The sequence below is a fragment of the Amblyomma mixtum genome, chromosome 1 (genome assembly GCF_055824585.1).
Source record: "Amblyomma mixtum isolate Tamu chromosome 1, ASM5582458v1, whole genome shotgun sequence".
Classification (NCBI taxonomy): Eukaryota; Metazoa; Arthropoda; class Arachnida; order Ixodida; family Ixodidae; genus Amblyomma; species Amblyomma mixtum.
In genome coordinates, this window is record NC_143012.1 from 47,564,565 (window position 1) to 47,849,649 (window position 285,085).

At 48.5% G+C, this 285,085-nt stretch overlaps 12 protein-coding genes across 18 annotated transcripts; 6 read left to right on the forward strand and 6 right to left on the reverse strand.

The window, feature by feature from the left end:
* Nucleotides 1–40,768: 40,768 nt before the first annotated feature.
* Nucleotides 40,769–61,938, reverse strand: LOC149366243 (DNA polymerase eta-like). Of its 3 annotated transcripts, XM_089549743.1 has the most exons (11): nt 61,777–61,937; nt 59,736–59,895; nt 58,938–59,072; nt 56,830–57,032; nt 54,870–55,021; nt 51,251–51,354; nt 46,646–46,765; nt 45,537–45,660; nt 44,857–44,922; nt 43,756–43,925; nt 40,769–42,708 (listed from the first exon to the last, which is right to left on the reverse strand). In XM_089549743.1, exons 1-11 carry the CDS (start codon nt 61,802–61,804, stop codon nt 41,598–41,600), a joined length of 2,373 nt encoding a protein of 790 aa, XP_089405869.1. In that variant the 5' UTR covers nt 61,805–61,937; the 3' UTR covers nt 40,769–41,597. The 3 variants fall into 3 exon arrangements, with proteins under 3 accessions (XP_089405869.1, XP_089405879.1, XP_089405885.1); XM_089549753.1 differs by lacking the exon at nt 54,870–55,021 and having other exon boundaries at nt 56,861–57,032; nt 61,777–61,938; XM_089549759.1 differs by lacking the exons at nt 59,736–59,895; nt 61,777–61,937 and having other exon boundaries at nt 56,861–57,032; nt 58,938–59,068.
* Nucleotides 61,939–64,932: 2,994 nt separating this feature from the next.
* LOC149366244 (uncharacterized) lies at nt 64,933–66,546 on the reverse strand. Its single transcript, XM_089555072.1, has 2 exons — nt 66,510–66,546; nt 64,933–65,351 (listed from the first exon to the last, which is right to left on the reverse strand). Exons 1-2 carry the CDS (start codon nt 66,529–66,531, stop codon nt 65,116–65,118), a joined length of 258 nt encoding a protein of 85 aa, XP_089411198.1. The 5' UTR covers nt 66,532–66,546; the 3' UTR covers nt 64,933–65,115.
* Nucleotides 66,547–71,462: 4,916 nt separating this feature from the next.
* LOC149366245 (cystathionine gamma-lyase-like) lies at nt 71,463–88,623 on the forward strand. The gene is made up of 11 exons (XM_089569960.1): nt 71,463–71,654; nt 77,561–77,642; nt 79,268–79,363; nt 79,460–79,569; nt 80,849–80,980; nt 81,089–81,146; nt 85,216–85,293; nt 85,762–85,914; nt 86,383–86,557; nt 88,278–88,416; nt 88,523–88,623. Exons 1-11 carry the CDS (start codon nt 71,463–71,465, stop codon nt 88,532–88,534), a joined length of 1,227 nt encoding a protein of 408 aa, XP_089426086.1. The 3' UTR covers nt 88,535–88,623.
* Nucleotides 88,624–90,886: 2,263 nt separating this feature from the next.
* Rtc1 (RNA terminal phosphate cyclase 1) lies at nt 90,887–105,132 on the reverse strand. Its single transcript, XM_089549775.1, has 7 exons — nt 104,974–105,132; nt 104,111–104,182; nt 101,636–101,811; nt 98,247–98,569; nt 96,885–97,044; nt 93,421–93,524; nt 90,887–91,125 (listed from the first exon to the last, which is right to left on the reverse strand). Exons 1-7 carry the CDS (start codon nt 105,125–105,127, stop codon nt 90,984–90,986), a joined length of 1,131 nt encoding a protein of 376 aa, XP_089405901.1. The 5' UTR covers nt 105,128–105,132; the 3' UTR covers nt 90,887–90,983.
* A 236-nt stretch (nt 105,133–105,368) lies between these two features.
* On the forward strand, nt 105,369–121,242 carry wuho (tRNA (guanine-N(7)-)-methyltransferase non-catalytic subunit wuho). Its single transcript, XM_089549802.1, has 10 exons — nt 105,369–105,558; nt 105,802–105,864; nt 106,528–106,704; nt 107,393–107,552; nt 109,285–109,397; nt 110,355–110,415; nt 116,797–116,972; nt 118,415–118,595; nt 119,810–119,922; nt 120,923–121,242. Exons 1-10 carry the CDS (start codon nt 105,479–105,481, stop codon nt 121,095–121,097), a joined length of 1,299 nt encoding a protein of 432 aa, XP_089405928.1. The 5' UTR covers nt 105,369–105,478; the 3' UTR covers nt 121,098–121,242.
* Nucleotides 120,836–125,705, reverse strand: LOC149366248 (low molecular weight phosphotyrosine protein phosphatase-like). Its single transcript, XM_089549789.1, has 5 exons — nt 125,536–125,705; nt 125,385–125,458; nt 124,105–124,218; nt 122,588–122,749; nt 120,836–121,170 (listed from the first exon to the last, which is right to left on the reverse strand). Exons 1-5 carry the CDS (start codon nt 125,678–125,680, stop codon nt 121,090–121,092), a joined length of 576 nt encoding a protein of 191 aa, XP_089405915.1. The 5' UTR covers nt 125,681–125,705; the 3' UTR covers nt 120,836–121,089.
* Nucleotides 125,706–125,941: 236 nt separating this feature from the next.
* Nucleotides 125,942–138,413, forward strand: LOC149366249 (U2 small nuclear ribonucleoprotein A'-like). 2 transcript variants are annotated; one of them, XM_089549822.1, is made up of 7 exons: nt 125,942–126,128; nt 126,225–126,265; nt 128,627–128,733; nt 130,397–130,522; nt 132,088–132,190; nt 133,580–133,898; nt 137,995–138,413. In XM_089549822.1, exons 1-7 carry the CDS (start codon nt 126,047–126,049, stop codon nt 138,030–138,032), a joined length of 816 nt encoding a protein of 271 aa, XP_089405948.1. In that variant the 5' UTR covers nt 125,942–126,046; the 3' UTR covers nt 138,033–138,413. The 2 variants fall into 2 exon arrangements, with proteins under 2 accessions (XP_089405948.1, XP_089405942.1); XM_089549816.1 differs by lacking the exon at nt 137,995–138,413 and having other exon boundaries at nt 133,580–137,240.
* Nucleotides 138,414–140,083: 1,670 nt separating this feature from the next.
* Nucleotides 140,084–153,729, forward strand: LOC149366250 (E3 ubiquitin-protein ligase Siah1-like). Of its 4 annotated transcripts, none has more exons than XM_089549850.1 (5): nt 140,084–140,400; nt 145,592–146,003; nt 146,519–146,651; nt 149,148–149,254; nt 151,039–153,729. In XM_089549850.1, the coding sequence occupies exons 2-5, from the start codon at nt 145,685–145,687 to the stop codon at nt 151,407–151,409; spliced, it is 930 nt and encodes a 309-aa protein (XP_089405976.1). In that variant the 5' UTR covers nt 140,084–140,400; nt 145,592–145,684; the 3' UTR covers nt 151,410–153,729. The 4 variants fall into 4 exon arrangements, with proteins under 4 accessions (XP_089405976.1, XP_089405968.1, XP_089405983.1 ...); XM_089549842.1 differs by lacking the exon at nt 140,084–140,400 and adding an exon at nt 140,473–140,817; XM_089549857.1 differs by lacking the exon at nt 140,084–140,400 and adding an exon at nt 140,829–141,086.
* LOC149366251 (uncharacterized) lies at nt 153,694–176,635 on the reverse strand. Its single transcript, XM_089549832.1, has 4 exons — nt 175,930–176,635; nt 169,309–169,723; nt 167,480–167,934; nt 153,694–157,019 (listed from the first exon to the last, which is right to left on the reverse strand). Exons 1-4 carry the CDS (start codon nt 176,101–176,103, stop codon nt 156,864–156,866), a joined length of 1,200 nt encoding a protein of 399 aa, XP_089405958.1. The 5' UTR covers nt 176,104–176,635; the 3' UTR covers nt 153,694–156,863.
* Nucleotides 176,636–176,939: 304 nt separating this feature from the next.
* On the forward strand, nt 176,940–181,039 carry LOC149366252 (PAT complex subunit Asterix). The gene is made up of 4 exons (XM_089555174.1): nt 176,940–177,152; nt 178,112–178,211; nt 180,399–180,496; nt 180,676–181,039. Exons 1-4 carry the CDS (start codon nt 177,100–177,102, stop codon nt 180,746–180,748), a joined length of 324 nt encoding a protein of 107 aa, XP_089411300.1. The 5' UTR covers nt 176,940–177,099; the 3' UTR covers nt 180,749–181,039.
* A 1,498-nt stretch (nt 181,040–182,537) lies between these two features.
* Nucleotides 182,538–186,769, reverse strand: Exo70 (exocyst complex component 7). The gene is made up of 3 exons (XM_089549879.1): nt 186,287–186,769; nt 184,816–185,013; nt 182,538–184,180 (listed from the first exon to the last, which is right to left on the reverse strand). Exons 1-3 carry the CDS (start codon nt 186,512–186,514, stop codon nt 182,609–182,611), a joined length of 1,998 nt encoding a protein of 665 aa, XP_089406005.1. The 5' UTR covers nt 186,515–186,769; the 3' UTR covers nt 182,538–182,608.
* Nucleotides 186,770–186,971: 202 nt separating this feature from the next.
* On the forward strand, nt 186,972–199,279 carry LOC149366254 (proteasome assembly chaperone 2). Its single transcript, XM_089549888.1, has 7 exons — nt 186,972–187,130; nt 188,309–188,471; nt 189,869–189,927; nt 192,811–192,929; nt 194,677–194,850; nt 197,498–197,612; nt 198,651–199,279. The coding sequence occupies exons 1-7, from the start codon at nt 187,071–187,073 to the stop codon at nt 198,753–198,755; spliced, it is 795 nt and encodes a 264-aa protein (XP_089406014.1). The 5' UTR covers nt 186,972–187,070; the 3' UTR covers nt 198,756–199,279.
* The last annotated feature ends 85,806 nt before the right edge of the window (nt 199,280–285,085 follow it).

The following is a 285,085-nucleotide window of genomic DNA, read 5'->3' on the forward strand; positions in this document are numbered from 1 at the left end:
TTGTATGGTCGCGGTCATGTATTACAAAACCTCACAGTACCCCACTGCAACGCCGTAACATGCTCGCGCCCATATATCAAGAACAGGAAATGAATAGTATTTCCTACCTGCGTCGTTATTAGGCATCAGGAACTTCACTTAGTTGTAAGCCCGTCCAAACAAGCATCATCGTGTAGTTAACCGTACGTCGTCGTTCCATTATTCTGCATTTTCCCTTACACTATTTTTATTCTAATCGTTGTACTGCATCCCTAACAGAGAACATGGGAGGAAATTTCCTGTTGTCGCAGCAGATTTTCACGTAGTATTATGGGACCTGACAACAAAATTTTTTTTGTAACAACAGGACTCTGTAGTATTGTGTAGTCCCCTGTTGTAGCGACATGGCACTCTCTACCGCAACAACAGACGACATCGCAATACCACTGCAAAAAATTGCGCGGACACTTTGAAGGGCAACTCAAGTGCCGAGAGGCGAAAGCCGAGGACACTATATGCCGTGACGACTTCCGGTGGATGTGATGTCATACCGTTCCTGTGGCTGTATCGATACCCAAATTGTACATTTTTCGGGGATCTTTAGTGTTAATTATGCCTAATTGCACATTTCTTCATCTAATTTGACACAAATTCGACGTTTTTCCGACCACTCTGTGACGACGTTTTTCCGACCACTCTTTCAGAATAAACTCTGTTTATTCTGAAAGAAGTTGATTCATGTGTTATATCTGTTTCCACTGTGTTATGTACATTGATTTTATGTTATTTACGCTTTGTGAATGTTGTTTGTTTTAATCTGGAGAAAATTTATTCTGTACTACCTGTTTTCACTGTATTGTATTCATTGTTCTTTATCCTAATTAACCCACTCCCCTCTGTAATGCATATGGTCCTGAGGGTACAATAAATAAATAAATAAATTTTCACTGTGCCGTGACGACTTCTGGTGTATGTGATGTCACACCCTTCCCGCGGCTATATCGCCGACCGCGTTATTTCGACGCCATTTCGACTTTTTTACCTATAATTAATTAACTACTGGACCTACAGTCATCAAACTTGGCTTCTAGGATCATTTTTTCCTCCTCTATCTGAAGCAACCACTGGTTTTCTTCTATCTTTTCTTAGTTCCGGAGTTAAAAGCGTTTGACACACTTTGTTAACGGACGACAGTATCAGCCATTAAAGGCTTTCGCCTTAAAACTGTCGTAACGACAGGGCGACAAGGAACTTTATATTAAGGCACCGCGGCTCTGTTGTATTTTTGGAGGATTGTATGCTTAGCTATTTCAGTGACCTTATTGTCTTTATTAGGCATGTAACAAATGAAGCTTATCTTCAAAATATTATTGCTCAGCGTCCTCCCCACTCTGTAATTAACGGTTCTCTGTCAGATTATTAGGATAAATAAACAAATACTCTGGCGACACTTTTTTTCTGTATACGATTACGAAAACAACTGAGCCGCGTTGGCTTGGTGCAGCGAGCTGGATGAGCTGTGTGGCTAATTAAGGTATAATGGGCTCGGAGGCTCAACTTTGGCGACTAGGCTCCGATGGGGCAATTAAGTGTGAGAACTAGCGCGTTCAGAGTTCGGGTGTTGAATAATGAATGCCAGCTAGCAAACGTCGGCGCTCAACCCTCCGTTCAACGGTGTGAATCGTAGATCATCGTTTATCGCTGGCTCGAAAAACTGCGTCGTTAGCAATTCTGTCTCAATCTTCTGGGTAAACTTTTGGAACATCAGCTGCTTTTGGTACTTCCTTCATACGTTCGCATTTTTCTTTACTTTTGTTTGCTGTGTTATTTGTAGTACAGGTTGTTCCAAATCGTCTCAGGCGGCAACAATCTCTTGCAGAACGTTCCATAGATTTAACTATGCATGGATCTATTCCTCCGGAATCAAAGTCTCCTAGCAGAATGGTTGAGTGAAGAATTGAATTTTTGTGACAGTGGATCATGTTAGAAAATTTCAGACCATGTCTGGGCCGGTTGTATATTAACAGCAAACGTTTCTTGTACATATTTACAGGATATATCCGTACGCCGGCAGAGAATAACCTTCTCGTATCGAGAAGACAAAACCCCGACTTTCTATTTAGCAGCTATTGCTCACCAATGGGCTATAACAGAAACTAATGGGACGGATAACTTTGGCAAGTCCAGGATTCTTGAAATTTGAGGCAACTGTGCATTACTGTAAGGTATTGCTACGGAAATAGTGAAGGTAATGGTCCAGCAATACTTTGATTTGAGCTAGTTGGTTGTAGCTGTAGTTGGTTGTAGCTTGACAGGCGAACTGTCATTTCAGGACGAGACAGGTATTAGCTGTGATGATTTCTTAACACTTTTAGAATTTTACCTTTCATCGACTGCAGTTTTTTTCAGTGATCAGTTTTACATTCAGCGTGGTGGTGTTTGTATTGGGTCGTCCCTTGCCCCTATTTTAAGTGACATTTATTTATCGTGTGTTGACAAACGTGTTAGTGACCGGCTTTTATTGACCTCTAACGTTGTTAGGGTATTTAGATACGTGGATGACTACCTAATTGTGCTAACCGATCATGTAGGTTCAAAACCAAGCGCCATCCTTGAAGACATAGTCACCATTTTCACCAGTGAATCAAAAGGGCTCCGTTTCACGCATGAAGTTCCCCACAACAATAGCCTGCAGTTTCTTGATTTGAAACTTCAATTTAAGCAGGACCGCCATGTTTGTTGGTCCTACAACCCGAGATCGTGCAAAGAGCTACTGCCTTTTAGTAGTGCACATTCCAAGCTAATTAAGCGCGGAATCGTTGCGACATGCTTGAATGCAGCCTTGGATAAATCGTGTGAGCATGAGATGGCACAGAGCTTCGATGCGCAAATTGAACGCTTTCATCAAGCCGGGTACCCAGAACACCTCATAACTAGCATTAGTGAGGACCTGGTTAAGAAGCGCAAGCGGATGTTGATGGGAGAACAGGGTCAAAAAAACAAGGATCAAGAAAAACAACCGACGGTGGTGATTCCCTATATTCACCGGCTTTCGCACAACCTGAAGAAAGTGGCCAGCAGATATAAGATCAACGTGGTGCTTTCTGCTCCCTGCAAGCTGTCGCGCGTTTGCACTTTCAACAGAGTAAGAAAGGTTAAGCAGTGCAAAAAGAAACACCAAATTCGCGCCACTGAATGCACGGCTGATGTTGTGTATGTTGTTCCTCTAAGCTGCGGCAAGGAATATATCGGCCAGACAGGTCAGTGCTACAATGAAAGAGTGAGGCAGCACAAGATTGCTGTAAAAAATGGCTATGGCAGCCACATGGCCACTCACTGCAAAAGCTGCAAATGCCGTCCTGGTTTTGAGAACACCAAATTCATTGCAAGATCAAAAGACAGATTAGAGCGTGAAATAATAGAAGCCTATTACATCAAACAGAGGGGCGATATCTGCATAAGCAAGCCATCTGTGTCATTGTCAGAAGAAGAGATTAGGTTTCTGAGTGGGTCTCTTGCAGCGTTATAATCATTCCTTTGGTCCGTTTGGCACGTGCATCTTTGTTAAGTCACCCCTTGTTTCTGGTTTGTCTGTATTTTTTTGCATGCAGTGTGGTTCTTAAGTGGTTTTTTCTGTGAATAAACTAGTTGGAAGTTGGCGCCAGTCCTGTCCTGTTGTGTGTGTTGTCTTCGTTTTTTAGCGCCAGTACGCCTTTTGCGTAAACATGTAATGGTCCATTCTTCCAATGCGCAGGAAAAGCTTTTTTTTTTTTAGTTTGTCCATCGCTCTCATCAAATAGTTTACCTGCCATAGAAAACGAACGGCGAACTGTTAACATATGCTTAACGGGAAGCTATTTTACCGTGCAATGAACTTCAAAGCGTCCACACTGCAAAACTTGCGTTCTCTCCTGCAGCAAACTGCGATCCTCGTGTTTTAAAGGGCGCAAACAATGCGGTTTCCGTGGCTGAACAGACAGAAAAGTGGGTGCGGCAGCTAAGGACCAAACGCCATGGCGACCGCCAGGCTGGCGGCATTCACGAGGCTAGCACGCAGATGAATAATTGCGTTTGGTACGCAGAACGGCATGGTTTGCTCCGCTGTCAGTGGCGACAGCGACGAGAATTGACTGCATTAGGTCGTGGTCGTCGCTTTGTTTCCTACTTTCCTCACATTGGAAGAGGGTGTTGTAATTGAAACGCATTTGTTTAGCCTTTGCTCGCTCATCGTCATTTCTGCGGTTGGGCTCTAGGTACCGTCATAAAGAATGAGCTTTGGAGCAAGGTGTATTTTTTTTGTCCCTTTCTGTGTAATCCCAGCGTGGAAAAAAAAAACTCAAAAGAACAAATACTTACGAATAGAAGTGCACTGACAGCTGATTTTTCAGCTGTGTACTTAAAAGAGTTTTGAGTTACAGCGTCAGTACAAGTGTACGTTTCCTTTCATCCTCGTGTTTAGGTTTCTGCTTGTCGCGTATTCTTAATTCATGTACTCCCGTTATCGGAAGCTCTAATCTTACGTTGCCGACTGCAAAAGCTTCTCCGAGAGAGCTAGACAAGCACGGACCAAATTCTGCTATGTATGCTTATGCCGCCGCAGTGGCTCAGTGGTTATGGCGCTCGGCTGCAGACCCGAAAGACGTGGGCTCGATCCTGGCTGTGGCGGTCGCACTTCGATGGAGGCGTAATGTCAGTGCACGTAAAAGAACACCAATTGGTATAAATTTCCGGAGCCCTTCATTATGGCGTCCCTCACAGCCTGAGCTTCTTTGACGTTAAACACCCAGAAACGAAACCATACCTATTTATGCTTGCGTTCAAGACTAGCGGAGGTGCTAGATTGGAGTGTGGTAACAGTGCGGTGAAAAAGTGCGGAATGGAATATCAGGTGCCAAGACAGTCCTCTCGAGTAGGTTCCAAATATGAACCGACTAACTATTGAATTCGGTAAATTTAAATGCACCCGCAATGTTTTTCATTGCCGATTAAGCATTAATTAGCTCTGTTTGCCCATTTTTTCCTGAACGAATGTGGGCATGTGCACTTCGTTTGAGTGGCATCTGACGATTCTGTCAGGTAGTCTCACTAACTCATGAAAGCTAGGCTAACGACAATGGCAGTTTATTCTAATGGCTAAAAGTAATGTACTTAAGATTTCACACGCCTTTAGAAGTTATCATTATTAGTTGCAAAAAGGGTTCTTGGCGATATTGCACAAAAATTATTTTTTTCGTAATGCACTTCAAAGGCCCCAGGTATGGGGGGACACATGAAGTATTTTTATTGCAATGCAGCATGTAAGGAGCCGCCACGGGGGCTCAGTGGTTATGGTGCTCAGCTGCTGACCCGAAAGAAGCGGGTTCGATCCCGGCCGCGGAGGTCGAATTTCGATGGAGGCGAAATTCTAGTGGCCCGTGTACTGTGCGATGTCAGTGCACGTTAAAGAACCCCACGTGGTCTAAATTTCCGGAGCCCTCCACTACGGCGTCTCTCATAGCCGGAGTCGCTTTGGGACGTTAAACCCCAATAAACGAACGGACGAACGAGCATCATGTAACGAGAATTCTGCCACTCTTGTCAAAGAACGTGGCAAATGACGAAAGCATAGCTTGTTGATAGATTCCAGAGCAGTGAAACAGGAAGCCTAGGCGCATGCACAAAATAATTAGGGTTGTTCGTTTTCGGGTAAAACCCAATTTTGCCCGATTTTTGCACCCCGAACATGTTCCTAAAATATCGGGTAAAACCCGATATTTCCCGATTTCTGAAACAATTGTGCCCACGGAATTGCTGTGCCTCTAGTTGGCGCGCAGGCGAGAGGCGGCCAAGGCGGCCGACAGACAGACAAGACAGCGCCGAAATCTCCACAAAATGGGACTGCACATTGAAACGGAACGTCTCGGGCAAAGAAGAAAACCAGTTGACATTGTGGAAACTGGAAGCCTTACTACAGTGGCGTAGCCGTACTCGATCCGCTCCAGAGGCGGCTGCTGAGTCTGAGTTTGATGACTAGCGACCTCTCTTTATTTCCGTGATGGGCGATGTAGGCTCGCTTCGCGAGGAGTTTAACCAGTACTTGCTGGAAGCAAGCCCCACAAATGAAGGTATTGAAGTGGAACGACGCAACTGTGCGTTACCCAAGGCTAGCAAATGCAGCGTTGTCATTGTTGTGCCTAGCTGATGGCAGCTGTGACGTTGAGCGAGCGTTCTCTCAGCTAAGGTACCTGCAGAGACCAGACAGGTCTCGGATGGAAACCGAGATGTTGCGCATGCAGATGACTATGTATGTTAATAAGGACGTGTAGAACTTCGATGACCAGCCCTCGTGAATAAATTTTTTTTTCTCAAAACTGACCGTTGCCTCTCACTGCGAGTAATAATTAATTACCAAAGAAACGCCAAATTTTGCAATACTTTCTCGAAAGCAGCCCAAAATATAGTCCTAATTGTTACCCACCAGAGAGAGCAAATCGAATAAATTATTAGTTTCCAAATTTAACCCGATAAAAACCGAATTTCGGAAATTTTCCCCAAAAAACCCGATTTCTCCCCTATTATTAAGCCGAAAAATAACGCCCGATTTTTACCCCCCGAATTTGAAAAAATATAAAACCCGAAAAAGAATAACCCTAAAAATAATGCAGGACTGACAAGACCAGTCGCCGTAGTTCAGCAGCTGTACATCGCGTGCGCCATCAATTAAATGTCTGTGGAACCTACAGCACGCACGAGATCATTACGTCAGCCCCTGCGTGCAAATGTCGCTCCATTACTCTACATGCTTGACAGCTCTCTTTAGAGCCATATACCATTCTCCGAGTAAAAAGAGCGCTAATAACTTTAAACTAATGACAACATTCTCCAACATGGATGCTTTGCGATTGGAACAGTATGAAAAGCGTCGAATACATTCACTGGAAGCCCTCAAGTGGAGTAGATTTCAATTGGGGATTAATTACACGGCTGCCGCTGTACTTCCTAAATTGCTTCTACTAAGTGGCTTGTGGAAATCTGTTACAGCTTTCGCAGTAAGAACGCTGCGTAACAGTGGCGAGTTTGCTGCAGCAGCTCTCTCCCCTGTTCTGCAGTTTTTATGCGTAGCATATTGCAATCACTCAGTTCAGCCCTTGGGCGCGGCCGGGCAGCCACCAAACCACGTGACGCGACGTCACGCGGTTTGGTGACGTCGCGTCACGTGGTGATGTGACATCACCAAACCACGTGAAGAAAAATAAAAAAAAGAGAAAAAGGCTGAGCATGGTGGTGGTTGCCACCGCCCCGTTTCAAAGGGGGCGCTCCTATCCATCCATCCATCCATACGTCACGGAGGAAAAGCTGCTGAGAAAATCGAGTGCCGCCAAGCAATACCTCGCGCAAAAATACCTCGCAATATTCAACGCATTCTTGGCTTAACCAAGCTACGCCTGGACAAATTTTTCTCTCATCACCAAATGTTAAGTTCTCATCTAGTGCGCATTGCGGGTCTTTCTGAATTTTCGGTTAAAATCTCAGGTGTTGAATAAAATACAGCAAGAATGCGCGTACAAATAAGTATTTTATCTGGACTTGCGAAAACGCAATGTGCAACCGTTAACGCTAACGCTGGAAGTCTGCTGCTGTCATACATCACCGGATAAAAGAAATAGTTATAGAGCACTCGGATCCAACGCAGTCGGAATGCGGTTGGCCGAAATATTGAGGTGCAGTAAAAGCTTATTAACATGCTTGATGACAGAGTTATGTGCGGTTTATTGGCTGGTGATGAACATGAATGCAATCACTGGGAGGTTTCAAATGTTTTTCAGTGACTGAATAACGCCACGCCGAATTCTATCTAGTACCACTTTGCAGAACTCAGTCTCATAAAGAAAATTCAGGGGGGCACTTGACCTAAAGTGAGGTGAGGCGAAAGCCTTAAGCGCAGTGTTGCTGCTTGTGTCACTGATGTGTGGTTAAGATGACAAGCTTCGCCTCTAAGAGTGGAACGCGACTAGGATTTCTAGGGACCCTAGCGCGACCAACGTAACGCGACAGCGTCTTGCAACGCTGTCAGGGAGTCCACAGAACGCCACCGCCCATTCGGCTCTACGCCTCGCTCGAGGGTAAATTGGTTCTTCAGAAAATGTATCTCTCTCGCATATCTCGGTGGACACCTGAACCTCGCCGTAACGGGAAAGGACGAAGATGGGACTGAACGAAGACGCCGTATTAGCTAGACGCGCCTTTGTTCATTCCAAACCATTATGCTGGCATGGCGGTTTTAAAAGTATGTTTGTGGGGTCCTATAGACCAATCAGCCTCACAAATGTGGATTACAAGGTGTTCATGAAGATTTTAGCCAGCAGATTGCAAAGTGTAATCGCCAAGTTAGTTCGGCCGCATCAAACCTGTGGCATCAAAGGTCGCAGCATTGCCACAAATATACATGTTGCACGAAGCGTATTAGAATGCGTTGACGCGCTTGGCAGTCAAGTAGCTATGATGCAGCTAGATTTAGCAAAAGCTTTCGACCGTGTTTCTCATGACATTCTCTTCTCCATTCTAGAGCATGCCAACCTGGGTAACGTAATAGTAGAAGGGGTAAAAATGGCTTACGCAAATTGTACGACGAGAATTATAGTTAACGGCGAACTTACCAACAGCCTCACAGTACGCTCGTCGGTGAGACAAGGATGCCCGCTCTCTCCCCTGCTTTTTGCACTATATCTCGAGCCGTTGTGCTTGGCCATTCTTAACAGTGACTGCATTTCTGGATTCAAGCTTCAGGCAGCCGAAGTGAAAATCCTTGCATACGCGGACGACATAGCGGTATTTTGCACGAACAGAGACAGCATTCGTGAAGCTACGAATGTGGTCGAAAAGTTCTGCGACCAAACTGGATGTCAGATAAACTGGGGAAAAAGCTCAGGATATTGTCATGGGGAATGGGATATTTCACCAGATTTTTTTTCTCGACTGCAATGGACTGACTTACCGACGCGGTACCTTGGGGTGCCCCTAAAAAGTTATCGCGATCCCAGCACACACTGGAACGAGGAGACGTTAAAGGCAAGAGGTGGTGGTGGTGGTGGAAAACATTTATGTACAGGTATAATACAGGAGGTTATGCATGAGCTGACCCAGAGGGGGCCAGCCCTTACAAATACTAGGTGGAGGTCCCTAGTTCGGGACCCCAGTGGCATCGGCCGCCGCCCAGGCTCGCCCGACCAAGGCCCGTTGGGCCTGCAGGTCAGAGCAGCCGAGCAGGGTCGCCTCCCAGTCCTCCCGGGTTGGGTTGGGGTGAGGGGGGATAGCAGGGTTGGAGGGGCAGGCCCACACCATGTGGTAGATGTCCGAAGATTTCTCCGCACAGTGCGGACAGCTGCCCGCGAAAGAAGGGTCGAAGTGTTTCAGAGCTGCCGGGCACAGCAAAGTATTAGTATACAGGCGGAGCAGAAGCCGCTCCTCCGCCTTTGACAGACCTTTACACGGGCGGGGATAAAGACCATGGCCAGATTGATAGAGTAAAAGGATGTCTTTGAAGGTGTAAGCTGGAATAAATTCGAGTGCCTGATCGTCAGGGTCGGAGGGGAATGTCCGGTGAGAAAGCGCGCGGGCGGCGGCGTCAGCTGCCTCATTTCCCTCAAGGCCCATATGAGCGGGAGCCCAAACGATACCCCGGTGCGCGGGGTCACCGGTGTAGACGCTGTTTTGAAGAATGCGGTAGGCTAGATACGGTACCCAGCCCTGCTCGACGTTCCGACATGCCCCTCGCGAGTCGGAAATAATTGTTTTTGAATTGGAATCAGATGCAGCCAACGTAATGGCGACCTCCTCCGCGTGTGTTATGTCACGGGCTCGGAAAGTAAGGCTGTTCACTGTTTTGGATTGGTGGATGACTGCGGCTGTGTACCATCCCCCATGGTGGGGACCTGAGGCATCCACGTAGAATACGCCGGGTTTCGATCCATAGTGGCGGGCCAGGGCTTCCGCCCGCGCCAGGCGCCGGCCATTATGGTCCTCACGGTTCATGTTCGCGGGAAGAGGGCGCACGTGGAGGGCGCATCTCCACTGGAATGGAATACGTACGCGCTCTTCCATGAGAGTGGTATGTTGGATGTGTAGTCGGGCAAGGAGGCGGCGACCCGACGATGTCTTCGAGAGACGTGTGTATTGGTTAGTCAAGTGGGCTTCCCGGAGCTCCCGAAATGTGTTCACCATGCCTAGCCCCAGGAGGCGCTTGTTGGAGGTGGTCACGGGGAGGCCTAGAGCCCGCTTAATAATTTTGCGGAGGATGACTTCGAGTGAATCCTCGTCTTGCTTCCGCAGGTGGAGGTATGGAGTCGAATATAGAATTCGACTGGTTACAAATGCATGCGCCAGCCGCAAGGCGTCCTTACATCGTAACCCCCCGCGCTTGTTAGAAACCCGGCGGACCAAGCGGCCCACTTGGTCCCCCACCTGACGGAGTTTGGCCAATGTTGTTTCTGACCGTCTGTCTTGATGTATAAAGAGCCCCAGTACCCGGACTTCGATATTTTCAGGGATTGGACCTGTCTCGAGAGACAATGAAATTTTGGCTGTGCACTTTGGTGAGGGGCGTATGTGCACAAATTCAGACTTTTGGGTGGAGCATTGGAGGCCGCAGCGGCGAGCATAACGGTCCACTATGGTCGCCGCCTCCTGCAGGTTAGCCTCAATGTCTGCAAGGGAACCCTGCGTGGCCCACAGGGTGATGTCATCAGCATACAGCGCATGCTGCACACCGGCGACAGCGTCCAGCTGGGCCGGTAGGCGCATCATAGCCAAATTGAATAAGAGGGGAGAGAGCACCGCGCCCTGGGGTGTACCCCGAGTTCCTAAATGAAAAGGGCCATGTTCTTTATCCTGGATCCGAATGTAAGATTGACTGTCGGTTAAAAATTGCCGAATGTATTGAAAGGCATTTCTGCCGCAGTTAGTTTGAGAGAGGTGGGTGAGAATGATCTCGTGATTAACGTTGTCGAATGCACCCTTCAAATCCAAGGCGAGTACGACCTTGTCATTGTGAGGGTATTCCACGGGGTCGAGGACAGCCCGATTGAGTTGTAGCAGGACATCTTGTGCAGATCTGTGTGGGCGAAACCCGAACATGGTGTCTGCGAAAAGGTGTTTGGATTCCATGAACTCGGACAACCTGTCACGTACCATCGTCTCCATGAGTTTTGCCCGCACAGGAAGTCAGAGAGATGGGGCGGAGGTTGTCCGTGTTGATGGCCTTGCCAGCTTTAGGAATGAAGGTGACCAGGGCGGTCTTCCACTCGATGGGTAGTGGCACTTCCCCAAGCCAGATTGAGTTAATGTAATTCAATAAAGACAGGTATGCTGGGTCGGCGAGGTTAGCTAACAATTTGAATGTAATTTTGTCCTGACCCGGAGCGGTGCCACGTTTCATTTTTGCCAGGGCCGCCCTCAGGTCATGGAGCTGGAACGGTTGATCCAGCTCAACGTTCTCAGAACCTGCATAAGAGTACGCCGGCCCGCGGGAGTCCTGGGTGGTGCACAAGTACTGGTCCCGGAGCTTGTGCGCCAATTGATTTGTGTTGCCCTGAAAGTTGTGTATTGCTCTTTGGAGGTGTTTTTGAGTTTCCGTGCGTGTTTGCGTTGGGTCAATTAGGGCGCGAAAGAGTCGCCATGTGTTCCGGCTGGACATTTGCCGCGCGGCCGTATTGCATCGGACCACCCAGTTGGAGTCGGCGAGTTGGGCCGCATACTCAGCCGCTCGTTGAGTGAGCTCGGCGATGCGAGCTTTAAGTTTCCGGTTGTGCTTCTGCCGGCGCCACCGACGGACGAGGCAATGCCGGGCCTCCCAGAGATGGAGCAGGTGGTTGTCCACGTCCGAGACCGCCTCTGAGAGCTGAATTTGAGTTTCGGAGGAGCGAAGGCCAGAGACCAATTGTTGTGACCAAGACTGGTAGCCCTGCTCATGTATGGGTGTGACATTGTTATAATTCTGCCTGAACTTGGTCCAATCTGGGAGTCGGGCTTGTGTTGCTGGTCGCGCGAAAGGAAGGGTCCTAATCGTAGTATTCAGGAAGCAGTGGTCGCTGCCGAGGGTTTCCTCGGTGTTGACCCAGTCTGCATATTGAATGTTGCGGGTGAAGGTCAAGTCGGGACATGTATCCCTAGTCACGGAGTTGCCTATACGAGTTGGGTGGACTGGGTCAGTGTGAAGAGTGAGGCCCAGCGTTGACGCAAGCTCCGCCAACTTGCGTCCCCGCTTCTCTACACGGTAGTAACCCCACATCCGAGCGGGAGCGTTGAAATCGCCCACAATCAGGAGGGGGTCCCGACCCGCAACTCTCAGTGCGCGGCTAAAGAGGTCCGCAAATGATACATTCGTCAATTTCGGATTGCAGTATACATTGAGTATGTGTAGCGGTGGGTCCTGTTTGCGGAGTGGGAGGAGGGTCACCATTACATAGGAGTATTCAAGTTGCATGTCTAAGTCGACCTGGTTGGCTGTATAATTTCTATGGACTAATAGACAAGACGAGGGATCCTGCTGGAACGTCGTATAATTTGTTAGTACGGCGCCTTTCCCTGCCTCTTGGAGGGCAACTACGGCAGGCAAATGCTGAAAGGTTGAAAGGAAAAGTCGGAGGTCGGCGCGGTTGGAACGGGACCGGAGCCCCCGACAGTTCCATTGAGTAATCGTAATGGGGGAAGTCGATTTGGAAAGAGGGGAGCGCCTACACCGGTGGTGTCCCGCCATGATCAGATTTAGAGGTGAGAGGTGGAAGTGAGGTTGCCCCCGAGCCAGATACCGGGGGGTAAGCTCAGCAACTGGAAGGTGGCAGCTGTCTTCGTCATCGTCAAGGTCATTTACTCGGCGGGACAATCTGGAGCGCCGACCAGATACGTCCTTAAGAGGACCGGTTCTGCGAGGAAGGCGGGTATTAGTCGCGATGTGTTGAGCGATCATAGAGGGGATGGCCTCCATGACTCTAGCGATGAGGCGTTCCATCGCAGTTTCCAACAGGGTGTCAAATTTCGCATTAAGACGGGCTTCGAGTTCGGCAAGGGAAGGTTCCAGAGCCGGCGCCACCGCCGTCTCGCTCTCCATAGCGTCCGCGTCGGGGGTACTAGGGGGAGGGGGAGTTGTTTTAGCTTCTAAGGCTTCAATTTTGGCAAGTAGCATCTCGTTTTGTGCCCGGAGAGAAGCTACAAGGTTGTGGAGCTCAGCGTCAGCCGCCGAGCGAGGGGGAGGGGAGTGGGAGGAGGAGGCAACCCTGCCTGAACCGCTCACCTGTTTGCCATTTTTGACGACGCTGGCCCAGGAACCGGCCGCGCCATTCTTGTCCTGAGAGCGGGCTTGCTTCTCCTGGCCGCCGTGTGGAGGCGGTGGTTGCACTGGACAGCTCTTGACGTCCTTCCCGCTAGTAGGCGTCTCTCGTTTTGAAGCATCGCTGCTTGGGTGACGTGGCTGCCTGCCCGTCCCGCTGGATTTCCCGCCCTTAGGGGCGGCTGGCTTGGTATGCCGATATTTAGCACTGCAGTCCCGCGAGTTCGTGGCATGGCCACCACCACAAACCGCACATTTTGGCATACACTGGTGAGGGGCCCGCACCCCCTCTTTTATGGGTGCCTGCTCTCCACACAGGCCACACTTGTCTTTGTGTTGGGTTGGGACAAGAGTCCGCCCGATGGCCGACAGTTCCACACAAACTGCAGGCCGGAATAGTGCGCAAATATTGGTGCACTGTGACAATCTCGGAGTTGTAGTGTACGTATCGAGGCCTCACCGTGCCGGCAAAAGTGAGCCGAGCCTTGTTTGAGGAGCCGAATTTGCGGATATCGAGTAAAGTGCCGCTCCTCCACTGCACGCAAGGTTGGAGAGACTCAGACGTCTCTTGGTTGGCCACCGTAATGACCCCATAGCAGACGTCCGCTTCGTGTTCTTTGAGATGGCCGGCGAGAGGCACATCTCCTATGGTCGATTTGATAGAAACGTCGCCTAGCAGACGGTCTGCGACGTGAGCGTTCCGGGTGCTGGCGAGGATCAAATTTTGTTCCTTGCTTAAAAGGAGGCTCAACTCGGCTGCCTGAGGCGCCCCAAGGAAAGCGCCGAACGCGGCACCGAGCTCGCCGTGTTGAAAGGCGTCCCGGATGGCCAACGATTTCCGGGGCTTGATCACGATGACAAAGTCGTTCTTTTGAAACTTTGGTAAAGGCTTGGGCCTCCACTTGGTCACTGGGTTGCGGCCCTTACGGCCGGAGTCCTTCGCCGCTTGCGAGGCGGGAGCTTGGTGGGTAGCATTTTCGGCGGTTGCCGAGGCGTCCGCCGCTATTTTGGCCTCTCGTCTGGAGCGACGCTCAAGTAGACGGAGGAGAGATTCATTGCGGATCGGGTCCGCGGGTGCCGATTTTGGTTCCACAGTGACGGGAACGGTCGACCAAGACATGGCGTCCGGGTCATAACCGCGTTGAACGGGCGTCTCCGTCATCTTGCTGAAAGCAGGAGCTCCCTCGCAGCCGAACGCCGGCGCAGCCGTTAGGCTTAGCGTCGGCGTCGGAGGCGGGAAGGAAAACCCGCTTTAAAATTTGAAAAACTGGGCCCACCTGAATGAAATTGGTGTCCACGGATGCCGATCAGCTTGCCGAATCCAAAGTGAGCAAAATTGATGAGGTCCAACGACTTGAGTCGTGGCTCCTGTCAAAAAATGACGGAGCCGAAGCGCCACGCGTCTGACAGACGCGATACGGCCGCGTTCCCAAAAGGCAAGAGAGAAAGCGGACGCGTGGCAAGGAAGGCAGCTGTCAATCTTTTCACGTGCCTTTGTGTGCAATGTTTTCTTGATTTCTAAGATATGGTACTTGATGAATGTGCTCTGTGCGTCGCGCAGCAATATTCAAAAAATCCATCGAGTGTTTGCAGTTTTTCTTTGGGCGTCGACCTGGGAGAAAACCAGGCGAACAAACTTGTTTATTTCAGTCAAAAGCGGTGGCGTTGGACTGGTTCATTTGTTTTTGCGTCAAGTGGTGTCGCGCTTTATTTTCCTTCGTGATCAAAATGACATATTTTTGAGAACTGTTACGCAAATGCGGTTGCAAAGGCTGCTCCCCGGAATCATAGTGTCATCGTGTGAAAACATGTGTGGTGCTTGTGGGCGATTCCTCTGCGCGGGGACGCACAGGCAGTGACTCGAGGCAGGTCTTTGTATGAAAAGGTTTAATCTCACATCAGGGGGGCCGGTCGTCGCCGTGGGGCAGCGGGGTGGGCAGGTGGTCCTTTGGCAGGGCTGGTCCAAGAGCGAGAGAGCGCGAGCCTTCCCGGTCGCGCCTTATAAAGGCTTTCTCCTAGCCTCGCTCCCCCCGCCCCGCCACTCGGGATGAAGGGGTCCGAGGCTGCCCGCGGTGAGCGGCGCGAGATTTGACCTGCCCGCGAGCAGACCCTACATCTCCCTCCCCCCTCAAACGTCCGTCCCGGGGTCCGCCAGTAGGCGTTCGATGACCTCCGGGTCCGGGTCCATAGAGTCGTCGCAGGGGGGAGGGGTGCTCGCCGGGGGGCCGCTCACCGCTGGCTGGACGGGCTCCTCACGAGCCGCCTGGGGGAGCGAGGCGCCTGGCTCCGCTGGGGGCTCTGCCGGCAGCGCCCTCCAAAGCTGCTCGGCCGCCGGGGACAGCAGGTCTGGGCGGGTGGACTGGAGGATGCGGAGGGCCGCCTCCTCCGGGCTGCCCCTCTGCAGTGGCGCAGCGGGGGAAGGCGCTGCAGCCGCCAAGAGCTTTTCCGCCGCCTCCCTGCGCGCTCTATGCAGCGCACCGGCCTCGTGGCGGGGCCGGTGCACAACAAGTGTGCCGCAGAGGGAACACAGGCCGGCCCGCTCCTCGTCACTAAACACGGCCGGGGGCTCCTGGTCCCTCTCCTCCAGGGTCAGGCCGCGGAAAGGCAGCGGCACTTCCTGGAGGTCACCGCCGCGAAGGGGCTGCGCCTGGTCCCGCCACCTGGACCGCGCGCAGTAAGAGATGGCCGCTCCGTTGGCGACCGTGGTCCAGGTGGCCACGTGCCGCAGGACCCTGGGCCGCTTGGGTTGCGGCTGCTCGGCGGCCGAAGCGCCGGCTGGGTGCTGAGGGGGGCCCTGCGCCTGGTCGTCATTGGCCCTCTTGCGTTGACCTGCACCACTGGGAGGTTCTCTCCAGTGGTCAGGCGCGCGGTTAGACTGGCGGTGGGGGCCACCGCGGCCGTGGAACCGGCGCCACTCGCGTGGACCCTGCCGCCGGCCGGGTGGCGCGCCTTGATGGCGGCCACCGTTCGACGGTGGTCTGCCATCCCTTCCGGAGTCCGAGCCCCGGGTGTCGGTCCGCTGGAGCTTCCTAGAAGGCATATTGAGAGGGCGAGAGCATTGCGAGTGATAATTGGTCCTGGTCCTCAGTGCTACCTGGTCCTCAGGTTGTAGCGTCGGTTGCGAACCGCACCGCTACCTGCTCGTCCTCCCGGGGGTGAGATCGCCGCATCGCGCTGATTTTCCACCGCTTCGCAGCCATCGTCCTTGCGAAGGTGGAAAGCCTTCAAATCAGCGACATGCACCGGACCGGCGGTTTCGCCGTTTGTCAACAACCGCAGCTGGTAGGTGAGCAGCGTAGTCCGTGCCGTAACTTCGTACGGCCCAGCCCACTTGTGCGCTAGCGACGCGGCGAAACCGCGCGCTGCGTTACTAAGTGGGTGCGTTCTCTTGAGTACTAAGTCGCCCGTGTTGAAAACGACGTGACGGCGACCTTTGTTGTACTGATCCGCCTGCTCCATGCGCGCGACATCGAAGTTTTCGCGGGCTGCTCGCTGCGCTGCCTCCAGGCGCTCCCGGAGCCTTGCCGCGTACTGCGAAAGCGGAGGGGGCGCAGGCCCCGCCGCGTCGAGTAGGGCATTCTCTAGCGGAAAAGCGATCTCTCTCCCAAAATTCAAGTAAGCGGGTGTAATACCCACTGACCTGTTCACGGTTGTCCTTGTAGCGAACGCCAGTTCGGACAGCCGCGCGTCCCAATCTCTGTGCTGCTCGGTCGTCGCGACCAGCATGCTCTTCAGATTTCGATTCACCCGCTCGGTTATGTTGCTCTGAGCGTGGTAGGGACTCGTTCTCCTGTGGCGGATTTGAAGCGCCCGACAAGAGTCTACAAAGACTTTGCTTGTGAAATACGAAGCATTGTCTGTAATCAGGTCGGAAGGGAAACCGAAACGAGTGAAAGTCTCCAACAGTTTTTCCCAAATTCGTTCCGACACAAGCTTCCTAAGGGGGAAAACCTCAACCCACTTGGAATAGTGGTCCGTTATTACCAGGATGAATTGGTTTCCGCGCGCGGACCGAGGGAGGGGTCCCATGATATCGCACGCGACCACTTGCCACGGGTAGTTGCTAACTACCGCCTTCATCATGCCAGCGGGCTTGCCCGCCCGAGGCTTGGCTACCTGGCATACCGGGCAGGTACGGGCGTATCCCAGCACATCCTTTCTCATGCCTGGCCAGGTCGCGACACGGCATAACTTTTCGTAAGTCTTACTGCCGCTGCCATGGCCTGCCAGCGCTGAGTCATGGAAGTACTGCAGGAACCGTTTCCGCAACCTTCTCGGGACCACGACTCGGAAAGGGGATGCTATCGCCTCTTCCTCGTCAAGTTGGGGAATATAGCGGAGCAGCAAGCCATCATCGCCCAGCAGATACGCGTCGTACTTGCCCTCAGCGTTCCCGGTGCAAGCTGCGCTGCTCGCAAGCTCCTTCAGCACCCGCTGGCAAAGACCGTCTGCTTTCTGGGCCTCGATCAGCTCTTCTCTACTGACCGCTACTCCCCAAGACAGATTTCTTTCTGCCTCGCTCCTAGGCAGGCGAGCGGTCGCCGCCATGAGCTGCTGTGTTTCCCTTCCGTCACATTACCGTGCGGGACCTTTGTCCGTCTCCTCTCTCTCCAAACCGGGCGCGACACTCCCGTCCGCCCTCTCCTCCTCTCCAACAGCGGTGACGCCGTTTTTTACAAAACTGGGCTCCGCCTCTGAAGCGCTTCCGCCAGCATTCCACGGTGCGCGCGATAAAGCATCGGCCACCTTGTTCAAGCTGCCCCGGCGGTACTCGATGGCGTATGCATAACGTTGCAACGTCAGCGCCCATCTCGCGAGTCTGCCTGCGGGGTTCTTGAGCCTCTTTAACCAAGACAATGCCTGATGATCTGTCTGCACGGTGAAGACCGCTCCGTCTAGGTACATGTCGAACTTCGACAATGCGAACATGATCGCCAGGCATTCCTTTTCGGTCACGGAGTAATTCCGCTCCGCCGATGTGAGCGTGCGACTAGCGAACGCGACAGGGCGCAGGTTGCCCTCGTGTTCCTGCAACAAAACAGCTCCAACACCGTAGTCACTAGCTTCTGTCTGCAAGACAAACTGCTTGTTCAGGTCGGGGAGGCGCAGACTAGCGGTATTCGCTATCGCGCGAGCCAAGGCAACAAATGCGTCACTCTGTTCCTTGCCCCAGACCCACTTCGAGCCTTTACGCAACAGCAGGTTCAGCGGCCTTGCAAGCTCCGAACAGCGCGGGATGAATTGCCTGTAGAACGCAACCATCCCCAAAAACCTCTGCAAGCTTTTCACATCCATGGGGCAGGGGTAGTTCAGAATTGCCTGCAGTTTGTCATCATTCGGTCTCAGTGTTCCATCATCCACGACAAAGCCCAAGAGGTTCACTCTCTTCGATGCCAACTGCACTTTCTTTGGATTAATGGTTAGACCGGCACGTCTCATTCTATCGAGAACGGAATTCAGGTGAATGAGGTGCTCCTCGAACGACTGTGAGAATATCACAACGTCGTCGAGGTACGCCATGGCGTAGTTGAACCTTGCATCGCCCAGCACGATGTCCATCAGTCGCATGAACGTGCTCGGGGCGTTAGACAAACCAAACGGGAGTCGAGTAAATTCGAAGAGCCCGCGGTGGCAGGTGAATGCGGTTTTCTCAATGTCACCTTCGGCCACCTCAATCTGCAGGTACCCTCTGCTTGCATCTAGGACTGTGAAGAACCTCGCGTTCCCTAACGCGTACATCACAGCCTCGATCGACTGAAAAGGGTACGCAACCGTAGGCGTCAGTGAGTTGAGCTTACGATAATCAACACACAGCCTGACCGATCCATCTTTCTTCGGCGCTAGAACCACTGGTGACGCCCAGGGACTTTGTGAGGGTCTCACCGCACCGGTATCAATCATCTCGTCAAGGGCACAGTCGAGAAGATGCCTCTTATGCGCACTTAACGGCCTCGGGTTACACCTGAAAGGGCGCGCATCACCCGTCTGAATCTCGTGCTGAAGCAGGTCGGTTCTGCCCGGTTTCTCCGTGAAGCAATCCGAAAACGGGAGTAAAGTTTCCGCGAGCCTTCGGCGCTGACTACTGGGTCCTGAGAAAGACGCAATAATCGCTTCTAACGGGCCACCGTCTCTCAGCATCTCGAGGGAGCTCACCTGCCTTCCTGTCGCACAGGTGTGGACACCCACCTTTTGTGCAGGACAGCCGGGCAAGGATGCGCTTTCGAAGGGAATGAGGGGGGCGAGCTGGCTGTAACGATAGCCATTCTCCCCCATGTCGAGCACAATGCCTTCGCTCGAGAGAAAATCCCTTCCCAGAATTACTGGTATCGACAAGCCAGGCAGATAGACGAAGCGATGTCTCCGCTTTCTGCCGTCAAAGCGCATCGTAAGACGCACTGCTCCCTTTGCCTTTGCCGCCCCAGCTGCTAAGCTTAACGTGGTTTCGGCCGGTCTGACACGGATGTTACCTATCCGGCAGGCCTCGTACACCTCGTCACCGACCAGTGACAGCGTTGAGCCCGTGTCTACGAGTGCAGAGTAGCATCGACCCGCTAACTGCACTAGCATAAAAGGGCTTGAGCGCGGAACGACTCCCTGAGCTCTACAGGCGAGCGGGACAAAGGCCTCCCCGTCGCCGGCGCGCGAGTTCTTTTCCTGACTAGCGCCTTGACAACCATGAAATTCTCCCGCTGACGGTGAAAGGCCGGTGCCACCAGACATCACCGCCAGCGTCGGGCGTTTCCCTGCATACGCCTAGCTTGGCACTCGCGTGCCATGTGGCCGGGCTGGTTGCAATTCCAGCAAAGCCGGTCGTTCACCCGCCGCGTGGACGGAGGACCCCTCGTTCCACGAAGCGGTTGGGGACGACTTTCCCCTTTCTCCGCGCCTTCATGACGCTCGCTCGGCGCGCGGCCTGTGAGGCCGGCACGACGCCGCTGCTCGAATGCGTACGGGTCCAGCGCGCGAGGGACAACAGGGGGTTCCGCCTGCCTTTCCACGGCCATTACCTCGGCGCGCCGAGCCCTCATCGCGCATTCTCGGCCTCCATCCCATGCGCATCCCGGTTCCAGCGATTCGGCCGGCCTGGGGGGCGGCTGGTAGCGCAGTTCGGCCAGTAAATCCGCCTGCACGGTTTTGGCCTCCTGCGCTAGGGCCTCGAGGTTTGTAAAACTGCAGCCCCGCAGATACGGCTTGAAGCGTGGATGGCACTGCCTGATCACACGCGCAACCTGATCTCGGTCGGTTGCCGTCGGATCTGCCCTCTTGTACAGCTCTTGCATTGCGCGTACGTACTCGATGAGGCTTTCCTCTGGGTGTTGGGTGCGCAACGCGAGCTCCTCCAGCATCCGCCGCTCATAATCAGGCGGCAAGAACTCGGCGCGGAAACGGTCTTTGAAGTCCGCCATCGACTGGAAAGTCGGCTGGCAGCGCCTCCATCGCGCCGCGCTCTCGACGAGTGCTACAGGCAGGACCTGCCCTAGCATTACCTCATCTGGGGCGCCCAGAGCCGTCTGGTAGTCCTCGAGTTGTTCTAAAAACTCGTGGACTGATTTCGCGTCCGTGTACCCAGAAAAGGAGGGGACCTCCATATTTATCCGCGGGCGCGATGCTGTCGCCGATGCTACCGATGCTGCGGCCTGGCTGGCGCCAGCCACCGAACCGAGCTGACGGGCTAATGCGGCAAACATCTCAGTCACCTGCCCCATTACGGCCGCCGCGTCGGCCGTCTCACTACCGGCTGCCCCGCCATCCAAAGCCGTGGCTGAAACATCCTTTCTGGGAGGCATAGTTCGCGCTAACTGTCCGGCCGCACCGGCTAACTGCTCATGGCAACAAGAACATTCATATACACAACAATCTATCTACAAACACACGGAAATACACAACAGAAAACACCCGAAAACTACATAAATAACACAAAACCCCTAACAAATTTACAACACTACACAAGTCGCTACCCCGCGAACATTCCGCCTGACCCGCTCCTTAACCCTATCGGTCCGGCGTGGCCCTGAACAAAGAGGGCCTGCCACGAGTCTGGCTGCACGTCCCAAAATCGGCAGGGAAATCGTCCACAAGGTGTTAATTAAAGCCGCACGCTGGGCGCCATTATTTGTGGGCGATTCCTCTGCGCGGGGACGCACAGGCAGTGACTCGAGGCAGGTCTTTGTATGAAAAGGTTTAATCTCACATCAGGGGGGCCGGTCGTCGTCGTGGGGCAGCGGGGTGGGCAGGTGGTCCTTTGGCAGGGCTGGTCCAAGAGCGAGAGAGCGCGAGCCTTCCCGGTCGCGCCTTATAAAGGCTTTCTCCTAGCCTCGCTCCCCACGCCCCGCCACTCGGGATGAAGGGGTCCGAGGCTACCCGCGGTGAGCGGCGCGAGATTTGACCTGCCCGCGAGCAGACCCTACATGCTGTAAACGGATATTTGCGTGAGGTTGTCCTTTCCTTCAGGTTGTTGGAAGTGCGTTTTTCACTAGAATACCTGTATAACGCTCCCAAAAAGAAGCTGTATAAGGATCTGGTTGATATTATGCTGCCGCCACCTTTGTATCGTGCGCCTTACCGTGGAGGCCCAGGGCAGGATATTTTAAAACGGGTGAAAATGATGCCGGTCCGGCCGACAGTGAAAACATTATTTTTCAAATTGCACTCTAATACACTACCCGTTAAAACCTGGCTCCATGAAAAAGGAATCTTTGTCCCATGGACAACAAATTGCCTGTTATGTAAGCAGCCGGAGACAATTGAACATGTTTTCCTAGACTGCTGGGACGCCATACTTTTCTGGGATGTCCTGCAGAGAACCATCAAGAAAGAACTACGACTGCACCCTTATGGGATCAGATTTCTACCAGTTGATCGTAAAGAGGTACCCTATGACTTATTAATGCTTCTTGGCCTCCACAGCTTGTGGAAAACGCGAATGCAAGTAAGGCATGCGGATATAAACACTCGTAGTATACGTGAGAACTTTGTTGAAAGTGCTGTTGATCTGCGGGAATGTTACCAGGCGCAGCGTGACCCACCCCAGTGGGTAACACTACTAGATGATCTAGTGAAACTTAAGAAATTTTAACTTCACCCGTATCAGCTCAAGTGTAGCTGAAGCGGTCTTACTGTTTTCATGTCAATCTCGAAAATAAAGAAAAAAAAAGCTGGCATGGCGGTGTCGTTAGCGTGCTCGCCTCGCACTCCGGAGACCCTGGTTCGATTCCCCAACTCGACCAAACTCTTACTCAGTTTTATTCATTTCTGTGGTCTGAGTAGAAAGGTTAATTAGGCTAATTAGTTTTACCATTCTTTTAAAGGGTCCCTGAAACGGTGTCCATGTAGGCAAAGAGAAGTCGAAGTATTGATAGACACTGAACGATCCATCATCCTACCGCAAAAATTTTTGATCTAGCTTGTGTGGAACCAGAGATAATGGCTATTAAAAATGACCACCAGCCTTTTCCCTCTCAACTCGTACACCGGAGCGAACGATAAAAAAATAAAGATTACAGGCCGGGACCATGCTCCGCCCACAAATACGTCATCGACGAGATCGGTTTGTTTACTTCCGGTTGACGCGCTCTTTCGCTCGCTCGCTCGCTTTCCCGCTGTCTGCTGTGTTCACCTGTGTCTCGCAACCGTCGCTGCGGCTTCTCTCGTACTATGGACCCCGACCTGAAGGAACGACGGGAAGCGGGTACGAGCGCGGAGAGCGGCAGCGTCATGATGCCGTACAGCGCGCTGCTCAGGGCGCTCGGGGCCGAGCCACGCCGGACCGGCCTGCCAGCCTTGATGCCGGCCGCCGGCGACTGAAAAACGCGCTAGTATTCTTTGTTCTCGTCCATAGCAAGCCCTTGGATAGATGCATGTCAAAAATGCATAATTTCTGACGATCGTTAACCAATACCGAGTTGCTGGTAAAAGTGATGACTGCGATACAAGCAAATGTCATCCAACAGCCGCTTTGGTGCTGCTGCTACTTGGTGCGATTCGCCTACCGTCTGCTAGCTTCGTTGCTGAAGGCATCGTGGAAACCGAACATATCTTTTATTATGGGATGAGTTCGCAGTAAAGCGATGTGAATAGTAGGCCTTTTATTATAGCGCAGGCAACTTCCGAAGCGCCATCAGCTGTGGTTTCGATGCGAAACCAGATAGGCCTAGCGACGACTAGGGCAGCCTGGGGCCAGCGCGCAGTTCGTCGCGCGGCGTTGCCGCAGGCGGTGTCGTTGCCGAAAGATCGACTTTTGCACAGACATATTTTCGTTGCTCAAATCTAGGAAGCATCCTCGCTGGTATCATGGCTGTTTTGCATTTTCTTGTGCGAACGTGATGTACGCCGAGCATGCCGGCCGGCCGGCCGGCCAGCCTGGATCCCGTCTGCCAGCGACATAAAAACGAGCTAAAGTGTGTTCTTGACGCAAATAATAAACCCTGGGATAAGAAATGTGAAAAATGTGTCATTTTTGAAGATCGCTGACCAATACTGAGCTGCTGGTAAAGGTAACGACTGTAATACGAGCAAATTTCTTGCCACAAAAACCGTCTCGCAGCTACCGCTGGCCCGACATGGGGTCCGGCTCGCCTGGCGCCCGCTCGCTGCGCTGCTGAAGGAGTCGCGGAAAGTGACCATACTATTACTTTACTGTGAGATGATGCTGTTGACTGTAAAGCGATGTGTAGAGTAAGCCTTTTATTATAGCTCAGGCGACTTCCGAAGCGCCGGCCGCTGCAGCTTCGATGCCACAGAGGCAATAGGCCTAGCGACGACCACGGCAGCCAGGCAGCAGCAGAGCTCGTCGCCCGGAGAGCCCGCGAGCGGTGCCGTTGCCGAAAGCTCGCAACATAAGCAGGCATGCTTTGTCGCTGCTCGAGAAGTATTTCTGATAACAAGACGATCTTGCCTTGTGATATTTGTACACCATCCCAAGCAGCGCTCAGGCATTGCTGCACGGCGGCGAAGTGCGACACCGGTTGTGAGCGGAGCTTGGGTAGAGCGGCGCAGCGATGCTCACCGCTCCGAGTCTCCCTGCTTAGTGGGGCGGCAGTTCGCAAGCGACGATCGGTGCGGCGCGTCGGCCAAGTTTTTAAGGACACGCCGTTCAGAAATCGGGCGCTGAATCCTGACGACGACGACAGCTCGCTCACTTCCATCTTTCGGCAGACAGTGCCGAAGGGCAACATCTTGCCGAACCCTGGCTTTGCAACCAACGACACAGCACGGCCGGTCCATTTTTATTGCGCATGCGACGGAAGTCGCGACAGAAATCAGTAGTGCGGTGACTCCAAATTGCACCTTGATTCGGTTCGACGGCGGCGCCGGCGGAGTGACACAAGCGGCACGAGCAGACGAAAACATTGTAAACCGGAAGTGCAGTACTAATTGCTGACACCCAACACACAATAACTGCGTAAACATGCATATAAACGACAACTCTGCTTGCTGAAATGCGAAATGTTTCCGAAAAGAGTAAGAGTGTGAAGTATCTAGAACTTCTAGTTTGTTAAATGCGTGATTTCACGTTGGCACCGCGAACCAATCATAGCCCAGCACTTGTGACGTAAAGAGTACAAACTGACGTAATGAGGACGGATTCGGCGGAAGTTCACCGCCGCTGGTCGCCGCGAGGCTCGGGAGAGGTAGTTTTTGAAAATGTATTATAAATTATCTACTCGCCTTTGATGTATTGTACGCGGCATGAACGTTCAGTGGCCTACGCTCTACATAATGCAAGTATTTTTTTGCCAACCTCAGACACCCCTTTCAGGGACCCTTTAATGTCATCAATGAAACATATAATGACACATTGTCTACGAAACATCTAGAAACATTAACTTTTAATGATGCTTAATTATAGTTAAGCATGACCTGCACATTTCGTTATAATAGTTAATGTATGGTTAGTGATCGTTAACGTGAACTTAACTAGTACACTGATTAATTAGTGTTAGTTAAGGTACAGGTGCAGTGCACAGTCCCACACGCCACTTCTTAGCTACTACTAATTACCAATTAGTCATTAATTACAATGATGTCATCATGAAATCCCTTTATATCATGTTCTGATTTCTTTCGATTGCACCCGATTAAGTATCGATTGGCTATTGATTGGCATATGCCCATATAAGGCATGCATCCGAAACGCGGACACATTTGCTAACAAGTCTTGGTCACGACAGTATGAGGCATTAAAGGTTTTCACCTTAAATCCACCCAGCTGTATACTGTAAAGAATGCCTGCTAAGACGGGACTGCGCCCCTCATACCACACAGTATGGGCATACCGAAACGCCCCAATTAACCGCAGCCCTACTCTAGAGCAGTGAGAGGCTGCGCTTACCAGCAGGAACCTTAACACCAGCCCGGGTGATCGAGGGCGGTGGTGAAAGCATTTATTCACAAGGGACAGGAGGAGTTTGGATCAGCCCGTAAGGGACCGATCCCTACAAACACTAGGTGAAGGTCCCCAGTCTGCCACGACTTACAATTTGGGACCCCAGTGGCGGTAGCCGCCACTGGGGTCCCAAATTGTAAGTCGTGGCAGCCGAGCAGGGTCGCCTCCCAGACCTCCCGGGTTGGGTTGGGGATGGGGGGAATAGCGGGGTTGGAGGGGCAGGCCCACACCACGTGCTGGGTGTCAGAAGACACTGCACTACAGTGCGGGCAGTTGCCGCTAAAGGAGGGGTCGAAATGTTTTAGGGCTGCCGGGCACAGCAATGTATTGGTGAAGAGGCGGAGAAGGAGCCGCTCATCCCCCTTCTTGAGGCCTTTACATGGGCTAGGGTAAAGGCGATGGCTATCTTGATAGTAGGTTGTGATATCTTTGAACGTATAGACCGGAATAAAATCGGGTTCCAGATCAGGTGGGCAGGAGAAAACAGCCCGGTGAGAGAGCGCGCGGGCGGCTGCGTCTGCTGCCTCGTTTCCTGCCAACCCCTGATGAGCAGGGGCCCATATAAGGTAACGGTGTGCGGGGACCGTATCCCGTATGCAATTTTGGTAGATTCGATAGGCTAGGAAGGGAGTGCAGCCTTGTTCGACGTTCCGACAGGCCCCTCGCGAGTCGGTGATTATGTATTTTGAATCGGAGCACCCAGCACAATCCGTTGGCGCTATGGACTAAGGGTCCCGTCAACGTGAGAAAACCATTTTTGTTTTCAAGAGTTTTTACTTTCTCTTTTCTTACCGCGCCATAGGCCATTGGTCATACATGACCCACGTTTTGAACTTGCCCCAAAAATTCGACTGCGCTCGTGGACAAGCTACGCCATCTAGTTTGCTTTTATAACGCCATTTCTTTGGTTTCAGCTGTTTTAGAGCGCAGCTCTTTGGCGTCCGTTCCTGGGTTTCGCGTCGGCGTCGGCCTCGTAACAAGCTCCGCCCCCAATGTCACGCTTTTCAATTGGTCGAAATGCTCGTGACGTCACAGTGCGCGAATTTCAAATGGGGCCAATTGTACTTTGGCTAGTAACCATGCAACCAATCAAAGGGATCGTATAGTGATGCTGCAACTAAGTTGGACTGAGTTTAGTTAATTGCTTAATTAATCAATTAGCCTAATTAATATAGAGGAGAATGAAGAGGTCAGAAGAAAAGAAAAGACGCGCGCCGCAGCGACAACAGCGTCCGCGGAAGGAGACGCTGCTGAAAAAAACAGATAAGTACGAAGCCGCGTTCCCTCCACCACCACGCACTTCCCCACTCAGTAAGACGTTGCTCGTTTCATATACGTTGTGTCGAACATCCTAGACAGTTCCAACAATTGACAGGTTAATGACAGAACACGACAGATAGAAATACAATATTATAAATATGAAATAGCCTAATTAACCTTTCTAATTAGACCGCATAAATCAATAAAACCGAGAACGAAATTGGTCGAGTTGGGGAATCGAACCAGGGTCTCCGGAGTGCGATACGAGCACGCTAGCCACTCCGTAGTGCCAGCTGAATGGTTTGGAATGAACAAAGGCGCGTCTAGCTAATACGGCGTCTTCGTTCACTCCCATCTTCCCCCTTTCCCTTACGGCGAGGTGCAGGTGTCCACCCAGATATGCGAGAGAGATACATTTCCTTTCCTCAAAAAATAAATTTACCGTCCAGCAAGGCGTACAGCCGAATTGGCGATGGCGTTCTGTGGACTCCCTGGCAGCGTTGCAAGACGCTGTCGCGTTCCACTCTTACAGGCGAAGCTTAACATGTTAACCACACATCAGTAACACACGCAGACAGCCAATGGACGCGTCATTCGCTGGCAGCACTTGATTCATCATTCACAACCACATTCTTAACGTACGCTCCCTTGCCGCACATGCCAAGGACGTACACCACGATCACATTCTGCGCCATTCCTCTGTACTTTGCTTTGCTGAAACCTGGATGGATCCCGAAGAGCCTCTCGAAATAATACATTTCCTATACTGCTGTGGTGCTCGCAGAGACCACAACAGAGCGGCGGGAGTCGCTATCTACTTGCGCACAGGTCTCTCTGCAATACCAGTCGAAATGTTTGGCACGTTACATGAAGTTGCCGAACTGTGCGCCGCAAAGTTTCCCAACGGCTTGCTGGTAGTAGCTGCCTACTTCGCCCCTACCGCACTCACGAAAGACGTCGTGCACTTCCTGCAACTCGCATTAACCGTCCATCGATCCACACCGATGTTAGTAGTGGGGGACTTTAATGTTGACATAAAGACAAACAGCAATTTCCTAACACTTATGCGGGAGAACATCCCGTTCCTCTCGCTCGTAACGCGTCCCACGGCTGTGACAACCTCGCGAGGCACTTGTATAGATCTCGTCTTTGAGAATCAAGCATTGGTGTACCAAGTCGAACATATATCAGTCTATTTCTCCGACCACAAAGCTTCCTTCATGACTGTCAAGAACTGTTAGTGGAGTCTTTGTTAAAGGAATACGTGTGAAAAATAAAAAAAAAAATGCTGTGATAGCGCATACATGTGTTGCTCGATTTCTTTGCCTCAATCTATCGAAAAGGTGAAACAGCTCATTTCCTGCGCTCAAAATTCGCATTAGGAAGTAACGTAATCGTCGGTAATTTTTTTTTTATTTACTAACGCGAGGAGGTGACGTGAAAAAGGAAACTTTGACCGGACGTAACCCGCCGCGGTGGCTGAGCGTTTGAGGCGCTCGTCTACTAAGCCGGAGTACCCTGGTGCCAACCCGACCACGGCGGCCGCGTTTCGATGGAGGCGAAACCCGAAAGGCGACCCCGCCGCGGTGGCTCAGTGGTTACGGCGCTCGGCTGCTGGCCCGAAAGACGCGGGTTCGATCCCGGCCGCGGAGGCTTGAATCTCTTGAAGGCGAAATTCTTGAGGCCCATGTGCTGTGCGATGTCAGTGCACGTTAAAGAACCCCAGGTGGTCGAAATTTGCGGAGCCCTTCACTACGGCGTCTCTCATAGCATCAGTCGCTTTGGGACGTTAAACCCCAGTAAACCAAACCAAACCAAACCGAAAGGCGCCCGTGTGCTGTGCGATGTCAGTGCACCCCCACTACGGCACCTCTTCCTTCCGCTCTTCTTACACTCCCTCCTTTATACTTTCCCGTAAAGCACGGTTTTGGTGTCCACCGAGATGTGTGAGAGAAATTCCTTTCCTCAAAAACCAAATTTCATTTTTATTAAGGCGAAAGCCTTTAATGCCTCATACTGTCAGCTGCCAGCGTCATGAGCCTCCGGGACATGAACGTTTGAGTGCAGTGGGGCCGTGCGGAGGCCCAAGGACCGACGTGTCCAAAACTCCCTTGTTCCAAATAAAGTTTTCAACATCATCATCATCATCAGTCGTGTCGGCAGATTTGTCCGCGTTTCAGCGTCACTACTTAAAAAGTAACTGCGTCGAGGCTGGGAATCCAACCAGAGCCTTTGGCATATGAAGCGGAGACGCTATACCACTCCGCCACGAAGGCTCAATGTCTGAGCATGAATAAAGGACCATCTAGTGAATGCATGGGCTTCATAAATAAAATAAAAGGAATAATAAAAAAACAAAATAAGAAGAGGAACAAAAATGAAATGAAAAATAAAAATAAATAAATAACAAACAGCGCCAGGAAACGCTTCCGCCTTACAGCACTTTAGAGAGCCAAAGTGCCCCCTGAATTTTTTTGACCGGACATAATCCTTCGGTCTTCGATCATGGCGTCCGTTAAGCGCGCTCTTTCCACTGACCAACGGCGGCGGGTTTGATTAACGAGAGAGAGTGGGCGACGGAAGAGATAAAGGGGCGCCGTAGTATAGAACACCAAAAGAATTTCGATTACTTTTGGTTGTTTGACATGCACTGATAAAAATTGCTTTTGATGACAAGGCGCACCCGCCGCGGTGGCTCAGTGGTAAGGCGCTCGTCTACCCAGCCGCAGTACCCAGGTTCGAACCCGACCGCGGCGGCCGCGTTTCGACTGAGGTGGAACGTAAAAAGGCACCGGTGTGCTGTGCGATGCCAGGGCACTTTAAAGATCCTAAATTGGTTTTTGAGGAAAGGAAATAGCGCAGTATCTGTCTCACATATCTCGGCGGACACCTGAACCGCGCCGTAAGGGAAGGGAGGAAGGTGGGAGTGAAAGAAGAAAGAGAGAAAGAGGTGCCGTAGTGGAGGTCTCCAGAATATTTTCGACCAACTGGGGATCTTTAACGCGCACTGACATCCTCAGGTGGTCGAAATTATTCTGGAGCCCTCCTCTACCGCACCTCTTTCTCTCTTTCTTTTTTCACTCCTACCTTCCTCCCATCCCTTAGGGCGCGGTTCAGGCGTCCACCGCGATATGCGAGACAGATACTGCGCCATTTCCTTTCCTCAAAAACCAATTTACCAATTTTACGAGGCGAAGTAACAGCCTTACGGTACAATGCCAACCTCAACCGCTCTATGAACGAAAGGACTCAGGGATTGAAATAAGTAAGGAGGAAAGCCAAAGTGGATGGCCCCGTATCAATTTCAGACACCTTTGGGTGCCCGCTCCGGTGGCTCAGTGGTTTGAACGCTCGACTACTGAGCCGGAGTTCCCAGGTTCGCACCCGGCTGAGGTGGTGGTGGTGGAAACTTTTATTGCCAATGATGCAAATCGTGGGGGCGAAGACCCCCCCTACATGGCACTTGAATGCCTCCTCAATGTGAGGAGGCGGCACCCTTGCAACGCAAAGGATAGCCCCTGGAGCGCAATCCTTCTGTGAGCGCTGGAGATGATCCGGCGCTGGTCTTGAGCTGAGGTGGCCGCGTTTCGATGGAGGCGAAAAACAAAAAAGCCGCTCGTGTGCTGTGCAATGTCAGTGCACGTTAGAAATCTCCAGGTCGAAAATGTCGTGTGTGAGTTGCAGCATACGACATTTTCGACCCGCTTCTTCCAGGTCACACCAAGGCAGTCTTAGCTTTGGATCCCTCCAAAGCCTTTGATCGCATTGAGCATCAGGCGATCATGACTGCTCTATCCCCCTTGAATGTGGGTGCGCGCACGTATGCCTACATTCAAGCATTCCTCACTGACCGCACAGCTGAGATACACTTCGGCCCTCTGTCTTCCCCCTCCTACACTCTTCAAAGTATCGGCACCCCTCAAGGGTCCGTCCTTTCCCCCTTTCTCTTTAACATTACCCTCATCCCCCTCGCCCGAAAATTGGCAACTATTCTCCACCTGAAGCACACTCTTTATGCCGACGATATCACCCTATGGACCACACACGGCAGTGACGGAGACATAGAGAACACCTTACAGGAAGCAGCCACACACACAAAATAACGCACGGACCATCGGACTGTCTTGCTCCCCAGAGAAGCCCGAACTGCTCCTCATCCGGCCTAAGAACCACCGCTGTCCCCGCTCCCCCTTTGCCATTGAACTGAATGGTGACCGGTTACCTGAAGTTGGCACCCTACGTGTATTGGGCCTGCACATCCAGAACGATGGCAAAAACACCACTGCCCTCAAGAAATTCAAGCAGGTTGTAGGCGCGATATCGCACCTTATCCGCAGGGTTTCGGGACGTCATAGAGGCATGAAGGAGCGCGACCTATGTCGCCTCATTCATGCCTTTGTCCTCAGCCGTGTGCTGTACAGTACCCCATACTTACAACTACCCAAACATGACATAAACGCTTTGGACGCTTTGATTCGCAAGGCATTCAAGGTAGCACTTCATCTTCCCCTCAACACACCCACAGACAGATTACTAGACCTGGGCCTCCACAACACGATCGGGGAACTGGTGGAGGCCCATCGACAGGTCCAATACATCAGGCTCACACAAACTTCCACAGGTCGGTATATCCTGGACTCCCTCGGAATCAGAATACCGGCCAACGACTCAACCCTCCTCGCCATCCCACGACCCCTTCACCGGGAGCTTCTCATCAGGCCGCTCCCGAGGAATATGCACCCGTCCCAGCATGAGCAGCGCCGCAGAGCCCGAGTAAAGGCACTCCATCGAGCGTACGGCTCCGTGCCGGACGCCGTATGGGAGGACGCTGCCTGCACGGGTGATGAAGCGACAGCAGCTGTGGTGGACTCCTCTTCATCCACCCTCCTCACACTACCTCTCCCTCCAGACACGTCCCCAGAGGCTGCAGAGGAAGCCGCCATTGCACTTGCTATCACTCGCACGGAAGCCCGGTATATTTTAAGTGACTCTAAAACTGGGATACAAAATTTTGCTCGAGGCTGAGTTCATGTCCCTGCTTTTTACATACTGGACTCGCCCGATGCACCCCCGCCGCGCCATGTGGAGCTGATATGGGTGCCTGCGCACTCCGGGAATCCCGGAAACGAGGCCGCCAATTTTTTAGCCCGAGGTTCTTTAAACCGGGCTCAGGTGGCCTCTGATTGGGGATTCACGAAGGAGCGCATGCTCTCATTCAGTGAGCTGACCCAGGCATACAGAGCCTCACGCCAGCTCTACCCCCCGCCCCACCCCTCCCTAGATAACAAACACGCAACACTCTGGCGCAGTCTACAGACACACACTCTCCCTTCACCCCTTAACCTAGCCCACTATCATCCCTCCTTCCCACTCCGTCATGCGCCCTATTCTCAGAACCCTTTGCTTCTTCCCTCCACATCCTTTCCCTCTGCCCGGCGGACCCTTCCCCGCGGGACCTAGAGAACCTCAAGACCTGGGAGGCCCTGCTGCGCTCGGAGGACCCGGCCGTGCAGACTATCGCCACCGGCCGTGCTGCCAGTGTTATGGACCTTCGGAACATAAACACTTGAGTGCATTGGGGGCGTGCGGGGACCCTGGGCCGTGCCCCGAATTCCTGTGTAAATAAAGTTTTTTTTCTCTCTCTCTCCAGGTGGTCGAAATTATTCAGGAGCCCTCTTTCTTTCTTCTTTCACTCCTTCCTTTATCCCTTCCCTTACGCTGCGGTTCGGGTATCCACCGAGATATGTGAGACAGTTACTATTTCCTTTCCACAAAAGCAATTTTCATTTCATCTTTCGCCCATTGCTTCCATCGCGGCTCGCTTGACGTGTCAACCACTTGGCCTTTCGTTTCTACTTTACTAAAAATTACGAGGAACTTCAGCGGCTAAAGTGGTGAAAGGCGAAAGCCTGAGTGCTGCATTCTGCTACGCGATTGTTCACTTCACATTCCCTTGGTGCATTAATTAACTGCCAATTAATGACGCTTAATTTTTGCCTTTAGGAGTGGAACGCGACAGCGTGTTGTAGCGCTGCCACGGCGTCCACGGAACGCCACCATCCGTTCGGCGCGATGCCTTCCCTTTGAACGCAACGCTTTTTTAGGAAAGGAACTGGCGCTGTAATTCCCTGTCATCTCGGTGGACACCTGAACCGCACAGTACAGGAAGGGATGAAGTAGAGTGAAAGAAAAAAGAGGGGCAGACGTGGAGAAAATGAAAATTCTATTTGAGGAAAGGAAATTACTTAACAGTCTCGCATATCTCGGTGGACACCAGCCGAAAATTGTATTTGAGAAAAGGAAATTGCCCAGCAACACCTCATTGACCCCACACGCACCAAATCAGCAGCACAGCACCACGTGACACGCCTCACACATGAACACATTGACGATCCCAACACCCTTCTAGACACACTTCAAACCATGTACACATCTCCAGGCGGCCCCATACCTCTACCGCACTACACAGGACAAGCAAATCCAACACTCGACACCGACATCACGGAGACGGAAGTCAGAGCGGCCCTCCTGACTTTCCGCGCCAACTCCGCACCTGGTGCAGACCAAATCACAAACTCCATGCTCCGTAATCTGGATGACCAATCGATCACCCACATTACGAAATACTTCAACCAGTGCTGGAGGGAGGGTAACCTCCCGCAGTCCTGGCGCCACGCGAAGGTAATATTTATACCAAAACCCAACAAACCACTCACCATTCAAAACCTTCGCCCGATTTCGCTAACCTCATGCCTCGGGAAGCTCCTCGAGCATGTTGTGTTAGCGAGACTCACAAGTCACATGGCGGACAACAATCTCTACCCGCATAGCATGGTGGGATTCCGCCCTCATCTATCCGCACAGGATGCCATGCTGCAACTCACACACGACCTTTTTGACCCGCTTCTTCCAGGTCACACCAAGGCAGTCTTAGCTTTGGATCTCTCCAAAGCTTTTGATCGCATTGAACATCAGGCGATCATGACTGCTCTATCCCCATTGAATGTGGGTGTGCGCACGTATGCCTACATTCAAGCATTCCTGACTGACCGCACGGCTGAGATACACTTCGGGCCTCTGTCTTCCACCTCCTACACACTTCAGAGTATCGGCACCCCTCAAGGGTCCGTCCTTTCCCCCTTTCTCTTTAACATAACCCTCATACCCCTCGCCCGGAAATTGGCAACTATTCCCCACCTCAAGCACACTCTTTATGCCGACGATATCACCCTGTGGACCACCCACGGCAGTGACGGCGACATAGAGAACACCTTACAGGAAGCAGCCACCCTCACCCAAAATTACGCACGGACCATCGGACTGTCTTGCTCCCCAGAGAAGTCCGAACTGCTCCTCATCCGGCCTAAGAACCACCGCTGTCCACGCTCCCCCACTGCCATTGAATTGAATGGTTACCCGGTACCTGAGGTTGGCACCCTCCGTGTATTGGGCTTGCACATCCAGAACGATGGCAAAAACACCACTACCCTCAAGAAACTCAAGCAGGTTGCAGGCGCGATATCGCACCTCCTCCGCAGGGTTTCGGGACATCATAGAGGCATGAAGGAGCGCGACCTATGTCGCCTCATTCATGCCTTTGTCCTCAGCCGTGTACTGTACACTACCCCATACTTACAACTATCCAAACATGACATAAACGCTTTGGATGCTTTGATTCGCAAGGCATTCAAGGTAGCACTTCATCTTCCCCTCAACACACCCACACACAGATTACTAGGCCTGGGCCTCCACAACACGATCGGGGAACTGGTGGAGGCCCACCGACAGGCCCAATACATCAGGCTCACAAAAACTTCCACAGGTCGGTATATCCTGGACTCCCTCGCAATCAAAATACCGGCCAACGACCCAACCCTTCTCGCCATCCCACGATCCCTTCACCGAGAGCTTCTCATCAGGCCGCTCCCGAGGAATATGCACCCGTCCCACCATGAGCAGCGCCGCAGAGCCCGTGCGAAGGCACTCCATCGAGCGTACGGCCCCCAGCCGGACGCCGTATGGGTGGACGCTGCCTGCACGGGTGATGAAGCGACAGCAGCTGCGGTGGACTCCTCTTCATCCACCCTCCTCACACTACCTCTCCCTCCAGATACGTCCCCAGAGGCTGCAGAGGAAGCCGCCATTGCACTTGCTATAACCCGCACGGAAGCCCGGTATATTTTAACTGACTCTAAAACTGCGATTCTAAATTTTGCTCGAGGCCGAGTTCATGTCCCTGCTTTTGGCATACTGGACTCGCCCGATGCACCCCCGCCCCGCCAAGTGGAGCTGATATGGGTGCCTGCGCACTCCGGTAATCCCGGAAACGAGGCCGCCAACCTTTTAGCCCGAGGTTCTTTAAACCGGGCTCAGGTGGCCTCGGATCGGGGATTCACGAAGGATCGCATGCACTCATTCAGTGAGCTGACCCAGGCATACAGAGCCTCTCGCCAGCTCTACCCCCCGCCCCACCCCTCCCTAGATAACAGACACGCAACACTCTGGCCCAGATTACAAACACATACTCTCCCCTCGCCCCTTACCCTAACCCACTATCATCCCTCCTTCCCCACTCCTGCTTGCGCCCTATGCCCAGAACCCTTCGCTTCTTCCCTCCACATCCTTTCCCTCTGCCCGGCGGACCCTCCCCCGCGGGACCTAGAGAACCTCAAGACCTGGGAGGACTGGGAGACCCTGCTGCATTCGGAGGACCCGGCCGTGCAGACCATCGCCACCGGCCGTGCTGCCAGTGTTATGGACCTCAGGAACGTAAACACTTGAGTGCAGTGGGGTCGTGCGGGGACCCTGGGGCGTGCCCCGAATTCCTTTGTAAATAAAGTTTTCTCTCTCTTTCTCTCTGTCTCACATATTTCGGTGGACGACCGACAAAATTAGCGTGCAGTGACGTCACGACCATTTCGACCAAACTGAAACGCGGACAAATTTCACGACTTTCGCCTTAATATGCTTTACTTATTACTCATAACAAATTTGCGCAAGTGCTAACACCCGCCTCCACAGGAAAATACAGTACAGGCACTAGTGTACCATGCGACGCAAACTCCTTCACAGAGAATAAGCCACTTCCCCTCTAAAACGTGCTTATACACTGTCCTTAACGGCATGAGAAGACGGTCAAGTGCTGACGTCGATGGGTACAAGTCCGACTTTCGCAAGTTTGATTAAAGATTCGCATTCACGGGCATTTACCTCGTACTCCAAGTAATGCGCGTCATTTTAAACCAAAACGTACAAATCTCAACACAGCTAACTTGGCAGGAAATTCACAGTATAGCGACAACCAAGAAACTGCCACAGTGGAGGAAGCCTCAGGAGAGCCGCGCCGCTGTCGTGCAGCGCTTTAGTCTCGATGGGACAGAACATACCGAAGCCCCTCACTACGGCAAATCTTCTTCCATTCCCACCTTCCTTCCTTCCCTCACGGCGCGGTTCAGGTGTCCACCGAGATATGCGTGACAGGTGCTGCGCCATTTCCTCTCCTCAAAAAACAATTTACCCCTACAAGGCAGCAGTAGTTGGTTTTTGAGGAAAGGAGACGGGGCAGTTATTGTCTCGCATATCTCGCTGAACACTGGAACCACGCTTGGTGGCCTTGATCTCTTGGATCTCGGCGACCTGGTCAGCTCTCTCTGTGAGCAACTTTTGTTGCCACAGGTCCGAGCTGCGCAGCCAGCGAGGTCTCCCACTGCTCCCCTGTGGTTATATTCGGCTGAAAAGGTTCTTACATTGCAGGCCCACATGATGTGGGTGAGATTAGCATACTCTCAGCAGCTTTTGCATTCTGCAGAGGATATATCTGGATGAATTTTGGCTAGTATAGCGGGGCATGGGAATGTGCGTTTGGAGCTGCCTGAGAGTGTTTGCTTGCTCTTGCGTGAGCGTGGGGTTGGGAGGGGGATATTCCATTCTGCTCCTTTGATAGAAAGTCGTGATTTCACTAAAGGTCAGTAGATGGTCCCTCGCTGATCTGGCCCCGTGGTTTGGGAATGCGCCTGGTCCTGCCCGGATAGTTCTCGGGCTATGTTGTTGACATCTTCGTTTCTTGGGATGCCTGAGTGTGCGGGGGTTCATATATTAGTTTGATTCGAGTTTCTGGGCGGTATTGGCTAATTATTTTTGCGGCCGGGGGGGGGGGGGGGGCTAATTATGTTTGCGGCCTGCCTTTTATGAAGTTATTTAACGCAGTTCTTAAGTCACGTATATGGCCTCGTTGAGGCGCAGTTGACAGGGCAGAAAACACGATTCTCCAAAACTGCAGCCGGCAGAAAAGTTTTAGAAAGTGTCAACGTAAAATGCAGGCAAAACTCGATGGGGAAATAAGGGGATATATCATAATACCACCCCTCCCAAAAACATGCACCCCTCTCACGACATCAGCAGAAGTCCGCGTGGCAAACATGCACATGGATGGAAAACTTTATTATGCAAGCGAGTTTGGACCATGCAAGGTCTCAGGGCCACCGCACAGCCCTCACATTACGCGCATGTGTCCAGGCCACGTAGGGCCATGGCGCTGGCACCCCGGCTCACAAAGCGAAGTTGCGAACAATAAGCTTAAAGACTATATCCTGTATGTAGACACTGCCGAGTAGAGGCACAAAGATGCATATGTTGTGGCTACCACAAAGGAGAATGCATAGCAGCTACAACCATACCAGCGAAAAGTCTGCAAGAAACAGAAGCAGCAACAATATAGCATGCGCCATGTGTACAGAAGTCTCGCAGGAAAAGACCATAATAACCGAGTGCCACAACTACTGAGCCACAGCGGCGGGCGCATCTTTCGCGTGCACCGACATCGCACAGCACACGGGCGTCTTTTGCGTTTCGCCCCCATCGAAACGCAGCCGCCGCGGTCGGGTTCGAACACGAGAACTCCGGCTCAGTAGACGAGCGCCCTAACCACGGAGCCACCGCGGCGGGTTGGTTCTGTAGACCAATTTAGATTTGAGGTACGTGGATTTGAACCCAAAGTCAACTAGCAGGTACAGTACGCGCCAACGCGTTCTTTTTTTAGCCCGCCCGTAGCAACTCTCGGCACGTGAAGTGCGTTTTCCTACAACTCAACCACCACATCCTTCACTTCCCCCCGGGCCTGCGCACCCGGACGGCGGCCATTCGCCACTGGAATCCCAAACTATGGAGACCTCCACCTTGTGCTTGTAAAGACAGTCCTTTCCGGGCTGATCCGAGCACACCTGCTTTCGCCACCACCCACGTGCTTAAAGTGGATATCGGTCGGCGCACATGCCCGGACCGCGTCACGTGCCACGGGTTGCTACAGGCGGGCCAAAAAAAGCGCGGGTTCAAACAGTTGGGAGCCGAATTTTCAACCGACACGACCTCGCAATACGCATTGATCGCGGCGTAGAGATGGCCAGACATCGGCGCCGCATGGGCACTGCCTACGGCGGACGGAAAGCCGCATTGTGCACCTGCTCGCAGAGCTGATAACAGCTGCACTGCAGAAGGAGCGAGATACAAGATGCACCGCTACCCAGCTTGGCACCTTTGCAACACTCGCAGGCTCAGAAATCGTCAGGAATAGAAAAAATACAGCAGGCGCTGCAGAAAAGAGTTAAAAAGACATGGTGCAACGAAAACTAGGCCAATGTCACTTTCAAGCAGGATAATGCATTGTTTCATGCCCTCATTGTTCAGCTTACTTCATGCACAGTGCCATTATGTTCCATTTGCACTTATCCTCTCATCGTAAGGTCATTTTATTCATTGTATTCATGTAACACATATCTGGATACACATAACATGCTCACATATCTTTTTGGGGGGTATTTCTGTTCACATGAACAAATTTTCTGGTCCCTTCATCATCATCATCATCAGCCAGGCCTCTGCCATGTCTTTTTAAGCCCAACCCTTGCCAGCTCCGACAACCGTATCCCCGCAAACTTAATCTCCCCTGCCCACCTAACTTTCTGCCACCCCCAGCTACGCTTGCCTTCTGTTGGAATCCACTCCGTTACCCTTCAAGTTTGTCTTAAACTGTATATTGAATGTTCACAATGCTAGCTGTTAAACTAAAGGTTGCCTGATTAAATCTAGTAGTTGGCTTCACCATCAAGCAACTGTGCAGCCAAGCATGACTGGGAGGCAGGGTGGCATAATGCATAGGATGCTACCCCACGGGGGTGCAGTCACATTCACACCTGGGCCTCCCAACTCGTACTAGCTTTTCTCAAAACATAAACAGAACTGTCATGCCCTTATAGGCAGCTAATGCAGCAGCTGCAAAAGCACAAGGAGGAACAGCTAGTGCTGGTAATCATCCACATTACCGCAGATGTAATCGCCATTCATTTTTTTTCACATCTTTTTGTTCCCAAACAACTTGTACACAGATGTTTCACTAAACATAATGCATTTTTGCCATATCATGCAGAAAACTAGGAAAAATGAGAATTGTTCCTATTCATAATGTTTAACTCTGCCACTGTAGGTGCAAAGCGCAATGGCAATCTTTTCATGCAAGATTCAAAACGTTTTGTATCAATGCAAACCTTGTATGGTGACACCTTGTTAAGGCGTACCTCATGTGGTAGCAGAAAAACTACCCACAAAGCAGCAGTACGCCCTAACTGCAAAGAGCTAAAATATATCTATGGGCCTTGTAAAGGATGACACCCGAGGCATTATATGAAGGAAAGCCCACGCGGAAACTTTTATACCCTTAGGACCACAGAAATCCGACATTTGTCTTCTGTCACGGTTACGTAACAACTATTAATGCAGCCTTGATGACGTTTAAACCGAGCAAGAACTGCTCTACACTAGGCCCCGCAGTTGCGCGAACAGGCAAGCTCGTGCAGTGTGCATGCAGTTTCTCCAGCGGTAGACATCAAGCTGCCTTCAGCTTGCTCATCCGCATCACCTCCATTGGATGATATTTGGGTTATTATAGAAGCAAAAATGTCACTGTCGGACCACACTGGAGAAGTCTCAACTGCACTGTCTACCTCTCTAAACATGCAAAAGATGACAGTTTACACAGCGACTTCCTGAAACTAAAAAGAACCCTTCACAGGCGTGGCGGCAGAGATGCTAGTGAACACTCTGAGCTTCACCCCGACACGAAACATGCGGGGGATGACGTCACTTGTGAAGCGCTAGATGTGAGAAGCCTGCAGTCCATGACAACACCAATAATGCAACAATGTAATGAGATGGGACGGAATCACAGCCGTGCAAAGTAGCACAGCACTGGCATTGCGGTACATGGAGGAAAAAGAAAGCTTGCTGCAGCCAGCCTGAACTGCTGAGCTACCATGCTGCTATGGTGGGTAGATGAGCACAGTGCTGTGAAGAACTCGTGTCACGTGACAACAGCAAGCGATAGCTATGACGATGGGCACATCCACACGGCTAGGAGCATGACCACTCAGACACTGGCAGTTGCAGTTGGGATGGTGACGAGTGAGTGGGTGCAGCGGAGGTACTACCAATACACTAGCGCCCCCTGGCAAAGGGAGGAAAGTGCTCTCTTCGGGCATGCCAGCAGCTGTAAGTGTGCTTGTCACATTCTGCACCGAATTAGTATCAATGCGTCACTGCAATTTACGCATTAGGACCACTGGTGAAGTTTTCTTGCAATGTGCGATTATGAGAGAGCCCTTCAGCTTCGTACATGATGACAGGTACATGCTAACAGAGGCATTAGTGATTAGCTACTACGCAGCAGGCGAGCACCAAATGTACAACTATCTACATCCAGCATAATTCTGGACCAGTGCATTTGGATTCCTTCCATTAATATTTGGTTGTTTGCGTGAATTGTGCCTTCCGGAAGCGTTCGAGCTTATAACGAAAAAGCACAAAGTTTAATAGAAGCCGAGTCATAGATTTCATGCAACTACATCCAAAGCGCAACTGCCGCTTAAGCGAGTATGCCTTAACGAGGTTTTACTGTATAAAAATTACACACAAACTTGTGAAATCTTCTGCAGTGAAGCAGAGGGCTGTCTATGTTAGCTCTGAAAGGTCTAAATATGTAAAGGCTGAAAAAATCTCGCCAAACCATCACTTCTGCAAAACAGTAAGACCGTACAAGACTGCCCAGAAACTGTTATGCATGTGTCTCGACCTAAAAAAAGTGGTATAACATAACAAAATGTCTTTCATCAAATATTTTCAGATGTAATCAAACTCTATAAGCAACAAAATGCTGATATATGAGTGATTTAATAAATTATGTGCAAACTTAACTTCAAATACATTGTTCAAGGCAGAACTTGACCACTCACGATGCAAATTATTATATATACATACCTCTACGAATAAATATATACGCTTCAACGTTCTATGTAGCACTACCCATATTCGGCAACACCTAAGAACATGATAAATGATGACACAAATATCTGAGCAACTCAAAAGTACTTCACAATTCTTGTATACTCACTGGAAGAGAAAAATTGGTCACCTCGATAAGAACAATGCCATTCTATACAGTTCACTGGGCTGACATATATCGTATCAAAAATTACATTAAATAATTTAACAACATGCTCATAGCATTTCATCCTCTAATAGATGCACCACGAAGCAAAAATTTCTCTAAAAACAACAAAAGGTGAATAAATACAAGCCATCAATCAACTTACAAAAACCACCCCCAAAATCTCGTTACAGGCATCAGGTGAAAAAGTCTTTCAACGTCTTTGTCTTCTCAGCGCATGCTTTTTTCGTCCGTGTCACTTTTTTCGTAGAAGTTGACGCAGCCCGTTTGCGAGTGACAGTCACTGGTTTAGTGACAGTCGTGACTGTGCAGTCCTCGCGGCTGAGGTCCAGGGCGACGTGGTAGTCGTCATGCTCCTCTTTCTTCCAGACCACCACGGTCTTGCCGCACTGGTCGCACTTGTGCAACAAGCTTGGGTCTATCGACAACCGGTTCCCACTTTCTTCATCGCTATTACCGTCAACAATGCAAGCGCCATCTTCCACCGCAGAGGATGTTCCGGCTCTCTCAGAACTATCCGTGTTCTCAGTGTTGACGCTAGTCCTCTGTTCTTCAACATGTGACAGCCGTGAACTTGATGCCTTGCTGTCGTCCTCATCAAGCACAACAGCAGAACCTGGTAAGCCATCACTGCTGAAAGAATCCGTGCGTTGGACGCTCAACGCATCATCAATACCCTCAGCACAAACGCTGCTTTTCGAATCCTCAGCCTTAGCTGCGACATCAGCGGAGGGCGAATTTTTTCCACTTGCCTCGCTTTTGGCCCACATCTTTTCAAAGTAGCTCACTTTCGGAGCGTCAACAGTCGTCGCTTTCTTAGAACTCTTCTTGGAGGTTGTCTTCTTCGCTTTCGATGCCGTCGTCCCTGTTGCCTTGCTAGTATTCTTTGAAGATGATGACGAGGTCAAGGCAGATAGGGCACGCTTCACCTCTTCAACGCGGCTCTCTTTAGCCACAGTAGGTGGCACCACGCTGTCATCTTTGCTGGGTTGTCGAGGGCTCGCCAAGATCATAGCTAGCTTTTCTGAAAATGGAAGGTCTTCAATTTGTTCCTCCTTTTTTGGGGTTTCCAAAGAGTGTGATGCGGAGATTTTGTTTTCGCTCACTGCTTCGGAGGTTTCGTTGGCTTTTTCGGGTGTTGTGGGAGGCGACGGAGCTGACTCTCGTTTCTTAGGGGTGGCAGATTTGGACTGCTTCACGAGGAACTTTGAGATCTCCTGTGACCTGTCTTCCAAACTGTCCCGAAATTTGGTTGCTGCTATTGATAGGTTCGTTAACGGTGGATTCCTGGAAAAAGGACAAAAGGCACTGCTGTACAGAGAGCCATGGAGAAAGTGATATCTGGTTATCATGCAGCAATGTGCTTTAGGTTTTCCTGTTCACTAGTAGATTTGAAAAGCCGACACAAGACAAAAGTACATCCCACCATTCTACACAAGCTTCAACACAGCAAAGATCAACATTGCAACTTCTCTGGTTTGCACAAGCAATTCATCGAAGATTAATATACCGTTTATACAAAATGAATGAATTTCATAACAGAGGTCCTATAACTTTGCAGCATGAAAGTTAATCTGAGCTTTAGCAATGTCTTTGCAACTTTCGGCGCTGGCACAGAGTAAAACCTTGATCATACGACCTCAACTAATTCGAAATGCCGGATAATTCGTTGAATTTCTCCAGTCCATCATCATCAGCAGCAGCAGTAGCCAGAGTACGCCCACTGCAGGCCAAAGGCCTCACCCATATCTCCCAATTAACCCTGTGCTGTGCCAGCTGTGACCACGTTATCCTCGCAAACTTCTTAAACTTAACTTAAAATTAGGCTTCTAAACTTAACGACCATCCGTTATATTGCCCTCACATCACCTGCTCTACCTAAGCCCATTTCTTTCTCCTGAGTTCTGCAAGGATGTCAATCAACCTGCGTTTGATCCCTCACCCACTCTGTCATCTTCTAGTCTCTTAACGTAACACCCATCATTTTCCTTTCCATAGCTCGCTGCGTTGTCCTCAACTTAAGTTGAACCCTTTACATAAGCCCCTACGTGTCTGCCCCATATTTGAGTACCGGTGAGATACAGCTGTTACATACCTTTCTCTTGAGGGATAATGGTAACCTGCCATTGATGATCTGAGAGGACCTGCCAAACTGCACATATTCGTATCACCCAAAAATTCTTATGAACCGTTATCGTATCATCGAGATTCTACTTATACTACGGTATTTAAAAATACTATGTGCACCTTTTCAGCCTGAGCTCTAATCGGTAGATCAGTACCTGACAACTGATTAGGCAAGCCCAAACGAACCACTGAGCACCTTTCCCTCACCAGGTGTCTGATGACGCTGGAGAAGACGCCTTCAGCTTCATCACCACGGCCAGTGCATCCTTGGCCACCCTGGTGGAGTCGTAGCTCACCAGCTGGCAGGAGCGTGACGTGCCACCTTCCTGCCCCACCTTCCGCACACTCACCACCAACAACTGGGCAGTGCGCTGGTTCTGCACACGTTGTGAGACAAGGCTCGGTTTAATTGCATGCGTTTGGGCTCAAAGTGCACTAGGTGCGCCTGCAAAGTCATCGTTATTATCAGCCCAGTTACAGTCATTACATAATGAAGTCCTCTCCCATTGACTTCCAAATACCCTGGTGCAGCGCCACCTACAACCATCCGATCTCCACAAACTTCTTAATCTCATCCGCCCACCTAACGTTCTGCCACCCCAGCTATGCTTATCTTCTCTTGTAATCTTGCCTTGCATTACATACCCTGCCTAAGACCATTTCTTCCTCTTGATTTCGACTGGGATGTCATTAACCCCCATTTGTTTTCTCACGAACTGTGGTTTCTGCCTGTCCTTATTTTACTTTCCTTTCCTCTCATCATGCTATTTGTATCTCACGATTACTGCTATCATCAGTTCCAGAGCTCTCTGCACTGTCCTGCATTTAATTTCAAGTCTTCTTTTTTTTTTCTTTTAACTTCCAGGAACCGCACTCGTAAAGTAAAGCCATAAGTGAACAGAAACTCCAATTACCCTTATACACCCAATGGCACTGACACTTCATTCAATGTCCACAGGACGTCCCAAATGTCCCCAGGACGTGCAAGGCTGTCTTAGTGCCCATTGGGCAGTTAAAAAGCACTAGCAAGACGAAAACAGAAAATTGGTGCTTCAGTCAGGTAGAGAGAGATGGCACACACAAGGAAACAAAAGAATGAACGCTGAAAGTGTGCACACTGGATTAGTGTTTGCTTGCCTGTTACACAACTGCTTCACTGCCTTCATCCACAACAGTCGACTGATAGATGAGGAATACTACTCCGACAAACAATTCCGCCTATACTGTCTTCTCAGGTGTTGCGTCACAGGGTATTGGAGCACACTCCCAAATGTCAAGTGGGCACACAAACCATCAGACTAGTCTCACCTGTTCCCGGTCCCTCAGTAGGCGTTCAACCAGCTCTTCACACAGCTGCTCCAGCCAGTGCTTCACCTGGCAAGGGAAGACCAAAGCACGTCACGACAAGGAAAAGGAGGTTCAAAATTGCAAGCCAGGAATCACCAAGCGGCAGACACAACGGAGAAAACTGAAGCAATCAGCCATTTAACGGGTCTGTAAGTGTACCCACTAACGTGTAGCAGAGCCCTTGATTGAACAAGCCAGAAATAAAGTCCCCAATAGACCGATAGACCGAGGTACAGTCCTCAGTCCAGTCAGAACGTTCTTCATCACTGTCAGCGGTAAACAGCCTACTGTGCACAGAGAGCTACGACTCTCTTGTTAGAAGCATGGCAATTTTATGCGTGATTAAATAGAGTACTTCTTGATTTCTTTCTTTTTCCAAGCACATTATCTATGAATCTATGATGCATCACCCTATATTTGCTTTCTTAAGCAAGCCAACCTTCGCAATCTTCCTGTGGCAGCCACCTTCCAGATGGCGCTTTGCTCTGCTACTTGGACAACCGGTTACGCCGACGACAACGACGCACAAGCCAGGAATGGGCGCCTAAGAGCTGCGCTCTAGAAAAATTTTGTTTCTGATGACTAACTAAAGTACATACCTGTACACCACACCTTCAAGAATTCCACAATCACACACTGACCTTGCTTGTTGTGTCAAGGGCGAGCTTCCCACGAAAGTTCTTGCCACAGCCAATGGACTGCGCCAGCTTTCGTGGAGTCACCGCTTCGTGGTCGACACCGCGGACGAGGTGATACAGCCATGTTCTGGAAGAAACAGCTAAGTCTCATTTTGTATACACTGTGACAGATCACAACAGATGCCACGGCACCCACAACAAAACACGTTGTCAGCTTAAGAATGTGACAGGCTCTCTAGGAGCTGAAATTCATGCTCACTAAACCACGACTTTTCAACATTAGCTTGTGGTGCCACAGAGGTGAATCCATGAATACGGCATAACCTGTATAACTGCCACAAGCACATTTTTCTATCTAAGTTACCCTGAAACCCTGCATTTTCAAAACACAGCTAGCAGACATCGAATCACTTGTCGATAGCCCAGTGTACCATTAAGCTAGACAACAATGTGTGTTCTAAAGTTCTAAAATATTTATATTCGGGGTTTATCTGATAACACAACACACAAGACGTGACAGTCATTACAATGCAACTGCACCACAGCAGTCACTATTTCACCATTTTTAATTAGAAGTGGCCTTAGTGGCAAGCTATCTAGTATGCTAACTGGCATTCATTAAATTTAAAAACACCATGCAATAAGGTTAACCATTTCAATGCAGCGTATAAAATCAACTCCTGATACTTCAGATTCGAAGAGAATCAAACATCGGTCCAAATTATCTACACTTTGAATTAAGGGGAGCCTCATTAACACACTTAATTAGCACTGATGGGTCTAAAGCATCAGCCTGAATAAACAACCCGTTTGAATTAGGAGAGTTCAAATTAACTGGAAATCACTGCAGTTTAGCAATGCTGAACACAATCAGAGTGTTCACACAGCATTTTCAATTCACCCATAACCCAGTGGAGTTCTCAACTGTGAGCAAGCCTGACCAAAATGGCCCTTAATACCAACACCAGCAAAAAAACAACGGTTCTAAGAAACTTAAAGTGCTGAGCACAAATGATAGTTAGACTTTAGTGTGCAGCATGGCGATTATAGAACCACGTTTATGATTGGTTTACGGGGTTTAACGTCCCGAAGCGACCCCCTCCCTCCCTCACCCTGTCTTCTGGCCAAAGTGGGAGGCGAGCTGGTCCTGAGAGAAACGCAGCATGTCTGCCACCACCTCCACCTGCAGCAGCTCCTGGATGTCCTGGCCCAATTTGCCACCAAGCTTGCGCCTGTGTTTTCCCCGAAAAAAAAAGGGGGGAAAGAAAACAAACAAAAAAAGCATCAATCAGCTGGTCTCTGGCCACACACAGTGAGGGAGCCAACGGGAACCACAAACAATGAGCAGTGAAATAAAAGTGGTAGGGCTTTAACGTAGTTAAACCGAGAAGATGTGTGAAAGCGTGTGTTTAGCCTGAATTGATTCATGGTTTTGCTTTGCTGGGTAATCGGCACGTCTAGCGACGATATTAGACTCGGGTTACGCTCTGATCGATCTGTTCACGCCGCAGATGAAATTTGATCAAGACGATGTGTAATGCACAGCGCGAGAGTGTGCTGCCGTTTAACACTAGGCGCGTTCAACTACGCCGATAGCCTAGCACTCTTGTGCAGAGGCCTTTGAAGCTGATCTGTTCGTGCCGCCGCGGGTTCGACTCCCATTCGTGGATGTTGATGCGATTTCTTTTTTAGCCTCCTAACATAGCGTCGCTGTTGCTAGGCAACAGCACAAGATACAAATATCCAAAGATGACAAGATTCTTGGTCGGTGTCGGTGAGCGCATAAGTGCTTTCGCACTAATGAAACCAAACATTCGCAGTCAGGTTTTTCTGCACCACCATCATACTGCCATCATCATCCAGGTTATGTCCACTGCACATCCTAATCGTCTCCAGCTATCCCTGTCCTGTGCTATATGTGACCACCCTGTGCCCAGTGAATTCCGTATCTCATTGAATTCCTTCCACCTAAGGTTACATTTATCCTTTTCATTAGGATCCATTCCATTATGCTAAAGAATTGTCAGTTATCTTTTCCCCACATTGCATATACATTTTGCATTGCACAGGTTTCAACAGGAAAATCTACACTATGCGAAAAAACCACTGGAAATCCTTTTCCACTGGAATGAAGAAGTGATGCTGATGCCACAGGACACAACAAAACAACAGAATAAGTTTTGACCTGCTGAGATTGCTTATAAATTGTGGGGTTTACTGTCCGAAACTGACAGGTAGGTTATGAGGGAGATCATAGTGGAGGACTCCGAACTAATTTAGACCACTTGGGTCTTTAATGCGCACTGATATCACACATCACATGGGTGCCTCTTGTGTTTTACCTACACTGAGATACACACGCTGCAGTCCCAGATGAACATGTGACCCTGAGCTCGTTTGACGAGCCTGAAGTCACAACACAAGTACATTTCTGCATTTTACCAAAATCAAAACATAGCTGCCAAGGCTACCAAGGCTGCCAACTTGCAGGGCAGGTCAATGATGACGCAAAAGCAGTTCTCCAAATAGCTTACAGATAAGTTACCCTCTCGTGTCCCACTTATTATAGTCTTTTAAAGGCTAAGAAATCACGCTGTGAAAGAAATCTTGCCAAGAACGGGCTCGCTCTAAGTGGACAACATAGCTACCAACCATTCAACTTAACATACAAATCGAGCATTACAAAAGTTATGATAACTCAATCTTCCACTAACGTAAACAAACCTTTGTGGTCCCAGAGAGACTGAATTAAGAGCAACACTGTGTGCATTCCATGCCTGCCTTAAAGCAGTATCATCAAGAAAGGAAAGTGCAAGACATATGCATTAAAGGACAAGCGATGTTTTTTTCTTAACATGCTAACATAACGATGAGCATGAAGAAATTTTTAAAACTTACGTTGTAAAGTGAGCTAGGACGGTGCTGAAAAGGAGCATTGGAAAGGAAAGAACAGGCACAGGAACAACAGCAACACTTAAGCCCTGCATGCGAGGATCAGAGAATCACAGGCAGGAAAGACACAGTAGGGAACAGCTTTGGCAAAAGCAATTTTCATATAAACAATCTAGCAGATATAAACAATCGAACAAAAAATTCCCAGCAATACACATTCAGTGCAAACATGACACATGCAGCAAAGCCATGCATCTTAGCTGCAAGCGAGATTTCTTTCTTTTTTAGTAAGAAGCAAAAACTGCTCACCTATATGAGCATACTCCTTAAAGTGTTTTAACTTTTTCAGATACCAAGCACACTACTGTGTACATTGTGACCATGCAGCTTTTTCTGGAACTGCCCTAAAACTACTGGCAGCTATTTCTTTCACATGAATTTAACGCCCTTCATATTGCAACTGCTGCGCTTTTTCATGTTCCTACCTGATGCAATGAACAACGCTTCTCAAAACAGTGAGCCTGATAGCACACCCTTCAGCATACTCACTCAGACAGATTTCATGCCCCGTAACAATGTTTTTCTGCATTTCTACCACCTGGTCAGCTCCGCAGAAAAATTCGTCATCCCCAGAACTTTTGAGTGCACATCTGACAGCTCCTGGTGCTTCAATTCTACAATTTCAAACTACTACGACAGTATGTATGAAATTTTGTGCTTGAATGTAAGGAAGCAACTGTTGGTGTTTTGCCCTATACACCTACCTAATTTCCTTTCTTGCAGCCTGCATAAACTACATCTAGGAGGAAAAGAAAAAAAATTTTTTTTTTTCTTGAAAGAGATGGTAAGCAACGCCTGAAAGGGTTAAGTGATAGCTAGGCACAATGCGGCACAGCACAGTAGTAGCGTACTAGTAAGTTCACTTTCGCAGTGAAAAGGAACTAAGCTAGACCAGGGGTTCTCAAACTTTTTTGCGTGGAGGAACCCCAAAAGCCTTCAATAAGTTCCAGGGAACCCCCCCCCCCCCCCCCCCCCCTTCTGCTTTCACTTACCAGCAATGTTCTCGAGTGCATTTTTTCAAAGAGAGAGTTGCAAAAGTTAAATGTTTATTGCACAGATTAATACAAATACTAATGTGATGGGTGGTACTGCTTCCCTTTTGAGAGCAAGTCAAAGCGTGGCTCAGTAGCACTCAGAGCCAGTCTCATATCAGCTGCCGGGTCAGGGCCAGTGAGGGTTCTCGCGGAACACAAGAAGACAGCCCGCGGAACCCAGTTTGAGAACCCCTGAGCTAGACTAATTAGGCCATCACAGGTATGGCCATGCTAAACTTCTACGTTCAAGTTTGTAATCTGCACACTAGGACATCAAATCCGCACCACCAATCTTTTTTAGTGCAATTGTGACGCTAGGCATGGGTAGCCTCTAAACTAATGCCCACTTTCCCGGCACTTTACTTACCGTATTTTCCGGTGTATAAGACGCGGCTTTTTTTCAATAATTTTGCTGATGCGTCCTATACAAGGGTGCGTCTTATATGCGAATTTTCCGTGTTTTTTTTTGCGAGTTCAGAAGTTACTCAGGTTCATGTTCAAGCTTTTCCGCCGACAAAAATATCACTACCAATAACGCGGTTGTAACACAGTTAATACTTCAATACCGGGACGGCCGTGCGCAACTTTTTTAGGTGAACCTTATCATGAAACGGCGGGGATGACGACTTCCGGGATCACAAACATATGGTTGTTTCGGAGGCCCGAAGCAAAAGTAATGTGAAATGCCAAAAGTTGGCAACAATCGTGCTTCTCGCTATTGTCAAGAAAAGCTAACACAAGCCGGCGTTCTTTTTTAGTCAACCTTTGCAACATTGCAGTGTTTAGTCTAGCAAGAGTTTAAGGTGGTTCTCGCTACGCACTAACAGACCAATCACGTTGAAGTAGCACGAGCAGCAACGCAAGTTAGCAACACATTCTACAACTCTGGACTTGGGTGAATGATCACACAAGGCACGCCACGGCTAACTTGTGGTCATCCAGCTTGTAATGCTCCCATGCTTCCGCATTCTCCACAACAACAACAAAAAAGAGCTATCAGATTTCACACTCTAAAATCATTAGGACAGGCTTCAAGTAACTAAAATTATGCTGACTGAATGTCACAATTAGAACCTGTCAAAATGTAGCCACAAGCACACAAGTTTGCAAAGTACTTTGACAGCTACAGTTTTCTGTCTCCACTCAAAAAACACAGGACAATATCTGGCATGTTATCTGTGATATCATGTCCTGGTTAATTTCCTAACAAGGCCTCCTCGAGACCACACCTCCAGCTAAGCTACACCCACGCAAAACTGAGAAATGGAGCCACACTAACAACAAGATTACCAGCTATGTCGAAACACCACAGTGAAATTGTAAATTGTGAGGTTTAACGCCCCGAAGTGACACGTGAGCAACGAGGGATAGCGTAGTCACTAATGGAAGGCTGTGAATTACTTTAGAACACCTGGGGTTCTTTAATGTGCGCCAACACCGAACAGCACACGGACGCCCTTTAACGTTTCACCTCCACCAAAATGCTGCCCCCGCGACCAGGATTGAGCCTGGGTCCTCGGGCTCAATAGCCGAGTGCCCTACCACCATAGTAATTTGCGACTTAACTACATCATGCATGTCACAGCATATGTCCTGTCCAGCCCAAAGACGCTGCATAGCGGAGCAGAAAGAAACTGTATCAATGTCAAGTTTTCTGTTGCTGGAGTTAAACTTGCAGTAAAAGACAGAAAAAAAAAAAAACAACACAATGGCACCTAGAGTGATGCTTACAGCTTGTGAACAGGCAGCGTAGAGAACAGTATGGGCACTCCGGTCTCGGTCAGGACCGTCTGCTTGTTGGGCTTGTTCAGACCGCAAGCCAGTTTGGCCAGTACCTGCGCACAACCAACCAACAATGCACGCATCCTTTCGTTTCCTTTTGCTCTCTATTGCATGGTGCAATTCTCCGCAAGCAGGCTTTCCCGCATACCATAGTTTACCAAAATGATGTGGCAAAGCTCATGGTAGAAGAGTTGTCGAGGCGACAGAACAAGTGCCATGGGTGTGGGCATTAGGAATGTAAGGCATTATCAAAGGACCAAGCGGAAACGACCTCACACTTTCACGTTATGATTGTTCAAAGCTGGTGGTCGGCTATCTTGTTCGCATCACACATGACGTGTGAGAAAGCCCACCTCGTGAACTTTGCATGAAGTCCAAGCATATCAGCGTCCGATCGTGAGCAGTCCACGCAATAAGTGATGGAGAAAAAAGCAAAGAAGATGCCTTCGTTGTGTTTTCCAGGCACTTTACGCTCAGTTTTCGGATAATTTGCCCAGACATTGGGGTTTTCCTATATCACATAACAGCGCATATCACAGAATAAAAACAAAAAAAAAAACAGCATACAAGAAAAACAAAACGACAAGAGATATCACGCTCAAAAAGCAGTAACATGCGCGCATACAGAACAAGGAGAACAACCGTTTTAAAAAAGATTGACTGCATCATTGGATTGACTGCATTGGATCAGTGTAACTCGGCGAGGCATTCGATCAATGCTGAATATTAAAAAACTTTCAAGTATTCGAAGTTTCATAAAAACACCTATCAATTCCCTGAATCAAATATGAACACAATAACAAATATATTCGACTCATATTTGAACTTAAGAAAATTTGAACATCTCCAGTATTTCGTGAACGTTTAGTGGGTGTAAATAGTTTGAACAGTAAAAGCGCGATGCGAATTGAACAGCAAATACTATCTGGCCACTATTACAAATTTGGGATTATTCACACACCCATGCATTTGCACACCTCAGCATTCCTCAACGGGATCTTCTCAGAGTCCTTTCAACAGCGAAGCTCCCAAATAACACAAAAGATTTCTTGGGATGGCGTTCCTCACACGAACAAACATACACAGGAAGGAGCAGAAGACAGAAAGAGCGCAGGGTGGTCTATCAAATCCCGCTCAAGTGTGGACGCGTGTATGTCGGCCAAACTGGACGCTGCATCAATGAGCGCGCAGGGGAGCATGCTCTTTCTGTAAGAAAAAGAGACGGGGCGAACTTGCCTGCCCATTGCATTTCATGCTGTGGTTGTGAGCCGATGCTCAAATACATCAAGATTCTCGGCAACAGTAAAAGCAAAATAGCCCGCGAAGTTTTAGAAGCATTCCACATCAGAGAAAAAGGCGAAAATTGTATCAGCGATACCTCGGTCACCTTATATGATAGGGAAAGGAATTTTATCCGTGGATTTCGCTGACCTTTGCAGGCTTGACTTGCTATCCCCTTCCCCCCAATCCTTTTTTTTCCCTCTCCCTATTCTGTTTTGCACGTGTGAATGCTGCATATACAGTCAAACCCACTTATAACAATACCGGTTATAACAATATATCGGATATAACAATGGTCAGTTGCGGCACTGTCAGCTTTTGCATGTGTTCTATGGTATTTTCGGCACAACCCTGTTATAACAATTACTGGTTATAATGTTAGCGGGCGCCATTTTGACGTGTTTTCTATTCGTTTCTGCGAGGACCGTCCGTCCCTTTTCTTTTTTTTTTTTTACGAGCGACGTGGTGAGTGTCTTACCCCCCCCCCGTGCGAGAGTCGGTGGGCGGCAGCTGCGGCGGTGAGCGCTGTGCCCCGAAGCAGCGTTCCCATTTTGGAGGGGCGGCTGAGGCTCGGACGCTGGACCGCTCCTACCCCCCGTCGTTTCTTGGAACAGAGACTCTCGCACGTGTTCGTCTTTTCTCTGTGTGTTTACGTGTTTTCTGAGCGTATTTGTGTGTTTGTATCTGTGAGTGTGTCAACTTTGACACAGAGCAGACGCCCCTTCGTGGGGCCCAGAAAAAGAGCGGGAAACGAGCGAGACGGGTTTTGTGCGGCAGTGTGTGTCCCGAGCGTGTGCGCGTGCGGTTCGTTGAGCGGAACGTTGTTCTTAGTGTGTGTAGGCTTTGTACATTGTGTATATATTAAACGTGCATATTCTTAAGTGTAATTTATAGTCCGTCTTTCTATCTACATACAGTGGAACCTCGATTATACGACGTTCAGGGGACCGCGCGAAACCGTCGTATAATCCGGGTGTCGTATAATCGAAAATCAAAGAATGCGGCCAGTGGCGCTCGGCCTTGCGCCGAAAACTGTTGACCGGCTTCAAGCCCGCGGCAAGTACGCCAATCAGATTAAAAAAGACAAAACCCAGCATTTGTTTGAAACAGATTTGCAAAAAAATCTTTATTACCGTTTAAAAAAATCGGTAATTTTTTTTTTTTTGCACCTTTGCCCAACCTCGGCGCATCAACTTTCTTTCAAGGGCTGCCACGTCTGGCAGTAGGTCGCCAACATCGTCGCGCGCGCAAGCAAAGCGCCGGATGTTGTCGACGCTCTGCAACACGTCCGCGTAACTAGGAATGGGAGCGCAAACCTCTGCATCGTTGTGTTGTCCACTTCGGAAGTTTTATCGTGGGGCACAAGCATCCATTACTTCCATTACAAAAAGCGCCGTGGACGCCGCTGTCCTCGCTTGGGCGAGCGCGGCCTCGCCCGCTTATCTGTTTTTTCATCAGCGTCGTCTGTTGCTGGGACGCGCGTCTTATCTTTTCTCTTTATCTTTCCTCTGATCTTTTAACTCTCCTCGGCAGCGGTGGTGGCTTGGCTCACGCCAGTAGGCGGGCCCGTGCGCTTTCCTTTTCATCCTTCTCTCAGTCGCAACGACAACAAGCAGGCCGCGCCTCCTTGGGACTCCGACTGCACAGGCTCGACGAAAAAGAGAGCAAGTGCACTTGGCGGCCTCGGCAACGCTCTCTTCCGCGCAAAAACGGGGGTGCTTAGATTCGCATGCAGTTTTTTTTTTTTTTTCAGAAATTTTTTTCCGAAAATAGGGGGGGTGCTTAGAATCGCGAAAATACGGTACATCCCGGCCTGCGTTTGCTGACGGCCTTTTTTGACGGACGGTACGAGCCAGCCGTCGTACGAAGCGGGGTCCTTCTAAAATTTGCGTCGTATAACCGAGGTTTTTAATGCATTGTCTCTATGGGGGTTTTGCCGGGACCGCACAAATTCGTCGTAAAATGCGGGTCGTCGCATGACCGGGGGACGTATAATCGAGGTTCCACTGTATATAAATATTTCTTCATTGTATATTAGTTAGCCGAATAAGCTAACAATAACAATGGTATTTCCATGGCACTTCAGTATTGTTATAAGTGGATTTGACTGTATATTCTGTTGCGAAAGCAATAAATCTAGTTGATAGTTTGCGCTCTTTCTGTCTTCTGCTCCTTCCTGTGTATGTTTGTTCGTGTGCGCAACGCCATCCCAAGAAAGCTATGCACCAACTCGAACAGCAAGAAGTTCTTCTACATAACACAAAAAGGATCAGTCGCAGAAGCAGACCTTGTTGTGTGCGATTCCAGCCGAGCAACGAAACCCCGTCTGGGTGTGGACGGCTGCTCGTATCTGCTCCGTGAGCGCGGCGGCCCTCGCCAGGAGTGCGTCCGGGCAGTCGGGGTCCTCAATTTCAGACAGCCACGCAGCAAGCTCGGCTTCTGCATTATGAGATGTGGCCGGGGCTCACACTACGCTCTCCGTCTTTTCCAGATGCGAGATGCTTACCACTAGCGCTCCACACTGCTTGAGCAGTGCACCTGAAGGGCAACTTTTCACTCGACACTTCTTTTCTGGCCAAAAACGCGATTCAAACCACTGTGCGTATACTTTAAGCCTTACCTCAGCTTGCTGCAAAATCATATTTATTTATTTATTTTGTTTATTTTCAATACTGCAGGCCCCTTCACGGGGCCCTAGCAGGTGGGCATACACAACAGTTACACTGAAGCAAGAACTACGTACATCACACAACACAAGGAAATTTCAAAAATGCGGCAAGAACACATGCCAAGATAAATCTGGTAGAACAGTGGTTCATTTGCCTACCTGAGGACAAACTATGTACAATCGGATCTAGACGAGGTTACCATATGAAGTGATCAAACACGGCTAACAGTGAACATATGACATATGTCATATGGCTAACATATATATGACATATGGCTAACATATGGCAACAACATCACCATACTTTGCTCGGAACAGCAATAAGTTTCATCAAACTGCCAGCGTCAAACTGCCAGCGTCAAACTGCCAGCGTCAAACCCAAGCAATAAGTGTGCTTCGTATATAAGGCTTAATAAGGTGGATTGGTGAGCTAGTTGGTTCATGATCGTATTATTGAGCAGCAGAAAGTAAGCAAGCACGTTGAAGAAACATACAGAGGAGGACGATGCTGTATGTATCATCCTCGTCTGTATGTTTTTCAACATCCTTGTTCACTTTCTACTGCTCAATTATACGTATATAGGGCGTTTATTTTCTACTCCGAACCGTCTGCTACGGTGGCCTGGTCATATCCATGCTTGGTTCCCAATCCAAAGGTTAGGAGTTCGAATCCTGGTATTTTTCATGTGTCTTTATTTCTGTTTCCTTTCTTGTTGTTATATATGCAAGCAGTGCGATAGTCTGGGCTGAAGCTCTATAAATTGCGCTGGAAATCACTCCTCGTTTGCATTTTTTCTTTAAAACGGCTACTCCCGGGGACTAACTGTTGCACCCCTTTTCTATGGGACCAACAGTTGGTCCCTTTGCAGTTGATCCCGAAAAGGACTAACGGTTGTGGAAAGTCAGTTGGTCCCCAAAGAGACTAACCTCTCGCCCCCTTTCAGTCCTTTTTGGCTTAGAGTGCTATTAATCCAGACTCTAAGCTGTCTAGTCAGCTCACTAACAAATTCCAAACCTCACCCCAAAATACTGCCCGGATTCTATATCAAAGCATAAGCAACTGGGTGGGATTTGATGAGACTCGTTTCTGCATCCCACAAATAGGGTGAACAGTGAGAGCTGGTCTGTCGTGTTCTTTTTTTTCTTTTTTTTTCTCCTGCGACAAAAGTTAAGGTCATTACTACCGTTCTGCAGTGAAGTCAGCATTGTTGGTGGCACAACACGAAAGGAGCGAAGCAAGGAGGAATGATGCATGGTGCAGCGCCGAGCATGGTGGATGGATGGATAGGAGCGCCCCCTTTGAAACGGGGTGGTGGCAAATGCCACCATGCTCAGCTTTGCTTCTTTATTTTCATGAATCCGTGGCACCCTCTGTGTGCAGCAGCGCGAACTAGTGCTAGCGCCGTTTTACCACCGCAAACTGCTATCGAAGAATGTCGCATTACACATGCATGGTAAACGCCGGTGAACTATTTTTGTTCTCCTGGATCACATTTCGATCTGCATAACGCTAACAGTAAACAGCCCTGCAAATCTCAGAAAGTGCAAGCCATACAGCAATCGTAGAAGAAGCACGTACTGGGGTCAGTCCCGCCCTGCGAAGCCGTCACCTTGGGCCGCTGACCGAGGTATGTGTTGGGCAGGGCATCCCCGCTGCTGGGTATCGGCACCGTTTTGCATGCCTCCGTCAGGTCCAGGTACGCCTCGTCAATGCTGGCACGCTCCACCACGTCGCTGAACTGACACAGCACCGAGAGGACCTCAGCACCTGCATCTCGGTACCTGCACGAAATATAAGCCACGGTGGGAAGCGTGAAAGAAGGGAGGTTTAGGTGAACGCAGTTCGCTCCAGTAATAACTCCAACAGCACTAATATTCTCCTATTAAAGGGGCTGCGAAACACTGCTTGTGGGGATACCGGCTATACTTCAGGTGGATTCTTTATGTCACACAGATGCTGACTTAAAAAGAATTACAGGAATCGATGCACAGGAACGGGAGTTATTCAGTGAAGAAATTTCAAAATACAAGCAAACAAAACGCTGCCCTCAACTCGATTTTGGCGGGGCTTCCCACTCCTATTTCGCTCTCCCAATGACGGCACCTGGCGCAACCAATCAAAACAGCCAGCCAGAGCACGTCGCGGAAGTTTGTACTCCATGGTTGCCTGCTCTCTGTAACTCGTTCTTGCTGAGACTGGCAGCGTCGTTTCCATGCCAGAGCGCCCCTGGTGGTGTATTTTTATTTCACTTGCTTTGCAGGGCTTTTATCTAAGACAAACAAGTTGTTTTTGTTGATCTAATATAAAACGCAGACAGGTGACAAAATGTGTCTCTATTTATTCTCACAATTTGCAGTATATTTACTGTTTGTCCGATCATCAAGCTTGCGCCAGGTGATGTCATATCCGCTGCTAAAAACCCGCCACTGTGTGGCGACACCATCAGAGCCATGAAGTTGTTTTTGGGAGGGCATTAAAATATTAAAAAATGGAATATACGCGGTATTACCGACGCTAATAGCACCATTATGCAATCAACAGGCAAAACAGTTAACTAAGATTGTGTTTCTGGGCCCCTTTAATCTATCCCAGTGGTGGAAACAAAGTGGCTGCCATATTTATTCACGTAATGAACGCATATTTACGACGACAGCTGTGCATGGCACATTCAGCAAAATCATGGCAGCAGCAGCGTCAGCACACATGTCTGCACAGTCTCCCCAACCCACGCCTGATGTCTTGCACATCACTGCAGATAACGAACACACAGCTAGAATTTGGTGTCCATGAACCTTTAATGTGACCAGTCGGTCACACAGCAAAAATCCAAATAAACTTCTTACGATTAAGCCATGGCTCTCTTGCACATACATCACGCCCTTTAACAACCACTACATCACATGAACACTTCAACCTTTTTCTTATTTTCTTTTTACTTTCTTGCCTACACACATGCACTGAGGGCGCCACTTTTGTGTTTCAGTGCTTGTCATCATCATCATCATCATCGGTGCTCGGCAACTTCACAGAGGAGTAAAAAAACAAAGCAAAATCTGATAGCACCTGCTATACTGGACGCTTGCAGCAGATTTCTCCGTCACCGCTGTGGATACTCCTAGATGCAAGCACTGCCATCAAAACCAACAAGCTGCCAATTAGCTAGGCCGCGCCTGCTTTTAACACAAACTTGGCACACTGTGCCTTTGGTCAACCATCACAGTTTTTGGGACACATGCGCACATCAATATGAAGGATTGCAGATATCTGCTCCATTACTGTTAGCTGCATTCTGAACACAAATGCTACTCTGAAAGTTATTTCCAGCAAAGAGTTTCTCCTTGTGCAACAAACGAAAAAAAGAAACATAGCCGTGCTTCCATTTTAAAATAACGTGATTAATAATCACAGTACACTGCTTTGAAAGCAGTTTCATGTGTTAAAATTATTTAGCGCTTTACCTCAGCGCACTGCTAGTACCTGTCAGTGGGCAGGTAGAAGCATTACCTACTGGCAAAACAAAACAAGCTTCAAACTTCAGAAAGGCGATCCTGATGCTTAAAAGCAAAGAGAAGGTGAGAAGAGGCAGAAAAGAGCAAAGACAAAAATTGTATGCGCTGCCTAATGTAATACCTTGCACATGCCTGGCACAACATTAAGATAGAGTGAAAGGCGTCTTCGCCACTCACCTGGTGAGGTCAGCCTTGCCCCTGACCTCTGGCACTCGGAACAGGTGCAGGCCTTTGGCCAACTTTTCAGCCTGCTGGCCCCGCATACCACGCTTCACCCCAAATGCCCGAGCTTCGTAGTTCACCGCAATCAGCCTGCAAGCCACGTTCGCCCGCACATAAGACACTGTCCTTCCATTCGGCCTCGTCCAAGGTAACTCCATCACCAAAGATGTGATGGATGGAGAAAAGGTGCCATGTTTTGTAATGTTTCCTTTCATTGTCTTTTATTCTGGTCCTGACAGCCTGTGTCACTGTGTGTGTCACACCTGTATCTCAGTCATTAGGGAGTCACTTAATACGTTTCGGTGGAACAAAATTCGCTACATGGCAACTTGCATCTCCTCGAGTACAACAAAACTTGCGCACAAAAGAGAGTGTAAGGGCCCTCTGAGAAGTTGTACATGAATGACACGTAAGGTCCTGGCCGAAAATTGGAGGGGATGGTTAAACACCGCTTTAAGCATATGACATGATAGCGAAAATACAGATATTATAATTTTTGCAATTAAATCTGCCAGCTTTTTACATTTCTGTCGTAGGCCACTATGGATGAAGTAGTGAAACTTCATAACATTTGTCTGCCATCTTTGCTGCTTGGGCCTTACAGGGTTAACTCAAGCAAACTTCCTCACCGCATTCACGCACAGTTCCATTTTCACTCCATTCAATGACAACTAACTGTTAAAACGTTTCACAGTAGTACCATTGTACAACCATTACAAGGCCCCTGAATAAATGTGCTGCCTATTCACTCACCCTCCCCCCTGGAAGGTGTTGTACTGTGCCACCGCGCAGGGCTGGCCATTCCACTCGGGCGCCAGCCGCTGTTCCACTTGCACGTAGAAACAGTCCATGTCGACCAGCACGATCGCCCGGTGACGAGGCGAGGTGGCCGCGGTTGCCATCGCTTTTGCAGCTGCACACACACAGCGCAAGTGGGAATCAACGGCCAGCAAGTATCCTGGCTGCACCCAGAGAAGCCACTTCTGCTAGGCACATAGGCTGCTGTGTTCAACTTTTAGCGTCATGGATACACGAGGAACTGTGTTCAGTGTGCATTGAGGTGGTACATTATGTCAAGAAAAAAAAGCAACCACATTCTCACACAAGCGGAGATGAAAACGATACAAGCGTGCCTCATTTGTGAGAGTGATCAGAAATCTTGACAACCTCCATCACTCCACATGCTTGGGTTACTCGCGCATTCAACTTTGATGTTGTGTGGTGTTGAAAGCAGAAGTGGTATACTCCGCATGGCGAGCACTGGAGCAGCGCAAAACTGTATAGCAGCGCCATCTACAGGTGGCATCTGGAATCGAGACAGCCAATGGGAGCCCTCTATGGGATAGTTACAACCCGTCTCATAACCCTGATCTGCTTCCCCCCTCCACCCCTCCCCCGTCTCCCTAGTACTGCACCTTCAGCGCATCAAGAAGCACGTGATTTGACGACGTAAACTAAGAGGCCACTTCACCAGAATAACAAAAGAAACACTAAAAAAACACAAGAGGCGTAACAGCCATCTCATTCTTGTCCCTTCTTTCGTACAATTTTCAACATCGCTTTTGTCACTGGAGTATATGATTTAGTATAACTGAACATGGCAGATTAATGACTGCATGTGATCAAGAAAAAGCAAAAGTGTGAAAAACACGCAAATATTCAAAGACCGAGAACTCTGCTGAGTACAACTTCAGTACCGACAAGTTAGGCACTGATCAATCAAATCTGGAACACTCCGGAACGGACATGCATTAGCAGGAAGTGAGGCTTAGAAATATCTGCTGGGGCAGTCCACATGTCAAGTCGTCCAATCGCAGTGACTATCAATGAGAGATTTCGAAACTGAACGTATGAGATGGACGTGGCCTCACCTCACTAGAGGTCATCTGGAGCACCCTCGGCTCATGCAAATATTCACGGTGTGTTAAAAGACGGGATCATAAACATATCCCTCAGTTACCAAACAAAAAAGAAATAACTCCATATAGGAGCTGGCCGCTGGGAAGACAAACATATGACAATCAATTCTCAGGCGAGAAGAGTTGGGATTAAAAAAGCAGAGAAACATATGCAGGGCTTTCAGACTATGAGCGCTATCGGCTGACGATATGAAGCAAGAGATGGTGATGAGGACAAAAGCGATCAAATGTCAAAAACTGGGCCAGCTTGAAGGGGTGAAGATGCACTGAGAAAAAAAAAAAAAAAGAGGATCGAACGGCCCAAGGCATACAACTGAAACTCCTGGCCCCTTTCCAACTGATCTGGGAGCTTCCGGTTTCGAACCACTTGGAACTTTCAATACATTTGAAAGCGCGAGTTTTCCGACCTCGAAAAGTCTCAAGTCCTGTCGGTGAAACGAAAAGAGTACATGGGCTCACGATCATTTCACAGTACGTAGTACACAAGCTGAACATCTAAGCATATTGGGCGATTTCCGTCGCTATTAGCGGCCATGTGCAAAGCGAAACGATTAGCTTACAGCAAAGATCGCCGCGGTGAAACACGAACAAATCGCGTTGAGTCTTGATAAACGTACGCATCTGCATTTCGTTCTATCCAAGCTAATTCCTCAAGCATTAAGCAACAAACAGGCTCCGTCTGAGTGACAGTAAATGATGTGAAAAACGTCGGACCCTTGACAAGGTGGGCTGAGATGTTCTCGAGCCAAGCATGTACTACACACGTTTGCTGAAGAACGCGCGAAATCGCGAGCACGATCACAGGTAAATACGCGAGTGTTTGGCGCTCGCTGGCAGATATCGCGGAGTTTAGGTGGAACATCGCTTTGCCTTACCTTGGAACAGGATTGTCAGCCTTCTCATCGGCTAAGGCGTACTTGCAAAAGCCACCGACATGCTCCTGTGTCAGCGGCGAACTGAAACTCACACACGCTCACACAGGTACCGTACCTGTTACGCCTGCTGTTCGCGCGCTGCGCGTTAGAGCATGTTTTGTACACTGTTGCCGACGCCCGAACGGTTTTCTGCTAAGAGGCATCCAAACGTTTTGGAACAAGACCTTACAAAAATGTCGTTTAAGAAATCATGCTTCAAAAAAAAAAATTACTGTTAGAAAGATATCAACATGGATTTCAAGCACTGAATAAGTCGTGATTTTTTAGATTAGCTCCAAGCTGATCACTCCCTGCGCCAACGCAAGAAATTTTCTTTTGCACTAATTAGCGAATGATTTATTTGTACTGCTTATTTTTTATTATAGTGGGGGGTTTTGTTGTTTTTAAATGAAGTAAATAAAAAAAACGAAACCGAAACTTTTAATTTTAGAGCTACGCTCCTTTGCCAACGCATTGCGCGCCAAAAGCAAATCGACCAAGGAGCAACATGTTTGAAGAGCGAACTCAAAACCGTTATTCTCTCTGCATGTGTAGAGAACTTCAGTATAATTACTCGCTGTTGGGAAGACTCCACACAAGCAGCACGGATTCTGCAAAATTCTCAGCCTACACGGCGCATTCGCCTAATATGGACGACTGCTCATGCCTTCCTTGGAGGTGGCTCATAACCTAGCTCGAGAACTGTCCCGCCGAGTTGGGTCGCGCAGCCCGCACGCCCTATACTCTGGCAAGGACAGGTTGTTTTCTAGAAGACGTACGCTTAAAGAACAAGCGGAATTATTTTCACAGCATTCTTGAGCACACGTATTGGTACCGGCAATGCCAGTAATGGCCGGCTTCTGATGGCACAACATTTTCAAAATATACTCCACTTCTTGTACATGCATCCTGGCCAATCCCTCGCCGTGGGTATGTGCCTGAGGACATCGTCGCCATCATCTCGTTAGGCCAGCGGCCATTAAATCATTTCTTGTCCATCGTTCTTCGCGCCTCATTCTTCGGCTGACCGCCACGTAACAATATGTACTTTGAGCGGGGCCTTCCGAACACTTCCGGGACTAGGAGGAGGATTGTCAGAGTAGAAAGAAGTGAGTCTAATTCTGAAGCATTTCTGAGCGTCCTTACTTGATGCCCGACAGCGCTGTAGGAATACCAGGCTCCTGGCATTGTGCTTGGGGTGGTAGTGGGGCAGAGTTGCTAGAAGCAGGGCCTTCTTAGTGCTACCTGGCATCAAATAGAGACGCTCACTAATGATGTGGTAATAATCATAGCTTTTAGTACTCCAAGCGTTCTTATCGCGCCGCAGCATTAGAAGGGCCATGACGGCGAACTGTCCGGCGGCGTCGGCGTCTATGTTGGTTGGTTGGTTGGTTTCTGGGGTTTAACGTCCCAAAGCGACTAAGGCTATGAGAGACGCCGTAGTGGAGGGCTCCGGAAATTTCGACCACCTGGGGTTCTTTAACGTGCACTGACATCGCACAGTACACGGGCCTCTAGAATTTCTCCTCCAAAGAAATTCTAGCCGCTGCGGCCGGGATCGAACCCGCGTCTTTTGGGTCAGCAGCCGAGCACCGTAACCGCTGAGCCACCGCGGCGGCTCGGCGTCTATGTGAAGCCTTCATCTGCCAGGTCATGTTTAGGGCATTTGCCTCCCTCCATCTGTCAACCGTCCCCCATCTATACTCGCAGAGGGGAGAGGAAGGAGACGCAGGACGAAGAATGACTCGGCAAAAATTTAAATGACTAAGGACAAAATACTTGCACAACAGCAGGCCTGCACGCAAAATATGAAGAACGGCCCTTGGTATGCCTTCGCAATTTTCCAACAGTACTTCATAACCAGGCTAGAGTGTGTGTGTCAGCGCCACCGGTGGAACAGACGCCTGCCAGTGCAGTGACACATCGCTTAACCGTTGCACCACTGCGCCGGTAGTGGTAGGAGGACATATTATGCGTATTTGCGTAGTCTGGATTGGTGTACAATCAGAATTGGAATAGATTGGGCAGCGAAAACAATGGACTCAGAAGTGGAACAGAATAAGAACTGGAATAAATTGACGAGTGAAAGAAGGTTGCGATCCTTCGCATCGATCCAATTCATCGTCCCTTCTTTAGGCCCTGCAGTACGCAATTGTCGGGGCAAGAGAAATTAGACAGTAAGGTGGAGCGCGAAAGAGGACAAAATCCATCGTGAAAGCGGTATGGCTCAGTCCGTGCACAGGCGCCATGTCTGTCATTATCGGCACTAGGTAATCTGCCTCTTTCTAGAGCTTCGAGTTAGGATCGAAAGCGAAATCGAAGCTCAAAGAGTGCTTTTGGTCCGGCGCACATGCAGTGACGACGAGCTCCACCTTTTGGGCGCCAAAGTGAGCAGGTTGATCATAGTGGGCACACGGTCGTGAAGCCCTTTACTGACAAATATTATTTTACATTCTAGTTTCTGAAGTTGATCTGATCAGAAACAACGAAGGCCCTACCAGAAAGCAGCCTCGCTGAGCGTGGCCATGTTCCTCCAACTTTTGTAGCGCTGTGGAAGGGGTAGGGCAGTTATGAGCTGTGCCATGATGCGCAAAAGGCACCCGTTTGCTGTGCGATGCCAACGCACATTACAGATCCACAGGTGGTCGAAGTTATTCCGGAGCCCTTCACTACCTCGCCTCTTTCTTTCTTTCTTTCACTCCCTCCTTTATCCCTTCCCTCACGGCAAAGTTGAGGCGCCCAGCGGTATGTGAGACATTTACTGCTCCATTTACTTCCCTTAAAAAAAAGGACCAAATGTTCTGACATCGAACCATCACACAACTTCACCAGCGCTGCGACGAGGAACAAAGACAGAGAAGGAAGGACAGGGACAAGTGCTACTAACAACTACTACTAACAGCGCTACTAACAGCTGCTAGTAGCGCTTGTCCCTGTCCTTCCTTCTCTGTCTTTGTTCCTCGTCGCTGCGCTGCTGAAGTTTTGAGGATGTACCAACTAGCTCAAACCACGATTTTGCTCCTGATCGAACCATCAACAGCAGCCTGGAGACTTAGTGAGTTTATGACCTCCTTTAATAACACAAATACTTGACTGCTACAAAATTTTGCAGCTGGAGGCAAGCACTTCAGTCCTTGCGCTGCTCCCGTGCATCAATTGACCGAGTGATTGACAAGATGCTGCCTTCTCTGTATTGCTGGCTATGGCGCAATTTTTTGGGGCGTAGTGGTTTGTGAAAGGGAGGCGAGGCTCCAGCAGCAGAGTGGCCGTCACGCTGCTGCACGTTGTCGCTGCCATATATTACCACAGGAGCCCGAGCTGCAAGGCGGCGAGGCCGATAGCGAGCCTGGTGGTCCAAGGCACCCCCTTCATGCCCCATTTCGTGAGGGTCGTGAAAAGTGAGCTCCTGGGGACGCTGCCGCCTTTGTAGCGGGACTGGATCCGGGAGGCCAGCGTATTCCTCATCACTCCGCTTTTCCCGAAGCCAGCGGAGTGGAGTGCCTCGGGGATGTAGAGGACGACGACGGCTGCCATAACTGCAAATGAGAACGGCACATATATGGCGTGCACGCAGCAACAGGGAAAACTTAAGAATGACAAGAGGGTGAGCTGGCAGACATTGAAAAGAAACGCAGCTACGAGAGGAGCAGTCTGCAGCTGTTGTAGAAATTATTCATTGAGAATTCATCGAATATGATTATTTATTTATTTATTTATTTCAGAATACTGTCAATCTCTTTTTGGGATTTTTAAAGGAGTAGACAAGACCATATGGTATACAAATACAGTTTAAGTGACTAAAGTTTGAAGCTTAACATGGGATGATACAAAGGCAACTCATGTGGCATAGACAAGGAAAGAGTCAAGTCATAAAAAAGAATGACACTTGCATCTAAAGAAACGAATAACTTCCTTATCCAGCTGAGCATCTCCTATCTGTGAATGACCGTGGATGGTTAAAATTCAACGGGCGTATTAGCAAGACTGTAGCGTTGGAATGCTTTCTCGGCGCTTGACGACCTTCTTCGAGCTCTTGGGTGAGTACATGCTTTAGTGGTATTTTCGAAAACTTTTAGTTTACTACAGCCGAAACCAAAGCAATGCTCCTTCCTGGCACGAAGGTAACACTGCAAAAAGCCAACGCTAGACGCAAAAGTCGTGCAATCGGCCTCCACCCCCCGCCCCCTCGTCACTAAACACTTTTACACTATAAGCACCAATACACCTATATGGGAGTAAAAAGAGAATGAGCTGTCCTTTAGAGCACACCTTTTTAAATAAAAGGGTGTGTGCTTTCTCCCCTTTTACGCCTTTCTGTTTATAGTGTACCTCACTCGCTCCTCCGACACCCACGCCACCGCGGCGGCCGCGTTTCGATTCGGTGAAGACGGAATTCAAAAAGCGCACTTGTGCTCAGGATCACCAACTGGTCTAAATTATTCCGGAGCCCTCCACTACCGCACCTCGCGCTTTTTCACTCTCTGGTCATCCACCGCCGTGGTGGCTCACTGGGTAAGGCGCTCGGCTGCTGAGCCGGAGTACCCGGGTTCGATGCCGGCGCGGAGGCTATATTTCGATCGAGGTGAAATAAAGAAGCTCCTGTGTGCTTAGCGGCACTCATAATATCATTCCCAATTTCAAGAGGAGGAAGTGAATGCTTCTAAATAGAAGAGCTGACGGATACTGCTACTTACAGCCAGCGAGGTACAGGCCCATGGCTATGGCGACTGCCACCTGCGAAGATTGAATTGTAACTCTTAAGAAGTGGTGCATCACGTAAGGAAGGATATGTATTAAGGCTGATTATTCATCATCACTTAAATCCGTCTCTGTCTTATGTATATTTTTTTGTGACGCTTCGCACTTACGCGAAATATTTACGATGACTTATCCAAACATTCGTTTGAAACAAACGCGTCGAGTTTTGACAGCTTGGATAACAAGTGGAAGAAGACCATGAAAAGTGATGGGCGTTAAGGTGCAGTACTACGGACACATTGTAGAAAATTTCTCTGCCATCCGCAATAATGTTAGGCCGGCGCTGAGAGTTTTCTTTGAATAAAAATTTCGAGAGACGCTAAGAACCTGGCCTACCACATGCTTGCTTGCGAGCGAGAGAGAGAGAGAGCAACATTATTTTCAGAAAGATTGGAGTCACGAAAATGCGTAGTCCTCCCATCTCCATGGTGGGCATCTCCTTAGGCCGGACGCCACAGGCCGTCCGGCGACCTCTTCGGCCATTCTGCGACCCGGAGTTGAACTTCCGGGTCCGAGTTGTACAGCGCGGCCTTTCATTGGAATTTGTCGGAGTTGCAGGCCCTCCGGTGGCTTATCTCGATTGCACAAGTATAAAATGTATAGAGTGTTTGCTTTTGGGTTCCCGCAAAGAGAACAGCTTGCTTGCGAGGTGGCGCTTCCAAGCGCCTTTTCAAATCTCCCGTCGTTTCGTGTGATTTGATGCATGCTTGCGAGACGGCGCTTGCAAAAAAACATTTTTTTTTTGTTAGTAAGACGGTCACGCGTTAAAATTTCGGCTTGCTCTTTTTGGACTGACTTGGCACAGATGGAGAATAATGACGTCAACATCCAAGTACAATGCGAAACACTGACAGTTAAGATGCCCTCATAGAGCGTGAAAAAGCGCGGCTTGCCGCACGTGTTACATAGAACAAGCACGGTTGGTCACAAGGCGCCCGTTCACAAGAGGGCTGTGTAGACTGCTCCGGTATCATGTAAGACCATACTAGCCTAAATCCGAGGGTCTCCAAACACGAACTTACTGAAGGAGGCCTGACTAAAACCGAAAGACATTGGATTAGTCTCGCTTGGTCTCTAGGGCACTCCATACAGCCACTCTTAGCGTCTTGCTCAGCCTTTCTCTTTTAGTCGTTACGCTAGCATGAGCGCTGTATTGGCTAGCAGCTAACCGATATTCGGTGCTATATATCTAGTTTTTGAAGCTATACTTAAGATCTAGCGTCGAGAAAATCGCTAAGAGACTTACGCGGCACGGCCCAAGGCGTCGTCGTCTTCACTCTATCGCTTAGCGCATGCAGTGAATACTGGATGACCTCGAGGTCAACTGCTGTTGTGTTGCCTTGGACAAACATGTCCTGCTCGCAACACTGGGAAAAATTTAAAACAAAACAACAAAACGTAGCCAACAAGCTTCAAGGAATATTCTGATGCCAAGGGTGGTTCGTTTAGAGTCTGCAGAAGACGGTGATGATTATGATAGGCAAATGACCATTTCCTTTTGGCCGCCGCGGTGGCTCACTGGTTATGGTGCTCGGTTGCTGAAAGATGCGGGTTCGACCCCGGCCAGGGCGGTCGCATTTCGTTGGCGGCGAAATGCCAGAGGCCCGTGTACTGTGCGATGTCAGTGCACGTTAAAGAACCCCTGGTGGTCGAAATTTCCGGAGCCCTTCACTACGGCGTCTCTCATAGACTGAGTCGCTTTGGGACGTTAAACCCCATAAACAATAAATCATCCTCTTTCTCAAGTGAGTGATCGTTACTGTCAGCAAACCCAGCCCTCTGAAATGTCAGATCCGCTAGTGCACAGGGACGGTTTAATAGTTCGTCAAACTTTAAAGCGGGATCCAAGCAGCACTGGATGTCGGCCCAGTATTGGAAATGGATGGTTTCACCCTGGTCCTTTGTAGGATCGGCTTTTGCCAATACGTTGCCAATATTGGGCCAATTACCTTTGCTGCTAGGACATATATAAGCAGGGTGGCCATAGTACATCGTCCTCAGTTTCTCTCGAACTACAATCGGATGCAGGAGTGTAAGTGAAAAAAGGTGCAGCTAAGTCAACTGTCAGTCGACGGCTGCATTGTTAGTGGTCCGGGGTCAATTTTAACAGTTACTTCTAGAGCGTATTTTTGCCGTCCGGCACTATTCGTAATTCGTATCTTCATTGTCAGGCTATGTAGCTTGCTAAATTATTCTTATCGTATTTCTGCTTCTTTTCAGAGCGTAAGCTCTACTCCTCCCATGCAAAACCTCAAGGTCATGTAGCTCCGAAGAATGACCTTCAAGCGGCGGAGCAGGGGGTGTGGTTGTGACGTCATACCATGTGACTCGCCGCGCCTAGGCGCAGCAGCGGCGCGCGTAGCCAGCGCGGCATTCGCTCGCTTTCGCAAATGCGTTGAACAATCCAACGCTCACCTCGCCGTTGCGCTGGACCACGTGATTCGCCGTTCATCTGATAAGATAATAAAATGCGCGAAGCTTTGCTTGACGTTCGCAGAAATCCATGAAGGAGTCGCATGTTGGAGCCCGTGCTTCGGCTGTGTAGTCAAGCAACAACCAAGTCAAGTCCTTGATATGCAATAAAGTTAAACCACAGCAAACCGTTTCTAACCATGGTTAATCGAGCATCCGCTCCGTAAACTAGGTTCAGCCGGGTTGAACCCCTGCGAGTTTTTTTAAACAGGAAAACTACTACATCACAGGTCGAGTTGTACCCGTTTTCATAAAAGGCAATCGATTCTTAAAACTATCACCTCATTTTTCTGAGGTTCTGTTGATGCAAACTGATAGAACACGTTGTTGCTACTGCAGGTTACTGCAGCCCTACAAGCCTTTATGGCTTGGGCAGAGCTGTCTTAAAACTGTAAACGTGTTTTTTTAGAAAATAAAGGCGTTTATTATTAAATTATTATTGCCTCACCCTCAAGCGTCTTTGGTCACAGCAGAAAACAATTCCTGCCCCCCCCCCCCCCCCCCCCCCGCCCCCCACTGTCAGCAAACAAGGCGGAAAGGAAAAGCTAAGCGCTCACAGCCGGCGAGAAAACGCATGTCATAACCTGAGCCTGAGCCCGAAGTTCATGATCTGAATGTCAGTTCGGACCCATAACTCGGATCAGAGTGAGCCTGAATGAATGCGCCGACCTATACTTGTGTGTACGCATTATGCACAACGTTTCTGTACCATAATAAATAGCTTTTGCTAATTTTTACTCCATGGGCGATATAATGTTGCTCGATTTCTGTTCTTTTTTTTCCCCGCAGCAGCCTGCTGCCTTGTTCACGTTGGCTAACTGAATGAGGCCTTCCTACTTTCCGCTGCTCACCTCTTTGTGGTGCCAAGAATTCCACCTTCCCTGCGATTAGTCTACCTCTTTTTCAATGCGAATATTTTAGTATTCCTTAGAAGCCGAGTGGCTGTGATCGCTTGAATGTTCGCGAGTAGTTACGCCCTTGAATGAAAACTGCATCACCTTGGGATGCCCAGCAATGAATCACCTTATGAATTTTCACTAGATACTTCGGATAATGATAGAGTCACGCGGCTGCACGTATGCCGAGAGCAAGAGGACGTTAGAAAATGATCAAGTGACCAAAAGAAAAACATCAAGGATATTCGAATGGAGCACGTTTCTAATCTGAGGGCATTTTTGTTTCAAGGGAAGCAATATATGGTAATACAGAACGATAAGGAATGCGGCGTGTAATGTAGGTACCCATGTCTTATGTGCCTCGTGCTTTAATTTGCAAGGAACGGGGTGCATATCGCGTTGCCGCTTCATTGAAACCAAGTAGAAATTATCGAGACTGTTTTTCTTTTCTTCAACTCTATTACGTTATCGTAGTCTAAAGCCCAAGGCGCAATGCGTATAGCAAGAGTTGATTTATGGTTTCTTGTTACGTCCTGGCTATTGGCAATCCAGCTAGTTCATCTTCTTCCATAATCAAATCATTTAGATGGATTACTCACGTCCACACTACAGATTTTTGCACGAGCTAAGGCACAGAATCCTTAATGTTAAGAAGGAAATATCGCTCCTTATCAGGATCACGACATAGTCTTAAGTACTAGGCGCTTTCATTCGGAAAGTAGCAGAGACGCTTTCGGTTTAAACAGCTGGAGGTCTAAAGCAATACGTCAATCAATTTGATACGTTCCATCTCACATGTTCATATTTTTTTACCGCTTAATATAGTGTACCGTTTCTTCGTACTGCACTTTTTGCCCTCTTTATAAGCATTGTGCAATGCTCTGTAAAATGGAGGTTAGGAAAGAAAGAACCTAAAAGATAAAGAACATAAACAAAGAACCTAAAGCCTAAAACATTACGCACTCACTTTTCATGAGAAATGAAACAGGATGAAATATAAAGTTTGCTGCCGCATAAATTTCTTGTTGAAAGCTAAGTACTGTACCATTAGGTTTGAAGGAAACTTGCCTTCTCTTTCAGAAAAACAAACCGCCTTAGTTTATTTTTAATACTGAAACAAAGGCGCTAAAAACAGATCGAACGACCATGACCGCAAGGAAATACGAGAACTGACTGCTGGTGCCAGGACAGAGCCAAAGCGGAAAAGGACATAGGCAATGATTGAGCCTCCGGATTACAGTGGCAAGGGTCGGAACGGTTACGTGCTTGGCTCCCCCCCAGAAGAGCTCCCGCTTCCCATATTACTCAAGCTCCCCTGCCTCCTCCACCCATTCTGCTCCGTTGCTACTTTTTTTCTCTATTTTCGGATCTTTCCGCACCCGGGCTCATCGAACTCTAGGGAATCACAGCGCCACTGCTGGTGTGGTGGGCCGCTGCAAAGAGTCGTCCGCCGTGGAGGCAGACGGGTGGTAGTGACCATAGAGTGAGGCAGGAGCGCGCCTCCAGTAAACACTTGACGAGATGGGTAGCAATGATGTCAAGACGGGTAGTAAGGGCGACTTGGAGGATCACCGGCTCGACTACGGTGAGTTGCACTTCGATACTAACGCCGTTCATGCCGGTCAGGAGCCGGACCAGTGGACATCTCGAGCCTTGGTGCCACCCATCTCTTTGGCCACCACGTTCAAGCAGCGGGCACCGGCTGAGCCCTTCGTGAGTGGAGTTCAATTTTTTTTCTCTCGTACGCGCAAAAATACTAAAGAGGCATATCATGTAAGTTTTCTCACTTTCCGTAAGCGACATTTTTTTTTTGCATGTGCAAATTCAAACCTCACTTTAGATTTTATCTGACCTCAGTAGTGCGTACTTTTCATGAAAGGTAATGGTGGTATTGCTTAGTGATGTTGCTTGTAGTGGTGTAACTTTACTTTTAAACCCATATGTGTATATTTTGTTTATTGTTTGTTTGTGGTGTTTTAACGTCCCAGAGCGACTCAGGATATGAGGGACGCCGTAGTGAAGGGCTCCGGAAATTCCGACCACCTAGGGTTCTTTAACGTGCACTTATATATAAGTTGATAAAAGTATGAGAAATTGTATGTATGTTTGAAATTTGTGAATGCATCTGTATTGCGCTCTTAGCTTGACTGCCGTGACGCGCGTAAAAGCATTGTTTGCTCCTGCGGACAACAAAAAATAATTGTAAGGAAAGTGCAGAATAAAGAAAATTACAAATTACAAATTCTGCACTTCGTTGTATTTCTTTCACGTCCTCGTTTGTGTGTGCGCAATTAGCTACGTGATAACCGCACGCAACAAATGTGACTGACAGATGAGACCGGACAGAACAATTTGTAAATTTAACATGTCGCGTTGAACACATCGAAACTTTCGCTTTGGGGGTACAGTACAGCTCAAGTAAATGGCTTGCACGCAGTCAGTACCATCGCTTGGGCGCCCACGGTGGATTGGTATACAGGCGTCTAATATTTTCCGTTGCTTTTACCGCTTTAAACTTGCCCGCCCTCTGCTACCTGCATGCGGCAGCGATAGTTGCCAAGTTGGTGCCAATTTACATGCCAGAGCTTTTTCTCCTTTATATTTAATTTAATTTCTAAAATACTGTAAAATTAAATTGTTTTCGTGCAGGCACCTACTATAATGTCACCACAGGTCAAGCGGTGCGTTAACGTTGTATGATGCGGCAGACTGAGTGACCTTTTTGTTTTCTTTTTTTTTGCGCTTTAAAGCAGAACTTGTAGAATTCCGGCCGTAACGGTTGCATATCGAGGAAAAATGCAAAAGCGCCAGTTTTCTGTGCGATATCAGTGCACCTTAAAGGATCTCAGGCGGTTAAATTAATACGGTGGCTTCCATTACGACGTCCCGCTTAGCCCATGTGCAGCCTCGGGACATTAAACCCCATATCCCATATCCCATACCATACCATACCATACCATACCATACCATACCATACCATACCATACCGTACCATACCATACCATACCACTTCATACTACACCACACCATGTCCTATACCATGCCTCAAAACGACACCGTATCGCACCATACCGAATCATGCCCCACAACCCAGAAACACATTACACCAAACAATACTACGCAATTACATATCACGCCATGTCATTTCATACCATTAAACCCCGTCATATCATACCACACCATACCATGCCATAGCTCACCAAACCATACGGTACCATACTACCGTGAAGCCATACAATACCACTCCGCACCATATGTCGCACTACATGAAGCCACCACAGTACAGCATGCACCTCCACATCCACCGGCGGTAGGAACTAGTGCATAAATAATATCCGTAATTCCAGGGGGGGAAGGGGGGGGGGGCAACCGCCCCCCCCCCCTTGCCCCCCCTTCCGGACGCCCATGCAAAGGGGCGAACATGGAGCGCGCAGTAAAAGTTGGAATTGCCGAGCACAGGGCGGTATTCGTGAGTACCTTGAACCTGTGGTGTTAGAGCATAGTTCGTATATTCCCGACCTGCCACCCCTCTGCGTTTGAGCAATAAGGGGTGTCGTAAGACTCAACCTTGGATGGCACAGCTTACTCAACAGAAGAGAAAAAGAAAAATAATAAAAAGGAAGAAGTGTCAGAGATGCGCCCAGTGTATTTGTTTTGCTTGCCGAGCGTTTGAAGAGTTCATTGCCACTCCAAGAATGGAAAGCGGAGCTCAAAGAAGCGAGGCTGACGCCAGGAGGAACAGAAAAAGCGCGCTTCGAGCTCCTCCCTGTGACAAGCAACGCGTACTTCTCGAGCTGGGGCAGTTTTTCACGCGACTCGAACAGCGCTACTCACCCTTGGCGGTTATTTGCGGAACTAATGGATGGGGTGGGTTTTCGCCCGAACGTCCTGTATTCTACTCAGCCTATTTTATCTTTTCACAGTATAAAGCGAAAGCACTTCTAGCCGCCTGTGTGAAGCCTCTCAGTATCAATTAAGTGTAGTTGGCTCTGAGTTAATGGGCACCTAAATCGCGCTGTGAGTAGGCGGTAGCGTCCACATACATTGAGGCATTTATGCGCTTTTCCTTTTCTCAAAACCAGCGGAAGGTTTAGACTCTGTTTGACCCGCCGCGGTGGCTCAGTGGTTAGGGTGCTCGTCTACTGAGCCGGAGCTCCCGGGTTCGATCCCGGCCGCGGCGGCCGCGTTTCTGTGGAGGCGAAACGCAAGGGCGTCCGTGTGCTGTGCGATGCCAGTGCACGTCAAAGATCCCCAGGTGATCGAAATTATTCCGGAGCCCTCCACCACGGCACATCTTTCTTTACACACTCCATCCTTTATCCCTTCTTTTGTGCACAGTTCGGATGCCCACCGAGGTGTGAGATAATGCGCTATTTCCTTCCCTCACAAATTTTTTGACTCCGTTGATTTTAAAGAAAGAAAAACGCATTACTGGCTCCTGTCGGTCAGTGAAAACGTCAAACGCGCTTTGAGGCACGTGGCAGCGGTGTCCACCTGAAAAAAGTCATGCTTTGGCACATTATTTCGTGTTTAGAAATGCTGAACCACCAGTCATTTTTTTACAGTGTGCCGCCTAAAAGCCGTTTGCACTGTGCAGCCTCAAAAAGAGTTAACTGTTTAGTTACAGTTGGTAGTCTCAAGTCTTACTCAACTCATCCTGAAGAGACAACCACAGAAGGTGCCTGTGATTGTCTCCTTTATGTTATCCCGGTCATTTCGTCCGGAATGAGATCCTGGCCCTTTGTAGCTAAGCAAAAGGGGAGTGTAGCTCACAAATGCCACACTTTTTTTGCCTTCCACTCAATTGTCGAACGCGTCCCTTTAGTGCCTATAATTACAGTGTGGAGCCGCCGGTTACAGTGTAGAGCCTGTTTACTGTGTGCAGTACTTTGTGCGGGACAAAAGGTTTAGGCTTAGCAGTGGGCCGTAACGGAAAACTACCACGTTGATCGGTTCACCGAGAAAAGCGCTTAACAGGTTTACCTCGGAGTGAGCACTCTACATTTTATGTGCCCATGTGCAACGCAGATGTTGCGTGTGGCGTTTCTGATTCTGCTGGCCTAGAGTGAAGACGGAAAATATCAGCTTCATCTATTGGTCCACGCTGTTGGTAGTCAAAATTTCGAACCCAGGAGCTGCGTGATTGGAAACAGGTATGCTCAGCTAGTCGCAGTTTGCTTGAAAAATTACACTGACTCAGCAATGAATGTGTAATGGATATGAGAATACCTCTGAACAAGAGCGCACGACAGGACTTCTGGCAAATGCAGCTATTTAGTAATACGACCGTGTATAAGTTTCCAATACAAACATGCACGCTAACTGTAGCAATTAACTTATAATTGATTTTCAGTCAATTGGTAACTGAGCGGAACAATTATATCCGCCCTCGCAGTCCGCTGGGTTGTATATACCTGCCTTCGATTCGGCTTTTGTGAACTAAGTTTTTGTTAAAAAAAATGTTCAGCGTCCGGATACATGTACGTCAGAGTGCACTCCTGCGCTTAAAGGGCCACTGACCAGGGTCCGGACATTTTTGAAAAACAAGCCCACTGCATAGATGAGGCATCGAAGATAACCTCTGCAAAATACTGGAGCTATGTGCGCCCCGAAAAGCTGCAAAAATTCAAATCAAAGCCCGCTCGTTCTTTCCTTCAACAAAAACGACCCCGCCCCACTACTCTGAACCCCCTTGACGTCATGGGGGTTACTTTCGCTAAAGGCACTCCATTGGTGCATCGTTCTGACTGACGGGAGAAGGTTGGGCGTAGCCTTGGCGTCGCGCGTCGTCTGCACGACGCTTTCCGCAGCGCCTTCAGTTTTGCCACATGCCTACAAACCCGCATGAAACAACAAAAAAAAAAATGCGGAGGGAGCGTACGGCGACAGCCTTGAACCCTAGCCATAAAAAGTAAAAGATAGTAAAACTGAGTAAGTTGGTTCGCCCCCCCCCCCCACCCCCCTCCCTTCCCCCCGACGTGATCACGTCACGAGACGCTCTGCGTGCGCGCTCCCTTCTCAGTTTTTTTTCTTCTATGCAAGCCTCCCAAAACAAGGTTTTAATTACAGTGCAGCAGAGCGCCTTTCCCTCGCTCACCCACTTGACCGCTCCGCACACACACCGCTTATCCTTCGTGCATCTTGCGTACGCCTTGACTCCAATGAATGACATGCGCTTTGAAGCGGAGAAAAGGCACAAACACACAGAACACAAACACACATGGAGAAAAGCAAACGGGCGGTTGCCGGGTCCGCGCTTCGCCGTGTGTTTCGAACACAACCGACTTCCGCCCCTCCGCTCGTGAAACGGTGGGGAGGCCTAAAATAATGAAAAGATGGCTTGCTAACTGAGAATGACAAACGGATGTTTGTCATTCTTGTTTGTCAGAGGGTGGTCACAACCTCTGCGAACCAACCCACTCAGGGCGAACCAACGAACTCAGTTTTACTATCTTTTACTTTTTATGGCTAGGGTTCAAGGCTGTCGCCGTACGCTCCCTCCAGTTTTTTTTTTTTGTTGTTGTTGTTCCTTCATGCGGGTTTGTAGGCATGTGGCAAAACAGAAGGTGCTGCGGAAAGCGTTGTGCAGACGACGCAATGCCAAGGCTACGCCCAACCTTCTCCCGTCAGTCAGAACGATGCACCAATGGAGTGCATTTAGCGAAAGTAACCCCCATGACGTCAAGGGGGTTCAGAGTAGTGGGGCGGGGACGTTTTTGTTGAAGGAAAGAACGAGCGGGCTTTGATTTGAATTTTCGCAGCTTTTCGGGGCGCGCATGGCTCTAGTATTTTGCAGAGGTTATCTTCGATGCCTCATCTATGCAGTGGGCTTGTTTTTCAAAAATGTCCGGACCCTGGTCAGTGGCCCTTTAAAACTTCCCGAATTTTCCAAACCAGCTGCAAAACCCTAATTTTTAGGTCAAGAGACTGCTGCTAGTCAGCCTCAAACACCGGGCACAGTTTAGCTGTAAGGAAATGTCGCGCGCAGTAACCAGAGTGAGAGAGAACCTGCCCCTGGAGGTTGGACACCCCACTCGCACCACTTCAACCTCTTGCTTCAACATCATATACCATTCGGCCTCCCCCGCGGTGATGCTACACTGTAGCGCCGCCTGTGGCTGGGAGTGGCGTTCACAAACGCCTATTCCCAACTCATCGCAATGGCAGACTCTCCAGCGTGTGACCAGTGCGGTTGTGATGAAACGATCGGACACCTCCTCTGTGACTGCCCTCGTTTTGAGCGAGAGCGCGGTTTCCTAATTGCTACTCTGCACCGCTTGGACTCGCGTCCTTTAACAGAGTCCAACGTTCTGGGGCCTTGGTCACAACCTTCCTCACAAAGGAAAGTGGTGAAAGCGCTCCTGAGGTTCTTAAGGGACTCGTGGTTGCATTGCCGCCTATAATCTTCAAGTTTTCAGTGCGCGCCCTCTGTCCCCGTGACATAGTGGTCGCTGGACACTTAGAAAACTCATTTCATTGTTGCTCTTTTTCCTTTTTTCCCCTTTGTTTCCCTCCCCAAGTGTAGGGTAGCCAACTGGGCATCGCCTGGTTAACCTCCCTGCCTTTCCGTCCTTTTCTCTCTCTCTCTCAGTTTCACATGTGTCCATTTCACTTCGCAGCAATTTCGCTACTCTAGATCTGGCAACCCGACACGAAGATGCCTCGAAGACTGTCTGGCCGCACTGGAGCATGCCAAGTATGGTACGTGCAAACCGGCTACAATCCTGGTATAGGATGCGGCAACAATTAGTGCTCATCATCATCATCTGCCTGACTACGCCCACTGCAGGGCAAAGGCCTCTCCCATGTCTCTCCAATTAACCCTGTACTTTGCCAGTTGTGGCCACCATATTCCCGCAAACTTAATCTCATCCGCCCACCTACCTTTCTTCCGCCCTTTCTACGTTTGTCATCTCTTGGAATCCCGGTTATCTTGGCTTCGCCTTCCATGCCTTGCCCAAGCGCATTCCTCCCTCTTGATTTCGACTGCGATGTCATTAACCCACGCAATCATAGGTTAATGATGATTAACGTTTTTGTACTGCAAATAACTTCTTGTCGCAAGCCGGCAGTAAACTTCATTACGGTAAAGTACAGTGAAAAAATTTGAGCCCGGTGTACACTACGATCGCAGCGCTGAAGTGCGTGAAATGAATTCTCAGAGGCGACTCTGTTCTGGCGTGCTTTCTTCCATGCCGTGACGAGTCCATTTTACAGTGTGCCCATGTGCACGTTTTAGCAATATTCAGTAATATCAGTTCGTTGGTCTGCATTTGAAGGATTTTCTAGTGGTTGACTAACGACAGCCGACGAAACGACAGATAAGGTGCGTTCCACAGCTTTCCAAGCACCGACGAGTCACGTTAATTAGCGTAAGACAACAGAGAGGAACGCCAATCGCTACTCGATTTTACGTAGAAAGCCTTACGGACAGCTTCGTGAATCCGGCATCTGATCCCTCTACACAGTACGGTACCAGTAGACTCTAAACACGAGAGGAGTAAAAAGGGGGTAGGCTCTCTTCTAGAGCACTCTCTTTATGGAGCAGCACCTAAAATACAAAATACTTACGGTTGGCAACGGAGACAAATTCCTTCTTCAAAACATGCGAAGTTCAAGCAGCTACGAATATTTTAACCGAGATTTCAACCTCCTCTATTTGCTAAACTCAAGATACGCAGTGCCGCGTTCAGAAGCCTCCTCCCACTATACTAATTGCACCAAGTCACTACGCTTTGCAGTGGGAATATACCTGCGTTGCCAACATGGAAGCATTCCGTATATACAGTATATATACTGATCGAAATCAGCTCCGGAAGGCAGCATGCTTTCTACCCTTAAAGGGGAGGCGCTAGCCTCTAGGTCAAAGCTTATTCCCTTTGACCTAGGCGTATTCGTGTGTGTAGTATAGGCAGCTTCCGCTCTTGAGGTGTGCAGCCAAAGCCCGTTTGCGTAGTATCGCTGGCGCTTCGATCGCTCAGGGAATGCGCTATATTACTCCGTATGCGGCATTTCAGCTAAACGCACCATACCGCACCTGCATCTTTTGCTGTGCGGCATCTTGCGAACCTTCCACACGTTCCTATCCCTGTGTCTCCCCAGAATCAACATGGTCAGTTGGCAAAATCAGGAAGTCTCTCCCTGCCTACAGATATCTGTCCTTTTTTTTCCCCTAGCGACAGGATTTGCGTACCAGCTTACTGTGGTCAGAGATAGAAAACAGGCATTACAACCATGCCAAGACATTATAAACAAAGGGGACATAGCGTGTCATAGCCTCCCACTTTTAATGTTTTCTTCTCACTCCAACCCCTTCTTTTTTGCAGCTCTTACGTACGCTTCAGGCCTGGCGGCGACGCACAATTTGACGCATCTATTGAATGTCGGCGACCACGTGGTTAGCTTCGACGACCTTTACGGAGGTAATGACACTACTGCGCATTTTGCGACATCTCGTTGGGAAAACAGACACCGTGGCTTGATTGCCCACGAATCGTTCACCTTTGTTTTCTTTTCAGGCACAAACAGGTTGTTCAGAAACTGCCTCATTCCTCGGGGCTTCGAGGTGACGTTTGTCGACGCAACAGATCTCGGCAAACTCGAGGCTGCACTCAGGCCGAACACAAAAGTAAGTATGGTGTATGCATGATATGGGAGGGATCTTTTCACGACCCTCAGGAAAATCGGTTTTTCGGTCTGTGGGGAGAACGTGGGGAAGCTTAATCCTCAACTCTTTCCTGTACTACGAGCACAGTCCAGTGCCCAATATGGCGGCGCCCGTGGACCTGTTTGTGAAAAGGTCTTATTCTCGATGGAGCACGTCGCGCAGCAGTTATTCACTTATATGGGACAGAAAAGGCTTATTATTATTATTATTATTATTATTATTATTATTATTATTATTATTATTATGCTATCTTGCAGCTGTAAGATAGAAAATAAAAGGTGAAAACGTTACTGACATAAAAGCAACATCTAAGCTACTCTTGTGGTACTGAAATTTCACAGGTGGTAGTGCTAAGCAGATGGCTGACGGTCGTAACAAGAGTAGTTAATTCTTGCGCTTTGGAATTTTTAAATTGAGGCATTGGTCCCAGTGTCTACTTCTCAATTTCATTCTTCGGAAGACGCAGCAATGCTCTCCTTAGGTGGGAGCGGCCCTTGCGAACGCTTATCGTTTCCACCTGGAACGGCTGAATCTGTAGCAAGCCGCCACCACCAGTGCTCGGAAACAATTTAGTACTTAATTAGCCACTGTAGCCGCTTTGACACTCACCAATCGTGCGTCGAGAAAGTACAGCGACTCGGTTCTCCTCGTGCCCAGGAACCCAGATTCGAGGGCGTAGCCTAAACTAATTACACCGACACAGATGGCTCCCACAGGGCTACTGGGATATTTGAAAGCTGCGGAGAACAGCCGCTCAGTCGGCGCACTATGGGCAGAATTTATTTTTAGTGCGAAAGCCCTACTTCGCTAGCAAAGCTGAAAAACCCGAGGTGTGTGTGAAGCCTCGACCTTTGATCTAGCGCCGCGGCGGATGCCTTGCACAGTTGCTCCGTCAACTCATGAAAACCGGCACACTCCACCTACCCGCGCGCGGCTGCCGACAAGATCTTGCATGCGGTTGCCTGTGAGGCGGGGTACCCTCAAGTGTTTTCGCGCGTCCTACTGTTTAACTGCGCTGGAACCTAAGCTACCATTTTTTATAGACTCAATCTGTCCAATGACCAGGGGCACGACGCGCGGACAGGAAGAGCAATTTTTTTTTCATTCACTACTTTCACTGCCTTTGCTACCCCCCCCCCCCCCCTTTTTATGCGCAAAATTGTGAACCAGCCATTAGTAAGTTAGTAAGTCATTCACTCTCTCTCATACCCTCTTTTTTTTACATCTGCTTTTTTTTTAGCTCATATGGCTGGAAACGCCAAGCAACCCAACCATGAAAGTGGTCGACATTAAAGGAGTCTGCGAGGTTGTCCGAAGGAAATGCAGTGCCATTGTGGCTGTCGACAACACCTTCATGTCTTGCTATTTCCAGGTGCGTATTCCTGCCTGACAGAAATATTCCGTAAAACTGGGCACCAAGGCACTGTTTCTCTCTTCATATCTAAAAGGACAAAAATTCTTGCTTCTCTCTCGTTTGCAGAAACCTCTCCAGCTTGGAGCTGACGTCTCTGTTCAGTCCCTAACGAAGTATGCAAATGGTGAGATGTATATGCCTCGACGAATATTGAATCGGTTCTCGTTTCCAAACACCGTGTACACTCGTGTGAGAGCCATTTCCGTCAACTTGGCAGGCGATAAATAAAAGAAAAAAAGTCGGAGAATGTTAACTGAGCTTCACATGTGAATATTTTCCTCGCGAAGCACGTTCCACGGGGCGGCGACAGGTGCCTGCAACACGCGATATGAACATACAGACAACGCGTTGTTCTGTTTACACTCCGCCTAGAACCACTATCACACGGAGGCTTCGCCACACTGCAGCAATGTCTCAGCGCTGCTGAACTCGTCTTATCTGCTAGGCGTTAACACCAGGAAGGGTGTCAGACAACTTTAGCATACCGTGTTACCGTTACCGGAGTACCGGGAGACCGCCCACCACCGGCGAGCACGCGCTGATTGGCCCCAATGCAGCAGGAACGCGCGCGGCTGCCGGGCACCTAGCGCCAACTGGCGCCGTGAAGGCGATTTGCGCATGCGCATTAGCTGCGCGCGGGCTGCCGGTACTCCAGTAACACGGTACGCTAAAGGTATCTATTAAGGCGGAAGCCTTTAATGCCTCATCGTTCTAAGCAGAAGTTGCCGACAGAAATGTCACGCTTTTCAATTGGTCGAAATGGTCATGACGTCACATTGCGCGAATTTCAAACGTGGCCAATTGTACTTTGGCTAGTAACCATGCAACCAATTAAAGGGATCGTATAGTGATGCTCCAAGAAAGTGGGACTGAGTTTAGTTAATTGCTTAATGAACCAATTAGCCTAATTAACGTTTCTAGTAAGGCCAGATTAATAAATAAAACCGAGTAGGAAATTCGTCGAGTTGAGGAATCGAACCAGGGTCTCCGGAGTGCGAGACGAGCACTCTAACCACTCCGCCATGCCAGCTCGATGGTTGAACAAAGGCGCGTCTAATGAATACGCGTGTCTTCGTTCACTCCCATCTTCATCCCTTCCCGTTACGGCGAGGTTCAGGTGTCCACCGAGATATGCGTGACAGATACATTTCCTTATCTTCAAAAACCAATTTACCGACAAGCAAGGAGTAGAGCCGAACGGGCGATGGAGTTACGTGGACTTCCTGGCAGCGTTGCAAGACGCTGTCGCGTTCCACTCTTAGCTTAACATCTTAACCACACATCAGTGACACAAGCAGCAACACCACGCTTAAGGCTTTCGCCTCACCACACTTTAGGTCAACAAAGTGCCCCCTGAATTTTTTTAGAACGTTAGCTCGTAGCGTAAAAGCTATAGGGTGCAATGCGCCCAAACTACCGGTATGCTTGCCAGCGACCACGCGCTGCTGCCGGCAAACAGTAATATAGACACCTTGTACTGTTTTGTTTTATTGGGATTTAATGTCCCAAAGCGACTCAGTCTATGGGGACGCCGTAGTGGAGGGCTCCGGAAATTTCGACCACCTGGGGTTCTTTAACGTGCACTGCCATCGCACAGCACACGGGCCTCTAGAATTTCAACTCCATCGAAATTCGGCAGACGCGGCCGGGATTCGTACACCTTGTACCGTGCACACTGTTACCGTTACCGGAGCACTGGGAGCCACTCGATTAAATCAGTTGGTTAAATTGCCGCTATAAAAATTCGGACCTAGACGGTTTGTCCAAAGACTAGCCGTGCCACACGAATCCATTCTTCAGAGCTTAGCATTTTTTGGGAAGGCAAGGCGTGGCGCGTCCCTTGCCCCGCCGCACATCTGTTACAGCCTTTAGCGGAATAATACTTTGGCACCCTTCGCTGGTCTGGCAGCTACGTGGATCAAATTCGAGCTCAAACGACTCCGGACACAAGCAGCGGTACTCGCAGCGCGTCCCCTATGTGGCGCATAGCGTCCACGCGCAGCTGAGGCAGGCGTACGCCGCCGAAGCGGCCGGGCATGGTGGCAGGGAGACACGAGACGTCACAGCTCAAAAGGAGCAGTAGTTCGGGGTGTCGCCGACAGGTGCACTAGTTCAAGTAAAAAATGCGGGGAAAAAGTGCTTTTCGCTGGCTTCGTGCAAAAAACGATGCAGTTTCAGTTGACTTAAGAACTTTAGCTTTCATTCCAGTAGAAAATTAGACCGCCTAAAATTTAATGCAGTATCCCTTTAAAGGGACACTGAGGAGAGCACTATTAATATATTTTTTATAGCAAAATCCGATAGTTCGTCATATCATGGCTTTGTTGCCACTTGGCCGGCAGCGAAAAATGCATTTATTTCTAAGAAATTTGGATTCGAAGTTGAAAAGGTTTTTCCCGCCGCTGTGATTCAAACTTGGGATTCGGCTATGACGACAGAGGACTAAGTGACGTGAAACATGACGTGACATGACGTGATGCAGACTCCGTGATTTCTGGCGGCCAGCAGTGCGGCCTAGCAGCAGCCGAAAAGAAAGCTACCGCCGGCCGCACGTTGAAGGCATCTATCGGCTATTGCGGCCGTCGCTACAGTCGCTTCGCTTACGTTTGCACCGGCGTTTTGCGAGCGTTACGATGGATCTCGTTCTCGAAGTCGTCAACGAAGTTCTCGCAAATAGACACCTTTAGCATACCGTGTACTTTGATACCGCTAGCGGAATACCGGGAGCCCGCCTAACCAGGGTTGCCAGCACCTAATCTCAAAAAATAGCCAAGAAAATGATAAAAGTAGCCAAAAAGTAGCCAGTCTACGGCCAGTCTACGGCCAGAAAGTAGCCAGAATTGGCGCCAAGACACCAAAAAAACGTCACCAGAGGCAGGAAATTTACAGTTTAAAGACAGGGGGCAACCTATGGGGCAACAGTGCTTGTAAATAACTTGGAAGCATAAGAGGTATTTATGACATGACTTGAAAAGTGACCAGAATAAACCATTTTCTCTTCGGCAGAGCAAATACTTTGTGTTCTTTTGTCGCAGTCATAGTTATTAATGTGTGAGCATTAGAGGGGACATGTCGCGATTTCGTGACGGGTAAACAAAGTGTAGCCCTCCCTTGTGAGTCCTACGTGAAGGCATGAAGGCGTACGTGGAACTCTAGGAGTGAAGCACTGCCTACCAGATTATGAGTACTTTCCCCACCATGGCTTGTGGAAGTTAAATTACTGGTTGGTTGAGACTGGTTGCTTGGGAAGAGCAACCTGGGTCGCACAAGCCCCACCAATGGCAGCACCTGCCATCGCAGGGCAGTAGCGTATTGCTTCACCACGGTACCACGGCGCCAGGAGTGGTAGGACTCTCAGCGATCAGTAAATGTATAGAATGACCGATTCCACATATCTGGGCATTAACCCATTAATGCTATCTCGTCATGCCCTTAAGACAAAGCTCAAGTCTGATTAAGTCGCCGATCTTTGTCTGAAGCCTGCTTGACGTGTAAAATCGAGTCTCGAACCGAAATCGAAGTGAAAACCGAAGTGCCTGCGCGACTAATTCGCATTTGGCCTAACCCCGCTAAATTGTTCCCCATTTATCGACAACAAGGCAGGTACAACAGTATAATGGTGTTCATAAATAGAACTTCAAAAGTAGCCAAAAAGTAGCCAAGTAGCCAAGCTCAAATTTTTGTCGCCAAGAGCTCCCAAAAGTAGCCAATTTGGCGCAAAGTAGCCAAACCTGGCAACCCTGCGCCTAACGCCGGCGAGCAGGCGCTGATTGGTCCCGATGCTTCAGGCGAGCGCGTAGCTGCCCGGCACGTGGCGCCATCTGGCGACGTCAAGGAGATTTGCGCATGCATTGGCTGCGCCTCGGTGATTTGTGCTTCTCGTGTCCTAGCGTTGCCAGAACCATTGGTTCTAGCAACACTGTTTTGTTCTATGATCTCATCACGCTTGTACTTGCGAGTTTGGCCTGTGGCGGCGATACCTGTATTTTGGTTCTTGCTCTTTTCTACGTTACAAGAGCTTTGTTGTCAGTATGAGTGGCGTTTTTGTAATCAGGAGCTGGTATTCTGTCGATACAAGCCAACTTCAATTTCTCCTCAGTGTCCCTTTAAGTTATGTCGACTTCACTGCACTGACCTCTTCGTTCATTTTTACGCTTCTAAAAACACCATCATTCCTCGTTTCGAAACTGCAGGACACTCGGACGTGATCATGGGAGCCATCTGCACGAATGACAAGGAAATTACCGACCGCTTGCGGTTCCTTCAAAATGGTAAGGTAATTAACATAAAGATAAAAAACTTTCCGTAACTGATGCAGTCACAGTCTCTCTGCATACCTTACTGAGCTCTGCATTACACTGAACATTTGCCATCGAAAGTTTTATGCTGCTTTAGTTCATGGCAATTAGTACGAGAAACTAAAGACATTTTAGGTGCAGTTGAGACAAACTGGTTGCACGCAGCATTATGAAATAGAGTACTCTTGCACATTAATTATGGATAGCATTCAGGTTATTTTATTCGCGAAGAGAAAAATATCAAGGCAATTCAAACGTGAAGGTTGCCAGCTCGATAGTTAGTGGCCTTACGTCTGTGTTATGCATGCATTGAATCAACAACGAATGAATTTAATGTTTAAAGACAGCTTCGCCAGAGCTGTTGCCATCCTTGCAAACGAGCTACAGTAATCAAGGAACAAAAGTCAGATGTGATGCAATTTGTTTGCAACTGGAATGCAGCTGCCGGTGCCGTTCCTTCGCCCTTTGACTGCTACCTCCTGAACCGTGGGCTCAAGACCATACACGTTCGCATGGAGCGGCACATGGAGAACGGCCTCAAAGTGGCCAAGTTTCTCGAAGCCCACCCTTTCGTCGAGAAAGTTATTCACCCAGGTGAGATAGCGCGGTGAATACCTGATGACCAAATATCAATATCAACGTGATATAAAGGTTCGCCAGTACAGCGCTGCCAGTAGCCTGGGCTGGTCAGTCTTAGGAAGCTGACAGCAAGACAGTTTTTTATGCCTGAGATGAGAGTCCTGGAACCATTTGGGACCACAGTGAAGTGACCGCTTCTGTAGCGCTCTACCAGAAACTAAAGTTAAGAATGTGAGTTTATGACAACCGTAAGTTTTATATATAGCGTCAAGAGGACAAAGGCTTTCTAACAATTGTACTGAGAAGCAAAGACATTTCAGCCAGGAGGAAAAACAACATTGCAGCCAAGATGCACTCACAGTACAGCTTTAAATGAGCGAGCAAATGATGTTAGTGACACATCACATAACTGAACACACAGATGCATTATAGTTTTTTAAACTTCGTTTCTTTGCAACATATGAGTGACACTCAAACTTACAGGCCTTCCCAGCCATCCGCAGCATGAGGTAGCCAAGCGTCAGTGCTCCGGCTTCAGTGGCATGCTGACCTTCCTGATCAAGGGAGGCCTGAAAGAGTCCACGATCTTCCTCAAGAATCTCAAGCTCATCACCCTTGGCGAAAGTCTGGGTTCTATACACAGCCTTGTAGAACTGCCGTAAGTTTTTTCATTGGCAAAGTTCTGCTCCCTAAACGCCTTTTTCACACTCCGATGCAACGATGTCAACTGTTCTGAGTGCACCTGGCATCTTTGATGCAATATGCAAATGAAAATCTTCAATTTGATTTTATTTTTTGTTACAAAATTTTGCTTTGTAAATGTGGTAGGATCCTTCATTTTGGTGCAGGATAGGATAAAAAGCTGTAGCGGTTGTAGGGATGTGTTTAATCGGGGTGCTAATAGATACGAGCCTTTGGGACGGAAGTTGCAGTGTAGTGCGATGCATAGCCAGCCGCAAGAGAGAGACTAACTTCCTCGTCTTCCGGTGCAGCGTAGCCTCAGCGCACGTCAATAGCGGAAACCCTTAGGTCCGTTGCGCGCGTAGCCTTTAATATTACTCCACAGGGTACGCTGTAAAACACGAGATTTGCTGCGCTTATACAGCTTGCAAAAATGACACTTAAAATGTTCTGTATCCTCTTCTGAACAGCAAGAAATAAATAGCAATGCGTTCCAATTTAGTTTCATTATATTCGTGAGCTGGCAAAGAAGCACAAGAAGATTCATGCAAAAAGCTAAAGAGCACTTAAAGTAACTGTGAAAGGGATAATTGTCCGTTAATAGTCTCGTCTGCGTGCTCATCAAAAGCATGCAAACTCTGTAGTGTTCATTGCCACAACACCTTCTTTGAATAAGCAGAGGCTGACACTGGGCTAGTTTGTTCACTGGCAATCTTCTCAACACCTGGAAGGGCTGTTACTTTTTTCCGCTTCTATTTCGTCAGGCCCTTCTGGATGTTAGGAAGATTATGTTTGAATGCCTATTTCCTGGCTATGGTGACATGGTAATCCAACACTAGCGCCAGCATCTCAGCTATTATTGGCAGACTCAAGAGGCTGCCGTATTGTTGTTGCGTACTGTTTTAAGCGGTTCAGTGAACCCTGCCATCCGCAACGCATTGCACATGACACTGACTTTAAAACTGTTCTAAGTGCTCATTTATGCATGCAGAAGTATGTCGATTAGCAACCGTCGCACCATACTTCCTAACATATTGGCGGGAATGTGAACAGAGGCCTCCTCGACGATTACTAATGACAGCAATAGGTAACCCTAACAAATGAAATTACATAAACCTAAAGTCTAACAATCTGCACTGAGATGGTGGCATTAGATACCGCTAAATTGATGTCACTGTCAGCAGTTTGAGATGCTTCGACAGCATTCAGGACTCTACTTTTTCAGGAATTAAAGCTGCAAATACCTGGCAAAATAGCCTTACGATCAAGCTTATATTGTCGCGGTCTTGTCTGCACTGATGCCATAGGCAGAGGTTTTAAAAAAGCCCATGAAATGCACAAGAAAGTAGGCCCTCATGAGACTGTAAATGCAACAACTGCATAATAGTAATTTACTTTTCATGAAACTCAGGCTTAAAATCAGTTAACAGGCTTATGTCGGCACTAATGACTCTAAGGTCTGTTGAAGCGCAACTACGAAGCTCATTAACACATGCATCAATTCAATTACTCCTTGAATTATTCTGAACCATTGATCATTCAGTTTTACCACTGCTGAATTCACCCTCAGTTTTGAAAATATAAATATCTTTCGATATATGCCAGTAACCTGATTAAGATATTACATGCACAGCTTCTCAAAGAGCATGATAGATTCGGTTTCTGCAATGAAAATAAAATTGTACTACTTTTTTCAGTGTGGTCATGACCCATGCGACAGTGCCTGAAGACCAGCGAAAACGCCTGGGCATCACTGACAACATGATCAGGCTCTCGGTTGGCATCGAAAACGCCGACGACCTTATCAAAGACATTGATCAAGCTCTTAAGAAAGCTGTAAGTCGTTCCTTTAAAGCAACATTATCCTGAAGTTTTCCAGTTGTCTTGATAGTCACTTTTATATTTTTATGCTTTATTCAAAGATTCAATTTGTTCTTTCCAGGTCCATGCTTAGCTGGACGTCATGTTATGGAAGCTATACCAGCGCAATTTCGGTTTTCTTGTTTGGATCAACAAGTGCTTATTCAAATTTTCGCTCGCACTTCACACGCAATAAAGACACCTTTCATGCTTCTACACTAATTAAGAGAGCTGTAAATGTCTTTGTTCTTGCTCGCTCACTTGGCAAAGAAAAGTCTTCTCCACACCAAGGTAAATACCTTTTCGACTAGCTGGGCCTATTCGCACACGAAAAGCATGAACCAACAATATCTCATGGCACTACTACAAGCACAGCAAGCATACATAGTCCCCCCGCGAAAAAACAGAAATGACAGGACATTATTCAGGGCACAGACAAAATACAAAGATGCCCTAATCAAATATATCCTATTCAATGTGATCTTCATGCTATCCACTCAAAATGGACCATGCGCACAGAGAATGGTTGTAAAGACAGACTATGCAACATTCCTTAAGGGTAACGGAGTGGATTCCAAGAGAAGGCAAGCGTAGCAGGGGCGGCAGAGAGTTAGGTGGGCAGATGAGATTAAGAAATTTGCGGGGATACGGTGGCCGCAAGTGACGAAGGACAGGGTAAACTGGAGGGACATGGGAGAGGTGTATTTCCCTGCAGTGGGCGTAGTCAGTCTGATGATGATGATACAACATACGGCTAGAAGTTATGAAAAGGAAAACTAATTCTAAGCTTGCCTGACTACACCATTTATGGTTTTGCTAAAAAAGCCTGTTTAAGAACCTGGCAGCGCTGCTATCAAGTGGCGCCGCTGTCACTCGGCATGCAAAGCTTTGCTCTACTTTTCTTCTAGTTAAATGGCTTGATTTGAAAGAGAGCAACGTTCAGTGTGGAACCATTTTAATGCGAAAGCATTATAAGGCTCATCAGCAACGAAGCTCTGGCAAAACAGTAATCAGTGACCACAGACAATGAAGCAAAGACATTAAACGAGATAGTAGTAGTAGTAGTGGTAGCTTAGGAATGATAAAGGACGTTACTAAATAATGATGAGGGTCATTAACGACACTGGCAATGATAAAAGCCTGGTTGGAGGCCTTCAGGGTAAAGGTTTTACGTCATATGCCTTTATGGTAAAGGCCTTTAGAAAAAAGTGTTTTCACATTCACAACGAGTGAGCAGTTATTTTGCGCTGAATGCAGAGATGTGTTGACGAGCTTCTGTGGCAGCGCAACCATGCAACCAAAAAATGGCAGGCCGGTTACCACTGCGTAACCAGAGACTCAGATAATTTTGATGGTGGCACTTTAGCACAATATATCTCAAGAGGTGGTCTTTGAGTATTTGAGTCAAACAGTATAAAAAAAGTTTTGTAAAAGCCCAAGGTTACTAAGAACCCAGATGTTGTGGTAAAACATCTGTGTGATTTATGAACGAATGAAGTTAACTGAACCTAAAATAACAGGTAACAAGGCAAGAATAGGGTCAAATTGGTTGTTCATAGATAACGGAATCGCACTAAACAAGTTGCAAGATAAAAAAATGTATGAAGAAATGGTAATATACAAAGTGTACTTTATCTGTTCTTACTACTTATATTTGTCAAGAATGCGTCTGTCTGTAATGAAGGTGAATTGACTGGAACAGTAACCACTTGACCACACTACATCCAAAAGTAGCAGTGGGCGCGTAGCGTCTCATTTGATACCTATACTATATGTACCAGTATAGCGGCCATCGAAGTGGGACCCCCCCCCCCCCCCGGGATCACCATTTGCATAAAACTTGGCAGCCACCCATTCGACGCAGAATGTTCCAAGTGGTGTCAAATGACCTGGCATGTTTTTGAGGATAAAATCACTCATTGAGATGAAGCCCGAAATATGTGTGGGATTAGCAACGACGACCTTTCCCGCTGGAAACCATGCACTCCAAGGCCCTTCAGACGGCCATTACGACCGAACCAATTTGTCGCGGGGGGTTCTGGATGGTGTCACCCGGTTTCTAGTGTTGTGATGCACACATCTATAAACTTATGAACTAATATAATGAGGAAATATACAGGATATAGTGAAGGTGGCTGTAAATCACAATAGTAGTGCAAAATACATGAGGTAGATGGCGCTGCTTGTCATAGAAGAGATGTTTCCTCACGGATGTTTAGATTTGGTCTTCTCTACGCTTGCTGAGCATACCGATGTAAACACTTGAAGCTCCTGTAACTAACGCTCTTAAGTCGAACACTGAGGCAGTGTTGGTGGAGAATGTTTTCACTTTTTTTCTTGTAGCAAGTTTGGCGAGATTCCCTGCACCATGAACCTAAAATGACGTTCCTGTTTCCTCTTTCTTTTGAACAGTCCACTGTGCCAAGACAAATAAAACCAACAGAAATTAGTGCCATATTAATTTATTTACAAGCACCATGCCATATGAAACAAATTGGGCATAGTGATAAGTGTGAAAAGAAGACAACATCACGCTGTTGGTGCTAAGACGTTGTCTTGGCCAGGTTGCTGAACCCAACTCCGACGCACGTGAGCTGCACCTTGGGTGCCCCAATGCCCGGACGGTCACCGTCGACCTTGAACGTCACTCCGAAGAAGTCCCGCAGATGGCGCAACATTTGTATCCTGCAGGAAGCAGGGTGCAACTTTACAAGACACTCTTGAAATAAAAGCGGTCTAAGAAGACTGTGCATTAGGGTAGCAATAAGAGCTTCCTCAAGAAAGAGTTGCCGCACGAAACGATGACGGGTCAGTATAGTAATCACAGACCACCAAGACTTTTCGGTGTGAAGTCTGTTTGATAGAGATGCCGGAACATAAAAGGACCAGGTTCAAGTGCCGGAGCCCCTGAGCCAGGGGTTCTAAAACTGGGTTTCGTGATAGTATCCAGTTCCTTGTAGGGCTTTTTAAGTGCCTCAGTGTCTATATCCATGCATGCCTCAACTGCCACCTCTCCTTTAGCCACTTTATACTTTGAGACCAATCGCAAAGTAATTACTCACAGCAGACTGTTGCACCAGACAGCCACTAGTCATTAATTGCCCTCAGGCATTTCTTGACGGTCCTTACACTTGCATGCATGCCAGGAACAAAGGAAGCAGAGTCAGGACACAGGGTTTGTCAACACCTTTTGAAAGCTGCTGTCGTTCCCCGAAGGTAAACAGATTGAGAACCATTATCCTATACATTATTTGAGAACCATTATCCTATACATGGTCTGTTCTGAAAGTAGTAGGACTCATTTTTTTAAACAAAATTTATTCAAGAGAATAGTACAGACGATTACAATTTTTCAAGGTAGCACCCTTCCGCACCTACACGCTGCTGCCAATGAGTTTTACAGTTTTCGTGCGCCTCCAGGAAGGCCTGGACCGGAATGCTGTTTAGCTCCCTCGTCACGGCCTGTTGAACCACCTCTACCGGTCCGTGATGTTTCCCCTCGAGCGTCGATTTTATTCTCAGAAATAGAGAAACGACTGGCGGGGCCAAGTCGAGGCTGTAGGGGGGCTGAGGCAGCGTTGCCGCCTTCTGCTGGCCAAAAAATCGGGGTCCTCATTCAGATGATGAATGAGGACCTTTTCCTCCTCTGACAACACTCCCGGCACCAACTTCGCGCACGCTTTCCTCATGGATAAGTTTTCTGTCACGATCTCAAAAAATTGGGTTTGAGGAATGCTCAAGTCATCAGCAATCATTCTGATACTCATTCTACGATCACTGTTGAGTAAATGTTTCCCTCGCTACACATTTTCGTTGGTCTTGCTGGTCGAAGGGCGTCTGAAGCGGTCGTCTGCCTCCACTCTTTCTTTACCTTCTTGGAAAAGCTTGTGCCGCTCAAAAAACACCTAATCTACCCATGGAAGCGTCACCGTAGGCCTCCTTAATCATGTTGTGAGTCCCTTTGCCCATTTTACCAAGATTTACTCAAAATTTGATCGCGTATCGCTGATCCAGTAAACGCTCGACGATTCTGCGTGACGAGACGTTTCGACAGGGGTTCACAGTACAAGCGACCTCCTCTCTTCAACGGCCGAGAGCCGACTGCCGATTTTCCCCAGCATTCCCAATATCCCCCTTCAACGATCCTGCACGCGCAGGCCACCTCTCGTCCGCCCGTTCGCCCAGGAAAAAACCAGTCCTACTACTTTCAGAACAGACCCTGTATTTCTCAGGTGTGTAGTGCAACATAAATGTGCAACTAGTTGGCAAGTCGCGCACATATCACAGGATCCATTATAAGGTAAAACCTTGTTGATGCGATTTTAAAACATACTATAGAATGCGGAAGAACAAGAGCTTATCAAAACACATGGTCCACGATTTTGGAAAATGTGACTCAAAAATAAAATACAAAGGCACCTACTGATACTTCCACTAACTAAAAGAGACTTTCAGGACTGGCGAAAGTAGGTGATCCTCTACACTGTCAATTTAATGACTAGAGTGCATTCACTCGGTATGTTCAGATTAGGCCAACAAACATAGCAACCAATAAGCAATGAGCCTTTCTTTTCATGAACTAAGAACGAAAACCACGCAAAGGATGATACACAAGGAAGAAGTAGACAGGACGAGGTGTATCGTCCTTTGCGTGGTTTTCGTTCTTAGTTCATGGATTACCAACTAGCCCCCCATCGTACACTCCTTCAATTCATTTCTTCTACATGGGGCTCTGTTTTATGTCATCTTTCCTTCGAGAAACAATGCACGATGTGCACGAGTTTTATCGCTGCTACCACTTCCGCGCTCGTCCTGTCTACTTCTTCCCTGTGTATCGTCCTTTGCGTGGTTTTCATTCTTAGTTCATGGATTACCAACTAGCCCCCCATCGTACAGTCCTTCAATTTCTTTTCATTACTCTACGGTTTAGTCAACTACAGGTGACTCCTGATGAATGCAGTCTAATGCACGTAGACCTACGTGTATGGAGTCAGGGGTCCCACGATGCACTTGGAGACATCGGGAGGTCCAAGACACATGCACAGGGCTGCCAGACCCTGGTTGGAGGAGTCAACGCAGCCCCCCTGCACAGTGGAGGACACCAAAAAATTTTCATCCCTTCAGTACCTTCCTCGTCTACACGAAATCAAACTTTCATCAGCCGTTATTCACTTCTGAAAAGGTTAACAAGCTATTGACACAGTCACCAAACGTTTACACGGCACAGAGCCAAAGAAGTTAGGGTTTTCTAGAACGGCGGATAAGCTTGTCATGTCTGCACTAACTGAAAAAAAATATGACTTTTGCTACCCAGCTCGGGCAGTCAAACATCTATGTGGCCAAATCAGTGAAAACTTTACAGCAACATATTTCTCCGAAACAAAAAACTGCTGAATAAGCAAGGCGAGTGGTCTACATTCAAGGTACGGCACAGTTGTTCCCCAATCCTGCACATTCACAAGTACATATTGTAAGTCGACCCATTTTTCAAAATTTGAAAATCCGAAGTGGGGGGGTCGACTTACAATCGAAACCAAAGCATCACACTATAAATAAAGGCGAGACAAACGAGACAAGCGTGGTTGCATTTTTTGCTGCGCGGCTCCGTCGCATCGTTCTTGCCTCGGCGGCTCCATCGCATCGTTCTTGCCTTGAGCAGCTATGTCAACGCGCAGAACCGGCATCCCCGCCTCGCGCGAGGCAGCCCGCTGATGGTGGCTGTCGATAAGCAGCAAACCAGCACCAACCCACTCCCCACACGTGGCCGCAGATTGCGTATGCTGATAAGCGGCGGCGGCCCGATAACGCCTTCGCGTTCTACTCTTAATTTTTTTTGTTTACTTTCAACCGCGCACTCGGCGCCGAAGGGAGCGTCGGTAGTTGATGGAAGGGCTGCTGTTCCAATCGTGGCGGCACCCCCCTCCGAACCGCAGCGGCACCAGGGAGTGTCAGTAGCCGACGGAAGAGCCGACGCCGCTCGCGCGTAATTTCTCTCTGGCTGTGACACATTCGACTACTGCCGGCCGCGTTTCACAAGTTTTTAATGTAGTGCTTCGTCATTCGTCATTTGTGCTCCAGGTCTGATAAGCGACCGGCGCTCGTTCGCGGCTACATTCAAGATGTCTGTCATTCTTTATGCCGAAGAAACGAACTGCGCGCCGGGCCGCAAGTTCGACCTTCGCACTGAGTGATACAGGAGTGGCAGCTACAACGAGGCAAAATTTTCAGCTGTTCCTCGCGATGTCATGATGTGGCTTTTTGCGAAGTGCAGGATTTCACTGCATGATGATGTTAGAACGACGAGCTGTGGGACTGCGGCAGTGATGACGACATGACGACGGCAGCGCTAGCGAGGACGATGGCGCAAGTGTGGACGAGTAGCCCCGTGACTAAGACATTTTTGTTTTGGAATGTGCCCACGGGCACTCCCGCGTGCGGCAGCCGATAGCGGCTGGTGATCAGCGGAGGCCACAGGATAGTACTGCCGCGTTCTAGTTCTACTAATAAAGGCCAAGTTTAAATGACCTCAAGTTCTTTTTTTTTTTTTTACAATTGTGATGTGGGGGGGTCGACTTACATTCGAGTCGACTTACAATCGTGTAAATACGGTATTTTGCTTGAACATATCAAAAATCAACTGCAATGTTCATTCTTCTAGCAGCAGCACAGCTAGAAAGAAAAAAAAAAAGATGTTGACAGCATTTGGTTAAAGGTGCCCAGTCAGCCTATGATTTCTTTCACAGCTCCCTTGTACTGCAAATAGAAGGATGACTGAAACAAGTTCACTGAGGCTTGAATTGCAGAGTTATAAAACCTAAAACAGATAGTACTAAATTTAAGTATATTTGCTGTTTCTGTCCAGAAACTATAGCTTGGTCCCTAGGATTTCACTCATGCATTTTCATGTCCAATCAGACTTTCTTTCCCAATTCGTGTGAGTAAGACAATTTCAGTGGTGCCATATGTGACTGCAGTGCAAACAGGGTAGTATAATAACGAAAGCATAAATAGGGATGCTATTAATGTGGAACCTGCAAAACAAAACCATGTGCATGACAAGCAAGATACACTGTATTAACAAACAAACCCTGCTAGAACCAAATTCACAGAGCCCGCAAAAAAACTTCACTGAAGCAAAAACTTTATTGTCATGAAAACGGCTCAGAACAGCGATGGATTAAACTAGATAGTTCAGAAACAATAATTATTTCCAAAACCCAGCCAGCTTTGGCATCTTTTGCGATTCCAGCAGGACCTTCACATTAAGTGAGAAGTGTATTATTTGAGAAGTGTGTAAAGCACCACTGCTTTGTTTCAGACACTAACTATTATCCGTAATATCACATTAGCGTAAAACTACCATCAAACAAATTTTTTGCTTTGTATTATATATTTGTCTGTAGCACCATCAAGGCCAAAGGCCCCACAGAAAGAAACAGTCCGAGTAAAAAAAGATTCTGAGGGAACACGAACACGAAATAGAATTAGAGTGAATAATAACTGTTCCCAAAGTATTACCCATCACTCTGATGCAGTAAATGCTCCTGGAAAAGGAAAAGTTGTGCCTCGCTAGACGTTAGTAAGACGCCACTAAAGAACAAAACACAGCTTTTTTTTCTCAATTATGGTGGGTTTAATTATATGTATAGTTAGCTATTCTTGGAGAAGGAAAATGTTTTTCCGATAAAAAGTTATATCTGGCGTGCGTCACCGCAGCAAGCTTAATTTCGCATCATGGACTCACGGTAAGTTGCAATTGAAAATGTAAATGTTGGGTTACAGAACGTTGCTGTGCACTACCACTCTCTGAAGTAACTCCAGCCGGTGTCTAAAAGATAGTCTTTACCAGAAAAAGACGCATCATGCTCAATACAAAACCCTTTTTAGACCTAAACTCGAGTACGCCAGTCCCATCTGGAATCCACACCAAATATACCTAACAAATGAACTCGAATCAGTTCAAAACAGGGCCATTCGCTTCGTTCATTCTGCATATTCATATACGATCAGCGTTTCATCTCTAAAGAATAATTCCGGTCTCGAAAGCCTTGAAATTCGCCGTCGCGTCGCCTGCATGTGTTTGCTCCACAAGTTTTTCCATAGCACTCTGAATCAAACACCTTACATTTCTCATCCAACCCGCATACCTCATCGCACTGCACACCCGTTTCAGATCGCCCGGCCTCTATCGCACACTGCAACTTTTTCAGGTTCCTTTTTTCCCCGCACCATTGTTGACTGGAATGCCCTCCCCGCCGATGTTGCCGCCATCACGTGCCCACCTTCATTCTTATCCGCTGTAACCACTTGTATCATACTGCAATGACATGTATTTATTATTGTTGAATATATTAACCCACCCCTTATGTAATACCCCCTGAAGGGGGTCTTTACGGTGAATAAAGTGAAGTGAAGAAGTGAATCAATGATGACCAAGAACTCACCCTGTACACCTCACGAAGGAGCGCACGTGCTGCCTGCTCTCCGACGTCCTCGGGAATGCTGGGGTTCTCCTCAACTCCCCCGGGGTTGGACATGGCCTCCGCGCAGAGGAAGGCACCCTCCGTTGTCTCTGCCACCAGGCAAATACCAAAGCCCGGAGACCTGGAGCACGGCAGTCGAAACACAGAGGAGAATTCTAATAGCATTCAGTGAACTCTGGACAGCTTACTATAATAGGTACTAGATGACTCCCTCCCTTCAAGACAATACTGATGGGCCATTCACATCGCAAAACTTTTAAGGTTCAATCGAACTCACTGCATCAGAAGTTCAGCTCAAAAAAAAAGTGCCCAGATTTGAAGAATGTGCACGAGCGCGCAAGAATAGTCAGTAAGTCAACAATGAAACAAAGATAACTGAGGAAGTATTTGCAAAGAAGGATTCCTTGAACGTACCCAAAGAAAAGGGTGTTTTAGAAATCCTGTTGGTAGGGCTCCTAGTCAACCCTTCTGTGGCTGTGGTTTTTTAGCAGCTTCTACAAAAGCAGCACTCTTGTCTAGCACAAAAACCCATTCTAAGTGTTTGATAAGGGTTGCTTACAAACCTCGCACTCCTGAAAAAAAATTTGTTCTTGTGCATTGCAACGAGCACAATGAGCTTACAAACCTCGCACTCCTGAAAAAAAATTTGTTCTCGTGCATTGCAACGACCACAATGAGCTTAATATATTGCGATGTATAAAAACACCCGCAATTTAGCACCGCTTCATCAAGCTGAGAGATGCACACCTCTTGCAAAAGTGTCCACTGCCTGGCACACATCGCCAAAGCTACCTGTACAAATACTGGAGCTACCCACTACCCGCTATGAGACCGGAAGCGGGCGGAGTGGGTGAGGGAACAAACGCGGGTTAATGACATTCTAGTCGAAATTAAGAGGAAGAAGTGGGCTTGGGCAGGGCATGTAATGCGAAGGCAAGATAACCGCTGGTCCTTAACGGTAACGGAGTGGATTCCAAGAGAAGGCAAGCGTAGCAAGGGGGCGGCAGGAAGTTAGGTGGGCGGATGAGGTTAAGAAGTTTGCAGGAACACAATGGGCGCAGCTGGCAAAGGACAGGGTTAATTGGAGATACATGGGAGAGGCCTTTGCCCTGCAGTCGGCATAGTCAGGCTGATGATGACGATGATGATGACCCGCACAAATGTGCCAAAGTCAGTGAAACTGCAGTTGCGAGCGACAGCGCCCGAGTGTGGTTCTTTCTCTGTGTCCCACGTCTTCATCGCATTGTAGGTGTTTCGAGCAAAAACCTTCGCTAACTAACTCAGCCTACTATACTGATGCACAGCACATCTCAGCCGCCATACCTGGAGCCCTGAGCGCCACCCGTGTGGTCCGTGTAGAGGTACACGTCAGGGAGGAATCCCAGCAGGATGCCTTTGGCGGCTGAGACCACCCGGTTGGCCACCGTGGGCGACACCCGGACGGTGAAGGCCCAGCCACGCACCCGCTTCACCTTGCCCGGGTTGAGCAACCGCACTGGTCGCAGGGCGCGGCAAACGGGGGCGCGAAAGCGCACGCGGCCACCACCCAGGGGCGCCACCGCTCTGCTCAGGATGTTGACTTCTAGGCCCTCGGTGAACATGAAGCGGCCCAACACGGGAAGACTGGCCTGCTTGATAGCATCCACCTGGCGGAAGAGCGGGCGGAACACAAGGGCGAATGCAGGTGAAGGCAAAAGGTGTCATAGTGAGGCACCAAGGGTGCATGCAACACATGAGTTTTAAGGTTCAATCGAACTCACTGCATCAGAAGTTCAGCTCAAAAAAAAAGTGCCCAAATATGAAGAATGTGCACAAGCGCGCAAGAATAGTCAGTAAGTCAACAATGAAACAAAGATAACTGAGGAAGTATTTGCAAAGAAGGATTCCTTGAACGTACCCAAAAGAAAAGGGTGAAAAGCCTGGCAGAATGACAGATATGGGCCCGAAAAGTGTGTAAGCGAGGCTTCGGTCCATCTGTACAAGAAGGAACTGAAGTTCCTGAACTCGATTAGATAGAGTTTGCTTGTTGCGCATGCGTAGGGTTGGTGATGGAAGGAAGATGTGTTTCAATAAACAGTTGCAAGTCCGCGCTCGTCCTGTCTACTTCTTCCCTGTGTATCGTCCCTTGCGTGGTTTTCGTTCTTAGTACATGAGTTAACATGTGCTGTGTGCCTTATGTGGTCGACGGCTCAGCTGTGTCGTCAAAGAAGGGATGAGGGAGGCAGTGAAAGAAGGAACAGAGGAAAATGTGCAGTAGCTGAGCGCTGCAGCAGAATTTGGTTTGGTTTATGGGGTTTAACGTCCCAAAGCGACTCGGGCTATGAGGGACGCCATAGTGCAGGGCTCCGGAAATTTCCACCACCAGGGGTTCTTTAACATGCACTGACATCGCACAGTACACGGGTGCAATGATACATTCTGGCCCAGCATTCCCTCTACTGTGCACAGCTGTCACTGACTTCATCCTGGGCAACAATAAAAAGTTTAACAGCTTCTTTTGATTTGTTTTGTGCTTTTCACCAAGTCCCTATTCCTCTTTTATGCCATATTTATTTACAGTTCCCCTCTGTACTTCACACAAGCAGGTATTTATTTTACAGGTATTTATTTGGAAGTCAACACTGTGTACGAGATCCTTTCTTGTGCCCTTCTGTAATGTGCCACTGAATGTTCATCACAAGATAACAGTTGACAAGAAGGAAATGTTGCGTTGTCGTTACGCCCAGCAGAATGTTCTGTGCCTGCAAATACTCCCACACTGTTCCCAATGTCTTTGTTCCCACACAGGCATGTCCTGCTGGGGCAAGGCACATCAGGCTCCTTTGAGCTGTCTTAGGGTCTATCTAAACATGACAGCATAAGTCGACTGGTCTGCTCACGGTATTTTGTTCCCCAATGCTAACAGATGCTGCCTGCGTCATCTGAGAGCACCCAGACTTCCTTATCCTGCTTCTACTGATCACATTTGTGATGCCTTCTAAGAGTCTCATATTTCTTCCTTAGCTGCAGTCATTCGTTACAGTCTCAGCAACGTATCAGTGCCAACTATCAACACCGTGTCAAAAGTCAATTTGCTGCGCTGTTAAAGGGAAGCTACAGCACTTTTTTGGGAATTTCGCGATTTTGAAGGATTCAAATCTATGTAGGCTGTAGGTAAAGCATGCCAAGTGTTTTTGCACTAGCATTTAAAATAGTGACGTAATCGACGATTGAAATTTGCGCTTCTCCTCAATGCACCGGAGGAGTGCAGGGAAACTCAGCGTGACGTCACGGAAGGTATGATTTCAGATTAGCTCTGTCGTCAGCCACACACTGCCCTGACGCGTTAGACGCTGCCAAACAACTCTCGGCGGAGTTCGTCTTCGGTGGCGTTGGTTGTTTTCCTTCAAAGCAGGCGTCTGTGTGTTGGAAATGTACCCATACCTTCGATGACGTCACCATGCGCCCCCCACTTGGCGTTGTGCGCTGCGGAGAAGCTTGAAGGGCGGCCAGATTTTAATCGGCGATTACTTCACTATTTCAAGTGCTATCCCAAAAAGACTTTGCATGCTTTACCTCCAAGTTTCAAACATTCGGCCCTCTTAAGCTCGTTGATTTCTAAAACCTATGCAGTTTCCCTTTAATGAACGATCTTCACATGTTGCTTCCCTTGGCCTCAATGGGTATGCCTTGACTTGCGCATTCCCTCACTGCCACCTCAAGGTCACGTGACCTATAGGTGGACCACCTGCCTCCTAGGTTGCTCTCTGGGGATCACCTGCCAGAGCCGTACCCATGATTTCTCGCTCACAATGCCAACAACACTGACACCAGATTTTCTGGTGAACGGGGCCTTAGACACTATCACATTAAAGGGACACTAAGGAGAAATTGAAGTTGGCTTGTATCGACAGAATACCAGCTCCTGATTACAAAAACACCACTCATACTGACAACAAAGCTCTTGTAACGTAGAAAAGAGCAAGAACCAAAATACAGGTATCGCCGCCACAGGCCAAACTCGCAAGCACAAGCGTGATGACGTCATAGGACAAAGCAGTGTTGCTAGAACCAATGCTTCTAGTAACACTGGGACACGAGAAGCCACGAATCACTGAGGCGCAGCTAATGCATGCGCAAATCTCCTTGACGTCGTCAGATGGCGCCACGTGCCCGGCAGCTACGCGCGCGCCTGCAACATCGGGACCAATCAGCGCCGGCTCACTGGTGTAGGCAGGCTCCCGGTATTCCGCTAGCGGTAACAAGGTACACGGTATGCTAAAGATGTCTATTTGCGAGAACTTCGTTGACTTCAAGAACGGGATCCATCGTAACGCTGGCAAAACGCCGGTGCAAACGTAAACAAAGCGACGGTAGCGACAGCCGCAATAGCCGATAGATGCTTTCAAAGTGCGGCTGGCGGTAACTTTCTTTTCGGCTGCTGCTACACCGCTCTGCTGGCCGTCAGAAATCACGGAGTCTGTGTTACGTCATGTGCACGTCATGTTTCACGTCACTTAGTCCTGTGTCGTCATAGGAGAATCCCAAGTTTGAATCAGAGCGGCGGGAAAAACTTTTCAACTTCGAATCCAAATTTCTTAGAAATAAACGAATCTTTCGCCTCCGGCCAAGTGGCAACAAAGCCATGAAATGCCGAACTATTGGATTGTGCTATAAAAAAAATATTAATAGAGCTCTCCTCACTGTCCCTTTAATAAACACCAGAGGCTCACCGATGGGTCAAGTGGGTGGTGAGTGACACCCGTCAGCGTGGCGTCCATTGGTTTCTTGCAGAAGGGTGCGAGGCAGAGCAGGGCCTCCAGGTAGTAGCCCACCGCCCGCTCGGTGGAACAGTCATGCTCCACCTTGCCACCATACAGCAGCCCTGGCCTGTAGCGCACACATGTGCCTGTGTTTGGAAAAGTTTAGGAAAAAAAAAAAGAAGCGTGAAGTGTGAGCCATAGTGAATGTCTCCTTTTCATGCTGTGGGGGCGCCTTCGTCCCCTGCGTTCGCTTTCCCGCATTGCACACCCCACTGTTGTTAGCTCCCCCCGAAAAGCACTCCTCTCGGTTCGGTTACTTTTAACTAACAGGGGAGGGCGCTCACGTCGCAGCGACACCAGCGCCACGGATGGCGTTTTGCTGCGCGCGCGCGAGGGATAGCTGGCTCTCTTCTCCTGGGGGCCGGGAAGGCGAGTGGACGTTTCACACGCGGCTCCGCTCTTCGTCGACGGGAGCCTCTTGGTCGGAACTTGCTCCCGCCGAGGCCGTCCCGTTCGGCCTCGGAGCATATCCCTTTGCCCTAGCGTGGGCGAACGTTCGCTCGTAACCGTGCTGGTGAGTCGGACATCCTCGATTCCTCAGTGTACTTTGTTGCTAGCTGGCGTTATTGTTGTTATAGCAATAAATGCCTTGTTTGTGTCAGCCAGTGTGTCGTTCCTTTGTTCCCTCAGAGCAAGGCCCGCCGTGGTCGCCGTGCGCTCGATAGCGCTCGCGACCACGGGGTGGGGTCCGCGCGGCTTTGAACTGGGTCAGCCGCGCTTAAGCGGGGAGAACGAATATATCTCCCCTATTTTAAACCCCACAATGCAGACATCAGGAACCATAATGAATGTTGCATAAAATGAAAATGCTGCTCAGCATGTGTCACCGGTCATATGATGTCTGCAGTCAAAACGCACTATGATGAGGTTAGGAAAATCCAGTATCTTAAAGAGCTCGCTGTAGTACGCTACTCAAAATTATTTTGCATAACTGAGATACGCAAACAAAACGTCACAGTACAGAATGATGATACTAACTGGTTTTACCAAGCTTCATGCTTTAAACTATGCAAATTTTAAAAGTTTTTTAGTAATTGTTGTGCCTGCTAGACTTTTTGTGTCATTACGCACAATGCTTTACACTCAGTCACTGGAAAAACGCGTAATAGTACATGAAGCTAAGCAATGCCTTTTTTGCTTCATTTTCTTTGTCTCTCTCTCTCTCGAAAATACCAGTTATAAGCAAGGTGACAGCAAGGAGAATCTCACAACACCCAAAAGATTGTCGATTGAGCTTCACTGTTTAAAGAGTTTCACTGAGCTACAAGATTACGAGTGTGTGCAAAGCTGAACAGCAATGACAGTCTTGAGATACTGCAAACGACATTTTTTTCGCAAGCTCAATACTTCGCGAATTCGGTTAAAGGTGTATTTTGAGAATGGCAGGAACCTTATTTCTTCCCTATTCCTTAAGATCTGCAAGCCTTCCTACTCTGCAAAGGCAGGTAAGTGGCTCATGCCACATGCTCCGCTCTTACAGAACCCATGTTAGCAGCGACTCAAAAGTAGATAAAAAGAAAAAAAATGCTTAAACATAAGGGTTGAAATGCGGGCCACCTGGTACATTGTAAGCTGAAAATAACCAGTCACAAAAGACAAGGAACAAGAGAAGGAGTGTTCACGCCACCACAACTGGAAAGGAGTTGCCTTTTAGAGGACACATTTTTAGAAATAATTGAAATGCCCAATAAAGGGCCTAGACATCTCTCTTCTTTGTGACCTCAACTTGTACAAACAGTGAAACTTATACCTCACAGAATCTGACTCGCGAAACGGCCTACCCTCTTCGGGAAGATAGCCCAGCAGTAAGTCAGTAGCTGCCACAGTTGATAGGAAACAATGGGCTGGTCACACAGACAATTTTTACAGCGTTAGCAGCGTAGTCCTTTTTTGGTGAAAAGCCATGCTCTGTCTCCTCTCCATTTCCGCATGTGTCCATGTGAAGCCTCCATCCACCGGAGGAAGCAAGCTCCGCTGGGTGCACATCCAGACATCAAGCACCCATCAAGGCACCCATCAGTGAAAAAAGCATCTCCCCCGTATGAGCCTGCCCCTACACTCCAGAAACTCTACCCATCTCAGTCCTCTAGAAGCTTGCACTTCAGAAGAGCGCAAGTAAAAGCAAAATGTACAACCAGTACTGCTAATGCAGATTTGCGAAGTCCCTTCGTAAGATTGCCTGAGGGTTTTTTTGCTTGTCACAAATATCAATGAATATTGTACAGAAATTATTTGCGAGACCTACTTTTGACCAGCTGCATGCAGCTCACAAAAATGCCAAAATTACGTCTTTGCAAAACGTGCATTAGTATGTGGACACATGCGAGCATTTCATCTGCAAATGTGCGACTAGACATATGCAACCAAGAACGAACAGTAACTCACCTGTTTCGTTAATCTCGACAACACTTCCATTGGTGACTTTCTCTAACAGCTTCAGCAGGTCGACCTCAAACTCTGAAAATTAAAAAAGAAATTGTACATTTACTAAACTGGCCTTATAGAGACAGCCCAGTAGCTTACAAAGTATCAACAGTTGGACAAAATCTTTTTTATCTGATCTAACAGTGAAATACTCTTAATAAGAGGACCCAATGGTGACTAAGAAAAGAAGAGTCAAGCATTTAAAGTAATCTTCCGCTTTCCTATGGATGCCTTTCAAACCATAAATAAATTTAATTTTTACACGCCAATGTTATGCACGGACTATGGGACACACTGCACTGAAGGGCTTTCATTATGGCACAGTGGTTGAGGCATTCAGCTGCTGAGCTGAGCACAAGTTTGCGGGTTCAGTCCCAGTAGAGGCAATTGCATTTGAATGGAGGCAAAACGCAAAAACATCCGTGTATCAAGACAAGTAAATATCAACAAAAACTCCGGGGTCTTTTGGCGAAAAGAGCACGTGTTAACAAGCCCGCGTGTCTGCATAAACCCCGAACTTTACTGCCTGACGGCAGAAACTACTTTGTCGTTAACCTCTCGAAAACATTGGCGCTCAAGCGCTAGCTAAACATGTTGATAGCTGCGGACACACTGGTGACAGTTTAACGCAACGCGCAAACAACACGCCCATCTCCAGCACTAAGACGGCTCTTGAAACGTTTGACAACTGTATCGAAACTGGCAACAAGAAATAGGGGAGAAGGTGCAAGCTAGAATCACCACAACACAGTGGCCGGTTGACAGCATGACAGCCGGCAGGCCACGGTGGCATACAAAATAAACACTGTAAAAGCACGCCGTACTCTTCAAACCCGGCTCTTCGTCTCTGTGGCGTATGTTCTTAATCTCGATTGGTTTGCTGCTCAGTGTCGACAGCACAAGGCGCTGGCGAAAGTAATTGCAACCACTGAAAGTCAGCGAACACGCTGCCGTACGGGGCGCCGCCATGTTTGTCATCTGCTTTCGGCTTCTCTTGACTTGACAGCAAGTCTGGCTACGAATCGGTTATTTAATCTGCTAAGAACGCAAATACTCTAACTTTCTCATTGAAAACTTCATAGTTTCAAAACAAAAACACATTGACAAATTTTTTAAATATTTTTGTGCTTGTTGAACACAACACAAACTTTGTCGAAAGTTTTGGCGACTTTCGGACTGCAAGTTCAACACGCTGTAAAGAGCGCATGGCCGCGCGCACGGCTAAACTAGAGCTAAACAGAACCGCGAAGCTGCGTTTGCGTGACAAAACTAAGTTCAATGTGTACTCAGCTGAGCAAAGTTTTGTGTTAGCCTCGTTAACTTAAAGTAATGGCCTTGATAAGGTGTATAAACAACAGGATCGCCCTGGTATGCGCCGATCTAGTGTACATGTACGAAACAAAAGACGGGTACGCATTGGCGTTTGGTGACGTGCGGTACAACATTTTGCGTGCAGTGCAATAATCGGCTTATTTCGTCCTTCTTTACCACTGTATTTGTGTAACGCGAATGGAGTAATTCACAACTGAAGCTGAGCTGCAGAAAGCAGCGAAAGAGAACTTGTCACGTTTCATCGTGTAGTGCGCTATGATGTTCGTGTCAATTCATGTCGTTTGTGTGCTGTCATTAATTTTCCTCTTCACACATTACAGAGGCTATGACAAAGTGCAGCTCACCATTCCAGAGGAGACGGAGGAAGCTGCTTGCCGTGATAGGTGCCGTTTTTCTTCTACTCGTGTCAAGTGCCCTCATAAACATCAATTAGTTACAGCCTTTTTGCAAACGTCTAGGATAGTTGACGTGCTTGCCGAAAACTCCTCTACCATGGTGGCGCGACCTGTCTATGGGGCAGAAACATGGGAAGAAAGTAGGCGCCGCGCTGGCGTCTTCAAGAGTCTGGTTGATGTGCATGCACCTACCATGTGCACCCACTACACACCAGCACCTACCTTGCACCTACCATACGGCAGCTAAACGACGCTGCGCTTAATCTCAACCTGCAGCTTATCTCTGGCTCTGCGGCACTGGTGAGCCAACACAACAACATGTAGTCTGAGGCAACCATTGTTTGTGACCACCCACGCATCAGGTGGGGTCAGCAATTCATATCTCGAGCTCGGGCCATACTACCATGGTGGAGGTTTTCGCAGTGCGGAGAAGCATACACGGAAGTTGAGCAACGCATCCTTTCCGTGAACGTACAACACGTTTGAGCTTGTGATTGGTACTCTTGACCTTGGACAGATAACGGTAGTAGTAAGTTTCAGTTCCTAAACAATGCAGAGGGGAAACTTGAGAGTAATTAAATTGGGTTTGTGAGAAAGAAGAGTGAATGAATAGGGCGAGAACCACATCTTTTTGTTCTTTTTGGTCATCAGTGATGAGGAAGAAAACGGCCAGTCGACCGAGAAGAAATACAAGCAGCCTGAAGAACCGGGGTTCTCCTGCGCCAACTTTTCACCATGTTCGACCTACTTCATGGCAGTGACCCATGCCAAGAAACTCATTGTCTGGAAGCGGCACGGTCCCGGTGACTGGACTGTCATTTTGCAAAGGTTAGCGCGTGCAAGGTTCGCTTTACACGTGTGGCCGAATTAGCAGCAAAAATTGAAGTTCTTCAGCAGAGTGATTATGAATGACCTACTTGTGCCTGCAGTGTGTTCACTGCTTACAGTATAAATTTTGCGCCCACTTTTAAATGTTTCTGGAATGCGACTTATTGAACAAGTTTAATTTCGTTGTATACAGGCCTCAGTACATGAGACTGAACGGCTTACTGCATAATTTGCACATAGGCTACATATGTCTATCTCAAAATGTGTGCAGGGACGTCGCTGAACTGAAACATTTTCACTGATAATGTGTTCCATAAACTTTTGAGAACGCCTAAGTCCCACCATCCAGAGAGCTACCAGCTTTAAAGGTGTGCAAATAGTACTTCGAAACTTAATTCAATAGCTGAACAACCATGGTCAAAGTATAATTGTAAAAGAAGTGCATCAAATCTAGCGAAAAAAATAAATGTTTCATTTTTTTTTGTAATGTAATTTTGTAAGCTGTCAGTGAGACTTGTTTCTGAGCAAACATCAGCGCAGCCTCAGAAGCCAAACAACCAGTTTTTTCTCGGAACAAAAATAGGATGGAGTGGTCACAGTGTCCCCCCCTAAGAGTGAGTGCAAACATTTTGATTTCTGTTGAATGCTGTCCAGCTTCTATATTGAAAGCCTCGCGCATGTCACGCAGGTGTGTGGCACGCAAGTGTATTCAGGTCCGGATGTGTGCCACGCAAGACACAATCATTGTGGCGGACCGCTCAGGGGACGTCTACTCCTTCCACTTGGACGATCCGACTGACGACAACGGTGAACTCATTCTGGGACGCCTTTCCATGGTTCTTGACATGGTATGGCAACTTCTCTGTGTGTTCAAAATTCCGGCTCGCGCACTCATGGGGCTGATCTTGTCATGCTGTTTTTGAGTTACTGTGACTCAACTGTTAATTTGTTAATGCGAACTAATTTGATCTTTGCTAGAGAATGGAGCAGCGATATACTAATCTGACTACAGTTCTATAAATGGTGCAACTTGAGAATGGCTTTGAGAAAATCGCGCAGAACATTGCACTCCCAAAAATGCACATTTCACAGTACACGTCCATGCAGTTTGAAAGGGAACAAAGTTTGAGTATTCCATTATTTACTTCTTCATAATTATGTGTGCCAAGAACATGTTATACTGTTTTATCACTTGTTTTCCTCTTGACTTTTAACATTCAAAAGTCATTTTCAAATTTAGTAAAGGAATAACCAAGACATTCGCCTTTTTGTACAGATTGGTTGTTTCCTTTCATATTGCATGTACCTGTACCACAATATGTAAATGAAGATTAAAAATAATGGTCTTCAGTAAGGAGTACTTAAAGCAGTTAATTGCAAATAGATGGTTATATCCTCCTAGTATTTCAACTTTGCATTTACAGGGCTGATAGTTCCATGCTCTGTTGTGATGCTGTCATAATGGCTTGCTTGATGGCAAGCTGGGAGGGAAAGTACACGGCAGAGGCTGCAGTTCTGTGCACTGCATTGCTAAGTACAGCTTCCCACAATAGCATGTTCAGCTGAAAAACGAAAGTTCTGACATAGTTTTAAGGTCAAGATAAAGGGAATTCTAAGAAAAGGTATGACAACTGCAGGAATCCTTTGCTTCATCTGCCACAATGGCTGAGTGGCTTTGCTGTTTGGCTGCTAATTCCAGGATCAAATGGCAGCCGCATCTCGATTGAAGCAAAATGCTGTTTGCTGTGTGATGTGTATGCCCATTAAAGAACCCTGGTAGTCTAAATTAACTTGGAGCCCTCCACTATGGTGTTCCTCAAACCCATGTGTTGCTTCGGGATGTTGAACCCCACATAACACCAGCAACAACCTTTCTCTTTATTGTTTTATATTCAGAATTATTGCCGGAGCTGTAAACATGGAAGAAGAATCTCTGAAACTAAGGATTATATAATTACGAGAGATGTGTGCATTCATTGCAAATAAATTTTCAGGAATTCATTGCACAAACTCAGCATAACCAGTATGAATTCGCATGGTGTCTATGGTATTAGTTTAGCCCAAACCCTCTCTTGCTAAGCTCTTTCATGTGCAGTTTGACGTTCCCATTTTTCTCAAACCTTAGCCCACATTTTGATAGTGCCCACTAAGTGGACATGTCCATAACGGTTGCAACTTAAACCAGGCACATTCGCGTGCTCCAAAATAACGGAATATCACTGTCATTGTCTTGGGTTGCATTAATTACGTAGAAGCCCACACCTCCTGCAAAACCAAACACAGCTGCTTGTTTCTTGTTTCGGGCTCTTTAGTATAAACTGCATTTGTAGCAGTTGTTTTTACAGTATTCGCTTTTGTGGTATACAGTGGTTCATATAATGGCGAATGCAGCTTCAGACGAGATGATGTAACAGGAAAGATGGATCAGTGCTGTCTGCGCATGTCCGTCATCTCTGCATTCACAGCTCCAGCCAGTTGGGTGTGGACTGGAGCGGACATGTCAGTAGTGGACACTTACAGAATATGAGCCTCAATCATATCTGCGAATGCTTGAATTCACTGATCTCCGCTTCTCGGCAGGTAATCGGGGAGGAAGACCGTTTCCTGGCCGTCTCAGACCGTGACGAGAAGATCCAGGTGTCGTGCTATCCAAACTGCTACAACATCCGCACTTTCTGCCTCGGCCACAAGCAGTGAGTGCCAGTAGCGAATGGTGCTTAGGCAAGCACATCTACATTGAGCTACTGCCTGAATGTGAAAGGCGGTCCGTAAAGTATTTCCCAGGTTCACATTGCATGAGCACAGTGTTGCCACACCTGTGGCAGTGCATTTCCCAGTAGAGAGTCGGAAACAGCTCAGGCTGTTTTGCTTTGTGAGTGGAAAAACTGCATTCAGGCTTACCACTGAGCTTGAACTTCTGCTGGCACCTCAGCAGCTGAGTCGAGTGTTATCGATGAATCAAAAGGTGCGTTCTTATGGAAGTGTTTTAAAACATTCGTTGCGTCATGGATCACCGGCATGGCACGTCGTTTATCCATGCTTTGTGGCTTTGAATACTGGGTCACATGTTGAAGCCATGGGTCAGATTTTATTGTGAGGTCTGAGGATGAGGACCTCACTATAAAATGTGTCCTATGGCTTTATCGTGGGACCCATGACACAGTGAACGTCTTAGAGGGAGACCAAAGATGACTCCGTCCAATTTCCATCCTCTATAAATATAGATTTACACCTCTTTCTGGCTATTCTGGTTTTTTTCGGCATTGCTGAGAAAAATGTGTTTAAATGTAAATGTGAAACACTTTTTTTTCCCACCACCTAGTCCAAACTCATGGTGTCAGTGATCAAAAGTGCTCTGTGAAGTAAGTGGTAATGTGGCATAGCCTCATAGATCAGCAACCAAAAAATGTATTATTACTGTGTTAACTCTGATTATGATAACTGTGCGTGATGTGTGATAACTCTGCTAGCATAAGCGTATGTGATGTTGAGCTACCGAGGGCCCACATTTGTAGCACTTGCCTTCTGTTTAGTAAGGAAATCGACAGGCATTTCATCTTCACTTCTACGCAATGTGTTCTATAATGACCATGGTAGTAAATGTTTGTGTCACGCATGTGTCACGCATACTTCATTCTTTTTCCCCCCAGGTTTGTAACCTCCCTTGCATTACTGCCTGGTCCTCCCCAGCTCCTGGTGTCTGGCTCCGGTGTGAGTTTTTACGCAATTTTTCTCATTTGTCGAACCCAGCAAAAAAACCTTATTTATAGTAACTCGCTTGCTGCTGCGTCAAGACTTCCGTGATAACTGTCACAAATTAGCCTTTGTCTTTTGCGCCATCACCATCAGGGAATGCGCAGAAATTCGTCAGCTGCGCACAAAGCTGGTTGAAAACATGTGCATGAATGCTGCAGATCTGATCCGCTTCTGCGAGATGCCAACTGTGCATGTGAAGTGTTGGGTGCATAGTCGATGTGTATGTGCTTGCACCTGTTACCAATATGATGTGCATATATGCACGCTGGCATTTTTTTTTTAAACCAGTGGAGTGCAGGAGAGGGCGAAGGAGGAAAACTGCACATGCATAGGATGGTTATAAGAAGAAGGTAGATTACCCTCCTGTATTTTTCTCCAGAAATAAAAACTTATGTGCTAGTCCGAAGACCTACACTCAGACAGTAACTTTTCAACGGCACTTTAGCTTCTGAACGGCGCATTTTGCGGCTCAGTGCTCTCAGTGCAGTCAGCACCCCCAAGAGTCAGCTGGAGCTGCTCCATTAAGAAGAAAGTTAGGCCTTATTGGTCCCCAAAAAAATACAAAACAACATAAATGTACAGACGAGGGTCCCAAAGTCAAAGACTGCACCGGGACCCTCGATAAATCATTAGTACAAGAAATGGTTACAGCATAGTTAGCGAATAAATACAAAATATAGAAAATATAAAATCAATACTTCATAAAACAAGGTCAAAAATCGCAATAACGCAGGTAATATAACACATCAGCAAAAGGAGAATAATACATCAGCATTCCAATAAAAATACTTTAAGTTTGTTTTTGAATTCAGGCAAGGAAATTGATGTTTTTAGATTGGGTGGCAATGTGTTCCAAATTGAAATGGCTTGAAAAGACGACGTCGATTTACCATAATTGGCATGGACTTTGGGGAGTAGAAAATTGTTTCTTGCTGCAAATCTGGTAGGGTTGTGATTGATGAGCTGATTGGGGTCTACAAACTGAAAATGTAGGGTGCCATGTAGTAATCTAAAGAACATGATTGCAAGGTGATACTGGAAAAGCTGGTGGACTGGTAAAATACTGTGCTCCTGTAATAAAGAACGAGCATTAGATGAGAAAGGGCTACGGGTAATAATGCGGATGGCCTGGTTTTGTAAGGTTTTGTAAGTCATTAGCCTTGATATGCCTGGAAAATTGCACTGTGTTCTTTGGGTCCGCATTTGGTCTTGAAGGAGGCTTTGCAATGATTCATAAGAGTTGTCAAATGGAGTACGGTAGTAAAACGTGAGCATCATTACTAGTGAGAGGACCAAAATTTACATAGAGCTTCTTTTGATAGGAGCTTAGCAGGGAAAATTGTGCTCTTTGGTCCATGTCAGTGCACTCAGCGCTTGCTTGGCGTAGTTGAGAGTGTGCAGCCACAAGCTTCGCTTCATCACCCTGTTCAGGTCCACTGCTGCAGCGGGGCGTGAATTGGATCCCGTGCTTTGTAAACAGTGTGGTTGTAAACATTTGTTTAAGTGCTGTCGTACATCCGTCAGATGCTTGCCAGGATCGTGCCGAGAAGTGACTGCAAAAATTCCCACCTTGTTTGATGACTGACCATGCAATTTCTGCGGGGTCCTCGTATGTTCGCGTTGCGACTCAAAACCGCTTTCAAGGTCTCGGTTGTACAGTCTAGCCCATTTATAACAAAGCCACTTATAGCGAAATAGCGGTTATAACGAAGGGATTTCAATTTCCCATTCCCATTTTCGCATTTTCAATACATTTTGGGTCCGGTTTTAACGAAGTAAATAAGAGCGCGTCAGCGGATATAATGAAGAGATTTAATACCAACCGAAAAATAATCTGCCAATCAACACGTTTTTGCGTCCTTGAGGCGATTTTGTCCGCGAAAATAAGAGCAAAATTCGGCTGACGGCGTCCTTTCGTGGCGTCATCTGCTCTCCTGCGGAGCGAAAGGTTGCTTCACTGCATCGCATGGCACGCCGGTCTCGTGTTGCGTTGTCGTGTTGCGCCGTCCGCTAGCGACTTGAACCTTGTGCCTGCGGGTCTAAGCCACATGGACTTCGTTTTCGCCGACGAAGACCTTGTTGCCACCGAGGACTGGACGACTGAAGAAGTTGCCGGGAGTGTCATGGAAGAGACCTTGGCGGAGAGCGCCTCCGACAGCGAATGCGACGATGCTAGTTGTGCCCCTAAGCCGGTCACCTCCGCAGCGGCCATCGCAGCTGTTGACACGCTACGGATGTACCTCGGGAGTCCGGAGTTCGACCAGATCTTTGGTTCGCAGTTGGATGGTATGGAAGCCGCAATCCTGAAGTCTGCACTCGCGAAACGTGTTCAGGGGACGCTGGACGACTTCTTTCAGCGGCAATAAATCGGTATGCCGATGTTTGCATTTTTTTTTTCGTAGTCCGCATATTACGAAATAGCGGATATAGCGAAGTGATTTCCGATTCCCGCCGACTTCGTTATAACCGGGCTAGACTGTACTACTCTTTTTTGACTGCTGTCATATGAAGTCGAGCAGTCAAACGACGAGATTTTATACATTCTGAAGCACTCATGCTGTCAAAAGAGAACACATGCTCACTAGAGTTTATCCGAGGTATGAAAGAACACGAAAGTTCCTTTTAAAAACGGTTTTCTGTGTCCATTTCGGACTTGAAGCTCGATGTGTTTCTACTCGTGATTTTTCATGTCTCAATACATCTTACTGCATCAGCATTAGAGGACATTGTCCGTTGTGCTGTTGTAAATTTCTTGTACTACAAGGAATTTTATAGTGTTCAGGTCACATCCACAAATGTGTCCGATGCGCATGAAGGGGATCCCTATGATCCTTATCTCTTGCACCTGTTCTACCTTTCGGGATATCAACAGTCGGGATATCAACAGTAGTGGTAATAGTAGTGGTGATTTTATTTAAAGGGGGATGTGGGGATTAGAGCACTGCACGGGCCTCAATTTGAGGCCCAAGCCCAGCCCGGGCCCGAGACCTGAAGCCCGAGCCCGGCCCAGGCCCGCGGCTTCAAGCCCGGGCCCGGCCCAGGCCCGCTAAATTATCGCTCTAGCGAGCCGGCCCGGCCCGTGAATCCCGGAGTAAAGCCCAGCCCGGGCCCGGCCCGGCCCGTTTCACAGTATCGCTTGAGGTGCTCACTCTGAGCAAGTAGACTGCTGCTAGACCGATAAACTGGCCAACAAAGGTTCTGAAACCACAGTTTGGCTTGCAAAAAGTTGGTTCTTTTTAACCCAGAAAGAAATGATTAAGAGTAGTGCTCGCCAGGATCATCTTTTGGACAGTGATCTCGTGTAGGTGCGCAAAGATAAACTCGGAAGTTCCGAGAGACAAATAAAAAGGGCCGCATACGCGCGTAATAGACTAGTACTTCGCATTCCATCATGAGTTTAATCAGTTTTATTTTGCCGCCCGCGAAGTATAAGCATTAAAGCTGCCTAGCAAGCAGTGGGATGACATTTTTTTAGTGAACGCGATCTCACAGGTTGAACTCATAGCCGAACTGGTCGCATTTTAGCAGAAACGAAAAGCTAAAAGGCTTGAGTATTTCACGGTGTGTGTATGAAGACTATAACCGTCCTAAACTAATATGCTCTTCCCGAATGCATTTCTAATAGTGTATAGGTATGTTTTGGGATGACGAGCGATCAATAGCCAATTAAGACCGGTTGAATTTTACTCTTACTGGTGGAGCAGAAGATAACGCACGAACCACGTGATAACTTACAGGGCTAAACACTTGTCATGACAACCAGGCGGAAGAAGCGAGGAGCGATAGATGTGGTTATGAGATGAGATTTACAAACTCTCGCGAGCTTTTGTGGCTATTTCATTTACGTGACGCTCCCGTCAGCTGATCAAAAAGAAAACCAAACGCGCTTTAGTTTGTCAATTTTTCCACATGAGGAACATATAAAATCTATGTTTTTGGGGCTTAAGGGCCTAAGGGGAGTCAGGCTGTGAGAGACACCGAAGCAGAGTGCTCCGGACCATTCCGACCCCCTGGCTTTGTTTAACGAGCAATGATACTACAAAGTACATGGTGTCATGCTTGCCGCCTAAATAGAAATACGGCCGCCGAGGCTAGGAGCACACCTTGGTTCCCCGCCTCAGTAATCAAGCGCCTTGACCACTAAGCCACCGCGGCATGGAAATAAGGAAATATATAAGTCAATAAATAAAGGTTAGTTGTTTTCTCAGCGCGTTCTATAACCCATAGCTCATCCGTGTCGCTGCTCCAATGCTGCAGTAGTGTATTTCACTCTGCAATAGTGAAGGAATAGTCGGACACCAGCCGTTTCTGTACGAACCCAAGCCCGGCTCGGGTGCGCAGCTTTAAGCCCGAGCCCGGCCCGGGCCCGCAACTTCAGGCCCGGGCCCGGCCCAGGCCCGGCAAAACAGATCATGTCCCGGCCCGGCCCGGGCTTTTGGGCCGGCCCGAGCCCGTGCAGTGCACTAGTGGGGATCAGATCACAAAAATCCTGAGAAAAGTCGATTTTTGAAAAGTCTACTTTTTGGCATCTCCAACACTGTTTCTATGTTGTACTGAAATATTTCGCCCAAAAATAAACTTTAAGCGCCCCAAATAAATATATTTGTCGGCATCTGCATATAGACAGTGTGTGCTAGCTTAGAACCTTCAGGCTTGTTTTCTCGAAAGTTTGTTTTGAGCTTAATGCCTTGCTCGTGGAAAGCGTAGCACAGCAATGGGTGCATTGGATTTTTACCCCGTTTGTTTTGTTGTGATCACTGAAATGTGGTCTGCGTCAAGACAGTCTCATATTTACCATTTAGGCTCGCATGTTTTTATTACATGGTAATTAGTGCATGATACATCCTAAACATAAAAGAAGGTGCATACTGTGTCCTTTAAAAAAAAGAGCAGAGAGATTTTAAAAAAAAATAAGAGAGTCTTGACTTACACCACACTTCTTAGTAAATATTAAAAGGATTTACAGACCTGCAGCCTGCTTTTTGTCGTGCTAGGCTTTCCACAAGCAAGCAACATGGGGACAACGTATAAACAATGATAAAAGGGAACCTACTGAAGCTGTCATTGTGAAACTTTATGTCTGGTTGTATGATGCTGATTTAGGCCAGTCTGCCACATTTCATCACTCTAAGTCGAAAAATAGAAAAGTTGGCTTCGATCCCCTCATCCCCCCTTAAGACAATAACAAAAAGGAAGGAAAAGATTTTTGCTAGCCCATCTGCCATCGCTATGGGAAGCATCTGAGCTGGGGCAGCGGAAATAGAGGGATGGCTGGTAGGCTGGAGAAATGAAGTGAAAGAGGCGAGGGAACAGTTATAAAGGATAGCGGGGGGAGAGGTACACTGCGCAAGTAATCTGTTCACATTTTAACAAATACAAGTTGGGTGCGTGTGATGTTCTTAGTTAGAGTGTCAGTCTACTCACCGAGATGACTGTATAAATAATGGCATATTCTGGTAGTTGGCACCCTATAACATCAATAACGAGGGGTCTGCGCCCGGTTTTAGCAGGAATTTATATTTTATTTCGGGGTTAAAAGTCGCGTAAAAAAGCATGGTGGCGACCCCAAACGTTCATTTTGTTCAACAAAGTGGTAGTCTTTTTTTGTAGAAGCATAAGTGAATATACTACGTACCATTTGTATGCCCCAATGTCAGAGAAACGCACGTTTCGTTCTAGTAAACTGTAGAAGGCGTGCCGCTCGCTTTTTCTGTAAATCACATGAATATATATAGTTACACGTACGCAAAACGCAGGCACATTCCCACTTTTAGTTCAGCGTATGCTAGCAGAGACGCAAAAATAAACAGCCTATAGTGGCGCCATCTGGTCGTCAGGACGGGAACCATTGCTGTAAACAAACCGACTCTCCACTTAAGCTTAGGAGCGGCAGAATCGTCACTCTAATTATTAAAATAAAGCAAATTTATCTCTTATATGTTTTCTTATAGGCGAGATGAGACGAAGCGAAAGACAGGCGCCCCATTTATGGCCAGTGAACGCACTGAAAAAGGCAGCAACAACGAGAATTCAGTCCGAAGCGAGAGGTCCGGCTTTGACGGGCGCCGCCATGTTTGTCGCCGCGCGGCGGAAATCCAGATGGTTGCCAGATGAGACTACCATCTCATACAGATGTGTTCCCACATCAATAAATTCTATTTTAAAAACTTCTACCGCACTCCTTGGCACCACAGCTGGCTAAACGGTAATTTGAGTAAAGAGCTATCGGTTGCCGCAAAGAAAATATGGTCGATAAAATTCAGTAGACTGACCCTTTAAAGTGGAATAATAACATGGGATGGAAATGCAAAGCATGTTGTTCGGTGTATTTTTCAGGACGGCACCATCCGTACGTGGTGTCCCGAGACTGGACGCCAGCTGCACCGGTTTGACATCACTGTGGAGAATCCGCCACCCGCAGACGCCAAGACGGAGGGCGACACACGAGAGCCTGCCGTGAAACGGTTGGCCCTGGAACCCTTCAGGACAACCCTGGCCTGCCTGACTGACGGGTTAGCAGTGCCTTGCATGCATTTTCTGAGCTTCTAACTGAGCTTTCTCTCCAAGGAAATCGTGCTTCTATGTCTTTGCTGTTGTTGCATTGTGTTTGAGGTAGATAAAGACAAGCGTCGTTTAAAGTGCAGACTGCCGTCTCCTGCCTTGATGGGCATTATTAATGGGTCAGCCCATCTGTTCTCAAACATATCCTTAGCTCTGAGCATCACACGTGCCTTTACATGTCTTAATGTGGATAAAGCCACGTACATGCTCCTTAAAATGCAAGCAGTGGATTACAGCAAGAGTGTTTCGCTTTTCTTTCTTTTTTTCACAGCGGCACTTATTTACGTGAGGGTCTGTCTTGGGATATAGATGATGGTGTTGTCAGCATCGCGGTATTTCTTAACTGAAAACACCAGCGTCAGACTGTATTGGATCTCTCCAAACCAGTGGCAATGGGTTCACACGGATGGGGAGGTGGATTGCATCCACTGCAGCAGCGATTTTCGGAGCCCTAATCCCTATGTGCTGTGAGCTAGCTGATCCCTATGAGCTAGCTGATCTTAAGTCTAATATACCAACTTACACACTTCGGCACCAAGAATTCTGGCACGTTCCAAGTTCTAGAACTCAATTCGGTTGCCAGATGTTGTGTTCCACTATGCCACGACTTCTAAATACCTTTTGTACCAGCAACGTACAATTGGAAAAATGCAGCTTGCGTTCCATCAAAACCAGGTTCCTCTCATAACTTGTCAATGTAAATGAATGGTGGAAGAGTGATCTGTACCATGGGTATATTTTTGTTTTTGTTTTCTTAATAGTTTTTCATCTACAAACTAACAGAGTATGAATTGATATGTGATTACTTTGTGTGCTGTTTCGCTGTATGCCATGTACAGGGGGGCGCCGGCGCATTTCAAGCGAATTTTTTTTCGCTTTTTGCTGGTGCCTACCCACATCTTTTTGGTGTAAATAAAAAAGAATGAATGAATGAATGAATGAATGAATGAATGAATGAATGAATGAATGAATGAACCCTCCCTGTGGGCCGCTCTTAAATTTCCTTGGGTTCGGCTTGGCGCACTAGTGAGCCACCGGCAAAGCAAAGTTCTTGGAACTGCCAACAGGTGGCAATAGCAATCTGATATGTGTGCTTTTTGCAGGGTCTTTGAAAAATCTGAGCTGTCCTGTAACTTCATTACGTGACTCGGTATTTGTGCCATGCAGCATCAATACACAATGTGACCCACCGGTGACCCAGAATGCAGTGAACGTGTTAGGAAAGAAAGTAAACAAAGGCAGCTGAGCTGCAATGAAACCACAGGATTAATGAACAAGATTTTTGTTTAATGATGTTGTTCTGTAGCTTCAGTATGTTTAGGAGCTATTTGTGCCTAAAATTTTCACACTCATGTGTACTGAAGTTGTGCGTTCGGGTGCGTTTGGTGTGCAGGGTTCCAGAAGTGGTTCTTCTCCACTGGAGAGGCCCAGAAGCCGGCTGGAGTCGGCTACAGAGCCTCGCTGTTCCATGTGCACCCGACGACATCATTTTCGACGAGGACGGCCAACTGTGGGTTGCCCTGACCAGCCCTCCGTCGGTGCAGCTCTTTGCACGTTCGGCAGAGACAGCAGATGTGAGTTTGAGGCACTTGCTCGATTCTACTTTGTTGCCAGCCACGTGACTCGTTTTCTCGGTTCTCGAGAGCCCTGAAGCCGGAACACCTGCTTTAGATCCATGCAGTGTGCTATTTCATTGAGAGGTTCAATGGTAGTAGAGAAGTTGTGCGGCGTTGTTGAGAGACTGCACTCACTGCAGCAGGAAGTACAGCCGTTCTGCGAGCATATTTCTGTGTTGCTGCCATCAGTATGGCTAGGTACAAACCTTGTTACGCCTGGCTACGCCCACTAGAAACCTCTCTTTCGGCAATTTCAACCTCCCTCCCATCCACAATTTATGTGGTGAGCGTTTAGTGCAGTCTGCTGGGGTAAAAATTTGGAACGCGATACCCATTTCTCTTAAAAACTCACACAATTTTGCTGGTATGTTTAAAAAACGCTTAATTGAAATAATTGATTTAACCTGAAATTCTTTTTTCGTCACAGTTTTCTGTTATTATGTACTTTGTATGTAATACGATAGTTTTTACTAACACTTGATGTCCGAAAGTTCTTTTTGCATGTCATGTTTTCAAAGCTATTTTCTTTCTTTTGCCGCTCCGAATGTTATCTACCAGTGTTATTTAGACTGCTTTGCTTTTAATCTTGTACTACGCATACGCTTTTCTGTATATGTCCGCCGTTTTTTAATTTGCTTTTACGTATTTCGTGTACTTGGACCCGAACTAGCCGCTGGCTATGGGTCCAAAAAGTGTTTGTATTTCTTGTAAAAGAAATTCGAAAATAAATTGAAATTAAATTGAAATTGAAGCCAAATGCCTCTCTCATGTCTCTCCAGTTAACCCTGTCTTTTGCCAGTTGCGGCCAGCGTATCCCCGCAAACTTCTTAATCTCATCCACCCACCTAACTTTCTGCCGTCCCCTGCTACACTCGCCGTCTCTTGAAACCAGTTCATTACCCTTAAGGACCAGCGGTTATCTTGCCTTCGCATTACATGTCTTGGCTCAGCTCATTTCTTCCTTTTGATTCCGACTAGGATGTCAGTAAGTGGCGTTTAAGCCGCCGCGGTGGCTCAGTGGTTATGGGCGCCTCGGCTGCTGACCCGAAAGACGCGGTTTCGATCTAGGCCGCTGTGGCCGAATTTCGATGGAGGCAGAATTCTAGAGGTCTGTGTGCTGTGCGATGCAGGTGCATGTTAAAAGAACCCCAGGTGGTTGGTTCCCCGTGCAGGCCCCTTGGCAGCGACAAGAAGTGCCAGCCGAGGCAGCAACTGCGGCTCAACTCCCATGGGCACCACTCCTGAAAGATGTCAGCGGGACCCTGCGCACAACCCTCCGAGGCAAGTGTACACCCATTGTAGCGTTTTATGGTGCTTCGAACGATTATATGGTTCTCGCTTAACGAGTTCTTAATGAGTTAACGAGCAAGAGCTCTTGCTCATTTCTCACGGTGCCAAACTGAGCAGTAGTTCTTCTCTTCTTACAGTAAGAGTTAATTTTGCGACACGTAAGTTGCACCAAAAGTTGAAATGCATTTGCAGTCCTCACGGCTGGGACGGTTTGCAAGACGGTTGAGGCAGTATTATGAAGTAAGCTTAGGCTGGAACAGAACGTGAAAAAAAAAAAAGACACCCCAAAAAAAAAAAAACTTAAATCACCCTAAAGTGGAATGTGACAGCATTAGGTCTCACATTTTTTTGCGGCTTCTGTTCCAACATCTGTGTGTGGTTGCGTCAGTTTCTTTGCCATTTTTGGTCCATAAACTGGCATATTCAAACTGCTAGCTGCAGTAGCAGGTATCCCACATGCTGTGATGGTGCCAACGTTTGCATATACCACATTTTTCTCTGAATTTTGATTTAGGTTTTCTTTCTAGGTTGCTTGCAACTTGGTCGGCAGGTTGTGACGACATCGCAAGGTCACGTGACCTCTCTCAACCAATCAGGGTGGTCCATCAGGGCAGGATCACAAAACATCTCTATAGGGTTTTGGTGCGGTGACAAGAATAATGCTATAGTATTAAACAATTCTTTTTCATGTAACCAGACAGTGGACATTGCAAAGTTTTGTCGCAAGTTAGGTGGCAAACCACACAGCTAAATGTTAAACCGGAAAGAGACATTCAATAGGATTGTGCAATTGTGTTAAATGTCTCTCTCATGCTTAACTATTTGGCTGTCCTTCTGTTTCATTCAAATGTGAACGTATGTTAGTACAACACGGATCTGGCTGTGACGGCTGAAACAATAAAAAGAAGTACTAAGAAAAAAGAAGTTTATTGTGAGCACTGTGTAAACAACACCCGTAATGATCGTTAACGTAATGCCTGCACTCGTGCAGAAAGGTCCTCTGCCACCACCAACGCGGCTGCCGTCGTCAAGAGCAGCCTGGCCCCCCTCTACAAGCAGTGGTTCAACAACGAGCGCAGCTACCTGGAGAAGAAGCGGCGGCGCCTGGAAGAGGCCGCCGCCAACGCCCCCAAGCGGGCCAAGGTGGCGGAGGAAGAGGCGCTCAGCTGACCTGGTCCAGGAAGGCCTTGCAGCAGCGCAGGCACTGGACATACACATCCTCAAAGCCCTGGCTGCCATCATCCTGCACGGGCGGGAAACGTGTACAGAGAGGAAGAATGTTGGTCAAATGTTCAGGGGAATCCCCCAAGGTGGAGTAGATTTGTAATAAGGGCGTAATTACTCATTGGCATCCACCCGAGCGCAGCCATACGGCCACAAAGAAAAGCTGTACAGCTTTCTCAGAAACTTCGTAGTTAAAGAAAAATTCGTCCCCGGACCAGGACAAATTTTTCTTTAACTACGAAGTTTCTGAGAAAGCTGTATAGCTTTCCTTTGTAGCCGTATGGCTGCGCTCGGGTGGATGCCAATGAGTAATTACGCCCTTATTAGAAAGGAAGAACTTCGCTCAACACCTCTGACAATAAAATAGCGAAGAAAAGGAGAGTGTTAAGCCCGTGGAATACGTAAAAGCGTGACTTTTCAGCCCTGTGTCTGGAAGCACGTGCATAAGCATGATGTGTGGAAGTTTTCTTATATATATACTATACAAGGTGTCCCAGCTAACTTGGACCAAGATTTTAAAAAAACTAAACGTTCTTCAGAACTGAAATCGCTTGGATGGTGACCCTGGTCTTCAAAAAAAAAATTTTTATTAATGAAGTCACAGTTATAAAATTTTCAGGCCACATGTATTTTTTTGTGCTGATTCTAGATATGTCATTTAATTTCGTGTAAAACAATTCCTTTGAGAGCTTGTCCAATTTTTATGCAAGTATTTTGGGAAAAGTTTTGAAGAAAATTTGCTGAAATGCATGCCATTGGGTTCACTTGACACCGAGGAATGCAATAAGGGTAAAATTATCATCCTGGCTATCACAGAACCTGAGTTATAGGGTACTGAAGCTGCCACTTCAGAAACAGGAATACACACTTTTCTTCTCATTTCTGAAGCGACAACTTCAAAACTCTATAACTCAAGTTCTATGATAGCCAGGATGATAATTTTGCCCTTATTGCATTCCTTGGTGTCAAGAGAACCCAATGGCATGCATTTCAGCGAGTTTCCTGCAGCAAATTTTCTGCAAAACTTTTCCCAAAATACTTGCATAAAAATTGCACAAGTGCTCAAGGAATTGTTTTACACAAAATTTAATGACATATCTAGAATCAGCGCATAAAAATACATGTGGCCTGAAAATTTTATAACTGCGACTTCATTAATAAAAATTTTTTTTTCAAGACCAGGGTCCCCCCTTAAAGGAATATATAGCGAAGTATATGCTTCGTTAAAGGAAACATGTTCATTTGACTTGATTTGACTCAATATATATATATATGCTCAGTCACTTAATCACTTAATGGTCAAAGGGTGAAATAATGTTCGCAAAAACATTGGTCTTCTGATCAAAACGAGGAGTCAAATATGTTTCCTTTAACGAAGCATATATATATATATATGCTCAGTCACATAATGGTGGTGACATAGTGTCCGCACTCACGTAGTAAGGATCGCGAATTATGGTCTTCCCCTCGGGGTCGTACTTTCCGAGCAGCTCGATCTGCGCCGTGCTCTTCTTGGGCTTCAGGTCGTGCAGGTCGGAGATGTTGGCCTCGTCCATGCCAAATATGTACTGGAAGCTGGTGAAGTCGTCTGTCCTCACCTGCAGGGCACGGGAGGAGGAAAGCCCTTACACGAAAGTACAGGTGCCATCCACTAAATCCTCTCGCCTTTGTAACTGGTCACTTCACTCCGCGGTGCTTCTCAATTCTCAAACAGCGGCAGACATGTGGCACTTAGAGGTAGTGTCAACAGGAAAAGGAACAGTAAGTTTGCACACGAGAATGAATTCTGTTGTCACTTCAGCGCTGAAACTGAAACTGAAACTTGAAACTGAAACTTGTGGACGTTATCCGTCCAAAGAAAAAAGGAAAAAGTGTGTGCTTCACACATAACTTATGGAGTAATCACTGGCTGAATGCGGATGCTGTGTTCCCTTTCATGTTGGAGCTGCTTGTACATTAGCAAATAGGCCTACTTCTACTGAATCCGATAGCACTGTGCACTATTTCGCAAGGGGTTAAATAAAAGGCTGCAATAAATTGAAACAGTAGGTATCCACACAACACTGACCACATGCCTATGGCTGTCTGCAGTGGGGTGTTTAAGTTGCTAAGAAACTGCGTAATTATGATATGAAAGTTTGGCTGTACTACCACAAGTTTGCAAGGAGAGAACTATGGAAGGAAAAAACAATGCCCTCGCTACGCACATAAAATGACATCAGGAGACACTCCCATGAACAGCCTTGACAAAAACACAAAGGCCTAAATGAAATGCACACTAGGCACTCATTTCTTAACATTTCAACACCTTGACGAAGCCTTTACTGGGACCTGTTGCAATCATTCTCCAGCCAGTCATGACGATATAGGCTTTTTGCTATCACCACTTTGATGCTTTTTTTGCACTTTGCAATCTCTTGCCACATAAACTCTATCATAAAGACTGCACCAAGACAAAAAGTATCTCATTTTATCACATTTTTAGTTGCTGCTTATCTTGAGATAGTTATCGCTCGTAGCAAGGTGTGGCAACGTATACGGCAATTTGTAACATGTACTTGATGTCTGCTTTATGTTCCCTTTTAACAAAGTTCCTGTTTTTGGTGAAGTCTGCATATCTGCTGTCCATGACAGATAATCTATCTAGGCTCGCTTTATGTTGATGTATATACAGTTCCCTTAACACAAAGGGCACCTTCTAATTTGAACTCGTTTAATTCAAACGTCCGGTTCATTCAGATCAATACTCTTATCCCATTATTATAAGTGCATATTAAGAAAGAATCGCCTTAATTCAAATCACTGAGAGCTGACAGCAGTAAAGAACTGAGGTCAGAGCTACACAAGCATGGACCTGGGATATCTCTCTCACTCAGATGAGAACATTCAGAATGTCTTCACATAAACTCAAGGGGTGGGAGAAAGAAACCGGTCAAGCAGTGTGGCAACTTACCAGCCTGGCCCGGTGGTCCATCTCAACATTATGGTCCTTCATGCACTGGATCGCACGCCTGTCGGGCTTCCTGCCGACGTGCCAGTCGCCAGTGGCCGCACTGTCGACCACCCACTTGGTGTGCGGTCACCACGTTGCCAGAAAAAAGGCAAGAACAAAAAACAGCTCAATATGCAGCCTCCCACTCTGTACAGCCTCCGTACACTCCGAAACAGCCTCCCACTACATACATACATCTGTCTTTTATTCGCACCCAGTTTCTTCTTTGCAGCTTTCAGACTTCTTGTATGCTTTAGTGCTTTTTAATGCTTCTTCAATCCCTACATGTTATACTCCTTTGTGTTCTGCTTATCCAATAATTTTGACAGTTTTGCTTGCTTTTCGGAGCTTGAGACTTTAGTGGTAAAGAATTTCTTAAAGCCCTCTGTTCCCTGAAAGAGGCTGCCAGGATCCTGCCCGGCTAATCTAAAACCTCCGGGAACTCCATGGCAATTTGGTAACGTTGTCAACCATTGTAAGGTGGGTCTTCTGCCTCTCTCTCTAAAAGCAATCCAACAGCATGATGGTCACACGAGCGAACATTTATTCCGGAAGAGTACACACAACCCCGATGTTCAATCAGGAACGCGCGCGAATATGAGTACATCCGGTGCAGAGCAGCAGCTTTTCCCCGTTGGATTTCAAAAAACCTACAGGCGACACTACATGTGCCGTTGAACCCCCGATTAAGCAGGTGGCGAAACGGGATGTTTTTTATGGGGAAGAGCAGGGGACAGAAATGCTAAACAGAGCTGAAGAACTGCTGTTTCAGTTCAGTGAAATCGTAACCTAAACAACACACGAAACGATAAAGTATAATCGGCCAATATTGGCACTGTCAGCAACTGATCTGACGTGCAGAGCATTCCACGCCCGCTACCAATGTCGAGAAGCTCACCGTAACCAGTCTCACGCAAACCTGAGCTTAAGCATAGTTCGAAAGCTCGTGTTGGCTTCAGAACAAGCTACAGTGGTTACTGTAATAAGCGGAGTCCGTAGCTAAATTTGTAGTCTATCGTTCCTATATCGAAACGACGAGCTCCCCACTCTGCAGGAATGATCGTTTGGAAAGTTATCAAGTTACCTTAACAACTTTGATAAAGCCGGCTGTTGGTTACCTCACGCGTTCGGCTACAGTTCCGCTATCCGAAAGCTTCAATTGGCGTATTTTTTGAAGAGCGTTTTTCGAATGCGACTAGTAACAACAACCGAAAGCAAGGTTGATATCTGTAAACCGTTACCTCATCCAAGACTCCTCTTTCCTTGGCGACGTGCTTGAAGACGGCTTCGGCGATCGGAGAACGGCAGATGTTGCCTGGAGAGAAAACAAGTTCTCGACAACCGGGCAAAAAGAAGCAGATATGTAACGCTACGTATTCGCGGTTCTCTTACCTAGACAAACGAAAAGCACGGACTTCGACGACTCTGTCTCCGACATAATGGAAATTTGCCGCACACTGTTAACGACACAGCTAACGTTACTGTTAGCGGCAAGTCTACGCGACAAATAGCGGCAAATCGACAAACTTTTCTGCATGGAGAATAAGTTTCTGGCTGTACTTGGCTTCACTTCGACTAGAAATGGCTTTCGTCTTTGTTTAATGTCACTTCACAACTTTAAAGCATTAAAAAGTGCTAAAGGTCATACAGTATTATGCAACCAATTAAGGAGGTATTGTTAAATATTAAGTTGAAAAATTAAGCACTTTGAATACATAGTACTAAGCAGTTTAAGAATCTACCGTAGCAGCTGCATTCGACATCGCTCCGTTTGCAATCCAATCCAGTATCCAAGCAACGTCGCACCGGCGTCTGTTTTCTCCGTGCACGTTGTTCGGTATTTTGTGTGCTGTGGGTGTTAGACGTCGTATTTTTGTTTACCATATCATAAAAATACTTCACTATGGTGAAGCTATCACAAGACCTCATACAAATGGCCGCGCAGTCCATAAATCCAGTTCGTGACAGAGAGCTAGACTTGAGAGGTAGGAACATGTCCCCTCCGTCAGTTTCTCAAACGTCACTTTCTCCCATTTAATGCTCCTACTATTTCTTTGAAAACTTCTTTGTTTTTGGTGCAGGTTACAAGATTCCCGTCATTGAGAACCTGGGAGCGACACTGGTGAGCTCATAGAAGTCTCCTGTTGTGGTCGAGTCGAACTTTGCGCATTCTAAACTCTGCCGCTAACATGTGTTTGGTTCTCGAACTTATGGAAGTAGTCGTATCTTTGTTTTTTCCTGTTTTTCATTAGCTTTAGCATGCGCATACTTCAGTGTAGAGTTTAAACTGGTGTCGACTGGTCGGCGCGCCTGTGGTTTTGAACCGCGCTCACAACAAACTCCGGTTTTAAGAACACTCCTGTGGAACGCGTATTCGCTCCTTCGTGTAAAAGAACGCTATTCGGTGTTACAGAAAGTGGAAGAATGTTCCGACGGTCACCTTGCTACGCACTGTACGCTGTGCACATACTTTCCAGAATGACAAGTGCACAATTTTAACCCAAAGGTGGAATAAATGGACTGGGATGATTATAATAGATCCAAAGATAGGCGACGCAGGCAGGCGACAAACGCATGGGCCTGTTTTACTGCTCGAAAAAGAGCTGCGCTTCTTGTATTGCTCTACAGGTAACTAACACATGTTATTGTATCCGTCGTGTCTGTGTATCTATATATATATAATTCCCACAGTCATGACTATGTTATCAAGTGCAGTCTGCGTCACTTTAGTGTCGAACGCTCAACAGCGTACTGCCCTGCAAAAATTACCAGGGGCACTTAAGGAACTAGCTTGCAAGTAATGCGAAAACATTTGCTGTTTTATCCCAGTTATATTCCAATTCCATTCAATTTCTTTGTAGTTGATGTAGTGTGAGTATTATTACTGACTATTACTGGTTAACATTTTGTATTTTCCCGCCTTTGATGACGTCACATGTTTCGACTAATCGCGAGCTTTGTAGCGCTGCCACTTTTTTGTGCGGCGCTGAGTTTGCGTTTATGAGCCTTCTAATGCTCCCATATTAATAAAGCAATGCCTGCCAAAGCAGCTAGGTTCTTGAAAGCCACATAGACGTGCAGGCAAGTTGGGCACGAGCAATTCTCCCGAAAATCACGGTCTCCTGTCTAGTTTTATTTTTTGTCTGGTGCACACCTCTCGAACGCATGATGTAAGGGTGACACAAACTGCATGTTTCAGGTGTATGTGAAGACTGAAACGCAGAGCAGTGTGTCTTTGGTGTTGGGCTGGCGTTTCAGTACTTATAGTTTCAATGAGCCGTGAGAAGCCAGACAGTGAGCCGATCAGCATAGATGCTACCCTTCACTACGGCGTCCCTAATAGCCTGAGTCGCTTTGGGATGTTAAACCGTTATAAATAAACAGACAAAGCATAGATGCTAGAGACAACACAGTGGCCGTCGTTGCCAAGGAAACACTGCTGTGTGTTCCGGCCTTAACTGAAGGCCTTCTCTGTGTTTTTTTCTCTTTGCGTTATCAGCTATTCATCGTGGAAAACCAGCTCGCCCAAGTAAGCACCCTGGCATTAGAGCGTCGTAAAATGATGGCAGTTAAGACCACACATTGAAAGTGTTATTGTGGTGTTAACAGTTTTGAGATCGCAAACAAGTTGAGCTGCTTAGGTGCCTTAGCATCTCTCGGCAAACACACTATAGTGGTTGTCGAGATTTGGATGCAATCACTTGACTCTGCAGGGGTGAACTGGGGCCATTTTACGGAGCAATCACAATGTCACAACAGTCCCAAAGCTCCGCTCAGATTGTTGGCACGGACCAGCATGTGTGTCGACCAACAGGAGCATGACTTTGTGACCATTTTGTGACTGCTTTGAGGTTGCGATTGTTTTGTAATTATGCCCTTGATGTCTTATCTTCCTGTATCGTTCAATTATATTCATCTACGTATTCACGGTGGAAGAAAAATTGGGAGGGAGCATGACATCAAGCAAGACTATTCATGACAGCACAGTGAAAAGTCAATCTCACCCATGACCATGTTTATGGGGTATCTTGCTCACTGCACAAAAATAAAAACTAGTAGGTTTGTATTTAACAAAGTCTGCTGAAAATAAAGGGTTGAGGCGGTAACATGTTGGTCCTGATTCAGTTGTTGAGGAGAGAAATAGCTTTGTGAGCACCATTGAGGGAGGTTCTCCATCTGCCATCATGCTCACCTCTAGTTCTTTCCTCTGTACACACATCTGTTGACACCAACATGGAATCAAAACAGTAAACGTCGGATAGGCAGCCGTTCAGTTGCCATTGGAAGGAGTCGACAGCCACTGCACTCCGCTGCAGTGTTTGCTGCACGGTTTTTGTACATTTGTTTCCCAAACACATGAGAGTGTGGCCTGCAACTTTTGTGGGAAACCATAGTTGTGTGCAGTACGTTTATGAGTGCCCCCCCCCCCCCCCCCCCCCCCCCCCCCCACTCGAAGTGTGCTAACTTGACGTGACACACGCAGGACCAGTTTGACTCCATCGACCTCTCCGACAATGACATCCGGAAGCTCGATGGGTTTCCCCTTCTCAGGCGGCTCAAGTGTCTGTTGCTCAACAACAACCGCGTGTGGTGAGTGAGTTTGTGCGTAGCCAACTACACAGTGAACAGAACTGTTTTCAGAGTAGCATTGACAATAGTGGGCAGATAGTCCCGACTAGTAAGAGAGCGCTAGGGATGGTTGTAACCTCTCAGGAACAGTCCACGCTTGGTGTTCAGTCCGTACATAGTGCTTCCACTCCTGCTCCAACAGATCTGTTCTGCTCCAAATGAGATATGCTGCTCCATCATATGGACAAAGCTCGGGAGACAGTATTAAAGGTGCACTGAAGAGGAATCTGAACTTGTCTTTTTGCCGCGGGAACTCGATCTACACGTTCCTAGCATTCTTAGAAACTGCGCCTTATTGCCCTATATGGCCGATTTCCCAAATTAAATCGAATTAACGGCCGGCTCCCGCTTTTTTTTTTTAATTCTGCCTCGTACGGTGGGCGGAGTCGACCAACGCATGGAGTGCCTTTCACCCAGTCCCGTGGCGGCTTGCCGCTCTGCCATCGGCGGAGCAATACGTAGTAGTCCGTAGTAGCAAATAGTCCGCACGTATCTTTATTTCTGCGGGCTTATTTTGCGGCTATATTATCTGCGAATGAAACTATTTGTTCATGGAAACCTAAAAAACAAAATAAAGTGAAAGCAAAGCCTCCACGGAGCTGGCTGAAAGGAACTTCACGCGTTGGTTGACTCCGCCCACCGTACGAGGCAGAATTAAAAAAAAAAGGGCGGGAGCCGGACGTTAATTCGATTTAATTAGGGAAATCGGCCATACAGGGCAATAAGTTGCAGTTTCTAAGAATGCTAGGAACGTGTAGATCGAGTTCCCGCGGCAAAAAGACAAGTTCAGAATCCTCTTCAGTGCACCTTTAAGGGGGTACACTACCCTAAACAGTGAACTTTTGAACCGGTTGCTTGATTTCATTGAAACTTGTGGGGCTAGTGTATATTGCTGGTGGGACCACCTCTGCTAAATTTAGTTCTTCTAGAATCAGTATGAAGCAGGTTATGCAACCTTTATGCCAAGGATGACTATGCTTGCTTAGGAAAAGTATTGTTTGAAAAGTAAGGGTAATTTTTCCAATTTTTTGTGTTATGTGGCATTGGGAATGTCCAGAGCACACAACTGTGGAATTATTTTACTTAATTCTCCTGTATTTTGAAAGGATGATACCATATAAAGAATGACATTGGATTTTCCTTTTGCATCAATCTTTTGTCATTTTTTATTGTGAAAAGAGGGAGAAAATAGACAAACTGAGTGCACAGTTGTGTTGCTCACAAAATTTCGCTGCAGAAAACCTGCTAAAATACCAATATTATCAAGTAATATTGGAATGATAGTCTTTCTAAGCTGACAGTTCACTGAAGAAACAGGAGATGAGAAATATAGGCTCACATGATTGAAAATCATCCCATTTTATTTTAAGCACTGCAGTGTTCAAGACAAGCCCCCCCGCTGATTAGTAAAATTTGGCAGAGGTGGTCCCAGCAGTGATATTCGCAAGTTTCAATGAAATCAAGCAAGCGGTTCAAAGTTCACTTTTAAGGGTAGTGTCCCCCCTTAATTAATGCTTTCAGTGCAGTGCTGCCTTTCTACCGCGCTGAGTAAGGGTCGTCTTTGCACACAAGTAACCACCTTTCAGTTGATTTGCTGTCCATAACGCATTCCACTCACTCACAGCCGCATTGGGGACAACCTGCAAGAGCACCTGCCCGCTCTGGAGACCCTGGTGCTCACCAACAACCAGATCCAGAACCTGGGCGACCTGGACCCGCTAGCCAGCATCAAGACCCTCACCTATCTCAGGTGAGCACCCGCTCTTTCACAAAAAGAGAGTCGCACTTCAATTACATGGAAGGGCTAATCCCCTGAGTAACCATTTTGCGTTTGGTTTCGGCTGGTTATGTGTGTAATGGGAATGGAAACCCAAGCAGCACAGTTAATTGGCCCAATATGGGAAATTTCTGGTATCACTTCCAATATTGGGCCAATAAGGGAGTAATTACTCATTGACGTCCACCCAAGCGCAGCCATACGGCTACAAAGGAAAGCTATACAGCTTTCTCGGAAACTTCGTAGTTAAAGAAAAATTCGTCCTGGTCTGGGGTTCGAACCCAGGACCACCGCTTCACCGGAGCAGTCGCTCTACCAATTGAGCTAACCAGGACGGCAAGCTTATGGTAGGGCGAGAGCAAATTGATCAATAACTCGAAGTGGGAACAGTGTTGACCAAATGTTTAGGTCAACACTCCACCTTGGGGGTTTCCCCTAAACATTTGGTCAATATTGGGCCAACATTTGCCAGTACAGTCAGGGACAAAAGTCTCCGGACCATGTGTTCCTCAAACGAAGCTTATAGCTCTACTATCAGACAGCGGCTGGAGACCGCACTTGTGGAGATGAAACAACAAAAATTTAACTTTTACCTCTACAAGTGTGATCTCCAGCTGCCGACTAATTGCAGAGCTATCGGCTTTCTAGAGGAACACGTGGTCTGGAGACTTTTGTCCCCGACTGTACATTTCCAATATTGGGCCAATTATCCGATCTGCTGGGGAAGATGTAGAAGCTGAACTTGACATTGAACGGAAAACGAGTTGAAGAGTCTGTCGTATTTTTTGCTGCTGCCTTTTCTAATCTTTTCTGGGTGCTTATCAGATAAGCATCATCAGATAAGTACTCAGTGCGACACTGCAGAGCCTTGATAATTGATCGTAGGGTTATTCGCCCAGTCAGTTTCATTTAAGTGCCTGGCAAATCAGGGCCCACTACAGTGTCACGTGATCCCCCCCCCCCCCCCCCCCCTTCCCTACCGAGGCTGTTGACAGTCGCGTGTCCTCAAATCCTCGAAGACCTCTGATGTGACATCTTTACAGCTGGCTTGGTGAGTGGCTTTTTGTCAGTTTCCTGTCATCACTGTGCATATCATGTGATAAACCTGAGGCAACTTGTGCCATCATAGGGACTGTTCCTCCAGTGAATAACTTATGCCATTTTTGCCGTTTCATGCATTTGGCACGAAGTTTAGCGCGGAGATTATATAATGCTACCTCTATTCTACTGATCTGGTGCTACGTGACCAGCTCCTTGTAAGCTGCTGTGTAGAAGCTTTTTTCTGTACAGTACGGTGCATCATAAAGGGAAACACTTGATTCACAGATGACCAGTGCACACACAGTATGCAGCAGTGTTGGTCGTCCATTGGCACTAATGTATTACGTTAGGTACGGGGTGAGTCTACCGAGTCTGGCTAGGCTGCACTGGCATTAAGTAATTGCCAGATGAAAGTGAGTGATTCAACTGCCGTAATTGCTGTGGCTGTGAGAAGCTAGTTCTCACACTTTCCGCCGTCTGTCTTCTCTTTGTTGTAGTCTGATGAAGAACCCCGTGACGGTGAAGCGCCACTACCGCTCCTACCTCATCCATCGGATCCCGCAGTTACGGGTGATTGACTTCCGGCGCATCAAGCAAAAGGCAGGTTTGCTGTCTTCCTCCGGGGAGCATGGGGGGCTCTGACCATGCCCTGATCATGGTCAGCCAACCAATAGGAGCAGGGCTTTGAGTCTTGTTTTGAAACTGTCTTCAGATTGAGAGCGTTCTGTAGTTCAGCCTCTGGGCGTTGTCCCATCACGTGTGCTCGTATGGCCTTTGCCCTGCAGTGAGTGTAGTCAAGCTGATGATGATGATGATTATGTGCTCGTTGGCAGTGTGCCGCACCATGTGCGGAAATGCCGGAGATTGCATGAGACCATCGATTGCTTCCGGTCACTTATCTTCCTTAATTCTGAAACTATATTCCTGGTTTCCAAATATTGCTATTGACTTAAAAGCCAGAATTGAATAGTGCATTATTCGCTTTTCTTTTGAAAACGTTTGAATACTTGCACAGTCTTACCTTTTTTTTTTTTCCCCACCCTACGTCATCGATCAGAGACACTTCACCTTGCGCTCGATCTTCATTACCGGCTGAAGCCGAGCAGTAGTGGCAATGTAGTGTCATATTGGGCAGTGACAGAGAACAGGAAATACCTTGGTGGAACTGAATTATTGTGTTAAACTGGCCCTTGGGCTGTATTTTTTGTAATGTTTCGTTTTAGTTTCCTTTCGCTCAGTCCCATCAGGTGCTTCTCCTGGTGACATGTACGGAACGAAGTTGTGATGGGTGTGGTAGAAACGTGCCCGGGGTGCCGCTTACTGGCGTAAACGCTCCTCGCACCCATGCTGCTCTGGCAAATTTGACGCACCTGGAAAAGTTTTTCGGCACTCCTTCTGTCTTGGGAAAGAAATGGTGCGGGCGGTTGGGCTGTGAATGAGGTGGAGAATGGCCTCTGGGACGCAGTGGGACTGGATGTGGAGGTTATCATCATCATCATCATCAGCCTGACTACACCCACTGCAGGGCAAAGGCCTCTCCCCTGTCTCTCCAATTAACCCTGTCCTTTGCTAGTTGCCGCCACTGTATCCCCGCAAACTTCTTAATCTCATCCGCCCACCTAACTTTCTGCCGTCCCCTGCTACGTTTGCTTTCTCTTGGAATCCACTCCGTTACCCTTAAGGACCAGCGGTTATCTTGCCTTCGCCAGATAACCGCTGGTCCTTAAGGTAGTAGGGTGGCTAATGGCAGCACCGTGTCCAGACCAGCCCTGCCCAGGATTGGTCGTTTGCTCCCCCACATCTTGTTGCTTTCGTCACGATTGATGTCACTGTCAGACGGGAGGAAAAACGGTACGAAACGTTTCAAACTAAAGCCAAAAGCCCTTGGTCACCTTCCCTTCACCACGTGCAACTGTTGCTACTGTTCAGGGCCTTTTTCAGTCTTGCGTTGGTGCGCAGCTTGTCTTTACCTGTGGTGGTTGGCCGCAGGAGCGCCTGGATGCCCAGCAGCTGTTCAAGGGCAAAAAGGGCAAGCAGCTCGAAAAGGAAGTGGGCACAGTGAGCGGGGGCGGGCCTTCTTCCCGTGGCTCCGCCTCCCAGCAGCCCCCGCCCCCTGGCGCTGGCCCCGCCCCCTCCTCCTCCCCCGCGGGAGGCAGCCGCAACAACCAGCTGGAGGCCCTCAAGCAGGCCATGTCGCGCGCCACCACCCTCGACCAAGTGGAGCACCTCAGCTCGGCCCTGCAGTCGGGCGCACCGCTGCTGCCCTCTGGGGGCAAGGCCTCGTCCTCAAGCACGAGGCCGCCAGGAAGTGGGTGTTTCCGGCACGGGGGCAACGCACCCCCCTCCTTCATTCCTTTACTTCACTCCTTTCTTCTCTCTCTCTCCTTCCTCTCTCCTCCTCCCTATCCTTGCTGTCCTTGAAGTGTACGTATAGGTGCCGTAAGCTGCGCGTTAACTTTGTGTTTACTTCCACTGCAGCCTTTTAGGATGTTTTGCAGTGCATGCACACCCAGCCCTACTCCTGTCCGAGCAGTGCCCTAGTTGGTGTGGTGCTTGGCTGCTGAGCACAGGTTCGGGGGTTCGAGTTTAGCCACAGTGCCCACATTTCATTTTGGGCAAAGTGCTAGCATGTTCAAACACTGCAAATGATCTGTGGTTCTGCTGGTGGCTAAGCGAAGCCTGTGGTTGGGCTTCGCAGTGCAGTGCACAGAGTCCCCTTTGCACCCAGGAACCTGATAGACCAAATGGAACATCTTTACTTCCTCCAGCTGTGCCTACCTTTTATTCCTCCCCCTTTTCTCCTCACTATTTTGAACAGTTGCTTTCTCGTGCTCTTATGATAGCTCGCATGTGGCCCTTCGTATCCAGCATCCAGTGAAGAACCTTTCCATCGCCGACGACCCACTGTCGTGTGCCGGCTTGTCACACCAATCGTGTGTGCCGCGATAATGGCGTGGAGCGGGAAAAGAATGCATTTCTGAGCTGGAGATTCGTTTGCAACAAGTGGGTGGAGCAAGTTGTCAGGCGGGGTGTCAGTTTGGAGCGGCAGTCTTTCCACTTCGTTTTCAGAGTAGGGCTCTGAGCCTTTGGGACTCTCTCCTTTCATCTTTTCCTTTAATCTTTCACTTTCCGTCATTCCCGCCTCTCTTACATCCTTCCTTGTTGCCTTCTTTCTTGTTTTGCCTTTTTTTTGTGTGTTTACCTGGTTCTGTTAGCTGTTCTTTTTTCTTTTTGTATGATGATTTAGTTATTACCAGGCCTGTGGGATGAGGCAGCTTCCAGTGCCAACTGTATGCTCTCGACCCCTCGATACGGATGATACCCGATAAGAGAGAGAGGTCTCGTCAAGAGCACTAGACATGCTCAGACGTTCCAGTGATTCGCTGTGGGCTGACACTGTTGGAAGGTGTTTAGGTATAAGATTGGTTGCAAATGTAGCAAAGAGAGCGCTGCAGGCCTGAAATTCCTTGCTACACATCGGGATGCAGAGCTTCTTTGCCGACACCGATCTTATTGGTATGTCCTCCGACTGTTGCAGCCCTCGGACTGTTGCAGCCCTCGGACTGTTGCAGTCCAACTGTCGCAGGCTGATGAGTATGCCAACCCTCCACCCAACCAGCTTCTCTTGGTGTGGTGACATCACCCGTACACTCTTTGAACAGTGTGACTTCGTAAACCACTCTGCCGTAATGTAGTGGTAGAGGCAGGTCTCTACATGCATTGAGCACATAATCACTGACTACCATCGGAATGCGAGCTGTGGGGACTGAAGCACTTCTAGCACTGCTTACAGGTGCTGGTTAGTCGCGTGTAAAAAGCTTGAGGCTGGTGTCGGCGAAGTTTTGAGCTGCAAAGACGAAGCCAGAGCAGATTTTTTTGTGTGCTGCCTGAATTACGCCTTCTACTGAGACCACCAAAAGTTACACTGGGGAAGATTCTCAATAGCAGCATTGAACAGGCGATGTGTGGCATTAAAGCGAAACTGAGAATCAGTCGAAGTCTGTTTTGCCCACCAGGCCAGAAGCAGGTGCAGCGGAGGGGTAGGCCACGAGAGGTTTATTCCTCATTTATGATCTCTGAGGTTAGGCCTCCGCAACAAGAGGACAGGGTGAAGTTGTCAAGTCCATTCTGGTCCTAAAACGATAATAGGTCGTTGGCAGTCGTACTCAATGCAAAGAAGGAAAAAGAAGGGCACGCGGGGACCTTTTTTTCATGGTCGAGAGGTGCAGTGACTTCCAGAAATGAAAGCAGTGGATAAAGCGAAAGTTGAAGCTAGTTTGTAGTTTCGCTTGGTTCATGCAGGCCTGCAGGGATGTTACAATATTCGCTAATGCCTCTACACTCCTGTTAATAGCTGGCAGCATGTGCTTGCATTATCTGCATCGTTTGTTCTTTTCATCTTCATTTTTTTCAGATATGGTTGAAAAAAATTGTATGTTTCGAAACCCGTTTTTTTTGAGCAGAGCTGTCTTGTGGCAAAGAGGTGAACTGTCATCCGTTCGTATCTTGGTAGTATTTGCGTACTTTCAGATGTCACCACTTATTTTAACTTGTCTGCGTTTTGTTGCTTGGGTTCTCTAATCTGTTGGTAGGTCATGGAGTGTTCTGGGGTGAAATATAGGTTGTGTGGAGAGATGCGCATACTCACCCGATTAAGAGGAAACTTTAAAATCCTGTCACTTGGGTAAGTAGAGCTCACCTTGCATAGAATGGTGCTCAGGTTGCTGCGAAGTTTAGCCTCGAAGCTCCCAGTGCAACAAGAGAGAGGGTTCAGTTGGCAGCCAACATTCAGAATTGAGGCACGCAGCTGCAAGTTCTATAGCCCATGAACTGAGAGAACTAGTGCGGTTATCCTTTATATTTCCCGCATTTAAGAGCGCGTTTCGAGATTTCGTGGGGTCTGCTACCACCCTGAGATCACAGCGCCATCTGGGGCAGCACCTAGAAAACAGCACATCTCGCATCTCATTCGTATCAACTCTAGTAAACCAAACAGCTAACGCTTGTTACTTCGTCTTCCAGACGGTGGCTGCCTTTTTTTAGTGTAATGCTCAGTGTTTCGTTTGAAACATTTTCTACGCCATCTTGACACAAAAAATTTCGAGAAAGTATCAGAATTTTCATTTATGAGTAATACCTTTAAGCGTGGGACTTCATACAGTGCAAAATTCTTGGTAAACGTGCACTTTTAAATTTGATGAAAACTTGACTTAAAAGATATAAAACTTTCTGTGGGACCTTGCCCCTGTATTGAATGTCAGCTTACTGCGGTAGGTCTAAAGCGCCTGTTCTTGGAGCATTCAAGGCAGGGAATGCGTCCTTTCTATACCACAGTTCGCTTTGTTAGTTTTAAGTCTCTCGAGTTAGATAGCCATAGCTTCATCTTAACTTCACCTACTTAAAATTTTTTTCTTCAGCACAGGAAGCAGTCTGTTAGAAAAATGCCCACAGTGTCTGCAAGGCTCTACTGGTTCTAGATCTGTCCAAAGTTTTATGAGGAATATTCTTTCGTGATATTTTCAGTTGGACAAATAGAATTAAGAAATGTCTGTCTTTGAATCTGTAGATGGCTTGTTTATATACAGGGTGTTTCACGTAACTTGAACCAAGGATTTAAAAAATGCGGTAAACCGCAGCCCACTGAAACCAATGATACATTGTTTGCTATCATGCGACGCTCCTCAGAATATTTTGTTTATTGCACTTAATTAGTTAATTAACTAAGATGAATTATGCAAATTTTCAAATTATCATTTTAGTGCCAAGACAGTTACGTTAGGTTGTAGAGCAGGTTTATAAACAACCGATCCAGTTTATTGTAGCATCGTTTCTCCTACGGGGTCCTTTTTTCTGGCATCATATTTCGCGGGCTTTCTTTAGATGCCGGAAAGAGGACCCCGTAGGAGATACGATGCTACAATAAACTAGATCGGAGGAGATACGATGCTACAATAAACTAGATCGGTTGTTTATAAACCTGCTCTACAACCTAACGTAATGCTCTTGGCCCTAAAATGAATATTTGAAAATTTGCATAATTCATCATAGTTAATTAACTAATTAAACGCAATAAAAGAAATATTCTGAGGAGCGCCTCATGAGGGCAAAATGTATTGTGAGTTTCAGCGGGCTGCAGTTTGACGCTTGTTTTAAATCCTTGGTTCAAGTTACGTGAAACACCCTGTATATGACTTCCCTTCCTATATCTTCTGCGATTCTTTCCGATGTTTGAGGACAAAATGTAAAATGGCAACTAACGGAAACTAACGGTGGACTCTCCAGTAGAGACAGGCACCATCTGTCTTGTGCTAGAAACCTTGTCTATTTAATGTGGGATTATGGGAAGGAAGCTCATCACCAGCCATTGAAACTCGCAGTAAATGTTTCTTGGATCTTTTTTTCAGCGGAGGATGCCGAGATGGAGGAAGTGAACGGCCAGTGAGCAGAGGAGTCCCACAGTCACCCCCCCCTCCCCACAAGTTTTTTTTTTTCTTTTTCTGCCAAGACAATGTGTTTCTGAGACAATGTGTTTCTCAGCGCGCTTCATCAAGCCACATTTCACTCCTCGTTTATTTTTATCTTTTTTTTTCTTTCAGTCTCTCTCATGCTGTCAGCTGGCCAAGGTGACGTACGCAGCCTTGTCTCGTATGAGGTGGTGGCTGCTGTTTTTTTATGTGCTTGCATGGACAGCTTGATTCCTTAACCTTAAAAGTGCTGTCAAGAACAGATACGGCACATTTGGTTTTGTATGGCCAGCTGCAGTGCAGCATGAGAAGAGATAAGTCGTGGAGGTTAATAAAAGTTACGAAGCCATTTTTGTTTACGTTGGCTGTCAGTGTCTTGTCTGTGGAATCTGCTGCTTTGGTTGGGGTATTCAGCTGTGGTGCCCGAAGTTGCGGGTTTGATGTCTGGCCACAACAGCAGCTGCATTGAGATGGAGGCACCCGTGTACAGAGGCGCTTTGGTGCAGAGTAAAGAACCTTTGGGGATTGTTTCGGACCCTTCAACTATGGTGTGCCCTGTGGACTAGAGTTTTTTTTAGTAAATAGAGCATCGTTTTAATTCTTGTCGCTTTTTGTGGTGTTTTTGCATCGAGCTAAATTTTTCGGAAGTATGGTCAGCTTTTGGTACCTGTTTCTGTTTGATAGGTTTAGGTTTATCGGGGTTTAACGTCGCAAAGCAACTCAAGCTGTAAGGGATGCGTGCACTGGAAGATCCCCAGGTGGTCGAAACTCCCACAGCCATTTGACTACTGTGTTCATTATCAGGAGCTGCAAGTCTCTTCAATTGAAAACACCAGGGAGTCTATCTGTTCAAGTAATCTCTAGTTCAAGGGGAACAGTTCAAGGTAAGCTAAAAGGGTTGAACTAGACAGTCTGATTCTATATATTTCTGAAGGGAGCCGAAGTGCTTATGATCATGACTATGTTTACTGAAAATGAGGCCTATATTTTAACAGTCTCATGTATGCAGAAATAATGAGGTGCTGAAGAAAAGTTGGCCAGTTATTGCTGCTTAAAATTTTTTGCATTGATAATTTTTGGAGATGTTTCTTTTGGCTCAGTAAGCAATGTTTTCACAGAATGCTAGTTACCATTTTATATGACTTTCAGCGTGGCAAATCGATTTTATTTTCAGTACATAAATCATAATCTTTAATGTGGGATGTGAAAGATCCCCAGGTGGTCGAAATTACCCTCTCTCTTATGTCACTCCTATGTTACTCCCTTCCCTTACAGCGCGGTTCAGGTGTCCACCGAGATGTTCAAAAACCAATTTACCAGAAGACAGTAGTTTTCTTTTTCCTTTCGCGGCAATCCGTGCGTGCGTATGCCCGTTCACATAATACTGCATGAAATGCAAAAGGCGCCCGTGTGCTGTGCGATGTCGCTGCACGTTAAAGATCCCCTGGTGGTCGAAAGTATTCCGAAGCTCTCCACTACGGCACCTCCTTCTTCCTTCCTTCTTTCACTCCCTTCTTTATCCCTTTCCTTACAACCCGCCGCGGTGGCTCGAAAGACGCGGGCTCGATCCCGGCCGCGGCGGCTGAATTTCGATGAAGACGAAATTCCAGAGGCCCGTGTACTGTGCGATGTCAGTGCACGGTAAAGAACCCCAGGTGGTCGAAATTTCCGGAGCCCTTCACTACGGCGTCCCTCATAGCAGTAGTCGCTTTGGGGCGTTAAACTCCAATAAAATCAAACCAAAAAAAAAAAAAAACCTTCCCTTCCAGCGCGGTTCGGGTGTCCACCGAGGCATGTGAGACAGATACTGCTCCATTTCCTTTCCTCAAAAACCAGATTTCCATTTTTTTTCATTCAACGCATTCAAGCGATTAAACTAGCCATGATTCGGGCTGCGACTTGCGGCTTTGCACCACATATTGTGAGACCTGGCGCTGCTTTTAATGCCAGTGTTTTACAAATGCACTAGAACGAAGGTTTGCCATAATAGGATGCGGAAACCATTTTGGGCAAGAAAACCGAGCAGACGACGTGAAAGCGGAAACGCGTCTCCCTGCGGTTCATGATGATGATAGCTTGCTTCGCTACGCGCGCGCAGACAGCTCGCGCATGCAAATGAACAGAAACCGTCATCGACTGATCAAAAACTATTTGCGGCAGTAGAACAGCGTCACGTGGGCCCAATTGCGGGCGATATCAGTGTGCTGCCAACGGTCGTTGACAAACAACATCGCGCAGGCCCGAAAAGCTTCTGCGCGGCCGACCGCGAAAACAGCTGATGACCGACTGGTGTGCTTGCGACGCGACGCGACGCCGTGCCCGGTTTCCTCGGCTCTCGGGAGAACGGTAAGAAAAAAAAAAGATTTTTTTGCGTAGGTATTTTGAGCACTTAACGCGCTGGAGCCGCAAAGCTCGGCGCAGTTATTACGAGCCGGACGCAAGGAAACACCACACGTCTCGCTTTGGCGAGCGCGGCAGGCCGAATCACCATTTCCCAACATTTCCTGTTTCTGCCCGTTTCGACGGTGCTTTTTGTTTTGGTTTTGTTCGGCTGGTGTGTGTGGCTGGCTGTGCTGCATTCGCTTTTCGCCATTGCTGCCGTGTGCTCCGGGGGCATTTCGGGGCAAGAGATATGGGTCTGCACCGCGGCCCGACGTCGCTAGCGTCGGCGGCGTGAACACTTCTCTGGCGTCGTCGACGTAGCTGAGGACCGGGAAGCGGCGGCCGCACGATCCGATGAGCAGACGGCACCACTCGAGCCGCGTGAGTACTGCGAGAGCCACCGCCGAGGTCGGTCGTCCGTCGACGACGAACAAGCAACTAGGTTGCGCGCTGGAGCGAGAGATATATACTTTTTGGGCACATTTTTTTTCCGGACGGCCCGCGGCTCCTTGTTCGCTACGGAGCGCGATCAGCATCTGGCGACAGACCGGCCACGGAAAGGCTGCAGTACTTAAGCGCTAACCCTCGAAAGACAAATTGGTTGCTGCCGTTTGGGCAGACGATTTCGGCTGCGGGAGCGAGCGAGGGAGGTCAGTAAAAGCAAAGCCTTTTTTCTTTATTCTGCTTCCCCACCGTGGTTGTTTTTTTGTGCTAGCGTAGTCCGAGCGTCACCCGTCGATAAATGCGACGGCGGCTGAGACGGTTCTGAACTCTGGGGGACAGGTTTTGTTACTCGGAGTGATTGGTGGCGGTCCCTCTTCGACTGGTCTTTTCGGGTCGACGTCGGCTCGGTCGTGTGCTTGGTGCGTCGTCGCCGTGTCGTCCCACGCTTGACGGCGTTGACGACTTCTGTCGTTCCTTCGGTGACCATGGATCTTTTACTTGTTTTTCTTTTTTTATAGGCCCGAGAGAGCGCTGTGTTGCGCAGCTGCTCGCTTCGCGTGTCGGTGATGTGAGGCTCTCCCCCGATGATGCTTGTCATGCACGCGCCAGTTCGGTTGAGGTCACTACCGTTTCGATAGTGTAGTTCTGTTGTCGCGGTGGCGGAATGCGGATTGTACGGACGGACGGACCGATTGATAATCGATTGCACAAGTGACCGAGAACTGCGCCTGTTTAAAAACAAACAAAAAAGCGAGCCGCAGAGAGCGGGCACTCGGACCTCACGGGTCGAAAGGTAGAGGAGCAGCGATCACGAGGAACTTGCGCAGTGCGGTCGAGTTTTTTTTGAGTGATGCGTACGAGTACGATAAAATGACTGCAGGAATCCAGCTGCGAAAGTGAAATACCTTTTTTGTCCTTGTTTGTATAGCAGAGCCGATAGATGTATTCTTTGTGTAGCGTGCTTAGCGAAGCCGATGCTGCGGTTATTCAGACCCAAGCAGAATTGCGATCATTATTTCTGGGTAGGTGTGGCCGAGGTCAGACAAGATCAGTTGAAACTTTCAAAAAAGATGATTTCAAACAACCGATATTTAATTTGTTACGGTCGGCTTACGATTGGTCACGGCTGTGCAATCGAAATATCAGTTGGTCGTTTTTGACTGAGGCGTGATTGTAGACCGAGGAGGGAGCTGTATGCTAATAGGGCACACTTAATTACTGTCGTGAATGTCAGATCCAGTGTTCTGCCGTGTAAAGCCGTAGAGTGGTTAAACTTAATGAGTTGGTTAATTTTTAGCTCATTCATTGTCAATTAATGAGTTGGTTAATTTTTAGCTCATTCATTGTCAATTTCAGGTATACTTCTGAAATGAGAAGTATGCCTGATAATCTGTATGTATGACTGCACTGCTGAATTGAAAGACATGTTACGTTACGTCATGAAAGCGTTATTTTCCTCATTGTGTCACCTATGTACGACGGGGCATGAGAATTACGATAATGCATATTTTGAATCTTCAGAACGGGCTGTGGGGCACGATATGACTGTACCCTTTGCGTGCTCCAACTCAACTCTCACCATTAGCTATTGTTTTATGGGTCTATTACCTCCGTTTCCACTATTGTTCGTGTTGCTTAATTTTTTTTTGCCATTACCTATTGTTTCCCACCAAGCGTCTTCCTCTCCTGGGCCTTTTCATCTTTGTTCGGTCTGACTGTCCTTAGAAAGTCATTTGATGGAGCTGCACTTGTGAGGTCTCTGTCTCCACATCGTACTAACTTGCGTAGGGTTGTTCTTGTGCCTGACTTCAGGTAGCAACAGTAGTTGGTGCCAAGACCACAGTTTTTCTATTGTACTGATTGCTAAACCTTGCTTTGAAACCAGGCTATTCCCAATGACCGCTTCACAGAGGTTGACAGACAGTGGGATGGTGGCACGCTGTAATTTTCATTTCTCCACTTTATTCGTGCTTTGAGCCGTGCTGGGCAGTTCGTCCGAATGCCACTGGTGGTATGAGCACTAGAAAGTAGTGGTTCTTTTATTACTGAAAAAAACAATAATTTATGCATGTTTCATATATACTGGGGTGTATGGCAAATTTCTCTAGTGTCAATTAAAAACTACGTGAAGTTTTAAATATTTCGAAATGTACTCAGATAATCTCGGATACCTTTTAATACTGGGTTCTGTATATCGGGACAAGCGTGTCAAAAGAAGCCATTGCTCTAACAATGCACAGCATACCACAGCAGTCGTACTTGATGAATGAGTGTTAGTGGTCCCCGAGTTTGCTGTACATTATGAGCAGTTTAACCCTGAGTTAGAGCATTCCTTGAAAAATAGAACATATTTAATTTGGCCCAAGTGCTAATTCATTCATGTTAAATTGTTGTTCTGCTGTTTTGTCTATATTTATTTTGACTGTAAAAGCTAATAATTTTTTAATGCAGATTTAATTTTTAATGTCTGTCTTGCATTTTTTTCTTGCTCCTACTGATTGGCATGTGTCTGTGTGGCCTCGAGGCCAGTTTTCTGTTCTGTTCCACCATAGTTAGCCAGTCAGGAGCTTCTATGTGCGGTGTGACATGTGTCGGTGTGATTGCACAATGCCATCCGCCGTGTGACCGAAGGCTGCCTGCATTGTTGGAATTTTTCAGGGCTGCCGTTCTGGCTGCTGTGTTCTTTTAAATTTTTGTTGCGCTTTTAAAGGCATGACCTGAAGAGGTGGGGAGCTTGAAGCAAGATAGTGCTGCTTAGCTTAGCTGCCATGCTTTCAGTTTAGTTTTGCTTGCTTTGGTTTCCACTGCATTGGATTGTGCTAAAATAGCAACATATAAAGGAGGTGGTGCGATGGTCTGCGACAGTGTTTCAGGCCTCCTGTACATGATAATTACAAAATCAGAATACTCGCATATATTTGATAATATATCCTAACTGTTTTGAGAACGAGTAGACCGGTGTTAAGACTGGCATATCTGGTGGATTTCTGTGTCGCTTGAATGGCTACTCTCTTGCATGGAGACAGTGCTTTTATGTCGGGTGTTCAACCTAATTAACTTTCCAAATGAATGGTAGTTGTCAGGTTCAATCTGCTTAGTACTGACTTGAACCTTTTCTCATTATATTACCTCCTAATCTTTGACTGCATGCAAAAGCAGCGAGAGATGGGACAAGCCATGACACACATACTTCCATCTCTTGCTGCCCTGTAGGTTTGCTCGTGGTGATAGCGTTATCGTTTAGCCTCATCTAACCCACTGACTGTAAATGTGACTCAGCTGTGTACGGTTGCTACAAGGCAGTCTCTTAAACTTCAGAGCTGTGATATTTATTGGTAAAATTATCTTGGAGACAAGGGCACATTTAACAGCTCCATTGAATCATATTTTTTTGTCCACAAAATCTGGTGGGTGGAATTATTGTCTTATTATCTGTGGGAGGTATCTGAAGCCCAAGAGAAATCTTATCAAACAAGTTTCACTGTGTGCTTGCTCGAAAGTTGAAAGCAGTGATAAACTGGCTCTGCAGTTCTGCAGATAAATATCTAAGCCAAGCCATAATCTGGCATGGACTACTCTTACTGCTCTGCCTGCCAGGGTGCCTCAATTAGCCATGATAAAGATAACAGCAAGAAAGATTTGTGAATTCTCATGCCAAACAACTACTTATCACCTTCATTTATTTTTTTTTCATGAACTGTGATTGCGCTGTGCCAGTATTTGCAGGCATAACCATAGCGACCAAAGTTTTGCTGGCATTCTGTTCTTGTATCTCTAATTTTATATCTGTCTCTAGGAACTTCTATCTGTATCTGTCTCTAGCCTGTAGAACCTTGTTTTTAGTCAAGACTCATGACATCTTTTTCTACCCCAAAGACAGTCCCGAATAGACATTCCTTGTAGAGTGGCTAGCTACCCACAGGCAGCTGAGAAACCACTTCAAAATTAAGGTCAGTGGTGCCGAGTCGTCTTTTGCTTTGTTTGTTACTTCTGCTAATGTGGTGAAGTTAATTGAACTGCCCACTGGTAGGCCTAATGATAGCTTTAAATTTGCTTGTATGCCATGTGCCCCGTCTACTTTTGGCGGCCGCTGTTTGCGTGTGTGGGGACTTTACTTGCAGAGAGCAGTCGTCTTCTCACACTCTGGGACCCGAGAATGCAGTAGGAGACCCACTGTAACACGCCGAGAGAGCTTTTTTTTTTTTTGCATTACGGCCCGTTTACTTTTGACAAAGACTGTACACACGGCCAAGTCTTTAACTGGCTCGGGTGTTGTATGGCTAAATGCACCTTGTAAAAGGTTCTTTTCGGCTACACCGCTTGCATATTCATGCTGTAATTTGAAATGTGAGATGGCATTTCGTGGTTCCTTTTTGTCCATGTAATGTTTTAATGGAGCACTTGCGTGTTTAGATCACAGTTATCAGAAGTATTCGTCTGCCACTACGAAGAGCCGAAACAGAGTACGCAGCAGTGGTTCTGGTGGCGCATTTGCGCTTACTCTGGGTAGACGACTTGTCCGCCATGAAAGGAGTTCTTGCAGGGAGCGAAAAGCTAGTGGTGCGCATTGACTTGTCACTAGGTGTCATTTATCTGCCATTGGGGAGACCAAATGAAGCCCAGCGAGAAGTCAGGCTACTTGGCCCACATACTTTTGGCAAGCACCGCAGGGGACCTAATGTTTCGTTCTTTCTCGGTCTCCTCCCTGCAGGGGTTGTCCGCCTGTGGTGGCGGACCCACCGGCGGCTTCAGCGTGTGCTGAGCAGGGCAGCGTCCAGCGACCAGCTCTGGTGGCAGGAGCGGCATGAGTCGGCAGGCGGCCGGCAGCAAGGGGGGTGGCGGCGGTGGCGGCAAGTCCGAGGCAGGTGGATACCCCGCCCGCGGTGGTGCAGCGGCGGGTACGGGGGACGCGTCCGTAGGGGGCCGAGGGCCCTTCCCGGGTGGCAGTGCCTCGCCGGCAGCCTCGACGTCCACCTCGGCCTCGGCCCTGGCCAGCTTGTTCGAGTGCCCCGTGTGCTTCGACTACGTGCTGCCCCCCATCCTGCAGTGCCAGAACGGACACCTGGTATGCTCTTCGTGCCGACAGAAGCTCACCTGCTGTCCCACCTGCCGGGGGCCCATCGGTGAGTGGATAGTGGACATGGACGCACATGTCCATCAACATGCGGCGTGGTATGATATCACATTTGGCTCTGACATGTGCTTCATGTGATGTCAGGCCAGTGGGTCTGTGGATAATTTGTCAACATGGACACCGTAATGGCTCGTGTGTTGATGGGGCAAAGTTTGTGGTCAACAGAGTTTAATCTGGAGTCTGACTGCGTGTCAGGTCTCAGGGTGATGTATGCTTTCTTTGTGTGTGTAGAAATGGAACTTTGTACCTGCAGGAACAATACCGCCAACAGCGTGCCAATGGCAAGAGGCTGTTGTGGCTGTAGTGTTTTGCCTTTGCACTCCTAAGAGCAGCTTGTCGAGAGGCATTGTTGAGAGCATAAGGAGATCCTTGATCTTAACTATGATCATATTAGCTTCAGAAAGTGGGGTTCGGCTCGTTTGAGCTGCGCTCATTGAAGAAGTGGCGCCTGGAATCGACGAAAACTGTCCACCTTTTTTTTCTCTCGCCCTGTTCCCTGTGCAGGCAACATCCGCAACCTGGCCATGGAGAAAGTGGCCAACACGGTGTTCTTCCCGTGCAAGTACTCGATCACGGGCTGCCCCGCCCTGCTCTCGCACTCCGACAAGCCCGAGCACGAGGAGGCCTGCGAGTTCAGGTCCGTTTCTCCTCCCCCCCTTTTAAGGCAGAGGCCTTTAATGGCTCATACTCATGGCCTTGGCTCTGTCCGTCCGTCCGTTACATCTGAAATGAGTCATAACTAGTCGTCATTAACCTGTCATCAACTAATTAATCATTTAATTAGCAATGACTAGCTAGTCATCAACTAATTAGTCATTGCTAACTAGTCGTTAATCAGTCATAACTAGTTGGTCATGACTGGTTAGTCATTAACCAGTCATGACTAGTTATTCACAGGTCATGACTAATTAGTCATGACTAGCCAATCCAAGTTGCCCCATAGCTGTGTCCTGTGTGCCTGCGGCAAGTTGCGTGCCAAGGCTTTTGCCTCGCGCACTTTGGGTCGTCAGAGTGCCCCCTGAATTCTTTTTTGTTCTCGCAGCTGCCGTTGTTCTCCAGGGGAACACATTTTCCTTGACTTGCGCACGCATGTGGTAGCCAGGGGGGTTGATAGGGTTTGAGTGACAGAAACTGCTGCCAGGCTGTGCAGTGTATCTGTTGGTGAGCTCAGGTCGCCAGCAGTTGGCAGGCGTACTGCCAGTGACGCGATTGCTGCACCAATTGCGCCAAAAGGCAAAGCCTGTTACATGCTGCTACATTATGACAAAACACGAACAGTCTGCGCCTAGCCTGTGGCAAAACTCCGTATTTCCTTGAGAACAAAATTCTCTTGTGCTGCGTGTTATCCTTTGTGAACGTACGCATGCTGCATATCATGCTGGCTGGGCCCGTTGTCACCCCACTTAAAGAAAACGGAGAAGCGAAGTCGGCTTGCAGCACGCAGGATTTACTGTGGTTATCCTCTGGTGTGGAGGGCACGCTGGAAATGCGCATGGCAAAAACATGCACCAACAGCACCGGTCTTGACTTCCACGTCCTTGTTCGGCTGAAGTGGGAAACTGCATGCTACCTCAAAGTTCTCTGTGGGCGTCGATCTTGGGGTTCACTTTATTGCTGGATCAGAAAGATGCGGATTGTTCCGCATAATTTTTTTTCTCACTCACGTCGAACTGTCTCCCCACTGCGTGGTCCCCATATTCAACGGCACTCAACTTCAATTTTGCATTGTAGCTTCCTCACGGTAGCTGATCACAGTGTGCTGAAACTGTCTAATAACCCGATTCTTCTTCCCTTTTATAGATCGGTTTTCCTTTAAAACATAGTTACTAAAAGGCAAAAGACAGTGTGCATTGGCGCGTCATTTTTCGCTGCATGTGAGTCGCACCGACGCGATATCTAAAAATAACGCAACTTATACACCTGAAAATACAGCACATATCTATGCCAAAAGGCACTTTAGCTTTCTCCAAAGGCTGCTCCAAAGTTCCCTCGTCCAATCATGTCACTGTACTGTATTTTGGTTGGTTCTTGCCAGTCTCCCCTCTTTGTCAGCCTGGTCAGGTGCTAAAATCATAGTAAAATATCTTACGTTACCAAGTCGGAACATTGCTTGGTGTTTCTAAACCTGCATAGGTTTTTTTTAAAAGTTCACAGTGGGAAACGTTTACATTTTTTTACCTTGTCAGCACTGAGCATTGAAATTTTTTTCATTTTTTTTTGTTATTGTGAACTAGGTACTGGTATGTGATTTGAAATGTCAAACATTTTGATGTGTATTTCACTATTGAACTCGCACAGAAAAAAAATAATTTACTTTTAAGGGGGGACGAGGGTCTTAAAACTGACCTTTTTACTTGTGGCTAGAACCTCATGAAATTTTGCACACAGATGCGTTTTTCTCTTCTGGTTTCAAATATGTGCTCATAATTGAGCTGGTGGTCTTAGATCTCGCAAAGTCTGGAATGTAATTAGGTAATTTCTTACGCAGCTTTAAGGAACTTTCTCACTGCATTCTGTTGCTTTTAATTACATGAATTGATAGCCAGAGAGTTCCCATACCCGATGACATTCTTCGTTTTTCTCTAAAGGCATGTCATCATGATATACTACACCGAGAGTAACAGGTTGCAGTATTTGACACCAACTTGTTAAGCTAATTGTAAATTGCTATTTATACGTGGCATAAACAAAAAAAGTAAGAATGTCATCGGGTATGAGAATTCACTGGCTATCAATTCATGTAATTAAAAGCACCAAAATGCAATGAGAAAGTTTATTAAAGCTGCGTAAGAAATTACCTAATTGCGCTCTAAAACTTAACATAACTTTTGATCTAAGACGACCAGCTCAATTATGATTACATTTTTGGGATCAGGAGAGCAAAATGCATCTGTGTGCAAAATTTCATGAGATTTGAGCCATAAATAGAAAGGTCAGTTTTAAGACCCTCATCCCCCCTTTTTTAGAAGGCTGCTTTCTGTGAATCAGTGTGGCAGAGCTGCATTTAACCATGAAGCAGCACGTGACAGCCCAATCACAACTTTCAGTGGCACTCATCGTTGACATTTTCACCGTGCCATTGGTCTGACCATGTTCTCTTTTCCTCCTTGTTTCTGCCTCAATGTGGACGCAGGCCGTACGTGTGCCCCTGTCCCGGCGCATCGTGCAAGTGGCAGGGCTCCCTCGACCAGGTGATGGCACACCTCGTCCACTCGCACAAGTCCATCACGACACTTCAAGGTGAGCGAGTAGTCATGCCTGCACGGCTAGAAACTGTTGACTAGGCGACTGTCGTCACTTGTTTAGTGGCAATCGTCATAGCACGACACCTTTTAACTGGCTATGGAGGGGGAGCTATGGAACACAAATTCGTTGTCTCTTCCTACAGGGCTGTTCGATATATAGGGTAAGACTTGCATGTCATGTGTTCATTAAAGGGGCCCAGAAACACAATCTTAGTTAACTGTTTTGCCTGTTGATTGCATACAGTAAGTTATAATGGTGCTATTAGCGTCGGTAATACCGCATACATTCCGTTTTTTAATATTTTAATGTCCTCCCAAAAACAACTTCATGGCTCTGATGATGTCGCCACACAGTGGCGGGTTTTTAGCAGCGGATATGACATCACCTGGCGCGAGCTTGATGATCGGACAAACAGTAAATATACTGCAAACTGTGTGAATAAATAGAGACACATTTTGTCACCTGTCTGCGTTTTATATTAGATCAACAAAAACAACTTGTTTGTCTTAGAAAAAAGCCCTGAAAGCAAGCAAAATAAAAATACACCACCAGGGGCGCTCTGCCATGGAAACGACGCTGCCAGTCTCAGCAAGAACGAGTTACAGAGAGCAGGCAATCATGGAGTACAAACTTCCGCGACGTGCTCTGGCTGGCTGTTTTGATTGGTTGCGCCAAGTGCCGTCATTGGGAGAGCGAAATAGGAGTGGGAAGCCCCGCCAAAATCGAGTTGAGGGCAGCGTTTTGTTTGCTTGTATTTTGAAATTTCTTCACTGAATAACTCCCGTTCCTGTGCATCAATTCCTGTAATTCTTTTTAAGTCAGCATCTCTGTGACATAAAGAACCCACTTGAAGTATAGCCGGTATTCCCCCAGGCAGTGTTTCGCAGCCCCTTTAAGAATGCTTAGGAGTAGTTCAATGTAGCCAGTAATTCGTAATACCCATGTTCGTTACTTCGAGGTGTGACTGTACTTTGGGACAAGTGAGGCATGTGGACGTTGACGAATGTGTTGCTCTTCAAGATAGGCTTCAGTCTGTGAACACCCATAGGATCTGAGCTGAGTGCCGACAAGTCTGAAATTAAGGGGGGCAGCCTGGTCCTGAAAAAAAAGATGTTATTAATGAAGTCACAGTTGAGAAATCTTCAGGGAATATGTATTTTTGTGTGCCGACTCTAAACATGTCATTTAATTCCACGTAAAACAATGCCTTGAGCACTTCTGTAATTTTCATGCATGTATTTTGTGAAGAGCTTTGAAAAAAATTTCTTGCGGGAAACTTGCTGAAATGTATGCCATTGGGTTCTCTTGACACCAAGGAATGCAATAAAGGGTAAAAGTGTCTTCCTGCCTATCATAGAACTTAAGTTATAGGGTTTTGAAGTTGTCGCTTCAGAAATGAGAAGAACAGTGTGTTTTCGTGTTACTGAAGTCGCAGCTTCAGTACCTTATATCTCAAGTTCTATGATAGCCAGGATGATAATTTTACCCTTACTGCATTCCTTGGTATGAGGAGAACCCTATGGCATACATTTCAGCGAGTTTCCCGCAGCAAATTTTCTTCGAAACTCTTTGCAGAATACTAGCATAAAAATTGCGTAAGTGCTCAAAGAATTGTTCTACATGAAATTAAATGACATATCTAGAATCAGCGCACAAAAATACATGTGCCTTGGAAAATTTCATAACTATGACTAGATTAATAAAATTTTCTTTTCAAGACCAGCTCCTTTAAGTGAATGTGATGCAAAGCGTTCTTCTCCTGTCCATCTTTCCGCCAGGCGAGGACATTGTGTTCCTGGCGACGGACATCAACCTGCCGGGCGCCGTCGACTGGGTGATGATGCAGTCCTGCTTCGGCCACCACTTCATGCTGGTGCTGGAGAAGCAGGAGAAGTACGACGGCCACCAGCAGTTCTTCGCCGTGGTGCAGCTCATCGGCTCGCGCAAGCAGGCCGACAACTTCATCTACCGGCTCGAGCTCAACGGCCACAAGCGCCGGCTCACCTGGGAGGCCACGCCCCGCAGCATCCACGAGGGCGTCCAGGCGGCCATCATGAGCAGCGACTGCCTCGTCTTCGACACCAGCATCGCCCAGCTGTTCGCCGACAGCGGAAACCTGGGCATCAATGTCACCATCTCCTTGTCCTGAGCGGACGCGACGTCGTCGTGCCGCGCTCGTGGCAGGTCTCAGAACTGGGTCATCGCGGTGGGTCGCACTTGTCGGGGTTCGTGACGGTCGTGAAAGAACGCCGTTGTGATTGTGGTGTCGATGTAACGGTCGCTTTTCTTCGGGTGTCACCGTCGCGCTTCATCATTGCGCCATCCACGGTGAGAATGCGTGCCCACTTCGAAAAGTGCGTCAAGACCTCGCCCTGCAAGGCGCTGCCATGTTCATGGGGCACGAACTGCTTTGTGAACGTTGATGCATTTCCGGGACGCCTGTGCGTGAATGTATTCAGCGAGGACGTGCTCTCCCCTAGAACGTTCACTGCTCGGGTTATTTGCATTTGTGAGTGCATAACGGTGCGACTTGTTTGGTCTAGACTGCGCTCTCGTAGTGCGGAGCTTCTGTTCACCGCACTGTCACCACCAACAAGTGCTGCTGGCCCTTCATCTGTGTGTGCCAGGACAGCTTCCCAATGTGTGCCGCCCCTTCAACAGGTCTTTGGGTGATGCCATCAACTCACACTGCACTAATGACCTTTTGAAACCTGTGCAGCTGTTATGCGGATAAGTGCAGCACTTGAGCTCTCATTGCTTGGACAACTGCAGCGACACCTGTGATATGGAGTGCTTCTCTTTTTTTTTTACGAACATTATCTTTCGCAGCGTGGACACTCCATGGTGTACTGTTTGCAGTATAGCTCCTTGAGGACCGCAACACACTCCCATCGAGGCATCAGCGTTATGCTTAGGAAAACGACAGTGTTGCATGAGCGTCGTGCTGCCGCAACCATAGTCACGTGTTGTTGCTCACCTAATCACGCCACAACCGCCTTGGAGTCATTGCGGAGATGTCAGCGGTGGGGTGCGCATCAAAAGCGCAAAGCCTTCGAACAAACAAACAGAGGTGAAACGTTGCCGGGGCACAACCTTCCATGACAGTCGGCAACTTTCGGGCCAGGCTTACATTCTACTGTTGTGGCTGGCCTGAAACTTGTCATTTTAATTGGGGTCTTTCGAGTTGCGTTATATAAATAATGTCAGGATTTTCCTTATGGTGACCATATCCACCATCAGGTTTTGAAATGAATTGAAGATGCATTAACTGTAACCTGGGGCAAATTTCCAGCCGGGCAATTGCAGCCACTACCATCAGTTCTTGCAACCCGGCTCCTAGATTTAATACGGACGGTTAGCGCAGGTTTTAGATTTGTTTGCTGAAAGTTTCGGACACTTAAACAAGATAAACCGGTGGAATGTCAATACTTAACCACTGACCCACAGATGTGGACGTTACGGCGATCTCCATCCCTTTTGTTCTTCTGTGAACTAGGTGCAATCGCATTGAACTTTTGTGGTACCCAGGAAGGAAGGAGAAAAAATAATTGTAAATCTTTCCACGCGACGGGAATGTGCCCGCTTAGTTCACAAACACAACTACGACAAACTATAAGCCTGAGGTCTTTCGACGACGATAACTTTCGGAGGAGGTTGACAGATAGCTGTTGTAGCCGCCTTCATGTTCGTCACTTCCACAGGTGGCGAGAGAAGACCGCTGTGCAGGGCTTACTTTCTCCCCGCGGCATTATCTTAAAAGATGTCTGCTCGCCGCGGTGTGTCAGTCGGTCAAGTTGCGACCCGACTATGCTGTGTTCACAAAATGCCCTGCACACACTTGCATACACTGCCGCCGATATTTCGTGCCGGGTGATCGCACCTTCTCGCCGCAGCTTTTTTTTCTTTCTCTCGCAGATGCGCATTGCCACGGCTTCCGCAGCTAACAGACTGCAGTCTCCCTTTTTTCGTATTGCGTGAAATCCGGTCGTGGACGTTGTCTGGACTTGGTTGGCTAGGCAGCTCTGGCCTTCTTTTCCTGTCGAGAAATTTTCCAGCTTCCACGGTCTCACTTTTCGGCCACACAGGTCCTTTCTGTGTGCCATGCTTGTCTGTACGTCCGCCCTAATGAGCATGCACTTGTAAACGAGTCCCAAAGTCATGGAGGACTCCCCAGTTGAGTTGACAAAATCCGATCAAATGTTGCCCAAAGGGAAGAAAAACCTGGCAAAACGTTCCGTAATATACATAATTTCCGCACTGTTCGTCGCAAGCTGCACGAATGTGGCAGAATTTGGAGCTTGCAGCGCGTGAAGTTTCTGCAGCCTGCCTGTATTTTCTGTCTGTGACTCAGTTGTTGCTTTGATGTGTGCTGCCGGACGCTAATTCATTTGACATGCTGTTCGAGGCAGAAGGAATTAAAGAGTGTACATATGTTGCATAGTAAAGAAATAAATCTTTTAGTACCAACATTTGTCTTCCATTGAGGCATGGATCAGCCGAAACAAATGGGAGTAACTGGAACGCTGGCTTCACTCTTCACAACAAACACCTCCCGAGGAAGAAATCTTTGAGGAAAAAAGTACAACTCTTTATCAACAATGTGGGAAAGACATCATGCTTGTCTTACAAGAACATGTTTTATACTTTCATTTTTTTTTCACATTTAACGATCTTCAACAAACTCAGCACTTTGGTGCGCGTGGTGTCATGGTTTACAAAATCCTTACCGGGACTGTGATAAGAAGCACTTTTGCGAGAGACCATTTCTACCGCTATACCAATCTTGCAAAAAGCCAGCATTGGTCAGGCGAGATTACTTGCGCTCAGCCGCACATTAACGTGCAGTCATGCAAAATATGTGCTGCACACAATGTGGCCAAGGCATGCCCGCCAATGTGAACAATGATAACAGTCCTGCATGCAATGATCTTATTTTTTTTCTCTCTTATCTGAAACTTGCATCTTGGAGAATGGAACAAGCACCAATCCTACCGGTGTGATGCAAGTTCTTGACAATCCCTCGTGCCACTGAAAAAAAGTGCAAGCCCTAAAAGACCAAAAAAAGAACAACTCCAGGAAACTAGGGTCTCTCCCATACACACAAAAACACTGAAAAGTCTTGAAGTTTGTGAAAAGAATGCCCCACCGCACCACTCATTTCTGATTCTCTTAACGGTTGCTGAACAGTGGAACTCTCCACACACGAGCTCTCGTCTTTCTTTTTTTTCAGTCGTCACCGTATCACGCACAGAACTACCTCAGTGTTCAAGAGAATTCTTAGCCAAAAAAAAAAATGCCACAATTGAGATTGTATCCGTCCACAAAGACTAGGGTTCACCAAAGTTCGCCGAAGCGGCCACTGCACAGAGTCACTATGCCGGTGAACACACTCCTCCGGTCACGAGTTGCTGGTTGTCATCACTTGGGTGGAGGTCTTCAGTCACGGGGTGCCTCATTTTCTACTTGGAGTCTCTTCGTGCTGAACACAACACTTTGTCTAACAAGCAGAACACGTCGCGCAAACACTCCACAATTTCACCGTCCTGCAGATCTTCGCTACAAATGCCTGAAAATCCTGTTCTTTTTCACCTGTAACACTGAGCAGTTAAAGAAAAAACTACACAGTAAACTCCACAAAACTTGGCTTAACGTTTCTGCAAAAACCTTCCCCCCCAACCTCTTGAACATCGCTTCCGCCATAACCACCCATTACATGCCATCTTGCATGTTCAAATCCACCACCCAGAGTTTTAAGGCTGCTGTTTGCCACCCCCAATGATAACACTGGCGGAGGAAAGAATAGGCTAATAATACCACTGCTGCACATTTTAAGGGGGGACGAGGGTCTTAAAACTGACCTTTTTATTTGTGGCTAGAATCTCATGAAATTTTGCACACAGATGCGTTTTTCTCTTCTGATTTCAAAAATGTAGTCATAATTGAGCTGATGGTCTTAGAACAAGAGTTAGCTTAAATTCTAGAGTGTAATTAGGTAATTTCTTAGGCAGCTTTAATGAACTTTCTCACTGCATTTTGTTGCTTTTAATTACATGAATTGATAGCCACCAATTTCCCATACCCAATGACATTCTTACTTTTTTTGTTTAGGCCACATATAAAGAGCAATTTACAATTAGCTTAACGAGTTGCAGTGTCAAATCCTACGACCTGTTACTCTCGACATAGCATATCAGGATGACATGCCTTAGAGAAAAAAGTAAGAATGTCACTGAGTATGGGAACTCTCTGGCTATCAATTCATGTAAATAAAAGCAACAAAATGCAATGAGAAAGTTCATTAAAGCTGCGTAAGAAATTACCTAATTACATTCTAGACTTTGTAAGATCTAAGACAACCAGCTCAATTATGATTACATATTTAGAATCAGAAGAGAAAAATACATCTATGTGCAAAATTTCATGACATTCTAGCCATAAATAAAAAAGTTAGTTTTAAGACCCTCGTCCCCCCTTAAAAAGAATAAGATGCGCAACGTGACTGCAAAGACGTTGATGAACTCCGCACACACAGTGGAAAGATGGTAGTGCCCTAGAGTTGAAGCTTGATAGAAGCACACATTATGCATTCAAAGCGAACGAAAACGTATTAACTGCGCCTTAGCATGCCAACGCTGCTGACTCAGCTCTTGAGGTTGAAGACTGTCTTGTTGTTACACAAAATGCCAACGAAACAGCACAGTTTTTTTTTCATGAGTCTATTTCAATATTTCAGCCTCTCCCCACCACCACCAAAGGTTGATGATGGGGAAAGTACCAACGATGATCCAGGCTAAATGCCCATGGCACCATAATCTGAGTATTAGCCCCCTGAGGAAGCTGCGAGTATAAGGCCACTACTTGCCAACAAACTAATGCCAAAAACTTCGCTTTATGCGCCTCGAGCCAAGTACCAAGGTTAACTTGGTCATCTAGTCACTGACACGTTACTATGTCCACTCCGCTTTTACTTGCATTGCTGAGTTGGCTACGAAACCAAACCTGCCAATTGTTGGGTTAGTTCAGTACCTGAAGAGTAACAGCACATAGCACAGACTAACTATCCTTGGCTGGTTACCACCCGGGAAGTAACGTATGGAGAACAGATATGTTTAGGTCCCATCCAAATCTGCACATGTCAATACAGATTCCATCAAAATGGCAGTTTCCACGGGGCGTGTTGCGCCTGCCATTTTTGGGTTAATGCCTCAAGTGTGACTTAACAACACTGTGCTTTAAATCATAACGGAGAAAGCTCCCAGCAATGGTGCCCACACGATCACACTCAAACAAACCAGCACTCACGGCACTTTGGCCAAGTCGTTTCTGCGACTTATTCCACAATAACTATCACCAACACACGGCCACAACTGTGGCCCACCGGCGCGAAAATTCCTGGCATTAGCTGCCACACGCATTTCTGCAGCCGAAACAAACAAACAAAAAAAACGCATTCAATGTGTCGGAGTCCCTGCTCCAAGCATCTGCTGGTCTTCTTGGCTCCTCAAGTTCGGGTCCACTTTGCAGAGGTTTGTCCCACACTGCCGTGACAGCACCAACGAGACTAGGCTGAGACGAAGAGTGCAGCTTGGTCGGCGCTCGGCTGTCACAAGACCTGGCTAACCGAGCTCTGGCTTCCGTAGACGACGGCGCCGACAAAATTGACGGCGGCGGCTAGCACAAAGACGGGGAACCAGCGGCCGTGCGACTGCGTCACCAGCTCGGCCGTCAGTGGTCCGCACAGTATTCCGGGAATGGTCGCCTGCACGCAATGAGCCACCCTCGTAAGCAAACAAACAAAAAGATAGCCGATGATTGCGCTTCTCATTAGTCCGATTTTTGAGCGCAGCTGCTGCGGTACTCGAACCATAGGCGAGTGCATACGGAATACGCAGTGCTGAATGGAGGTGGATCTGGATTTCAACTTGGGCAGCGCGCACAGCGTCCTATCGCCACTGAGCCTCGCCTTGGGCGAACGGCAGCGCGCACTACTCTGGCGCCTGAAGCCTGAACGATCGCTGGCTGGGTGATCGCTCCCATGCAATAAGTGACATAAGTGTCTTTGACACCATGTACAGGGTGCGCCACACCTAGAGAGATTATTTCAGTGCATGATTTTAGCATGACGGCGTTAAGGAGCTCGTGTCGCAGAAAAACCGGCGTCATTGACCGGGAGCGAAAAATCATCAGAGAAGCAACCTACGAGGCAGGTAGGCCACCTAGGTCATGTAACCTTCTGGCATGATCACAACCTGCCCTCCGGATTATGAGCAAACTGACCGCCGTGGCAGGCGGCAGTTATACTAATGATCGGTTGTGAGAGGTTGCTCGGGTAGAGCAACTTGTGTCGCACAAGCTCCACCGGTGGCAGCACCTGCCATCACAGAGCAGTGGTGCATTGCTTAACTACTGTACCACTGCGCCACGCCATTAACCCATTAAAGCTATAGAGTCACACCCTTACGGCAGAGCACTAGTGTCCCATCCAATTTTTGCAGTTTGCTCACCACCACCAGAGGGCGCCTCACACACGCAACGTAAAAGCAGAGAGGTTAAAGCAGAGAGACCTCTGCGACTAGTCGAAGAGGTCTGCTGCGGGTCATCTTCTTCATCACTAGGGGCCGGAAATTTAGGCTCTAAAGAACCCGAAATAGGCAGGCATCTAGGCTCTAAAAAATATGGAAACAGGCGCTGTAAAGCAAGAATAGGCGCTTTGAATAATACTCTTTATTCATAAGTACAAGATTTGTAAGTCAAGCACGGAGCGTACGCAGTCCTCAACTGAAGCAATAAAGCGCATTCTCAGGCTTTAGAACTTGAAGCTCCTTCGGTTTTCGCTGAACACAGCTTTGTACTTTAAAAGGCTTCTCTTGACATCACATGAACTTAGTGGCGCGAACCTAAAACACGAGTTGATAAAGGCTTAGGCCTTCAGGTGATAGGGCCGTATCGCCTCCGCGTAGAAAGTCTCTGATTTGGGAAATTGTTTCTAGGCATCTATTTTTTTTCTACCAATTTTTGCATCTTTGTAGAAGCAGTAGCGCCCTTTCCTTCCAGTCCCCGAAGTGCTGCTGGTATTACTGCCACTGCCTTCAACAATTCATCTATTGAGAGTCCAGCCTTTTTCAACTTTGTCATCCTTTCCGTCATTTTTGAGAAGTTTGCATCAATGTATGTCAGGTCTCTTTCCAAACTTGCCTTTTGCTACACTTCGAGATAAACACTTCGTTACACTGCGTTCAAGTTACAATTTGAGAAAAACGTTCGGCGGGACCAGCGCCTTTTGTGCGTGCATCGGCGCGCGCCTTTCACCATACATAGATGTCTCAAAATCGAAAAACGGCACTGAGGACCGAAGTGCCGAATTTCGGCATTGATAGGCAAAAAGTGCGGTTAAACAGGTAGTATTTTCTAAAAAATGACAAAAAGGCAGGCAAGTGCCAAAATCCCCCGTTTAGGCATTTATAGGCATGTTTAGGCAAATGCCTATATTTCCGGGCCCTATTCATCACAAAGGTTATAAGTGTAGCACAGTGAAAACGTATTTAAAGTAAATGGCGAATAGTAAGACCAATTTATAACACTGTTAAATAAAAATAAAAAAAATTGGCTGTGGTTTAGCTCTGGTTCAACCTTGTAGAGTAGTGAGAGGTACATACCCCTGGCTACGCTTAGGTTTTGCTTGAAAATAAGATGCACGGTTTCGATGGAGGCTAAATTCTAGAGGCCCGTGTACTGTGTGATGTGAGTGCATGTTAAAGAACTCCAGCTGATTGAATTTTCCCTAGTCGGCGTCCCCCATAGCCTGAGTCGCTTTAGGACGTTAAACCCTCATAAACCATAAACCATTTCTTTAATCCCGCTGTTTATCCTTTCCTATATGGCGCGGTTCGGGTGTCCATAGAAATATGTGAGACAGTTACTGCGCATTCCCTTTCCTCAATAATCGATTTTCAATTTTACGAAGAAGTGCCATCGCCGTTCGGCGTGACGCCTTGCCCGTTAGACAAATTGGTGGTTCAAAAGAAAACATTCGACAGAAGTCTGTCTGGTTGGGAAATTTAATGTTAGGAGAAGGTAAGTGACGCCAACCAAGTAAAATACAGGAAAAACACGACGTTTCGGGACCGGCTCGGCCCCTTCTTCACGGTGTGACTACGGGCGAGCGCAGCTTGGCTTTTTAAGCCCCTGTGTGGAGGACCTGCGGGTCAATGGCCGCAGCCCATGGACGTAGGATGAGGGGAGAGTCCCCAGGGAACGATTAACATTCTCTCGTGTTTGCTGTATGTGCCACGACTCGAGTAGAAGCCTCCTGCGTGGGTTAGCTTCCGTTTCCAATACAATGGTGCTGTCGAAGTCAATTGGGTGGTCACACCCTTCACAGTGTTCGGCCACGGCGCTGCGTTGACGATTCATGTGACGGACGTCCGCTTTGTGTTGGTTCATCCTTTCCGCGAAGTTCTTCGTTTCCCCTATGTACGACGCCGGGCAGACGGAACACGGAATTTTGTACACGACGCCCTGGGCCTTTTCTCTGGGCTGCCGGTTTTTTGGGCGGGGGAGAAGGCGACCGATAGTGCTGGTCGGTTTGTGCGTTGTCAGCACCCCTTCTTTTCCGAGAATGCGACCGAGCGTCTCGCTCACGCCTCTCACGTAGGGGATGCAAACACGTTTCCGCTTCTGGCATGCGTCTGAGGAAATAATAGACCGGATTTTGTTTTGCCTTTCTTGCTTCCTGATAATGCGCCGGATGAATGAGCTTGGGTAGCCGTTCTTTTGGAGGTCAGAAATGACTCGGTTCTTCTCCTTCCTTTTATCTTCACTTGAGGAACATATGGAGTCGGCTCTCTTCAGTAATGACGTCACGACAGATGCTTTGTGCGGGATGGGATGGTTCGAATCGAAATGTAGGTACCGTCCTGTGTGGGTTGGCTTCCTGTGCACCGAGGACTGCAGGCCTTTGTCGTGCCTTGTAAGTAGGACATCCAGAAAAGGCAGGCTGCCCTGCTGTTCATGTTCAACAGTAAATTGTATGGCCGGTTCAACTGAATTTAGATGACTCTGGAGGTTTTCTATCTCTGAGGTTTTCACCACACAAAAGCAGTCGTCTACATAACGGAGGAATAACTTTGGCTTGGGATTAAAGGAGGAGAGGGCCCGGCTTTCGACGTCTTCCATGGTTAGGTTAGCCACTGTGACTGAAATTGATGCCCCCATAGCAGTTCCGGTTGTTTGCTTGAAAAATTCTCCGTTGTAGGTGAAAAAGGTACTGCGCAGACAGAGGTCGAGAAGGCGACATACCTCATCGACGTTGAGTGGAGTTCTCTCGTGCAGCGTTTGGTCGTTTTCAAGTGCGCGGCGAGCGACGGACACAGCAAGGGGAACCGGTACGCAGGTAAATAGCGACACCACGTCAAATGAGACTAGACTTTCGTCTTCCTCCACGGTAAGGTTCGAGACAAGTTGGACGAAATGCCGCGAAGTTGGCATTTCGTCCAACTTGTCTCGAACCTTACCGTGGAGGAAGACGAAAGTCTAGTCTCATTTGACGTGGTGTCGCTATTTACCTGCGTACCGGTTCCCCTTGCTGTGTCCGTCGCTCGCCGCGCACTTGAAAACGACCAAACGCTGCACGAGAGAACTCCACTCAACGTCGATGAGGTATGTCGCCTTCTCGACCTCTGTCTGCGCAGTACCTTTTTCACCTACAACGGAGAATTTTTCAAGCAAACAACCGGAACTGCTATGGGGGCATCAATTTCAGTCACAGTGGCTAACCTAACCATGGAAGACGTCGAAAGCCGGGCCCTCTCCTCCTTTAATCCCAAGCCAAAGTTATTCCTCCGTTATGTAGACGACTGCTTTTGTGTGGTGAAAACCTCAGAGATAGAAAACCTCCAGAGTCATCTAAATTCAGTTGAACCGGCCATACAATTTACTGTTGAACATGAACAGCAGGGCAGCCTGCCTTTTCTGGATGTCCTACTTACAAGGCACGACAAAGGCCTGCAGTCCTCGGTGCACAGGAAGCCAACCCACACAGGACGGTACCTACATTTCGATTCGAACCATCCCATCCCGCACAAAGCATCTGTCGTGACGTCATTACTGAAGAGAGCCGACTCCATATGTTCCTCAAGTGAAGATAAAAGGAAGGAGAAGAACCGAGTCATTCATCCCCAAGCTCATTCATCCGGCGCATTATCAGGAAGCAAGAAAGGCAAAACAAAATCCGGTCTATTATTTCCTCAGACGCATGCCAGAAGCGGAAACGTGTTTGCATCCCCTACGTGAGAGGCGTGAGCGAGACGCTCGGTCGCATTCTCGGAAAAGAAGGGGTGCTGACAACGCACAAACCGACCAGCACTATCGGTCGCCTTCTCCCCCGCCCAAAAAACCGGCAGCCCAGAGAAAAGGCCCAGGGCGTCGTGTACAAAATTCCGTGTTCCGTCTGCCCGGCGTCGTACATAGGGGAAACGAAGAACTTCGCGGAAAGGATGAACCAACACAAAGCGGACGTCCGTCACATGAATCGTCAACGCAGCGCCGTGGCCGAACACTGTGAAGGGTGTGACCACCCAATTGACTTCGACAGCACCATTGTATTGGAAACGGAAGCTAACCCACGCAGGAGGCTTCTACTCGAGTCGTGGCACATACAGCAAACACGAGAGAATGTTAATCGTTCCCTGGGGACTCTCCCCTCATCCTACGTCCATGGGCTGCGGCCATTGACCCGCAGGTCCTCCACACAGGGGCTTAAAAAGCCAAGCTGCGCTCGCCCGTAGTCACACCGTGAAGAAGGGGCCGAGCCGGTCCCGAAACGTCGTGTTTTTCCTGTATTTTACTTGGTTGGCGTCACTTACCTTCTCCTAACATTAAATTTCCCAACCAGACAGACTTCTGTCGAATGTTTTCTTTTGAGTCTATACGCCAAGACTTCGGCATCGAGACCATGCAGCTAGTGAAGCGATACGTCAACATCACCAAGAGTATTGCTGTCTTCCGGACACATCTAAACTTCAACAAGACCTGCAAGGAAAAGGATGTGATACCCGTGAGCCTTCGCCTAAAGCGCCCTGTAACCACCGCAGAAGGCCTACGGCTGGTGTCCAAAACGGAGCAACAGTTATTAAGTGCGCGGATACACGAGTGCCATTCCGTTCTCCGCAAAAAGGAGCTGGACCGGTTCTTCGCGCGCCGCCAACTAGAACAAAGGATGCCTGAGCTCTTCCCGCGGGTGGACGCCTTTGCCATGGAAGCGGCCTCCACTGCAGCCAACAAACATCGTGAGTGTCAAAACAAGAAGTTGTTTGCCCTACAGCAGCGGCAGAAGAAACAGCCTGACCCCCATAACTCTGGCTTTGTAAAGAACCTCTCCTCCCGTCGCTTAACACCGCCCGAATACTCTGTTCTCGCAAAAGGACATGGATTCAACATATCATCTGGTCCCGCCCTCCCAAAACTAGTCGCGGCTGTTGAAGATGCGGTCCAGCACCTGGAGCCGCACGTCAGGGAAGAGGTCCGCCTGAAAGCGATTGGTGTCATCGCCAAGGTACCCCCCAAATTTCCGAGCAATCTGTCTCAACTGGAACGAAAAGCCCTACGCGGTCTCAGGGACGACACCGACATCGTCATACTCCCGGCAGACAAGGGCAACTCTACAGTGGTGATGGACCGACGCGACTACGAGGAGAAGGCGTCAGCCCTTTTGAGCAGTGGGGCGTATGAGAAGGTTCGCAAGGATCCGACTTCAAACACTCAGGCAACACTCAACAAAACCCTGGCAGAGATGTTCAAGCGGCATCCTGATTTCAAATGGCTTTACCTCCGCCTCATCTCCAGAAACGGCTCAGCTCCAGGTTTTTACGGGCTACCTAAAACTCACAAACCTGGCGTCCCCCTTCGGCCAATTGTAGACTTCACCCTGTCTCCTCTGCGACGTCTCTCTGACTACCTGCACAAGGTACTGGCGCCGCTCGCCGGCAGAACACCCACGCATGTACAGAATTCGCGGCATTTCGTCCAACTTGTCTCGAACCTTACCGTGGAGGAAGACGAAAGTCTAGTCTCATTTGACGTGGTGTCGCTATTTACCTGCGTACCGGTTCCCCTTGCTGTGTCCGTCGCTCGCCGCGCACTTGAAAACGACCAAACGCTGCACGAGAGAACTCCACTCAACGTCGATGAGGTATGTCGCCTTCTCGACCTCTGTCTGCGCAGTACCTTTTTCACCTACAACGGAGAATTTTTCAAGCAAACAACCGGAACTGCTATGGGGGCATCAATTTCAGTCACAGTGGCTAACCTAACCATGGAAGACGTCGAAAGCCGGGCCCTCTCCTCCTTTAATCCCAAGCCAAAGTTATTCCTCCGTTATGTAGACGACTGCTTTTGTGTGGTGAAAACCTCAGAGATAGAAAACCTCCAGAGTCATCTAAATTCAGTTGAACCGGCCATACAATTTACTGTTGAACATGAACAGCAGGGCAGCCTGCCTTTTCTGGATGTCCTACTTACAAGGCACGACAAAGGCCTGCAGTCCTCGGTGCACAGGAAGCCAACCCACACAGGACGGTACCTACATTTCGATTCGAACCATCCCATCCCGCACAAAGCATCTGTCGTGACGTCATTACTGAAGAGAGCCGACTCCATATGTTCCTCAAGTGAAGATAAAAGGAAGGAGAAGAACCGAGTCATTTCTGACCTCCAAAAGAACGGCTACCCAAGCTCATTCATCCGGCGCATTATCAGGAAGCAAGAAAGGCAAAACAAAATCCGGTCTATTATTTCCTCAGACGCATGCCAGAAGCGGAAACGTGTTTGCATCCCCTACGTGAGAGGCGTGAGCGAGACGCTCGGTCGCATTCTCGGAAAAGAAGGGGTGCTGACAACGCACAAACCGACCAGCACTATCGGTCGCCTTCTCCCCCGCCCAAAAAACCGGCAGCCCAGAGAAAAGGCCCAGGGCGTCGTGTACAAAATTCCGTGTTCCGTCTGCCCGGCGTCGTACATAGGGGAAACGAAGAACTTCGCGGAAAGGATGAACCAACACAAAGCGGACGTCCGTCACATGAATCGTCAACGCAGCGCCGTGGCCGAACACTGTGAAGGGTGTGACCACCCAATTGACTTCGACAGCACCATTGTATTGGAAACGGAAGCTAACCCACGCAGGAGGCTTCTACTCGAGTCGTGGCACATACAGCAAACACGAGAGAATGTTAATCGTTCCCTGGGGACTCTCCCCTCATCCTACGTCCATGGGCTGCGGCCATTGACCCGCAGGTCCTCCACACAGGGGCTTAAAAAGCCAAGCTGCGCTCGCCCGTAGTCACACCGTGAAGAAGGGGCCGAGCCGGTCCCGAAACGTCGTGTTTTTCCTGTATTTTACTTGGTTGGCGTCACTTACCTTCTCCTAACATTAAATTTCCCAACCAGACAGACTTCTGTCGAATGTTTTCTTTTGAGTCTATACGCCAAGACTTCGGCATCGAGACCATGCAGCTAGTGAAGCGATACGTCAACATCACCAAGAGTATTGCTGTCTTCCGGACACATCTAAACTTCAACAAGACCTGCAAGGAAAAGGATGTGATACCCGTGAGCCTTCGCCTAAAGCGCCCTGTAACCACCGCAGAAGGCCTACGGCTGGTGTCCAAAACGGAGCAACAGTTATTAAGTGCGCGGATACACGAGTGCCATTCCGTTCTCCGCAAAAAGGAGCTGGACCGGTTCTTCGCGCGCCGCCAACTAGAACAAAGGATGCCTGAGCTCTTCCCGCGGGTGGACGCCTTTGCCATGGAAGCGGCCTCCACTGCAGCCAACAAACATCGTGAGTGTCAAAACAAGAAGTTGTTTGCCCTACAGCAGCGGCAGAAGAAACAGCCTGACCCCCATAACTCTGGCTTTGTAAAGAACCTCTCCTCCCGTCGCTTAACACCGCCCGAATACTCTGTTCTCGCAAAAGGACATGGATTCAACATATCATCTGGTCCCGCCCTCCCAAAACTAGTCGCGGCTGTTGAAGATGCGGTCCAGCACCTGGAGCCGCACGTCAGGGAAGAGGTCCGCCTGAAAGCGATTGGTGTCATCGCCAAGGTACCCCCCAAATTTCCGAGCAATCTGTCTCAACTGGAACGAAAAGCCCTACGCGGTCTCAGGGACGACACCGACATCGTCATACTCCCGGCAGACAAGGGCAACTCTACAGTGGTGATGGACCGACGCGACTACGAGGAGAAGGCGTCAGCCCTTTTGAGCAGTGGGGCGTATGAGAAGGTTCGCAAGGATCCGACTTCAAACACTCAGGCAACACTCAACAAAACCCTGGCAGAGATGTTCAAGCGGCATCCTGATTTCAAATGGCTTTACCTCCGCCTCATCTCCAGAAACGGCTCAGCTCCAGGTTTTTACGGGCTACCTAAAACTCACAAACCTGGCGTCCCCCTTCGGCCAATTGTAGACTTCACCCTGTCTCCTCTGCGACGTCTCTCTGACTACCTGCACAAGGTACTGGCGCCGCTCGCCGGCAGAACACCCACGCATGTACAGAATTCGCGGCATTTCGTCCAACTTGTCTCGAACCTTACCGTGGAGGAAGACGAAAGTCTAGTCTCATTTGACGTGGTGTCGCTATTTACCTGCGTACCGGTTCCCCTTGCTGTGTCCGTCGCTCGCCGCGCACTTGAAAACGACCAAACGCTGCACGAGAGAACTCCACTCAACGTCGATGAGGTATGTCGCCTTCTCGACCTCTGTCTGCGCAGTACCTTTTTCACCTACAACGGAGAATTTTTCAAGCAAACAACCGGAACTGCTATGGGGGCATCAATTTCAGTCACAGTGGCTAACCTAACCATGGAAGACGTCGAAAGCCGGGCCCTCTCCTCCTTTAATCCCAAGCCAAAGTTATTCCTCCGTTATGTAGACGACTGCTTTTGTGTGGTGAAAACCTCAGAGATAGAAAACCTCCAGAGTCATCTAAATTCAGTTGAACCGGCCATACAATTTACTGTTGAACATGAACAGCAGGGCAGCCTGCCTTTTCTGGATGTCCTACTTACAAGGCACGACAAAGGCCTGCAGTCCTCGGTGCACAGGAAGCCAACCCACACAGGACGGTACCTACATTTCGATTCGAACCATCCCATCCCGCACAAAGCATCTGTCGTGACGTCATTACTGAAGAGAGCCGACTCCATATGTTCCTCAAGTGAAGATAAAAGGAAGGAGAAGAACCGAGTCATTTCTGACCTCCAAAAGAACGGCTACCCAAGCTCATTCATCCGGCGCATTATCAGGAAGCAAGAAAGGCAAAACAAAATCCGGTCTATTATTTCCTCAGACGCATGCCAGAAGCGGAAACGTGTTTGCATCCCCTACGTGAGAGGCGTGAGCGAGACGCTCGGTCGCATTCTCGGAAAAGAAGGGGTGCTGACAACGCACAAACCGACCAGCACTATCGGTCGCCTTCTCCCCCGCCCAAAAAACCGGCAGCCCAGAGAAAAGGCCCAGGGCGTCGTGTACAAAATTCCGTGTTCCGTCTGCCCGGCGTCGTACATAGGGGAAACGAAGAACTTCGCGGAAAGGATGAACCAACACAAAGCGGACGTCCGTCACATGAATCGTCAACGCAGCGCCGTGGCCGAACACTGTGAAGGGTGTGACCACCCAATTGACTTCGACAGCACCATTGTATTGGAAACGGAAGCTAACCCACGCAGGAGGCTTCTACTCGAGTCGTGGCACATACAGCAAACACGAGAGAATGTTAATCGTTCCCTGGGGACTCTCCCCTCATCCTACGTCCATGGGCTGCGGCCATTGACCCGCAGGTCCTCCACACAGGGGCTTAAAAAGCCAAGCTGCGCTCGCCCGTAGTCACACCGTGAAGAAGGGGCCGAGCCGGTCCCGAAACGTCGTGTTTTTCCTGTATTTTACTTGGTTGGCGTCACTTACCTTCTCCTAACAAATTGGTGGTTGGTGTAGTGTAGCTCTCGCTACAAAAAGACGACCATGGCGGCAACTGCCGCCACCCCATTTCAAAGGGCACGCTCCTCCTATCTTCCATCCATCGATCCGAAACCATACAGCGTCACTGGGCCCACAAAATATGACAACGCTCTAGCTCCACAAGCTGCAGAACCACGTGCTCAAGTATTTCCTGCTAAGCATGGTCTACCCGGTACATTTGTCAACAGTGTCGTTCATCCTCACCAGCGTGTTGCTGACGCTGAACGTGAGCGCAGCGTGGGTGGGCGCCACGTCGGCGTGGTTGGCCAGGTGGCCAGCGGAGTTGCAGGCCAGCAGGCCCATGGCACAGGAGATGAAGAAGAGTGCCGAGGCCAGGTTGCCGGCGGCCGCAAACGCGAGCAGGCCGATGCCTGGCGCCAGCAGGCCCAGGCACGAGGTGGCCAGGCGGCGCACTGCCAGCAGGCTCCACTGGCGGCCGGCCAGCTCAGCTGCGCGCCCCGTCAGCAGTCCAAAGAGCGAGTTGCACACGTAGGGTAGCGCAGCCAGGCTGAGGTGTCCCGGCCGGGCGGACAGGGCCCTTGCCAGGTACGTGGGCAGCCACTGCATGATGGTGTAGCTGGACCAGTTCATGGCGAAGTGGGCGATGTAGATGGACCACAGGGGCCAGTGGCTGATGAGGTCCAGCCAGTGGGGGGATGCTGGGAAAAAAAAAGCGAAAAACAAAAATACATAAAAAAGGTACTTGATTACTGCAACAGAACAGTATGCTTTAGACTCCCACTGTATACTGCATTCTGACCTGGCGGAACCCCTTCTCAACTCTGCTTTCCGTCAGAACCTGCTGACGCACCGCTTCCACAGAAGCTGCAGAGTAGCAGACGTTAATTAAATGGGGCTGCAAAACACTTCTACATCCGCCAGCAGCTGTGTTCACAACCTGTCTGACTTTTCACATGAAACAATGAGGGTGCCTCGCATTCAGCAGTTCTTATACTCTTACATTACAGTAATGTCACAAACTTTGAAAATGTGAATAATAGATCACTCAGCATGTTTCCCATCCCTTTCCTTTTCCAAATGTTCAGTCTTGTGGCAGCTGACATACTGTTAAGCAGCTCCACAAGCTATACATACATAGCTTGCTGACAGCATTACAGATGCCATGATGGTGCACGACGCAGAGGTCTCGCCAAGCTTCCACAGTGCAGCTGGTGATAATGAGACAACACACATATAGCTGCGTTTTTCATCAAGCTCCAGATGCTTCAAAATGGCGGCCACTTTGATGCCAGTGCACGGTATCTACAGAGCTTTCCAGCCTGGGCACTGCCATGTTTCTGGCTGGACTGCTGTCAGCACCTGGTGCTACCATTTCCAACGTGACAGAGCCAGGTGCACAAAGCAGCTCAGCGAGTAATACCCGTGTTACACGGGCGTTTACAACGCCAGTTCAGTTAACCCTCAGTTGAGTATTTCAACTGTCGTTGAACTCAACTAGATTCGCTTGCTGTTACACGAGCACTTTGAGTTCAGTTCAGTTAGCACACTAACCACGTTACGTTTCGTCTAGAGCGAAGTGAAAATAAAGAAAAACAGCGTATACATTTTTTCTTTGTGTGTAGTAAACGATCGCCTTATAGATATTCTTTCCTATAGCGACAAATTTTGTATATTTTTTTTGTTTTTGTGCAAAAATTAGCGTGATGATGTCGGTACGTAGCCAAGACTATCCGTGTAGGTCAGTTCGCTGGTTGTCATCGTTTTTTTTTTGTGTGTGTTTTCTCACTTCGACTGCTCAACGCACGCGCTATGTCTACCTGTGTTTAATGCGTCTCCAGTTTTATTTGGAGTGCTCTCAGTTTGCTGCTTTGCGCATGCCGCAGCACTCTGAGCCAAGGCAATCCATTACGGGAATTTTTTTTATCCGTTGGACGCCATCTTGTCAGTTGGCCGTTCAACTGGGACCCCCGATCTCAGTCGAACTCAACTACCATTGTGATTTGAACGGCAGTTAGCGCTGCCGTGTAACACTGCTATAATACGGTGACGCCGGGCAGGAGGTGTGTACCTACCGGCGGACACCTTGCTGGGCTCCTTGTGCGGCGTGGCGGCCGCGTCGTCACGGTGAAGCAGCATCCAGGCGGCCGTCCACACGATGCCCAGCGCGCCGAGCCCGTAGAAGGCCCGGTGCCACTCCAGGAGCGGGCACACAAGGGCCGCGGCCGTCTGCCCCGCGGCGCCCGCGGCCAGCACGCTAGCCACGGCGCGCGACCGCTCCTCGGGCACGACCGCCGCCTGTCCCACCACGTGGAACATGCAGGGCAGACCCAGGCCCTCGCCCAGACCCAGCAGGGCGCGGCACAGGAGTAGCAGGGGCAGTGAGGAGGCCACCAGGGGCGTGACGAGCGTCGACGCCGACCAGAGGAGCACGGCGCCCGCCATGACGGTGCGGCCACCGTAGCGGGAAGGCGCGCTAGATCCCACCAACTGCAAGGCACACGGAGAAGGAGGCGGGAATTAGATTTCAAGAAACTCGCTAAACTGACACTTTCCACAGTGACGTCGAAGCGACAATGACAACTGTATGCTACCATAGTGCCCTTCCCGAATCGCTTCAATAACATGACTACAGAGGCGAATTCAAAGCGGGAGATTTTGGTTGCGGCATACTGCGACAATGGCGTCATTGGCAAATTCTTTCGCTGGTTTCGCCTTTGGTTTGAACCAGGTTATGGGCGGATGGCAGGCCCCAGGCTCGCACTTCCACATGTACTTTTCAACCAAATGGTAGCTGTCAGCAAATACAGTTAACTGGGACCCACATACAGGTTAATGTGTCTAGATTTACAGCACAGCTGTTAAGCGCCCGCTCCTGGTTTTAGTGGCATCCTGCATCGTCCGGTGTAAGAGATTGAGGAGGAAAGGAAAGACTGCGGGGAGCAGGGAGCACAGGAGAGAGGGAGTGTTCAAGCTCTTACCCTATTTAGATGCCCTTCTACCCTTCTTGAAGCTTCCATACTCACGGCTCAAATCAACCAGGTGCTAGCCAATCTGTTAAGCGCACTTCGGCACAGATGGGAGGCAGTGAGCCAGACGCGCACTGTCAATGGATGTGGTAGCCCAGGTTGCATGTGACTTCCCTAACCGATTCTGACTAGCCACTTTCCCCCTCTCCACTCTCCCCAACCTCCTCTTCACATTCCACTCTGCGGCCTCAAACTGATACTACAGGTCAGATTTTGCGAAGACGGCAGTACTAATGCGAATGCATTAAAACAACTTTAAAATTCTGTTTTCAACGAAGTTCAGTATTCTTGGGATGTAAGACATAGGCAGCTGGCTGCTGAATGTGAGTTACACTCAGTCAAAGCTGAAAATAAGTAAGCAGAAAGACAGGGGCATGATGCGATGATAGTGCTGTTGGATAAGCACCGCAGTTGCACGATTTGAAGTATTGTTCCGCAAGTTTACACACACGCCTCTGCAGACCTGGAAGCACTATCTCCTTGCCACCTGCGAGCTAAGCGCTGTTTCACTATCGTCACCTGCTTACAGCAGTTAGTCGGTTAAGTAGGTTAACCAACTGCATGCAAGGCACTGATATGAAACTGTGCATGGGCGTCACGAAAAGGTATGTTCTGACTACCGCGACAACTGGGCGACTATTCCACCGCTGCCATCAACAGGCACACCATGTGATACCTCGCCCTCACGCTCACCCCAGTGCAACAACCCAACGATAACATGTCAACAAAGTTCTTAGAAGTAAACTTCAACTTGCATTTTTGCGTATCGGCTATCTCATTCAACTTGAGTTACTATTTTTATGACGATAGCAATTTCTTCTACAATCACAGCTCCAAGTACTAACATCTGCACGCTAATTACTGGCAGATAGATTGTTCATGATAACAAAAACACTGAGACAAATTTCAAATGACTTTTGACCACACAGGATAGCTGCACTAAATCACCAATAAACGCCAGTACTTCATTCGTCGAAAAACACTGAAACTTGGGTTACGAAATAAAAGCTGAAAAAATTGCTCCGAATTTTCAAAAAACCAAACTGAAAAGTCCCACCCCAACTCATAACTGACGTGGGCAGGCAATGGACAAGCAGCACAAAACTCTACCTTTGTGCATTTTTCCCAGTTCTTCCGAAGAACTGCGCTCAATCTTTGGCCATCTGCTTCGCGGCATTGTTTTCATGCGTGCAATACGTTGCTGTCAGAGCAGCCTGCTCAGCTAACGTTCCAGATAAAAGGTCCTGCAGGTGCACACACACACACCAAAACAATGCGACGGCAAAGTTACTGACACGAAAGTAACCTCACCGCCACGTAATCAACAAGGAGGTGCAGTCAAGAAAGGTGACTGCAATCGTGAAAAAAGTACACCTGTTGCGATGAGTCACTTATTAATGATGACAGAACTCCAAAATAATATCGAGAATATTTTCAATAATGGCATGCCTTTATGCCACTGCAATCAGGCCATGGAGTTTCATGACCACACATTTTCGAGGATGCGCCATTTTTTGTTACGAGGGTTGACTATGTGGACTCATGAAGAAGACAAGAAATTGCTGCAGTTATGCCTGAAACAAGAATGCGACATTTGGCAACAGTTTTATACCGAGCCTTGGCCTCCAGAGCCGAGAGAAATGATGCATTCAGAAGACATGGCGCAGCAGTACGAAGCTGCGTCTCCAAACCAAAATGGCGGCTCTATCTCCGTCATGAACGTCGCCAGCCACTGAACACCGATATAGCGCCTAGAATATACACCTCTGAGGCATCTTTGGCAAGCTTTAGTTCCACTGCTTTTACTGACACAATGGTATTGCATAGAACATACTGAACTGAGGCGGAGTGTACGTGCATTTGAAAATGCTGGCCATTGTTACTCCAAAAAGAAGTCCCATTTCGGTACACCACGGTGTAAGAGATGTGTAATATGCGAGCTCCTGAGCGCCGCCACATTGGGCTGCTGCCGACAGCGTAACAGCATAGCGATGATGTGATGCTAATTCATGGTGGAGCTGTTAGTCCTGCTGTTTTGTCCATCGTAGGATGCTGCGTGTGTGCACATATTAGAGCAGGCGCATACTGGGGAGGACGTGCGCGTACACCCTTTGCACATCATGCACATGTGGTGTCACGCGTGTACAACCTAAAAATACCATCCAGCTGCCAGCCCATCACATGGGTGTTGTGTGAGTACACCGTTTACACACCATTCAGCTGCATGACCATCACTAAAGTGCTTTGGAGTGCATTATGTGCCAGGTAAATTTAGAGACTATATTTTGCCTACAGGCTGCCAAGGTGGAACCACACAGCACTTCAGAGGTGTTCATACATTTTCTTGCTCTGCGTTACCTTCCCATTAGCTCTTACTCCAACCATTGCTCAGCCGTACTCACACGTCCACACTCATCACAGAACTGCTGCTATTGCAATGGCAATAAACTTTCTAGGCAGGTTTCGTAGAGTCATCCGTTAAGAAAAAAAGAAAGTGGCAGGGTTTTACCGTAGTTAAACCCAGTCGATGTGCAAAAGCATGTGCTCATTTTTCGCCTCTTCTGTCTAGCATATGCACGTGCACGCAACCGCATTTCTCGCTTTTGATCTTCATGCCCTCAGTCCACTCGGCGGCAGCTGGCGCAATGCTCCTCTGAACTAACCCGAGTTAACCGAGACTTTACCGATTTAACCCGGTTAGCCAAGTTAACCTATACACAGTGTAACTCTATGGCAGTAGTTTCAGGCACAACTTTCCAGCCACCCACGTGCCATTCACTCAAATTCAAGGAGGCACTTAAAGGTGCACTGAAGAGGATTCTGAACATATCTTTTTGCTGCGGGAACTCAATTCACACGTTCCTAGCATTCTTAGAAACAGTGACTTATTGCCCTGTGTGGCCGATTTCCCCAATTAAAACGAATTAACGTCCGGCTCCCACCTTTTTTTTTTAATTCTGCCTTGTACGGTGGGCAGAGTCGACCAATGCGTGGAGCGCCTTTCACCCAGTCCCGTGGAGGCTTTGCTTTCGCTTTATTTTGTTTTTTAGCTTTCCATGAATAAATAGTTTCATTCGCAGATAATATAACCGCGAAATAAGCCCGAAGAAATAAAAATACAGGCGGACTATTTGCTACTACGGACTAATACGTATTACTCCGCCGATGTCAGAGCGGCAAGCCGCCACGGGACTGGGTGAAAGGCGCTCCATGCGTTGGTCGACTCCGCCCACCGTACGAGGCAGAATTAAAAAAAAAAAGGCGGGAGCCGGACGTTAATTCGATTTAATTGGGGAAATCGGCCACACAGGGCAGTAAATTGCAGTTTCTAAGAGAGATCGGAACGTGTAGATCGAGTTCCCACGGCAAAAAGACAAGTTCAGATTCCTCTTCAGTGCACCTTTAAGACAACCTATGTGCGGTAATGCGAATGCACTTCTTTGCATTATGGTGCCATCTGCTGGGCCAGCATTGTACACTGCGAGGGGGGTTTTCAGTAGATGCCGCATGATGGCGCTATGACATGCCTAGCAAGAAGTAAATTTAGCGGATACATACTTTTGTACTCGGTGAATTGTGACATCTGTAATTTACATGCTCATAATTACTCATGTGCAGTTCTAAGACAACTCTGCATTCACAAGATGCGCCTTTATTCAGCTGCAAACATCAAACAGACATGGCACAGTGGAATCGTCAACCGTCTGGCACGCCACAGGCCAGGGTTCGACTCCTGCCTAGACCCAAATTTACTTTTCTTATTTTTCTTCATTGACAGTTAGTGCCTTTTTGAATTATGGATTAGCTATGGATTGGTGACAGCATGACATATCCTGTACACGCCACTCGTGAGCCGTAAAATGCTTTTGCCTTAATATCTACGATGCATCAAGTGTGCGGCATCCCTGTGCGATGTGTGTGTACTACAATTTTGCCCTGTTTTCTACACGAATAAAGAGTTTTCTGCATGGTTTCTACATGAATCGACGCTTTCGTGATGAATATGCATTAACCCATACAACTTGATTGAGTGGCATGGAATGAATACACACGTGCAATTAAACAACTTTCGATGAAAACCTTACTCAGTGAATCTGAAACTGCCGAATACCTTCTGGGCACATAATTATGTGGAATCCACAGCTCCCATATCGGACAGTGGGATGCAATGTCCCATAGTTTAGTTCTGGCAGACCACAAAAGTTCCCTACACTATGACCGTCTACTTTCGGCCAGCAAACTTTGGTACAACCTGCATGGAATTTGCTGAAAAACGTTTCAGCTAGTGTCGTTTACAAGATCCTACCAGCCACCTGCATTGTCCTGCTAAAGGTCATGACCGCTTACGTCATTACCCGTGGTCATTAACCGTGAGGTCATGACAAACGGTCGACAATAGGCTGGAGGGCCATCCTTTCAGAGGCATTTGCCGCTGCGTTCTTGGCTTGTATCAGACTATATTAGCAGCAACGACAAAGTGAATGGCATTCATAAGACACTCCGGAAGCCCGTACTTCATACGTTAAACTCGCACAGGAACTGTATATTATATGATTACACTTTTCACTCACGGCGAGGGATGACATCTGCCACCCTGAGACTTTGCCATCTTTCTATCCCTGTGGTGGAGTTGATTTTGTTCGCTTACAGATACTTTAGACGTCATGTCATAACCTTAGCATTCTCTTATAAGCGGAAAGCAAATATCTCTAGTCACCCCAATTTGTTCTTTTCATCTTTAAGAGGAACGATGCCTGCCCAAAATTGCCACCCACCATCACCTCCTTTCCTTTAATGCCACCCCCATAGAAATTGAAACCACCCCAGACTCACACATACAAGTTGCATGAATGCTTTGAACTATGACGAAATTGAACAAAACAATGTGTCACAAGTCAAGAAAATATGCTGCTTTGGGCATTCGATTTCAAATGCAGCTGACCATTTTTGTGTCTGTGGCGCCCACAGCATAAGCACTTGATGGGGTTGCCATTCCTCTACACTTCTTTTGAGCTGACACTCAGCTGATCAAACTACATGTTAGTGTCATAATGATTTACTTTCTTTTTTCTGGATCAGCTGTGTCAAAATCCCTGCACCTGTTGAACAGAAATTGAGCCTGGTTGTTCCAAACAACCTAAAGATTCCGCAGCACTCTGCTGAATGAATTGTGAATCTAGATTCTTATGAGTCAACTGTGCACAATTCCAACTCGCAGAGTCTTTTCATTACACTTGAAGTTTATGGGACCAAAACGCTACTTCGAAGTTCTATCAAGAGATTTCGATGCATCGACTTTGAACTGTGCCTGCTTTCCGAGCGACATCTCAAACGCCACATAGGCGCGTATGCCGACTTCTTAAAAGGCCCGACTAGACGAGTGCGAGAAGCCGCACGGCGTGAACGCCGGCTGAATAAACAAAAATGGCGTGAAGGTGTCAACGCGTACGCCAGTCACGCTTCGCGGTGTCAAGCTCCAGGGAGGGCTCACCGGAAGTTGAAAAACCCGACCTACGACGACGTCGTCTACGTGGTCGCCCAATGGGTTTCCCCTCCCCCCCTTGCCAACACCGCATCTCGCACAAAACACGCGTCGCTCAAGACGGCAGGCAGCGCGCAGGACGCTTTCGCGCTCAAGAACGCACACCTGAAACTCACACGACTCACCTGACTAGTGATGTAGCCGACGGCGAAAGCGCTCAATATCCATCCCTGCGACAACAAGCTCCACCGGTACTGTTCGCTCATCGGAACGATGGCTATCGGCATGAGAACGCGGTCGGCCGCGTTCACGAAGTTGGCCAGGCAGCACAGGGCAACGGTCCTCGACTTTCGGGTCATGCTGAAAGACTTCCCGTTCTCACTCACTCGAACGAAAGGCTGCGACAACGACCGTAGCCACACGAGCACATGCACTACCGCACCAAGCTAGCAATCACGAACGCACGAACTTCGGAGAACTAGCGACACCCGCGCTGAGAAGACAGCGACGAACGCGTCGCGTCGGAGGCAGTAACCAACGTCTCATGGGTGCGTATCAACCATCAGACCGCGAGCTATGCGGCGAGATTGCACATGCCACGCACAGCGCGGTTTGGCAGTGCCTGCCGTAGACACATCGCGCGACGGTTTCTTGTCCTCCGTCGGCGAACGACACCTCCGACGACCGCAGTTGACAGGCGAACGCACACTCGAGAAAGTCCCGTTCTAAACAGTACGACAGCCTTCCCAGCACTAGCAACAACAGCGCAGCGGGTGATGCGGGGCACGAAGCAGCTGGGCCGGTAGGTCGACGACGCACGGCAAGCGAAGACGAATGTGGTTGCGCTGGGCCCTCCTTTCTCCACGACCGCTCATAAAATCCACCGCTCACAATTATTGCTTCTGGCTGCTATTGACTTTCGGCTTGTTCGTCATCTTCACTAAACAAGCTTGAAAATTTGGATTCTGCTGGCTACATTGTGGACTACATAACAATCAACGTTCAATCAGCAACAGACACGCTCTTATTTATTACCATTCACCTAAAATAAACAAAATATAATTTTAATTTTTCCTAAAATATTTTTAAAATGAGAAAATTTTGTCTTGTACTTTTACGTTATCAACAATAAACATGATTATATTACTATAATATACGCCTGCTATTTTGTTTATCATCATCATTGATACGCTAGTAATGGCTGCGCTGGCGTGTTATTCATGAACGTTGGTTTTATCGCCTATGCACCGCAGTTTAACGTTGCATTCGGCGTGTGCTATTTAAATTAGGTTCGAAAGTTATTACTGATCGTCTTCACCTGCAACAAGTGAAAGAACTGGAGGTCTCACTCAGCGATGCATGCCAGCAACAACGTCAACGATCCGCGTAGAGCGGATAGGATTAACAGGTGCGTCTGACGAGTGACATGACCTCGAGGATTAGCAAAGCGAAACGAGTCACGAAAAGCGATCGCTTGGAACTTTGCGTCGTTGTTCGTTGTGAGAACGAACTACTTGATCGAAAAACACGCTTGTCTGCCAAATACAATCGAGATACTTTTGCTGGCTTACTAATTTTTGCAGGGGCCTAATGATCCGGGCCTGTTCGTAAAGTTCCGCCTCTACTGCGCTCATTTCAGTTACATTGAACCTTTGCGCTTTTAGATAGAATTGTGTGGCTCGTTTGCCGGTGCGAAGCTGGTTACCCTAAAGCTCTTATCCGCGCTTTATGTTGACACCGTTTTTTTTTTTTTTTTACGCCGGAGTTGTAGCTGGACTGAAATATAATAGTTTCGGCCTTGAAGTTTTGTTCCATGCTCTCTTCAAGGTTCTTTCCTCGATGTCTTTGACGTAAAGAGCGAGTCTGCGACTGTGGAAACGACTGCGTCGCAGTTAAAGCTAATTTCCACGTTTCGCGAGAACTGCATCGGCGTCTCAACAGCCCCTTTGAAATCGAAATGTGTGGGTTGTGATTCTCTGTACAAAATTTGAAAGCCGTAACAGCGAGCTAAATTGGCGCCACACCCCTGTGTTTACGAGGTCAAAAACCTAAGCTCAACTTACGGAAGTCGTTGTAGATTTGGCGATACAGTAATCAGTCGCGCGCAAACCTGCTGCTTTTTCATGTTTCAGGCATGCAGTTGGTTACTAGCCTGTTAAGAAATTGACATCATGCTTTTGTCGTGCTTTATATCTCACAAATCAGTAAAAAAAAAAAAAAAACTTTTCTTGGCTCATTAATCACGTCGTAGCACATGCTATTTTGCGTTGAAAAAAATTTCAGTGCTTTGACTTTACTTGGAAAGACTCCGAGATAACTAACCAATGTCTAAACATTTTTGGCCAATGCTTCTTTGATTCCCTGCAGATACAAGCCACCCGCAGCCGGCACTCCAGGGGATGACCCAACGCCAGATTACATGAATGTCCTTTCTATGATATTCAGCATGTGTGGTCTCATGCTCAAGGTAAGGGGGCCAAGTCGTGTTATGGTGGGGATCAAACAAACAGCAAAGGAAAGTAAGAATGCCAAAACCGTAATTTCACCACCCGGGCTGCATTGTTGGGGATTAATTTCTTATGTGCTCCTGCAAGAGTGTGACATTCGGTGCAAAATGCATACTGACACTTGATCATTCGAGCACAAGCTGTTTAGAATTCTCATGTTTCAGGTTCACTTGTCCATTATTTTTTCTTTGTGCCTTCATCCCCAAAGGCAATGGATGGGTTAGTTTGGCAGCAGCCAATCCACGAGATGGTTTAGCATCACTTGTGCTGCTTAGTAACTCAGTGAGCAAAGTGGAAGGCAAGTGATTGTTGTCATATCTGCTGCAGCACTTTTTTCGCAAAATTCCATCCAAGTTAACTGCACTCTAAACACAAATACACTTTTATGGGAGTAGACACACTCCCATATAAGCTTCCAACACACTCCCTTTCTAGACTCTAAAAAGTGATTCTAAACTTTTAAAGGGGGTGTGCTACAAATGGCTTACTCCCTTTTAACTCTATTCTGTTTATAGTGCGAAAATTCCTAGTGGTGGACCTTGCAGTACACATTTTACTGTAACAGCCAATCAGGGTTTTTGGTGAGACTGGAATGTTTGCTACCGTCCATCACACATATAAAAAATGGAGATCATCTTGACTGAAAATAACATAACTACCAAGGTGTCGGCATATCCCATGGGGTCTTTCTCAGTGTCCTAGTACAGGATTGGTCAAAAGTTCCCATGGGACAGGTTCTATCTACTTCTGAGCATTGCAGTGACACCCCCGAAGCTCGAAATCTCCCAATCCCCAGTGCTGCCAGGTAACCATCCATGATACAGTGGGTATACAAGCTTTGCCCTGGCCTGGTGCTCGGCGTATCTGGTGTGAAATGTTTGGAAAATGGGTCTCTGATCGCGCCTTATGTACAGAAAAACACTGTTTCATGGTGCTCTTTGGCCAGAGGTGCCCTTCTATAACATTAAAATTCATCATCATCACCAAAATCTCAGATCCCACCATATTTACAGAAAAATACTTTGTTCAAGGTTGCTGTTTGGTCAAAGCTCTCCTTCTACCATTAACATTCATCATCATCACCACCAAAATCTCAATAGGGTGAGGAGGAGCCTTAACCTCAGCCCTGAGGGCGCCGGTGTCTTCATAGGCGCTTTAAAAAACCCGACTATACACTCTAAACTCGAGTACACCTACATGGGAGTTAGAAGGGAGTAAGTTGACCTCTAGTGCACTTCCTGTTATAAAAGGGAGCATGCTAGAGAACAGATTACTCCCTTTTCACTCTTTTCCGTTTAGAGTGTACTGCTCAAAAGCAGATCCTGCGGCTTGAGAACCTGTATGACCAACTCTGTACACCTCACGCAACGTGTAATGAATTATTGGACATTCGCAGAACAGAAAGACAAAGAATGGGCGTTTGAGAAAAGTGCTTCTAAAACCCAGAGTTCTGATGTGTGATGTCTGGTGCATGAAAGTATTCGCACATGCTAAATACCTGAGTAAAGCTCTGCCTTGGTTGGTATTGTGTTTTTGCTGTTATTATTTGTCTTCTGATGTGTATATTTTTAGCATGAACTGCCATTATGTAATGCCCGAGTCTATACATTGCTTGTTGCATATCCATCTAGTTTATTCTACTTTATGTTTATCAACATAAATGTGTCACACCTGTGCAGAAAATCAGCACATGTTTTGCTTGGCATGCAGATAGGTGATGCCACACACAGAGTTACCAGAGTAGCCATCAGCTCTATAGGTTATGGTTTACCTTGTCAAATCGGAAAGTGGTGATGCTTGGTTATCGCTTCACGTGCAGAAGCAACGTGCTTGATGCAGTATGGCTCAGAGTTTGGTTGAAAAATTAGTAAGAGGTATTGTGACCAGCAGGCTATTTTCAACACTGTACTGGCTGTACGTCAACATGTGTGAAATCAAGAATGTGCATTTCCAGCTAGGAGAACAAATTTGAAAAAACTAATTTTTTGCATGCAGGCTCTTTCTGGTAATTTTTTTAGTTAGTGTCACATTCTTGCGTGCACTGCCATTAGGAACATGCAACTAATGGCGTGGGAGTTGTCCGTGTTCCTTCTTTCTTCAGCTGTGTTTTGATATTTGCCATTTCTTTTATATTTTTTTTCTTTTAGCTCAAATGGTGTGCCTGGGTAGCCCTCTACTGTTCCAGCATCAGTTTTGCAAACTCAAGGATAAATGATGACACAAAACAGATTCTGAGCAGCTTCATGTGAGTTTCCCCATGGTTTCCTTTTCAGCACTTCTTGCACACTGTTTTGAGTATAATGTTCACAACAGAACCACTGCAGAGGTTATCAGGCATAAGACCACTCTAGACAGTCCACTACATTGAAACTGGAACTCGTGATTGAACAGTGTGCGCTCACTTTCACCTGTTCTCTTCTGCAGGCTGTCAATTTCCGCCGTGGTCATGACGTACCTGCAGAACCCTCAACCCATGACACTGCCCTGGTCATCGTGACAACGCAGCCTCTCCTCGTACAGTAGTCTTAAACGGCTGTCTGGGGAAAAGCTTCAGATTCTACCAGAGTGTCCACGCCCTGGGAACAGTTCCAGAAGGCCTACTCTCGGGTGCGGCGTGACTGGTCTCAAAGACTAATCAAGCCGAGAAATTCGTGTTCGAATATGCTTCAGGGTTTCAGATTGACACAGTGCCAACACGGCTGATGCGATGGCGGGCATCTTGCTACTTCATTTTCGTTTGGTGTAGGTGGCGAAGAAAACAGAATAAGAATCATCATATTGTTTAGAAGTGCTTGTTTTGATTTGTTCATTTCCCTTGCATGGAAATCTGGCATCATCAGTTCAAGTGTGGAAGACAGCAGCAACCTCATGGCTGTTTGTACATTTGTGGAGCAGCTTCAGTGACAGTATTTTGCAAAAGTATGCAAAAACTTTGCAAAGTATTCACACTTTGTGCTGTAGAACTTGCAAAACTCAGCAAAAGGTGTCACCGTGCTGCTACCTGTTTTTTGCTGAGAGCTAAGACCCACAGTAAAGATTTAGGACTCATAAACCTTGGTGCAACCTGAACTGCCTCAACGAGTGCATGATCATTTGCCTGGTGCTGGTCAAGTGAATGTAAGTTGAGGTTCTACGCCAAAGAACCGACTGGGTGTTGCTCTTAAAGGAAATTAATATCAAGCTCAGATAGACCAAAGGTTGCTGATAGAGGTTGTTGCAATGAAACTTCGTGAAGGCATATTGCGCAGGACCGTAGAACGCACAAAGTGGCACGCTAACCGAGACGAAGCTCAGTCGGGAATATCATGCGATCACACCGCAAATGGAACTACCGCTTCAGCAGGTAAGGCTTTACAAGGTTTCACTGTACTTGGTGCTCGTATACACACTAGCTGCATTGATGCCATTCTGTTAGCTTGCGTGCGTGCACACAACCTCCCACATTCGGCGGTCATTTTTACGGGGTAGATAACACTGTTTATGACCGCATGCATGGCGCATTATCTTGGACCGCCTACTCAAAGTTATTAACCGCTCTGATTGGTATCAGCATTTTACTGCCCCACTGAAGCTAGCTGCCACCAATTTTGTTTTTATTTTTTTTACTTACCCTCACTGTGCCCGTCGTCCAAACGTCTGTCTTGTATATGCAACAGCTTTTGATGTTGTAAGGACACAAAGATGTGCCAACTGTATTGCAGAACCAATGGGAAATGTGCTGAGAGAGAAACTGCAGTCTGCAGTGATTAGGTGTTGAAGGGGGATCCTCCAAGAACAGATGCCGTTCTACCTAGGCAAGCATGCATACCAGGCCTACTATGCGAATTGCCTCTCGCCACATAGCACAGGATGCATAATGTTGCACTCACACACCTATCGAAGAATTAAACGGAATCTAGAAGCAGACACTGTCAGCTCCCATACAGCAATAACACTGCTGCATCATTCCAATTCAAAAACGAACTGTGTAATTTGCGCGACTTAGCGAGCATGGTTTTGGACATATGTTTTTCACTGGTAAGTATCAAAGGCTGACGGAGACGCTGCGGCTAATGCCGGTATTTCGAAACTATACGATTTGGCGAGATAGCCCAGCCTGAAGAGGCAGTTGTAAATTGTTGCAGATATTTGAGCGTGACATGCATTTAGCTCTCATTCTCAGCTAGGCACAAAAAACAGACAGACTCAAACTTGTCCCAAGTGACAGAAACTGCAGCAACAAACTAAATATTGCCACCGGTCAATTGAATAGCCACACTTCTTTCAACAAGCACCAAAACAAGAAGGGTTCTTAGAGTGAGGTTTATTAAATAACAAAACACGACATTGCAAAATGAGTCCATTAAACACACTCCAGTTAGGCTGCCGCATCGAAGAACTGGTCGATAAGGTTAGACACCTGAAGCGGCGTGTACTTGAGGTACTTATCCGGGTTCTTGGTGAAGGGTACCGCCGAGTACTTCTCGTAGAACAGCTTGTACTTGGGCAGCACGAACTCCTTGTTGTCACGCTTGAGGCTCTCCCTAAGCTCCACGTCCGGCACGGCGTACGCCTTCTGCACCCTGTACAGTTCCTCCAGCTCGCGGTTGAAGCCCGTGAACTTGTCCTTGATGCTCTGGCGGTCCTTGTCCCTCAACTTGGCCCCGGACGCCGCCAACGATGTCGATAGCGGCCGCTCCACTTCAAGCACATAATGGAGCACCCGGCTCCAGCTCTGCGAGTACAGCCGCTTCTGGTCTCGGATCTGCTCTTCGTACTGCTGGCCCAGAGTAGGCTCGTACATCTGGACCACTTCCAGAAGACCCGACCGAACCAGCGCCCGAAGGACGTAGTGAAGGTTGTTCAGGCGAAACACGGCCTGTAGTGCCTGGTCCTCGTATCGGGCGCTCTTGTTGTGAAGCGTGAGGTTGAGCGCCGACAGCACTCGCGTCACGTACTGGGCCAGGGCCGCGCGGTTGGGGTCGCGGCTCTGGCTGAACGAGGCCAGGTCCCAGACGGCCAGGACGGCGCCAGCGGCCTCGACGAAACCCAGAAGTTGTTCCAGCACCACCATGACATTGCTCGTGAGTTCGTGCACCGTACCGTCGCGCGGCATCTTGCCCTCGGGGTCTCCCTTGACGCTGTCCACGAGTTCCTCGAGCGCCTTGTTCAGCGTCGTCTGGAGGGTGACAGCGAGACTTGGCAGGCGCGAGGCGGCTGAACGCCCCGAGTTGGGTCCCGCCAGGAGAGACTCGTAGTCCTTGCGAAGCGACCGGACGTGCTGGAGGACCGGGAAGAGGCACAGGACGCTGACAAAGTCGTGGCGGGCGACGCACCGCTTGACGCGTCCGGCGAGGGCCTCACCCTCTTGGGTGACGCCTTCCAGTGCGGTCAGGACGACGCGTTCCAGGGCCAGTGGAGGGTCGGGGCCTAGGACCTTGCGGAGCAGTTCGTCTTCGGCCTGCATGAGGCGGCACAGAGCCGTCAGTGTCGTCAGGTACGCCTCCACCTCCTGGTCAAGCAGCTCGTCCCTCGACGGCTCCTGGAGGCCGGCGTCAGTGGCGCGTCTCAAGCCTCTCATGAGGGCGTCGTGGAGGCGCCGCGGCACGCGGCTCTTGCGGTTGGCGCCCAGCTGCGGCGAGGAGGAAGGCTGCGGCGGCAGCGTGCCGCTGCTTGCCGAGCCGGTCTTGTGGTGCTCGCGCAGTCCCTGCATGGAGCGCTGCAGGACACGGGAGCGCTGTGTCGCGTACGCGTCCAGGTGCTCGGAGAGACCGCGCTTGCGCAGCCAGGCCGAGATGCGAGCCAGGTCGGCCACCACGGAAGGAGGCAGCGGCTCGAGTGTGCCACTGTTGGCTGGTGCCGAGGAGGAGGAGCACTCTTCCACGAGGTCCAGAATGGCGACGGGCGCCACGGGTCGGCTGTGCCGCGACAGTAGCGCCTCGAACTCGGCCTGCGTTAGTGCAGTAAACGACAAAGCATTGACTCTTCACGGATACAACCATATAGGCAAGAGAAGGCGGAAGAGAAACTGCGTATTACTTGAGTTATACAACACCCACTCAGATGCGCAATTAAGTGCTGGAACTGCAAGAGAGCTTCCCAAAAAATTTGTTCCGTATCGTATAGCCAAAATGTAGTACATGAGACTAAGTAGAGTATGCCAAATTAAAAACATCTTGAAAACTTCTTGGTGCTAAGTGATCATTTTTGGGCAGGTGCAAATTGAAAACGGACACAGTAACTGGACAAAGCTGAGAAAGAAAAGTGTCACAAATGACATTTCGCTTTGTTTTTCTTGCACAAAATTTTTCTCCCTACAAGAATGGTCAGCACCATGCTAGGCGAGAATACCTGTGCAAGGCACTGTTCTGGTAAGCTTTGGAGTCAATACTAGCACAAAATCACACACAGCCACACAAACCTACAAGCCAGGCGGGCATGAGCAACTCGCCTGACAAACCACCAGCTTCTCCCCAATTTCACCTCTTATTGCCTACTGCACACTGCTTGGGTGCTTCACACAGGTACAACATTGACTGCACATACGACTACCCAGACACATGCACCATGAAGACAGCAACTTGCCTGCAGTGAGGCGACGCCCTCGTTGAAGAGCTGCTCAAGTAGGTTGGCCTCGATGTTGTGCGGGCTGTTCTGCTCAAAGTAGTCACGGGCCTTCTCCACCTGCTCAATGGCCTCGAGGAATGTGTTCAGGTTCTGGTCGCTGGGACCCTGGCTTATCTTGGGCTTGGCCATCTGGGACACCCCATACAGCTGCACCACCTATTTGATGAGGAAAGCAACAAAAGTTGAATCCCATCCTGTCCACATAGCTGAACAATGCGGTAACACACAATTGAGCTCACTGCAGTATTTTAGTGATAGCTGCTAATGGCAGGAATCCCCAGATCACCAGTGACATTGGTATGGATGTTTACACAGCAAGGAAGTGTGCATATGTGGGGGGTTTGGAAGTTAAGACAAGGGAACAAAAATAGGTGCACAGCGTGGAGGGTGAGGATTGGTAGCTACCACTCAACACAATGGGAGAGGATGAAGAGGTACAGCATGACGCAAAAGGGCACTGCACTGGTGGTACGATGAGGAAAGGTAGGAGGGGAGTGTTACGCAGCAGCATAATAGCCGTCACTGGGTTCTCGCATTATGCAGCATACCTTAAACGTTTGTCAGTGTCTGACTGGGGTTTCACAGCATATGAATCCTAAAGACTGCTTTTGCTCTCAATAAATTGCAACGAGTCCCTTGTTCTGCCTCTCTTAAATTCAGTAACCATTTTATTTTGCTGACTAGCAGGGACAAATCTATGCTCCTGGTTCCTGTGGAGGCCACACGAGCAAAAAGACTTTGCTGCAGGCTGTACTAAAAAATGAATCCATCTTACACGAAGAGAAAGTGGCAACTTTTAATACTGATGGCTTGCACTAATGTCACAGTGGCTGCCATGCTGAAGACCAGGGCCAGGATGAAAGTTTCTGCATTTTAATATTTTCAGTACTGCCTGCAGACTAAGGGGCAACACTTGCACGAAAGCACATCTACGTAGACTAAGCTGCCAGGTGGGCAGTTGCCTGTAAACTATTAGCTGCTGACCAATTTCTGCAGCTTGCTGTGCACTGTTCAAGTGCCCTACACAAGCGTACCACCGTCTGTGTGACTACGCTAATGCTCTCTAATAAAACGAGCACTCTCACAACATAACGCACAACACCCCGATGAGGACTGCACTATGACACACAGACTCGTCGTGAGACAACCACCATCGGCACAATATTTTGCTGTACGCGAGTCGCCGAGCCATTTCGCGGAGCTGACGAAAGGCCATACTGCGCATGCGCGAGGAGCAGTGACGTCACACGCCGCCGCCGTCGCCGCGCTCGCCAGTTGCGCATGCGCAGTAGCGGCGCATAGCTAGCGTGCCGATGCCGCCGCCGCTGCCGCGCGCTCTCCATCGCCTCTCTGTCTCTCCTCGTTGCTTTCGCAATCTTCCAGATTTAACCAGAGCTAAACCAATGCCAATTTTTTGCTATCACGTCACCTCCTCTAGCTGTGCGAGAGTGCGCTCGATGTTCTCCTGGCGTCTCTGTAGGTTTCCTGTCTCGTGGTACACGGGCAGGATGGTGCGTTCGAGCTTCATCAGGCGCTCGTCGAACGACGACAGGATGGAGCACATGCCCTTGCTTAGCTGGCTGCTCTTGGCCAGGGCTTCCTGGAAGGCCTTGATGTTCTCCACTTGTCGGGCCACCTTCAGCTGGACGCCGTCCATCGTCGCTGGTTCACTGCCGGCGAGGCCGAACGCCGCATGCGATGTGCTATCTGCCCCAGAAAGCACCGCTTATTCTGGCGTCAACGGCGTTTACAAACGTCGCTACACTCGTCACTTGGCGTTGACATGACAAAATTACTTCTCTGGATGGCACCGATGAGCTCAGAAAACGTTGGTGCCCCTGCAACTGCTGAACTTGAAGTAGTTTAGTTACACGATCACTTTCGTGAACTAGGACACACCTCCCTGCCGAGTTCTTCATCCACAGAACGAGAGGCTGATTCATTCGCTTTCGTGAGTGACAAAGCTTCGTATACAAAAAAAATACGAACATCAAAAATGCAGTTAAAGAACAAAAAATATTGCAATTTATAAAAAAATTTGTTTATTTTACTTTGTTAAAGGCATGGAATTATTTTGTAAACTTTAACAAAATTGGCTACGCACTGGCGGCTGTATCAAACTGCAAGCAGCCGGGCCGCGCATGTCGGACTCTGGGAGTTGAAAGTTTTGATTTGTGTGTTGTCATCGCCCGAGCTCGTCTTCTTCGGTCAGCATGTTTGTACCTTTGCAGCCCTTCAAAGGTCACCAATGGCACGAATATTCGTTAGTGCTGGTGAGTACGGGCGCCAAGCAGTCGCTGGAACTCTGGGATGTCACACAGTTCTCGCGTGTAGGCCGCGATGAAGTTCGCGTATGCGTTGCCTGTCGAGCTTTCTTGGTTTTGAAGTAAATCCATCCAGGCTTTAAGTCGCTAAAACGGAGTCCGATGCCGTATCAGTTTGCTAAGTGCGAGGTACTGCATTCGGTTGCTAAAAGTGTGCTGTACAACTCAACTGCTTTTTACTCACTTGAAGTTCGCAATGCGCTAAGTTTTGACAAAAGAAGCGAACAGGTTAACCTGATGAAAAAAAAAAGTATCAGCTAGTTTATTCTTGACTAGCGCGGTTTTTTATTAGATTAACCTCAACTCTGTTCTATCCACAATTCGCGGAAGGTGTTTGTGCCCATTTAATTTTTAGATAGATCGCTTGTTTTTTCTTTCACATAAATAAGCTTATGAAACTCGGCAATGTGGGCGATATTTTTGGCTGCCCAGACATATAAATCTCTTGCGCAGATTCTGGTAGGCTTTCCGGCTGTACCTATTCTCGGCATCGCCACACATGCACACGGTATAGGCCATGCAAATCGGGCATAGCAGGCATTGGCATGACATTCTGTATATATGCTTTGCATTTGAAATCCAGCAGTGTCAAGTCACTGAGGGTGGGTTAGTTGTGTGTAGGGATTCAGGCTGAATTTTTCAGCTAAAATCAAGTAAAGCATTGATTGAAAGTGCTAGAAGAGAGGTTTGAACAATGCACTCACAAATTTATACATTGTACTGCCACAATAAATAGCCTCCAAGTATTTTAATGTTTGAAATGTCCTATCATCCCGTATACTTGCCCAATAGTTGGACACAGCTCAAGATTGAAGCCCCCCCCCCCCCCCCCCCTTATGTAATGCCTCAACAGAGGCCTTTAAGGGTAAAATAAATTATGATGATGAATGATGAAATGTCCCACCAGAACATTGTGACATTGTGATCAATAACCTTGTACCTGCTACCACCTGTGATGCCATGACAACAGATCAACAGATGCAAATTGGTTGAGTGCGATGTCAATGGGTTGACGACATTGTTTGGAAGGCCTCTTTGGAGGGAAATTAGCTGCTTCATTCTTAAGTTTTACCTGACTGTAACGCTTCTAAGGACCGGGACTATATCACCTCACTTCTCTTTTCCAGCCTGTGGTGTCGGTCGGCAATGCAGCCCAACTAGCAGTCGACCTACTACTGTCAACCCTCGAGACAGAGCTGGTTGGCTACATCCACTCGACGGCCCTCGTCCCGCTTGTAGGTGGCAACCCGTACCGCGTTGGCGACCAGAGACTTGCCACGGCTTGCCAAGGTGAGTTGTCCCAACAATTGGCTCTCATTCATCTAATACTCATTTAGCGCGCTGTCCAAAGATTGCTTTCTTGTGAGGTGCGAAAATTGCGTTGTGTTCGAACTGAAGGGAACTTGGCGAAACATCTTTGTGTGGCCGAGACGATTGATTGATTGCTAGAGACGAGTGTCAGAACGATGTCTGTGGCCAGCAGCTGTGAAACATAAGCAACCCCATTATTGGTCCACACCCTGTATATACTACACAGTGCAAGTACCGTACTGCCACGAATCTTTGTACTGTTTGCTGTTTGTTCATGCTGAAAGCCGCTGGCACTCAGCTTTATCATCTGCTTGTGACTCGGGATGCGACCAGACTTATCTTGAGTGATCACAGCCATGTGAAACCGCTTCTGCGCCTTATCTTCATGGTTCCTTCCCAGCTTTTAATTGGGCACGGCCAAGAGCGGGAGGCATTTTGTTCGATGACTGCCGAGCACGCTTGTTGCTATGCCGCCAAGCCATTCAGTTCTTTGTGGGCGCGAGTCAGTCCCATAAAAAGTTTCGCTTGGAAGCCTTTTCACTCTCTTCCTGCTCACTGGACTGTCTTCGCCACTATGTGACAATAGGCAAACTGCCTAACATGCGTGTCATGGGCAAGTCATCATGAAGCCCACTAAAATGTTATGCAGCAACCCACAAATGATGCATTCCTCGATAATACATCATGGCACTATAACACCACAGCCTCATTTCTTTGGGAGTCATGGCTATGTGTTTGTGCCTCAAAAACCACTTATTCTTTTTGCGCGTTTCTCACTGCGTTCATAACAGCACGTCATGCAAGAACAACTATGTTGGAAAGTGTCCCCAGTGGGTTTTTGTTTATCAGCACTGCTTGAAAAGATGGAAACACAAGAGGGGTTGGAGATAGGATGGGTTATGATGAATACAAAAGTTCTTGCTTGACACGAACTGCTTTCTACCCAGTCCGTCCTTTCATAATTCCATCTGTGGGAACGTCCCTCATAGCCAGAGTTGCTTTGGGACGTCAAACCCCAATAAACCATCTGTGGGTGCCACCTTTTTGAAACCCCTTGCACTTAAGTGATGACCTTGTTCTGGAACGAGTCCGCATGTATAAAGCCGTGCATTTAAATTGCAGTTTACCTCATTAAGCATGCTTAGTATTTGCAGCACAATAGCTAGGCGGCCTAGTTGGTGATACATTTTCAAAAGTAACAGCGCGAGAAACGGCGAAAAAGTATTTGCATACTCGTACCTTTTCTGCCTGGGAGAATCTTTTGTCTTGTAGATGCTTTGGTCAGGTGCACACATGCTGCCATTGTGTACGTTGTGTGTCGCTTCATGCTACCACCTGTCGAGTTTCTGACACTGCTGTGTTCCCTTTTCCGTCAGTCTATGTGTGCCATCGAAGCAAGCTTCTTGTCGTGCAGCAGAGGACGCCGGTTTCAGCGGTGAGAGTTCAACTTGCCTTCCGCGATCCTGCCATGCACTTCGGCATCAGAGCTTAGCAGCCAGTGATGAGTGTTAAGGGGGGATGAGGGGATCGAAGGCAACTTTTCTATTTTTCGACTTAGAGCAGTGAAATTTGGCAGACTGGCTTAAAACAGCATCAGACAATCAGATATAAAGTTTCACAATGACAGCTTCTGTAGGTTCCATTTTATCATTGTATATACGTTGTCCCCATGTTGCTTGCTTGTGGAAAGCCTAGCATGACAAAAAACAGGCTTTTAATATTTACTAATAAGTGTGGTGTAAATCACAGCTGTCTTGAATTTTTTTTTTTAATTTCTCTGCTCTCTTTTTTAAAGGACACAATATGCATCTTCTTTTATGTTGAGAATGTGTCATGCCCTAATTACCATGTAATAAAAGCATTTGAGCCTAAATGGTAAATCTGAGACTGTCTTGACGCAGATCACATTTCAGTGATCACAACAAAACAAACGGGGTAAAAATCCATGCACCCATTGCTGTGCCACGCTTTCCACGAGCAAGGTATGAAGCTCAGAGAAAACAACACTTTCGAGAAAACAAACCTGAAAGTTGTAAGCTAGCACACACTGTCTATGTGCAGATGCCGACAGATATATTTATTTGGAGCGCTTAAAGTTTATTTTTGGGCAAAATATTTCAGTACAACATAGAAACAGTGTTGGAGATGCCAAAAAGTGTTCTTTTCAAAAATAGACTTTTTTCGTGATTTTTGTGATCTGATCCCCACATCCCCCCTTAAGCAGTGGCTTTGAAGTTGCATCATTTACTCGTACATGATGAACGTTTCAATATATGTGTGTCCTCTATGTTAATAATTTAAATATGAGAAAAACTTAATTGACCACAGTGTAAAATTCCCCCCCCCCCCCCCCCCCCCAAAAAAAAAAAAAAATTACATCACACCTCAAGTTAGCGCATTTTTTTTGGCTGAAGGTTTGTTGTGTGATTGAGTAGATAGAGCATGTGTGTTAAGTTAATGAGAAATGTGCTGTATCTCCTAGGCTAGAAAAAGATGCTTGTCAGCCGCAGACCAGGGAAGGCTATCGCAGAGGGGGGGCTCTTTGCAATGAGTGGGCGCTTTTAACGTCTTACCAATTACATGTACAGTCTTTGTCAGAAGTAACCAGGCTCCATGGTTTGCTCCTCATTCGTGTAGCAGAGCCCTCACGGCTTCCCTAAAGATCAAAAAGATGTTTGAAGGTGAGAACAGGGGTTCTTCTTACCATACACAGATTTAGAGCTTGAGGGCTGGCATAATAGCTTTAATATACGACTATGAAGAGAAACGTGCAGCCTGGTTACTTTTGACAAAGACTGTACATAGAGAGTGAATAGATGGGTGTGGAAAAGTTACCATTGAGTTACCATCCTTGCCATTGAGCACACCATGAGGGTGTGAACACCTCATGGTGTACACACCCATTTTGGTTTGTATTTTGAATGCATTTCATGCTTGCTGTCATTCTACATTTTTGCCACCACTCCCCCTTTGTAATGTCTCTTGTGGCTGATGGTAAAAGCGATGACGTTAGTTCTGGAAGCTCAGTCTGGTGTCCATGTTTCTGGTGTTTATGGCTGTTACTGTGCCAAGTCAGGTTCGCCATTTGGTTTTTTGTTGTGAAGCCAAGAGGTAAGGTGTGAAATCTTGCTGAGGTGGTTACAGTATAGAGGGGCTCAAATGAACCTGTGTTGCTGTTCCCAAGGCTTCTGCTGCAGGTAGCATATTTACTCAACTCTGAGCTTGTGTTAATCAGAAGTGTCAGAGTACGTCTAAAATTGAAGAACACATCACGAGCAAGTTGGTTTTCCATCACAAAGAAAACAGCGCAAACTTCACGAAGGACGTAGAAAGGGGAGACGAGACACAGGCGCTAACTGAAATTTTATTTGCTCTGACACATCGGTAAATATACTCGAGGCATCAAAAACACAGGAAACGAGCAGGAAGTTGTGAATGACGAGTTGTCGAAAGGAAACAAAATTCCTTATCCAGAAAGGCCACGGATGGGGTGCTGACACAGCGGTCTTTTAGGCTTGCGCTTTTCTTCACTTCAATTATCTCTCGCGTGATTTGCTCACTGCACCTGCTCAGCACGCTCGTGTCACTCCAGTGAGGAGTGCACATACAATCGTGGCAATGAACGCCCAGATGTCCAGAGATTCGTGTGCTTACATTGTATTTGTGCTCTGACAGTCTTTTGTTTAGGCATCTGCCGGTTTGGCCTACATAAGCATGGCCACAAGACAAGGGAATTGAGTGAACTACGCCTTGAGCACTGGAAACAAACCAATCGCGTTGATTCGTGGTGCAGCCAACGTATCTGCGACCCATCTGATTGACATGCTTGCACAGGCTTGACAGACAATCAGGGGCTGAAAATACTATGTCTGTTCCAACTTTTTTCCCCGATCTTTCTCAAGGAATGTGAAATCCCGCGTCTATGATTCGTCTCATCCTTCTTGTTGTTTTTGATGCCTTGAGTATATTTACCGATGTGTCAAAGCAATAAAATTTCAGTTGTTAGTCAGCGCCTGCCCATTCTGCATCCTTCGTGAAGTCTGTGCTGTTTTCTTTGAGAGGTATAAAATATTGAAGACATTTTTTTTTCTTGCAGTTTTTGTTTGAAAAGGGGCCTCATGCCGAGAACTGCAAACATCTGGTAGTTGTGGCATGATGCAAACAGAATTTTTTCTTTTTTTGTTTGCACTAGCACTATCACTAAGGCTAAATGAGAAAAGAAAAAGCTGACTGTGCCTTCCGTTGAGCTGAAGCCTGGCATGGCTGTGTGCGTTGTTAGTGTGTGGTCACAGCATGTGGTTTTCCTCTTTGGCGACAGAACTGCCGTGCCGAGTACCGCCAATTCCTGACGGACTGGATCAAGCAGGAGCGGTTCCGGCTGGTCATCATGCTCTCCAGCTGCCTCTCCCAGTTCACAAACCCCTCGGACATGCCCAGGTACATCACAACCCACTCCGGAAAAAGGCTTCCAGTTTTTTTCATTCTGCTCTGGGCCAAGGTGTGAAAACGATAGCTCTACTGTGCCGCAGTAGAAACACTGTTTCTAGTGCCTCTGGTGTCTGCTTTCACTACCATCATCATCATCATCAGCCTGACTGCGCCCACTGCAGGACAAAGGCCTCTCCCATGTCTCTCCAATTAACCCTGTCCTTTTGCCAGCTGCGGCCACCGTATCCCCATAAACTTCGTAATCTCACCTGTCCCCTGCTATGCTTGCCTGCTATGCTTGAGTAGAGACACTTAGCTACTCACATTAAACAAGTCTAGGGTACACTATGTGTCTGTAGCTCACTTTCTGGCATGTCGAGTAATCTTGCGATGCTTTGACACTAACTATGTGACACTATTTCAAGTGCCCTTGGGGGGGGGGGGGGGCATGTTTCCTTCCATTTATATGCGACGCACAGTGAGTGGGCATCGTATTTACAGTAGACTCGTGATTATTTGAAGTCATATTTTGGACCCGCTGACATCATGAGACTAAAAATGGCTCTTTTTATGTGAACTTGGCATACTGTAAACAAAATTTTGCATCCCATTTGAGTTTGAAATATAAAGAGCTGACTGACTGCAGTTGAATGAGGTACAGTCTTTGTCAAAAGTTTAAGAGCCCAGGAAACCTTGCAGTGGGACTCCTGTAACATTTGTGGTAGTCCTACCCAGTGGAGGAGGCAGGACCAGAAATCTTCTTACCTTCAGCAAATTTGGAGCGCTGGAGATGCATTACGAACCAGACAGTGTGCTTCAGAAGCAAACCCCCTGGGCTCCAAACTTTTGACAAAGGCTGTACATGCCGAGTGCTTTGCGTGTTGAAGTATAAACCTTTGCCGATATATTACTCCATGTAATGAACGTGTTCCCCAAAATTTGGGTAAGATGCGGTATCTCTTGATTTTTTTTTCTTTCTCGAGGATTTCATTAGTTTCTGCTAGTCCTGTCAGGTTGTGGGTTTACAGTCTGTAATATTCTCAAGTAGGGCAGACGTTTTGTATTCTAAAAAAAAATCCCTATGACTGCAGCCCCACACTCCGTTCTTTTGCGACTAAATGTATGTATGCAGACCGCGGCGGTGGCCTAGTCGTTTGAGCATCCGCCTTGCATGCGGAAGGTGCGGGGTTCGATCCCCAGTGCCGCCGGGTACCCACCGGTGATACAATGGGTGCAAGCTTTCCCTGGTCTGGTGCTCGGCTTATTCAGGGTGAAATGCTTGGGAAATGGGTCTCTGACTTCACCTTTGAGTAGAAGAAAGAAACCTTGTGCCATGGCGCTCTTTGGCCAAAGATGCCCTTGCACCATAGAAATGCATCATCATCATAAATGTATGCATGTAAAGTGCAGGTTTGCAGTGGTTGAGCCTCATTGCTGGCCTTGTGCACTGGGGGTAGCCCAAGTTGCTATTCGCCCAGTCGTTTTGTTGCCTAGCAACCATTTCAGCCGAGCTCCACCAGGTGGCGTCGCCGCTGCCATGCGCGTAGTCGCTCGCTCGGGGGTATATGGGCGTTTCGCCTCGGTGGAATCTTGTCGCTATGGAGAGCGCTAAAGAGAAGCAACGGCAACAGGATCAAGCTAGAAAGTGACAACGCGCTTGAGAGACAGCAGAACGTGCTGCACAACTCACAAAGTGTCACAGCTAACGCTTAGCCAGAGCTAAACCATGCCTAATCTTCATCTGCCTTCTCCCCAGGTACTCGGTCCACTACTACTGCACTCCGACAGTGGGCGAATGTGTGGAGGCTCAGCTGCGCGACCTTCACTGGACGCGGCTGGAGAAGCAGGATCCCGTCACTCGGGAACGCAACCCTGACGGCGTACTGCTCATGCCCGGTTCGGGCATCACTCGATCGCTCCTCGACAAGTGGTGAGCAAAGCTCTGCTAGCTTCAGACACTCTTGTGTATTATTGGGAACAGTATTTGGTGTGTTTGGTTGTTTCTCAAATCCTGGTCATCCATTGTTCGATCAATCAGGGCAGTGACAAAAGTGTTGCCATCTTTCGTTGCATGGGAAGCTGGCGTGCCTGTCACTGTTGCGTTAAATTTAGGATCATTCATGACGAAGACGAGCCCTACCGATCATTGTCATATATTAGGTGTCTCTTATTGCTGCGCTAACATACAGTAAAATGCAATATACTGTAAAAACCAGAATACAGTGAAAGCTCGTTAATTCGACCCCCGTTAATTCGGAAAAACGGATAATTCGACGCGCACGCGAGGTCCCTACAATTATACATAGGGGTCTATGGGGCGAAACTCTCGTTAATTCGAACAAATTTTGCCGTGCGTCGGTTAATTCGACTTCACTCCACAGCCCGCCAAGCCGGTGTGCCGAGAGCAAAAAGAAAAAAACACTGCCACGAGCAGCGCTACTGTGTGGCTGATAGGCCATCCGTATGGTCATCGCCATCAGCAGCGTGAGCAAGGGCGAGGGAAGCGAGGTTAGCGGCGGCCACGGCGGCGGCTAGGCGGCTGGCGTCTTTTTTTTTTTTGTGCTTCGCAGCAGTTGTGTTGGTGTCGTCCACTTAACCCTGTCGACAGCAAGTCTCCTTTTGGCGTGTGCCCTCATTTCCACGTGTTCTTGCTGCTACGATCGCGATTATTTAACCATAAGGCGGCGCCTTTTTTGGTAATTGCGCGCTTTGTCAGCGTGTTTATTGGGCTGCTTGCTGTTGCTGTTTTGTTGCGACTGAGAGAAGGGTGAAACGAAATTGCACGGGCCTGCCTACTGTCTCAGCCGAGCAACCACCGCTGCCTAGTGCAGATAGAGGAGAGTTAGAAGATCAGAGGAAAGAGAAAAGATAAGACGCGCGTCGCAGCAACAACCGTGAAGCGGACGCTGGCTGAAAGAACAGATAAGCGGCCGAAGCCGCGCTCGCTTCACCTCCTCCCCACGCGGCTTTCGTGTGGGTAGCGCACAGTGCCTGTGCGCCTCGCCTTTGTGTCCTGTCAGCTGACCGAGGATGTAATAATATAAGTGACAGGCGCTGACAACGACGATTCGTCGGAAGGTGACGATTGTGAGCAGTTGCCCCAAATGCTGAAGTGCACGGTGAAAGAAGCCGCAGAAGCCTTGTCCGTCCGGGAGGTCTTCTGTGAAAAAATCCCTGACGGTGCGTGTGCCGCGCAGCACCTGGCAGCTGTTAGAGCTATCGTAGTCGCTCAAATTCGCTCGAAAAAGCAGGCAACGATAACAGATTTCTTTGCCAAATAAAGGTTGCGGCAGACATTGTTTTTTTGTTGTTCATTCGATAATTCGACATTCGGATAATTCGACAATTTTTCGCGGTCCCGTCAGTGTCGAATTAACGAGCTTTTACTGTATAGGTTGAGCTTTTTTTTTTTTTTTCAACAAACATGGCAAAAAGTCGACTCCTCTTATATACCGGTCATTGGCAGAAAAAATACGGAAGCCTTGCAAAAATGGGCAGCTGAAGTCAGCAGCCTCCATCACCATCAGTAGCATTTCAGTGTGGCGGCATTTGTGGCACTGCCGACTCGAGTTCGGACGAGTTTGACGACTTGGAGTAATGCTTGCGCACTCTGTGCCCGTCTTTGTACTGTACAACTGGCCAATTTTTTAACACTATCGCGTGACCATCGCCTTGTATGTTTGTCAGCACCTTATCACGGCACGGAGCGGCGAAAGAAGCGAGAGTAAGTGCATGTGTACACATGTGCATATCACGTTTGCTTCGCTGCTCAGCGCCGTTAATAAGGCGCTCACAAGCATGGGGGTCGATGGCCACACGATAGTGTTAAAAAATTGGCCGGTGTACATACGAGCAGCATCTAAATGAGAATAAAGGGTGTCTTTCAGTACTTTTGCCATTAAAAAAGATTTTTTTTTCTTTCATTTTTAGAATTGGTTAGTTGGGGGGTTTGTTGGGGGGGGGGGGCCTGTATTCCAGTCCGACCTGGATTTCATGTTTTACGGTAATCATTATTGTGGAGAAAGAAAATCCAAAAAACAGATAGCGGGTTTCACGATTCACAAGTGCAGCAAACGTGGGCACAAGGGAGAATAGACGAAACAGGTGCTGCTGTGAATCATGGAAATATACCAGCTCGCCCAAATTTATTCGCTAGCAGGTTCATTCCAAAGAGCACTGATGAGTAGAACAACATGTCAGTTGTAAGTGCTGCAGTAACATACAAATCTGCATTTCTCACTGCTACTGAATCCTATGCCCTGACTTTGCAATACACAATTACATTTTTTTTTTGTGGTTTTGTTAGCATGTTGTGATCACCACTCCCTTCTGTAATGCCTTTGGGTCTAGATGGCATCTTAATAAACCAGAAAGAAATAAACCTACCTCATTCCAGGTGTTCTGTGCGACAGATTGCAGTACACTAAGGCTGAAGCAAAGGTATTGAAGTTGTACCTGGTTATGTGTGCTGTGTTGGAACGAGGGAAGGGATAATATTTATTTGGGGGGGGGGGGGGGGGGGGGGGGGGCGTGGCTCCTTGAATAGACAGCGGCAGTCCATTTCTTTTGTGCGGCAGTGTCTCCGATGAGATTCCCGTTGTTCTGCTCCTCGTCTACTGCTCCGAGGGGGATAACACTCCGGACGCCATCTTATTGGCCGACCGGCTCGACGAATGGCTTCACCTGTGTCAGGTGAGTGCGAATCTGTTTCATTGAAAAAGGGGTAGAAAAAAGTTACCCTGCATTAGGAGAATGGGTGAGGTTATATAAAGGGGAAAGGGAAAAAGAAAACACTTAGAAATGGAGTGTGCTAAGGCTACACTGTTGCATGTAAATGAAACCAGGGACTGTAACTGTTGAGATTAGGCTAAAAACAGAAATTTTTCATTTTCTCATTTAAAAGTACTTTTGTAAGCCTTTTGAATGGCATTGTAAATTATGAAGAGGCTATCCTTTTTGGGGAAAGCTTTTAACAGCGCTAAAGAACTAATTTCCATTGCTTTTCCAGCCTGTTGTTGCCGTAAGAAGGCATTTTGAATCACCATGTAGCTTTACATAGTGAAAGTGTGCTTCTCAAAAACAAACTACCGAGGAACTTTAGCGGCTAAAGTGGTGAAGGGCGAAAGCCTGAGTGCTGCATTCTGCGACGCGATTGTTCACTTCACATTCTGTTGGTGGATTAATTAATCGCCAATTAATGACGCTTAATCTTCGCCTTTAGGAGTGGAACGCGACAGCGTGTTGTAGCGCTGCCAGGGAGTCCATGGAACGTTACCACCCGTTCAGCGGGATGCATTGCCCTTTGAACGCAACACTTTTTGAGGAAAGGAAATGGCGCTGTAATTCTCTCTCATCTCGATGGACACCTGAACTGCACTGTACAAGAAGGCGCACCGCAGTGTGTGAGTGGTTATGGTGCTCGGCTGCTGGCCCGAAAGACATGGGTTCGATCCTGGCCGCAGTGGTCGAATTTCAATGGAGGTGAAATTCTAGAGGCCCGTGTACTGTGCGATGTCAGTGCATGATAAAGAACCCCAGGTGGTCGAAATTTCTGGAGCCCTTCACTACGGCATCATAGCCTGAGTCGCTTTGGGAAAACAAGATAAGACTTTGCGATCATACTGGTGCAGTGCTTAAAATCAGCCAGTTTTCGGTCAATTATTTCTGAGATTGTTGAGCTTACAGTTTGGGGCAACCAGTTTTTAAGAAAAGAAGCCCCCTTCTTTGCAGCCACCAACCAACAGCAGTGAGCAGAGTGGACGACGAGGACCCTGGCAGACGCCCATCTCGTGGAGTCTCCTCTTTGGCAGCGCTCCACCGACCAGCATCTACTGATTCCCATTTTTGCTGTGGCTGCATAGTCCTGTTATGTGATTTCCGATGTGATTTCGTGCTGTGTTGATTTCGAGACTGTCAACCCATCGGTGCATTTCTAGTATTGTGACAACAGGTCACTGACTCAGGTCTATAATGTTAACTACAGTGCTATTAATGTAAGGCAACAGATCCTGTGCAAGAAGAATTTCATCGGGATCTACGAGCGAGCTGCACTGAGGCAGGAGTGTAGAGTAATGCGTCTGTAAAAAGCAGAAAAAAAGGCAGGTGCTTTTCTTTCCTGGTGCAGTGCTGCAGACGACAAAGGTCTGCGTTTCTTTCCTGCGAACATTGTCCTACAATATTGTAGTTGCATTCCTTGATATGTCAATACACGAGCACAAGAAGAACACAATTAAGAAGAGTGCTATCAAAAGAACAGCTTCTTTGATATGCTCATCGATTGATAGTGGGGATCGGCTCTTATATATTTGACGTGGTGGATTTTTGAAAATAAAGTTGCAAGTTAGCTTCTGACCCGTCCAGTTCTATGTCGTTCGTGTTCTTTCCGTGCTATGTTTTCTAAGAACCAATTCAAGCACTCAAGCGCAAGGTACAGTCTTTGTCAAAAGTAACCAGGCTTCATGGTTTGCTTCTAGCTTGTATAGTGGAGCCCTTGTGGTTTTCCTAAAGATCAAGAGGTGTTGGAAGGTAAGAAGACCCCAAGTCCTTACCTTTAACGACCATTTCACCTTCAGGGATGCTGTAAGGGCTCCACTGTACGAGCTAGAAGCAAACCATGTAGCCTGGTTACTTTTGGCAAAGACTGTACATGCTGCAAAAACGGCGCTGTCCTGCACCACTGCTGTAGCCAGGGTCATCCGTGTGGTGCAGAAACTTCAAAGCAGGTCCGCTCTGAATTCCTGCCGTTTTCGAGCAGCTGACTAGCGCCTGCCGTTTCGGCGGAGGTCATAAAGGGAGAGGGACTGTTGGCAGCTTGCGGGCACCCTGTACAGAAAAACTCGCATGTCATTGAAAAACATGGCAATAGATTCGAGCAAAGATTACGAAACGGCGGGGAACGGTTCAAATTAAAATCCAAAGAGAAGACTTACCTTCCGCAGTGCCCCATCACCACAGTGACGTGCGAGAAAGCGGGTCGAAGTAACGTGAAGGACGAACACTTACCTGGCACTGAGCTTGAACACAATGTTGACGCCTAGGGGAGTGGATCGAAATGAAAAATTAGCATGACAGGCGGCTTGCCCGCTGCAGTGTTCTGATCGCCACATTAACCTGCCGGAGGGGTGGTGGAAAGTGAAAGACGTGAAAAATGAGGATTCACCCGGTGGAGCCTCCGAACATAACGATGACGTTTCAGAGAGTACCTGAAACTAAAACTTATTGTAATGGACAAAGACTTGCACGGTACAACGCCTCAGCAGCACAATGCCTTGCAACCATACCACTCAAAAGTAACAGGAACGACGAAGGCTTTCTTGCCGGGTGGACCACAATACAGTTGACGGATGTAGAGCAGGCTAAAAGTCAACGCTCCATGAAGGAAGATTACCTCTTGTAGTGAATGATTGTTATGATGCTGAGCTAGAAAGCACGTCGAAAAACTAACTTGATTCAAAAAGCCTTTGCTTCCTGCCAGTGCCCTCTACAGACAGTCTTGTGGGGTTCAGTAAACAGTCTGGGGGAGCCCTGGGTTTTGAAGTAGCCAATAAAGGAGCAGTTGGTCTTGAGCGCTGTTTTCATACGGTAGCGTCTGCACCACCCTTCCACGAAGGATTGTAAGACAGTGGCGATGTGAAAGGTGAAATGCCAACTTACGGACATGCCGAGGTCATTGATCGAAAAACGGAGCAGTAACCAGCTTATGTGGAGCAGATGAGAGAATTTTCCACTGCCAGTGATGTCCTGCGAGAAGATGAGGGCGTGTGCCCACTTGTGGAGATTCCATGGCGACCGTGCATCCCGATGCCCTTTTAGAGACTTACCTCGTTCCGTGTGCTGAAGAGTTGTGGGCTGCATTATCTTGCGGAGAAAAGTTTACAATGCTGTATTTGCGAGATGCATATCTGCCAATTTCTCTTGATGTGGAGAGCCTCCAGTTCGTTGCGATTAACACATATATGGGCCTTTCTTCAGTACACATGGCGACCATTTGAAGTTTCTGCTCACGCCATATTTTAGCGTGGCAGAGAGTGTTGTTCTAATTAGGCATGTCATTCTACGTATTGGAAGAACCGTCGATGATGGAAAAACATCATCAAGACTCTCAAGGGAGATCTTGATAAAGTACACAGCGTTGATCGGACTGTGAAGTATGAGAAATGCCAGTTCTTCGCAAAAGAAGTGGATACTCTTCAAATCATTATCCAAACAATTCCTTCCACCTGTACCGAAGAAAGTCGAGGAAACCATCAATGCACCAGCTGAGCAAAATCTCCAGAAGCTATAAAGCGACCCTGGTCTTTTTAACTTTTACGGCAGCTTTTTGCTCACCAACTCGACTAATCCACGTCGTCTTCATAAGCTAGCGTTGAACGGTAAGTCCTGGGCATAAGAAAGCACAAAGATTTTACACTGAATGCGAGAAGCTAGTAGGTGCCGCTGCCACACTGTGGCATCAAGAAACAAAAAAAAATTATTCCTGCGGTTGATGTGTCGCCTTTTAGCATACCTGCAGACCCAACACACACTGCAAATGGTGGAAATGAACAAACAGTGGCATTTCCGTCAAGATCTTTGCCTTCTACTAAGAGAAAACTACCCTTGCAAGCAGAGCACTCACACCCAGCGAGGTGCGTTAAGTGAAAATAGAAAAAGAAATGCTCGCCATAGTCCTCTCGCTGAAAGGAAATGCCCAAGGAAGGGAACTTCTTGCTGACACATTGTCTCGTGCATTAGTTCGATATGGCTGTGCTCATCAATAGGTGGAAAGCATCAATACGATCAGCCACTAAACTGCAGAAACGATATGACAGTCACCATAGAAGATCACAACCTCCAGAGGATGACAACCCTTATCCTCAGACGATGGCCACAAGAAAAGTGCAATGTCCCAGCAGAATTCAGAATGCACTTTCAATTCTGACACCAGCTTGCTATGGAAGACGGCGCTATACTGAACGGAGAAAAAATAGGCATAGCAAGGAGGCTCCAAACAGCTGACGAAGGAAAAGCTCCACGTGTCTCACATGGGCATCGAGAGGACTCTGCGACATGTACGTGGCAGCACCTTTTCGACAGGTGTGAACGCCAAGATAGGAGAGCAAATTTCAGCTCGCGATGCTTGGCAAAAAGATGCATCAGCTCAGGAGAAAGAGGCACTGAAGGTCTGCCCACAGCCAAGCTTGCCTTGGGACCCCGTTGGAGCTCAGACTCTGAAGTACAGAGGAGAATGCCCGTTGGTGACAGCAGAATGCCATGGTAACTTCCGGGAAGACGACCAGCTTAACTCACTGACTTCTGCACATGAGATCCACAAATTGAGAGCTCTCTTTCAAGACATGGCGTTCCAAGTCTTCCGGTCAGCAATACTCTAATGAGGCATTCAGCAACATTGAAGCGCAGTGGGACTTCAAGCATTTCTCGTGAAGCCCAACCTATCCGACATAGAATGGCGTGGCGAAATCCACAGCTCGATGATTGAAAATCCTCTTGAAGAAGACATGAAAGTAACAGCCATCTGTAGATGGTGTTCCTCTGCTTTACCAAAACGCCATTCCAGCATTTGAAAGCATGTGATGCCAGTTTTCGATGCGCAGGAATACCACGAAGACGCTCCGTAGAGTGGCGCTAAAGTAAAACATTGACGTTAAGGATGAAGACTTCCCATTTGGATTACGAAGCACCGGGGAATGGCTCAAATTAAAATCAAAAGAAAACACTTACAATCCGGAGTGCCCCATCACTATTGTGCCATGCAAGGCAGCAGGTCGAAAATGAAAAATTAACATGAAGGAAGAGGACTCACCCAGCGCTGAGCCAGAACACGATGATGGCGCCCAGGGGTGCGGATCTAAAGTAACAACCAACATGAATTTAGCTCACCCGCTGCAGCACTCCGATGACCATGTTGACCCGCCGGGGAAGTAGTGGAATGTGAAAAAGTGAAAAATGAGGACTCACCCATGGTAGCCCCTGAACATCACGAAGACACGCCGGAGAGTACCTGAAAACTCAGAATTACCGTAATGGATGAAAACATAGACGGTACAATGCCTCAGCAGCGTAACTCCTCGCAATCAAATGAGTCAAAAGTAACAGGAACAACTCATGCGGGTAAACCCCAGTATAGTCGTCGGACGGAGAGCAGGCTAAAGGTCAATGCTGGATGTGCGAAGATTACTTTTTGGAGCGAAAAAATGCTACGGTGCTGAGCTGGAATGGATGTCGAAAGTCAAACCTAATCTGATTCAGGAAGCCTCCGCTTCCTGCCAGTGCCCTCCACGGACAGCCTTGTGTGGTTCAGTAAACAGTCTGAAGGCGCCTTGGGTTTTGAAGTAGAGCACTGTTTGCATGCTGCAGCATTTCTGAGGCCCTCTTGCAGCGGGTAATGAGTTATTGCTTTTACCCCCCACTTCGACGACTAGAGGCTGCATATGGAGAGGGCTTTATGCAGAGCTCGAATGATGAAATCCGAGATGTTGCCACCACAACTCCTCCGGGTAGTCGAGCTCTTGCCGGTTATCAAGCCCGCCGTGATCACGACGAGAACTTCGAGAACGTGCTGCAGAAATGCCAGCAGACTGGTGTGCATCTCAAATGAGAGAAAACACAAGTTCGTTCATCAAGCATGACATATTTAGGTCACATCCTATCAAGAGGGCGCCTACAGAAGCCCCTACTGATGTCCATCATGTGCAGCATTACTGTGGAGTGGTCACTACCTGGCACATTTTCTTCTGAAAATCTCCAGAGTCAGGGAACCACATGGGAACCTGACCTTCAAAGATGTTTCATGGACATGGATGGATAAGGTGCCCAAAGCCTTTCTGCAGAAAAAGACACTTGGTGATGAAGGCATCAGTAGTGCCGTACTATGGCCGGTAGAAACCAGTACTGGTTCAGTGTATTGCCAGTCAAAATGGACTTGGGGCACCACCTCTTCAAGACAGAGAGCACTCACACCCAGCGAGGTGCGGTAAGTGCAAATAGAAAAATAAATTCTCGCGGCACTCTTCTTGCTGGACGGAATTCCGCATGAAAGAAACTTCTTCATGACACAACATATCGTGCTTTAGTCCCATATGACTGTGGTGATCAACAGGTCAAAGACGTCAGTGCCAGCAGCCACCTTCCTGTCCAGAATGAAACTGCAGAAGCGATACGACAGCCGCCATCAACAATCACAGCCTCCAGAAGATGACAATGCTTATCCTCAGTGGATGGCCACAAGAAAAGTGCAATGTCGCAGGAGAAATCAGAGTGCACTTTCAATTCTGACACCAGCTTGCTATGGAAGACGGAGCAGTACTCAATGGAGAAAAAATGGTCATTGCAAGGACACCTCAACATCTGATGAAGGAAAGACTGCACGTGTCCCACATGGGCATCGAGGGGACTCTGCGACGTGCACTTGACAGCATCTCTTGGCCAGGCATAAACGCTAAGATAGAAGAGCAAATTTCAGCATGTGATGCTTGCCACAAAAGTGCACCAGCACCAATGAAAGAAGCACTGAAAGTCCACCCCGAGCCAAACTTTCCATGGGAGCGTGTTGGATCTCACATTGTGTTGTACAGAGGAGAATGCCCGTTGGTGACAGTAGAATATCATGGTAACTCCCGGGAAGACGATGAGCTTGACTTGCTGACTTCTGCACATGAGGTGCACAAATTGAGAGCTCTCTTTTCTCCTGAAAATTTCCCAAGTCAGGAGACCACTTGGGAACCTGACCTTCAGAGATGTTTGACGGACATGGATAGATAAGGTGCCCAAAGCTTTTCAACAGACAAAGGACATGGTGATGAAGGCATCAGTAGTGTCGTACTATGGCCCGTAAAAACCACTAGTGGTTCAGTGTAATGCCAGTGAAAATGGACTCGGAGCTTCACCTCTTCAAGACGGAAAACCAACATTCTTTGCAAGCAGAGCACTCACACCCAGCGAGGTGCGGTAAGTGCAAATGAAAAAGAAATGCTTGCCACACTCTTCTCGCTGAACGGAATTCCACAGGAAAGGAACTTCTTGCTGACACAATGTATCGTGCTTTAGTCCCATATGACTGTGCTGATCAACAGGTGGAAGGTATCATTGCGATCAGCCACCTTCTTGTCCGGAAGAAGACCGCAGAAACGATACGACAGCCACCATCAATGATCACAACCTCCAGAAGATGACAACCCTTATCCTCAGACGATGGCCACAAGAAAAGTGCAACGTCCCAGCTGAAATCAGAGTGAACTTTCAATTCTGACACCAGCTTGCTCTGGAAGACGGCGCTATACTCAACGGAGAAAAAATAGGCATAGCAAGGAGGCTCCAAACAACTGACGAAGGAAAAGCTCCACGTGTCCCACATGGGCATCGAGAGGACTCTGCGACATGTACGTGACAGCACCTTTTCGACAGGTGTGAACGCCAAGATAGGAGAGCAAATTTCAGCTCGCGATGCTTGGCAAAAAGATGCATCAGCTCAGGAGAAAGAGGCACTGAAGGTCTGCCCGCAGCCAAGCTTGCCTTGGTACCCCGTTGGAGCTCAGACTCTGAAGTACAGAGGAGAATGCCCGTTGGTGACAGCAGAATGCCATGCTAACTTCCGGGAAGACGACCAGCTTAACTCACTGACTTGTGCACATGAGATCCACAAATTGAGAGCTCTCTTTCAAGACATGGCGTTCCAAGCCTTCCTTTCAGAGATAACGGCCAACAATACTACAGTGAGGCATTCAGCAACTTTGAAGCGCAGTGGGACTTCGAGCATTTCTCGTGAAGCCCAACCTATCCGAGATAGAATGGCGTGGCGAAATCCACAGCTCGATGATTGAAAATCCTCTTGAAGAAGACATGAAAGTAACAGCCATCTGTTGATGGTGTTCCCCTGCTTTACCAAAACGCGATTCCAGCATTTGAAAGCATGTGATGCCAGTTTTTGATGTGCAGGAACACCATGAAGACGCTCCGTGGATTGGCGCTGAAGTAAAACATTGACGTTAAGGATGAAGACTTCGCATTTGGTTTACGAAGCACCGGGGAATGGCTCAAATTAAAATCAAAAGAAAACACTTACTATCCGGAGTGCCCCATCAATATTGTGCCATGCAAGGGAGCGGGTCGAAAATGCAAAATTAACATGAAGGAAGAGGACTGACCCGGCGCTAATCCAGAACACGATGATCCCGCCCAGGGGAGTGGATTTAAATAAAAAAACCAACATGAAATATGGCTCACCCACTGCAGTGCTCCAATCAGCATGCTAACCCCCGGGGGAGGTGGTGGAAAGGAAGATGTGAGAAATTAAGAGTCATTCGGCGCAGCCCCCGAACATCACCATGACACGCCAGGGAAGCATTGGAAAGCGAAAACGTAAAAAATGAGGACTCACCCGGTGTAGCCCCCGACCATCGCGGTGACACACCAGAGATTACCTGAAAACTCAGAATTACCGTAACGGACGAACCTTAGACGGTACAACGCCTAAGCAGCATAGTTCCTCGTAACCAAATGAGTCAACAGTAACAGGAACAACAAACGCTTTCATGCCGGGTAAACTGCAATATAGTCGTCGGACGATGAGCAGGTTAAAGGTCAATGCAGCATGAGCGAAGATTACTGATTGGATCGAATGAATGCTACTGTGGTGACTATGATGCTGATTTGGAATGCATGTCCAAAGTCAAACCTAACATTATTCAGGAAGCATCCGCTTCCTGCTAGTGCCCTCCACGGACAGCGATGCATGCATTGTTCACTAAACAGTCTGAGGGAGCCTTGGCTTTTGAAGTAGCCACGAAATGAGTTGTTGGTCTTGAGTGCTGTTTTTATACTGTAGTGTCTCTGCAGCACCCTTCCACGAAGGATTGTGACACAATAGCGACGTGAAAGGTGACATGCCGACTATTGGACGCACAGAGGTCATTGTTGGAAAAACAATGCATTACCCAGCTTATTTGGAGTATTGGGAGAATTTTCCACTGCCAGTGATGTTCTGTAAGATGATGAGGGCGCGCGGTGACCAGTGGGAATTCCATAGCAACCGTGCATCCTGCTGCCATTTTAGAGATTTATTTCGATCTGTATGCTGAAAAGTTGTTGGCTGCATTATCTGATGGAGAAAAGCTTACAAAGCAGGATCTGCGAGATGCATATCACCCTATTCCTCTTGATGTGCAAAACGTCAAGTTTGTAGCGATTAATACATGTATGGGCCTTTTCTCAGTACATATGGCGACCATTTGAAGTTTCCACTCAGGCCATATTTCTGCGGGGCAGAGAATGTTGTTCAAATGCAAAAGTAATTTGGCATGCCATTCACCTTATTGGATGAACCATTGATGATGCAAAGAAAATCATCAAGACTTTGAAGAGAGATCTTGATGAAGTAGACAGCGTTCATATGAATGTGAAGTGTGAGAAATGCCACTCCTTCGTAAATGAAGTGGATGTTCTTTGTCATGTTATTAGACAAACAATGCCTTGCACCTAAACGGAAGAATGTGGAGGCAGCCATGAATGTGCCATAACCACATATCCAGAAAGACAGCCAGCCAGACAGTCAGCCAGCCAGCCAGACAGCCAGCCAGCCAGCCAGCCAGTCAGTCAGCCAGCCAGCTAGCCAGAGAGACAGCCAGCCAGCCAGACACCCAGCCAGAGAGCCAGACAGACAGCCAGCTAGCCAGAAAGACAGCCAGCCAACCAGCCAGACAGCCTGCCTGCCAGCCACAGAGCCAGCCTGACAGCCAGCCAGACAGCCGGCCAGACATCCAGCCAACCAGCCAGCCTGCCTGCCAGCCAGAGAGCCAGCCTGACAGCCAGCCAGCCTACCAGCCAGCCGGCCAGACATCCAGCCAACCAGCCAGCCTGCCTGCCAGCCAGAGAGCCAGCCTGACAGCCAGCCAACCAGCCAGCCAGCCTGACAGCCAACGAGATAGCCAGCCAGCCAGACAGCCGGCCAGACATCCAGCCAACCAGCCAGCCAGCCTGCCTGCCAGCCAGAGAGCCAGCCTGACAGCCAGCCAGCCTGAGAGCCAGCCTGACAGCCACCCAGACATCCAGCCAACCAGCCAGCCAACCAGCCTGCCAGCCAGAGAGCCAGCCAGCCAGACTGCCAGCCAACCAGCCTGCCAGCCAGCCAGATAGCCAGCCAGAGAGCCAGCCAGACAGCCAGCCAGACTGCCAGCCAGAGAGCCAGCCAGTCAGATAGCCAGCCAGACTGCCAGCCAACCAGCCAGAGAGCCAGCCAGCCAGATAGCCAGCCAGACTGCCAGCCAACCAGCCAGCCAGAGAGCCAGCCAGCCGGCCAGACATCCAGCCAACCAGCCAGCCAGAGAGCCAGCCAGATAGCCAGCCACCCAGCCAGCCAGCCGGCCAGACATCCAGCCAACCAGCCAGAGGGCCAGCCAGACAGCCAGCCAGATAGCCAGCCACCCAGCCAGCCAGACAGCCAGCCAGACATCCAGCCAGCCAACCAGCCAGCCTGCCTGCCAGCCAGAGAGCCAGCCTGACAGCCAGCCAACCAGACAGCCAGCCAGAGAGCCAGCCTGACAGCCAGCCAGATAGCCAGCCACCCAGCCAGACAGCCAGCCAGCCGGCCAGACATCCAGCCAGCCTGCCTGCCAGCCAGAGAGCCAGCCTGACAGCCAGCCTGACAGCCAGAGAGCCAGCCAGATAGCCAGCCACCCAGACAGCCAGCCAGCCGGCCAGACATCCAGCCAGCCAGCCTGCCTGCCAGACAGAGCCAGCCAGCCAGCCAGCCGTCAGCCAGCCAGCCAGCCAAACAGCCAGCCAGACAGACAGACAGCCAGCCGTCAGCCGGACAGCCAGCCAGCCGTCAGCCAGCCAGACAGCTGTCAGCCAGCCAGCCGTGAGCCAGCCAGCCAGCCATCAGCCAGCCAGCCGTCAGCCAGCCAGCCAGCCATCCAGGCAGCCAGCCAGCCAGCCAAACAGACAGCCAGCCGTCAGCAAGCCAGCCAGCCAGCCGTCAGCAAGCCAGCCAGCCGTCAGCCAGACCGCCAGCCAGCCAGCCGTCAGCCAGCCAGACAGACAGCCAGCCGTCAGCCAGCCAGACAGCCAGCCAGCCAGCCATCAGACAGCCAGCCAGCCGTCAGACAGCCAGCCAGCCAACCAGCCACACAGCCAGCCAGCCGTCAGCCAGACAGCCAGTCGTCAGCCAGCCACACAGCCAGCCAGCTGTCAGCCAGCCAGCCGTCAGCCAGCCAGCCAGACAGCCAGCCGTCAGCCAGCAAGCCAGACAGCCAGCCAGCCGTCAGCCAGCCAGCCAGACAGCCAGCCAGCCGTCAGCCAGCCAGCCGTCAGCCAGACAGACAGCCAGCCGTCAGCCAGCCAGACAGCCAGCCACCCATCAGCAAGCCAGCCAGCCAGCCATCAGCCAGACAGACAGCCAGCCAGCCGTCAGCAAGCCAGCCAGCCAGCCAACCAGCCACACAGCCAGCCAGCCGTCAGCCAGCCAGCCAGACAGCTAGCCAGTCAGCCAGCCAGCCATCAGCCAGACAGCCAGCCGTCAGCCAGACAGACAGACAGCCAGCCGTCAGCCAGCCAGGCAGCCGTCAGCCAGCCAGGCAGCAAGCCAGTCAGGCAGCAAGCCAGCCAGACGGCCAGCCAGAGAGCCAGCCAGCCAGACAGCCAGCCAGCCAGTCAGCCAGCCAGCGAGCCAGTCAGCCAGACAGCCAGCCAGACAGCCAGCCAGCAAGCCAGACAGCCAGCCAGCCGTCATCCAGCCGTCAGCCAGCCTGCCAGCCAGCCGTCAGCCAGCCAGGCAGCAAGCCAGTCAGGCAGCAAGCCAGCCAGCCGGCCAGCCAGAGAGCCAGCCAGCCAGCCAGTCAGCCAGCCAGCGAGCCAGTCAGCCAGCCAGCCAGACAGCAAGCCAGACAGCCAGCCAGCCGTCAGCCAGCCAGCCAGTCAGACAGACAGCCAGCCAGCCGTCAGCCAGCCAGCCAGCCAAACAGCCAGCCAGACAGACAGCCAGCCGTCAGCCAGCCAGCCGTCAGCAAGCCAGCCAGCCAGCCGTCAGCAAGCCAGCCAGCCAGCCGTCAGCCAGCCAGACAGACAGCCAGCCGTCAGCCAGCCAGCCAGCCGTCAGCCAGCCAGACAGCCAGCCAGACAGCCAGCCACCCATCAGCAAGCCAGCCAGCCAGCCATCAGCCAGACAGACAGACAGCCAGCCGTCAGCCAGCCGTCATCAAGCCAGCCAGCCGTCAGCCACACAGCCAGCCAGCCGTCAGCCAGCCAGCCAAACAGCCAGCCAGCCAACCAGCCACACAGCCAGCCAGCCATCAGCCACACAGCCAGCCGTCAGCCAGCCAGCCAGACAAGCAGACAGCCAGCCGTCAGCCAGCCAGCCAGCCAGACAGCCGTCAGCCAGCCAGGCAGCAAGCCAGTCAGGCAGCAAGCCAGCCAGACAGCCAGCCGGCCAGCCAACCAGACAGACAGCCAGAGAGCCAGCCAGCCAGACAGCCAGCCAGACAGCCAGCCAGCCAGACAGCCAGCCAGACGGCCAGCCAGTCAGCCAGCCAGACAGCCAGGCAGCCAGGCAGCCAGCCAGCCAGACAGCTAGCCAGTCAGCCAGACAGCCAGCCAGCCAGACAGATAGTCAGCCAGACAGCCAGCCAGACAGACAGACAGCCGTCAGCCAGCCAGCCAGACAGACAGACAGCCAGCCAGCCGTCAGCCAGACAGCCAGCCAGCCAGATAGCCAGCAAGCCAGACAGCCAGCCAGCAAGCCAGACAGCCAGCCGTCAGCCAGCCAGACAGCCAGCCGGAGAGCCAGCCAGCCAGCCAGCCAGACAGCCAGCCAGCCGTCAGCCAGCCAGCCAGAGAGCCAGCCAGTCAGCCAGCCAGACAGACAGCCAGCCGTCAGCCAGACAGCCAGCCATCCAGCTAGCCAGACAGTCAGCCAGCCAGACAGCCAGCCAGCCAGACAGACAGATAGCCAGCCGTCAGCCAGTCAGCCAGCCAGCCAGCCGTCAGCCTGACAGCCAACCAGTCAGCCAGCCAGCCAGCCAGCCGTCAGCCAGACAGCCAGCCGTCAGCCAGCCAGACAGCCAGCCAGTCAGCCAGCCAGACAGCAGCCAGCCAGCACACAGCCAGCCAGCCAGAGAGCCAGCCAGCCAGCCACACAGCCAGCCAGACAGTCAGCCAGCCAGAAAGCCAGCCAGACAGACAGCCAGCCAGCCGTCAGCCAGCCAGCCAGATAGCCAGCCAGCAAGCCAGACAGCCAGTCAGCTAGCCAGCCAGCCAGTCAGCCAGACAGCCAGCCAGCCAGACAGCCAGCCAGACAGACAGACAGCCAGCCAGACAGCCAGCCAGTCAGCCAGACAGCCAGCCAGACAGCCAGCCGTCAGCCAGACAGTCAGCCAGCCAGACAGCCAGCCAACCAGACAGCCAGCCAGCCAGACAGACAGCCAGCACCACGATTAGCACCATGATAACGGTGTAGGCAAACGCGTTATTAGCCCTCCTTCCGCATGCGTAGCAACTGTGGTAAACACGCGGCTGCAACGAAAGGGCAAAGGTAGCGAGGAGGCGAGCGTGCAGCAGCCATCCCTCTCGCCATCACTTCTGGTTCTTCTTTTCCTCCTATGGCGAATATCTGCGCCCCTTCTATGCACGCCGCCGCCGCTCACGCGTTATCGCAACGCCATGCGAAAGAACCTTCTCCGTTTGGGACTGTGGCGGCGGCCACGCGGCAGCGGCGAAGGGTAAAGTGGTGAGGAGGAGAACGGAGGGCGGTGGCGAAAAGGGTCAAGGGCACGCCACGGCGGTGCCCAGGGGTGGCCCACACGCGAAGCGCGGTGTTTACGAGCCTAGTGAAGCTTTTCGCTTCAAAAGTTAAATCATCTGTAGCCTCTTGGTCTAGGTGTAGTCCCAGCACGTGTCGCCAGTTATGGAAATGAATGAAGAGTGGCATTTGCATCAAGATATTTGACTCCTACTAAGAGGAACTACAGTGAAGATACAAGCCAGCAATGGCATGTCTGGCATTAGCGGGTTCCAAAATACAAGCGGGGAAGACCATATCCAAAAATTGCCATGAGTCATCAGGTTGGCATTGACACAATCAATGTTACAGATAGCACAGGAGACATGTTGGGTCATGCAGATGGCCTGAGGAGATTGCCACTTCCAGCGAGCTGTGAAATTATATATGAATACGCTGCGTCCGAATCCTTCACACCAAAAGAGCATATTGGGTTCGCTTGTTCCCAGCAACAATTGTCTGAATAAGCAGCGGAAAATAGTGCTCGCATAGATCGCCGATGCAGTCGTTTCTGGAAGCCCTCTTACAGTGCGTAACGAATTATTTGCTTTTGCCTGACAGTTCAATGATCACAGGCTACATACAGGCAGGGCTTTATCTGGAGCTCGAATGATGAAATCCAAGAAGTTGAAACCGCAACTCCTCCAGGTAGTGGTGCGCTTCCCGAACATTAAGCCCGTCGTGATCATGATGAGAACTTGAGAACCTGCTGCAGAGATGCCCACAGACTGGTGTGCGTCTCAAATGAGAGAAAACACAAGTTCGCTCCTCAGGTATGCTATATCTAGGTCACATTCTATGAAGAGGGCGCATACGCATTGGTACCGAAATGGTCACAGCGATTCAAAATATGCCAACGCCTACTCATGTCCATCGTATGCAACGTTACTGTGGAATGGTCACTACCTGGCTTATTTTCTTCCGAAAATCTCCCAAGTCAGGGAACCACTTGGGAACCTGACCTTCAATAATGTTTCATCGCCATGGATGGATAAGAAGCCCAAAGCCTTTCCACAGACAAAGGTATTGGTGATGAAGGCATCACTAGTGCCGTACCATGGCCCGTAGAAACCACTAGTGGTTCAATGTAATGCCAGTGAAATGGGACTTGGAGCTTCACCTCTTCAAGACGGAAAACCAACATCCTTTGCAAGCAGAGCACTCACACCCAGCGAGGTGCGGTAAGTGCAGATAGAAAAAGAAATGCTTGCCATACTCTTCTTGCTGAACGGAATTCCACGGAATCCCAACAGGTCAATGAAATCAGTGTGACCAGCGACCTTCCTGTCCGGAATAAAACCGCAGAAGCGATACGACAGCCACTATCAACGATCACAACCTCCAGAAGATAACAATCATTATCCTCAGTGGATGGCCACAAGAAAAGTGCAATGTCTCAGTAGAAACCAGAATGCACTTTCAATTCTGACACCAGCTTGTTATGGAAGACGGCGCAATACTCAACGGAAAAAAAATGGTCATTGCAAGGACACTTCAACAGCTGATGAAGGAAAAGCTGCACGTGTCCCACATGGGCATCGAGGCGACTCTGCGACGTGCACTTGACAGCATCTTTTGGCCAGGCATAAATGCCAAGATAGAAGAGCAAATTTCAGCATGTGATGCTTGCCACAAAAGTGCACCAGCACCGAAGAAAGAAGCACTGAAGGTCCACCCCGAGCCAAACATTCCATGGAAGCGTGTTGGATCTGACATAGTGGAGTACAGAGGAGAATGCCCGTTGGTGACAGTAGAATATCATGGTAACTTCCGGGAAGACGATCAGCTTAACTCGCTGACTTCTGCACATGAGACCCGCAAATTGAGAGCTCTGTTTTCTTCCAAAAATTTCCCAAGTCAGAGAACGACCTTCAAGGATGTTTCATGGACGGAATTCCACAGGAAAGGAACTTCTTGCTGACACAATGTATCGTGCTTTAGTCCCATATGACTGTGCTGATCAACAGCTCGAAGACATCAATGCGATCTACCACCTTCTTGTCCAGAAGGAAACTGCAGAAACGAAATAACACCCATCATCAAAAATTACAACCTCCAGAAGATGACAACTCTTATCCTCAGACGATGGCCACATGAAAAGTGCAATGTCCCAGCAGACATCAGATTGCACTTTCAATTCTGACACCAGCTCGCTATGGAAGACGGCGCAATACTCAACGGAGAAAAGATGGTCATTGCAAGGACACTTCAAGAGCTGATGAAGGAAAAGCTGCACGTGTCCCAAATGGGCATCGAGGCGACTCTGCGACGTGCACTTGACAGCATCTTTTGACCAGGCATAAATGCCAAGATAGAAGAGCAAATTTCAGCATGTGATGCGTGCCATAAAAGTGCACCAGCACCGAAGAAAGAAGCACTGAAGGTCCACCCCGAGCCAAACATTCCATGGGAGCGTGCTGGATCTCACTATGTGGAGTACAGAGGAGAATGCCCATTGGTGACAGTAGAATATCATGGTTACTTCCAGGAAGACGACCAGCTCAACTCTCTGACTTCCGCACATGAGATCCAGGAATTGAGAGCTCTCCTTTTTTCCAAAATTTTCCCAAGTCAGGCGACCACTTGGGCACCTGACCTTCAAAGATGTTTGACGGACATGGATAGATAAGGTGCCGAAAGCTTTTCAACAGACAAAGGACATGGTGATGAAGGCATCAGTAGTGCCGTACTATGGCCCGTAAAAACCACTAGTGGTTCAGGGTAATGCCAGTGAAAATGGACTTGGAGCTTCACCTCTTCAAGACGGAAAACCAACATCCTTTGCAAGCAGAGCACTCACACCCAGCGAGGTGCGGTAAGTGCAGATAGAAAAAGAAATGCTTGCCATACTCTTCTTGCTGAACGGAATTCCATGGAATCCCAACAGGTCAATGAAATCAGTGTGACCAGTGACCTTCCTGTCCGGAATAAAACCGCAGAAGCGATACGACAGCCACTATCAACGATCACAACCTCCAGAAGATAACAATCCTTATCCTCAGTGGATGGCCACAAGAAAAGTGCAATGTCTCAGTAGAAACCAGAATGCACTTTCAATTCTGACACCAGCTTGTTATGGAAGACGGCGCAATACTCAACGGAGAAAAAATGGTCATTGCAAGGACACTTCAACAGCTGATGAAGGAAAAGCTGCACGTGTCCCACATGGGCATCGAGGCGACTCTGCGACGTGCACTTGACAGCATCTTTTGGCCAGGCATAAATGCCAAGATAGAAGAGCAAATTTCAGCATGTGATGCTTGCACAAAAGTGCACCAGCACCGAAGAAAGAAGCACTGAAGGTCCGCCCCGAGCCAAACATTCCATGGGAGCGTGTTGGATCTCACATTGTGGAGTACAGAGGAGAATGCCCGTTGGTGACAATAGAATATCATGGTTACTTCCGGGAAGACGATCAGCTTAACTCGCTGACTTCTGCACATGAGACCCGCAAATTGAGAGCTCTGTTTTCTTCCAAAAATTTCCCAAGTCAGAGAACGACCTTCAAGGATGTTTCATGGACGGAATTCCACAGGAAAGGAACTTCTTGCTGACACAATGTATCGTGCTTTAGTCCCATATGACTGTGCTGATCAACAGCTCGAAGACATCAATGCGATTTTCCACCTTCTTGTCCAGAAGAAAACTGCAGAAACGAAATAACACCGACCATCAAAAATCACAACCTCCAGAAGATGACACCCCTTATCCTCAGACGATGGCCGTAAGAAAAGTGCAATGTCCCAGCAGAAATCAAAATGCACTTTCAATTCTGACACCAGCTTGTTATGGAGGAGGGCACAACACTCAACGGAGAAAGAATGGTCATTGCAAGGACACTTCAACAGCTGATGAAGGAAAAGTTGCACGTGCCCCACATGGGCATCGAGGCGACTCTGCGACGTGCACTTGACAGCATCTTTTGGCCAGGCGTAAACGCCAAGATAGAAGAGCAAATTTCAGCATGTGATGCTTGGCAAAAAGATGCATCAGCTCAGGAGAAAGAAGCACTGAAGGTCCGCCCGAAGCCAAGCTTGCCTTGGGACCCCGTTGGAGCTCAGACTCTGAAGTACAGAGGAGAATGCCCGTTGGTGACAGCAGAATGCCATGGTAACTTCCGGGAAGACGACCAGCTTAACTCACTGACTTGTGCACATGAGATCCACAAATTGAGAGCTCTCTTTCAAGACATGGCGTTCCAAGCCTTCCGGTCAGAGATAATGGCCAACAATACTCCAATGAGGCATTCAGCAACTTTGAAGCACAGTGGGACTTCGAGCATTTCTCGTGAAGCCCAACCTATCCGAGATAGAATGGCGTGGCGAAATCCACAGCTCGATGATTGAAAATCTTCTTGAAGAAGACATGAAAGTAACAGCCATCTGTAGATGGTGTTCCTCTGCTTTACCAAAACGCCATTCCAGCATTTGAAAGCATGTGATGCCAGTTTTTGATGCGCAGGAAAACCACGAAGACGCTCCGTGGATTGGCGCTGAAGTAAAACATTGACGTTAAGGATGAAGACTTCCCATTTTGTTTACGAAGCACCGGGGAATGGCTCAAATTAAGATCAAAAGAAAGCACTTACAATCCGGAGTGCCCCATCACTATTGTGCCATGCAAGGCAGCGGGTCGAAAATGAAAAATTAACATGAAGGATGAGGACTCACCCAGCGCTGAGCCAGAACACGATGATGGCGCCCAGGGGTGCGGATCTAAAGTAACAACCAACATGAATTTGGCTCACCCACTGCAGCACTCCGATGACCATGTTGACCCGCTGGGGAAGTAGTGCGATGTGAAAAAGTGAAAAATGAGGACTCACCCATGGTAGCCCCTGAACATCACAAAGACACGCCGGAGAGTACCTGAAAACTCAGAACTACCGTAATGGATGAAAACTTAGACGGTACAATGCCTCAGCAGCATAACTCCTCGCAATCAAATGAGTCAAAAGTAACAGGAACAACGAAGGCTGTCATGCGGGTAAACCCCAGTATAGTCGTCGGACGGAGAGCAGGCTAAAAGTCAATGCTGGATGCGCGAAGATTACTTTTTGGAGCGAAAAAATGCTACGGTGCTGAGCTGGAATGGATGTCGAAAGTCAAACCTAATCTGATTCAGGAAGCCTCCGCTTCCTGCCAGTGCCCTCCACGGACAGCCTTGTGTGGTTCACTAAACAGTCAGAGGGCGCGTTGGGTTTTGAAGTAGAGCACTGTTTGCATGCTGCAGCATTTCTGAGGCCCTCTTACAGCGGGTAATGAGTTATTGCTTTTACCCCCCACTTCGACGACTAGAGGCTGCATATGGAGGCTGCAAAGTTTAGCATGTGATGCTTGCCACAAAAGTGCACCAGCACCGATGAAAGAAGCACTGAAGGTCCACCCCGAGCCAAACTTTCCGTGGGAGCGTGTTGGATCTCAAATTGTGTTGTACAGAGGAGAATCCCCGTTGGTGAAAGTAGAATATCATGGTAACTCCCAGGAAGACGATCAGCTTGACTCGCTGACTTCTGCACATGAGATGCACAAATTGAGAGCTCTCATTTCTCCTGAAAATTTCCCAAGTCAGGAGACCACTTGGGAACCTGACCTTCAAAGATGTTTGACGGACATGGATGGATAAGGAGCCCAAAGCCTTTCAACAGACAAAGGACATGGTGAAGAAGGCATCAGTAGTGCCGTACTATGGCCCGTAAAAACCACTCGTGGTTCAGTGTAATGCCAGTGAAAATGGACTTGGAGCTTCACCTCTTCAAGACGGAAAACCAACATCCTTTGCAAGCACAGCACTTAGACCGAGCGAGGTGCGGTAAGTGCAAATGAAAAAGAAACGCTTGCCACACTCTTCTCGCTGAACGGAATTCCACAGGAAAGGAACTTCTTGCTGACACAATGTATCGTGCTTTAGTCCCCTATGACTGTGCTGATCAACAGGTGGAAGATATCATTGCGATCAGCCACCTTCTTGCCCGGAAGAAGACCGCAGAAACGATACAACAGCCACCATCAAAGATCACAACATCAAGAAGATGAACACCCTTATCCTCAGACGGTGGCCACAAGAAAAGTGCAATGTCTCAGCAGAAATCAGAATGCACTTTCAATTCTGACACCAGCATGTTACGGAAGACGGTGCAATATTGAACGGAGAAAAAATGGTCATTGCAAGGACACTTCAACATCTGATGAAGGAAAAACTGCACTTGTCCCACATGGGCATCGAGGGGACTCTGCGACGTGCACTTGACAGCATCTTTTGGCCAGGCATAAACGCCAAGATAGAAGAGCAAATTTCAGCATGTGATGCTTGCCACAAAAGTGCACCAGCACCAATGAAAGAAGCACTGAAGGTCTACCCCGAGCCAAACTTTCCATGGGAGCGTGTTGGATTTCACATTGTGTTGTACAGAGGAGAATGCCCGTTGGTGACATTAGACTATCATGGTAACTCCCGGGAAGACGATCAGCTTGACTCGCTGACTTCTGCACATGAGATGCACAAATTGAGAGCTCTCTTTTCTCCTGAAAATTTCCCAAGTCAGGAGACCACTTGGGAACCTGACCTTCAAATATGTTTCATGGACATCGATGGATAAGAAGCCCAAGGCTTTCAACAGACAAAGGACATGATGATGAAGGCATCAGTAGTGCTGTACTATTGCCCATAAAAACCACCAGTGGTTCAGTGTATTGCCAGTCAAAATGGACTTGGGGCACCACCTCTTCAAGACAGAGAGCACTCACACCCAGCGAGGTGCGGCAAGTGCAAATAGAAAAATAGATTCTCGCGGCACTCTTCTTCCTGGACGGAATTCCACAGGAAAGAAACTTCTTGATGACACAACATATCGTGCTTTAGTCCCATACGACTGTGGTCATCAACAGGTCAAAGACATCAGTGCCAGCAGCCACCTTCCTGTCCAGAATGAAACTGCAGAAGCGATACGACAGCCGCCATCAACAATCACAGCCTCCAGAACATGACAATGCTTATCCTCAGTGGATGGCCACAAGAAAAGTGCAATGTCCCAGCAGAAATCAGAATGCACTTTCAATTCTGACACCAGCTTGCTATGGAAGACAGCGCTATACTCAACGGAGAAAAAATAGGCATAGCAAGGAGGCTCCAAACAGCTGACGAAAGAAAAGCTCCACGTGTCCCACATGGGCATCGAGAGGACTCTGCGACATGTACGTGACAGCACCTTTTCGACAGGTGTGAACGCCAAGATACGAGAGCAAATTTCAGCTCGCGATGCTTGGCAAAAAGATGCATCAGCTCAGGAGAAAGAGGCACTGAAGGTCCGCCCGCAGCCAAACTTGCCTCGGGACCCCGTTGGAGCTCAGACTCTGAAGTACAGAGGAGAATGCCCGTTGGTGACAGCAGAATGCCATGGTAACTTCCGGGAAGACGACCAGCTTAACTCACTGACTTGTGCACATGAGATCCACAAATTGAGAGCTCTCTTTCAAGACATGGCGTTCCAAGCCTTCCGGTCAGAGATAACGGCCAACAATACTCCAATGAGGCATTCAGCAACTTTGAAGCGCAGTGGGACTTCGAGCATTTCTCGTGAAGCCCGACCTATCCGAGATAGAATGGCGTGGCGAAATCCACAGCTCGATGATTGAAAATCCTCTTGAAGAAGACATGAAAGTAACAGCCATCTGTAGATGGTGTTCCTCTGCTTTACCAAAACGCCATTCCAGCACTTGAAGGCATGTAATGCCAGTTTTTGATGCGCAGGAACACCACGAAGACGCTCCGTGGATTGGTGCTGAAGTAAAACATTGACGTTAAGGATGAAGACTTCCCATTTCGTTTAAGAAGCACCGGGGAATGGCTCAAATTAAAATCAAAAGAAAACACTTACAATCCGGAGTGCCCCATCACTATTGTGCCATGCAAGGCAGCGGGTCAAAAATGAAAAATTAACGTGAAGGATGAGGACTCACCGAGCGCTGAGCCAGGACACGATGATGGCGCCGAGGGGTGCGGATCTAAAGTAACAACCAACATGAATTTGGCTCACCCACTGCAGCACTCCGATGACCATGTTGACCCGCCAGGGAGGTAGTGCAATGTGAAAAAGTGAAAAATGAGGACTCACCCAGGGTAGCCCCCGAACATCACGATGACACGCCGGAGAGTACCTGAAAACTCAGAATTACCGTAATGGATGAAAACTTAGACGGTACAATGCCTCAGCAGCACAACTCCTCGCAATCAAATGAGCCAAAAATAACAGGAACAACGAAGGCTGTCATGCGGGTAAACCCCAGTATAGTCGTCGGACGGAGAGCAGGCTAAAGGTCAATGCTGGATGCGCGAAGATTACTTTTTGGAGCGAAAAAATGCTACGGTGCTGAGCTGGAATGGATGTCGAAAGTCAAACCTAATCTGATTCAGGAAGCCTCCGCTTCCTGCCAGTGCCCTCCACGGACAGCCTTGTGTGGTTCAGTAAACAGTCTGAGGGCACCTTGGGTTTTGAAGTAGAGCACTGTTTGCATGCTGCAGCATTTGTGAGGCCCTGTTACAGCGGGTAATGAGTTATTGCTTTTACCCCCCACTTCGATGACTAGAGGCTGCATATGGAGAGGGTTTTATGCAGAGCTCGAATGATGAAATCCGAGATGTTGCCACCACAACTCCTCCGGGTAGTCGAGCTCTTGCCGATTATCAAGCCCGCCGTGATCACGACGAGAACTTTGAGAACGTGCTGCGGAAATGCCAGCAGATTGGTGTGCATCTCAAATGAGAGAAAACACAAGTTCGCTCATCAAGCATGACATATTTAGGTCACATCCTATCAAGAGGGCGCCTACAGAAGCCCCTACTGATGTCCATCATGTGCAGCATTACTGTGGAGTGGTCACTACCTGGCACATTTTCTTCTGAAAATCTCCAGAGTCAGGGAACCACATGGGAACCTGACCGTCAAAGATGTTTCATGGACATGGATGGATAAGGTGCCCAAAGCCTTTCTGCAGACAAAGACACTTGGTGATGTAGGCATCAGTAGTGCCGTACTATGGCCGGTAGAAACCAGTACTGGTTCAGTGTTTTGCAAGTCAAAATGGACTTGGGGCACCACCTCTTCAAGACAGAGAGCACTCACACCCAGCGAGGTGCGGTAAGTGCAAATAGAAAAATAAATTCTCGCGGCACTCTTCTTGCTGGGGTGGCCCAGTGGCTATGGTGCTCGGCTGCTGACCCAAAATACGCGGGTTCGATCCCGGCCGCGGCGGCTAGAATTTCTTTGGAGGAGAAATTCTAGAGGCCCGTGTACTGTGCGATGTCAGTGCACGTTAAAGAACCCCAGGTGGTCGAAATTTCCGGAGCCCTTCACTACGGCGTCTCTCATAGCCTTAGTCGCTTTGGGACGTTAAACCCCAATAAACCAATAAACCAATCTTCTTGCTGGACGGAATTCCACAGGAGAGAAACTTCTTGATGACACAACATATCGTGCTTTAGTCCCATATGACTGTGGTGATCAACAGGTCAAAGACGTCAGTGCCAGCAGCCACCTTCCTGTCCAGAATGAAACTGCAGAAGCGATACGACAGCCGCCATCAACAATCACAGCCTCCAGAAGATGACAATGCTTATCCTCAGTGGATGGCCACAAGAAAAGTGCAATGTCGCAGGAGAAATCAGAATGCACTTTCAATTCTGACACCAGCATGTTACGGAAGACGGCGCAGTACTCAATGGAGAAAAAATGGTCATTGCAAGGACACCTCAACATCTGATGAAGGAAAGACTGCACGTGTCCCACATGGGCATCGAGGGGACTCTGCGACGTGCACTTGACAGCATCTTTTGGCCAGGCATAAACGCCAAGATAGAAGAGCAAATTTCAGCAAGTGATGCTTGCCACAAAAGTGCACCAGCACCAATGAAAGAAGCACTGAAGGTCCACCCCGAGCCAAACTTTCCATGGGAGCATGCTGGATCTCACTATGTGGAGTACAGAGGAGAATGCCCGTTGGTGACAGTAGAATATCATGGTAACTCCCGGGAAGACGATCAGCTTGAGTTGCTGACTTCTGCACATGAGATGCACAAATTGAGAGCTCTCTTTTCTCCTGAAAATTTCCCAAGTCAGGAGACCACTTGGAACCTGACCTTCAAAGATGTTTGACGGACATGGATAGATAAGGAGCCCAAAGCCTTTCAACAGACAAAGGACATGGTGATGAAGGCATCAGTAGTGCCGTACTATGGCCGTAAAAACCACTAGTGGTTCAGTGTAATGCCAGTGAAAATGGACTTGGAGCTTCACCTCTTCAAGACGGAAAACCAACATTCTTTGCAAGCAGAGCACTCACACCCAGCAAGGTGCGGCAAGTGCAAATGAAAAAGAAACGCTTGCCACACTCTTCTCGCTGAACGGAATTCCACAGGAAAGGAACTTCTTGCTGACATAATTTATCGTGCTTTAGTCCCATATGACTGTGCTGATCAACAGGTTGAAGACATCAATGTGATCTGCCACCTTCTTGTCCAGAAGAAAACTGCAGAAACGATTCGACACCCACCATCAAAGATCACAACATCAAGAAGATGACAACCCTTATCCTCAGACGGTGGCCACAAGAAAATTGCAATGTCGCAGGAGAAGTCAGAATGCACTTTCAATTCTGACACCAGCTTGCTCTGGAAGACGGCGCTATACTCAACGGAGAAAAAATAGGCATAGCAAGGAGGCTCCAAACAACTGACGAAGGAAAAGCTCCACGTGTCCCACATGGGCATCGAGAGGACTCTGCGACATGTACGTGACAGCACCTTTTCGACAGGTGTGAACGCCAAGATAGGAGAGCAAATTTCAGCTCGCGATGCTTGGCAAAAAGATGCATCAGCTCAGGAGAAAGAGGCACTGAAGGTCTGCCCGCAGCCAAGCTTGCCTTGGTACCCCGTTGGAGCTCAGACTCTGAAGTACAGAGGAGAATGCCCGTTGGTGACAGCAGAATGCCATGCTAACTTCCGGGAAGACGACCAGCTTAACTCACTGACTTGTGCACATGAGATCCACAAATTGAGAGCTCTCTTTCAAGACATGGCGTTCCAAGCCTTCCTTTCAGAGATAACGGCCAACAATACTACAGTGAGGCATTCAGCAACTTTGAAGCGCAGTGGGACTTCGAGCATTTCTCGTGAAGCCCAACCTATCCGAGATAGAATGGCGTGGCGAAATCCACAGCTCGATGATTGAAAATCCTCTTGAAGAAGACATGAAAGTAACAGCCATCTGTTGATGGTGTTCCCCTGCTTTACCAAAACGTGATTCCAGCATTTGAAAGCATGTGATGCCAGTTTTTGATGTGCAGGAACACCATGAAGACGCTCCGTGGATTGGCGCTGAAGTAAAACATTGACGTTAAGGATGAAGACTTCGCATTTGGTTTACGAAGCACCGGGGAATGGCTCAAATTAAAATCAAAAGAAAACACTTACTATCCGGAGTGCCCCATCAATATTGTGCCATGCAAGGGAGCGGGTCGAAAATGCAAAATTAACATGAAGGAAGAGGACTGACCCGGCGCTAATCCAGAACACGATGATCCCGCCCAGGGGAGTGGATTTAAATAAAAAACCAACATGAAATATGGCTCACCCGCTGCAGTGCTCCAATCAGCATGCTAACCCCCGGGGGAGGTGGTGGAAAGGAAGATGTGAGAAATTAAGAGTCATTCGGCGCAGCCCCCGAACATCACCATGACACGCCAGGGAAGCATTGGAAAGCGAAAACGTAAAAAATGAGGACTCACCCGGTGTAGCCCCCGACCATCGCGGTGACACACCAGAGATTACCTGAAAACTCAGAATTACCGTAACGGACGAACCTTAGACGGTACAACGCCTAAGCAGCATAGTTCCTCGTAACCAAATGAGTCAACAGTAACAGGAACAACAAACGCTTTCATGCCGGGTAAACTGCAATATAGTCGTCGGACGATGAGCAGGTTAAAGGTCAATGCAGCATGAGCGAAGATTACTGATTGGATCGAATGAATGCTACTGTGGTGACTATGATGCTGATTTGGAATGCATGTCCAAAGTCAAACCTAACATTATTCAGGAAGCATCCGCTTCCTGCTAGTGCCCTCCACGGACAGCGATGCATGCATTGTTCACTAAACAGTCTGAGGGAGCCTTGGCTTTTGAAGTAGCCACGAAATGAGTTGTTGGTCTTGAGTGCTGTTTTTATACTGTAGTGTCTCTGCAGCACCCTTCCACGAAGGATTGTGACACAATAGCGACGTGAAAGGTGACATGCCGACTATTGGACGCACAGAGGTCATTGTTGGAAAAACAATGCATTACCCAGCTTATTTGGAGTATTGGGAGAATTTTCCACTGCCAGTGATGTTCTGTAAGATGATGAGGGCGCGCGGTGACCAGTGGGAATTCCATAGCAACCGTGCATCCTGCTGCCATTTTAGAGATTTATTTCGATCTGTATGCTGAAAAGTTGTTGGCTGCATTATCTGATGGAGAAAAGCTTACAAAGCAGGATCTGCGAGATGCATATCACCCTATTCCTCTTGATGTGCAAAACGTCAAGTTTGTAGCGATTAATACATGTATGGGCCTTTTCTCAGTACATATGGCGACCATTTGAAGTTTCCACTCAGGCCATATTTCTGCGGGGCAGAGAATGTTGTTCAAATGCAAAAGTAATTTGGCATGCCATTCACCTTATTGGATGAACCATTGATGATGCAAAGAAAATCATCAAGACTTTGAAGAGAGATCTTGATGAAGTAGACAGCGTTCATATGAATGTGAAGTGTGAGAAATGCCACTCCTTCGTAAATGAAGTGGATGTTCTTTGTCATGTTATTAGACAAACAATGCCTTGCACCTAAACGGAAGAATGTGGAGGCAGCCATGAATGTGCCATAACCACATATCCAGAAAGACAGCCAGCCAGACAGTCAGCCAGCCAGCCAGACAGCCAGCCAGCCAGCCAGTCAGTCAGCCAGCCAGACAGCCAGCTAGCCAGAGAGACAGCCAGCCAGCCAGACACCCAGCCAGAGAGCCAGACAGACAGCCAGCTAGCCAGAAAGACAGCCAGCCAACCAGCCAGCCAGCCTGCCTGCCAGCCACAGAGCCAGCCTGACAGCCAGCCAGACAGCCGGCCAGACATCCAGCCAACCAGCCAGCCTGCCTGCCAGCCAGAGAGCCAGCCTGACAGCCAGCCAGCCTACCAGCCAGCCGGCCAGACATCCAGCCAACCAGCCAGCCTGCCTGCCAGCCAGAGAGCCAGCCTGACAGCCAGAGAGCCAGCCTGACAGCCAACGAGATAGCCAGCCAGCCAGACAGCCGGCCAGACATCCAGCCAACCAGCCAGCCAGCCTGCCTGCCAGCCAGAGAGCCAGCCTGACAGCCAGCCAGCCTGAGAGCCAGCCTGACAGCCACCCAGACATCCAGCCAACCAGCCAGCCAACCAGCCTGCCAGCCAGAGAGCCAGCCAGCCAGACTGCCAGCCAACCAGCCTGCCAGCCAGCCAGACAGCCAGCCAGATAGCCAGCCAAACAGCCAGAGAGCCAGCCAGACAGCCAGCCAGACTGCCAGCCAGAGAGCCAGCCAGTCAGATAGCCAGCCAGACTGCCAGCCAACCAGCCAGAGAGCCAGCCAGCCAGATAGCCAGCCAGACTGCCAGCCAACCAGCCAGCCAGAGAGCCAGCCAGCCGGCCAGACATCCAGCCAACCAGCCAGCCAGAGAGCCAGCCAGCCAGACAGCCAGCCAGCCGGCCAGACATCCAGCCAACCAGCCAGCCAACCAGCCAGCCTGCCTGCCAGCCAGAGAGCCAGCCTGACAGCCAGCCAACCAGACAGCCAGCCAGAGAGCCAGCCTGACAGCCAGCCAGATAGCCAGCCACCCAGCCAGACAGCCAGCCAGCCGGCCAGACATCCAGCCAGCCTGCCTGCCAGCCAGAGAGCCAGCCTGACAGCCAGACAGCCAGCCTGACAGCCAGAGAGCCAGCCAGATAGCCAGCCACCCAGACAGCCAGCCAGCCGGCCAGACATCCAGCCAACCAGCCAGCCAGCCTGCCTGCCAGACAGAGCCAGCCAGCCAGCCGTCAGCCAGCCAGCCAGCCAAACAGCCAGACAGACAGCCAGCCAGACAGACAGCCAGCCGTCAGCCGGACAGCCAGCCAGACAGCCAGCCGTCAGCCAGCCAGACAGCTGTCAGCCAGCCAGCCGTGAGCCAGCCAGCCAGCCATCAGCCAGCCAGCCGTCAGCCAGCCAGCCAGCCATCCAGGCAGCCAGCCAGCCAGCCAAACAGACAGCCAGCCGTCAGCAAGCCAGCCAGCCAGCCGTCAGCAAGCCAGCCAGCCAGCCAGCCGTCAGCCAGGCCGCCAGCCAGCCAGCCGTCAGCCAGCCAGACAGCCAGCCAGACAGACAGCCAGCCGTCAGCCAGCCAGACAGACAGCCAGCCAGCCAGCCATCAGACAGCCAGCCAGCCGTCAGACAGCCAGCCAGCCGTCAGACAGCCAGCCAGCCAACCAGCCACACAGCCAGCCAGCCGTCAGCCAGACAGCCAGTCGTCAGCCAGCCAGCCAGCCGTCAGCCAGCCAGCCAGACAGCCAGCCGTCAGCCAGCAAGCCAGACAGCCAGCCAGCCGTCAGCCAGCCAGCCAGACAGCCAGCCAGCCGTCAGCCAGCCAGCCGTCAGCCAGACAGACAGCCAGCCGTCAGCCAACCAGACAGCCAGCCACCCATCAGCAAGCCAGCCAGACAGCCATCAGCCAGACAGACAGCCAGCCAGCCGTCAGCCAGCCGTCAGCAAGCCAGCCAGCCGTCAGCCAGCCAGCCAACCAGCCACACAGCCAGCCAGCCGTCAGCCAGACAGCTAGCCAGTCAGCCAGCCAGCCATCAGCCAGACAGCCAGCCGTCAGCCAGACAGACAGACAGACAGCCAGCCGTCAGCCAGCCAGGCAGCCGTCAGCCAGCCAGGCAGCAAGCCAGTCAGGCAGCAAGCCAGCCAGACGGCCAGCCAGAGAGCCAGCCAGCCAGACAGCCAGCCAGCCAGTCAGCCAGCCAGCGAGCCAGTCAGCCAGACAGCCAGCCAGCCAGACAGCCAGCCAGCAAGCCAGACAGCCAGCCAGCCGTCATCCAGCCGTCAGCCAGCCTGCCAGCCAGCCGTCAGCCAGCCAGGCAGCAAGCCAGTCAGGCAGCAAGCCAGCCAGACAGCCAGCCGGCCAGCCAGAGAGCCAGCCAGCCAGACAGCCAGCCAGCCAGTCAGCCAGCCAGCGAGCCAGTCAGCCAGCCAGCCAGCCAGACAGCAAGCCAGACAGCCAGCCAGCCGTCAGCCAGCCAGCCGTCAGCCAGCCAGCCAGTCAGACAGACAGCCAGCCAGCCGTCAGCCAGCCAGCCAGCCAAACAGCCAGCCAGACAGACAGCCAGCCGTCAGCCAGCCAGCCGTCAGCAAGCCAGCCAGCCAGCCGTCAGCAAGCCAGCCAGCCAGCCGTCAGCCAGCCAGACAGACAGCCAGCCGTCAGCCAGCCAGCCAGCCGTCAGCCAGCCAGACAGCCAGCCAGACAGCCAGCCACCCATCAGCAAGCCAGCCAGCCAGCCATCAGCCAGACAGACAGACAGCCAGCCGTCAGCCAGCCGTCATCAAGCCAGCCAGCCGTCAGCCAACCAGCCACACAGCCAGCCAGCCGTCAGCCAGCCAGCCAAACAGCCAGCCAGCCAACCAGCCACACAGCCAGCCAGCCATCAGCCACACAGCCAGCCGTCAGCCAGCCAGCCAGACAAGCAGACAGCCAGCCGTCAGCCAGCCAGCCAGCCAGACAGCCGTCAGCCAGCCAGGCAGCAAGCCAGTCAGGCAGCAAGCCAGCCAGACAGCCAGCCGGCCAGCCAACCAGACAGACAGCCAGAGAGCCAGCCAGACAGCCAGCCAGACAGCCAGCCAGACGGCCAGCCAGTCAGCCAGCCAGACAGCCAGTCAGCCAGACAGCCAGCCAGCCAGGCAGCCAGCCAGCCAGACAGCTAGCCAGTCAGCCAGACAGCCAGCCAGCCAGACAGACAGTCAGCCAGACAGCCAGCCAGACAGACAGACAGCCAGCCGTCAGCCAGCCAGCCAGACAGACAGACAGCCAGCCAGCCGTCAGCCAGACAGCCAGCCAGCCAGATAGCCAGCAAGCCAGACAGCCAGCCGTCAGCCAGCCGTCAGCCAGCCAGACAGCCAGCCGGAGAGCCAGCCAGCCAGCCAGCCGTCAGCCAGCCAGCCAGAGAGCCAGCCAGTCAGCCAGCCAGACAGACAGCCAGCCATCCAGCTAGCCAGACAGTCAGCCAGCCAGACAGCCAGCCAGCCAGACAGACAGATAGCCAGCCGTCAGCCAGCCAGCCAGCCAGCCGTCAGCCTGACAGCCAACCAGTCAGCCAGCCAGCCAGCCAGCCGTCAGCCAGACAGCCAGCCGTCAGCCAGCCAGTCAGCCAGCCAGACAGCCAGCCAGACAGCAGCCAGCCAGCACACAGCCAGCCAGCCAGCCAGAGAGCCAGCCAGCCAGCCACACAGCCAGCCAGCCAGACAGTCAGCCAGCCAGAAAGCCAGCCAGACAGACAGCCAGCCAGCCAGACAGACAGCCAGCCAGCCAGCCGTCAGCCAGCCAGCCAGATAGCCAGCCAGCAAGCCAGACAGCCAGTCAGCTAGCCAGCCAGCCAGTCAGCCAGACAGCCAGCCAGCCAGACAGACAGCCAGCCAGACAGCCAGCCAGTCAGCCAGACAGCCAGCCAGCCAGCCGTCAGCCAGACAGTCAGCCAGCCAGACAGACAGCCAGCCAACCAGACAGCCAGACAGACAGCCAGCACCACGATTAGCACCATGATAACGGTGTAGGCAAACGCGTTATTAGCCCTCCTTCCGCATGCGTAGCAACTGTGGTAAACACGCGGCTGCAACGAAAGGGCAAAGGTAGCGAGGAGGCGAGCGTGCAGCAGCCATCCCTCTCGCCATCACTTCTGGTTCTTCTTTTCCTCCTATGGCGAATATCTGCGCCCCTTCTATGCACGCCGCCGCCGCTCACGCGTTATCGCAACGCCATGCGAAAGAACCTTCTCCGTTTGGGACTGTGGCGGCGGCCACGCGGCAGCGGCGAAGGGTAAAGTGGTGAGGAGGAGAACGGAGGGCGGTGGCGAAAAGGGTCAAGGGCACGCCACGGCGGTGCCCAGGGGTGGCCCACACGCGAAGCGCGGTGTTTACGAGCCTAGTGAAGCTTTTCGCTTCAAAAGTTAAATCATCTGTAGCCTCTTGGTCTAGGTGTAGTCCCAGCACGTGTCGCCAGTTATGGAAATGAATGAAGAGTGGCATTTGCATCAAGATATTTGACTCCTACTAAGAGGAACTACAGTGAAGATACAAGCCAGCAATGGCATGTCTGGCATTAGCGGGTTCCAAAATACAAGCGGGGAAGACCATATCCAAAAATTGCCATGAGTCATCAGGTTGGCATTGACAGAATCAATGTTACAGATAGCACAGGAGACATGTTGGGTCATGCAGATGGCCTGAGGAGATTGCCACTTCCAGCGAGCTGTGAAATTATATATGAATACGCTGCGTCCGAATCCTTCACACCAAAAGAGCATATTGGGTTCGCTTGTTCCCAGCAACAATTGTCTGAATAAGCAGCGGAAAATAGTGCTCGCATAGATCGCCGATGCAGTCGTTTCTGGAAGCCCTCTTACAGTGCGTAACGAATTATTTGCTTTTGCCTGACAGTTCAATGATCACAGGCTACATACAGGCAGGGCTTTATCTGGAGCTCGAATGATGAAATCCAAGAAGTTGAAACCGCAACTCCTCCAGGTAGTGGTGCGCTTCCCGAACATTAAGCCCGTCGTGATCATGATGAGAACTTGAGAACCTGCTGCAGAGATGCCCACAGACTGGTGTGCGTCTCAAATGAGAGAAAACACAAGTTCGCTCCTCAGGTATGCTATATCTAGGTCACATTCTATGAAGAGGGCGCATACGCATTGGTACCGAAATGGTCACAGCGATTCAAAATATGCCAACGCCTACTCATGTCCATCGTATGCAACGTTACTGTGGAATGGTCACTACCTGGCTTATTTTCTTCCGAAAATCTCCCAAGTCAGGGAACCACTTGGGAACCTGACCTTCAATAATGTTTCATCGCCATGGATGGATAAGAAGCCCAAAGCCTTTCCACAGACAAAGGTATTGGTGATGAAGGCATCACTAGTGCCGTACCATGGCCCGTAGAAACCACTAGTGGTTCAATGTAATGCCAGTGAAATGGGACTTGGAGCTTCACCTCTTCAAGACGGAAAACCAACATCCTTTGCAAGCAGAGCACTCACACCCAGCGAGGTGCGGTAAGTGCAGATAGAAAAAGAAATGCTTGCCATACTCTTCTTGCTGAACGGAATTCCACGGAATCCCAACAGGTCAATGAAATCAGTGTGACCAGCGACCTTCCTGTCCGGAATAAAACCGCAGAAGCGATACGACAGCCACTATCAACGATCACAACCTCCAGAAGATAACAATCATTATCCTCAGTGGATGGCCACAAGAAAAGTGCAATGTCTCAGTAGAAACCAGAATGCACTTTCAATTCTGACACCAGCTTGTTATGGAAGACGGCGCAATACTCAACGGAAAAAAAATGGTCATTGCAAGGACACTTCAACAGCTGATGAAGGAAAAGCTGCACGTGTCCCACATGGGCATCGAGGCGACTCTGCGACGTGCACTTGACAGCATCTTTTGGCCAGGCATAAATGCCAAGATAGAAGAGCAAATTTCAGCATGTGATGCTTGCCACAAAAGTGCACCAGCACCGAAGAAAGAAGCACTGAAGGTCCACCCCGAGCCAAACATTCCATGGAAGCGTGTTGGATCTGACATAGTGGAGTACAGAGGAGAATGCCCGTTGGTGACAGTAGAATATCATGGTAACTTCCGGGAAGACGATCAGCTTAACTCGCTGACTTCTGCACATGAGACCCGCAAATTGAGAGCTCTGTTTTCTTCCAAAAATTTCCCAAGTCAGAGAACGACCTTCAAGGATGTTTCATGGACGGAATTCCACAGGAAAGGAACTTCTTGCTGACACAATGTATCGTGCTTTAGTCCCATATGACTGTGCTGATCAACAGCTCGAAGACATCAATGCGATCTACCACCTTCTTGTCCAGAAGGAAACTGCAGAAACGAAATAACACCCATCATCAAAAATTACAACCTCCAGAAGATGACAACTCTTATCCTCAGACGATGGCCACATGAAAAGTGCAATGTCCCAGCAGACATCAGATTGCACTTTCAATTCTGACACCAGCTCGCTATGGAAGACGGCGCAATACTCAACGGAGAAAAGATGGTCATTGCAAGGACACTTCAAGAGCTGATGAAGGAAAAGCTGCACGTGTCCCAAATGGGCATCGAGGCGACTCTGCGACGTGCACTTGACAGCATCTTTTGACCAGGCATAAATGCCAAGATAGAAGAGCAAATTTCAGCATGTGATGCGTGCCATAAAAGTGCACCAGCACCGAAGAAAGAAGCACTGAAGGTCCACCCCGAGCCAAACATTCCATGGGAGCGTGCTGGATCTCACTATGTGGAGTACAGAGGAGAATGCCCATTGGTGACAGTAGAATATCATGGTTACTTCCAGGAAGACGACCAGCTCAACTCTCTGACTTCCGCACATGAGATCCAGGAATTGAGAGCTCTCCTTTTTTCCAAAATTTTCCCAAGTCAGGCGACCACTTGGGCACCTGACCTTCAAAGATGTTTGACGGACATGGATAGATAAGGTGCCGAAAGCTTTTCAACAGACAAAGGACATGGTGATGAAGGCATCAGTAGTGCCGTACTATGGCCCGTAAAAACCACTAGTGGTTCAGGGTAATGCCAGTGAAAATGGACTTGGAGCTTCACCTCTTCAAGACGGAAAACCAACATCCTTTGCAAGCAGAGCACTCACACCCAGCGAGGTGCGGTAAGTGCAGATAGAAAAAGAAATGCTTGCCATACTCTTCTTGCTGAACGGAATTCCATGGAATCCCAACAGGTCAATGAAATCAGTGTGACCAGCGACCTTCCTGTCCGGAATAAAACCGCAGAAGCGATACGACAGCCACTATCAACGATCACAACCTCCAGAAGATAACAATCCTTATCCTCAGTGGATGGCCACAAGAAAAGTGCAATGTCTCAGTAGAAACCAGAATGCACTTTCAATTCTGACACCAGCTTGTTATGGAAGACGGCGCAATACTCAACGGAGAAAAAATGGTCATTGCAAGGACACTTCAACAGCTGATGAAGGAAAAGCTGCACGTGTCCCACATGGGCATCGAGGCGACTCTGCGACGTGCACTTGACAGCATCTTTTGGCCAGGCATAAATGCCAAGATAGAAGAGCAAATTTCAGCATGTGATGCTTGCACAAAAGTGCACCAGCACCGAAGAAAGAAGCACTGAAGGTCCGCCCCGAGCCAAACATTCCATGGGAGCGTGTTGGATCTCACATTGTGGAGTACAGAGGAGAATGCCCGTTGGTGACAATAGAATATCATGGTTACTTCCGGGAAGACGATCAGCTTAACTCGCTGACTTCTGCACATGAGACCCGCAAATTGAGAGCTCTGTTTTCTTCCAAAAATTTCCCAAGTCAGAGAACGACCTTCAAGGATGTTTCATGGACGGAATTCCACAGGAAAGGAACTTCTTGCTGACACAATGTATCGTGCTTTAGTCCCATATGACTGTGCTGATCAACAGCTCGAAGACATCAATGCGATTTTCCACCTTCTTGTCCAGAAGAAAACTGCAGAAACGAAATAACACCGACCATCAAAAATCACAACCTCCAGAAGATGACACCCCTTATCCTCAGACGATGGCCGTAAGAAAAGTGCAATGTCCCAGCAGAAATCAAAATGCACTTTCAATTCTGACACCAGCTTGTTATGGAGGAGGGCACAACACTCAACGGAGAAAGAATGGTCATTGCAAGGACACTTCAACAGCTGATGAAGGAAAAGTTGCACGTGCCCCACATGGGCATCGAGGCGACTCTGCGACGTGCACTTGACAGCATCTTTTGGCCAGGCGTAAACGCCAAGATAGAAGAGCAAATTTCAGCATGTGATGCTTGGCAAAAAGATGCATCAGCTCAGGAGAAAGAAGCACTGAAGGTCCGCCCGAAGCCAAGCTTGCCTTGGGACCCCGTTGGAGCTCAGACTCTGAAGTACAGAGGAGAATGCCCGTTGGTGACAGCAGAATGCCATGGTAACTTCCGGGAAGACGACCAGCTTAACTCACTGACTTGTGCACATGAGATCCACAAATTGAGAGCTCTCTTTCAAGACATGGCGTTCCAAGCCTTCCGGTCAGAGATAACGGCCAACAATACTCCAATGAGGCATTCAGCAACTTTGAAGCACAGTGGGACTTCGAGCATTTCTCGTGAAGCCCAACCTATCCGAGATAGAATGGCGTGGCGAAATCCACAGCTCGATGATTGAAAATCTTCTTGAAGAAGACATGAAAGTAACAGCCATCTGTAGATGGTGTTCCTCTGCTTTACCAAAACGCCATTCCAGCATTTGAAAGCATGTGATGCCAGTTTTTGATGCGCAGGAAAACCACGAAGACGCTCCGTGGATTGGCGCTGAAGTAAAACATTGACGTTAAGGATGAAGACTTCCCATTTTGTTTACGAAGCACCGGGGAATGGCTCAAATTAAGATCAAAAGAAAGCACTTACAATCCGGAGTGCCCCATCACTATTGTGCCATGCAAGGCAGCGGGTCGAAAATGAAAAATTAACATGAAGGATGAGGACTCACCCAGCGCTGAGCCAGAACACGATGATGGCGCCCAGGGGTGCGGATCTAAAGTAACAACCAACATGAATTTGGCTCACCCACTGCAGCACTCCGATGACCATGTTGACCCGCTGGGGAAGTAGTGCGATGTGAAAAAGTGAAAAATGAGGACTCACCCATGGTAGCCCCTGAACATCACAAAGACACGCCGGAGAGTACCTGAAAACTCAGAACTACCGTAATGGATGAAAACTTAGACGGTACAATGCCTCAGCAGCATAACTCCTCGCAATCAAATGAGTCAAAAGTAACAGGAACAACGAAGGCTGTCATGCGGGTAAACCCCAGTATAGTCGTCGGACGGAGAGCAGGCTAAAAGTCAATGCTGGATGCGCGAAGATTACTTTTTGGAGCGAAAAAATGCTACGGTGCTGAGCTGGAATGGATGTCGAAAGTCAAACCTAATCTGATTCAGGAAGCCTCCGCTTCCTGCCAGTGCCCTCCACGGACAGCCTTGTGTGGTTCACTAAACAGTCAGAGGGCGCGTTGGGTTTTGAAGTAGAGCACTGTTTGCATGCTGCAGCATTTCTGAGGCCCTCTTACAGCGGGTAATGAGTTATTGCTTTTACCCCCCACTTCGACGACTAGAGGCTGCATATGGAGGCTGCAAAGTTTAGCATGTGATGCTTGCCACAAAAGTGCACCAGCACCGATGAAAGAAGCACTGAAGGTCCACCCCGAGCCAAACTTTCCGTGGGAGCGTGTTGGATCTCAAATTGTGTTGTACAGAGGAGAATCCCCGTTGGTGAAAGTAGAATATCATGGTAACTCCCAGGAAGACGATCAGCTTGACTCGCTGACTTCTGCACATGAGATGCACAAATTGAGAGCTCTCATTTCTCCTGAAAATTTCCCAAGTCAGGAGACCACTTGGGAACCTGACCTTCAAAGATGTTTGACGGACATGGATGGATAAGGAGCCCAAAGCCTTTCAACAGACAAAGGACATGGTGAAGAAGGCATCAGTAGTGCCGTACTATGGCCCGTAAAAACCACTCGTGGTTCAGTGTAATGCCAGTGAAAATGGACTTGGAGCTTCACCTCTTCAAGACGGAAAACCAACATCCTTTGCAAGCACAGCACTTAGACCGAGCGAGGTGCGGTAAGTGCAAATGAAAAAGAAACGCTTGCCACACTCTTCTCGCTGAACGGAATTCCACAGGAAAGGAACTTCTTGCTGACACAATGTATCGTGCTTTAGTCCCATATGACTGTGCTGATCAACAGGTGGAAGATATCATTGCGATCAGCCACCTTCTTGCCCGGAAGAAGACCGCAGAAACGATACAACAGCCACCATCAAAGATCACAACATCAAGAAGATGAACACCCTTATCCTCAGACGGTGGCCACAAGAAAAGTGCAATGTCTCAGCAGAAATCAGAATGCACTTTCAATTCTGACACCAGCATGTTACGGAAGACGGTGCAATATTGAACGGAGAAAAAATGGTCATTGCGAGGACACTTCAACATCTGATGAAGGAAAAACTGCACGTGTCCCACATGGGCATCGAGGGGACTCTGCGACGTGCACTTGACAGCATCTTTTGGCCAGGCATAAACGCCAAGATCGAAGAGCAAATTTCAGCATGTGATGCTTGCCACAAAAGTGCACCAGCACCAATGAAAGAAGCACTGAAGGTCTACCCCGAGCCAAACTTTCCATGGGAGCGTGTTGGATTTCACATTGTGTTGTACAGAGGAGAATGCCCGTTGGTGACATTAGACTATCATGGTAACTCCCGGGAAGACGATCAGCTTGACTCGCTGACTTCTGCACATGAGATGCACAAATTGAGAGCTCTCTTTTCTCCTGAAAATTTCCCAAGTCAGGAGACCACTTGGGAACCTGACCTTCAAAGATGTTTCATGGACATCGATGGATAAGAAGCCCAAGGCTTTCAACAGACAAAGGACATGATGATGAAGGCATCAGTAGTGCTGTACTATTGCCCATAAAAACCACCAGTGGTTCAGTGTATTGCCAGTCAAAATGGACTTGGGGCACCACCTCTTCAAGACAGAGAGCACTCACACCCAGCGAGGTGCGGCAAGTGCAAATAGAAAAATAGATTCTCGCGGCACTCTTCTTCCTGGACGGAATTCCACAGGAAAGAAACTTCTTGATGACACAACATATCGTGCTTTAGTCCCATACGACTGTGGTCATCAACAGGTCAAAGACATCAGTGCCAGCAGCCACCTTCCTGTCCAGAATGAAACTGCAGAAGCGATACGACAGCCGCCATCAACAATCACAGCCTCCAGAACATGACAATGCTTATCCTCAGTGGATGGCCACAAGAAAAGTGCAATGTCCCAGCAGAAATCAGAATGCACTTTCAATTCTGACACCAGCTTGCTATGGAAGACAGCGCTATACTCAACGGAGAAAAAATAGGCATAGCAAGGAGGCTCCAAACAGCTGACGAAAGAAAAGCTCCACGTGTCCCACATGGGCATCGAGAGGACTCTGCGACATGTACGTGACAGCACCTTTTCGACAGGTGTGAACGGCAAGATACGAGAGCAAATTTCAGCTCGCGATGCTTGGCAAAAAGATGCATCAGCTCAGGAGAAAGAAGCACTGAAGGTCCGCCCGCAGCCAAACTTGCCTCGGGACCCCGTTGGAGCTCAGACTCTGAAGTACAGAGGAGAATGCCCGTTGGTGACAGCAGAATGCCATGGTAACTTCCGGGAAGACGACCAGCTTAACTCACTGACTTGTGCACATGAGATCCACAAATTGAGAGCTCTCTTTCAAGACATGGCGTTCCAAGCCTTCCGGTCAGAGATAACGGCCAACAATACTCCAATAAGGCATTCAGCAACTTTGAAGCGCAGTGGGACTTCGAGCATTTCTCGTGAAGCCCGACCTATCCGAGATAGAATGGTGTGGCGAAATCCACAGCTCGATGATTGAAAATCCTCTTGAAGAAGACATGAAAGTAACAGCCATCTGTAGATGGTGTTCCTCTGCTTTACCAAAACGCCATTCCAGCACTTGAAAGCATGTAATGCCAGTTTTTGATGCGCAGGAACACCACGAAGACGCTCCGTGGATTGGTGCTGAAGTAAAACATTGACGTTAAGGATGAAGACATCCCATTTCGTTTAAGAAGCACCGGGGAATGGCTCAAATTAAAATCAAAAGAAAACACTTACAATCCGGAGTGCCCCATCACTATTGTGCCATGCAAGGCAGCGGGTCAAAAATGAAAAATTAACGTGAAGGATGAGGACTCACCGAGCGCTGAGCCAGAACACGATGATGGCGCCGAGGGGTGCGGATCTAAAGTAACAACCAACATGAATTTGGCTCACCCACTGCAGCACTCCGATGACCATGTTGACCCGCCAGGGAGGTAGTGCAATGTGAAAAAGTGAAAAATGAGGACTCACCCAGGGTAGCCCCCGAACATCACGATTACACGCCGGAGAGTACCTGAAAACTCAGAATTACCGTAATGGATGAAAACTTAGACGGTACAATGCCTCAGCAGCACAACTCCTCGCAATCAAATGAGCCAAAAATAACAGGAACAACGAAGGCTGTCATGCGGGTAAACCCCAGTATAGTCGTCGGACGGAGAGCAGGCTAAAGGTCAATGCTGGATGCGCGAAGATTACTTTTTGGAGCGAAAAAATGCTACGGTGCTGAGCTGGAATGGATGTCGAAAGTCAAACCTAATCTGATTCAGGAAGCCTCCGCTTCCTGCCAGTGCCCTCCACGGACAGCCTTGTGTGGTTCAGTAAACAGTCTGAGGGCACCTTGGGTTTTGAAGTAGAGCACTGTTTGCATGCTGCAGCATTTGTGAGGCCCTGTTACAGCGGGTAATGAGTTATTGCTTTTACCCCCCACTTCGATGACTAGAGGCTGCATATGGAGAGGGTTTTATGCAGAGCTCGAATGATGAAATCCGAGATGTTGCCACCACAACTCCTCCGGGTAGTCGAGCTCTTGCCGATTATCAAGCCCGCCGTGATCACGACGAGAACTTTGAGAACGTGCTGCGGAAATGCCAGCAGATTGGTGTGCATCTCAAATGAGAGAAAACACAAGTTCGCTCATCAAGCATGACATATTTAGGTCACATCCTATCAAGAGGGCGCCTACAGAAGCCCCTACTGATGTCCATCATGTGCAGCATTACTGTGGAGTGGTCACTACCTGGCACATTTTCTTCTGAAAATCTCCAGAGTCAGGGAACCACATGGGAACCTGACCGTCAAAGATGTTTCATGGACATGGATGGATAAGGTGCCCAAAGCCTTTCTGCAGACAAAGACACTTGGTGATGTAGGCATCAGTAGTGCCGTACTATGGCCGGTAGAAACCAGTACTGGTTCAGTGTTTTGCAAGTCAAAATGGACTTGGGGCACCACCTCTTCAAGACAGAGAGCACTCACACCCAGCGAGGTGCGGTAAGTGCAAATAGAAAAATAAATTCTCGCGGCACTCTTCTTGCTGGGGTGGCCCAGTGGCTATGGTGCTCGGCTGCTGACCCAAAATACGCGGGTTCGATCCCGGCCGCGGCGGCTAGAATTTCTTTGGAGGAGAAATTCTAGAGGCCCGTGTACTGTGCGATGTCAGTGCACGTTAAAGAACCCCAGGTGGTCGAAATTTCCGGAGCCCTTCACTACGGCGTCTCTCATAGCCTTAGTCGCTTTGGGACGTTAAACCCCAATAAACCAATAAACCAATCTTCTTGCTGGACGGAATTCCACAGGAGAGAAACTTCTTGATGACACAACATATCGTGCTTTAGTCCCATGTGACTGTGGTGATCAACAGGTCAAAGACGTCAGTGCCAGCAGCCACCTTCCTGTCCAGAATGAAACTGCAGAAGCGATACGACAGCCGCCATCAACAATCACAGCCTCCAGAAGATGACAATGCTTATCCTCAGTGGATGGCCACAAGAAAAGTGCAATGTCGCAGGAGAAATCAGAATGCACTTTCAATTCTGACACCAGCATGTTACGGAAGACGGCGCAGTACTCAATGGAGAAAAAATGGTCATTGCAAGGACACCTCAACATCTGATGAAGGAAAGACTGCACGTGTCCCACATGGGCATCGAGGGGACTCTGCGACGTGCACTTGACAGCATCTTTTGGCCAGGCATAAACGCCAAGATAGAAGAGCAAATTTCAGCAAGTGATGCTTGCCACAAAAGTGCACCAGCACCAATGAAAGAAGCACTGAAGGTCCACCGCGAGCCAAACTTTCCATGGGAGCATGCTGGATCTCACTATGTGGAGTACAGAGGAGAATGCCCGTTGGTGACAGTAGAATATCATGGTAACTCCCGGGAAGACGATCAGCTTGAGTTGCTGACTTCTGCACATGAGATGCACAAATTGAGAGCTCTCTTTTCTCCTGAAAATTTCCCAAGTCAGGAGACCACTTGGAACCTGACCTTCAAAGATGTTTGACGGACATGGATAGATAAGGAGCCCAAAGCCTTTCAACAGACAAAGGACATGGTGATGAAGGCATCAGTAGTGCCGTACTATGGCCGTAAAAACCACTAGTGGTTCAGTGTAATGCCAGTGAAAATGGACTTGGAGCTTCACCTCTTCAAGACGGAAAACCAACATTCTTTGCAAGCAGAGCACTCACACCCAGCAAGGTGCGGCAAGTGCAAATGAAAAAGAAACGCTTGCCACACTCTTCTCGCTGAACGGAATTCCACAGGAAAGGAACTTCTTGCTGACATAATTTATCGTGCTTTAGTCCCATATGACTGTGCTGATCAACAGGTTGAAGACATCAATGTGATCTGCCACCTTCTTGTCCAGAAGAAAACTGCAGAAACGATTCGACACCCACCATCAAAGATCACAACATCAAGAAGATGACAACCCTTATCCTCAGACGGTGGCCACAAGAAAATTGCAATGTCGCAGGAGAAATCAGAATGCACTTTCAATTCTGACACCAGCATGTTACGGAAGACGGCGCAATACTCAACGGAGAAAAAATGGTCATTGCAATGACACTTCAACATCTGATGAAGGAAAAACTGCACGTGTCCCACATGGGCATCGAGGGGACTCTGCGACGTGCACTTGAGAGCACCTTTTCGACAGGCGTGAACGCCAAGATAGGAGAGCGAATTTCAGCTCGCGATGCTTGGCAAAAAGATGCATCAGCTCAGGAGAAAGAGGCACTGAAGGTCCGCCCGCAGCCAAGCTTGCCTTGGGACCCCGTTGGAGCTTAGACTCTGAAGTACAGAGGAGAATGCCCGTTGGTGACAGCAGAATGCCATGGTAACTTCCGGGAAGACGACCAGCTTAACTCACTGACTTGTGCACATGAGATCCACAAATTGAGAGCTCTCTTTCAAGACATGGCGTTCCAAGCCTTCCGGTCAGAGATAACGGCCAACAATACTCCAATGAGGCATTCAGCAACTTTGAAGCACAGTGGGACTTCGAGCATTTCTCGTGAAGCCCAACCTATCCGAGATAGAATGGCGTGGCGAAATCCACAGCTCGATGATTGAAAATCCTCTTGAAGAAGACATGAAAGTAACAGCCATCTGTAGATGGTGTTCCTCTGCTTTACCAAAACGCCATTCCAGCATTTGAAAGCATGTGATGCCAGTTTTTGATGCGCAGGAAAACCACGAAGACGCTCCGTGGATTGGCGCTGAAGTAAAACATTGACGTTAAGGATGAAGACTTCCCATTTGGTTTACGAAGCAGTGCAAAATGGCTCAAATTAAAATCAAATGAAAACACTTACAATCCGGAGTGCCCCATCACTATTGTGCCATGCAAGGCAGCGGGTCTAAAATGAAAAATTAACTTGAAGGATGAGGACTCACCGAGCGCTGAGCCAGAACACGATGATGGCGCCGAGGGGTGCGGATCTAAAGCAACAACCAACATGAATTTGGCTCACCCACTGCAGCACTCCGATGACCATGTTGACCCGCCAGGGAGGTAGTGCAATGTGAAAAAGTGAAAAATGAGGACTCACCCAGGGTAGCCCCTGAACTTCACGAAGACACGCCGGAGAGTACCTGAAAACTCAGAATTACCGTAATGGATGAAAACTTAGATGGTACAATGCCTCAGCAGCATAACTCCTCGCAATCAAATGAGTCAAAAGTAAGAGGAACAACGAAGGCTGTCATGCGGGTAAACCCCAGTATAGTCGTCGGACGGAGAGCAGGCTAAAGGTCAATGCTGGATGCGCGAAGATGACTTTTTGGAGCGAAAAAATGCTACGGTGCTGAGCTGGAATGGATGTCGAAAGTCAAACCTAATCTGATTCAGGAAGCCTCCGCTTCCTGCCAGTGCCTTCCACGGACAGCCTTGTGTGGTTCACTAAACAGTCTCAGGGCGCCTTGGGTTTTGAAGTAGAGCACTGTTTGCATGCGGCCGCATTTCTGAGGCCCTCTTACAGCGGGTAATGAGTTATTGCTTTTACCCCCCACTTCGACGACTAGTGGCTGAATATGGAGAGGGCTTTATGCAGAGCTCGAATGATGAAATCCGAGATGTTGCCACCACAACTCCTCCGTGTAGTCGAGCTCTTGCCGATTATCAAGCCCGCCGTGATCACGACGAGAACTTTGAGAACGTGCTGCAGAAATGCCAGCAGATCGGTGTGCATCTCAAATGAGAGAAAACACAAGTTCGCTCATCAAGCATGACATATTTAGGTCACATCCTATCAAGAGAGCGCCTACAGAAGCCCCTACTGATGTCCATCATGTGCAGCATTACTGTGGAGTGGTCACTACCTGGCACATTTTCTTCTGAAAATCTCCAGAGTCAGGGAACCACATGGGAACCTGACCTTCAAAGATGTTTCATGGACGTGGATGGATAAGGTGCCCAAAGCCTTTCTGCGGACAAAGACACTTGGTGATGAAGGCATCAGTAGTGCCGTACTATGGCCGGTGGAAAACAGTACTGGTTCAGTGTATTGCCAGTCAAAATTGACTTGGGGCACCACCTCTTCAAGACAGAGAGCACTCACACCCAGCCAGGTGCGGTAAGTGCAAATAGAAAAATAAATTCTCGCGGCACTCTTCTTGCTGGACGGAATTCCGCAGGAAAGAAACTTCTTGATGACACAACATATCGTGCTTTAGTCCCATATGACTGTGGTGATCAACAGGTCAAAGATGTCAGTGCCAGCAGCCACCTTCCTGTCAAGAATGAAACTGCAGAAGCGATACGACAGCCGCCATCAACAATCACAGCCTCCAGAAGATGACAATGCTTATCCTCAGTGGATGGCCACAAGAAAAGTCCAATGTCGCAGAAGCAATCAGAATGCACTTTCAATTCTGACACCAGCATGTTACGGAAGACGGCGCAGTACTCAATGGAGAAAAAATGGTCATTGCAAGGACACCTCAACATCTGATGAAGGAAAGACTGCACGTGTCCCACATGGGCATCGAGGGGACTCTGCGACGTGCACTTGACAGCATCTTTTGGCCAGGCATAAACGCCAAGATAGAAGAGCAAATTTCAGCATGTGATGCTTGCCACAAAAGTGCACCAGCACCAATGAAAGAAGCACTGAAGGTCCACCCCGAGCCAAACTTTTCATGGGAGCGTGTTGGATCTCATATTGTGTTGTACAGAGGAGAATGCCCGTTGGTGACAGTAGAATATCATGGTAACTCCCGGGAAGACGATCAGCTTGACTCGCTGACTTCTGCACATGAGATGCACAAATTCAGAGCTCTCTTTTCTCCTGAAAATTTCCCAAGTCAGGAGACCACTTGGGAACCTGACCTTCAAAGATGTTTGACGGACATGGATAGATAAGGAGCCCAAAGCCTTTCAACAGACAAAGGACATGGTGATGAAGGCATCAATAGTGCCGTACTATGGCCCGTAAAAACCACTAGTGGTTCAGTGTAATGCCAGTGAAAATGGACTTGGACCTTCACCTCTTCAAGGCGGAAAACCAACATTCTTTGCAAGCAGAGCACTCACACCCAGCGAGGTGCGGTAAGTGCAAATGAAAAAGAAACGCTTGCCACACTCTTCTCGCTGAACGGAATTCCACACTAAAGGAACTTCTTGCTGACCCAATGTATCGTGCTTTAGTCCCATATGACTGTGCTGATCAACAGGTGGAAGATATCATTGCGATCAGCCACCTTCTTGTCCGGAAGAAGACCGCAGAAACGATATGACAGCCACCATCAATGATCACAACCTCCAGAAGATGACAACCCTTATCCTCAGACGATGGCCACAAGAAGAGTGCAATGTCCCAGCAGAATTCAGAATGCACTTTCAATTCTGACACCAGCTTGCTCATGAAGACGGCGCTATACTCAACGGAGAAAAAATAGGCATAGCAAGGAGGCTCCAAACAACTGACGAAGGAAAAGCTCCACGTGTCCAACATGGGCATCGAGAGGACTCTGCGACATGTACGTGACAGCACCTTTTCGACAGGTGTGAACGCCAAGATAGGAGAGCAAAGTTCAGCTCGCGATGCTTGGCAAAAAGATGCATCAGCTCAGGAGAAAGAGGCACCGAAGGTCCGCACGCAGCCAAGCTTGCCATGGGACCCCGTTGGAGCTCAGACTCTGAAGTACAGAGGAGAATGCCCGTTGGTGACAGCAGAATGCCATGGTAACTTCCGGGAAGACGACCAGCTTAACTCACTGACTTCTGCACATGAGATCCACAAATTGAGAGCTCTCTTTCAAGGCATGGCGTTCCAAGCCTTCCGGTCAGAGATAACGGCCAACAATACTCCAATGAGGCATTCAGCAACTTTGAAGCGCAGTGGGACTTCGAGCATTTCTCGTGAAGCCCAACCTATCCGAGATAGAATGGCGTGGCGAAATCCACAGCTCGATGATTGAAAATCCTCTTGAAGAAGACATGAAAGTAACAGCCATCTGTAGATGGTGTTCCTCTGCTTTACCAAAACGCCATTCCAGCACATGAAAGCATGTGATGCCAGTTTTTGATGCGCAGGAACACCACGAAGACGCTCCGTGGATTGGCGCTAAAGTAAAACATTGACGTTAAGGATGAAGACTTCCCATTTGGTTTACGAAGCACCGGGGAATGGCTCAAATTAAAATCAAAAGAAAACACTTACAATCCGGAGTGCCCCATCACTATTGTGCCATGCAAGGCAGCGGGTCGAAAATGAAAAATTAACATGAAGGAAGAGGACTCACCCAGCGCTGAGCCAGAACACGATGATGGCGCCCAGGGGTGCGGATCTAAAGTAACAACCAACATGAATTTGAGTCACTCACTGCAGCTCTCCGATGACCATGTTGACCCGCCGGGGAAGTAGTGCAATGTGAAAAAGTGAAAAATGAGGACTCACCCATGGTAGCCCCTGAACATCACGAAGACACGCCGGAGAGTACCTGAAAACTCAGAATTACCGTAATGGATGAAAACTTAGACGGTACAATGCCTCAGCAGCATAACTCCTCGCAATCAAATGAGTCAAATGTAACAGGAACAACAAAGGCTGTCATGCGGGTAGACCCCAGTATAGTCATCGGACGGAGAGCAGGCTAAAGGTCAATACTGGATGCGCGAAGATGACTTTTTGGAGCGAAAAAATGCTACGGTGCTGAGCTGGAATGGATGTCGAAAGTCAAACCTAATCTGATTCAGGAAGCCTCCGCTTCCTGCCACTGCCCTCCACGGACAGCCTTGTGTGGTTCAGTAAACAGTCTGAGGGCGCCTTGGGTTTTGAAGTAGACCACTGTTTGCATGCTGCAGCATTTCTGAGGCCCTCTTACAGCGGGTAATGAGTTATTGCTTTTACCCCCCACTTCGACGACTAGAGGCTGAATATGGAGAGGGCTTTATGCAGAGCTCGAATGATGAAATCCGAGATGTTGCCACCACAACTCCTCCGGGTAGTCGAGCTCTTGCCGATTATCAAGCCCGCCGTGATCACGACGAGAACTTTGAGAGTGTGCTGCAGAAATGCCAGCAGATCGGTGTGCATCTCAAATGAGAGAAAACACAAGTTCGCTCATCAAGCATGACATATTTAGGTCACATCCTATCAAGAGGGCGCCTACAGAAGCCCCTACTGATGTCCATCATGTGCAGCATTACAGTGGAGTGGTCACTACCTGGCACATTTTCTTCTCAAAATCTCCAGAGTCAGGGAACCACATGGGAACCTTACCTTCAAAGATGTTTCATGGACATGGATGGATAAGGTGCCCAAAGCCTTTCTGCGGACAAAGACACTTGGTGATGAAGCCATCAGTAGTGCCGTACTATGGCCGATGGAAAACAGTACTGGTTCAGTGTATTGCCAGTCAAAATGGACTTGGGGCACCACCTCTTCAAGACAGAGAGCACTCACACCCAGCGAGGTGCGGTAAGTGCAAATAGAAAAATAAATTCTCCCGGCACTCTTCTTGCTGGACAGAATTCCGCAGGAAAGAAACTTCTTGATGACACAACATATCGTGCTTTAGTCCCATATGACTGTGGTGATCAACAGGTCAATGACGTCAGTGCCAGCAGCCACCATCCTGTCCAGAATGAAACTGCAGAAGCGATACGACAGCCGCCATCAACAATCACAGCCTCCAGAAGATGACAATGCTTATCCTCAGTGGATGGCCACAAGAAAAGTGCAATGTCGCAGGAGAAATCAGAATGCACTTTCAATTCTGACACCAGCATGTTACGGAAGACGGCGAAGTACTCAATGGAGAAAAAATGGTCATTGCAAGGACACCTCAACATCTGATGAAGGTAAGACTGCACGTGTCCCACATGGGCATCGAGGGGACTCTGCGACGTGCACTTGACAGCATCTTTTGGCCAGGCATAAACGCCAAGATAGAAGAGCAAATTTCAGCATGTGATGCTTGCCACAAAAGTGCACCAGCACCAATGAAAGAAGCACTGAAGGTCCACCCCGAGCCAAACTTTCCATGGGAGCGTGTTGGATCTCACATTGTGTTGTACAGAGGAGAATGCCCGTTGGTGACAGTAGAATATCATGGTAACTCCTGGGAAGACGATCAGCTCGACTCGCTGACTTCTACACATGAGATGCACAAATTGAGAGCTCTCTTTTCTCCTGAAAATTTCCCAAGTCAGGAGACCACTTGGGAACCTGACCTTCAAAAATGTTTGACGGACATGGATAGATAAGGAGCCCAAAGCTTTTCAACAGACAAAGGACATGGTGATGAAGGCATCAGTAGTGCCGTACTATGGCCCGTAAAAACCACTAGTGGTTCAGTGTAATGCCAGTGAAAATGGACTTGGACCTTCACCTCTTCAAGACGGAAAACCAACATTCTTTGCAAGCAGAGCACTCACACCCAGCGAGGTGCGGTAAGTGCAAATGAAAAAGAAACGCTTGCCACACTCTTCTCGCTGAACGGAATTCCACACTAAAGGAACTTCTTGCTGACCCAATGTATCGTGCTTTAGTCCCATATGACTGTGCTGATCAACAGGTGGAAGATATCATTGCGATCAGCCACCTTCTTGTCCGGAAGAAGACCGCAGAAACGATATGACAGCCACCATCAATGATCACAACCTCCAGAAGATGACAACCCTTATCCTCAGACGATGGCCACAAGAAAAGTGCAATGTCCCAGCAGAATTCAGAATGCACTTTCAATTCTGACACCAGCTTGCTCATAAAGACGGCGCTGTACTCAACGGAGAAAAAATAGGCATAGCAAGGAGGCTCCAAACAACTGACGAAGGAAAAGCTCCACGTGTCCAACATGGGCATCGAGAGGACTCTGCGACATGTACGTGACAGCACCTTTTCGACAGGTGTGAACGCCAAGATAGGAGAGCAAATTTCAGCCCGCGATGCTTGGCAAAAAGATGCATCAGCTCAGGAGAAAGAGGCACTGAAGGTCCGCCCGCAGCCAAGCTTGCCTTGGGACCCCGTTGGAGCTCAGACTCTGAAGTACAGAGGAGAATGCCCGTTGGTGACAGCAGAATGCCATGGTAACTTCCCGGAAGACGACCAGCTGAACTCACTGACTTCTGCACATGAGATCCACTAATTGAGAGCTCTCTTTCAAGGCATGGCGTTCCAAGCCTTCCGGTCAGAGATAACGGCCAACAATACTCCGATGAGGCATTCAGCAACTTTCAAGCGCAGTGGGACTTCGAGCATTTCTCGTGAAGCCCAACCTATCCGAGATAGAATGGCGTGGCGAAATCCACAGCTCGATGATTGAAAATCCTCTTGAAGAAGACATGAAAGTAACAGCCATCTGTAGATGGTGCTCCTCTGCTTTACCAAAACGCCATTCCAGCATTTGAAAGCATGTGATGCCAGTTTTTGATGCGCAGGAACACCACGAAGACGCTCCGTGGATTGGCGCTAAAGTAAAACATTGACGTTAAGGATTAAGACTTCCCATTTGGTTTACGAAGCACCGGGGAATGGCTCAAATTAAAATCAAAAGAAAACACTTACAATCCGGAGTGCCCCATCACTATTGTGCCATGCAAGGCAGCGGGTCGAAAATGAAAAATTAACTTGAATGATGAGGACTCACCGAGTGCTGAGCCAGAACACGATGATGGCGCGAAGGGGTGCGGATCTAAAGTAACAACCAACATGAATTTGGCTCACCCACTGCAGCACTCCGATGACCACGTTGACCCGCCAAGGAAGTAGTGCAATGTGAAAAAGTGAAAAATGAGGACTCACCCATGGTAGCCCCCGAACATCACGATGACACGCCGAAGAGTACCTGAAAACACAGAATTACTGTAATGGATGAAAACTTAGACGGTGCAATGCCTCAGCAGCACAACTCCTCGCAATCAAATGAGTCAAACGTAACAGGAACAACGAAGGCTGTCATGCGGGTAAACCCCAGTATAGTTGTCGGACGGAGAGCAGGCTAAAGGTCAATGCTGGATGCGCGAAGATTACTTTTTGGAGCGAAAAAATGCTAGGGTGCTGAGCTAGAATGGATGTCGAAAGTCAAACCTAATCTGATTCAGGAAGCCTCCGCTTCCTGCCTCTGCCCTCCACGGACAGCCTTGTTTGGTTCAGTAAACAGTCTGAGGGCGCCTTGGGTTTTGAAGTAGAGCACTGTTTGCATGCTGCAGCATTTCTGAGGCCCTCTTCCTGCGGGTAATGAGTTATTGCTTTTACCCCCCACTTCGACGACTAGAGGCTGAATATGGAGAGGGCTTTATGCAGAGCTCGAATGATGAAATCGGAGATGTTGCCACCACAACTCCTCCGTGTAGTCGAGCTCTTGCCGATTATCAAGCCCGCCGTGATCACGACGAGAACTTTGAGAACGTGCTGCAGAAATGCCAGCAGATCGGTGTGCATCTCAAATGAGAGAAAACACAAGTTCGCTCATCAAGCATGACATATTTAGGTCACATCCTATCAAGAGGGCGCCTACAGAAGCCCCTACTGATGTCCAGCATGTGCAGCATTAGTGTGGAGTGGTCACTACCTGGCGCATTTTTTTCTGAAAATCTCCAGAGTCAGGGAACCACATGGGAACCTGACCATCAAAGATGTTTCATGGACGTGGATGGATAAGGTGCCCAAAGCCTTTCTGCAGAGAAAGACACTTGGTGATGAAGGCATCAGAAGTGCCGTACTATGGCTGGTAGAAACCAGTACTGGTTCAGTGTATTGCCAGTCAAAATGGACTTGGGGCACCACCTCTTCAAGACAGAGAGCACTCGCACCCAGCGAGGTGCGGTAAGTGCAAATAGAAAAATAAATTCTCGCGGCACTCTTCTTGCTGGACGGAATTCCACAGGAAAGAAACTTCTTGATGACACAACATATCGTGCTTTAGTCCCATACGACTGTGGTGATCAACAGGTCAAGGACATCAGTGCCAGCAGCCACCTTCCTGTCCGGAATGAAAGTGCAGAAGCGATACGACAGCCGCCATCAACGATCACAACCTCCAGAAGATGACAATGCTTATCCTCAGTGGATGGCCACAAGAAAAGTGCAATGTCCCGGCAGAAATCAGAATGCACTTTCAATTCTGACACCAGCTTGCTATGGAAGACGGCGCTATACTCAACGGAGAAAAAATAGGCATAGCAAGGACGCTCCAAACAGCTGACGAAGGAAAAGCTCCACGTGTCCCACATGGGCATCGAGAGGACTCTGCGACATATACGTGAAAGCACCTTTTCGACAGGCATGAACGCCAAGAGAGGAGAGCAAATTTCAGCTCGTGATGCTTTGCAAAAAGATGCACCAGCAACACAGAAAAAAGCACTGAAGGTGCACTAAGAGCCAAACTTTCCGTGGGAGCGTGTTGGATCTCACATTGTGTTGTACAGAGGAGAATCCCCATTGGTGACAGTGGAATATCATGGTAACTCCCGGGAAGATGATCAGCTTGACTCGCTGACTTCTGCACATGAGATGTACAAATTGAGAGCTCTGTTTTCTCCTGAAAATTTCCCAAGTCAGGAGACCACTTGGGAACCTGACCTTCAAAGATGTTTGACGGACATGGATAGATAAAGTGCCCAAAGCATTTCAACAGACAAACAACTTGGTGATGAAGGCATCAGTAGCACCATACTATGGCCCGTAAAAACCACTAGTGGTTGAATGTAATGCGAGTGAAATGGACTTGGACCTTCACCTCTTCAAGACGGAAAACCAACTTCCTTTGCAAGCACAGCACTTAGACCGAGCGAGGTGCGGTAAGTGCAAATGAAAAAGAAACGCTTGCCACACTCTTCTCGCTGAACGGAATTCCACAGGAAAGGAACTTCTTGCTGACACAATGTATCGTGCTTTAGTCCCATATGACTGCGCTGATCAACAGGTGGAAGATATCATTGCGATCAGCCACCTTCTTGTCCGGAAGAAGACCGCAGAAACGATATGACAGCCACCATCAATGATCACAACCTCCAGAAGATGACAACCCTTATCCTCAGACGATGGCCACAAGAAAAGTGCAATGTCCCAGCAGAATTCAGAATGCACTTTCAATTCTGACACCAGCTTGCTCTGGAAGACGGCGCTATACTCAACGGAGAAAAAATAGGCATAGCAAGGAGGCTCCAAACAACTGACGAAGGAAAAGCTCCACGTGTCCCACATGGGCATCGAGAGGACTCTGCGACATGTACGTGACAGCACCTTTTCGACAGGTGTGAACGCCAAGATAGGAGAGCAAATTTCAGCTCGCGATGCTTGGCAAAAAGATGCATCAGCTCAGGAGAAAGAGGCACTGAAGGTCCGCACGCAGCCAACCTTGCCTTGGGACCCCGTTGGAGCTCAGACTCTGAAGTACAGAGGAGAATGCCCGTTGGTGACAGCAGAATGCCATGGTAACTTCCGGGAAGACGACCAGCTTAACTCACTGACTTCTGCACATGAGATCCACAAATTGAGAGCTCTCTTTCAAGACATGGCGTTCCAAGTCTTCCGGTCAGAGATAACGGCCAACAATACTCCGATGAGGCATTCAGCAACTTTGAAGCGCGGTGGGACTTCGAGCATTTCTCGTGAAGCCCAACCTATCCGAGATAGAATGGCGTGGCGAAATCCACAGCTCGATGATTGAAAATCCTCTTGAAGAAGACATGAAAGTAACAGCCATCTGTAGATGGTGTTCCTCTGCTTTACCAAAACGCCATTCCAGCACATGAAAGCATGTGATGCCAGTTTTTGATGCGCAGGAACACCACGAAGACGCTCCGTGGATTGGCGCTAAAGTAAAACATTGACAGTAAGGATGAAGACTTCCCATTTGGTTTACGAAGCACCTGGGAATGGCTCAAATTAAAATCAAAAGAAAACACTTACAATCCGGAGTGCCCCATCACTATTGTGCCATGCAAGACAGCGGGTCGAAAATGAAAAATTAACATGAAGGAAGAGGACTCACCCAGCGCTGAGCCAGAACACGATGATGGCGCCCAGGGGTGCGGATCTAAAGTAACAACCAACATGAATTTGGCTCACCCACTGCAGCACTCCGATGACCATGTTGACCCGCCGGGGAAGTAGTGCAATGTGAAAAATTTAAAAATGAGGACTCACCCATGGTAGCCCCTGAACATCACGAAGACACGCCGGAGAGTACCTGAAAACTCAGAATTACCGTAATGGATGAAAACTTAGACGGTACAATGCCTCAGCAGCATAACTCCTCGCAATCAAATGAGTCAAAAGTAACAGGAACAACGAAGGCTGTCATGCGGGTAGACCCCAGTATAGTCGTCGGACGGAGAGCAGGCTAAAGGTCAATGCTGGATGCGCGAAGATTACTTTTTGGAGCGAAAAAATGCTACGGTGCTGAGCTGGAATGGATGTCGAAAGTCAAACCTAATCTGATTCAGGAAGCCTCCGCTTCCTGCCTCTGCCCTCCACGGACAGCCTTGTTTGGATCAGTAAACAGTCTGAGGGTGCCTTGGGTTTTGAAGTAGAGCACTGTTTGCATGCTGCAGCATTTCTGAGGCCCTCTTACTGCGGGTAATGAGTTATTGCTTTTACCCCCCACTTCGACGACTAGAGGCTGAATATGGAGAGGGCTTTATGCAGAGCTCGAATGATGAAATCGGAGATGTTGCCACCACAGCTCCTCCGGGTAGTCGAGCTCTTGCCGATTATCAAGCCCGCCGTGGTCACGACGAGAACTTTGAGAACGTGCTGCAGAAATGCCAGCAGATCGGTGTGCATCTCAAATGAGAGAAAACACAAGTTCGCTCATCAAGCATGACATATTTAGGTCACATCCTATCAAGAGGGCGCCTACAGAAGCCCCTACTGATGTCCATCATGTGCAGCATTACTGTGGAGTGGTCACTACCTGGCACATTTTCTTCTGAAAATCTCCAGAGTCAGGGAACCACATGGGAACCTGACCTTCAAAGAGGTTTCATGGACGTGGATGGATAAGGTGCCCAAAGCCTTTCTGCGGACAAAGACACTTGGTGATGAAGGCATCAGTAGTGCCGTACTATGGCCGGTGGAAAACAGTACTGGTTCAGTGTATTGCCAGTCAAAATGGACTTGGGGCACCACCTCTTCAAGACAGAGAGCACTCACACCCAGCGAGGTGCTTTAAGTGCAAATAGAAAAATAAATTCTCCCGGCACGCTTCTTGCTGGACGGAATTCCGCAAGAAAGAATCTTCTTGATGACACAACATATCGTGCTTTAGTCCCATATGACTGTGGTGATCAACAGGTCAATGACGTCAGTGCCAGCAGCCACCTTCCTGTCCAGAATGAAACTGCAGAAGCGATACGACAGCCGCCATCAACAATCACAGCCTCCAGAAGATGACAATGCTTATCCTCAGTGGATGGCCACAAGAAAAGTGCCATGTCGCAGGAGAAATCAGAATGCACTTTCAATTCTGACACCAGCATGTTACGGAAGACGGCGCAGTACTCAATGGAGAAAAAATGGTCATTGCAAGGACACCTCAACATCTGATGAAGGAAAGACTGCACGTGTCCCACATGGGCATCGAGGGGACTCTGCGACGTGCACTTGACAGCATCTTTTGGCCAGGCATAAACGCCAAGATAGAAGAGCAAATTTCAGCATGTGATGCTTGCCACAAAAGTGCACCAGCACCAATGAAAGAAGCACTGAAGGTCCACCCCGAGCCAAACTTTCCATGGGAGCGTGTTGGATCTCATATTGTGTTGTACAGAGGAGAATGCCCGTTGGTGACAGTAGAATATCATGGTAACTCCCGGGAAGACGATCAGCTTGACTCGCTGACTTCTGCACATGAGATGCACAAATTGAGAGCTCTCTTTTCTCCTGAAAATTTCCCAAGTCAGGAGACCACTTGGGAACCTGACCTTCAAAGATGTTTGACGGACATGGATAGATAAGGAGTCCAAAGCCTTTCAACAGACAAAGGACATGGTGATGAAGGCATCAATAGTGCCGTACTATGGCCCGTAAAAACCACTAGTGGTTCAGTGTAATGCCAGTGAAAATGGACTTGGACCTTCACCTCTTCAAGACGGAAAACCAACATTCTTTGCAAGCAGAGCACTCACACCCAGCGAGGTGCGGTAAGTGCAAATGAAAAAGAAACGCTTGCCACACTCTTCTCGCTGAACGGAATTCCACACTAAAGGAACTTCTTGCTGACACAATGTATCGTGCTTTAGTCCCATATGACTGTGCTGATCAACAGGTGGAAGATATCATTGCGATCAGCCACCTTCTTGTCCGGAAGAAGACCGCAGAAACGATATGACAGCCACCATCAATGATCACAACCTCCAGAAGATGACAACCCTTATCCTCAGACGATGGCCACAAGAAAAGTGCAATGTCCCAGCAGAATTCAGAATGCACTTTCAATTCTGACACCAGCTTGCTAATGAAGACGGCGCTATACTCAACGGAGAAAAAATAGGCATAGCAAGGAGGCTCCAAACAACTGACGAAGGAAAAGCTCCACGTGTCCAACATGGGCATCGAGAGGACTCTGCGACATGTACGTGACAGCACCTTTTCGACAGGTGTGAACGCCAAGATAGGAGAGCAAATTTCAGCTCGTGATGCTTGGCAAAAAGATGCATCAGCTCAGGAGAAAGAGGCACCGAAGGTCCGCACGCAGCCAAGCTTGCCATGGGACCCCGTTGGAGCTCAGACTCTGAAGTACAGAGGAGAATGCCCGTTGGTGACAGCAGAATGCCATGGTAACTTCCGGGAAGACGACCAGCTTAACTCACTGACTTCTGCACATGAGATCCACAAATTGAGAGCTCTCTTTCAAGGCATGGCGTTCCAAGCCTTCCGGTCAGAGATAACGGCCAACAATACTCCAATGAGGCATTCAGCAACTTTGAAGCGCAGTGGGACGTCGAGCATTTCTCGTGAAGCCCAACCTATCCGAGATAGAATGGCGTGGCGAAATCCACAGCTCGATGATTGAAAATCCTCTTGAAGAAGACATGAAAGTAACAGCCATCTGTAGATGGTGTTCCTCTGCTTTACCAAAACGCCATTCCAGCACATGAAAGCATGTGATGCCAGTTTTTGATGCGCAGGAACTCCACGAAGACGCTCCGTGGATTGGCGCTAAAGTAAAACATTGACGTTAAGGATGAAGACTTCCCATTTGGTTTACGAAGCACCGGGGAATGGCTCAAATTAAAATCAAAAGAAAACACTTACAATCCGGAGTGCCCCATCACTATTGTGCCATGCAAGGCAGCGGGTCGAAAATGAAAAATTAACATGAAGGAAGAGGACTCACCCAGCGCTGAGCCAGAACACGATGATGGCGCCCAGGGGTGCGGATCTAAAGTAACAACCAACATGAATTTGAGTCACTAACTGCAGCTCTCCGATGACCATGTTGACCCGCCGGGGAAGTAGTGCAATGTGAAAAAGTGAAAAATGAGGACTCACCCATGGTAGCCCCTGAACATCACGAAGACACGCCGGAGAGTACCTGAAAACTCAGAATTACCGTAATGGATGAAAACTTAGACGGTACAATGCCTCAGCAGCATAACTCCTCGCAATCAAATGAGTCAAATGTAACAGGAACAACAAAGGCTGTCATGCGGGTAGACCCCAGTATAGTCGTCGGACGGAGAGCAGGCTAAAGGTCAATGCTGGATGCGCGAAGATGACTTTTCGGAGCGAAAAAATGCTACGGTGCTGAGCTGGAATGGATGTCGAAAGTCAAACCTAATCTGATTCAGGAAGCCTCCGCTTCCTGCCACTGCCCTCCACGGACAGCCTTGTGTGGTTCAGTAAACAGTCTGAGGGCGCCTTGGGTTTTGAAGTAGAGCACTGTTTGCATGCTGCAGCATTTCTGAGGCCCTCTTACAGCGGGTAATGAGTTATTGCTTTTACCCCCCACTTCGACGACTAGAGGCTGAATATGGAGAGGGCTTTATGCAGAGCTCGAATGATGAAATCCGAGATGTTGCCACCACAACTCCTCCGGGTAGTCGAGCTCTTGCCGATTATCAAGCCCGCCGTGATCACGACGAGAACTTTGAGAGTGTGCTGCAGAAATGCCAGCAGATCGGTGTGCATCTCAAATGAGAGAAAACACAAGTTCGCTCATCAAGCATGACATATTTAGGTCACATCCTATCAAGAGGGCGCCTACAGAAGCCCCTACTGATGTCCATCATGTGCAGCATTACAGTGGAGTGGTCACTACCTGGCACATTTTCTTCTCAAAATCTCCAGAGTCAGGGAACCACATGGGAACCTTACCTTCAAAGATGTTTCATGGACATGGATGGATAAGGTGCCCAAAGCCTTTCTGCGGACAAAGACACTTGGTGATGAAGCCATCAGTAGTGCCGTACTATGGCCGATGGAAAACAGTACTGGTTCAGTGTATTGCCAGTCAAAATGGACTTGGGGCACCACCTCTTCAAGACAGAGAGCACTCACACCCAGCGAGGTGCGGTAAGTGCAAATAGAAAAATAAATTCTCCCGGCACTCTTCTTGCTGGACGGAATTCCGCAGGAAAGAAACTTCTTGATGACACAACATATCGTGCTTTAGTCCCATATGACTGTGGTGATCAACAGGTCAATGACGTCAGTGCCAGCAGCCACCTTCCTGTCCAGAATGAAACTGCAGAAGCGATACGACAGCCGCCATCAACAATCACAGCCTCCAGAAGATGACAATGCTTATCCTCAGTGGATGGCCACAAGAAAAGTGCAATGTCGCAGGAGAAATCAGAATGCACTTTCAATTCTGACACCAGCATGTTACGGAAGACGGCGAAGTACTCAATGGAGAAAAAATGGTCATTGCAAGGACACCTCAACATCTGATGAAGGAAAGACTGCACGTGTCCCACATGGGCATCGAGGGGACTCTGCGACGTGCACTTGACAGCATCTTTTGGCCAGGCATAAACGCCAAGATAGAAGAGCAAATTTCAGCATGTGATGCTTGCCACAAAAGTGCACCAGCACCAATGAAAGAAGCACTGAAGGTCCACCCCGAGCCAAACTTTTCATGGGAGCGTGTTGGATCTCATATTGTGTTGTACAGAGGAGAATGCCCGTTGGTGACAGTAGAATATCATGGTAACTCCCGGGAAGACGATCAGCTTGACTCGCTGACTTCTGCACATGAGATGCACAAATTCAGAGCTCTCTTTTCTCCTGAAAATTTCCCAAGTCAGGAGACCACTTGGGAACCTGACCTTCAAAGATGTTTGACGGACATGGATAGATAAGGAGCCCAAAGCCTTTCAACAGACAAAGGACATGGTGATGAAGGCATCAGTAGTGCCGTACTATGGCCCGTAAAAACCACTAGTGGTTCAGTGTAATGCCAGTGAAAATGGACTTGGACCTTCACCTCTTCAAGACGGAAAACCAACATTCTTTGCAAGCAGAGCACTCACACCCAGCGAGGTGCGGTAAGTGCAAATGAAAAAGAAACGCTTGCCACACTCTTCTCGCTGAACGGAATTCCACACTAAAGGAACTTCTTGCTGACCCAATGTATCGTGCTTTAGTCCCATATGACTGTGCTGATCAACAGGTGGAAGATATCATTGCGATCAGCCACCTTCTTGTCCGGAAGAAGACCGCAGAAACGATATGACAGCCACCATCAATGATCACAACCTCCAGAAGATGACAACCCTTATCCTCAGACGATGGCCACAAGAAAAGTGCAATGTCCCAGCAGAATTCAGAATGCACTTTCAATTCTGACACCAGCTTGCTCATGAAGACGGCGCTATACTCAACGGAGAAAAAATAGGCATAGCAAGGAGGCTCCAAACAACTGACGAAGGAAAAGCTCCACGTGTCCAACATGGGCATCGAGAGGACTCTGCGACATGTACGTGACAGCACCTTTTCGACAGGTGTGAACGCCAAGATAGGAGAGCAAATTTCAGCCCGCGATGCTTGGCAAAAAGATGCACCAGATCAGGAGAAAGAGGCACTGAAGGTCCGCCCGCAGCCAAGCTTGCCTTGGGACCCCGTTGGAGCTCAGACTCTGAAGTACAGAGGAGAATGCCCGTTGGTGACAGCAGAATGCCATGGTAACTTCCCGGAAGACGACCAGCTGAACTCACTGACTTCTGCACATGAGATCCACAAATTGAGAGCTCTCTTTCAAGGCATGGCGTTCCAAGCCTTCCGGTCAGAGATAACGGCCAGCAATACTCCGATGAGGCATTCAGCAACTTTGAAGCGCAGTGGGACTTCGAGCATTTCTCGTGAAGCCCAACCTATCCGAGATAGAATGGCGTGGCGAAATCCACAGCTCGATGATTGAAAATCCTCTTGAAGAAGACATGAAAGTAACAGCCATCTGTAGATGGTGCTCCTCTGCTTTACCAAAACGCCATTCCAGCATTTGAAAGCATGTGATGCCAGTTTTTGATGCGCAGGAACACCACGAAGACGCTCCGTGGATTGGCGCTAAAGTAAAACATTGACGTTAAGGATTAAGACTTCCCATTTGGTTTACGAAGCACCGGGGAATGGCTCAAATTAAAATCAAAAGAAAACACTTACAATCCGGAGTGCCCCATCACTATTGTGCCATGCAAGGCAGCGGGTCGAAAATGAAAAATTAACTTGAATGATGAGGACTCACCGATTGCTGAGCCAGAACACGATGATGGCGCGAAGGGGTGCGGATCTAAAGTAACAACCAACATGAATTTGGCTCACCCACTGCAGCACTCCGATGACCACGTTGACCCGCCGAGGAAGTAGTGCAATGTGAAAAAGTGAAAAATGAGGACTCACCCATGGTAGCCCCCGAACATCACGATGACACGCCTGAGAGTACCTGAAAACTCAGAATTACTGTAATGGATGAAAACTTAGACGGTACAATGCCTCAGCAGCACAACTCCTCGCAATCAAATGAGTCAAAAGTAACAGGAACAACGAAGGCTGTCATGCGGGTAAACCCCAGTATAGTTGTCGGACGGAGAGCAGGCTAAAGGTCAATGCTGGATGCGCGAAGATTACTTTTTGGAGCGAAAAAATGCTACGGTGCTGAGCTGGAATGGATGTCGAAAGTCAAACCTAATCTGATTCAGGAAGCCTCCGCTTCCTGCCAGTGCCCTCCACGGACAGCCTTGTGTAGTTCAGTAAACAGTCTGAGGGCGCCTTGGGTTTTGAAGTAGAGCACTGTTTGCATGCTGCAGCATTTCTGAGGCCCTCTTACAGCGGGTAATGAGTTATTGCTTTTACCCCCCACTTCGACGACTAGAGGCTGCATATGGAGAGGGCTTTATGCAGAGCTCGAATGATGAAATCCGAGATGTTGCCATCACAACTCCTCCGGGTAGTCGAGCTCTTGCCGATTATCAAGCCCGCCGTGATCACGACGAGAACTTTGAGAACGTGCTGCAGAAATGCCAGCAGATTGGTGTGCATCTCAAATGAGAGAGAACACAAGTTCGCTCATCAAGCATGACATATTTAGGTCACATCCTATCAAGAGGGCGCCTACAGAAGCCCCTACTGATGTCCAGCATGTGCAGCATTAGTGTGGAGTGGTCACTACCTGGCGCATTTTTTTCTGAAAATCTCCAGAGTCAGGGAACCACATGGGAACCTGACCTTCAAAGATGTTTCATGGACATGGATGGATAAGGTGCCCAAAGCCTTTCTGCAGAGAAAGACACTTGGTGATGAAGGCATCAGAAGTGCCGTACTATGGCTGGTAGAAACCAGTACTGGTTCAGTGTATTGCCAGTCAAAATGGATTTGGGGCACCACCTCTTCAAGACAGAGAGCACTCGCACCCAGCGAGGTGCGGTAAGTGCAAATAGAAAAATAAATTCTCGCGGCACTCTTCTTGCTGGACGGAATTCCACAGGAAAGAAACTTCTTGATGACACAACATATCGTGCTTTAGTCCCATACGACTGTGGTGATCAACAGGTCAAGGACATCAGTGCCAGCAGCCACCTTCCTGTCCGGAATGAAAGTGCAGAAGCGATACGACAGCCGCCATCAACGATCACAACCTCCAGAAGATGACAATGCTTATCCTCAGTGGATGGCCACAAGAAAAGTGCAATGTCCCGGCAGAAATCAGAATGCACTTTCAATTCTGACACCAGCTTGCTATGGAAGACGGCGCTATACTCAACGGAGAAAAAATAGGCATAGCAAGGACGCTCCAAACAGCTGACGAAGGAAAAGCTCCACGTGTCCCACATGGGCATCGAGAGGACTCTGCGACATATACGTTAAAGCACCTTTTCGACAGGCATGAACGCCAAGAGAGGAGAGCAAATTTCAGCTCGTGATGCTTTGCAAAAAGATGCACCAGCAACACAGAAAAAAGCACTGAAGGTGCACTAAGAGCCAAACTTTCCGTGGGAGCGTGTTGGATCTCACATTGTGTTGTACAGAGGAGAATCCCCATTGGTGACAGTGGAATATCATGGTAACTCCCGGGAAGATGATCAGCTTGACTCGCTGACTTCTGCACATGAGATGTACAAATTGAGAGCTCTCTTTTCTCCTGAAAATTTCCCAAGTCAGGAGACCACTTGGGAACCTGACCTTCAAAGATGTTTGACGGACATGGATAGATAAAGTGCCCAAAGCATTTCAACAGACAAACAACTTGGTGATGAAGGCATCAGTAGCACCGTACTATGGCCCGTAAAAACCACTAGTGGTTGAATGTAATGCGAGTGAAATGGACTTGGAGCTTCACCTCTTCAAGACGGAAAACCAACTTCCTTTGCAAGCACAGCACTTAGACCGAGCGAGGTGCGGTAAGTGCAAATGAAAAAGAAACGCTTGCCACACTCTTCTCGCTGAACGGAATTCCACAGGAAAGGAACTTCTTGCTGACACAATGTATCGTGCTTTAGTCCCATATGACTGTGCCGATCAACAGGTTGAAGACATCAATGTGATCTGCCACCTTCTTGTCCAGAAGAAAACTGCAGAAACGATTCGACACCCACCATCAAAGATCACAACATCAAGAAGATGACAATGCTTATCCTCAGACGGTGGCCACAAGAAAATTGCTATGTCGCAGGAGAAATCAGAATGCGCTTTCAATTCTGACAGCACCTTGTTATGGAATACGGTGCAATATTCAACGGAGAAAGAATGGCCATATCAAGGAAACTTCAACAGCTGATGAAATAACAGCTGCACATGTCCCATACGGGCATCGAGGGGACTCTGCGATGTGCACTTTACAGCATCTTTTGGCCAGGCATGAACACCAAGATAGAAGAGCAAATTTCAGCACGTGATGCTTGCCACAAAAGTGCACCAGCACCGAAGAAAGAAGCACTGAAGGTCCACCCCGAGCCAAACTTTCCAAGGGAGCGTGTTGGATCTCACATTGTGTTGTACAGAGGAGAATCCCCGTTGGTGACAGTAGAATATCATGGTAACTCCCGGGAAGACGATCAGATTGACTCGCTGACTTCTGCACATGAGATGCACAAATCGAGAGCTCTCTTTTCTCCTGAAAATTTCCCAAGTCAGGAGACCACTTGGGAACCTGAGCTTCAAAGATGTTTCATGGACATGGATGGATACGATGCCCAAAGCCTTTCTCCAGACAAAGACACTTGGTGATGAAGGCATCAGTAGTTCCGTACTATGGCCGGTAGAAACCAGTGCTGGTTCAGTGTAATGCCAGTGAAAATGGACTTGGAGCTTCACCTCTTCAAGACGGAAAACCAACATCCTTTGCAAGCACAGCACTTACACCCAGCGAGGTGTGGTAAGTGCAAATGAAAACGAAATGCTTGCCACACTCTTCTCGCTGAACGGAATTCCACAGGAAAGGAACTTCTTGCTGACACAATGTATCGTGCTTTAGTCCCATATGACTGTGCCGATCAACAGGTCAAAAACATCAATGCGATCAGCCACCTTCCTGTCCGGTAGAAAGCTGCAGAAACGAAATAACACCCACCATCAAAGATCACAACCTCCAGTAGATGACAACCCTTAGCCTCAGACGATGGCCGCAAGAAAAGTGCAATCTCCCAGCAGAAAGCAGAACGCACTTTCAATTCTGTTACCAGCTTGTTGTGGAAGACGGCGCAATACTCAACGGAGAAAAAATGGTCATTGCAAAGACATTTCAACAGCTGATGAAGGAAAAACTGCACGTGTCCCACATGGGCATCGAGGGGACTCTGCAACGTGCACTTGACAGCATCTTTTGGCCAGGCATGATCACCAAGATAGAAGAGCAAATTTCAGCACGTGATGCTTGCCACAAAAGTGCACCAGCACCGAAGAAAGAAGCACTGAAGGTCCACCCCGAGCCAAACTTTCCAAGGGAGCGTGTTGGATCTCACATTGTGGAGTACAGAGGAGAATGCCCGTTGGTGACAGTAGAATATCATGGTAACTTCCGGGAAGACGACCAGCTTAACTCGCTGACTTCTGCACATGAGATCCAGGAATTGAGAGCTCTCTTTTCGTCAAAAATTTTCCCAAGTCGGGGGACCAATTGGGAACCTGACCTTCAAAGATGTTTAATGGACATGGATGAATAAGGAGCCCAAAGCCTTTCAACAGGCAAAGGACATGGTGATGAAGGCATCAGTAGCCACGTACCATGGCCCATAAAAACCACTAGTGGTTCAGTGTAATGCCAGTGAAAATGGACTTGGAGCTTCACCTCTTCAAGACGGAAAACCAACATCCTTTGCAAGCACAGCACTTACACCCAGCGAGGTGTGGTAAGTGCAAATGAAAACGAAATGCTTGCCACACTCTTCTCGCTGAACGGAATTCCACAGGAAAGGAACTTCTTGCTGACACAATGTATCGTGCTTTAGTCCCATATGACTGTGCCGATCAACAGGTCAAAAACATCAATGCGATCAGCCACCTTCCTGTCCGGTAGAAAGCTGCAGAAACGAAATAACACCCACCATCAAAGATCACAACCTCCAGCAGATGACAACCCTTAGCCTCAGACGATGGCCGCAAGAAAAGTGCTATCTCCCAGCAGAAAGCAGAACGCACTTTCAATTCTGTTACCAGCTTGTTGTGGAAGACGGCGCAATACTCAACGGAGAAAAAATGGTCATTGCAAAGACATTTCAACAGCTGATGAAGGAAAAACTGCACGTGTCCCACATGGGCATCGAGGGGACTCTGCAACGTGCACTTGACAGCATCTTTTGGCCAGGCATGAACACCAAGATAGAAGAGCAAAGTTTAGCATGTGATGCTTGCCACAAAAGTGCACCAGCACCGATCAAAGAAGCACTGAAGGTCCACCCCGAGCCAAACTTTCCGTGGGAGCGTGTTGGATCTCACATTGTGTTGTACAGAGGAGAATCCCCGTTGGTGACAGTAGAATATCATGGTAACTCCCGGGAAGACGATCAGATTGACTCGCTGACTTCTGCACATGAGATGCACAAATTGAGAGCTCTCTATTCTCCTGAAAATTTCCCAAGTCAGGAGACCACTTGGGAACCTGAGCTTCAAAGATGTTTCATGGACATGGATGGATACGATGCCCAAAGCCTTTCTCCAGACAAAGACACTTGGTGATGAAGGCATCAGTAGTGCCATACTATGGCCGGTAGAAACCAGTGCTGGTTCAGTGTATTGCCAGTAAAAATGGACTTGGGGCACCACCTTTTCAAGACAGAGAGCACTCACACCCAGCGAGGTGCGGTAAGTGCAAATAGAAAAATAAATTCTCGCGGCACTCTTCTTGCTGGACGGAATTCCACAGGAAAGAAACTTCTTGATGACACAACATATCGTACTTTAGTCCCATATGACTGTGGTGATCAACAGGTCAAAGACATCAGTGCCAGCAGCCAGCTTCCTGTCCAGAATGAAACTGCAGAAGCGATACGACAGCCGCCATCAACAATCACAGCCTCCAGAAGATGGCAATGCTTATCCTCAGTGGATGGCCACAAGAAAAGTGCAATGTCCCAGATGAAATCAGAATGCACTTTCAATTCTGACACCAGCTTGCTATGGAAGACTGCGCTATACTCAACGGAGAAAAAATAGGCATAGCAAGGAGGCTCCAAACAGCTGACAAAGGAAAAGCTGCACGTGTCCCACATGGGCATCGAGAGGACTCTGCGACATGTACGTGACAGCACCTTTTCGACAGGTGTGAACGCCAAGATAGGAGAGCAAATTTCAGCCCGCGATGCTTGGCAAAAAGATGCATCAGCTCAGGAAAAAGAGGCACTGAAGGTCCGCCCGCAGCCAAGCTTGCCTTGGGACCCCGTTGGAGCTCAGACTCTGAAGTACAGAGGAGAATGCCCATTGGTGACAGCAGAATGCCATGGTAACTTCCCGGAAGACGACCAGCTGAACTCACTGACTTCTCCACATGAGATCCACTAATTGAGAGCTCTCTTTCAAGGCATGGCGTTCCAAGCCTTCCGGTCAGAGATAACGGCCAACAATACTCCAATGAGGCATTCAGCAACTTTGAAGCGCAGTGGGACTTCGAGCATTTCTCGTGAAGCCCAACCTATCCGAGATAGAATGGCGTGGCGAAATCCACAGCTCGATGATTGAAAATCCTCTTGAAGAAGACATGAAAGTAACAGCCATCTGTAGATGGTGCTCCTCTGCTTTACCAAAACGCCATTCCAGCATTTGAAAGCATGTGATGCCAGTTTTTGATGCGCAGGAACACCACGAAGATGCTCCGTGGATTGGCGCTAAAGTAAAACATTGACGTTAAGGATTAAGACTTCCCATTTGGTTTACGAAGCACCGGGGAATGGCTCAAATTAAAATCAAAAGAAAACACTTACAATCCGGAGTGCCCCATCACTATTGTGCCATGCAAGGCAGCGGGTCAAAAATGAAAAATTAACTTGAATGATGAGGACTCACCGAGCGCTGAGCTAGAACACGATGATGGCGCGAAGGGGTGCGGATCTAAAGTAACAACCAACATGAATTTGGCTCACCCACTGCAGCACTCCGATGACCACGTTGACCCGCCGGGGAAGTAGTGCAATGTGAAAAAGTGAAAAATGAGGACTCACCCATGGTAGCCCCCGAACATCACGATGACACGCCGGAGAGTACCTGAAAACTCAGAATTACTGTAATGGATGAAAACTTAGATGGTACAATGCCTCAGCAGCACAACTCCTCGCAATCAAATGAGTCAAAAGTAACAGGAACAACGAAGGCTGTCATGCGGGTAAACCCCAGTATAGTTGTCGGACGGAGAGCAGGCTAAAGGTCAATGCTGGATGCGCGAAGATTACTTTTTGGAGCGAAAAAATGCTACGGTGCTGAGCTGGAATGGATGTCGAAAGTCAAACCTAATCTGATTCAGGAAGCCTCCGCTTCCTGCCAGTGCCCTCCACGGACAGCCTTGTGTAGTTCAGTAAACAGTCTGAGGGCGCCTTGGGTTTTGAAGTAGAGCACTGTTTGCATGCTGCAGCATTTCTGAGGCCCTCTTACAGCTGGTAATTAGTTATTGCTTTTACCCCCCACTTCGACGACTAGAGGCTGCATATGGAGAGGGCTTTATGCAGAGCTCGAATGATGAAATCCGAGATGTTGCCATCACAACTCCTCCGGGTAGTCGAGCTCTTGCCGATTATCAAGCCCGCCGTGATCACGACGAGAACTTTGAGAACGTGCTGCAGAAATGCCAGCAGATTGGTGTGCATCTCAAATGAGAGAAAACACAAGTTCGCTCATCAAGCATGACATATTTAGGTCACATCCTATCAAGAGGGCGCCTACAGAAGCCCCTACTGATGTCCATCATGTGCAGCATTACTGTGGAGTGGTCACTACATGGCGCATTTTTTTCTGAAAATCTCCAGAGTCAGGGAACCACATGGGAACCTGACCTTCAAAGATGTTTCATGGACATGGATGGATAAGGTGCCCAAAGCCTTTCTGCAGAGAAAGACACTTGGTGATGAAGGCATCAGAAGTGCCGTACTATGGCTGGTAGAAACCAGTACTGGTTCAGTGTATTGCCAGTCAAAATGGACTTGGGGCACCACCTCTTCAAGACAGAGAGCACTCGCACCCAGCGAGGTACGGTAAGTGCAAATAGAAAAATAAATTCTCGCGGCACTCTTCTTGCTGGACGGAATTCCACAGGAAAGAAACTTCTTGATGACACAACATATCGTGCTTTAGTCCCATACGACTGTGGTGATCAACAGGTCAAGGACATCAGTGCCAGCAGCCACCTTCCTGTCCGGAATGAAAGTGCAGAAGCGATACGACAGCCGCCATCAACGATCACAACCTCCAGAAGATGACAATGCTTATCCTCAGTGGATGGCCACAAGAAAAGTGCAATGTCCCGGCAGAAATCAGAATGCACTTTCAATTCTGACACCAGCTTGCTATGGAAGACGGCGCTATACTCAACGGAGAAAAAATAGGCATAGCAAGGATGCTCCAAACAGCTGACGAAGGAAAAGCTCCACGTGTCCCACATGGGCATCGAGAGGACTCTGCGACATATACGTGAAAGCACCTTTTCGACAGGCATGAACGCCAAGAGAGGAGAGCAAATTTCAGCTCGTGATGCTTTGCAAAAAGATGCACCAGCAACACAGAAAAAAGCACTGAAGGTGCACTAAGAGCCAAACTTTCCGTGGGAGCGTGTTGGATCTCACATTGTGTTGTACAGAGGAGAATCCCCATTGGTGACAGTGGAATATCATGGTAACTCCCGGGAAGATGATCAGCTTGACTCGCTGACTTCTGCACATGAGATGTACAAATTGAGAGCTCTCTTTTCTCCTGAAAATTTCCCAAGTCAGGAGACCACTTGGGAACCTGACCTTCAAAGATGTTTGACGGACATGGATAGATAAAGTGCCCAAAGCATTTCAACAGACAAACAACTTGGTGATGAAGGCATCAGTAGCACCGTACTATGGCCCGTAAAAACCACTAGTGGTTGAATGTAATGCGAGTGAAATGGACTTGGAGCTTCACCTCATCAAGACGGAAAACCAACTTCCTTTGCAAGCACAGCACTTAGACCGAGCGAGGTGCGGTAAGTGCAAATGAAAAAGAAACGCTTGCCACACTCTTCTCGCTGAACGGAATTCCACAGGAAAGGAACTTCTTGCTGACACAATGTATCGTGCTTTAGTCCCATATGACTGTGCCGATCAACAGGTTGAAGACATCAATGTGATCTGCCACCTTCTTGTCCGGAAGAAAACTGCAGAAACGATTCGACACCCACCATCAAAGATCACAACATCAAGAAGATGACAATGCTTATCCTCAGACGGTGGCCACAAGAAAATTGCAATGTCGCAGGAGAAATCAGAATGCGCTTTCAATTCTGACAGCACCTTGTTATGGAATACGGTGCAATATTCAACGGAGAAAGAATGGCCATATCAAGGAAACTTCAACAGCTGATGAAATAACAGCTGCACATGTCCCACACGGGCATCGAGGGGACTCTGCGATGTGCACTTGACAGCATCTTTTGGCCAGGCATGAACACCAAGATAGAAGAGCAAATTTCAGCACGTGATGCTTGCCACAAAAGTGCACCAGCACCGAAGAAAGAAGCACTGAAGGTCCACCCCGAGCCAAACTTTCCATGGGAGCGTGTTGGATCTCACATTGTGTTGTACAGAGGAGAATCCCCGTTGGTGACAGTAGAATATCATGGTAACTCCCGGGAAGACGATCAGATTGACTCGCTGACTTCTGCACATGAGAGGCACAAATCGAGAGCTCTCTTTTCTCCTGAAAATTTCCCAAGTCGGGAGACCACTTGGGAACCTGAGCTTCAAAGATGTTTCATGGACATGGATGGATACGATGCCCAAAGCCTTTCTCCAGACAAAGACACTTGGTGATGAAGGCATCAGTAGTGCCGTACTATGGCCGGTAGAAACCAGTGCTGGTTCAGTGTAATGCCAGTGAAAATGGACTTGGAGCTTCACCTCTTCAAGACGGAAAACCAACATCCTTTGCAAGCACAGCACTTACACCCAGCGAGGTGTGGTAAGTGCAAATGAAAACGAAATGCTTGCCACACTCTTCTCGCTGAACGGAATTCCACAGGAAAGGAACTTCTTGCTGACACAATGTATCGTGCTTTAGTCCCATATGACTGTGCCGATCAACAGGTCAAAAACATCAATGCGATCAGCCACCTTCCTGTCCGGTAGAAAGCTGCAGAAACGAAATAACACCCACCATCAAAGATCACAACCTCCAGTAGATGACAACCCTTAGCCTCAGACGATGGCCGCAAGAAAAGTGCAATCTCCCAGCAGAAAGCACAACGCACTTTCAATTCTGTTACCAGCTTGTTGTGGAAGACGGCCCAATACTCAACGGAGAAAAAATGGTCATTGCAAAGACATTTCAACAGCTGATGAAGGAAAAACTGCACGTGTCCCACATGGGCATCGAGGGGACTCTGCAACGTGCACTTGACAGCATCTTTTGGCCAGGCATGATCACCAAGATAGAAGAGCAAAGTTTAGCATGTGATGCTTGCCACAAAAGTGCACCAGCACCGAAGAAAGAAGCACTGAAGGTCCACCCCGAGCCAAACTTTCCGTGGGAGCGTGTTGGATCTCACATTGTGTTGTACAGAGGAGAATCCCCGTTGGTGACAGTAGACTATCATGGTAACTCCCGGGAAGACGATCAGATTGACTCGCTGACTTCTGCACATGAGATGCACAAATTGAGAGCTCTCTTTTCTCCTGAAAATTTCCCAAGTCAGGAGACCACTTGGGAACCTGAGCTTCAAAGATGTTTCATGGACATGGATGGATACGATGCCCAAAGCCTTCCTCCAGACAAAGACACTTGGTGATGAAGGCATCAGTAGTGCCGTACTATGGCCGGTAGAAACCAGTGCTGGTTCAGTGTATTGCCAGTCAAAATGGACTTGGGGCACCACCTTTTCAAGACAGAGAGCACTCACACCCAGCGAGGTGCGGTAAGTGCAAATAGAAAAATAAATTCTCGCGGCACTCTTCTTGCTGGACGGAATTCCACAGGAAAGAAACATCTTGATGACACAACATATCGTGCTTTAGTCCCATATGACTGTGGTGATCAACAGGTCAAAGACATCAGTGCCAGCAGCCAGCTTCGTGTCCAGAATGAAACTGCAGAAGCGATACGACAGCCGCCATCAACAATCACAGCCTCCAGAAGATGGCAATGCTTATCCTCAGTGGATGGCCACAAGAAAAGTGCAATGTCCCAGATGAAATCAGAATGCACTTTCAATTCTGACACCAGCTTGCTATGGAAGACTGCGCTATACTCAACGGAGAAAAAATAGGCATAGCAAGGAGGCTCCAAACAGCTGACAAAGGAAAAGCTGCACGCGTCCCACATGGGCATCGAGAGGACTCTGCGACATGTACGTGACAGCACCTTTTCGACAGGTGTGAACGCCAAGATAGGAGAGCAAATTTCAGCCCGCGATGCTTGGCAAAAAGATGCATCAGCTCAGGAGAAAGAGGCACTGAAGGTCCGCCCGCAGCCAAGCTTGCCTTGGGACCCCGTTGGAGCTCAGACTCTGAAGTACAGAGGAGAATGCCCCTTGGTGACAGCAGAATGCCATGGTAACTTCCCGGAAGACAACCAGCTGAACTCACTGACTTCTGCACATGAGATCCACAAATTGAGAGCTCTCTTTCAAGGCATGGCGTTCCAAGCCTTCCGGTCAGAGATAACGGCCAACAATACTTCAATGAGGCATTCAGCAACTTTGAAGCGCAGTGGGACTTCGAGCATTTCTCGTGAAGCCCAACCTATCCGAGATAGAATGGCGTGGCGAAATCCACAGCTCGATGATTGAAAATCCTCTTGAAGAAGACATGAAAGTAACAGCCATCTGTAGATGGTGCTCCTCTGCTTTACCAAAACGCCATTCCAGCATTTGAAAGCATGTGATGCCAGTTTTTGATGCGCAGGAACACCACGAAGACGCTCCGTGGATTGGCGCTAAAGTAAAACATTGACGTTAAGGATTAAGACTTCCCATTTGGTTTACGAAGCACCGGGGAATGGCTCAAATTAAAATCAAAAGAAAACACTTACAATCCGGAGTGCCCCATCACTATTGTGCCATGCAAGGCAGCGGGTCGAAAATGAAAAATTAACTTGAATGATGAGGACTCACCGAGCGCTGAGCCAGAACACGATGATGGCGCGAAGGGGTGCGGATCTAAAGTAACAACCAACATGAATTTGGCTCACCCACTGCAGCACTCCGATGACCACGTGTACCCGCCGAGGAAGTAGTGCAATGTGAAAAAGTGAAAAATGAGGACTCACCCATGGTAGCCCCCGAACATCACGATGACACGCCGGAGAGTACCTGAAAACTCAGAATTACTGTAATGGATGAAAACTTAGACGGTACAATGCCTCAGCAGCACAACTCCTCGCAATCAAATGAGTCAAAAGTAACAGGAACAACGAAGGCTGTCATGCGGGTAAACCCCAGTATAGTTGTCGGACGGAGAGCAGGCTAAAGGTCAATGCTGGATGCGCGAAGATTACTTTTTGGAGCGAAAAAATGCTACGGTGCTGAGCTGGAATGGATGTCGAAAGTCAAACCTAATCTGATTCAGGAAGCCTCCGCTTCCTGCCAGTGCCCTCCACGGACAGCCTTGTGTAGTTCAGTAAACAGTCTGAGGGCGCCTTGGGTTTTGAAGTAGAGCACTGTTTGCATGCTGCAGCATTTCTGAGGCCCTCTTACAGCGGGTAATGAGTTATTGCTTTTACCCCCCACTTCGACGACTAGAGGCTGCATATGGAGAGGGCTTTATGCAGAGCTCGAATGATGAAATCCGAGATGTTGCCATCACAACTCCTCCGGGTAGTCGAGCTCTTGCCGATTATCAAGCCCGCCGTGATCACGACGAGAACTTTGAGAACGTGCTGCAGAAATGCCAGCAGATTGGTGTGCATCTCAAATGAGAAAGAACACAAGTTCGCTCATCAAGCATGACATATTTAGGTCACATCCTATCAAGAGGGCGCCTACAGAAGCCCCTACTGATGTCCAGCATGTGCAGCATTAGTGTGGAGTGGTCACTACCTGGCGCATTTTTTTCTGAAAATCTCCAGAGTCAGGGAACCACATGGGAACCTGACCTTCAAAGATGTTTCATGGACATGGATGGATAAGGTGCCCAAAGCCTTTCTGCAGAGAAAGACACTTGGTGATGAAGGCATCAGAAGTGCCGTACTATGGCTGGTAGAAACCAGTACTGGTTCAGTGTATTGCCAGTCAAAATGGACTTGGGGCACCACCTCTTCAAGACAGAGAGCACTCGCACCCAGCGAGGTGCGGTAAGTGCAAATAGAAAAATAAATTCTCGCGGCACTCTTCTTGCTGGACGGAATTCCACAGGAAAGAAACTTCTTGATGACACAACATATCGTGCTTTAGTCCCATACGACTGTGGTGATCAACAGGTCAAGGACATCAGTGCCAGCAGCCACCTTCCTGTCCGGAATGAAAGTGCAGAAGCGATACGACAGCCGCCATCAACGATCACAACCTCCAGAAGATGACAATGCTTATCCTCAGTGGATGGCCACAAGAAAAGTGCAATGTCCCGGCAGAAATCAGAATGCACTTTCAATTCTGACACCAGCTTGCTATGGAAGACGGCGCTATACTCAACGGAGAAAAAATAGGCATAGCAAGGACGCTCCAAACAGCTGACGAAGGAAAAGCTCCACGTGTCCCACATGGGCATCGAGAGGACTCTGCGACATATACGTGAAAGCACCTTTTCGACAGGCATGAACGCCAAGAGAGGAGAGCAAATTTCAGCTCGTGATGCTTTGCAAAAAGATGCACCAGCAACACAGAAAAAAGCACTGAAGGTGCACTAAGAGCCAAACTTTCTGTGGGAGCGTGTTGGATCTCACATTGTGTTGTACAGAGGAGAATCCCCATTGGTGACAGTGGAATATCATGGTAACTCCCGGGAAGATGATCAGCTTGACTCGCTGACTTCTGCACATGAGATGTACAAATTGAGAGCTCTCTTTTCTCCTGAAAATTTCCCAAGTCAGGAGACCACTTGGGAACCTGACCTTCAAAGATGTTTGACGGACATGGATGGATACGATGCCCAAAGCCTTTCTCCAGACAAAGACACTTGGTGATGAAGGCATCAGTAGTGCCGTACTATGGCCGGTAGAAACCAGTGCTGGTTCAGTGTAATGCCAGTGAAAATGGACTTGGAGCTTCACCTCTTCAAGACGGAAAACCAACTTCCTTTGCAAGCACAGCACATAGACCGAGCGAGGTGCGGTAAGTGCAAATGAAAAAGAAACGCTTGCCACACTCTTCTCGCTGAACGGAATTCCACAGGAAAGGAACTTCTTGCTGACACAATGTATCGTGCTTTAGTCCCATATGACTGTGCCGATCAACAGGTTGAAGACATCAATGTGATCTGCCACCTTCTTGTCCGGAAGAAAACTGCAGAAACGATTCGACACCCACCATCAAAGATCACAACATCAAGAAGATGACAATGCTTATCCTCAGACGGTGGCCACAAGAAAATTGCAATGTCGCAGGAGAAATCAGAATGCGCTTTCAATTCTGACAGCACCTTGTTATGGAATACGGTGCAATATTCAACGGAGAAAGAATGGCCATATCAAGGAAACTTCAACAGCTGATGAAATAACAGCTGCACATGTCCCATACGGGCATCGAGGGGACTCTGCGATGTGCACTTGACAGCATCTTTTGGCCAGGCATGAACACCAAGATAGAAGAGCAAATTTCAGCACGTGATGCTTGCCACAAAAGTGCACCAGCACCAATGAAAGAAGCACTGAAGGTCCACCCCGAGCCAAACTTTCCAAGGGAGCGTGTTGGATCTCACATTGTGTTGTACAGAGGAGAATCCCCGTTGGTGACAGTAGAATATCATGGTAACTCCCGGGAAGACGATCAGATTGACTCGCTGACTTCTGCACATGAGATGCACAAATCGAGAGCTCTCTTTTCTCTTGAAAATTTCCCAAGTCAGGAGACCACTTGGGAACCTGAGCTTCAAAGATGTTTCATGGACATGGATGGATACGATGCCCAAAGCCTTTCTCCAGACAAAGACACTTGGTGATGAAGGCATCAGTAGTGCCGTACTATGGCCGGTAGAAACCAGTGCTGGTTCAGTGTAATGCCAGTGAAAATGGACTTGGAGCTTCACCTCTTCAAGACGGAAAACCAACATCCTTTGCAAGCACAGCACTTACACCCAGCGAGGTGTGGTAAGTGCAAATGAAAACGAAATGCTTGCCACACTCTTCTCCCTGAACGGAATTCCACAGGAAAGGAACTTCTTGCTGACACAATGTATCGTGCTTTAGTCCCATATGACTGTGCTGATCAACAGGTGGAAGATATCATTGCGATCAGCCACCTTCTTGTCCGGAAGAAGACCGCAGAAACGATATGACAGCCACCATCAATGATCACAACCTCCAGAAGATGACAACCCTTATCCTCAGACGATGGCCACAAGAAAAGTGCAATGTCCCAGCAGAATTCAGAATGCACTTTCAATTCTGACACCAGCTTGCTCTGGAAGACGGCGCTATACTCAACGGAGAAAAAATAGGCATAGCAAGGAGGCTCCAAACAACTGACGAAGGAAAAGCTCCACGTGTCCCACATGGGCATCGAGAGGACTCTGCGACATGTACGTGACAGCACCTTTTCGACAGGTGTGAACGCCAAGATAGGAGAGCAAATTTCAGCTCGCGATGCTTGGCAAAAAGATGCATCAGCTCAGGAGAAAGAGGCACTGAAGGTCCGCACGCAGCCAACCTTGCCTTGGGACCCCGTTGGAGCTCAGACTCTGAAGTACAGAGGAGAATGCCCGTTGGTGACAGCAGAATGCCATGGTAACTTCCGGGAAGACGACCAGCTTAACTCACTGACTTCTGCACATGAGATCCACAAATTGAGAGCTCTCTTTCAAGACATGGCGTTCCAAGTCTTCCGGTCAGAGATAACGGCCAACAATACTCCGATGAGGCATTCAGCAACTTTGAAGCGCGGTGGGACTTCGAGCATTTCTCGTGAAGCCCAACCTATCCGAGATAGAATGGCGTGGCGAAATCCACAGCTCGATGATTGAAAATCCTCTTGAAGAAGACATGAAAGTAACAGCCATCTGTAGATGGTGTTCCTCTGCTTTACCAAAACGCCATTCCAGCACATGAAAGCATGTGATGCCAGTTTTTGATGCGCAGGAACACCACGAAGACGCTCCGTGGATTGGCGCTAAAGTAAAACATTGACGTTAAGGATGAAGACTTCCCATTTGGTTTACGAAGCACCTGGGAATGGCTCAAATTAAAATAAAAAGAAAACACTTACAATCCGGAGTGCCCCATCACTATTGTGCCATGCAAGGCAGCGGGTCGAAAATGAAAAATTAACTTGAATGATGAGGACTCACCGAGCGCTGAGCCAGAACACGATGATGGCGCGAAGGGGTGCGGATCTAAAGTAACAACCAACATGAATTTGGCTCACCCACTGCAGCACTCCGATGACCACGTGTACCCGCCGAGGAAGTAGTGCAATGTGAAAAAGTGAAAAATGAGGACTCACCCATGGTAGCCCCCGAACATCACGATGGCACGCCGGAGAGTACCTGAAAACTCAGAATTACTGTAATGGATGAAAACTTAGACGGTACAATGCCTCAGCAGCATAACTCCTCGCAATCAAATGAGTCAAAAGTAACAGGAACAACGAAGGCTGTCATGCGGGTAGACCCCAGTATAGTCGTCGGACGGAGAGCAGGCTAAAGGTCAATGCTGGATGCGCGAAGATTACTTTTTGGAGCGAAAAAATGCTACGGTGCTGAGCTGGAATGGATGTCAAAAGTCAAACCTAAACTGATTCAGGAAGCATCCGCTTCCTGCCTCTGCCCTCCACGGACAGCCTTGTTTGGTTCAGTAAACAGTCTGAGGGTGCCTTGGGTTTTGAAGTAGAGCACTGTTTGCATGCTGCAGCATTTCTGAGGCCCTCTTACTGCGGGTAATGAGTTATTGCTTTTACCCCCCACTTCGACGACTAGAGGCTGAATATGGAGAGGGCTTTATGCAGAGCTCGAATGATGAAATCGGAGATGTTGCCACCACAGCTCCTCCGGGTAGTCGAGCTCTTGCCGATTATCAAGCCCGCCGTGGTCACGACGAGAACTTTGAGAACGTGCTGCAGAAATGCCAGCAGACCGGTGTGCATCTCAAATGAGAGAAAACACAAGTTCGCTCATCAAGCATGACATATTTAGGTCACATCCTATCAAGAGGGCGCCTACAGAAGCCCCTACTGATGTCCATCATGTGCAGCATTACTGTGGAGTGGTCACTACCTGGCACATTTTCTTCTGAAAATCTCCAGAGTCAGGGAACCACATGGGAACCTGACCTTCAAAGAGGTTTCATGGACGTGGATGGATAAGGTGCCCAAAGCCTTTCTGCGGACAAAGACACTTGGTGATGAAGGCATCAGTAGTGCCGTACTATGGCCGGTGGAAAACAGTACTGGTTCAGTGTATTGCCAGTCAAAATGGACTTGGGGCACCACCTCTTCAAGACAGAGAGCACTCACACCCAGCGAGGTGCGGTAAGTGCAAATAGAAAAATAAATTCTCCCGGCACGCTTCTTGCTGGACGGAATTCCGCAGGAAAGAAACTTCTTGATGACACAACATATCGTGCTTTAGTCCCATATGACTGTGGTGATCAACAGGTCAATGACGTCAGTGCCAGCAGCCACCTTCCTGTCCAGAATGAAACTGCAGAAGCGATACGACAGCCGCCATCAACAATCACAGCCTCCAGAAGATGACAATGCTTATCCTCAGTGGATGGCCACAAGAAAAGTGCCATGTCGCAGGAGAAATCAGAATGCACTTTCAATTCTGACACCAGCATGTTACGGAAGACGGCGCAGTACTCAATGGAGAAAAAATGGTCATTGCAAGGACACCTCAACATCTGATGAAGGAAAGACTGCACGTGTCCCACATGGGCATCGAGGGGACTCTGCGACGTGCACTTGACAGCATCTTTTGGCCAGGCATAAACGCCAAGATAGAAGAGCAAATTTCAGCATGTGATGCTTGCCACAAAAGTGCACCAGCACCAATGAAAGAAGCACTGAAGGTCCACCCCGAGCCAAACTTTCCATGGGAGCGTGTTGGATCTCATATTGTGTTGTACAGAGGAGAATGCCCGTTGGTGACAGTAGAATATCATGGTAACTCCCGGGAAGACGATCAGCTTGACTCGCTGACTTCTGCACATGAGATGCACAAATTGAGAGCTCTCTTTTCTCCTGAAAATTTCCCAAGTCAGGAGACCACTTGGGAACCTGACCTTCAAAGATGTTTGACGGACATGGATAGATAAGGAGCCCAAAGCCTTTCAACAGACAAAGGACATGGTGATGAAGGCATCAATAGTGCCGTACTATGGCCCGTAAAAACCACTAGTGGTTCAGTGTAATGCCAGTGAAAATGGACTTGGACCTTCACCTCTTCAAGACGGAAAACCAACATTCTTTGCAAGCAGAGCACTCACACCCAGCGAGGTGTGGTAAGTGCAAATGAAAAAGAAACGCTTGCCACACTCTTCTCGCTGAACGGAATTCCACACTAAAGGAACTTCTTTCTGACCCAATGTATCGTGCTTTAGTCCCATATGACTGTGCTGATCAACAGGTGGAAGATATCATTGCGATCAGCCACCTTCTTGTCCGGAAGAAGACCGCAGAAACGATATGACAGCCACCATCAATGATCACAACCTCCAGAAGATGACAACCCTTATCCTCAGACGATGGCCACAAGAAAAGTGCAATGTCCCAGCAGAATTCAGAATGCACTTTCAATTCTGACACCAGCTTGCTCATGAAGACGGCGCTATACTCAACGGAGAAAAAATAGGCATAGCAAGGAGGCTACAAACAACTGACGAAGGAAAAGCTCCACGTGTCCAACATGGGCATCGAGAGGACTCTGCGACATGTACGTGACAGCACCTTTTCGACAGGTGTGAACGCCAAGATAGGAGAGCAAATTTCAGCTCGCGATGCTTGGCAAAAAGATGCATCAGCTCAGGAGAAAGAGGCACCGAAGGTCCGCACGCAGCCAAGCTTGCCATGGGACCCCGTTGGAGCTCAGACTCTGAAGTACAGAGGAGAATGCCCGTTGGTGACAGCAGAATGCCATGGTAACTTCCGGGAAGACGACCAGCTTAACTCACTGACTTCTGCACATGAGATCCACAAATTGAGAGCTCTCTTTCAAGGCATGGCGTTCCAAGCCTTCCGGTCAGAGATAACGGCAAACAATACTCCAATGAGGCATTCAGCAACTTTGAAGCGCAGTGGGACTTCGAGCATTTCTCGTGAAGCCCAACCTATCCGAGATAGAATGGCGTGGCGAAATCCACAGCTCGATGATTGAAAATCCTCTTGAAGAAGACATGAAAGTAACAGCCATCTGTAGATGGTGTTCCTCTGCTTTACCAAAACGCCATTCCAGCACATGAAAGCATGTGATGCCAGTTTTTGATGCGCAGGAACACCACGAAGACGCTCCGTGGATTGGCGCTAAAGTAAAACATTGACGTTAAGGATGAAGACTTCCCATTTGGTTTACGAAGCAGCGGGGAATGGCTCAAATTAAAATCAAAAGAAAACACTTACAATCCGGAGTGCCCCATCACTATTGTGCCATGCAAGGCAGCGGGTCGAAAATGAAAAATTAACATGAAGGAAGAGGACTCACCCAGCGCTGAGCGAGAACACGATGATGGCGCCCAGGGGTGCGGATCTAAAGTAACAACCAACATGAATTTGAGTCACTCACTGCAGCTCTCCGATGACCATGTTGACCCGCCGGGGAAGTAGTGCAATGTGAAAAAGTGAAAAATGAGGACTCACCCATGGTAGCCCCTGAACATCACGAAGACACGCCGGAGAGTACCTGAAAACTCAGAATTACCGTAATGGATGAAAACTTAGACGGTACAATGCCTCAGCAGCATAACTCCTCGCAATCAAATGAGTCAAATGTAACAGGAACAACAAAGGCTGTCATGCGGGTAGACCCCAGTATAGTCGTCGGACGGAGAGCAGGCTAAAGGTCAATGCTGGATGCGCGAAAATGACTTTTTGGAGCGAAAAAATGCTACGGTGCTGAGCTGGAATGGATGTCGAAAGTCAAACCTAATCTGATTCAGGAAGCCTCCGCTTCCTGCCACTGCCCTCCACGGACAGCCTTGTATGGTTCAGTAAACAGTCTGAGGGCGCCTTGGGTTTTGAAGTAGAGCACTGTTTGCATGCTGCAGCATTTCTGAGGCCCTCTTACAGCGGGTAATGAGTTATTGCTTTTACCCCCCACTTCGACGACTAGAGGCTGAATATGGAGAGGGCTTTATGCAGAGCTCGAATGATGAAATCCGAGATGTTGCCACCACAACTCCTCCGGGTAGTCGAGCTCTTGCCGATTATCAAGCCCGCCGTGATCACGACGAGAACTTTGAGAGTGTGCTGCAGAAATGCCAGCAGATCGGTGTGCATCTCAAATGAGAGAAAACACAAGTTCGCTCATCAAGCATGACATATTTAGGTCACATCCTATCAAGAGGGCGCCTACAGAAGCCCCTACTGATGTCCATCATGTGCAGCATTACAGTGGAGTGGTCACTACCTGGCACATTTTCTTCTCAAAATCTCCAGAGTCAGGGAACCACATGGGAACCTTACCTTCAAAGATGTTTCATGGACATGGATGGATAAGGTGCCCAAAGCCTTTCTGCGGACAAAGACACTTGGTGATGAAGCCATCAGTAGTGCCGTACTATGGCCGATGGAAAACAGTACTGGTTCAGTGTATTGCCAGTCAAAATGGACTTGGGGCACCACCTCTTCAAGACAGAGAGCACTCACACCCAGCGAGGTGCGGTAAGTGCAAATAGAAAAATAAATTCTCCCGGCACTCTTCTTGCTGGACGGAATTCCGCAGGAAAGAAACTTCTTGATGACACAACATATCGTGCTTTAGTCCCATATGACTGTGGTGATCAACAGGTCAATGACGTCAGTGCCAGCAGTCACCTTCCTGTCCAGAAAGAAACTGCAGAAGCGATACGACAGCCGCCATCAACAATCACAGCCTCCAGAAGATGACAATGCTTATCCTCAGTGGATGGCCACAAGAAAAGTGCAATGTCGCAGGAGAAATCAGAATGCACTTTCAATTCTGACACCAGCATGTTACGGAAGACGGCGAAGTACTCAATGGAGAAAAAATGGTCATTGCAAGGACACCTCAACATCTGATGAAGGTAAGACTGCACGTGTCCCACATGGGCATCGAGGGGACTCTGCGACGTGCACTTGACAGCATCTTTTGGCCAGGCATAAACGCCAAGATAGAAGAGCAAATTTCAGCATGTGATGCTTGCCACAAAAGTGCACCAGCACCAATGAAAGAAGCACTGAAGGTCCACCCCGAGCCAAACTTTCCATGGGAGCGTGTTGGATCTCACATTGTGTTGTACAGAGGAGAATGCCCGTTGGTGACAGTAGAATATCATGGTAACTCCCGGGAAGACGATCAGCTTGACTCGCTGACTTCTGCACATGAGATGCTCAAATTGAGAGCTCTCTTTTCTCCTGAAAATTTCCCAAGTCAGGAGACCACTTGGGAACCTGACCTTCAAAAATGTTTGACGGACATGGATAGATAAGGAGCCCAAAGCTTTTCAACAGACAAAGGACATGGTGATGAAGGCATCAGTAGTGCCGTACTATGGCCCGTAAAAACCACTAGTGGTTCAGTGTAATGCCAGTGAAAATGGACTTGGACCTTCACCTCTTCAAGACGGAAAACCAACATTCTTTGCAAGCAGAGCACTCACACCCAGCGAGGTGCGGTAAGTGCAAATGAAAAAGAAACGCTTGCCACACTCTTCTCGCTGAACGGAATTCCACACTAAAGGAACTTCTTGCTGACCCAATGTATCGTGCTTTAGTCCCATATGACTGTGCTGATCAACAGGTGGAAGATATCAGTGCCAGCAGCCAGCTTCCTGTCCAGAATGAAACTGCAGAAGCGATACGACAGCCGCCATCAACAATCACAGCCTCCAGAAGATGGCAATGCTTATCCTCAGTGGATGGCCACAAGAAAAGTGCAATGTCCCAGATGAAATCAGAATGCACTTTCAATTCTGACACCAGCTTGCTATGGAAGACTGCGCTATACTCAACGGAGAAAAAATAGGCATAGCAAGGAGGCTCCAAACAGCTGACAAAGGAAAAGCTGCACGCGTCCCACATGGGCATCGAGAGGACTCTGCGACATGTACGTGACAGCACCTTTTCGACAGGTGTGAACGCCAAGATAGGAGAGCAAATTTTAGCCCGCGATGCTTGGCAAAAAGATGCATCAGCTCAGGAGAAAGAGGCACTGAAGGTCCGCCCGCAGCCAAGCTTGCCTTGGGACCCCGTTGGAGCTCAGACTCTGAAGTACAGAGGAGAATGCCCCTTGGTGACAGCAGAATGCCATGGTAACTTCCCGGAAGACGACCAGCTGAACTCACTGACTTCTGCACATGAGATCCACAAATTGAGAGCTCTCTTTCAAGGCATGGCGTTCCAAGCCTTCCGGTCAGAGATAACGGCCAACAATACTTCAATGAGGCATTCAGCAACTTTGAAGCGCAGTGGGACTTCGAGCATTTCTCGTGAAGCCCAACCTATCCGAGATAGAATGGCGTGGCGAAATCCACAGCTCGATGATTGAAAATCCTCTTGAAGAAGACATGAAAGTAACAGCCATCTGTAGATGGTGCTCCTCTGCTTTACCAAAACGCCATTCCAGCATTTGAAAGCATGTGATGCCAGTTTTTGATGCGCAGGAACACCACGAAGACGCTCCGTGGATTGGCGCTAAAGTAAAACATTGACGTTAAGGATTAAGACTTCCCATTTGGTTTACGAAGCACCGGGGAATGGCTCAAATTAAAATCAAAAGAAAACACTTACAATCCGGAGTGCCCCATCACTATTGTGCCATGCAAGGCAGCGGGTCGAAAATGAAAAATTAACTTGAATGATGAGGACTCACCGAGTGCTGAGCCAGAGCACGATGATGGCTCGAAGGGGTGCGGATCTAAAGTAACAACCAACATGTATTTGGCTCACCCACTGCAGCACTCCGATGACCACGTTGACCCGCCGAGGAAGTAGTGCAATGTGAAAAAGTGAAAAATGAGGACTCACCCATGGTAGCCCCCGAACATCACGATGACACACCGGAGAGTACCTGAAAACTCAGAATTACTGTAATGGATGAAAACTTAGACGGTACAATGCCTCAGCAGCACAACTCCTCGCAATCAAATGAGTCAAAAGTAACAGGAACAACGAAGGCTGTCATGCGGGTAAACCCCAGTATAGTTGTCGGACGGAGAGCAGGCTAAAGGTCAATGCTGGATGCGCGAAGATTACTTTTTGGAGCGAAAAAATGCTACGGTGCTGAGCTGGAATGGATGTCGAAAGTCAAACCTAATCTGATTCAGGAAGCCTCCGCTTCCTGCCAGTGCCCTCCACGGACAGCCTTGTGTAGTTCAGTAAACAGTCTGAGGGCGCCTTGGGTTTTGAAGTAGAGCACTGTTTGCATGCTGCAGCATTTCTGAGGCCCTCTTACAGCGGGTAATGAGTTATTGCTTTTACCCCCCACTTCGACGACTAGAGGCTGCATATGGAGAGGGCTTTATGCAGAGCTCGAATGATGAAATCCGAGATGTTGCCATCACAACTCCTCCGGGTATTCGAGCTCTTGCCGATTATCAAGCCCGCCGTGATCACGACGAGAACTTTGAGAACGTGCTGCAGAAATGCCAGCAGATTGGTGTGCATCTCAAATGAGAGAGAACACAAGTTTGCTCATCAAGCATGACATATTTAGGTCACATCCTATCAAGAGGGCGCCTACAGAAGCCCCTACTGATGTCCAGCATGTGCAGCATTAGTGTGGAGTGGTCACTACCTGGCGCATTTTTTTCTGAAAATCTCCAGAGTCAGGGAACCACATGGGAACCTGACCTTCAAAGATGTTTCATGGACATGGATGGATAAGGTGCCCAAAGCCTTTCTGCAGAGAAAGACACTTGGTGATGAAGGCATCAGAAGTGCCGTACTATGGCTGGTAGAAACCAGTACTGGTTCAGTGTATTGCCAGTCAAAATGGACTTGGGGCACCACCTCTTCAAGACAGAGAGCACTCGCACCCAGCGAGGTGCGGTAAGTGCAAATAGAAAAATAAATTCTCGCGGCACTCTTCTTGCTGGACGGAATTCCACAGGAAAGAAACTTCTTGATGACACAACATATCGTGCTTTAGTCCCATACGACTGTGGTGATCAACAGGTCAAGGACATCAGTGCCAGCAGCCACCTTCCTGTCCGGAATGAAAGTGCAGAAGCGATACGACAGCCGCCATCAACGATCACAACCTCCAGAAGATGACAATGCTTATCCTCAGTGGATGGCCACAAGAAAAGTGCAATGTCCCGGCAGAAATCAGAATGCACTTTCAATTCTGACACCAGCTTGCTATGGAAGACGGCGCTATACTCAACGGAGAAAAAATAGGCATAGCAAGGACGCCCCAAACAGCTGACGAAGGAAAAGCTCCACGTGTCCCACATGGGCATCGAGAGGACTCTGCGACATATACGTGAAAGCACCTTTTCGACAGGCATGAACGCCAAGAGAGGAGAGCAAATTTCAGCTCGTGATGCTTTGCAAAAAGATGCACCAGCAACACAGAAAAAAGCACTGAAGGTGCACTAAGAGCCAAACTTTCCGTGGGAGCGTGTTGGATCTCACATTGTGTTGTACAAAGGAGAATCCCCATTGGTGACAGTGGAATATCATGGTAACTCCCGGGAAGATGATCAGCTTGACTCGCTGACTTCTGCACATGAGATGTACAAATTGAGAGCTCTCTTTTCTCCTGAAAATTTCCCAAGTCAGGAGACCACTTGGGAACCTGACCTTCAAAGATGTTTGACGGACATGGATAGATAAAGTGCCCAAAGCATTTCAACAGACAAACAACTTGGTGATGAAGGCATCAGTAGCACCGTACTATGGCCCATAAAAACCACTAGTGGTTGAATGTAATGCGAGTGAAATGGACTTGGAGCTTCACCTCTTCAAGACGGAAAACCAACTTCCTTTGCAAGCACAGCACTTAGACCGAGCGAGGTGCGGTAAGTCCAAATGAACAAGAAACGCTTGCCACACTCTTCTCGCTGAACGGAATTCCACAGGAAAGGAACTTCTTGCTGACACAATGTATCGTGCTTTAGTCCCATATGACTGTGCCGATCAACAGGTTGAAGACATCAATGTGATCTGCCACCTTCTTGTCCGGAAGAAAACTGGAGAAACGATTCGACACCCACCATCAAAGATCACAACATCAAGAAGATGACAATGCTTATCCTCAGACGGTGGCCACAAGAAAATTGCAATGTCGCAGGAGAAATCAGAATGCGCTTTCAATTCTGACAGCACCTTGTTATGGAATACGGTGCAATATTCAACGGAGAAAGAATGGCCATATCAAGGAAACTTCAACAGCTGATGAAATAACAGCTGCACATGTCCCACACGGGCATCGAGGGGACTCTGCGATGTGCACTTGACAGCATCTTTTGGCCAGGCATGAACACCAAGATAGAAGAGCAAATTTCAGCACGTGATGCTTGCCACAAAAGTGCACCAGCACCGAAGAAAGAAGCACTGAAGGTCCACCCCGAGCCAAACTTTCCAAGGGAGCGTGTTGGATCTCACATTGTGTTGTACAGAGGAGAATCCCCGTTGGTGACAGTAGAATATCATGGTAACTCCCGGGAAGACGATCAGATTGACTCGCTGACTTCTGCACATGAGATGCACAAATCGAGAGCTCTCTTTTCTCCTGAAAATTTCCCAAGTCAGGAGACCACTTGGGAACCTGAGCTTCAAAGATGTTTCATGGACATGGATGGATACGATGCCCAAAGCCTTTCTCCAGACAAAGACACTTGGTGATGAAGGCATCAGTAGTGCCGTACTATGGCCGGTAGAAACCAGTGCTGGTTCAGTGTGATGCCAGTGAAAATGGACTTGGAGCTTCACCTCTTCAAGACGGAAAACCAACATCCTTTGCAAGCACAGCACTTACACCCAGCGAGGTGTGGTAAGTGCAAATGAAAACGAAATGCTTGCCACACTCTTCTCGCTGAACGGAATTCCACAGGAAAGGAACTTCTTGCTGACACAATGTATCGTGCTTTAGTCCCATATGACTGTGCCGATCAACAGGTCAAAAACATCAATGCGATCAGCCACCTTCCTGTCCGGTAGAAAGCTGCAGAAACGAAATAACACCCACCATCAAAGATCACAACCTCCAGTAGATGACAACCCTTAGCTTCAGACGATGGCCGCAAGAAAAGTGCAATCTCCCAGCAGAAAGCAGAACGCACTTTCAATTCTGTTACCAGCTTGTTGTGGAAGACGGCGCAATACTCAACGGAGAAAAAATGGTCATTGCAAAGACATTTCAACAGCTGATGAAGGAAAAACTGCACGTGTCCCACATGGGCATCGAGGGGACTCTGCAACGTGCACTTGACAGCATCTTTTGGCCAGGCATGATCACCAAGATAGAAGAGCAAATTTCAGCACGTGATGCTTGCCACAAAAGTGCACCAGCACCGAAGAAAGAAGCACTGAAGGTCCACCCCGAGCCAAACTTTCCAAGGGAGCGTGTTGGATCTCACATTGTGGAGTACAGAGGAGAATGCCCGTTGGTGACAGTAGAATATCATGGTAACTTCCGGGAAGACGACCAGCTTAACTCGCTGACTTCTGCACATGAGATCCAGGAATTGAGAGCTCTCTTTTCGTCAAAAATTTTCCCAAGTCGGGGGACCAATTGGGAACCTGACCTTCAAAGATGTTTAATGGACATGGATGAATAAGGAGCCCAAAGCCTTTCAACAGGCAAAGGACATGGTGATGAAGGCATCAGTAGCCACGTACCATGGCCCATAAAAACCACTAGTGGTTCAGTGTAATGCCAGTGAAAATGGACTTGGAGCTTCACCTCTTCAAGACGGAAAACCAACATCCTTTGCAAGCACAGCACTTACACCCAGCGAGGTGTGGTAAGTGCAAATGAAAACGAAATGCTTGCCACACTCTTCTCGCTGAACGGAATTCCACAGGAAAGGAACTTCTTGCTGACACAATGTATCGTGCTTTAGTCCCATATGACTGTGCCGATCAACAGGTCAAAAACATCAATGCGATCAGCCACCTTCCTGTCCGGTAGAAAGCTGCAGAAACGAAATAACACCCACCATCAAAGATCACAACCTCCAGTAGATGACAACCCTTAGCCTCAGACGATGGCCGCAAGAAAAGTGCAATCTCCCAGCAGAAAGCAGAACGCACTTTCAATTCTGTTACCAGCTTGTTGTGGAAGACGGCGCAATACTCAACGGAGAAAAAATGGTCATTGCAAAGACATTTCAACAGCTGATGAAGGAAAAACTGCACGTGTCCCACATGGGCATCGAGGGGACTCTGCAACGTGCACTTGACAGCATCTTTTGGCCAGGCATGAACACCAAGATAGAAGAGCAAAGTTTAGCATGTGATGCTTGCCACAAAAGTGCACCAGCACCGATGAAAGAAGCACTGAAGGTCCACCCCGAGCCAAACTTTCCGTGGGAGCGTGTTGGATCTCACATTGTGTTGTACAGAGGAGAATCCCCGTTGGTGACAGTAGAATATCATGGTAACTCCCGGGAAGACGATCAGATTGACTCGCTGACTTCTGCACATGAGATGCACAAATTGAGAGCTCTCTATTCTCCTGAAAATTTCCCAAGTCAGGAGACCACTTGGGAACCTGAGCTTCAAAGATGTTTCATGGACATGGATGGATACGATGCCCAAAGCCTTTCTCCAGACAAAGACACTTGGTGATGAAGGCATCAGTAGTGCCATACTATGGCCGGTAGAAACCAGTGCTGGTTCAGTGTATTGCCAGTAAAAATGGACTTGGGGCACCACCTTTTCAAGACAGAGAGCACTCACCCCCAGCGAGGTGCGGTAAGTGCAAATAGAAAAATAAATTCTCGCGGCACTCTTCTTGCTGGACGGAATTCCACAGGAAAGAAACTTCTTGATGACACAACATATCGTACTTTAGTCCCATATGACTGTGGTGATCAACAGGTCAAAGACATCAGTGCCAGCAGCCAGCTTCCTGTCCAGAATGAAACTGCAGAAGCGATACGACAGCCGCCATCAACAATCACAGCCTCCAGAAGATGGCAATGCTTATCCTCAGTGGATGGCCACAAGAAAAGTGCAATGTCCCAGATGAAATCAGAATGCACTTTCAATTCTGACACCAGCTTGCTATGGAAGACTGCGCTATACT

What these genes read in the sequence shown, in the direction of transcription:
- LOC149366243 (XM_089549743.1), bottom strand. Translation starts at nt 61,804, where the DNA reads ATGAGAAGGCTGACAATCCTGTTCCAAG. An exon ending in CCCTTGACACAACAAGCAAG is followed by an intron (nt 44,923 to 45,536) that starts GTCAGTGTGTGA and finishes TTCCCTTGCCAG; the next exon opens with GTGAAGCACTGGCTGGAGCA. An exon ending in CCAGCGTCATCAGACACCTG is followed by an intron (nt 42,709 to 43,755) that starts GTGAGGGAAAGG and finishes TCCTTTTTCCAG; the next exon opens with GAATCCACCGTTAACGAACC.
- LOC149366244 (XM_089555072.1), bottom strand. Translation starts at nt 66,531, where the DNA reads ATGGGCCTGTACCTCGCTGGCT. An exon ending in GGGCCTGTACCTCGCTGGCT is followed by an intron (nt 65,352 to 66,509) that starts GTAAGTAGCAGT and finishes TCTCATTTGCAG; the next exon opens with TTATGGCAGCCGTCGTCGTC.
- LOC149366245 (XM_089569960.1), top strand. Translation starts at nt 71,463, where the DNA reads ATGGGTAGCAATGATGTCAAGACGGGTAGTAAGGGCGACTTGGAGGAT. An exon ending in ACTGGAGCATGCCAAGTATG is followed by an intron (nt 77,643 to 79,267) that starts GTACGTGCAAAC and finishes TCTTTTTTGCAG; the next exon opens with CTCTTACGTACGCTTCAGGC. An exon ending in CACTCAGGCCGAACACAAAA is followed by an intron (nt 79,570 to 80,848) that starts GTAAGTATGGTG and finishes CTTTTTTTTTAG; the next exon opens with CTCATATGGCTGGAAACGCC.
- Rtc1 (XM_089549775.1), bottom strand. Translation starts at nt 105,127, where the DNA reads ATGACAAACATGGCGGCGCCCCGTACGGCAGCGTGTTCGCTGACTTTC. An exon ending in TGTCGAGATTAACGAAACAG is followed by an intron (nt 101,812 to 104,110) that starts GTGAGTTACTGT and finishes TTCCAAACACAG; the next exon opens with GCACATGTGTGCGCTACAGG. An exon ending in GGACCCCTGACTCCATACAC is followed by an intron (nt 91,126 to 93,420) that starts GTAGGTCTACGT and finishes TGCTTCCTGCAG; the next exon opens with GATACAAATGTTGCGCCATC.
- wuho (XM_089549802.1), top strand. Translation starts at nt 105,479, where the DNA reads ATGGCCTTGATAAGGTGTATAAACAACAGGATCGCCCTGGTATGCGCC. An exon ending in GAAGCTGCTTGCCGTGATAG is followed by an intron (nt 105,865 to 106,527) that starts GTGCCGTTTTTC and finishes TTTGGTCATCAG; the next exon opens with TGATGAGGAAGAAAACGGCC. An exon ending in GTTCGGCAGAGACAGCAGAT is followed by an intron (nt 118,596 to 119,809) that starts GTGAGTTTGAGG and finishes TTCCCCGTGCAG; the next exon opens with GCCCCTTGGCAGCGACAAGA.
- LOC149366248 (XM_089549789.1), bottom strand. Translation starts at nt 125,680, where the DNA reads ATGCAGAAAAGTTTGTCGATTTGCCGCTATTTGTCGCGTAGACTTGCC. An exon ending in TGGACCACCGGGCCAGGCTG is followed by an intron (nt 122,750 to 124,104) that starts GTAAGTTGCCAC and finishes CGTGCCCTGCAG; the next exon opens with GTGAGGACAGACGACTTCAC. An exon ending in TAATTCGCGATCCTTACTAC is followed by an intron (nt 121,171 to 122,587) that starts GTGAGTGCGGAC and finishes CCGCCCGTGCAG; the next exon opens with GATGATGGCAGCCAGGGCTT.
- LOC149366249 (XM_089549816.1), top strand. Translation starts at nt 126,047, where the DNA reads ATGGTGAAGCTATCACAAGACCTCATACAAATGGCCGCGCAGTCCATA. An exon ending in AAGACCCTCACCTATCTCAG is followed by an intron (nt 130,523 to 132,087) that starts GTGAGCACCCGC and finishes TCTTTGTTGTAG; the next exon opens with TCTGATGAAGAACCCCGTGA. An exon ending in TCCGGCGCATCAAGCAAAAG is followed by an intron (nt 132,191 to 133,579) that starts GCAGGTTTGCTG and finishes GGTTGGCCGCAG; the next exon opens with GAGCGCCTGGATGCCCAGCA.
- LOC149366250 (XM_089549850.1), top strand. Translation starts at nt 145,685, where the DNA reads ATGAGTCGGCAGGCGGCCGGCAGCAAGGGGGGTGGCGGCGGTGGCGGC. An exon ending in GAGGAGGCCTGCGAGTTCAG is followed by an intron (nt 146,652 to 149,147) that starts GTCCGTTTCTCC and finishes ATGTGGACGCAG; the next exon opens with GCCGTACGTGTGCCCCTGTC. An exon ending in GTCCATCACGACACTTCAAG is followed by an intron (nt 149,255 to 151,038) that starts GTGAGCGAGTAG and finishes TCTTTCCGCCAG; the next exon opens with GCGAGGACATTGTGTTCCTG.
- LOC149366251 (XM_089549832.1), bottom strand. Translation starts at nt 176,103, where the DNA reads ATGACCCGAAAGTCGAGGACCGTTGCCCTGTGCTGCCTGGCCAACTTC. An exon ending in TCGGCTACATCACTAGTCAG is followed by an intron (nt 169,724 to 175,929) that starts GTGAGTCGTGTG and finishes TGTGCCTTGCAG; the next exon opens with TTGGTGGGATCTAGCGCGCC. An exon ending in TCAGCGTCAGCAACACGCTG is followed by an intron (nt 157,020 to 167,479) that starts GTGAGGATGAAC and finishes CATTGCGTGCAG; the next exon opens with GCGACCATTCCCGGAATACT.
- LOC149366252 (XM_089555174.1), top strand. Translation starts at nt 177,100, where the DNA reads ATGCATGCCAGCAACAACGTCAACGATCCGCGTAGAGCGGATAGGATT. An exon ending in AGAGCGGATAGGATTAACAG is followed by an intron (nt 177,153 to 178,111) that starts GTGCGTCTGACG and finishes GATTCCCTGCAG; the next exon opens with ATACAAGCCACCCGCAGCCG. An exon ending in TGTGTGGTCTCATGCTCAAG is followed by an intron (nt 178,212 to 180,398) that starts GTAAGGGGGCCA and finishes TTTTTCTTTTAG; the next exon opens with CTCAAATGGTGTGCCTGGGT.
- Exo70 (XM_089549879.1), bottom strand. Translation starts at nt 186,514, where the DNA reads ATGGACGGCGTCCAGCTGAAGGTGGCCCGACAAGTGGAGAACATCAAG. An exon ending in CTCTCGCACAGCTAGAGGAG is followed by an intron (nt 185,014 to 186,286) that starts GTGACGTGATAG and finishes CTCATCAAATAG; the next exon opens with GTGGTGCAGCTGTATGGGGT. An exon ending in AGGGCGTCGCCTCACTGCAG is followed by an intron (nt 184,181 to 184,815) that starts GCAAGTTGCTGT and finishes GCACTAACGCAG; the next exon opens with GCCGAGTTCGAGGCGCTACT.
- LOC149366254 (XM_089549888.1), top strand. Translation starts at nt 187,071, where the DNA reads ATGTTTGTACCTTTGCAGCCCTTCAAAGGTCACCAATGGCACGAATAT. An exon ending in ACGAATATTCGTTAGTGCTG is followed by an intron (nt 187,131 to 188,308) that starts GTGAGTACGGGC and finishes TCTCTTTTCCAG; the next exon opens with CCTGTGGTGTCGGTCGGCAA. An exon ending in AGAGGACGCCGGTTTCAGCG is followed by an intron (nt 189,928 to 192,810) that starts GTGAGAGTTCAA and finishes CTTTGGCGACAG; the next exon opens with AACTGCCGTGCCGAGTACCG.